Source organism: Sitophilus oryzae, unplaced genomic scaffold (assembly GCF_002938485.1).
Source record: "Sitophilus oryzae breed Bouriz unplaced genomic scaffold, Soryzae_2.0 scaffold_359_pilon_pilon, whole genome shotgun sequence".
Classification (NCBI taxonomy): domain Eukaryota; kingdom Metazoa; phylum Arthropoda; class Insecta; order Coleoptera; family Curculionidae; genus Sitophilus; species Sitophilus oryzae.
The window spans coordinates 467091-738542 of record NW_022146928.1 but is presented as its reverse complement, the minus strand read 5'-3'; the positions used below and the strand labels follow the sequence as shown (position 1 = coordinate 738542).

General features: G+C 31.6%; 14 protein-coding genes and 3 long non-coding RNA genes across 30 annotated transcripts; 11 read left to right on the top strand and 6 right to left on the bottom strand.

Annotated features, from left to right (window-relative positions):
• Positions 1-3458: 3458 nt before the first annotated feature.
• LOC115884998 (adiponectin receptor protein) lies at positions 3459-32629 on the bottom strand. Its single transcript, XM_030903739.1, is given in 8 exon segments — positions 3459-4633; positions 10252-10467; positions 10529-10779; positions 10840-10986; positions 11062-11111; positions 21409-21536; positions 31785-31969; positions 32410-32629. Coding segments are annotated over 7 exon segments (1146 nt in total). The 5' UTR covers positions 31929-31969; positions 32410-32629; the 3' UTR covers positions 3459-4423.
• LOC115885019 lies at positions 17938-18171 on the top strand. Its single transcript, XR_004050665.1, has 2 exons — positions 17938-17986; positions 18115-18171. It is a non-coding gene; the product is annotated as an uncharacterized LOC115885019 (long non-coding RNA).
• LOC115885018 lies at positions 27489-29050 on the top strand. Of its 2 annotated transcripts, none has more exons than XR_004050663.1 (4): positions 27489-28201; positions 28258-28332; positions 28551-28725; positions 28784-29050. It is a non-coding gene; the product is annotated as an uncharacterized LOC115885018 (long non-coding RNA). The 2 variants fall into 2 exon arrangements; XR_004050664.1 differs by having other exon boundaries at positions 28534-28725.
• Positions 32630-35225: 2596 nt separating the features above from the next.
• LOC115885017 (Golgi SNAP receptor complex member 1) lies at positions 35226-36335 on the top strand. Its single transcript, XM_030903761.1, has 4 exons — positions 35226-35346; positions 35409-35590; positions 35644-35885; positions 35941-36335. The coding sequence occupies exons 1-4, from the start codon at positions 35322-35324 to the stop codon at positions 36176-36178; spliced, it is 687 nt and encodes a 228-aa protein (XP_030759621.1). The 5' UTR covers positions 35226-35321; the 3' UTR covers positions 36179-36335.
• A 4115-nt stretch (positions 36336-40450) lies between these two features.
• On the bottom strand, positions 40451-58339 carry LOC115885016 (TAR DNA-binding protein 43). Of its 4 annotated transcripts, none has more exons than XM_030903758.1 (10): positions 57926-58169; positions 56985-57154; positions 56787-56927; positions 56525-56732; positions 55622-55757; positions 55386-55477; positions 44983-45189; positions 44021-44262; positions 43801-43902; positions 40451-40697 (listed from the first exon to the last, which is right to left on the bottom strand). In XM_030903758.1, the coding sequence occupies exons 1-8, from the start codon at positions 58167-58169 to the stop codon at positions 44081-44083; spliced, it is 1380 nt and encodes a 459-aa protein (XP_030759618.1). In that variant the 3' UTR covers positions 40451-40697; positions 43801-43902; positions 44021-44080. The 4 variants fall into 4 exon arrangements, with proteins under 4 accessions (XP_030759618.1, XP_030759619.1, XP_030759617.1 ...); XM_030903759.1 differs by lacking the exon at positions 40451-40697 and adding an exon at positions 41242-41920; XM_030903757.1 differs by lacking the exon at positions 40451-40697 and having other exon boundaries at positions 43555-43902; positions 57926-58339.
• A 6897-nt stretch (positions 58340-65236) lies between these two features.
• LOC115885020 (zinc finger Y-chromosomal protein 2-like) lies at positions 65237-97519 on the top strand. The gene is made up of 6 exons (XM_030903762.1): positions 65237-65695; positions 65761-66521; positions 66575-66831; positions 83149-83307; positions 83367-83614; positions 95589-97519. The coding sequence occupies exons 1-6, from the start codon at positions 65537-65539 to the stop codon at positions 95676-95678; spliced, it is 1674 nt and encodes a 557-aa protein (XP_030759622.1). The 5' UTR covers positions 65237-65536; the 3' UTR covers positions 95679-97519.
• A 22299-nt stretch (positions 97520-119818) lies between these two features.
• Positions 119819-122890, top strand: LOC115885055 (NAD-dependent protein deacylase Sirt4). Its single transcript, XM_030903816.1, has 6 exons — positions 119819-120064; positions 120725-120860; positions 120922-121077; positions 121136-121268; positions 122370-122544; positions 122597-122890. Exons 1-6 carry the CDS (start codon positions 119878-119880, stop codon positions 122731-122733), a joined length of 924 nt encoding a protein of 307 aa, XP_030759676.1. The 5' UTR covers positions 119819-119877; the 3' UTR covers positions 122734-122890.
• A 5532-nt stretch (positions 122891-128422) lies between these two features.
• LOC115885052 (glycogen [starch] synthase) lies at positions 128423-148191 on the bottom strand. Its single transcript, XM_030903811.1, has 15 exons — positions 148037-148191; positions 143836-143986; positions 141921-142102; positions 141680-141871; positions 139070-139267; positions 138900-139008; positions 138687-138840; positions 138507-138627; positions 138250-138416; positions 134178-134296; positions 134045-134118; positions 130490-130712; positions 130269-130432; positions 128615-128815; positions 128423-128560 (listed from the first exon to the last, which is right to left on the bottom strand). Exons 2-15 carry the CDS (start codon positions 143975-143977, stop codon positions 128528-128530), a joined length of 2079 nt encoding a protein of 692 aa, XP_030759671.1. The 5' UTR covers positions 143978-143986; positions 148037-148191; the 3' UTR covers positions 128423-128527.
• A 1263-nt stretch (positions 148192-149454) lies between these two features.
• On the top strand, positions 149455-151025 carry LOC115885054 (thioredoxin-related transmembrane protein 2 homolog). The gene is made up of 5 exons (XM_030903815.1): positions 149455-149530; positions 149590-149770; positions 149933-150124; positions 150175-150297; positions 150352-151025. Exons 2-5 carry the CDS (start codon positions 149629-149631, stop codon positions 150519-150521), a joined length of 627 nt encoding a protein of 208 aa, XP_030759675.1. The 5' UTR covers positions 149455-149530; positions 149590-149628; the 3' UTR covers positions 150522-151025.
• Positions 150644-152911, bottom strand: LOC115885053 (cell cycle checkpoint control protein RAD9A). Of its 2 annotated transcripts, none has more exons than XM_030903814.1 (6): positions 152562-152911; positions 152253-152500; positions 151926-152196; positions 151695-151875; positions 151510-151633; positions 150644-151441 (listed from the first exon to the last, which is right to left on the bottom strand). In XM_030903814.1, exons 1-6 carry the CDS (start codon positions 152680-152682, stop codon positions 151049-151051), a joined length of 1338 nt encoding a protein of 445 aa, XP_030759674.1. In that variant the 5' UTR covers positions 152683-152911; the 3' UTR covers positions 150644-151048. The 2 variants fall into 2 exon arrangements, with proteins under 2 accessions (XP_030759674.1, XP_030759673.1); XM_030903813.1 differs by having other exon boundaries at positions 152253-152506; positions 152562-152904.
• A 4699-nt stretch (positions 152912-157610) lies between these two features.
• Positions 157611-170553, top strand: LOC115884978 (testis-expressed protein 10 homolog). The gene is made up of 11 exons (XM_030903712.1): positions 157611-157977; positions 158059-158279; positions 158566-158769; positions 159278-159621; positions 159677-159900; positions 162809-162918; positions 163016-163259; positions 163314-163542; positions 164489-164643; positions 164698-164881; positions 170415-170553. The coding sequence occupies exons 2-11, from the start codon at positions 158079-158081 to the stop codon at positions 170434-170436; spliced, it is 1917 nt and encodes a 638-aa protein (XP_030759572.1). The 5' UTR covers positions 157611-157977; positions 158059-158078; the 3' UTR covers positions 170437-170553.
• Positions 170436-224542, bottom strand: LOC115884977 (cilia- and flagella-associated protein 74-like). Of its 6 annotated transcripts, none has more exons than XM_030903706.1 (18): positions 224148-224542; positions 220002-220358; positions 214356-214574; positions 212239-212448; positions 208838-209227; positions 204162-204542; positions 202965-203212; positions 202043-202355; positions 197637-197822; positions 196969-197134; positions 194316-194689; positions 192581-192851; positions 192181-192361; positions 190781-190926; positions 186735-186871; positions 174468-174620; positions 174091-174319; positions 170436-170760 (listed from the first exon to the last, which is right to left on the bottom strand). In XM_030903706.1, the coding sequence occupies exons 1-18, from the start codon at positions 224535-224537 to the stop codon at positions 170462-170464; spliced, it is 4650 nt and encodes a 1549-aa protein (XP_030759566.1). In that variant the 5' UTR covers positions 224538-224542; the 3' UTR covers positions 170436-170461. The 6 variants fall into 6 exon arrangements, 5 of the variants coding, with proteins under 5 accessions (XP_030759566.1, XP_030759567.1, XP_030759571.1 ...); XR_004050656.1 differs by having other exon boundaries at positions 170708-170760; positions 173910-174319; XM_030903707.1 differs by lacking the exon at positions 197637-197822.
• Positions 175276-186371, top strand: LOC115884979 (lymphocyte expansion molecule-like). The gene is made up of 6 exons (XM_030903713.1): positions 175276-175684; positions 181394-181620; positions 184095-184290; positions 185236-185379; positions 185448-185582; positions 186120-186371. The coding sequence occupies exons 1-6, from the start codon at positions 175500-175502 to the stop codon at positions 186325-186327; spliced, it is 1095 nt and encodes a 364-aa protein (XP_030759573.1). The 5' UTR covers positions 175276-175499; the 3' UTR covers positions 186328-186371.
• A 7597-nt stretch (positions 224543-232139) lies between the features above and the next one.
• On the top strand, positions 232140-237850 carry LOC115885025. Its single transcript, XM_030903768.1, has 2 exons — positions 232140-232611; positions 237476-237850. Exons 1-2 carry the CDS (start codon positions 232254-232256, stop codon positions 237763-237765), a joined length of 648 nt encoding a protein of 215 aa, XP_030759628.1. The 5' UTR covers positions 232140-232253; the 3' UTR covers positions 237766-237850.
• A 315-nt stretch (positions 237851-238165) lies between these two features.
• Positions 238166-240701, top strand: LOC115885024 (ruvB-like 2). Its single transcript, XM_030903767.1, has 10 exons — positions 238166-238310; positions 238472-238585; positions 238668-238782; positions 238916-239072; positions 239219-239421; positions 239478-239666; positions 239721-239833; positions 239918-240132; positions 240188-240435; positions 240534-240701. The coding sequence occupies exons 1-10, from the start codon at positions 238305-238307 to the stop codon at positions 240563-240565; spliced, it is 1392 nt and encodes a 463-aa protein (XP_030759627.1). The 5' UTR covers positions 238166-238304; the 3' UTR covers positions 240566-240701.
• A 3588-nt stretch (positions 240702-244289) lies between these two features.
• Positions 244290-258250, bottom strand: LOC115885038. Of its 4 annotated transcripts, none has more exons than XM_030903788.1 (7): positions 258144-258250; positions 255046-255115; positions 248150-248301; positions 247926-248086; positions 246367-246505; positions 244923-245060; positions 244290-244825 (listed from the first exon to the last, which is right to left on the bottom strand). In XM_030903788.1, the coding sequence occupies exons 2-7, from the start codon at positions 255049-255051 to the stop codon at positions 244633-244635; spliced, it is 789 nt and encodes a 262-aa protein (XP_030759648.1). In that variant the 5' UTR covers positions 255052-255115; positions 258144-258250; the 3' UTR covers positions 244290-244632. The 4 variants fall into 4 exon arrangements, with proteins under 4 accessions (XP_030759648.1, XP_030759647.1, XP_030759649.1 ...); XM_030903787.1 differs by lacking the exon at positions 258144-258250 and adding an exon at positions 258033-258132; XM_030903789.1 differs by lacking the exon at positions 258144-258250 and adding an exon at positions 255186-255204.
• Positions 258251-267602: 9352 nt separating this feature from the next.
• Positions 267603-267989, top strand: LOC115885039. The gene is made up of 2 exons (XR_004050669.1): positions 267603-267693; positions 267913-267989. It is a non-coding gene; the product is annotated as an uncharacterized LOC115885039 (long non-coding RNA).
• Positions 267990-271452: the final 3463 nt, after the last annotated feature.

The window sequence follows — 271452 nt, the reverse complement described above, 5'->3', positions numbered from 1 at the left end:
AAAAATCGGTCCAACATTTAAATTGATGAATAGATATTTTTATATAGTTTTATAACATTTACAATTATTTTTCGATTTATTATCTGTTATAGAAATATTTTTTCTAGTTTTCTAGGACACAGTTTTACAGTTATTTTTTGATTTATTATAAAGTTTCAATAAAAAATATTTTTTTGATTTAAATCACATAATTAAAATTAAAAAAATCACTTGATTTAAATCACGATTTAAATCATGATTTAAATTATGCCAACCCTGCCCACAATAAAGCTTGTAAAACATTTAGGGTGCTATAATGTTCAACTAATCATTTTAATGGACTTCCATAGAACATTTATATAAAATTGCCCTGAATATTTAAATTTCAGAGTTACCCTACAAACCATGCACTAGTCATTTAATAATAAAACATAGTAATATAATTTTAATTTGAAATAAATATTATATTGTAAATCCTGTAATAACAAATAAAGAATAAAGTCAATAAAAAGAAATATTTTTCATAAAGGTTTTATTAATAACATGACAGGTTCCTGCAAGATATTCCAGACAAGAATCAGACGAATACATTCAAAACCATTTATAACTAAACTGGTTACTACAATTTGCCTAAGATCCCTCTTCTTTAAAATTATAAATAAACAATTGCATTGCTGTAATGAGAGAAAGTAACATATTCTAAGCTAAACTATAGTACCCAAAGAAAAAAGTAATTTTAAACACAAAAAAATAAAACGGCCAATTAGTTTATACTTCCAAATTGTTTGCTAAATGATATTCTATTGTATATGTATACAGGGTGGCCCATCGAAAACGTTCGGTAAGGCATAACGGCCAGGGTAATTTTTTTTTTTCAGAAAATTCAAAAACACGTCAATTTTGTTTGTGAGGGGGACAACTTTTGCCCCAAAAATGATTGCAAAATTTTCAACCCTGTAAGCGGGGCTGTCACCCCACAACTTTTCTCAAATGGGAAGGGGAGTCAAGTGGCGCTGGAATGAAAAGGGCTTTCTATTCTCTATACTTTCCTGTTTCGATTTTGAAAAGCGGTCGAGTCATTGAGAAAATATGAAGGATTGAAATTTGAAAAGTTTATTTAAACATTTATCAGAGTAAATGATAAGGATAAATTCCTTCGATCAATTTGCTGTTTTTTCTTATTATTTCTAGATGTTTACGCATTTTTTCACTTGCCACAAGGTTGAACATCAGGTGCGGTAGTTGCTAGATAGCTATTCTGTGACTTGTGCGTTGAAGTTCTTCTCATTAGGTTGAAGATTTTGCAATCATTTTTGGGGCAAAAGTTGTCCCCCTCACAAACAAAATTGAAGTGTTTTTGAATTTTTTGAAAAAAAAAATACCCTGGCCGTTATGCATTGCGGAACGTTTTCGATGGGCCACCCTGTATGTATATAATATACATATAAATTTCCACTGGTAATCTTCAAAGTATAAACTAATCAGTGTAGCCTTATATTTACCAAGGACACAATACTTTATCATTCAATTTATCTGGATATGTATATAAAAATACGAAAATTAGATAAACAAAACCTAGGGTCAATGTGCTGACCTCATTGCTTTAACCAGCAGTAAAATAAAAAAGTTAATTACCATATATTCCACAAATAGTTATATTATACAGGGTGAGTCTTAAATAAGTTCAAATATTTTCAGGGCTGGTAGATCTCGATAAAAGACACATATTTTCACTTTACTGTTTTTCAAATAAATCCAAAATAACTGAGTAATTGTACTTTGAAAATTTCCAAAAAAATGAGTTTTTGCTAAAATTTTGAGAACCACTGGATTTCATTTCTTGTAAATTTAATCTACTACCTATCTTGCCATTTCATCAAGAAATTATGTTTTTAACTAAAAACTAAAAAAAATCCAAAAAATGTTTCAAAAAATTTCAAATTTTCGCGAAAAACCCCTCATAATCGTGTTTCTGGGGTCGAAATATACTACCCCTAAAAATATTTGCACTTATTTAAGACTCACCCTGTATATACATAAATTTTAGGGATCTTATGAGCACATACTTATCACGTAGGTAATATAGGTAGTAGAATAAAATTTATAAAAGAAGAATAACCCGGTGGGTCTCAAATGGGAAACATTTTTTATCATATTAAATTTTCACACTCAAATGACTTGCCTATTTTGAAAAATTGTAAATAGAAAATATATATTTTTTTTCAGGACTAAAAATAATTTAAATTATTTAAAAAACATCTTGTATATATTGTGCTGGTGTATTTACGAAGATTTTGCGGTTTATTAAGTGACTGTGAAAAAATTAAAAGGTTATATTCAAACATATACGTATGTGTATTAGTTTTTACTTGCTAATATATTGCACATACTTACAAAATGATTTAGTTATAGGCTTGGTGCATTTCAGTTGATTTCAACAAATTCCGACCGCAGCGCACTCTACGGAAAAAATCTGAAATTATCAATATATAGTTCACGCCGCCGTCATGTTGATTGCATTAAAATAATATTGAAATCGTGGTTTTGTCATAATATTTAAGTATTTTGATTTTTTGTTAGTGCAGTTATTGAAACTATAAAACACTCAGGTACGAGATTTGTGTGATGTAACTGTTTCGGGTAGTAAAAAATAAGTGAAAAAGAATTCGAACTAGGCGTCGTGTTGTGTTGTGACAATTTCTAGTGTTAATAAAATTGCCGAAAAAATGTTAACATGTAAAGGAGAGCGTACTTAGGGCGTTGTTGGGTGCAATAACATTCAATAACTCAACTTTCCCGGATATTCAACTCTCCCGAAACAACATTTTATAGTTCATAGTTTTTCACACCGATTTGATCAATAGCAAAAATGGATTCAAGCAGTTCGACGAAACAAGTGAACAAATAAAATGCTCGTTACATAATCAAAAAATTAAATAGACAAATTGGCATATAACTATGAGAGAATGAAATATAATTTGCAATATTAATGGTATACTTTTTTAATCAACTAGTGATTAAATGTTTTATGAACATCTTCTAAAATTATAACTATGTACCTTTAAAAAATTTCGTTATAGCCGAAATAGCTCCAATTATGCGCCATTAGCAAAACCGGTGATAAAACTATGCTCGCTACCGTAGTTGAACTCATCTAAAAATTTTTTAACTAGAATAATACATTATAATGCAAGTTAGACCTTCTAAAGATATCAAAATATTTACTTTTTTATTTTTTTGATTAGAATTTCCACAAATTATACTTTCTAACACTTTCAGAATAATTATATAATAATTTTTTCGTTTACTCGCCATTTAAACCCGTGTATTTGTATGTATTCGTTATTTCGATATTCTCCGGCGGTGACAGCACCAGCGGAAAATGCACCAAGCCTATAGATTTTTATTACAGACCGCAGGCCAAAATGGCGCGTCATAAAAACACCCCCGCTAATCGTTTTAATAAATAATACACATGATGTAGTTTACTTAATATATTTGTTGACTCGCACTGTATATACCACATAAAAAATATAAGAATTTAAAAAGAATTATAAGATAAATATAAAATAATTTAAAATAAAAACACATTTTTAATTAAATAAAATAAGGAAAAATGATTGTTCGATAATAAGTATTATGTCAAAGGAAACAAATATGCAAATATATCCAGGTACCAGTGTAAAACATTTAACAATAAAGAAAAGACTTAACACTTACATCTATTTTTAATGAATTATCTTAAGTTGCTTTTTATATCACTACACATATCCTGCATATTCATGTTTTATTATCTTAGAATAAATATTATATAGGATGTCAAGGATAAAATCCTGCGGACAATTTCCACTACATCTTACATAGTTATAAAAGTTTAGTCTTCACATAATGAATAGCAAAATATATAATTTTTATTAACACTTTAGTATTTATACCACACAAATTATATCACTAAGAAGTGCAATCTTTAAATGTCAAAAGCCAATTTATATACAAAAACTAAGCACAAACAAAGAGAGACTATTAAAATATATAATTGCATATGTGCAAACAATTTTTTGAAAGATTTTATACTTTTGTTAAACAATAAGAATGATTCAATTGTTTAAAGAGAATGTATTTAGAATACCTGTTTTTATTGAATCTATTATAGTGCAATTAAACAATATAACATTGAAGTGTCCCATGAAATGACTATAACAGTGATATAAATAAGTAATACCAACGCCAAATCAAAAACGTAAAGCTGACAGATGAAATTTTATATTTTCTTAATACCCCTTTTTTATTTTTAGTTTAATGAGTATTAAGAAATAAAATTATCAATCCTATTTAATTGTTTTCCTTTTAACGTATAACGATCAGATCAATTAGAGAAAATAAATCTATGTTCTTTGGTTCCCTGTTTTGAGGAAATATTTTTATTCTAATCTCTGATTTCAAATTAATATATCAAAGTATCAGGTATTTCACACTGTCCTATTGTTACCCGATGCATTGCCATTTCAGAAATACCATGGTAGTGTACTAGTGCTCCGCCAAGAACAAAAACGTGGAATATTTGATGCGAGTGAAACCAGATATCACATTTGCCGGGAAACCATCGTTCAGGCACTCTTAAAGCATATAGCAACGCACCAAAAATATAGAGAACCTAAAAAGATATATTTTAATTTATTTTTCATAAAATATAACCACAGTGTAAGAAAAAAAGTGGCGCCACTCTCGTAAATATTTCATCTAGATGACAAAATTCAGCAGAATGTTCGCAGCATGCAAAGCGGTTCAGTTGACATTCATCATTCGGCGCAAAATTCAATCGTTGCGTCTGAGAATAGAATCGGGCTGACGAAAATGGCTGAATTATTGTGTACTGCTATATTGTCTAATATGGAATGTTTTTCGGTTTTGAAGATCATAAATATTTAAAACAGAAAACGGAAAACGTTTAGAACGTTTTATTTAAAACATAATTTAGTGTTAATTTAGGTAATTATTTTTCAAATTTAATTATATATAATTTAAAAATTTTAGTTACAGTACATTTTAACACATTTTCTACATCATATTTTTTATGAGTCACAAATTAGATATTCTAATGGGTACATATGAAATAAAATAGACAATGTGTCTGTTCAATATTTTTAACAAATTTCTGCTTTTAAATACGTAAATGTAACACAGTAAAGCAAAGTATTCTTGGTCATATATGTGGAATTAATATGAAACGAAAAGAAGTATAAAAAAAACATTACTTTAGAATTAAAAGTGTGTATACCCAAAGATCCGGTATAAAATTTCTACGTGATTTTATCCTAAAAATATTTTTGTGAAAGCGTTTCGAAATTGACAGTTTTTGATATTCATTTGAGATTCAAAATTACATTCTTTTAGGCACTAGCAAGGGCGGGAAAGTGAAATAGCAAAAGCGGTTCCACCGTTTCCACGGAAATTTCAAATAAAATAGTTCCAGCCTCAGGCGCTAGGTGGGAGTGCAATTAATTTTTAGGTTAAGAAGTTGCTACTAGTCTTTGCTACTAGTTATAGCCAGAGGTTAATCAGAATTTTTTTGTAGTTTCCATAGTTTCCAACGGCCTTAATAAATAATATTTATACATGTTTGGCTTTAATTTTATTTAATAATTGTATAAATTATACTGTTAATCTTATTTTTTACACATGACAACGATACTTGTTATTAGTATTGTTGAATTTGTGTAAAAAATAAGATTTAATAATCAAATTTAATTATTTTAGAGTAAAATTCAATAAATACGCTAATTTAAAAAGCCCGCGCTTCGGTCCATTTAAAACAAGCCCTACTCAATAGATGGCTTTCATCTATTGAGTAGGGCTTGTTTTAAACAAGGGGGCACTTCTGTAGGACCATTTTTCAGTATGGCAGAGTCCATTCTTTTTCTAGCTAGGTATATTCTTTGGGCACTAGCTTAAGGGCACTAGTATCCACTAGTATCTAAAAGTGACACTTGTTTAGGCACTAGTGCCTAAAAGTAAAAAATGAAACGTTAGGAAATAGGCTAGCAATACCTTTTCTGTGAAATTCTCAACATGTTTTTCTTTGACCCAGGTTTCAAAGTTATTGTAGATGGTCTCGTATAAGTTTTTCTACTTCTCGGTCACTAACGTGGATAGTGCAGTTTCAGCAGCTTGTTGAATATCCAAAGACTAGTCATTATCACTCATTTTTTTCACAAAACTTTGTAAGAAATACGGCGACGTTTAAACCTGACAGAACTCTGTCATTAAACATGCATAAACAATGCCTTAGAAACTGATTACCACAACATTTTAAAAAATGTTTAAAAATAAATAATAATAATAGCATGAAAATCCCAAATTATCCGCTTTCACAAAAAATCTTGTATGAAATTCGTTGCGAAAAGAGTGTTTTAAGCATTGTCCGACAATTTTGCGTCCCGTGCTTAAAACACATAAAAAAACATTTGTTACATAAATAGCTATTTTCTACTGCATGGGTTTTTTAAATTCTTCATCTAAATTGATTAGGCACATATGTGTCCAATTAACTCAGGAGCTAATACACATATTGAGATATTCTTTAATAAGAATTGCTTTTTACTGGAGGTCACAAACTTGAGACATGAAAGACGATTTAGGAAACATTTTTTTACCAATTTGTTCATATCTTCCAAATGCAGAATAGTTATTACAAAATGTAAAAATATGTTTGATTTATTTTATTGCATATCTATATTTTCCTAATTTATGAAGAGTAGAGGTAAAGAGAATTATGAACGTGTATAGAAAAGTAGTCATTAAAGAGGAATATTTGATATTCAAATACATATTTATTATACAATTAAGAGACGCTGCTCTAGCAAAAGTTCTGCATTTAAGAAATGTTAAAGCAGGACATAATTAAAAAGAAATAGATAGAATACTTGAATAAAAAGAAACTTTGAATAAAAAGATTAAGGAAGGAATATATAAAAAAACTTAACTTGAGCGCAATGAGAACCTAATATGGCTGACTTAAATTCTGGTTTATCAGTCATTTACCTGTCAATCCTAATTCTATTAAAACGTGTAAAATGTATGTAGGATGAACTCAATAATTTATTTTATTTTACGTTACCAATAAATGTTACTAGTTATTAAAATTGTTAAAAAATAAATAAATTTTGCATGTCATTGTTTTACAACGAGATCTATCGATTAAAAATATTTTCAATATGGCGGCACTTCCGGAGATATAGGAATTTTAAAACATTTTCCGATGCACGTCATCAATCACATCGACATTGACACTAAAGCCTATAAACCTGAGTAAATGAAATTTTAGCAAAAATGTTTATTTTTTTTACTTATTTAAGATACCAAGCAGCTCTTCATTATACTTTATAGAGCAAATGATTGTAACAGATATTTAATTTAGATTAAAGCTGCAAAAATTAGTTTAAACCGATTTTTATTATCGCCTTGTTGGTCACATTGCGCCATGTTCAGCAATGTTGTCGTGTATTATTTGACAATTATCCTAGTGTCAGTCATTATTTTGTATATCATTTTTGGGAGTAATTCTCGTTTTTTGCCGTTTTCATAGTTTTTTTCTTAAACTGTACTTCTAAGCACAAATAGTTCTTTTGAGAACTAAATTTTCGAGATTTTTACTGCATTTTTTGAAATTGTGGATTGAAAATATGCCGAAGCCATTAAACAGTCGAAGCAAAGCGCTTTTAGCTTCCCTGATAAAATATTTTGAGCGCGAACGTGACAATAAAGGTCCTTTATTACCCTTGAATGCAGTCAGAGAAGTAAGATTGATTGGTAAGCACATTATACCACTTTCATGTTATTTCTACTTATATCAATTTGTAGCGAGTAGCTGCTAACAAAAAAAAATATATACTAAATATATTGTTTGTCACTTTTAAATTAAGATTCATCTCATAAATCCATCACAATCTGGCAGCGCTGTCGCCATCGCTTGTCACTCAAAGTTGATGACGTGCATCGGAAAATGTTTTAAAATTTCTATACCGAAAGTTGACAACAACTTTCTTATTTTAAATAGGCAATTTTTTTCGTCCAAAAATTTTAAATATAATTTATTTCTCAAAAACGGTTAATGTTAGGTATAGAGTGTTTAATATCAAAATTCATAAAATTTTACAGAGAATTTAAGTGTGTAATAAAAAATGGGGGCATCCATTTAAAATAAGAAAGTTACTGTCAACTTCCGATATTTCTGGAAGTGCCGCCATATTATTGTAAAACAATGATGTACAAAAAACCTCCGATCTAGATATTGTGGTTCTCTAGAAACTTCTTATGCACGCTCAGTCTGGGACACCCTGTATACTCTATGACGTACTGTCGAGAACGACATAAACCGAGCATCGTTAAGTTTCTGTTCGTTTGTCTGTATGTGTCTTAGTGTTGGCGGTTGGAATCGCCATGAATGTCTGTAGGCATATGGATTAATATGTAGTATATGTTTGGGTGCCTGAAGAAGCGACAATAAAGTCGCGAAACGTCGCAAAAACATTGTTTCCTTTCGAGACTTCCCAAACACCCTCAATTTTTTTTTCTGTGTACTAACTACTGGGAACTAACAATAATCATAATATTATTCTCTTTATTTCTACCCTCCATAAACACATATCTGGCGAGTGCCCGACTACCCTTTACCTGTCGCGACCGACGCGCGACGTTCAGAAACTTCCGCAATAATTCAGCTATATCCGTATGCACTAGTAATTAAACGTCGCGAAATCACGAACATAACATGTCGCAGAAAAATAATTTGACAAGAGGTGAAGCTACTTTCTTCTTTTATAACACAATATACGTATAGAGTGTCCAGAAAAAATAAGACAGATAAAAGAATAAATGACTAGTGAAAATGGGCTGTCATTTTAATTGAAAAATAAATTTATTGTCTCTGCTTAAAAAATCTTCAGCCAGCTTTTGTAGTCAGTCGAAATCATAAACTCATCGGCAAAAAAAACGGCCACTAAAAACTAGTCCCAATTTCAAAGTTGGATTTCTCGCGAACCACTCATTAGATTTTGATGATTTTTTTTAAAATTGTAAATTAATCCCTTCTTAACGAATGCTACGTCAAAAATTTTTATCCCGAATTTATTTTTAGCATATACAGGGCTCAACAATAAGACGAAGTTTTTAGCCCGAACTTTGTAACACCCTGCAGAGTGCTAAATCAAATCACATTGTAGCCTCATTTTTTGTGAGCATTTTATTTTTTTAATCACGACAATATCTCTCTTTGTATTGGAGATACGCTGCTTTAAAACAAACGTCTCGGAAAAATGCTTCGCAGGCAGAAAGTTTTATGTTCAAGGCGAAATAGGCGAAAACGGATTTATGAGTATTTGCAATATGACAACAACGGTTGTCAAATTAAAAAATGCCATTATCTGTGACGGATGTTGCTTGTATTGTGGCTTTAATAATTGAGGATGGCCGAAGTCAACGTTATGTGTCCGATACCCAGGGCATACCTCGAACAACAGTCCAGGATGCCTGGAATCGGTATATGGAAACGGGAAATTTCACCAGGCGAGTGGGTTCTGGAAGAAAACGTAAGACAAACGCAATTGACGACCACTTTATTGTCCTGAATACTTTAAGAAATCGTAGAATTACAGCGTTTCAGAATCAACATCTGCTACAAGCCGTGCGTAGAACTCAGGTCAGTGAGAGAACAATCCAACGAAGACTAAAAGAAAACAGCTTGTCTGCAAGGAGGCCTGCCACAGGACCCCAGCTACTTCCAAGACATCGTCGAGCACGTCTTCAGTTTGCGAGTTTACATGTGAATTGGTTTGGCCGCGGTTTTGCCTACAAAGCATTTTTCCGAGACGTTCGTTTTAAAGCAGCGTATCTCCAATACAAACAGAGATAATGTCGTGATTAAAAAAAAATGCTCACAAAAGATGAGGCTACAATGTGATATGCATTGATATTTGCAATAGCTACTACAGCTACTGCACCCTACAGAGTGTCACAAAGTTCGAGCAAAAAGCTTCGTCTTATTGTTGCGCCCTGTATATGCTCAAAATAAATTTGGAATAAAAATTTCTGACGTAGCATCCGTTAAGAAGGAATTAATTAACAATTTAAAAAAAAATCACCGAAATCTAATGAGTGGTTCGCGAGAAATCCAACTCTGAAATTGAGACTAGTTTTTAGTGGCCGTTTTTTTTAGCCGGTGAGTGTATTAACGTATCTTGTTGCTAGACAAATTATAACATAAAAAATACATACCCCCATTAATATTAACCATCCAAGTGACTGTTGACTAACTTTAGTAAACCACCCTTCAACAACGCCAAAATGAATTGCAGGAATAATTCCGCTAAGTCCAAATGTCATAAAAACAGCCGCTCTAAAGGGTCTCCATCCTGATTCAGAAAATTTATCCCACAATGACACCATTATGCTGGTAATTCCCAAAGCACAAACCACTGATAGATAAATAACCTATAAAATTTCATATGTGACATTAATAAATTAGAGAACATTGCGACAAATTTTAAAATACCTTGGGTTTAAAATGGCAGTAAAATCCATAGTATAGCCACGGAACAAAACTCCCCATAATAAGTAGAGCTATTCCACAATAATCCAGCTTGGAGAACAACTTTCCCACAAACTGAGAATGACAACTTACAGTGTGAAACATAAAGGAAAATCCGAGACAAATAATAGCGCCAGCAAAAAATGCCCCAAACACAACTTTCTCTTCGATTTCGATTTCTAAATGAGGACGCATCAAGAAATAAATTGCAATGCCTAAAAATTTCAATGTATGCATAGATATTTTCAATTAAAACGGTAGCATGTTATACAAACCTATAAATGCAACACATCCTAATAAATGGGTCCATATATTTGCCGTTTCAGTATGTATTCTAAAGATACTCTTGAAACATGCTCTATAACTAGGTAAAGGTGGTCTATGTCCTTTTTCCAAGAAATCGTTATCCTATAGAATTTTTGCTGGCGTTAATTAAGTGAGCAATACAATAATAATGAAATTTATTCACTCATAAATAAAATAAAATATATATTTACAATGCATGTTGAGAGGAATGACTGAATAATAGAATAAGTCTGTTGCAACTCTAGATCATATATAAAGTTTAGCATTAAAAAATATGTCTCCAACATCACGACATTCCATTTTCAAACCTTCTTTATTGCACTTATGAAACGTTCAATAGGTTTGTCTTTCTCGAGGACCTTACTTTGCGCATGCGCATTAAAAGTTGCACGTATTTCCAAAATAATCACAATTTAGAAAGTACAAATTATACATTGTTATGGAAACCAACTTTTCATTGTCATCATATTGTCATAATCTTATTTCCATCGAGTAATGTCGCTTGTTTTTTGCGTTTTTTATTTTTAAAATTATATTAATTATTCTTTTATCGACCGCTTTTATATAGCCAAGGATGCAAGTGTGTTCAGTGAGAAGTTAATTTTAAGTTTGTGCAACTATATTTCTATTTTTTTTCGTTGGACTTTCTAAATACTCGTAAAAATGACTAGAAAGTGTTTAGTGTGTGAAAGTTCTAAGATAAAAGTCCCCGAATTATATTTTCATAGGCAAGTAAAGTATTCAGTTGTTCTTTTATTTATATTAAGCCACGTCACAGACTAACCTAAACAGATGCGACAAACAATGCAAATGTGAAAATTACATTTTGGCGAATGCGCCAGGCAAATTTTTCCGTTAGATTTGTCATATAGGCGAATTTTACAGCGGACCAGCAAAGTAACCTCCATTCGTTTACTAAGAAGCCACGCCTCCTTTGTGTAGAAAATATAGAGGGAATTTTGTAGTTCGGAATCAAATAGAGATGATTATAATTTCATTATTTTTTTTCAATTTTTGATACATTCACAATCTATACCTACTAATATACCTATATAAAATTCTTAACCACTCGTAAGAAGCTCAATTTTGGCATACAGGTTGATTCTAGGGTGTAGAGGTTCGATAGGAAGAGATTTTTCGAAATTCCAGTTCCAAGGGGGTGAAACCATCCCTCAAATATTACAATATTTTTTATTTAAAAAACGGCCAAGTTTCCGAAAAAACGCTTAAACACGTATATTTTATTTCGTTTTTTTACATATTTTAAGATTTTTTAAAAATTTATACAGGGTGTTTCATAAAATATGACCATTGAGTAATCACGATTCTGCTTAAACTGCTTGACGTTTAAAGCTGATTTTTGGCAAACGGATTGACTGTGGGGTGTAGAGATTTGATAAGGAGGGGATTCGATAAGGAGGGGATTCCAAGAGGGTGAAAATGCCCCTCAAATATTACAATATTTGTTATTTAAAAAACGATTGGTCTTTCGGGAAAACGCTTGGACACGTATAATTTATTTTGTTTTTTTACATATTTTGAATTTTTTTAAAAAATCATACAGAGTGTTCAAAAAAGTTGGGTAATTGATTAACTACGATTCTGCTTAAACTGCTTGACGTAAAAAAATTATTTTTGGCAAACAGATGTTTCGAAAGTCAAATTCCAACGAGATGAAACTACCCGTCAAATATTACCAAGTTATATAATAATATCGCTATATTGTTTTTTTCTCAGGCTCAGGACATAAATGTGAGAAAATTTTATCCAGTTTGTATGTTAATGGAAATTCTTGCTTTGCTTTATCATCACCATTACAAATGATTAATTCGACGCGAACGAAGTCGCAGGTACACACGCTAGTAATTAATAATAACTAAAAGATATTAATACATTTTAAAAAAAGGTTTTTTACTATAAGTGCGATTTGTAAAAATTCTAAAGAAATTAAAAATGTAAATCTTGTAATACCTTCAGAAGGTCTAACGTGTATTCTAATTTATTACTCAAACTAATAAAACTTTTTAGTTTAGTTTTAACAAGCCGGCTGCTTTTATGGTAGCGATCGTAGTGTTATGTACCAGTTTTGCTAGTTGCGACATAACTAGGGGCTATCTAGGGGACATAACTAGCGCTAACGTCCATAAGAAATTTAAGCACAAGTTGATCTAAAAGGTGTATACTATTAATATTGATTAAATTATATTTTATCCTCATTGTATATTCCTATTTTTTTTGGTACTTCTTCCTCTATGAGATGCGAGACCTTGTCGGGCACTTTGGCTGGGTTTAAGAAGCATCTCACTTTCTTGTCCCTCGCAGTAGTGCCGTAACTAGGGAATGGCCACAAGACTTCCGCCCGGACCAAGAGGAGACAACCACACCAAAAACCTAAATCCTACAATGGAGGGACCAGGTTAAGAGGATGCGTAGCTAGATAGAGGGCCAGCCTGTACTAGACTCAACCTTGGGCCACCAAGGGGCACTCCATTGTATTCTCGTCTCTCTTCTACATGCGCGGCTCTGTAGACGTGGCCGAATAACCCTTGTGGTGACGCTGGAGGGAAACCTCCTAACAACAGTGAGAACATTACCAGTGCAAGCTCCAAGGGACCAACCCCAAAGGGAACTACAGGAGCGGCAGCTGACACTTGCGAGAGACCAGCCTCCACAAGTGGCACACAAGCTACCATTTGTAAAAAATGTCTATACCTATGTGGCGGATTCATCTCTCCAAAAAAATCCTATATGGGTATTTCGCCACTGCATTTTAACAGAACGCCAACGGTTTTTGTAGACGTATCTATTTTAAAAAACTAAAATGTTCTCGAATAGTCGAATTTAAATATTTTAAATAGTTTTTTTTTCTTTATTCTTTGTATTTTTTTGCTTCCGACGACGTTAAGCATCTTTTTGTTTGACTCAAACACATAAAATAACTATTTTATTTTGTAGATTTTCTTGCAGTGGCGAAAATCCAATATAGGATTTTTTTTGGAGAGAATCTACCATTTCCTCTACCAAGCGGGCTAGAGGACCCGCTGGGGGTAGATGTCAGCGGAGCAACAGTACGGAGATACCTCCAACTGGTCCATGAAGGATGTGCTCCAGAGGAAGCAAAAGCGAAAACACTCCTCCAAAAAGAGGAGAATAAAGGGTAAAGGAACCCAGAAACAGCACGGCGCGTCTCCACCAAACGGCAAGAGAAAGAGAACATATGGCCTCTGCTCCGGCAAAGAGAGAAAAAGGCAAACTGAAAAGCCGTCCAACGCCAGGAGGCAAACAGGGACGTACCACCAGCTTTGCCAGAATTGACGAGTCATCAACTCGAGGGAGGAGGGTCATGGTCAAGTCCTCACAATAGGAATTGACCTCAAATCCAAGAAGGCGATAAAGAAAGAGACATATATCCACTATTATAGATTCGGGACAACACCGGTATCAGGTCTAGGGAGAGACCAAGTTAAAAGGTGGAAAAAATGGAGATCCTCCAGCCTTCACCTCACGGGCACCTCAGACGGAGACAAGGCCAAACACTAACCATGGAAGTCAAACACTAACCATCTGTTGTCAGAGGAAGATGGGAAATACCCTGTATGTTCTCCTTCTCGTGTTGACATTTTTTCGGCAGTTTTATTATCATTTGAAATTGTCACAACATAACGCGTCGCACAGTTTGTTTTTTATTAACAACGTTACATTACACAAACTTCGTACCGAGAATTTTATAGTTTATATAACTGCACTAGTAAAAACTAAAATACTTAAGTACATATATGACAAAGCCACGATTTCAATGCGATCAACAGGAACGGTAATCGGGACTGCGTAAAATACAGAGCCGACGAGTTCTGATTTCTGCCGTACCGAGCGCTGCTGTCCAAATTTTAAAAGTTGACTGAAATGCACCAAGCCTATAGCACAATACAAAGAAAAAATATGACGACCAAATAAAAATTCCATTTTTCTATACAGGGTGTCCCAGAAATAAGTGCAGATATTTTAACTGGTAGTATAGTTCAACCCCACAAACACGCCTATGAGGTTTTTTTGCGAAAAAAAAATGTTGAAAATTTTATATTTTTCTTGACATTTTCCGGAAAATGTTGAAAAACTTTTGAGTGCCACTGTTCACTCTCCGGGAAATTCGTTTACCGGGCATAGAGAGTGTCGGAGAGAATGCAACGTTGCCACCTCCCACCATACCCACATTCTGCATGTTTATCTATAAATTCAATTATTTTAAGTTGCTACAGAAAAAAATACGAAAATTTATTTTATTCATATTAGTGTAGATTGCTCTACTAATTCTAGAGAAATGCGCAATATTTTAAATACTTTTTACAGTGGAGTAAACTGAAAAAATAAATCTTAACAATTATCATAGCTTCTTTTTTCGCCATATTAGGAAATATTTTCAATCGTTTCAATAAACAATTATAACCTATAATGTTTAGTTAGAGCTTACCCTTTTAATGAAAGTGTTTTTTATCCAGCACACATATACGCAAACACATACACACCAAATATCTATTAAACTGAACATCACAAACCTATCACATGCCTATCACTTTTAAAATATTATTTAAAATTTTTCACATGATAATAATCAAACACTAAACTCATAAATTCAATAAAAAATGTTAAAAAAACTTGCTTTAATAACTTATATCCGGCGGTTGATGGTAGACAGACATTACGGGGTTTTCTTCGACATTTCTTCAAAACCGACGCAACCCCAACGACGATTTCGAAAACACTGAAGGAACAGGAAGGAATTACAAATCACAAATTTTTATTTGGAAATTTTTTGACTTAGTGTCCTCTACTGGACTGATGTATTACTATTATGGGTCAACGTTTTGGTGGTTGTATAAAGATAGATAAATCAATTTTCTAAATGTTTAAGGTATGGAGTAGGGATGTCCCAAAAATAAAATAAAAGTACAAGAAAGAATTAAGGTAAAATCAAAGAATATTCTACGTTATCTAAAATATAAAAATATGGGAAGCCCCGACAAAAATCTGACACCTGATATCAAAGTGATAAACAAACATCGGCGCATGCGGCAGCGAGCACTTACACTTAATTTTTCAATTCATTGCTAGATAGCCTTTTACTAGGGATGCACTGAAAACAAATATTCCAGCAAAACTAAAGTGTTTTTTCTTATTCCAACAAATAAATAAACCTGTAAAACTGTATAAATAAAATCGGTCTTCGATTTAAAAAAAAAGATCGATTATACCAAAAGATCGTTGACAAAAATCAAGTCGATTAGATAAAAATCGATCTCCGATTAAAATCGATTCGAAACCTACATCCCTAGTATGGTGTGTAGTTCTGTAGTTTAAGGTTATGTTTCTGTTTAAGGCATTGAATAAGAAGACTAAGGAAGGGGCATATCAAAAATCTTAGGTACACCGCGATGGGCCTCAAATATGGCCGACTTAAATTCCGGTTTATCAGTGTCGTTCTAATTATATTTAAAAAATGTAAAACTATGATGTAGGGTAGACGTGGGGTAGACTCAATAATTTGTTGTTTTATTTTACGTTGTGAATAAATGTTGGTAGTTATTAAAATTGTTATAAAAATATATAATTCTAATAAAAATAGATAAGTTATAATAAGTATTTATTAACACAAACATCCGATACGCTACTGAAGCAGGTAAGTCAAATTAACGTATCTAAATTCTTTGACATCTAATCTTTGACAAGTAATAAATAAAAGCTAAAATGCAAGAAAAATATATAATTTAGTAAATTTAAGTGAATTTCATAAATGATCGGTTTACTACACTTATGTATATTATATAGTCACTTACTAGCGAAAAGTTGTTCCATTATTTCACTCTATTTTTGCCGAGATCTACCGCACGCTACACAACCAACTATTTTAGAGTCTTTTTCGATAAATCGCGATAGTGTCACTGTTAATTTAAGTTCTGCCACAATTTCCATCTAGATTTACTACCTTTATACAACTATCAGTAGTAGAATAAATAATAAATAACATAAAATAAGCTCCGTAAAGACTGACAAATATTCGTCAATTATTCAATTTCAAATCAAATTCAAATGTGTCAAATGAATCGTCAAACAGAACTGTCAAGGATCCCCACCCTAGAGTGCTTTTATGGTGCTTTTTCCGCCCACCATGCATGAATACAGTACGTCTGTCCGTTCTATAGCTACGGGATATCCGTGAGAGGGGAAACGATATACTCTCGATGTTTTTCGTAAAAAATTAGATGACGCGTCCCATCAATAAAAATTCGACAAATTTGCAAGTAGCCAATAAAATGAGTGGGCGGAGCGATTTGCGGTGACGTACTCGTCAAGTCGACGTATCAAATATATTGTTGTTTATTTAATTGTTTTTTGTCCGCATTCCTTTCATAGACACAGATCCAGCAGACGTACTGTACATGGATAGCATTATGCTCCTTCCTTAGTCTTCTTATTCAAAGGTTTAAGGTTATTCGTGGGTTATTAAACTCGCACAAAACAGAAAACAACAAAAAACAATGCAAATAATGCCAAATAAACCTGTAAAAAAGAACTTTTATTATTCAAAATGAAATATCATATAATTCAGTTGGTATACGAATATTTTTTGATTTATTTATAATGTTTTGTGTCAAAAATATGTGAGAAATGAGGTAAACAGTTTAAATATCTTAATAAATTCGTTTTTAATTTATTAACCTTTCAGGTATCTACCTAATGGTAGGAAGAAATTATTTATGTAATGGTAGGAAAAATAATTTCACTTTAATTACGTATTAGAAAATCAGTAATCTTAAATTAGGATGCATCGATGGAGAAGAAGGCAATTGTAATCACAATACAATAATAGATCTACAAATACCAAGCAATACATTAAATCAAAAATCTCAGTAACAGTGTTGTAATTATGTACTCCCTGTAGTCTTATTATGTATAAAGTTTTGTTTTACATGAAAATAATTATCCCATTTAATTATGCATTAAATTTTAGTGTCAGCTTATTGATAGCTCGATTACCAGTCAAATAGTTTCGATGTTTTCTATACTATGAAGAAAATTTGATCTGATTAGATTAATTCAGATGTAAATTTATGTTATACGGTAAGATATTTTTAAACAAACCAAGAAAGTTCTCTTCAGACAAGTTCTGGTCTGAAATTGCAAATATTAATGAAAAAGTTATACATGTAGTTTTCTATTCATAAATGATATTATTGATTTTATTCTAGGTGAATGTATCGAGTCATATATTATGCAGAATATATTGAGAAAAATGGTAAACTAACTAAAAGTGCTAACAAAATTTCTTAGGAAGTTATCTATATAGCTAATTATTAGAAGCTGTAACAAATGTTCAAAGAGTCAGAGTATACTTTATTAGAAGTGTGTTAGATAGAATTATACACTTTAAAGAAAATATATTTTATTATTGGAGATAATGCATATTGTGTAATGCATATAATATGTGAAATCTATTATTACACACAAAGATTGAAAATTATTTAAAAAGCTACCTGTATGTTGTCTCACAATCTCATTCAGTGAATGGGTTATTAAAAATTGAACATATCTATACAGAATATTGTGGATATGGATATCTGGAAAGCATGTTATAACCATTTTTATTTTTAGGATTTATGAAACGATTATATAAATATACTAACAACAAATTGCAATGCATCTGTATATTAGAGACAAAGATGAAAGAGAGTAACAAGAATATATGTATTCAAAAGAAAAGTATCAAGACCATTTGTAGTAATTAAAATTAAAGAATAAAATACATAAAATGTACCGTATGATCGAAAAAAAACGGCGTCCAGTTGGCTGGGAAATGACGATCAATGACATTTCCCATATAAATTTACATATAAAATGACAGCGACCTTCATTTCATAGCCATCGTTGACGCCGTTTTTTCTCGATCATACGGTAGTTTACGTGTGAACAAATTCTCGTTTCATATAAAAATTGGAGCTCTCTATCTAGAGTATATTTAAATATAAATGTTTTTATGTATTGGAAGGGGGACTGTAGTTTTAAAATATAATAAAGAAAATAGACTAAAAAACGTGTGTAAGTTCTTTTTAAACTATTCTGTAAGTTACGTAAATGTGTTTCAAATAGGTTGCTTTTCACAATAAAGTCAATACACCGTAGTTATGCTTTACTTTTTCAAAACACACTCTTGTTTTTTATTATCAACTCTCTGATTAATATTAGAAAATTTAGTTACATGAATATAATAGGAGCAGATAGTATGTTTCAAGTTTCAAATAATTAGAATATGATATGAGTACAAATAGCTTAAATATGATTGCTAATAAAATACTTAGTTTATACACATTTAGATATATCTCTTTAAATATAAATTAGTATTGCCACCATGCGATTAATGGGAAATACAATATGATCGTGAAAAAAAAAACGGCGTCAGCGATGTCTAAGAAATAAAGATCGCTGTCAATTTATGTGTAAAATTTTATGGAGAATGTCACCGATCGTTATTTTCAAGCCATTCTGGACGCCGTTTTTTTCGACCATACGGTATTTCTAGGTATGTAATTATGTCTCTAATATGTACTTAGGTAATTTTTTCCATTTGCCTATTGTTAATTATAACGTCGTCAAACTATAAAATTTGCTATATTTTTTACTTAAATTTTTTTAGTAATATCAGAACATGTTTTGAATAGTTTAATTAGTAATAAAGCTACTAACATGTTCAGTTATTTTATTTTTCTATAAAAGCTTTTTGATAAAAAAATAAGTATACTTGCTAAGACGTTAAATTGCCTGAGAAATTACGATCGATGCCATTTACCATCCAATTTTACACAATAAAATGCCATCGATTGTAATTTCAAAAGCTGAAAACTTGCCGCCGTTTTTTCCAATGAAATGGGCGGTGGGGAGAAAATTACAGATTCCTGTATTATATTAACGACTAACGACATTATTAATCGCATGTACACAAAGCATTGACACTATTAGAAATCGATCTAATTTCTAATAGTATCGAGCTTTTAAAATTCGAGAAAGTGATCGGAGATTGTGTTTACAGTGTTGTGAAATGTTCGTTAGTGCATATTTTTGTGTCAGTAATCGGTATCGGTATAGACAAATCGCGATGGAGTATACAATTCCGAGAGAGGTGGATATGCTAAGAAGAGCATACTTCCTGGCAGGGGAAAGCGCTGTAGAATCTCGGAGGCTTTATTCCGAAGAGTATCCGAATAGACAAATTCCTAATGCTCGAACCTTTGTAAGTATGGTTCAGCATTTGAGGGATTCGGGAAAAGCAACGAAGAATTGCTGTAAAACATTAAAAATTCCATGCTCAGAAGAAGGAGAGCATGTATTGGAAATGGAGGTCGTCATTTTGAACAATTATTATAATAGTATGCAGTCAAGAAGCGAAGGGTATACCGGGTGGCGCATCATCGTTGGAAATATAGGATATCCCATGCAAATTTTGAACTGTCCAGATATTGGATCCCCTTATTCAAATTTGTAATGTATCTTTAAAAACTTTTTACGATTTAGCTCTAAAATTAATAGGGGAGCCAATATTTCCACAGTTGAAAATTTGCATAGTGTTGTTAAGAATTGTAGTGTTATGTGCAGTTTTAAGAGTGGTAAAATGGAAAAAACAGAAAGCTTTGCAGTTGTATCTCTCTGCTATAGGGATATCTTTTTTTATTGTTTGGTAAGTTTTTTTTCTTTTAGTTTATTTTGTGGAATGTGGAAAGTAGTACTGGCGATCAGCCACTTAAAAAAAAGTAACACACCGCTGCAGAACCTCTTGGGTGGTGTGGAATTTTGCAAGTACTTTTTAAGTCTTTCTAGTCGATGTGGCAACAGCGGGCGGCGAACAAGCCGAGATCTGCGAGATCCCCCGGCGGCTCTCTAAATGTCGCAATTTTTTTTCAAACTTTCAAAGTTAAATAACTTGGTTATTTTCAATTTATTTTAAAAATGGTAAAGAGAAAATATGTTTCTTTTGACCAGATCTACCACCCCTTAAAATATCTGCACTTATTTCTGGGACACCCTGTATATGTAAAAAGATTAATAAATAATTATATTAATAATTGAAATGCTTTGTAATCAATCCATTTAAATACAGAAGAATATGATGGATACAACTAATTATATACAATGTAGCTATCCTAAAAATATTTATATTATAAAAAATGTGTAAATAAGATATACGCATAACATAGGAAAATAAAACCCTAAGTCATCACAATACACCCAAAACTTTTACACTGGACGCGCGTTTCGCTTACCATGTTAGAATCATCAGTAGATGATTAAAACTGATTTAATTTCAATCATCTGCTGATGATGCTAACATGGTTAGCGAAACGCGCGTCCAGTGTAAAAGTAAAAGTTTTTTGGTGTAATGTGGTAATTTAGTGTTTTTTTTTGATGTTTTAACACCAATGGTTCCAACTCCCAACTGTAACATAGCGGCGTAAAATAAAAATTATAGCTACTTTTATGAAAGATCTAACTACAATATAGCAGACTCTACTCTACCTGTACCTAGGACCGCTGCCTTAAGCACGTCACTTATTTCAGAATCCAAAACATTTTCATCTTCAGGAGTGGAAGGTAGTGGACAACCAATGCAGTCCTCTTCTACCTAGAGAACGAGATTATTAATTATTATTACTTATTATACAGTGTGTCCAGATAAAGTCTGCATCATATGGAATTTTATTTTATCTATAGATTTAGGTCAAATTTGACTTTGTTGTTAGTTTTTGCCAATGACTAAAGAATCCAAGGACAAATAACATCCGAGAGCAAATTGTGCCGATGTCACCAAACAGTGCCGTGGCACATATTTTTCTTAACCTAGCTGTTTGAAGCAATATTTATATTTTTTGATAATTGTTTTGACTACGCCTATGGTGTATCATACTAATTAATTACGAAAAAAACGTATTAAAATGTTAACAAAAGGTACAAAACTAGTATCGACGTATAGCACATATCAAGTACATAGGTACCAGGTGTTGCATCGCCGAGCGGGACATAGGAAATCCCATGTAAATTTTAATGGGGTCAATTATTGGCTCCCTAATTATTTTAAAGAATAATTCTATTTAGGTTTATTGAAGAGCACTAAAACCCACATTCAAAAAAATAACTTTAGATATTTTTGATTAGTCCGTTTACGAGTTATCGCCGACTTCTTTTTAAATATTTCTCCTTTCTTATGACCCTGTATTTACTTATTAGCACCAGTCAAGGTAAAAAATAACTGTCAAATGAAGTTGTCATTTCAGAAATTTATCTATTTAGTGCTTTATTATTATTATTAAAAACTCATACCTACATCAAAAATATTAGCGCCATGAATTACACTACCGAAGAAAAAGTATTGATGATTAAATGGTATTATCAAGGAATTAGTTATCAAAGGTGTCGGACATGTTTGCTACTCTGTATCCGAATAGACCGATACCTGGAAAATCTACAATCGCAAGGAATATCCAGAGATTTGAGACCAAAGGTACCCTAATAAATAACTGCAGATGTGAAGCAAGGCAGGAACAAAGAGAAGATACAAGAAATGATACCGACTTGGAAGTTTTATTGTGCGTGGAGGAGAACGATGGAAAGATCAGCACAAGGAAACTTGAGGATGAAATAGGAATAGATCACACTACAGCGTTTCGAATTTTGAAACGACATAAATACTATTCCTTCAAGTATGAAAAGCACCAAGAGCTACGAGATGGGGATGAAATACGGCGGCAGGCGTTTTGTTTTGATATGATGGAAAGAGCAAACACGGATAGGGAATTTTTAAAAACATGTTTCACTGACGAATGCACGTTTACCTTAAATAATGAACCCAATGTTCAAAATTATCGATATTAGAACAAAGAAAACCAACACAGGTTTGTCGAAACAAGGACGCAATATCCACAGAAAGTAAATGTTTGGGCATGGATATTCGGACACAATATTATCGGGCCATTATTTCTTACGCGAAATTTAAATGCAGAATATTATTTGGAACTACTCGAAAATCATATTTTACCTTCTTTACATGATGCCGCTAGGGAAAATCAGGAAGTTTGGTACCAAATGGATGGCTGCCCGGCACATAGTACCCTGGCTATTCGGGAATATTTAGATAATAGTTTTAACGGAAACGTTATTGGCCTAAATCATAGAGTAAATTGGCCAGCAAAATCTCCTGATATTTCGCCAAATGATTTCTTTCTCTGGGGCCATTTAAAAAACAGGATATACAAGGATAAAAAATACCCAAATCTAGACGAGTTAAAAAATACTATTTCTGCCGAATACAATAGAATTTCAGTTTACCAACAAGCGAATGTAAGAAGAGAATTTTATGATCGCCTGGGTTATTATCTAGCAGTCGATGGAGGAATATTTGAACATCTTAAACCCTAAAGTTGTAACAATTTAATAGTACCTAAATTAATAAGTTATTGAATATTGTAATAATACTATAATTAACCTTGTAATTGATTACCTTTAATTCATATTAATTTGTATTTATAAATACATCTTTAAGATTTCCGATGAAGGAATGAGTTTTCAATAATAATAAAGCACTAAATAGGTAAATTTCTGAAATGACAACTTCATTTGACAGTTATCTTTTACCTTGACTGGTGCTCATAAGCATATACAGGGCCATAAGAAAGAAGAAATATTTAAAAAGAAATCGGCGATAACTCGTAAAAAAACTCGGCGTAAACGAGCTAATCAAAAATATCTAAAGTTATTCTTTTGAATGTGGGTTTTAGTGCTCTTCAATAAACCTAAATAGAATTATTCTCTAAAATAATTAGGGAAGCCAATAATTGACCCCATTAAAATTTACATGGGATTTCCTATGTCCCGTCCGACGATGCAACACCCGGTATAGATGTTAATTGAAATTGAAGAATAATTATCGAATTCAATAAGAAAATGAAACGTAACTCCTGGCTCTTTCTTATCGCTGCTGCTTTTACACTTGAAAGCTTGAACAACTAATCTCCATTGTAATAAAGTTTATATAAAGTTCACTACGCATAAACTATTAAAAATCGCTAAAATTGTCGCTGGTGACCAAATGATGACTCATTGTTTGCCATTAAAAGAATGGCCTCTAAGGTCACAAATTCTGCTGCAGCCCGTATATGGGCGTTACATGTCCTTATATTCTTTAGTCATTGGTTTTTGCTTTAAAATAGATTAAAAATGACATAATAGAATTTACACTGTTGCTAAAGCGTTGCTGGCCAAAAATTAATGGCTAAAAACGATTTTATTGGCCGAATTGAAAAAATTATTTCAAAAGGTTGTTTCTTTTTTAGTTTTACATAAGCACATTAATTTTCAACTATTTAGAGGAAAAATAAAATTTAATAGTTTTTAACCAATAGGAGCCGTCTTGTGGTAGAAGGAAAATTAATTGATGGTACTCCATTTGTTAGTCAAATATTTATCGAGTGGTTGTATATTCAGTTAAATTTATTGAATCAATTAATAGTTTTTAAAGAAAAATAAATTTAGCTGTAAAAAATTAGACCAAAGTGATGCAAAGCATGAATAACTTCCCCATTTATTGAGATAGCATCGTGAAATTTATATCTGTACATGCTTGAAACTTATTTGTACAATACTTAAATTGATAAAATACTATTGTTTTGTTTGTGTAAATAAAAGTATTATAAAAAAATTGTTTAACTAACTTACTATACAGGGTGCTACAAACTCGAGGTACGAGCATTGGTATCTTGGAAACCGTAATAGATACAAAGATGGTTAAATTGGAGCAAAGTTGCGCCTTGGGATATTCACCAAAATGCTATCAAAGAAGTTTTTAAAACTTCAAGAATTGCTGAGTTTTTTGGAAAAAACGAATTTTTTTGAAAATCAATTTTATTTTTTCCTGTCGTTACTTTTTAGAAAATCAAAAAACTAATTGCATATTCTCATAGCCAGTTTATTAGGGCTATCTGACAGTATTTTTAGATTTTCAAATTAGCTGATAATTTGTGAGATAACGAAGCCGACTTCATTTTTTTAAATACGGACCTGCATTTTTTATATCAGCTTTTGAAAGAACTCGGTCTCCTGAGTACAACGATATGCCACACTTTATATTTTGTTTTGTTTTGGGTACCTTAACAACAACAAAACTTTAATTATTATTTAAAATATTTTCAAGTCCGACCCTGGTTTAAAATATTTAATCTGATTATATTCATTGCAACAGTATTGATCAGCGCTAATTAACATTGAATTAGGAATCGAGCCAATTGAAAGATTCAAATAAATAATATTCAGCTCAGCAATTTAAAAATATTATTTTTAACTTTTTTTTATTGTGAATTTGAAATTCTCAGTGTACGATCTAAAAATATGCATAATGTTAATCGTAGTTATTATAAATCACCTTCTACAAACTAGTTTCTAATGCTCTACATGTTCGAAAGGGTTATCACCTTGCCTATTGCACAAATTTATTATTCTTTCAATTTTATTTATACCTCTTTGAACATATCTCCTTCTTATACTTCAGAATGCATTTTGTACTCTTTATTGTAAATGTTGAAAAATATTGATTTCACTTTTACAAATGACCTCAAGTAATGCAATTATTTTTTTTATTGAATTTGATTTTTCGCATTCAATGTTTTACCCCACGTTATAGTTAAATTTGAAGGCTTATCAATATTGTAACGATGAATAATTTAAATATTTAAAAAACAGAGCAGGACTTGAAATTAGATTAAATAAGTTTTGTGTTTTAATGTCCTAAACAAAAAAAAAGTATAAAGTGTGGCATATCATTGTACTCAGAAAACCGAGTTCTTTCAAAATCTGAAATAAAAAATGCAGGTCCTTATTTAAAAAAATTAAGTCAGCCTCTGTATCTCACAAATTATCAGCTAATTTAAAAATCTAAAATACTATCAGATACCTCTAATAAAGTGGCTATGAGAATGTGCAATTAGTTTTTTGATTTTCTAAAAACTAACGACAGGAAAAAATAAAACTGATTTTCAAAAAAATCCGTTTTTTTTTCCAGAAAACTAAGTAATCCTTGAAATTTTTAAAACTTTTTTGATGGCATTTTGGTGAACATCCCAAGGCGCAACTTTGCCCCAATTTAACCATCTTCGTATCTATTACGGTATTCTTCGTATCTATTATCACAACCAATTAAGGTTGATTCTCACTATACCTTCCGTTTCTATTCCACATCCATTCCATATCCGTTCCGTATTTTTTATTGTATTGACACTATACATAAGCTTCCGTTCCGTATCAGTTCCATACTTTTTATTTCCATACTTTTTATTGTACAATTTATATCATTACCAAAGTTTTATTTTAAAAATTCGTATCTTTTAAAAAAGGTAATAGATTTAATTAAGAAGTGAAAGAATAAATAAATATCAGCAAAATGTTAACATAGCTGGCACAAATATAAGAACTTGACAACACTGTGTCCGATACGCTTCAATTCGTCCGCCAAAAAAATGTATGAAAGGAAAGGATATGGAACGGAAGGGAAAAGGATCGGATAGTGTGCATTGTCCTATTCATTTACATGATATAATATTTTATGTAAACGGAAGAGAGCTGATATGGAAGGTATAGTGAGAATCAACCTTTATTCATAGTTTTTATCATGTAAACCAATTTTTCAACAACAAAATTTAACTTTTCGTAAAAAAAAACATTATAAATTAATTCATAACATTTAACTATGATGAGATGGTTGAACGCATGAACAGAACCATTATCTGGTCTTTGATCATCAAAGAGACTGGGACAAATTCCTTCCCCTGTTCCTGCTGGTCTACTGTTAATCCGTCCAAGAATCCACAGGGCAAACTCCAGTCAGCATCGTTATGAGGTGGGAAGTCCGCCTAACATGTGATCTAAAGTTTGGTTGCCTAACGAGAGAAGATGTCGCTGATCTAAGTTTACTTATATAATATTTACACCTTCAGTAATTTTATTTGTACCATACCATCAAAAAAAAATGCATAAAAGGTGACTTGGTCGGTCATATAGTACATCTTAACTGCCAGTTCCTGTTATTTTAAGTCGTTTTGTTTATATAGGTGTTTTTATTATTTTTTAGAAATTTAATGTTTAATACTGTATTGTCAAATAATATATTTTAAATTATTAAATGATCAGCCACTGGAATAATTCTTTTTTTAAAATAATTTTTATTCTAAAAACTAAAGACCGATTATAGACCGATTTGACGATTTATTTACATTTCTCTCAAATTTTTATAGTAGACAGAGAGCGCATGAGAGAGCTACTTTGAATAAGAAGACTAAGGAAGGAGCATATCAAAAATCTATGGAGTGTAGAGGTAAGGAGAAATAACTCTTATGGGACTTTTATTGAAAAAGTGGTCACAAAATGGGAAGAATAAGGGTTCGCCAAATGACCACAGTGGCGCTAAAAACGCATAAATCTAAAAAATGAAAAGTAAGAGAAGATAAGAGAATAAAAATAAATATAACCAAGCATTACCCAAAAAAAGTTTTGTTTTTATTTTTTAGAATATAAAATAATTATTGTTTATGAATATTTTGTGCTTTATTTATTATTTAACAATGGTTAAAGTGTGTGTGGTGCGAAGTTGATTGAATAGCTGATGGAAAAATAAAGAACAAAGGCAAAGCCTGTAAAATACATATAATTATAATTCAGTATTGTATTATTTGTATTATATGTAAAAATTAGAGTCAATCAAAAGTGTAGTAAACATTTTTCGTAAGATTATTGACATACATGTTACAAAGTATATTTTTACAATCCTTTCTATAAAGTTACAACCTGAATAAAATTTATTTTTAATGATTTTAAAGTTTGACAGACATGCACAAATTGTTGGCATTTTTTTAAACAAATAAAAGTAGGAAATAAATAAAGTTGTAGGTACTTTCAAGAAATATAGTTAACTGTAAGTGCTGTATTTTAATAATCTATCAAAAATCAAAATCATCAGGATAATATTAGGTATTGATTTTCAAGAATTAGATTACAGCGATGGTCAAAAGCATTTAGATATTGCTTTGAAATCTACAGATAAGGTATGGCAGTTTCGTTTTAAAGAACAAGATGTTAAAGTTTATGATAAAATTGTCATCAGAAATACTGTCCACTTGCAGTATTTACATAGGAAAATGTTGGAGGATGAAGCTGTACCTACTGCCTCAGGTTAATTTAAATTCTGCAAGAGTTGCAACAACAGCAACAAGCAAGAAGGGCACCATTAAATGAATATTATACACATAAGTCTTATTATACAAAGAAAGAGTAATGTTATACACATAAATATTAACATTTTGTAGAGCAACAACAGAATAAAAAACCAAAATATGAACACCAGCAACTAAAACAGGAACCATTAAATGAATATTATATACGTAAGTACAATTTGATTGAATAAAAAACAGCGTCAGCGATGCCTATGAAATGAAGATTCCTGTCATTTTATATGTAAAATGATATGGAGAATGTCATCGAGATGTTCATTTCCAAGCCAACTGCACGCCGTGTTTTTTCGATCATACAGTATTATTATACACATAAATAGTAATATTATACACATAAACATCCCTTGATAGAGATCAACATTTTGTAGAGCAATAACAGCATCAAATAATGGAAATAATGGACCTTATTGCACAAATCAAAAACAAAATTTCAGCATTACTACTTTATTGGTTATATCAATAAAAGAAATTGAGTTTATCAGTCTAGATCCTACAAGCAAGCAGATCTATCACATAATTTTAAATGAAGATTTATCTATTATAGTATATATAAACACTTTGCATCTTTTATTCAATGTTGTAATGAATTAACAAATTCCAGGTAATTTATTCTAATAACGAAAAAAAAACTTTGGATCAAAAAATATTTTCTTTTGATGAGGTTTATGAATATTAAAGTCTGTTGAAGTTTGGCCATTATGTGTTGGTATACAATTTATTTATGATGTTACAGTAGTTAAACCATCCGAGTACAAAACATGTTTAAAATCCACTATTCTTAATGAATGGAAACTACCAACTTGAGAGGAAGCTAAGAGAAAGGTTCTATTGGGTGGACTACAAGGAAAAGGGATATACATGAGGATCTGGAAGGGCTATAACATTACGTCTCAAGCCGTGGGACAATAGGAAACGAAATTCAAAGGAAAATATTACAATACGTGGGATGCAAATTATAGTGCAAAGAATTGAGAAAAAGAATTATTAAAAGTAGTTATTGTTACGATAGTTAAACCATCCGACTACCAAATATATTTAAAATCCACTATTCTGAATGAATAGCAACTACCAACTTGGGAGGAAGCTGCGAGAACGATTCTATTGGGTGAACTACAAGGAAGACATGAGGATCTGGAAGGGCTATAAAATTATATTATTCCACGTCCCAAGCCATGCAAGCCATGTTGGAATAGCTGGGAGTGAAAAAGAAGATAATACTGCACACGATTCTTGTCTAGAAGTAGTTGATATTAAGGTAGTTAAGCCATCCGACTATTGAACATTTAAAATCCACTATTCTGAATGAATGGCAACTACGATGGCAAAACGTAAATAAATACTTGTACAGTATAAAATTACATTATATTGGCTTAATTTTTATATTAGTTATATAGTATTATTTTATAGTTATTTTTGACCTGCATTATATTTATTTAAATCCCATATAATCAATTAAACTTTAAATAGTTTCCTAATTATAATTAACATTAATTTTAAACTAAAGCTTTTTTTCATCTTGAATGAGATTTATGAAATAACTTATGAGAAAAAATAAAAAAAAGGCTCAGTCTATTGCTTCTGAATAATTGATAATAAAACCACATGTTGACTTACTTTTATACTAAATAAATGTAGGTATGAAGTTATTTTAAAGCTGCATTATATTTATTTTAAACCCATCACCAATTATTACTTTAAATAATTTTTTTCTTAATTATAATTAACATTAATTTTAAGCTAAAACGATCAGAATAATGTTTTCGTCGTCTTGAATGACATTTGCGAAATAACTTATGAGGGCTATAAAAAAAGAGCCTAGTCTATTGCTGCTGAATAAAAATCTGTAATTTATTACATGTGACATAAAATAAATTTGTATTTTTTGAAACCTGCGGCTTCACGTATATGATTCACGTCAAATATTTATGTCTTTTGAATCAGCTGTTCTAAAAATGTTCAGCGCATGTCTTAAATTTTAGGTTTTTGCTACAGCAGCGCCATCCTAATTCTTCCCTTTTTTTGACCATTTTTTAATGCACGGAGTTGTTTCTCCTTACCTCTACACTCCATACAAAAATCTTAGGTCCACCGCGATAGGCGTCAAATATGGCGGACTTAAATTCCGGTTTATCAGTGCCGTTCTAATTTTATTTAAGAAATGTAAAACTATGATGTAGGGTAGACGTGTGGTAGACTCTATAATTTTTTATTTATTTTACGTTGTGAATAAATGTTGGTAGTTATTAAAATTGTTATAAAAATATAAAATTTTAATAAAAATAGATAAGTTATAATAATTATTTATAACCATAAACATCCGATACACTACTGAAGCAGGTAAGTCAAATTGACGTATCTAAATTCTTTGACATCTAATCTTTGACAAGTAGTAAATAAAAGCAAAAATGCAAGAAAAAATATATAATTAGTTAATTTAAGTGAATTTCATAAATGATCGGTTTATTACACGTATGTATTTTATATAGTCACTTACTAGCGAAAAGCCGTTCCATTATTTCACTTGATTTTTGCCGAGATCTACCGCACGCTACACAACCAACTATTTTAGAGTTTTTTTCTATAAATCGCGAGTGTCACTGTTACACCTTTATACAACTATCAGTAGTAGAATAAATAATAAATAACATAAAATAAGCTCCGTAAAGACTGACAAATCCACAAAATTTCGAATCAAATTCCAATGTGTCAAATGAATCGTCAAACAGAACTGTCAAGGATCCCCAACCTAGAGTCCTTTTTTCGACCACCATGCTTGAATACATTGGAATACATGGATAGCATTATGCTCCTTCCTTAGTCTTCTTATTCAAAGAACAGCTACTGTTTTTTGCTTTTTTGCCGTTTAGGGAATACCGTAAACTGTCATAAATCAAGGGTCAGCGAAAATCTACGCTGAATGTCAGCGGCTGTGTTCACTGAACGCGTCCAATGCGACCTTCGCCTCGTGTCTGAGGGTGCAACCACACTATCTTAGAAACGACCTTGAATAGTTTTCCAGTAATTCTATTGGCTGAAAAATTCATCTGTCAAATATTTCAGCCAACAGAATTACTGGAAATCTATTCAAGATCATTACGCCGTTTCTAGGATAAGTGTAGATGCACCCTGAATAATGAAATCGCAAACATTCTACACTGTCTATTGCACTCCTATATATAAGTAGCAATGACCACAGTGTAAAAGAAACAGACTATCACAAGTATTGATTGCATAGAGGTCGCGCTAAATTCAAAAAATAAACTCCCCACATAAATATTTGTAAATAAGTTTAATAATTAGTTTTTAAGAATTATATAGTATCTCGTATTCTTTAGTGTAAATAAACTCTGTTAAATAAATAAAACTTTAAATTATCCACGCAGAACCCAGTAAAAACGTAACAAATAACAACACTTTCACAACTAGGGTTTCCATAAAGGCTTTTGGAAATCCCAGACAAGCAAACTCAGAAATCTGGACAAAATCTGGACAATTGAAAATTATAGAGTGTCTATTTAGATAAAATATAACTACAAAATTATTTTTATTCCATAAAAAACTGCAAAAAATATATTAAAATGCATTTATTAATGAATACTTACTAATGAATTTACATCATCCTCCAATAAATCTTTTATTTCTGAAGCTATTGATTCACTGTCTGGGTCCCAAATTTTTCTTTTTCTAAGGCCCACATCAGATTCAGCAAAAGAATCTTCAGCATCACTGTAGTGTGATTGAGACATTTTCAAATTCTTATTAATAGCCAAAAAATACTTCTGCACGTCTAAAAACCATATAACAATTTATTTAAACCATTTCTACTTCAATAGAATATTAAAATAAATTAAATAATACCTAGGTCTTATGATAAATACTGCAAACATAAAGAATATTTTGCCAATCTATTTTAAACTTTTGGAGATCACCGAGTCTGAACGATAATCGTATCACCAATAATATTTGATAATCGCAAAACTTGAACTTATATATTCTGCACTAATACAAAGGTCAAATTTAGGAATAATATGAGAATAATAAAATGTATATACCTATATATTCATTAGCGATAACAAGTGAAAGTTGTAATATCACTACTATAAAATATGTTTGCAAAATAGTATAGTAATCACTACACTAAACATAAAATAATATCCTATTTTTCAGTTTAATGAGACCATAAAGTATACATGGCTATTCGTTCGTTAGATAATTAAAATATGTTACCTCTCTTATAATTATCGAGGAGAGAGCACAGTAAGTTTTTCTTAATTACAGATGATTAAGTAACTGAAATTTTAACACTTAAAATTTAGAAAGTTGTTCCAGAAACAAGAAAATATCCCACAAAATAGGTCCCCAAAAAATGACTGACGATTGACGACTGGAATTCAGAAGTGACATAGAAGTGACATTCGCGAATGGCGACAGTTCTGACAGTTCACGTCACGTCGGGACCAAGGTCTCAGAACAGCTGTCATTAGTCATTTATCGTCGTTTTTGCACAGATAAAAGATTAACAGCCATAGAAGCTATTTAAATACCAACAAAATCGCAATTTCTCAGGGATGAATGTGTAATGAAAAAGAAACCATAATCACAGCCATAATGGCAAAAACTAATTTAGTTTTTTAGGCTTTGTGACTACTGTTTTAATTGTGATTTGACTGTGGTTTTATCTTGTATTTTTACACGAAAACGTATAAAAAAGACGTAAACGCCTTCCTTTCAGCAGATAGCAGATTGTTAAATTACATCCTATCCTTTCTTTTAAAAAATAAACATAATTAACGTAAAAAAAGAGAAAGGGACAAGGAACCCGGTTTATATACCCATCCCTGAATTAATTCAAAATTTTAAATAAAGGAGCGTAGTTTTTCTAAAATCTTTGTAAAACAATACCGCTCCAAAACAAATTTAGGTAATGGTGTGGATCCGGTGGCTGACCTTGAAACGAGTTTTTGCTGCATATAGTCACAGATACTACGCATGCGCACATCGTCGATGTTGCCAGTTTGCAAGTTATTTTGGAATTATTTTCAGTAGAAAAGAAATATGTGCTTTTCAGTGTTTTTTTGTCAATATATACCGTATGACTGAAAAACGGCGTCCAGTTGGCTGGGAAATGACGATTGAGGACATTTGCCATATAAAATGACAGCGATCTTTATTTCATAGTCATCGCTGACGCTATTTTTTTTCAATCATAGTACGCGGTATATTATTTATATTATTATTTTAATATTTCGCACAACACTTGATAAGGTTCCCAACCGTCCCGGATTGGCCGGGATTAACCAGGAATCAGAAAGTTTGTCCCGGCGAAAGTTTTGCCTTGGCCGGGACCTGGAAACTAAAAAAGTGTGTACTACATACATAATAAATTTTAATGTCTAATATTTAATGTATAAATATTAATATAATAATTTCAATTATTTAAAAGCTTAAAAATAATTGTCCCGGAATAGCTGATGCTCAAGTTGGGAATCCTCACTTGAAAGCTTATTATGTATTTTTATAGTCAATAAAATTAAATAGAAATAAAACTCTAGATTCTTATAATTAACCTAATTGCTCTAGATTATTGTACTACGTTTAAAAAGGGCTTTATTAAAAATTCGGGAAATTAAAAGGGATGTGTCCAAGTTTTTTCTTTTTTTTAATTTTTAAATGCTGTAGCTCCATGTCATGTTCATAATAGTTTTTTTTAACATTCCATCAAAACTACGGAGGCCTTAAAAGGCCTTTTAGCCTCCGTAATTAAAATTGTAGAATCAGCTTCAGCAACATTAACAGTTACCTTGTTTAATTCTGCTTATACATATATTGCATTAATTTTTCTGCTACCTTAAGATTTCTCTATTCTTACACCTAATTTATGTGATTTTCTTAGCGTATATGATTTATAAACCATATTTTTCCTAATGGAAGGATGGAATAGGATATGCAAAATTAAGATATTTTAACATTTATTTTCCAGACATAGTATAATATAGTACCGTATGATCGAATAAAAACGGCGTCAGCGATGGCTATGAAATGAAGATCGATGTCATTTTATATGTAAAATTATATGGGAAATGTCATCGATCGTCATTTCCAAGCTAATTGGACGCCATTTTTTTTCGATCATACGATATTAAGATTAAGACATAACAAATATTATAAGAAAGATCTTAATATAAATCACAAACTAACTAAGTCTTAATTTGGTCTTGTATAAACACAGTTATAAAACTAATAAGATCAAAACTCAACCTTCACCATATTGTCAAGATTTGGCATTATAGGAAACAAGAAATTGGAGTAAATTAAGAAAAGAATATCAAAGTACACGATATTATAAATACTGGGTAATTATCAAATACTGTAATGTATTCTACGACACAAACCATCTCCCTTCTAAAGAGAAAAAGATAAAACATAAAGCTTATTTTAGTCTTATCAACACACTTTTCGATAAAATATATGTCTAAAATTGCTATTAATCCACTAACTAGATATTTTTAAGAAATTATGATACAAACATTATAATCAAAGTATATTATATTAGTAACATTATAGGTAAAATGTTACCTCTATCTCCCATTGACGTGTATTGTTCTATAAGACTCGTCATGGTAGTACTTCAATACATCAATACATATGTATAATCAAAACTATTGTTGCCTGTAAATAACTAGAAATTAAATAACTTGAAAGAAATAAAATAAGTTTAAAACCATTAAGAAAATATCCGTAAATGATAATTTTTAATTCTAATGTAAATATATAAATAAATGTTATTATTATTACAATTTTATATATCATTCCCTAATTTTGGATATCAAGATAAATCTGAAATTATAAAATTAATTATAGAATTTGTATTATTATTGATTAACACTCAAAAAAAAATTTCAACTGCAAATAATGCGAAAATAAACTGCAATTTGGCAACATCGACGATGTGCGCTTGCGTAGTATCGATGATCAAATGCAGCAAATATGGGCTTCAAGGTCAGCCACCGGATCCACACCTTTACCCAAATTTACTTATACAGTACCCCTCCCTAATATCAAAAAACACCAAAACAACCAAAACCAAGAACAGCACCAAAACCATATCAAAACCAAAAACCAACAACACATCAACAAAAATGGCTACAGCTTTGTCATATTCAGGTAAAAAACAATAATTTTCTTTATATTTAAAACTATTTGGAATCGTAAAACATGATTTTTAGACTTACGAAAGCAAGCAAGGCATCTTGAAAATGAAGTCGACTTAAAATTAGTTGCATTTAGTAAGTTGGGAGCAGGTATAAAATCTCCACATAATGCTGCTTCCTCCGATTCCGTTCCTCTATTATCTAGCGATGATACTTTTGAAGCGATGTCTGAGGAAATTGAACAGATGTTAAATAAGGTACTTTAGTTGACCTTTTATAAAATTACAAAATAAATATGTGTTATCTTTAGTTAACCCAAATTAATGAAAGGCTAGCAGAACAGCCCATTTCAGGGGCAGCAATGCTTCATACTATTCAAAGACACAGAGAAATTCTTGCTGATTTACTAAGAGATTATCATAAGACAAACTCGCAACATGAAAGTCGTAGGGCAAGAGAAGATCTATTAAGAGGTTCCAGTGATACCTTTAGAAATGATGGAGTAAATAATAGAAGAGATATGTACCTAAAAGAGAATCAGCATATTCATAAGTTGGTAGACATTTAGAAAGAAAATATTTCTTTAATTTAGTAATTTTTTTTACAGTTCGGATCATTTAATAAATGAACAAATTGCAATTGCTGTTGAAGCTAGAGATCATCTTTCTAGTCAGCGTCAAACGCTAAAAAGACTACAGACAAGATTCAATGATATTTCTAATAGATATCCAGTTATTAATAGTTTGATAAATCGTGTGAATATAAAGAAAAAGAAAGATTCAATTATATTAGGGTTAGTTGTTGCATCTTGTACAATTCTAATGTTATACTATGCTTTCAGCTAGATGATAGTATAGGCATTTGATATTATTTTTTGTTCTTTAAGCCTATGTTTAAGAATATTCTTTTTATATATATATTTTTAGATATGGGGAAGTGTAGTAATGTTATGTATTCATAAAAGTGATCTAATAAGACAAAAATGTTTAATAAAAAATATTTATTTTTATAAATATCTTTAAGTTGCCTAAACCAATACTATATGATTAAGTACAAAGAATCTGAAGTTTGAATTAACTGAGAAATTCAAGTGGGGGTAAAATCATAATAAAAAATAGTTAATACTGTAAAATAAATTACAAACCATTGCTTACAAAATACTTGAATTAATCAATTTTATCAAGTATTGGAAGTCATATTCTCCTTATCAATAGTTGTTGAATTATAAGGACTCTCTATTCCAAACGGACTATACAATTTTGTTGGTGTTCGACCTAACACTTGCTTGGCCCTTGTACAAGGAGTTTGAGTATTTGGTGTAACTGAACCTTCTTGAAGTATTTGCCTTCTTCTAGTTGATATTTTTAGGTGCTAAAAGTTCCTATAAATTATAATTATTTAAGTAAATAATATATTTTTACTACCTGCGAAAAGGACTCAATGCTAACCCTTACTGAATTAAATGTCTTGGATAGTCTTTCTGTTCCATTCCGAAGATATCTACGAGTGTCATTCAAATTTACAACTGAAAAAACACCCTTACCGCTATCCTTTGATTCTTTCATTTCTGACTGGTCAAATGTATCTTTTAATCGTTTACGGCATAGTCCACTACTTCTTATTGAAGATGAATTGGACGACGATCTTTCGAATGACGTTTCCTTGGACATTATATAAAAATATGGAACTGAACTAGAGTAAATAACTGAAACAGTGTTTATTTTGGACTACATATTAAGAGCCTACCACAATTGTACATACGTTATAGTTGTAGATAATGTTTTATATCTAACTTATGTATATCACACATATACACTCTTCTCTCGTATCGTAATTTAAGAAAATAACACAATATCAAAGATACTTATGGGAGTATTATACAATTTCCCTAAAAACCACACCAGATATATACGGTATACAAAAACAGATATATTGCTATGACGTTTTCGGTAGATATATTATTATGAAAATGACGAAAGGGGTCTTTAAATTAAAATCATAGAATTAAAATCACATTAAAATCTTTCATCTTCGAAATTAAAACGACCGTTAAAAAACTGTCAGAAACAGATTGTGAACAGAACATGGCCAATGGCTTTGGACTGCGCAGGTCACATGACAACATATTAGTTGCCTACCTCCTTAATTAAAATAATTGTATAACTGGTAGAATATATAGGCTAAATGCAAATACGTTTAAAATAAAATATACGGAGGGTACCGCTTAAATTCCTGTCCCGATGTTGAAGGATGGCTATAGAATTTCAATCTTTAGATAAGGAAAGAGGGGGGACAGGTAACACGGCAGCTGAAAGTGAGGCAAGTTTTCACCACTTGAAATTCTCCAATGGCGTAGCATCAGAAATTAGCTTGTACAAAAGACGGTACAAAATATTTATTAAAACGTAAACTAATATATCGTTCATTTTTAAGTAATGCATATACAATTTTGTATGTTATAGTCTCACCTTTATAATATTAGAATATCTAAGTCGATAATGCAAAATTTATTTAACAGTCACAGTGGACTGATTATCAAGACAATTATTTATTTATTAACGTGTGTATAATGTATAATTAAATAAAAAATAATGTAATAACATATGTTTTAAACGTTTATATACATATATACTGTATGATCGAAAAAAACGGCGTCTTGTTTGTTTGGAAATGACAATTTCACAAATGAATATTAAAAATTACATTATTCATTGAATCCGTAAGCAAGTGTGAAGGGAATTGACTAGATTCATTATTACACCGTATAATCGAAAAAAAAACGACGTCCAGTTGGCTTGTAAATTACGATCGATGATATTCCCCATATAATTCTACATATAAAATGACATAAAAACTATACAAAACGACATCGAAAAAAGACGGCATCAGCGATAGCTATGAAATGAAGATCGCTGTCATTTTATATGTAAAATTATATGGGGACTGTCGTCGATCGTCATTTACAAGCCAACTGGACGTCGTTTTTTTTCGACCATACGGTATAATAATGAATCTAGCCATTCCCCTTCACACTTGCGTACGGATTCAATGAATAATGTAATTTTTAATATTTGTTACCTTCAATCATAAGAATATCCTAATTTTCCACAAAAAAATAAACAATTCTAGATGCTTTGTGTTATTTTATTTATTTTTAAATTTTTATTAATTACTCACTGAGACTATTATTATACACCTAAATTGGCAAATTTTTTGAAAGAATATTATATATTCTCTGATTATAATTCCCTACGCCACTGGAGAAATCCATGCTGAGTAGCATTATTTATAGTTTCAAACATTAACTATAATAAAGGATATTGAAAATACTACTTGGAATTATTAAAAATAGTTTGGTTTGGATGTGGTACAAAACTTATTAAAAGCATTTTACATATTTTTACTGCTATAATGAAAAAATGTACATTTTATTATATACCAAACCTTAAAGTAGGACTTAAGTAGGATTTATAAACTCACAGTTGGATTTGGCTTTGGCTTTGGCGCCGCCGCCCAATTCTTAAAACTGTATATTACCATAAGAGCATTATACACGAAACAAATTGTTTCGTCTCCTTTTATTTAGATGTCTTTGGTGTTAGCCGTCCCCTCTCTTTCCTTGTCTAAGATTTCAATGCATTTCCCACATAAGTCTATCCTTGTGTTGTAGGAGGTTTGACTAAACAAGGATGAATTTATGTCTTGAAACCATTCGGCTCGATTTTCTGTCCTTCAATACTGGGACGTAAATCCTCTCATTGCTCTTATGGGGAGCCAAACCAAACCAACGCTATCCACCCCACCAAATAACCAACTTAACCAACGCAACTAACACTGATAAAAAAAAATATAAAAAACAAATATAAATTAGTAAAAACCAACCAACCCCACCAAATAACCAACTAACCAATGAATTAACACCCTCCAAATAACCACGCTAACCAACCCGCCAAATAACTAAACCAATCCAACCAAAAAAAGTGAAACTAATGCAATAAGATCACGCTATAAGCAAAAAGAAATATAATCGTCTTGGTTGGCGTGAGATTTGAACCACGGACCATTCGCTCACGAAGCGATAGCCTCAGCCACGGAGCCACAGGTGCTCTTGCAAAATGCTTATAGCTAGGCATTACTTTCCGCCGACATGAACGACGTCACAATATCTATTAACGGCATTTTAGTAGGCTACCGTTTAACGGCTGTTTAAGTACATCGTTTAAGTTTTTTAAGCCCTCCATAGTTTAAGTACAGCCTTATTTTTTTGCATGAAAAACAAATTACTGATAGGTTTAAACATGGGTTTAAACTGCACTGTTAGCAGTTTAACCTGTGAGTTTAACCTATGAGTTTAACACATTTCTATGGAGTATAGGAGGTAGATGCCCTCTCCTCGGAAGATGAACATCTGTTGTCAGGAGGATGGGAAATACCTTGTCCCCCCGCTAGAACATGAAGATCCCAATGTCATGTATGATAAGTTATAGACTGTATGAGAGAGATGAGCTATAACTCAAGAAAGGGGGACATAATAGATCTCTAAGGCCGCTAGATGATTAACGCCCCTCTTATTCATTCTACATTCTGCAGGGAAATGTCATCGATGTTCATTTCCAAGCCAACTGTACGCCATTTTTTTTCGATCATACAGTATAACACCGTATGACCGAGAAAAAACGGCGTCCAGTTGGCTTGGAACTGACAATCGTTGACATTCCCCGTATATATTTTACATGTAAAATGACAGCGATCTTCATTTCATAGCCATCGCTGGTGCCGTTTTTCGATCACACGGTACAATCATTCAAGCTTGTCTATGCCCTTATCAAACTTTATATTTGCTTTTATACGCAAAGAATATGAATAAGGGGTATAAAAAGTCAAAATTTTATCTTAAAATGATTTTATTAAGTTATAACGCTAACTATGCAATAATATAATAAATATTATTTTAGGTATTCTTAATAAATATAAACGTATAATCTATTATATAACAAAATAGGACGTTTAATATTTGAAAACAAAAAATAAATAACGTTATAATACATTAGAATGTTATAAAATAAGTAGTAAAAGATTTTGAGTAATTGAAAAAGTATTTAAAAAATCGTTAATTTTCAATAAAAAAATATTTTCATACATCTATACCTTAATTGATACTAATAAAATATATTCATAAATCACAAATGGTTCAACAAGTCATAACTATAACAAAATTGTTTTTTTTATAATAACTCTGCTTCTCATGTTTTATCCTTTGGACTGTTCTGGCTCACAATTTTAAATTATCTAAATGTTTCTGCCAAATCCCATTCCAATTAATTTATCACAAGGCTGGAATCACTTCATGATATAGATCAAAATCTAAAAACGAGTTATTGCTTTTTAAGCCTATGTTTTTTTAGTTTACACCTTATGTCATCAGTCTTCAAAAAGTATGTTCAACTCAAAAACAATTAACATTCAATCATATGGACCTATACTACGTCTGTAAACCTTATCTTGTAACACACTTACTCAAACAATATCTGAAATTGCATCATCTATATGGTAAAAGATCTAACATTCCAACTTACTTCTAAACGCCGCAAATTGACCTTCAATTTTCACAATCCCCTCTTAAATCATTTTAAAATCAACAAACAAGCGCTAAAAAGCTTTACACATATAAAATATTTTAAAAATAAATTATAAATAAATACCAACTTCATATAGAAAGTGTTTAAATACGAAAAAATGCCACTGTAAAAAGTCACCCACAAAAATACGAAAATCAATAGAATGCTATTTTTTGGCACACCTTTTGGAAGTATCTTATTAATAACTCGGACGTTTATTTGTATTAACTGGAACATAGATAATTCAAGAGTACACGAAAACAATTCCTTGTTGAAATAAAACTCAAACCAATCACTCATTCTGTTCTATTTATGTCAACTTAATAATAGAAATCATACAACATGTAATATCTAAGCCTCAAACTGAAAAGCAATCCTTAATCTCATTGTCATCATAACTATAATACAAACACTTTTACTTCCCTGGCAATTTAAAAATTATTCCCATACATTATACCACATATTAACCTTTCTTGAATATACAACACCAAATTTATAATAAAAATCTATCTCTAATAAGAGAATCAATAACACAAAGACATACATTACATCATCCAAAATATATAACAAAAAAGATAATAAAACTTTATAATAATCTTATTCCTACTTATTATATGCATATAAGGACATTGAAGATAATAACTATATTCTATTCATTTTTAAATAGTGTTATAAAGTCGATATTATTAATAACTGTTTTAGCATGCTAAAAAAATAAATAATTTTCATTATAATGAACAATGGCAGATACAAAAACGATAATCAAAATTAACTAACATGATAAATGCTCTAAAGCACAGAATACCTTAGCTAAAGATGTGCCCAACGAGTCAGGAAAGATTTCAACAGGCGACATCAAAAAAATAAAATAGGTAAAATACAATTTATTTGTGAAAAATGTCTATACCTATGTGGCAGATTCACCTCTCCAAAAAATCCTATATGGGCATTTCGCTACTGCAAGAAAATCTACAAAATAAAATAGTTATTTTTTTGTAAACACTTCTTAAGCTTGATTTTCATGCGTCCGTTATCCGTTGATGCGATGGTCCGATATTAATTTTATTGGTTGACTTTAAAGACTTCAATTGATTAGAAACGGTTATCCAATCGAAGTCTTTAAATTCAACCAATAAAATTAATATCGTATCATCGTATCGTCGGACAACGGATGCATGAAAATCAAGCTTTAATAATATTATTATTTATTTTAACAGAACGTCAACGGTTTTATTTTATATAGATTTTTGTCTTTATTCTTTGTATTTTTTTTGCTTCCGACGACGGAAAGAGATAAACTTTCCGAAACGTTAAGCTTTTTTTTGTTCGTTAGGCAAATTTGTATATCTGTAAACCTAGCTTCTGACAAGTAGTTTCCGTTTGGATTAACTCAGAAGTGTTTACAAAAAATAACTATTTTATTTTCTAGATTTTTTGGAGAAATTTATTTGTGGAAAGACTATATACCAGGTGCGTCTCAAAAGTAAACCCTATAACTTTTTTACTTTTTCAGATAAAAAAACGAGATATGGTATGTTAGTATATGATATAAATTAGGATTGATTGACGTATTCAAATGTTTTCGGTCACTTCCTGCTTCACCGGAAATGACTACAACTTTTAAATGATTTTTAAATAGCACCCTTAAACGCCGATTCAAGGTTTCGCTTGCCAGCAGGGTATAGTGTGTCCAACGATTTAAGGAGGATTTCCACAAACGACATCTCAAAAATTAAACAAAAAAATCCTGCGAATTTAAATGACAGATAAGACTGTCATTGTCAGAGATTCGCTGTTGGACAATCCTTATTAACCAGTGATAGACATTTAAGCGTCTGCCCTTTTTACCGACCTATACTTTTAATTATTTCGGAATAAATTTTGATTTCTACACAAGATAAAAAAACGTACTATGAATTAAAAGACCAAATATAATGAAGTAAATTAAATTCTTACATCAGTTACTAACAGTAAACAAATTAAATAATCCGCAAAAACTAGTTTTTTTTGCATTAGCCAGTGTGTTTGTGTGTTGTATAAAATAAAACCAGCACAGTGAATCATGAAATATTTCAACTTCGACAGATCTCATCAAAAAAATTAGTGAAAATAGAATTTAAGTGTGAATTAACATTACAGACACAACTGTCACTATTATGTATCCTCTCGTCGGACGGACTATAGTTATTTAGGTAATTCTGTGCTAATAGGCGACAATGTTCCACGTATACCGATATTAACTAATTCAAACTCTCGCAAAATTTAAATCAATAATTTTTTTTGTACCTTTATCGATTACAAGTTACAAGTGAAACATTGTCGATAACATTGAATTTAACTGATAGTTGAGAAATAAAACAGTAGCTCCAAATTTTAAAATGTTGTAAAATAAATTATGTAATTTTATAAAAAAATATTTTTGGTATGAAAACAGCTTTTATAAACACTTCTAAATTCGAATACACATATAACTGTATTATTTTTGATATATATGTCCTATATCATAAATTGATAAAAAAACAATTTATGATGAAATAACAATAAAAAAATTCCAGATAAACAAAAAAACGGCATCAGAGTTGGTTTGTAAATGAAAATCGCCGTCATTTTATTTGTTAAATTATAAGGTGTATTTTATGGGTTGTCATTTCCAAGCCAACTTGAAGCAGTTATTTTCCGATCATAAGTACTATTAGAAAAGTAAAATTTATAAAATATACAGGTCAAAAATGAAAATAAAAACATTTACTAAACGTATTTAGAAAGATTTAAATACTAAAAGTAGTGCAAGGATCTATACACGTTATGGGTTAGATTCAGATAGACATGAATACTAGAATATAAATCACCTTATTTAATGTTGTTGACGATGACCTTGTACAGCACTATGACTGTTAATTTTGACGGTACTTCTGGTTACTAAAATTACTTTTGTAATCAGTTTTATTAGTCTGAAAAATATGAAAAAAATACATTAAAATTATTATTAACAGGGTTCAGGAAAATAAAACATCTTTTTTATTCAATTTAAAAGATCCTTTACAAAATAAAAATATAAAAAACACTTACTAGATAAACCATAGTCTTCTTAATAACCTCGCCATGTGTTTGGGAGGCGACCGCCCTTCCCTAGTCATACTTTAAGAACCCTTTGTCTTGGTTCTGGCCCGGTGGAGGCCTGGCAGGCCATTGGCCGCCATCTTGACCTCCGCCTGGTCCGCCGCCTCCCTGATTCATCCAGTTCAGAAATCCCGGGCCTCCCCCGCCTCCTTGATTACCTTGACCTTGATTACTTCCTGCGGAAAAGCCACCTAGAGAATCAAGACATTAATTTGTTTTGTACGATATTACAGGGGTTGGTCTGGATTTTAACAGATAATATTATTACATGTTGTCTTTTTTCAAAAAGTTATATACTTAAGTGTTTGAATTAAGAACCCACGGAATCCGTAACAATTAATGTCAGAAGTGGGAGTCAAGAGGATTTTTAAATTGTAAGAAAAGAAATTAAGTGGATTTGAAAGATTTTATGTCAATGGAATTGATTAGTGATTGAGAATGAATTATTTTAAACGCACATGGGAAAGTGCGGATGGCAGGACAGTAACAACTCAGTTACTGTCACCAAGAAAGAAGATTACCCAGCTTTAGGAAGAAATTCACGGTGGTAAAACTGGAGCCCATCTTAGAGCAAACCAGACCTTGAGCAAATTAAGAGGTCGTTTTTACTGGGTAGATTATTGCAAAGATGTCAAGCAATGGTTTGGTTTGGTTTTTTGCAATGGTGTCGACAATGTAAACTTTGTGCTGCTATCCAAGGACCAAGCACTCGATCTAAGAGAAAAATGAAACAATACGTTGGACTTCTATTCAAAAGAATCGCTGTTGACATTGCAGGTCCATTCCCTGAAACGCACTCGGGTTGACTTTTGCCATTATGACATCTTTATCGTCATCTTACACATTAAAATCCAGACGAGAGATAGAGGATGACAAGGTACTTGTAAAAGGTTAATGAAAAAATTGTTTACCGCTGTTATTGTTGGGCCCATTACTGAATCCTTGATTGAAATTGGGTTCAGGTTGATTCTGAAGGTTACCTATGAGACCCCAGCCTGCCTGATTCAACGCAGCGGCAACAAGCGCGGGGTTCATTGGAAGGGCTCCCAAATTAAGTCCTAATCCAAGAGGATTGCAACCTCCCTGGTTGTTATTTTGTTGTCCTTGGCCCGTAATGCCTGTTAATGTTAACTATATTATAAACATAATATGGAATAAAATAAAATATTTATAACTGACAATATTTTCTGTAGAATAATACATACTTCCTTACCTGTTATAAAGACAATATAATTATACTCATTAAAATTAAAAAACGAATTTCATGCAATGCTATTTAAAGAGTAATAGTTTTTTAATCAATAACTAGTAATTTATAATATAATTTTTGAGCATCTTTATTAAGAATCTTTTCTATGACATCCATAATTTATAATAATCATAACTCTCTTCAACAAAGTAATAAAATAAGATTAAAATAAACACATTAATATTTGTTTTTAGAAGTATAGTAATTTAAAGCAGCTGTGATATTTTGCATGTCAGGTACATTAGATATATTGGGTCTAGTACTATATCCTACAAATAAACTAGGGTTAGGATGGTTTAAGGTAAATCAAACAGGAAAGCTCAGTTATAACAAATGTTTTTTTTTATAATATCACAATATTTATTTTAGAAATTTCAATTTTAACTATATATCAATTTTTTTAACAATGTCTTTATTAAAAACGAAAAAAGTTGGTTTTGCGATATTACAATTTTAATGAACAGCGATAAGATGCCTTTTAGTTTATTTAATAATGATATACATAAAATAAAGGTGCAAAAAAATCAAGATTTTTTTATTTAAACTTTTTTTTAAATGGGATCTCCAACTAATTAACGACTTATTTTGAGTTAATGTCCTAAATAGCTATATCTTCGTAAGTCGAGATTTAAAAACAACAAAAACTGTTTTTAAATCTTTGAAGGATTAATTAATAAAATATGTAATATTAAATTATTAGTTAGGAATGTCAAATTATTCACAAGCTGTTTTTAAAAAAAATCTAAATTAAATATTAATTTAAGATATTTTTGTCAATTTTTTATAAATGATATATGAGTTAGGCGCGACAGAAGTTATCCTTGTTTACCAATGGCACTACGATGCTGTTTCACTATGATCATAATGTTTCATTCCATATTTATGGTAATCATAGTAATCATACCATTATTTTTGTTATAAATGAGCTTTACTACATTAAAGAAAGCACATAATATAGGCTTGGTGCATTCTCCGCCGATGTTGCCAAAATCGGAGAAAATTGTAAACAACCGGTATATACAAATACACAGGTTTCAATAGCGAGTACATGAAAAATTTATTATATTCTAAAATTCTAGGAAGTATAATTTGTGAAAAATCTAAAAATAAATATAAAAAAGTAAATATTTTGATATATTCGAAAGGTCTAAAGCTTGATTTTCATGCATACGTTATACGTTGATACGATGGTCCGACGGTGCTCTGATTGGTCATAGCGTTTTCGCGCCGCTTTTCATCCGTATATATTTTACTTCATCCCGTCAACGGACCCATTCATACGATAACGGACGTTTTGACAAATTTAGTCCAACTTTAATAAAAATATAAGTAAAATAGCAAAATCGTTATGGAAACGAAAATATAAAATGACACCAACGTATATCCGATAAATGGAGGCATGAAAATGCAATAAATTTAAAAACTGCGTTATTTTCTAACCAATCAAAGTGTTTAAATTTTACCAATAAAATTAATATCGTATCAACGTATCGTCGGACAACGGATGCATGATAATCAAGCTTAACTTGTATTATAATTTATTATTTAAGGTAATAAGACTTTTTAAGGTGGGTATACACATGCGAGCCGAGCGGTTCGCAAACCGCTCGTGAATCGCTCGTTAGCAAATTGTTTTTGTACGAACCTTCAACGATCCAAGGGAAAAGCGCGAACGCCGCAAACCAACCGAAAACATGCAGTCATTTTTGCGATGCGACGCGACGCCGGTACGGGTACGCGTTTAATTATGTCTGCGCGAGAAGAGAAGTATGCTCTGTTGGTAATGAGTGGTGCATTTTTAATGATGGCTAGTTTAGGAAGAAAAGGAAGCAGCGACGTTGGTGGCACACTAACCTGTACAAAAAACGTACCAGTATGCTAATAAAGAAATAATTTTCTTCTTACATTGGCCTGCATTTTTTTTTCAGTTCGACACCTATTTCCCTCCAACCGTCCTCCTTTAAATTTTTTTATAATGTTCTTTATGTTTTGGATCCCATAATAAAGCTTTTTTTCTATAGAGATCAATTAAATCTAAAATGATTTCCTCGGACCACTCCATATTAAAATAAACCTCTATACCTCTTCCAACCGGTAAACAAAAACTAAAAATTGAAAACAGTGCGTCTGGATTGTCTGGAGGTTCGATACAAACAACGAACAACACACGAGCCCGTCCACCGAGAGCCACGAATCCCTTTGTGTTCGTCAAAAAACCCGATAGGAGGCGGATCGCCGCGAATGGTTTGCGAGCCGTTCGTTCGTTGCTCAAAACAACGTACACACTTGCGAATTATAGGTTCACAAGCGGTTCGCAAAACCGCTCGGCTCGCATGTGTATACCCACCTTTAGATAGGTTCAACTAGGGTAGCAGCATAGTTTTACGCACCGATTTTGATAGCGGAGACATAACTAGGGCTATTTTGGTTATAACGATTTTTTTTAAAGGCGCATAAATATACTTTTAGAAGATGTTCATAAAAAATGTATGCACTAGTTAATTAAAACAAGTATATCATTAATATTGCAAATTATAATTTATCCTCTCATAGTATACGCTTATTTAATTTTTTGATTATCTAATGCCCACTTTGTTTACTCACTTGTATCGTCGAGCTACTTGAATCCATTTTTGCTTTTGATCAAATCGGTGTGAGAAGTTCTGAAGCTATAAAATGTTGTTTCGTGAGTTGTTTGACAACCAGAAAGCGACGCCCAGTTCGGGTTCTTTTTCATTTAATTTTTACTACCCGAAACAGCGTTACATCACACAAACCTCATATCTGAGTGTTTTATAGTTTCAATAACTGCGCTATTAAAAACTAAAATACTTAAATATTATGACAAAGCCATGGTTTTAATATTATTTCAATGTTATCAACATCGGAACTACCTGAAATACAGAGCGAATTGATTCTGATGATTGCTGTATTGAGGCTGCGGTCGTAATTTTTAAGATCAACTGAAATGCACCAAACCTATAAAGGTCTCAAAATGAATAACAGTTTACCTGGATTTTGGTTTAGATTGTTAACTTTTGGAGTGAAGGAATCGGGAGATAGGAAGTTAACTATAATACATAAATATATATTAAAATCAAAGAAATTTTAGTCACAACCTGACTGTTTTAATAATTATAAATTATTTATAATTTCCTATTAATGTGTAGCAAGGCAATATTCTGTAATGCTGTTGCTAGATAGTATAAAATTTTAAGATACTAAATACTATCACTGGTGGAAAAAAATTCTTTGGACTGAAAAACTGTTTGTTTACACATTTTTATATATTTTGAAACTGTATCTTGTGCCCCCACATCATTGTTTTTTTGTGATATTGCTTAAGTTCTTTTTTTCTGTAACTGATGATGGCAATAAAATTTATTTTTAATACTTATTTTCCTGGTATCATCTATAGACTAATTAATACATATTTTGCAGATAAAAATAAGTAAAAAAGGTCGTATAAATTTATGTCCTATAATACTTCGTTTCGAAGATACAGGGTATAGAAGTTTCATTTTATTTTAATTTTTTAGGGTTCCGTACCCAAAGGGTAAAAACGGGAACCCTATTACTGAGACTTCGCTGTCCATCCGTCCGTCTGTCACAAAGCTCTATCTTATGAACCGTTATAGCTAGACAGTTGAAATTTTCACAAATAATATATCTATGTTGCCGCTATAAGAACAAATACTAAAAATAGAATTAAATAAATGTTTATAAATAAAAAAGTACTTTCACTAAACATTATCTTTTAAGTAAGAATTTTACATAGAATCTTTCAAGTCCTCGGTGCCGCGTGGTTAAAGCGTTAGGATTTTACGCTGCTATGACGTTGGAGCAGTAGTGAGGCAGGTTCAAATCCTAGTCAAGGCTACTTTTTTTTAATGTTTTTTTTTTAAATTTTTACATATTTTTACATATTTATTTTTATTTTTTACATATTTATTATTGATTAATACAATTTTTAGTATTGTGTTTCTTCATTTTTTTTTAATTACTCATACGCGCATTCAAGATTTCAGCTAAATCGGAAAAAAAGTTTATAATAATATAGTGTCTAATGTTGTATAGATAATGAATGGTACGGAACCCTTCGTGCGCTAATCCGACTAGCACTTGACCAACAAAATTAAACTCGTAAGTATTCAATTTTACCAAATATTGAAAATTTCAAATATAATAACAAATTTATTATAAAAAGTTTGGTTCCGACCATAGCCTATTAAGTATCAGCCGGTCAACTTATCGTCTGTGTTTATACAAATTGAGTTTATACAAAGTTCACTAACACAACCAACTATTAAAAATCGCTAAAATTGTAGCTGATGACTCATTCGTTGCTTCCAAAAGAATGGCGTCAAGTCTAGGGTCACAAATTCAGCTGCAGCCCGTAAATGGGCGTTACATGTTCTTGTGTTCTTTAGTCATTGCATTTATTTAATCCGTAATATCTACCTAGAGTGACGTCATAAATCTCACACCGAGGCTGCTCTCCTATAGAAAGCAATAGTCAATATGACTCCTACTTGTAGGGGGCGCCACCTACATATTTTTTCATTGTTTTGAAAAATAATAACTTTTCATCCGTACATCTATAAAACCGAGTGAAAAGATCTTTGAATAAGAAGACTAAGGAAGGAGCATATCAAAAATCTTAGGTACACCGCGATGGGCCTCAAATATGGCCGACTTAAATTCCGTTTTATCAGTGTCGTTCTAATTTTATTTAAAAAATGTAAAACTATGATGTAGGGTAGACGTGGGGTAGACTCAATAATTTGTTGTTTTATTTTACGTTGTGAATAAATGTCGGTAGTTATTAAAATTGTTATAAAAATATATAATTCTAATAAAAATAGATAAGTTATAATAAGTATTTATTAACACAAACATCCGATACGCTACTGAAGCAGGTAAGTCAAATTAACGTATCTAAATTCTTTGACATCTAATCTTTGACAAGTAATGAATAAAAGCTAAAATGCAAGAAAAATATATAATTTAGTTAATTTAAGTGAGTTTCATAAATGATCGGTTTACTACACGTATGTATAGTCACTTACTAGCGAAAAGTTGTTCCATTATTTCACTCGATTTTTGCCGAGATCTACCGCACGCTACACAACCAACTATTTTAGAGTCTTTTTCGATAAAGCGCGATAGTGTCACTGTTAATTTAAGTTCTGCCACAATTTCCATCTAGATTTACTACCTTTATACAACTATCAGTAGTAGAATAAATAATAAATAACATAAAATAAGCTCCGTAAAGACTGACAAATCCACAAAATTTCAAATCAAATTCAAATGTGTCAAATGAATCGTCAAACACAACTGTCAAGGATCCCCACCCTAGAGTGCTTTTTCCGCCCACCATGGATGAATACATGGATAGCATTATGCTCCTTCCTTAGTCTTCTTATTCAAAGGAAAAGATGCCAGTTTTTCCGCCAGACATTTCCGCCAGTTTTTTTACCGAAAACCGTTCTCAAGACATTTGGAATGTAAATTATCAATAATATGACATTACTGACAAGAAATAAACACGTTGACTAGAACTTAAATGATAAATTTGAGAACTTCTTTTATTTAATTAATCTTTTTTAGATAATTTTTTTTGAAAAAATTCTGATTATTGTACAAAATTATTATACACATACATTATATGAAACAGTTTCTATTGGCACAAAAACATTTCATATTTATGATTGCAGTCTAATATATAACTTGTCAATATGTTCAATTTTTGTCATTGATGACATGTTTGTATTGGTTACTTCAATTCCGAATTTACAGGGCGGCGCACCTCATTCGCCTCGGTTGATTATACGAAAACGGAAAGATCTAGAACCAAAATATTTTATGAGTAATGGGAAGGCAATGTGTACAATTTAAAATTATTTTCAAATGTACAGGGTGTGTCAGAACTAAGATCCATACCAAAGTTATGTTCTTTCTTATGGAACACCTGGTATTCTATTTCATTTTTGGATTCTTGGACATAAAATAAGGCATTTATTATAAGGGTTTAATATATTTAAAATCTTTGGTTTTTGAGATATTTAAAGATATTTAAATATGCATCCTATAATAAAAAAGTTTGTCAACACCTTGTATCGGATGACCAACTAAGAATGGACGCCGGCTGTATCTCAGAAACTACTTATCGTATAACTTTGGCAAAAAAATTCTAATATGTAAATCGACCAAGAGAAATCGCTGGAAAGTATTTTCAAGTTCGAAAAATGTCCGCTAGAGGGCGTTTCTCTAATAGCCAATCAGAAAACAGGATTTTTCTCAAAAATATGCAGGTGAACAGGTATTTTAAATATTACAATTGTAATCACCGAGAAATTTGTAATTTTTTTGATATAGAGTATTTTGCTCATATCTCATAAAATAAAGTGGTGGGGGAAGGTTAAACTTGCTTTTATTAAAATAAGGATAACTCTGGTTTAGGTTACGCGATTTAAACAAACTAGGGCTCGTTTAAAAGAGCTTTTCTTCCTTAATGATCTCCAGTATAAATTTTGTTTCCACAATTTTTTTCGTGTTAGCTAGAGGGCGCTGTATACATCATAACAGATATTGCGCTTTTGCGTAAAAAAATTAAATAGGAGGCTATATTTCTCTTTGTACAGTTAAATAGAGCACAAAATTTCCAAAATATCAGCGCAAACCGCAACTTTCTATCTGCTCTCTAACCGGAGATATTAAGAGAACAAATCATGTTAGGCTGCCGCTTAGGATTATATGGTCTAAAAATTATAGTAGTAGGCTAAGAAACAAAAAGAGGTAAATGGGTTACGTCAAAATATCAAAACGTTTAAGTTCAGTTTTCATGCATCCGAATTTCGGGCATTTTCTTAAAAAAAATGACGTCATAATTATTTAAACGTGTTTATGTAACATTATCATCCATCCATATAATTTTTACGAATTTCTTGGTTAATTATACGTAATTAGTTCTCAGATTAAAATGTGCGAAAGTCGGAGAATCAATAATTTTATTAAAATTTCTAGGAATTTTGTGCCGCCATATTGATTTTAACAGAAAAAGGCCGAATTACGTATGGTCGAAACTACGGGTTAAAAAAAATAAACGGGTTTATTTATATAACGCATTTAGTTATTAATCCAAGTTCGTCCTTGATTTCACTTGTTTTCGTGTTTTACCTGTTGTTTGTGTTATTTATTATTATATTATAAAGTTTATGTCGTTTGGGTCACTTTTCATATAGCACCGAACGAAGGGGCGAATCGTAACAATATGCACTACTGCTCTAAATCTGCCCTTGATGCAAGTAGTTTAGCACCAAGACCGTTGGTCGGTAAATGTTTACGCAGGAATTCTAGGATGGCGATTGATTGGACTTTTTTAATTATCTGAATGAAATGAACTATCCATAATTTCTAAGAAATGATTTGCCAGTTTTGTTAGTGGATCCATCATGATGAAATTGCATTTGTTGCAATTTCATCAGCATGAATGCCGTTGGTGTAGTTGAGGCAGTGGTGCTTATTTTGCTATTAATGTGTGGGGCTTCTTGGATACCATTTACTTTAGTAGATAGAGACGCCGGAGCGGCATATTTCCATGGCCAGCTCGGTCATCGGATACAATATGCCTGGGTTTTAATTTATGGGGTCGAAACAAGAACGAAACATGGATAGATAATAATTAAACGGTATTAAAATGAAATTAAAATATATGTTTTGATATTTTCACGTAACCAATTTACCTCTTTTTGTTTCCTAGCCTACTACTATAATTTTTAGACTATATAATCCTAAGCGGCAGCCTAACATGATTTGTTCTCTTAATATCTCCGGTTAGAGAGAAGATAGAAAGTTGCGGTTTGCGCTGATATTTTGGAAATTTTGTGCTCTATTTAACTGTGTAAAGAGAAATATAGCCTCCTATTTAAATTTTTTACGCAAAAGCGCAATATCTGTTATGATGTCAAACAGCACCCTCTAGCTACCACGAAAAAATTGTGGAAACAAAATTTATACTGGAGATCATTAAAGAAGAAAAGCTCTTTTAAACGAGCCCTAGTTTGTTTAAATCGCGTACCCTAAACCAGAGTTATCCTTATTTTAATAAAAGCAAGTTTAACCTTCCCCCACCGCTTTATTTTATGAGATAGAGAAAAATACTTTATATCAAAAAAATTACAAATTTCTCGATGATTACAATAGTAACATTTAAAATACCTGTTCACCTGCATATTTTTGAGAAAAACCCTGTTTTCTGATTGGCTATTAGAGAAACGCCCCCTAGCGGGCATTTTTCGAACTTGAAAATAATTTCCAGCGATTTCTCTTGGTCGATTTACTTAATAGATTTTTTTTCCGAAAGTTATATGATAAGTAGTTTCTGAGATACAGCCGGCGTCCATTCTTAGTTGGTCACCCGGTACATTACTTTTCAGAATTAATTCTTGTGCTAATTTTCACGTCAGAGAAATAAACTTTACTAAAAAAATTCATTTCTTCCTTAAATGTATACAGGGGTATCAAAAATTGCTGGTCTATTTTAAATATGTTTTTTACATAAAACTTCGTTATTTCAAATGCAACACTATGTATTTTTTAAATAACTCGAAGCAGATTTAAATGCTCTTTCAAACTATATTAGGGTTTCCTATACCTATCTGGCTCAGATTTTGAATAAAAAGCGATTTTTCAATAAAATGCCAATAAATACGGCTGTTGTCGCCATAGACAGTATCTATTTTCTAGTGACACTTAGTAACTATTTTCAAAATCGACATTGGTTTACGGACTTTATTTAAATTTAAAGCAGGTTATTTTTATTCAATTTACCTACCATAAGGTTAATAAGTAAGTATTTACCAGCCACCAGCCATCTTGATTGCCATTTTATTGAAAAATGGCTTTTTATTCAAAATCTGAGCCAGGTAGGTATAGGAAACCCTAATATAGTTTGAAAGAGCATTTAAATCTACTTCGACATATTTAAAAAAATACATAGTGTTGTATTTGAAATAACAAAGTTTTTTTTTGTAAAATAAATATTTAAAATAGACCAGCAATTTTTAATACCCCTGTATACGTTTAAGGAAGCAATCAAATTTTTTAGTAAAGTTTATTTCTCTGGCTTGAAAGTCAGCACAAGAATTAACTTTGAAAAGTAATGTACCAGGTGTTGACAAACTTTTTTATTATAGCATGCATATTTAAATATCCTGAAATGTCTCAAAAACCAAAGCTTTTAAAGATATTAAACCCTTATAATAAATGCCTCATTTTATGTCCAAGAATCCAAAAATGAAATAAAATACCGGGTGTTCCATAAGAAAAATATATAACTTTGGTATTGATCTTAGTTCCGACACACCCTGTATATTTGAAAATAATTTTAAATTATGCACATTGCCTTTTTACATATACCCATAAAAAAATTTGTTTCTACATCTTTCCGTTTTCGTATAATCAACCGAGACGAATGAGGTGCGCCACCCTGTATATATGTAGAACACTTACTCAAAGCGATTTATACTAAGATATCTTTTTTATATAAAAAAAAAACGGCAGAAATGTATATTTTTTCACTAGGTAGTTTTATACAGGTAAGGACCAAGTGATTACTTTTCATAACAGTTAAAAGACATGTTACGCCCACCTACAAGTAAGAGTCATATTGACATTGAAATCAAATTTCCCATGTCAAAAAACTCACAGACACCAAGTTTCATCCAAATATCGAAGTTCTGAAAACATTTGGAAAAAATCAAAATAAAAATGAAACTTCTACGCTATATCTCCGAAACTAAGCATTTTAGGACATACATTTATACAAACTTTTTTACTTATTTTTATCTGCAGAATATGCTGCCAAAGTTTCCCAAATACAATTTGCACCGCCTTGTACACCTAATTTATCTAAAGCTATTGGTACCCTTTATATAACCCAACCTATATTTATAACACAAATATATTCAATACAATTTAAAGGATGTTAATAATTATTATTTAATGCTTTGGTACTTATTAATAAGCAGAAATATAAATATAAAAGCAAACATAACTTACCTAATGCTTGCAAGTTAGGCATATCAAGATTGCCTCTGGGTCCTCCTTGATTTCCCCAATTCCCTTGATTGGGTCCTGGAGGTCCATTATATCTTTAATATACAGGTAAATAGTATTAGTACAAAAAAGTGACCAAAGATTGACATTCAGAGTTTTGGCATATACATATAAATATGTTATTTTGAATAATGTTTTATCAAATATAAATAAATTGTATTAATTATTAGATTCTTTACCTTTGTGGGTACATTCCGCCCGGCCCATCTGGACCACTTGGAGGACCCCTATTGCTGTGGGGACCTCCCCTATCATAACCGTGTTTAGATCTTGTTTCAGATTTTGGAGCAGCATTTGAAACATGAACAGAAACACCTAATAATAAAAATTAAATACAAATTACATTTTATATTGCTAATTCTAAATTATTAATATAATAGTAATAGAAACACCTAATAATAAAAATTAAATACAAATTACTTTTTATATTGCTAATTCTAAATTATTAATATACAGGGTGGCGCCTTTCATACGCCGCGGAAGCTCCAAGGAGAACAGTAGTTTATATCGAAATGAAATTTTGGCAGCATAATGTAGGTTAACTGAAAGCATTTCATAAAAATATAGAGAGAGAGTTCTACAGGTTGTCCCCAAAAAAAGTTGTCTTTTTTCTAATGGAACAACACCCTATATATTAATTGATTTTCAGATCCTGGGAGAAAAATAAAGGTAAGTTTTATTAAAGAATCATATACCTAAAATCTAAGGATTGACAGGGTGAGACAAAATTAATATGGAACATTATCGTCACTTTTAAAAGCAAGTTACGCCTTTATTTTAAGTAGAACACCAAGTATATTATTCTGGTGTTCAATGGGGAATTTATATTTTCTTTTAATTTTTATAATTTTGCGTCAGTAGATAATATATAGGATGTTTCATTACAAAAAACAAAACTTTGATATGTAACTTTTTTTGGGAACACACTGTAGAAATCTCAATATTTAAAAAGTGTTCTGAATTAACCTACATATGCTCACAAAATTTCATTTCAATACAAACTGTCATTCACCTTGGAGCATCCACGTCGTATGAGAGGCGCAACCCTGTATATAAATGAAATATTTTAACACACATAATACCTTTAATGATATGGTCTTCACCACATAAACTTTGAGCAACTTCAGGGTCTAGAAACGTAACAAAACTAAAAGCTCTAAATGGTTTAGGGATAAAAACATCTGTAACTTCTCCAAATTTACCAAAATATTCACGTAAATCATCAGCAGTTAAATCTTCTGTACATCTGCCAATAAACACTTTGCAGGGAACCTGCTGAATGAGTCCTTCCTAAAACAAAACTTAAATCAGCTTCTCAATGTTTGGAATGAAATTATACTTTACTTTTGAATTAGGTACTTTCACATCACACCAGCGTCCATCAATCATGTGTCTTTGAGTCAATACCCTCATTTGTGATTCATAAGAGGCAAACCTTATGAAACCAAACCCTTTCGACTGACCCGTTTTTGGATCTTTCTTAACCTGAATAACAAAAAATAAAATAAAATTGCACAAGTAAATTTGTTTCATTTAATTGACCTGTGCCATTAAGACTTCACCAAACGTTTCAAAATATTCTCTCAAATTTTGCTCTGTAGTTTTCCATGGTAAACCTAATACTATTAAATCAGTACAACGTAATTTGGTTTCCATACGTTTAGTCTTGGCGGTAGTGTTTTCAAGATTATCATCACTTTTTCGTTTATTTTCTAGAAAAAAAATATCCAGATATTTTCTATCACAGAGCTGTTATAACTAAATTTTTAAGTTCTGATAAGATCATTTACAAAGATATCAATTAAGAACTTACCAATTTACTATCAAATATTACATTACCTTAACAAAAATTTAATGTAAACAGGAGCATAAAATTTTGATATGCAGTAGCTTGCATCTTCCTCAAGATAAAACAATAAATTACAATGCAACATTACAGTCATCACTGTGTATCTTTTAGATATTAATATGTTTCTAATATACTGTTAAGAAATATGACGTATACCTATATTTTCCTTTCAAATATCAATCTCATCAAACCACAAGACAAATAACTTACTCAGCCAAATAATACAATTAGGGCTATTTTACTATAAACACTCTTAATTCTTACTTCAAGCTAAATACTGTTAATAACTAGGTAAAAGTTACCGTAATAAGAAGTATAAAAAGGTAAAAAAATACATACATAAAGTGTGGCTATTAATCTTTTTTTCAAAAACAGTCATCAAGACCAGCAGCTCTAACCTCATCTTCAGGTGATACAGTCATTTTCACTCATGTCTTATTCTTATTTATTTTGAAGTAAATTATAATAGCTGATAGTTTTGTCATTAGATAGAATGAACATACAGATATGCATCACAATAACAGCTCAATATTCAATGTATATTATATGAGTAATTTAAATTATCTTTCTTTCTTAAGATTTAAAAATACTTATATTTTAAATAATCGTACATCCATCAACTGGTCTTACTAACCTTTAGGAAACACACAGTAATAAATATGCGAACCCCAACCACCCTCAGGTGGTGGGTGCAAGCGCCCATCGTTCAACCTCACGCCCCTTACAGACTTATTCTCTGGATTTCTATACTTGAGCCCTGAAGCTCCCGGAAATTGAGCAGATAGGGTACTTAAAAGTAAAGTACCGTCATCTTCGGTCGGGAGCTCTATAGGCTCTTCGCCCTCATCTTCTGCTACTTGCAAATACTCGATCGACATTCTTACAAAACACTCAGACACTCAAGTCGCTCACGCACATTAATTTAGCGATATACGCTAAAAATCAAATCAGAACAAATATTAGAAATAATAGAATATAGAAGAATGAATATATCCAATATGGCCGGCTGGTAGCAGAAGATAAATGGCCGGCTTAAAATGACAGAATGACAGCAGCGTTGCCAGAGACTTTTCCAAAATTGTACTATTCGGTGCTAAAAATGTACCAGATTTTGATCGATTTGATCGAAAATGTACCAGACAAATCGCGCATCAGTCAAAAGTCGTCTCGGCACTGTCAGGGTGCAGCCACACTATCCTAAAAACGGCGTATCGGCGTAACGGCGTAATGACCTTGAATAGATTTCCAGTAATTCTATTGGCTGAAACATTCATCTGTCAGAAATTTTATCTGTCAAATTCATCTGTCAAAAATTTCAGCCAATAGAATTACTGGAAATCTATTCAAGGTCATTACGATATTTGGAGTGTAATTTGCCGATTTTTATTCAAAAAATTATTGTTGTAATCAATGTTTACTGTTAAAAAATGTACCAGAAATGTAAAAAATGTACTTTGGTACAAACGGTTCCAAAATGTACCAGATCTGTACAAATGTACCAGCTCTGGCAACGCTGAATGGCAGATGCTTTGAATAAGAAGACTAATGGTGGGTTCATACAGCCCAAAGCCAAATAAAATAAAATAAGAATAAAATGGTAATGGTGTGGATCCGGTGGCTGACCTTGAAACGAGTTTTTGCTGCATATAGTCACAGACACTACGCAGGCGCACATCTTCGATGTTGCCAGATTGCAAGTTATTTTGGAATTATTTTCAGTAGAAAACAAATATGTGCTTTTCAGTGTTTTTTGTCAATATATACCGTATGATCGAAAAAACGGCGTCCAGTTGGCTGAATAAAAATGACAGCGATCTTTATTTCATAGTCATCGCTGACGCTATTTTTTTTCAATCATAGTACGCGGTATATATTTATATTATTATTTTAATATTTCGCACAACACGTGAACGCTTATTATGTATTTTCATAGTAATAAAATTAAATAGAAATAAAACTCTAGATTCCCATAATTAATCTAATTGCTCTAGATTATTATGCTACGTTTAAAAGTGCTTCATTAAAAAATTCGGATGTGTCCAAGTTTTTTTTTTTTTTAATTTTTAAATGCTGTAGCTTCATGTCATGTTTATAACAGGTTTTTTTTAACATTCCATCAAAACTACGGAGGCTTTAAAAGGCCTTTTAGCCTCCGTAATTAAAATTGTAGAATCAGCTTCAGCAACATTAACAGTTACCTTGTTTAATTCTGCTATACATATATTGTATTAATTCTCTGCTACCTTCGGTAGCAATCTATTCTTACACCTAATGTATGTGATTTTCTTAGCATATATGATTTATAAACCATATTTTTCCTAATGGAAGGATGGAATAGGATATACAAAATTAAGATATTTTAACATCTATTTTCCAGACAAAGCATGATATAGTATTAAGATTAAGACATAACAAATATTATAAGAAAGATCTTAATATAAATCACAAACTAACTAAGTCTTAATTTGGTCTTGTAGTCTTGTATAAACATAGGTATAAAACTAATAAGATCAAAACTCAACCTTCACCATATTGTCAAGATTTGGCATTTTAGGAAACAATTAATTACAGTAAATTAAGAAAAGAATATCAAAGTACACGATATTAAATACTGTAATATATTCTACGACACAAGCCATCTCCCTTCTAAAGAGAAAAAGATAAAACATAAAGCTTATTTTAGTCTTATCAACACACTCTTCGATAAAATATATGTCTAAAATTGCTATTAATCTACTAACTTGATATTTTTAAGAAACTATGATACAAACATTATAATCAAAGTAGGTAAAATGTTACCTCTATCTTCCATTGACGTGTATTGTACTATAAGACTCGTCATGGTAGTACTTTAATACATATAACCAAAACTATTGTTGCCTGTAAATAACTAGAAATTAAACAACTTGGAGTAATAAATGATGTGTCATATTGATGATACAAAATAATTCTAATAAGTTTAAAACCATTAAGAAAAAATCCGTAAATGATAATTTTTAATTGTAATGTAAATATATAAATACATACGTTATTATTATTACAATTTTATATACTCATAATACTTTCATTTCATAATCTTCATTTTCCTTCTTACCTTAATTTTGGATATCAAGATAAGTCTCAAATTAGTATACCCTCAAATTATAAAGTTAATTATAGAATTTGTATTATTACTGATTCACACTCAAAAAAAAATAATTTTGAACTGCAAAGAATTCGAAAATAAACTGCAATTTGGCAACATCGACGATGTGCGCTTGCGTAGTATCGATGATCAAATGCAGCAAATATGGGCTTCAAGGTCAGCCACCGGATCCACACCTTTACCGTATTTTTAACTATTCTTAACACAGTTTTAAATTTCGGTAATGGTGTGGATCCGGTGGCTGACCTTGAAACGAGTTTTTGCTGCATATAGTCACTGACACTACGCATGCGCACATGTTCGATGTTGCCAGTTTGCAAGTTATTCTGGAATTATATTCAGTAGAAAACAAATATGTGCTTTTCAGTGTTTTTTGTCAATATATACCGTGTGATCGAAAAAACGGCGTCCAGTTGGCTGGGAAATGACGATTGAGGACGGTAATGGTGTGGATCCGGTGGCTGACCTTGAAACGAGTTTTTTGCTGCATATAGTCACAGACACTACGCATGCGCACATCTTCGATGTTGCCAAGTTGCGAGATTATTTTGGAATTATTTTCAGTAGAAAACAAATATGTGCTTTTCATAGTATTTTTTTTTGTTATGGAGGGCTTAAAAAAAAGGAGATTTATCGGCAATGGGCAAATTTGAAATTTCTGTCCCCACTTTTAAAGCAGCTTTCCTCAGTTTTGACAGCGAGCATCGCTGACGCTATTTTTTCAATCATAATTTATAGTTAATTTATTTATACCTGTGTTTATACCAAGGATTTATATTATTATTTTAATATTTCGCACAACACGTGAACGCTTATTATATTTTCATAGTCAATAAAATTAAATAGAAATAAAACTCTAGATTTTTCAAATTAATCTAATTGTCTAGATTATTATGACTATGTTTTATAGGGCTTTATGGAAAAATTCGGGAAATTATATGTCCAAATTATATACTTTCAATTTTTTAAATGATGTAGCTCCATGTCATGTTCATAATAGGTTTTCTAGCTACTAAGATTCCTCTATTCTTACACCTAATTTATGTGATTTTCTTAGCTATAATATTATTTATAAACCATATTTTTCTAAGGTGGAAGGATGGAATAGGATATGCAAAATTAAGATATTTTAACCACAGTTTGAACAAAGCATAATAGTAGTATTAAGATTAAGACTTCAATAAATATTATCAAAGAAAGATCTTAATAGTGAAAATGTTTTTTTTTTTTTTATTTTATTTAACAATTATATATCTTTTTATTAGGATCCTAGCTTGCTACAGCAGTGGCAAAGAAGCGATACCCAGATCAGACAAGACATAGCAGCAAAGATGCTGTTTGTGAACTACATTTTCTAGATGAAGATATTTTGACTCATTATGAGATCAAGAAATTAACTGGCTGAACTATCAGTAGAATTGAGCGGGGTAGACCATTATTAAAAGGAGGGTTCAATTCCAAGAATTTTCCTAACCTGCCTTCATATTTCTCTAGTAATAAAAGAAAGAGAGAAACCACCAAAATCACAAACTAAGTCTTAATTTGGTCTTGTATAAACACAGGTATAAAACTAATAAGATCAAAACTCAACCTTCACCATATTGTCAAGATTTGGCGTTATAGGAAACAAGAAATTGCAGTAAATTAAGAAAAGAATATCAAAGTACACCATATTAAATACTGTAATGTATTCTACGACATAAACCATCTCCCTTCTAAAGAGAAAAAGATAAAACATAAAGCTTATTTTAGTCTTATCAACACTCTTCGATAAAATATATGTCTAAAATTGCTATTAATCCACTAACTTGATATTTTTAAGAAATTATATGATACAAACATTATAGGTAAAATATGTTACCTCTATCTCCCATTGACGTTTATTGTTCTATAAGACTCGTCATGGTAATATTTCAAAACATCAGTATACATATAATGAATTTATTGTTGCCTGTAAATAACTAGAAATTAAATAACTTGAAGAAATAAAACATAATTTAATGAGTTTAGTGGAATTAGTTAATAGAAACAAAAGTTTGTAATGTGATAATATTGCTAAATAAATATTTGTATGATGAAATCAAGTCAAGCTGATATATACATATTCCACAACTCTGTATTTTTGTGCTTTTGAAATAAAACTGAGTACATTATTTATTCATTAATATTTTATTTACAAACCTACCTTATATTAATAAAGTGAATATCAATAGAAAAACCTTTACAATTATTAGGTGACATTGAATATAATATATCTTGAATTTAATTGTCTACGAAACAGTGACAATTTGCAAAACTTTTGCTAATGACATTAAAACTTACAATTCAACGCTAGAAAAAAACGCTATTGAACACAGGAAACGTTTCAGCTCAATATACCTACTCTCTAGTTTCAGCTATAAAATTAAGAAAAAATCTGTAAAATGATAAGTTTTAATTTTAATGTAAATATATAAATAAATGTTATTATTATTCAACCACTTCCATATCTCTGTTATTATTACGTACAATTTTATATATTCATAATACTTTCATTTCACAATACGTTTCTAAAATTATCCTTGGTTACAATTTGGATATCAAGATAAATCTGAAATTATAAAATTAATTATAAATTTGTATTATTATTGATTAACAGTCAAAAAAAAGTGTAACTGCAAATAATTCGAAAATAAACTGCAATTTGCGCCAACATCGACGATGTCGCGCTTGCAGTATCGATGATCAAAATGCAGCATAATTTTTGCCTTCAATTCGCCGGATCACACCTTTTTACCCAAATTCTATAATTAACCGTTTGGGTAAAGGTGTGGATCCAGTAGCTGACCTTGATGCCCATATTGCTGTAATTGATCATCGATACTACACGCGCACATCGTCATAGTCATCGCTGACGCTATTTATTTCAATGATATTATTTGCAGTATGAAATTTATACCTGTGTTTATCACCAATATTTATATTTATTATTAATTTTATAATTTCAGATTTATCTTGATATCCAAAATTAAGGTAAGAAGGATAATGAAGATTCGGTGAAATGAAAGCATTATGAATATATAAAATTGTAATAATAACATTTATTTATATATTTACATTAGAATTTTTACGGATTTTTTTTTAATGGTTTTAAACTTATTAGAATTATTTTATTTCTTTCAAGCTATTTAATTTCTAGTTATTTACAGGCAACAATAGTTTTGATTATATGTATTGATATGTTTTGAAATACTACCATGACGAGTCTTATAAAACAATACACCTCAATGGGAGATATAGAGGTAAAATTTTACCCTATAATGTTACTAATATAATATACTTTGATTATAATGTTTGTATCATAATTTCTTAAAATATCAAGTCAGTGGATTAATAGCAATTTTACGAAGAGTGTGTTAATAAGACTAAAATAAACTTGATGTTTAATCTTTTTCTCGTTAGAAAGGGAGATATTCTTTTCTTAATTTACTGTAATTTCTTATCTTATAATGCCAAACCTTGACAATATGGTGAAGGTTGAGTTTTGATCTTATTATTTTTATAAAAGGTTTTATACCTGTGTTTATACAAGACCAACTTAAGATTAGTTTGTGATTTATATTAAAGATCTTTCTTATAATATTTGTTATGTCTTAATCTTAATACTATATTATGCTTTGTCTGGAAAATAAATGTTAAAATATCTTAATTTTGTATATCCTATTCCATCCTTTCATTAGAAAAAATATGGTTTATAAATCATATTATGCTAAGAAAATCACATAAATTAGGTGTAAGAATAGAGAAATCTTAAGGTAACAGAAAAATTAATGCAATATATGTATAAGCAGAATTAAACAAGGTAACTGTAAATGTTGCTGAAGCTGATTCTACAATTTTAATTACGGAGGCTAAAAGGCCTTTTAAGGCCACCGTAGTTTTGATGGAATGTTAAAAAAAAACTATTATGAACATGACATGGAGCTACAGCCTACAGCATTTAAAAATCAATAAAAAGAAAAAACTAGGACACATCCCTTTTAATTTCCCGAATTTTTAATAAAGCACTTTTGAAACGTAGCATAATAATCTAGAGCAATTAGATTAATTATAGGAATCTAGAGTTTTATTTCTATTTAATTTTATTGACTATGAAAATACATAATAAGCGTTCACGTTTCACGTGTTGTGCGAAATATTAAAATAATAATATAAATAATATACCGGCGTACTGTGATTGAAAAAATAGCGTCAGCGATGACTGTGAAATGAAGATCGCTGTCATTTTATATGGAAAATGTCCTCAATCGTCATTTCCCAGCCAACTGGACGCCGTTTTTCGATCATACGGTATATATTGACAAAAAAACACTGAAAAGCACATATTTGTTTTCTACTGAAAATAATTCCAAAATAACTTGCAATCTGGCAACATCGAAGATATGCGCATGCGTAGTTTCTGTGACTATATGCAGCAAAAACTCGTTTCAAGGTCAGCCACCGGATCCACATGAATTGACATAACTTTTGGGGTTATGTCCTAATTCTTCCCTATTTTAAGTCTTTTTTATTAGTGACAATTGAACAATATGGATATTTTTTTGTCTGGCGTATGACGTCACAGGTGGTATGCGCAAACTTAACGAAATTGGAGCCGCCTTCGATCATACCTTGTTTTCTTTCTACCATGCGCGCGAACTGTCGCCTCTTGTCTTATCTACTCTTTGCCTTTACCTAAATTTCTTTTCTCCCCATAAATACCCGTTACCTATATAACCCACTCTCTTTGCCCATTCCTAATTAACTTGATAAACGATCTAAATGCAGATAACATATGAACTGCATATGAACCACATATGAACTATTTTACATATTACATGCCACTTCTTCTACTCTTCTGTCCTTCTGTCAGATCTGTCAATGGTCGGTTCGAGTTTCGAGTGGTTCGACAAGAAAGCAAAAGTCCAAAATTACGAAGGGCTTAATCCAAAATCCAAAGAAAAAATGGCTCTATATTTATTACAATATCAAAACGACGGGAGAAAAAATTAAAATAAATTATTCAGTCAAGTATACTAAAAGTATTTCATATTTATGTGAATTATTATATGGGTATGCGAGATGGACGTTAAAATATCTATGGGGGAAGAGAAAACCATTTGTAGAACTTGTTTGAAACTTCTAGATAGGACTGGATTTATGTACCTAGATGATGAGAATGGATACATTAAAAATGTTGGGAATATAAGAGAAATACTTCAATTTTGTATTCCTGAGTTGGTAAGAGAACTTGTTAATTTTTGCTATGAAAATTTACCAAATCAAATACTAATCTGAATTTATAGGATTTATATGTATCTTCAGAGCCAGTTATATGTTACCAATGCTTACATATTCTTGTTCAAGTTTACAATTTTAAAATGAAATGTCTAAATATTGAAAGCAGTATTAGAACATATATTACAAGACATAATCTTATACATAATCAAGTTAACTTAAACCTTATTCTGAGGGAAGAAATTGTATTGAAGAAGGCAAATAAACGGAAGCATACTACAAATGACCACATAGGCATTGATAACTCAGATGAAAATGTATTAAAGTTAATAGAAGACATAAATTTAAATAGGACAAAAGCAGATAATGCAGAAAATCTTCAAGTGAATTACGAGGATTACAGAGTACATAACATGGAAGTAGAAGTCAACTCTAGTCACATTGGAAATATCACAGAGAAGAATGATGAAATAAATATAAATAATAAGATTAAAGAATGTAATAGTATTGATATTAAATTAGAGGTAGATATGCCAGAGGATAGAAATTTAGAACTAGTTGATAAGAACGAAAAAACAAATATATATACCAAAAATACAAATTGTATTAACAGTGATCCTGAATTAGAGACTAATGAACACCAAAATTTAGTTGTGGTAAGAAAAGATCTGTTTGATAGAACTAAGACTAAGAAAACAGCAAAACAAAGTATTTTAAACAGTACACTTATACCAAAAAATGGTCATATTATTCTTAAAATTAATCGTAATAGAATAGAACATGTTGCTGAAGACACAGCTAAAAAAAATGATACTACTAATAAAGCAAGGTATAATTAGAATTTCAAATAGTAAATCTGTAATTTCAAAATTTTTGTTCTAGTTTATTAACAAGTGATGATGGTGTAACTACACTTATACCTAATCTTGCGATAAGCAGTTTGGAATCTCAGAATGTACTTGATGATGCTGCTGCTGCAACTTCACAAAATGATCCAAATGCCCCGGTATTTAGTTGTAGTAAATGCAGTTATTTAACAAGCGATATAATAAACATGTATGATCATAATCGCAATTTTCATACTTTTGAATATACTTGTCAACATTGTCCTTTTAGTACTTCTAAAGTTGAACTTCTCGGTAAGCAAATTCTTAGTAATTAAATTTAAATAACACAATTTTTTCTTTTAATTTTTGTAATCTTTAATGTTAGTTTTGATTTGATTTTTTTTTGTTTTTAACTAGCTGACCTGAGTAAGGCTCGTATTTATAGTTGAATGACTCCAGTCACAAGATGCAAAAGATTGACAAAAATAACAGGCTTACCTTTCGTCGCCCGTATACACGCGCCTATTAAGCCTGTTATTTTTGTTAGTCTTTTCTGAGACCCAGTTCGAGACGCGACTATAAATACGGGCCTAAATTCGTACCGCCTAAAGCCCCGTTCCCAGAACAGCGAATGTCATCCCAGAACAGCGAGAGACACATCAAAAGAGCCAATCAGATTTGTACAAAATTCAAACAGCTGTCAATTTTAAATTTAGTACAGCTCTCGGTTTTGGTTGTTTGAAACGTCAAACTGTGTCACCAGCGACACGACGTTGTTCTGAGAACGAGGCTTAATAGTGAAGTGATTTTTTTTGTCAGTCTTGTGCTATGGGCTATGGATAACTGATTCATATATAGGGTGGCGCACCTCATTCGCCTCGGTTGATTATACGAAAACGAAAAGATGTAGAAACAAAATATTTTATGGGTATGTAGAGAGGCAATGTGCATAATTTAAAATTATTTTGAAATGTACAGGGTATGTCAGAACTAAGATCGATACCAAACTTATATTTTTTCTTATGGAACGCCCTGTATTTTATTTCATTTTTGGATTCTTGGATAAGGCATTTATTATAAGCGTTTAATGTATAAAAGCTTTGGTTTTTGAGATATTTAAAGATATTTAAATATGCATGCTATAGTAAGCTACGGCCGGGTGGCCGGCCGTAACTCCAGCGTTAGTGTGTCGATCTGCGGAGCAGAAGGTACTGGGTTCGATCCCCAGCCAGTACGGTCGCTTTATTTATTTAAATAAAAATATTTATTTATCTAAATAGAGCGACCATCGAGCCGCCACCTCAAGGAAGGCAATGGCAAACCACCTTGAGTATATTTTCCTTGTACAGCATCTCAAAATAGTGCCGTTCGGATTCGGCTATAAACTGTAGGTCCCGTGTACTTGTGAAACACTGATGACACACATCACAAGTACATGCGAGAGGTAGCCGACGCTCTATGTAGAGTATGGCACTGTAAGAAGATAATAAAAAAGTTTGTCAACACCTTGTACATTACTTTTCAGAATTAATTATTGTGCTGACTTTCAAGCCAGAGAAATAAACTTTACTAAAAAAATTGATTGCTTCCTTAAATGTATACAGGGTTTATCAACAATGGCTGGTATATTTTACATATTTATTTTACATAAAAACTTCGTTATTTCAAATACAACACTAGGTATTTTTTTGAATAAGCCGAAGCAGATTTAAATGCTCTTTCAAACTATATTAGGGTTTCCTATACCTATCTGGCTCAGATTTTGAATAAAAAGCGATTTTTCATTAAAATTGTAATCAAGATGGCTGGTGTCGCCACGGCAATTTTCTAGTGACACTTAGCTATTTTCAAAATCGACATTAGTTTATGGATTTTATTTAAATTTATAACGGGTTATTTTTATTTAATTTTACCTACAATAAGGTTAATAAGTAAGTATGTATTATTTTACTAGCGTGTACCAGCGACTTCGTTCGCGTCGAATTAATCATTTGTAATGGTGATGATAAAGCAAAGCAAGAATTTCCATTAACATGCAAACTGGATAAAATTTTCTCACATTTATGTCAGCATGAGAAGAAACAATATGGCGATATTATATAACTTGGTAATATTTGAGGGGTAGTTTCATCTCGTTGGAATTTGACTTTCAAAAAATCCGTTTGCCAAAAATAAGCTTTTTACGTCGTGGAAAAGAAATTACCCAACTTTTTGGAACACCCTGTATGATTTTTTAAAAAATTTCAAAATATGTATAAAAAACAAATAAATTATGCTTGTCCAAGCGTTTTCCCGAAAGACTAACCGTTTTTTAAATAACAAATATTGTAATATTTGAGGGGCGTTTTCACCCTCTTGGAATTTGATTCGAGAAACCCCTCCTTATCGAACCTCTACACCCCACAGTCAATCCGTTTGCCAAAAATCAGCTTTAAACGTCAAGCAGTTTAGCAGAATCGTGATTACTCAATGGTCATATTTTATGAAACACCCTGTATAAATTTATAAAAAATCTTAAATTTTTTTTTCTAATTTATTTATTAATGACTTCAAAACAGTACAATAACTGACACCGAGGCCTAAATACAATTTTTATAAATATATCTAAAACTTTAACAAGTGAGATTATACAATAGCAATTTCAATTATAGGAAGTCACATTATAACAATTTTATATCTATAAGTTCAATTTATAACAAAGTTTCATTACTGTTTGGCTTTGTAAAAGTCTTTTAATTGTTTACTTAGTTTTGTGCATTCTTCATTTTGGATTGTAGTTGGAAGATCATTAAATGTTTGGACACTTCTGTATACTGGAGAGTCTTGACATGTTTTTGTAGCACTATACCTATTTCTGTATGTCCCTCTAGTTTTGTATTATATGAGTGATGGTCACTGCTTTTATTTAATGCAACATTTGTTTTAATAAGTTTATTTTTTATGTAATAAATTAATTTACATTGTTCATATTGTTTTATTTAAGATTTAAAAGTGGCACTTGTTTATATAACTGCTTAGTAGGAGTTCCATAATTAATTGAAAAAATAGTCTTTATCGCTTTGTTTTGTGCTTGTTGTAGCCGTTCCATCATGTATTGACTTGCAGTTCCCCAGCATGGTATTAAATATCTTAGGTGAGGCTCTATCATACTGTTATAGAGTAGATATTTTGTTGTGGTATTTAATTGATGAACGCACCTTTTTATTGATCCTATTATCGCACAGTGGGCAAAAATCCAGAAGTATGTTGCAAAAATTCTTTTTTTGTACGATTTCATTCAAATTTGGTGAAAACATTCTATACCAGTAGCCCGTGAACCCAGTTAGTTTTGGCTGACTTGAGAGTGGTTGGGAGTGGTGGGAGGGATTTATAAAATGGGAAAAATCATCTTTTGATTAATACAACTACCAAAATGCGGTAAGAATATTTTATATTTCACTAAATTTTACGATTTTTGGCAGAGCCAAGATGAAACAGACAAATATTGAGCAATTATTACTCCTCCGGCATATACAGGGTATATATATATATATACCGTATGATCGAAAAAAAACGGCGTCCAGTTGGCTTGGAAATGACGATCGATGACATTTCCCATATAATTTTACATATAAAATGACAGCGATCTTCATTTCATAGCCATCGTTGACGCCGTTTTTATTCGATCATACGGTATATATATATATATATATATATATATATATATATATATATATATATATATATATATATATATATATTGTTACGTTTTTCGTCGGTTCCGTGTGGATAGAAAGTCACAATTTATTTAATACACTATTTATTTAACACTAATTAACAAAAACAATAACGATAAAAGACTTATAGAACTATTTACAAACGATTTATAACTAAGAATTTATTTTGAATTTTAGCGCGTCAACTGCACTGGTCGATTTATAACTGCCCCCTGTAGGCCACAGCCGCCGGCTTTTATACCGACAGGTAAAGGACTCTAGAATAGTCCATAGATCGTTAGGTGCATAGAGAAGGTTTCGATTGTTCTTGTATGTACTACTCCATTCCAGTAGAACTCGATACTTCTCGAATATTCGAATGAATCATTACGGTGTCTATGCGATGTTAAGGTCATCCGAGGGCGGGCCATATTGTTAGGTTAGGTCGAGTCCACACCGGTCCGCAACACTGCCCCCTTCTTAGGTACATGCTCGTCCCGAGATGTACACGGTGAATGAAGGTATTTGCAAAGCTGGCCCCTGGTACATTGCGAAGTCTGGTAGAAATAGCAGTCTACAGTTTTCTCTCCCGATCTCAGCTTTGGGTTGTAGCAGCAAACAAGGATCTCGATTCCCGTAAATCTGAACAAGACTTCAATCATGTTCCGGATTGTACGCCAACTCAAACCATCGAGTCCACACGCCAGCTTCGGTATGGCTAATCGTGTAATGATGTTGTTTAGCAAGGCTTCTCTGAGTTCAATCAGGGTGTTCCATAGATTGAGATAAGTCGGCTTACTCGGCGACCATTCCTTAGTGACTAGGTAGAAGATGTGTCTTGCTTGACCATGTGCATTGTCGGTTAGCCTCAAGACGCTTCCAACCTCTGGATCCTGTCGGCGTAGTTCTCTGACACGCCCAAACTTCTCATTGAACGTCGCAGCGATTCCTCTGGACATCCGCAAACCTCGGGCCACACAATGAGCGAGCGAATAATCAGGAGGCACGGAAAAGAGGTCTCGTTGATCTTCTTTGGTTACACCATAGCGAGCCTTCTCACTGCTGTTGTATCGGGCCATGAAATCGTCAAAGGACATCTCCGAATCAGGGGGATCAAAGCTGCAAGTTCTCACGGTCCCAGCACGATCTTCTATTTCGCCTTGGTAAGGGCTCAAACGGTTGAAATGGACTACCCTCGGTTTTCCTTTTGGTAATTTTCTGATACGGTATACGACGTCATTAATCCTATCCATGACTTCGTATGGCCCTTCCCACGAGGATTGTAGCTTCGGAGATAACCCACGACGTCTCTGCGGGTTGTATAGCCACACCAACTTCCCTGGTTGGTATCCTCCATGCTCAGCTTGAATGTCGTAGTGTTCCTTCATTCGGTCACTAGCACTTTGAATATTGAGGCGGACTCTCTGATGAATGAAGCTCCATGGGAACTGAACTTCTCTGAAGCTCCATGGGAACACCAAACCTGCAGATCCATTCTTTAACAAGGGCATCAGCAATCGTGGACGCTTCTTGATTTGGCAACGCGTAGGCCTCGACCCATTTGCTGAAGTAATCCATTACTCCGGGAAAGGACCAGCCACGTCGATCGCTATTCGTTCGAAGGGACTGCCAACATTGTACTGGCGTATAGGGGCTTTACCACGCTTTTGTGGCCCATTGATGGCTGCGTAAATGTCACATTTCTTACACCTGGCCCTCACGTCTTCTTTGCAGTTCACCCAGTAGAACCGTTCACGCAGCTTGCCAAGTATCTTGGTAACACCAAGATGTCCACCGCTGGTTCCATTGTGAACTTCCTCCAAGACTTCTGGGATCCTCTTCTTTGGAATGACGATCTGCCTTCTCTCTTCTTGTCCCTCCGGTCTCTCGATCACACGACGAAGTAGTCCGTTATCTATTACCAAGGAATTCCACTGAGCCCAGTACGACTTTACGTTCGGCGAATATCTGCAAACTTCTTCCCACGTTGGTCTTTGGCCTGCGTTTTTTCCAGTTAATTACTAAACCTAATTCTGATTCACTGGTTTGGTCATTTGCAAGATCTTCGGGTTGCCAACTATCATTAACCACAGTTGTTCTTAGGAGTTTCACTTCTTCTCTTCTGCTCGGGAACAATGCTTACAGTCCTTAGCGCAAGGTCTTCTGGAAAGTGCGTCGGCATTCCGATGGATTGCCCCAGCTCGATGTTCTGTGTCGAAGTCAAATTCTTGTAATCGTTCAATCCATCTAGCTACCTGCCCTTCAGGATTCTTAAATTGCAACAGCCATTTCAAAGCAGCATGGTCTGTTCTTAACAAGAACTTTTTTCCATAGAGATACTTGTAGAAGTGTTCCACTGCTTTAACTACTGCTAGTAATTCTCGTCTGGTTACACAGTAGTTCCTTTCCGGTTTTGACAAGGTCTTACTAAAATAACCAATGACCTTTTCTTGACCATCCTGGATCTGAGACAGAACAGCGCCTAACGCATCATTGCTAGCGTCGGTATCCAATATAAAGTTTTCGTTGCCAAGAGGGTAGCTAAGTATGGGCGCACTAGTCAGGGCCTTCTTCAATTTTCGGAATGCCTCGTCAGAATCTGAGTCCCAAGAGAAACGCCTCTCGCCTTCGGTAAGTCTGGTCAATGGTTTTGCTATGGTGGCGAAACCTTGTACATAGCGGCGATAGTATGTGCATAGTCCCAAAAAGCTTCGTAGTTCATGTTTATCTTTAGGTATTGGCCACTCTTCCACTGTCTTGGTCTTCTGTGGATCTACCGCAACTCCTTGGGAGGAGACTACATGTCCCAAGTAGTGTACTTTTCTCTTGAACACAGATGACATTTCTTGGGGCTAAGTTTCAAACCAGAGCTCCCTAGTCGCTTGAAAACTTCTTCCAAATTCTTCAGATGATCGTCAAAGGATTTCCCAACCACTATGATGTCATCCAGGTACACTAACAGGTAGTCCAGGATAGTCCCTTTAACACAGACTCCATTAGTCTCTCAAAGGTAGCTGGCGCGTTGCACAATCCAAAAGGCATGACGGTAAATTGCCACAGTCCGGAGCCCACCGAGAACGCTGTCTTCTCTCTGTCTTTCGGCGCCATGTCGACTTGCCAATATCCACTCTTCAGATCTAACGTAGAGAATATCGTTGACCCCGCCAGCGTGTCTAGAGTATCGTCTTCCTCGGCAGGGGATAGCTATCCTTCTTGGTAACATTATTAAGTTGCCGATAATCAACACAGAACCTGGTGGTACCGTCTTTCTTCTTTACTAGTACTACCGGCGATGTCCACGGGCTGTTAGATGGTTCGATGACACCCTCTTCTTTCATTTCTCGAAGGATTTTGTCAGCTTCTTCACGTTTGGCGAGCGGCAGTCTACTCGGATTTTGTTTGATTGGTCGTGCATCTCCGGTGTCAATTTTATGTTGTACTAAATTGGTACGACCTCTATGTCCTGCTTCTCCTTTATCAAACACATCTTGATACTTGATTATCAGGTTTCTCAATTTTCTACTATCTTCGGGAAATAATCCCTTAACGTTTACTAACTCCTTAACCATTTTGTCCGGAATTTTTGAAATCGAAACTTTGGAGGCTTCCACGCTTCGAATGACTGAGGAGGCCGAACAACAGTACCCTAACAGGGTTCCCTTCTTCAAGGATACAGAATGATAATTCGTGTTCATTACTCTTACCGGTACAGACTTCTTCGCTCGTAGCAGGGGTTTTCCAACAGCGACCCCTCGTCCTATTTCGCTGTCATGGTTCCTTGGCTCCAACAGAATAATACTCCCATTATTCGTTTTACCTTCCAGGCGACCATCCAAAAATATCTCACAGCGCTCAGGGATCGAAACATCTTCTGCTACTACCACGCGAAGCGTCTCCTCACATTTTCGATGTAGAACCACTTCTTCTTCATTTATTTTCAAAATTTCTTGTTTGAGGTTTAGTTCAAAACCTCTAGTGGTCACGATGTCCATTCCGAGAATAAGTTCATCTTCGATGTCTGCTACTAACACTCGATGATTAAAACAGGTGCTTCCGATAACAAAATTAAGATCTACCTCTCCATGGATGAGAGCGCAGCTTCCTGTAGCTGTACGTAGTCGCCATTGTGTTGTTTTAATCCTTTTTGATGTTTTAAGGATATCCGGCCTGATGATCGTTTTGGTCGCACCCGTATCCAACAGCATGGTCCGTAACTCTCCATCCACGAAACTAGCCACAAAAATGCTGTTGAACTTGTGTTGTAGCGATGCGACTTGAACAGTTTTCGTTGGAACCTGTTGGGTACTGCTCCATATGTGTCCCTTTGATTCGACACTTGGCGAAACCGAGTCCACGTCTTTTTCTTGACAGTGACTTCTTACGTGTCCTGCCTGGCCGCAATTCCAGCAACAAGTCGGTCCTTTCTTGCCCATGTACCCACACCCTGACACCAATTGTTACGTTTTCGTCGGTTCCGTGTGGATAGAAAGTCACAATTTATTAAACACTATTTATTTAACACTAATTAACAAAAACAATAACGATAAAAGACTTATAGAACTATTTACAAACGATTTATAACTAAGAATTTATTTTGAATTTTAGCGCGTCAACTGCACTGGTATATTTATAACTGCTCCCTGTAGGCCACAGCCGCCGGCTTTTATACCAACAGGTAAAGAACTCTAGAATAGTCCATAGATCGTTAGGTGCATAGAGAAGGTTTTCGAATGTTCTCGTATGTACTAGTCCATTCCAATGGGACTCGATTCTTCTCGAACGAATGAATCATTACGGTGTCTATTCTTTAATGCGACGTTAAGGTCATCTGAGGGCGGGACATATAGTTAGGTTAGGTCGAGTCCACACGGGTCCGCAACAATATATATATATATATATATATATATATATATATATATATATATATATATATATATATATATATATATATATATATATATATATATATATATATATATATATATATATATATATATATATATATATATATATATATATATATATATATATATATATATATATATATATATATATATATATATATATATATATATATATATATGTATATATATATATATATATATATATATATATATATATATATATATATATATATATAAATAGTTCTATAAGTCTTTTATCGTTATTGTTTTTGTTAATTAGTGTTAAATAAATAGTGTTTAAATAAATTGTGACTTTCTATCCACACGGAACCGACGAAAACGTAATACCAAAAGAGTATATATATATATATTATATATATATATATATATATATATATATATATATATATATATATATATATATATATATATATATTGTTGCGGACCCGTGTCAGACTCGACCTAACCCTAACTATATGTCCCGCCTCAGATGACCTTAACATCGCATTAAAGAATAGACACCATAATGATTCATTCGTTCGAGAAGAATCGAGTCCCACTGGAATGGACTAAGGTACATGCGAGAACATTCGAAAACCTTCTCTACGCACCTAACGATCTATGGACTATTCTAGAGTTCTTTTTACCTGTCGGTATAAAAGCCGGCGGCTGTGGCCTACAGGGGGCAGTTATAAATATACCAGTGCAATATATATATATATATATATATATATATATATATATATATATATATATATATATATTGACATCCTATATATCTTTTTATATATATATATATATATATATTGACATCCTTCTTAGAAATCCTTCAGGCCTTATTCTGAATGTTTTCGAAAAAGTGTCTTGAATGAAAGTTTAATGGTCTCGAATACATTTTCAAAACAGTCTTCTTTGCATAACAGGGTGCCTTAGAAATCCTGTGCGTGGCCCAACTTTCTTATTTCAAATTAGTATCCAATTTTTTATTTGATTTTTATTTTCTCCTAAAAATCCTAACTACTTTTATGTAGCATAGCCTATACCTAATTTGAAATAAGATAGTTGAACTACGCCCAGACTTTTTGAAGCACTTTGTATATGCGTAATAGACTTTTTTCACAAATTTATTCAAAACCACTTTCATTTGAGACAGTTTTCGGAAACGCCAAATAAAGAAGATAAAGGGGGTGTCAGTATATAAAAGAAAACCCTACATGATTAGTTTAGTTAGTCTGATGTGTGATGTATTCGCCTAAATGCATTTTTTGTAAAGTAATATCCATTATATCTGGACACCCCTCTTAAATGAATTATTGTTAAATTGCTATAATAGCTAGGAATACCTACAGTTTTCGCGGAGTGATATTACCCGTGCATCACAATATGGTTACCAGTAAAACTCATAAGAATCCTCTACATGATGTCATGCGTAATGTCACAATGAGATAACAGGTATCCCTAAATTAAATAAAATACCCCGTATATGATATATTTAAATAGCATTTTCCCTTCTGATTTTGAAATGCCTACTTTGCTAATTACTAATATTTCCCACAAAAGCTTACCTACTATTTACTGATATTTTGTTTTATAACAGCTGGAAGTCACAAAGTGCACATTTTTAAATCTGAAAGAAAATACCATTTCATTTAATTAAAAAAATTAGGTACTGTCAAAATTTATCAATTTGTCAAAAAATGTCATTTGACATTTATGACATACCTCTTGAGAAAAATTACGTAACTTTATATTTCAAGTTCTTCTCTAGCTACTATGACAATTAATTTATGAGAAGTATCCACATAAAGGATCTTACTATACACATACGCATGGAGGCTTACGCTTCCAATAAATTTAATGTTGCGATTTTTAGCGATTTTTTTGACTTAACTTTTCTAATATAGAATATATGCCACTATCAAAAAAACCTTAAATGATTATGTTCTACTTTGACCTTTACCTAGTTTTTATCCAAAAAATCAAAATAAAAGATACTTTTTTACTTACCTTAACATTAAATTTACAGCAACCGGGAATCTACGTAAACACGTTATGACAATTTCACAATAATTATTGACAGCAAGCTAAGGTCGTCCGATTCAATTGTTATAATACTGTGTCACTTGAATGCAACGCCTACTATTTAAAAAATTGTAGAAAAAAGGCAGTTATTGGACACAAATTAACTGAAAATGTGGATTTTGCGCAAAGCTCGTTTTACAGCCCCTCGAAAGAGACTCCGAATATGTTTTTTTTGTTAGTTTTATGTGGTTTTCTCTTAACTAATATGTTTCCAATCTAATGTTATTGCCATAAATGCTAACTGTGGATGTTATTTTTTGCAACTTGGTTTGGACATATTGCCTACTGTGTATCGACGCAATTTTTTGTATAACATTTTCTATATGAATGTTCCATGTTAAATTATTTGTAATAATTAGCCCTAGATATTTATAGTTAGTAACTTCTTTTATATATACATTATTTAGTTTTACATTAATTTTACATGAGTTTTTACCTCGTTGATTTATTATCATATAAACAGTCTTATCAGTATTTACAGTCAGTTTGTTAAAGCACAGCCATTTAAAATATTTGTTTAGATCACAGTTCAAGTTAGTTTCTAACGCATCACAAGACTCTTCAGCACGAACAAGTACAGTGTCATCTGCAAACATGAAATACTCAAGTCCAGCAAAATTCAAACTATGTACATATAGAAGGTATTGTAAAGGTCCCAACACTGAGCCCATTGCAACCCCACTCTTGAATATTGTTCATCACTGCATGTGTCATTTTCGATTGTGGTGTTTTTTCGATTAGTAGAGTAGGATTTTAACAAGTCATGACACACTCCACGGAAACCCATTTTTGAGAGTTTATGCAGCATCAGATTTATATCTACCGTATCGAACGCTTTTTTTAATTCAATAAACACTGTGGCCACATATTTGTTTTGATTGAGTTGTTCACTTATATATTATAGTAGATCTACAGTTGCTCCAAGTGTATTGCTGTTTTTCTGGAAACCATACTGTTTCATATCAAATTTAAATGTTTTTTCTATAAAGTTGATCAGACGGTTCTTGATAATTTTTTCTAGAATCTTGGATAACGTATAGTGTAATTGGTCTATAATTGCCAATATCTGTTTGGGGGCCTTTCTTGTAGATGGGTATTATTTTTCCAATTTTTAATTCTTCTGGGTATATACCAGTTTCTAGGGCATCATTTATCAGTTTAATTAAAGGGTTTTCAATAATACTAAAACAAGTTATTAGGTCACTCTTAGTTATGCCATCATCTCCTGGTGCACTAAAGCTTTTTAAATTTATTATTACAGATTTCAGTTCTGAATGAGTTGTAGGCTCAAGAAAAATTGATTCTGACACTTCTTCTTCTGTAAATCTTCCATCTGGAACATGTTTAATCTGTGCAGCTAACTGTTGGCCTATGGTTGAGAAATATTTATTAAAAGCATTTGCTTTCTCCTTAGCATTGTCCAAGATCTCTCCACTTTCGTCTTTCAGATTTCTTATTTTTTGTATAGCTTGAGTTTTTCTTCCACCAATTTCATTTATTGTATTCCATATTTTTCTATAATTTCCATCCGCTTCCTTAAATCGTTTTTCTGCATAGGATTTTTGTAGGGCTTTTCTTAGGTTATTCAGTGCATTTCTAGCCATTGTAAATTTTTCTCTTGTGAAATTGTTTGGGACTTTTTTCCATCTAACATATAGCTTATCTCTTTCCTTTATCATTTTAATGTACTCTGTTGTTACCCAGTGGTTGTTTTCTTTTATTTTTATTTTGTGTTCTTTAGTGCATTGTTGTTTTGTTGTTTTAATTGTATCAGCAAGTTCTTTGAACGTCGAAATCTCCTCCTTTTCTATTTTGTCTTGAAGCGCTGTTAGCCATGACTTGGTATTAAGTGATTTTCTGGATATTTTTTCTTTTTTTCTTTCACACACTTTTTTCTTGATTTTTACATATATCGTTTTATGGTCTGATATGCAATGGTCTTCAATAGTAATGTTAGAGTCTATGTTCTGGGTTGTTATTATATGATCAAGTATTGACGCTGTTTTTTCTGTCACTCTAGTAGCATTTTCTTTGGAAATTTTGTTCTGTATTTGGTATCCATTCATCTCTATTAAGCTCGTGTAATCTCTTTCTGCTTGGGAGTTTTTTAGAAGATCCAAATTTATGTCGCCAACCACTATGCACTCTTCTTTCTGTCTTTCCAGTATATCATCAAGTTTAGTTATATAGTTTTGGATTTTATTTTGAGGTGGCCTATATATACCATGAATGTTCAGTTTTTGATCAGGTAAATAAATAGATGCACTATTACAGTCTTCCGGTAGTAGACTCTTAATATCATTTTGGATGTAGTGTAAGTCATCTTTTATATAAATGGCCGTACCACCACCCCTCGTTGTTCTACAGTCATGAACAGCTGAATATGATGGTAAATTTAGAAAGTCAATTTCGTTTTCATGAATCCAAGTTTCTGTGAGTATAATCAAATGAATATTTTCTGGATAGTTTTTAATTATATCAATCAGATCTTGCAGCTTATTCCTTAGGCTTCTAATATTTATATACAATAGATTTAGGTAAATATTTTTACTCATTTTGGATGTAAAAATTTACTTTACTTTCTTTAATTTATACATATTTACAAATTTTCGAAGTGATCAATACTTAAGTAAATCACTTTTCTCTCTAATTCTTATGGGAGATTCATCATTGTTCCTTTTTAGGTAGATCCTGCCATTTGAGGCAAACACTGATTTATATTGCTTTGTCTTTTTAAACTCCCTCACTTTTTTAAATAGTATCTGGTTCTTCTGTGTCAAATCGTCGTTAAAATATGTAAAACAACAAAACAAAATATACGTGTTTAAGAGTTTTTCCGAAAAACTCACCGGTTTTTAAATAAAAAATATTTTAATATTTGAGGGATAGTTTCACCCCCTTAGAATTCGAGTTTGGAAAAATCCCTTCTTATTGAACCTCTACACACTAAAGTCAATCTGTTTTCCAAAAATCAGCTTTTTATGTTAAGCGCTTTAAACAGGATAGTGATTAGTCGATGACCAGATTTTTCGAAACACCCTTTATACATTTTTAAAAAGTCTTAAAATATGTAAAAAAACAAAATAAAATATACGTGTTTAAGCGTTTTTTCGGAAACTTGACCGTTTTTTAAATAAAAAATATTGTAGTATTTGAGGGTTTCACCCTCTTGGAACTGGAATTTCGAAAAATCCCTTCTTATCGAACCTCTAAACCCTAGAATCAACCTGTATGCCAAAATTGAGCTTCTTACGTTGAGTGGTTTGAGCAGGATCGTGATTAATCAGTATGTCAGTCACTTAAGGATTTTATATATTAGTATAGATCAAGAAAAATGAAGCAGTATCTGCTGGCGGGAGGAATGGATATGTTACTAGTGATTTTAATTTGTGAGGACAATTGCTTGTTGGCCTGAAGGGTTTATGCTCAAAAATATCCAAATAGAAATTTTCTTGACAAGCGTTTCTTTAAAAAACTACTTTTCCTATTTCGCAGAGCTCATAGTGTTGTATATGGCAAACCTATTAGGCAGAAACCTGTTGTTGGAAGTGAAGAAAATAAATTTGTCTTAATTGGCTCTTGTATAGAAAATGCAATATATCTACCAGTCATTTTAATATAAACCAAAGAACTACTTCTGTATTTTTCTTCATAAAATAATAAATACTTACTCACTAAACTATTGTAGGTAAATTAAATAAAAGTAAACTGTTCTAAATTTAAATAAAGTCCATAAACTAATGTCGATTTTGAAAATAGCTACTAATTGTCACTAGCAAATTGCCATGGCGACATCAGCCATCTTCATTGCCATTTTATTGAAAAATCGCTTTTTATTCAAAATCTGAGCCAGACAGGTATAGGAAACCCTAATATAGCTTGAAAGAACATTTAAATCTGCTTCGATTTATTTTAAAAAATACAAGGTGTTGCATTTGAAATAACGAAGTTTTTATGTAAAATAAATATTTAAAATAGACCAGCAATTTTTGATACCCCTGTATACATTTAAGGAAGCAATCATTTTTTTTAGTAAAGTTTACATTTACATTTCAAAATAATTTTAAATTATGCACATTGCTTCTCTACATATACCCATAAAAATTTTTGTTTCTACATCTTTCCGTTTTCGTATAATCAACCGAGGCAAATGAGGTGCGCCACCCTGTATATTTTCATATTTCATTCATATGTATGTATAGTATGTCATTGATCTGCAGTGTAGTACATTATTACAAATAAGCTATAAGCGTATGTAATTTGAGCTGTCAATTGCGAGAGATGGGGAAGTTCCAAAACTAATTGATTAAAAAATTAATTTTCTGTATAATTTTTTGAAGTGAAACTTCTTTACGCGCGTTATGGGAGTAAAAATTTCCGTAGAGTAAAAAGGCCGTGCACACGAGCTAGCGTCAGGAAAAGTGGTAAAGATAAGAGGTTATGATAGAACGTCGTAACTTGGGTCCTATGTGACCTAGGGGACTGAAACTCGGAACGTAGTATCTTTTCATGATATTTTGACGTTTCGTGCACTACGAAATCCCATCGTCAATAAATCAAATCACAAAATTGTCCGATTTAAATCAAATTTGTTATGTCGATAGATTGGACCGAGGCAATGAACTTTTTCATCTATAGATGTGAACCGATTCAGCTGTTAAACGACATCTGCGGCGCTAACACAACTTTTTTATTATTGACATTTTGAGAAAGATGCATTCTTCATTTAAATTTTTGCTTGTTCTAAAATGGTTAATCCCGTTTATATTTTTACAAATTTCCATATACCTCTTCTAAAGACAATCCGCGAACATATTGTATATGTTACGGTTAAGGTCCGATGTCCGGTTAATGTCGAGATTACCCGGTTAATCTCGAGAATAACACACAACAAAAAACATAACCAAACCCAAACATTAACCTATTAATGTCGATATTAACCGGGTGTATCTATCGTTAGCTATCGTTAGGGTGTTCATTTTTTTATAAGGAGAAACGTCAGTAATCGCCATAATTTAAAAACTCAACTTTTTAACGCATAACACGATTACTTAAGAACCACTTTAGATATTGAAACTTTTTTTTATTTTGAAGTTCGGATCGAGATGTTTAAGAAAAATTCAATAAGCTTGTTTTTTCCATTCAAAACTTTTAAAAAACCTATCTATTTACTTTTAGTGCATAGCAATTTTCAGCAATCGTGTAACTTTTTTATTTATAAAGATTTTCACGTACTGTCTGCAAAGAAAATATAGCAGAACTATTAAGAAAGGTTTTGAAAAAAACTACAACCAATTATTTCTAATGGATTTCGAAATATCGATTTTTAAGTTCAGAGTTCTAATAACGCGACCACTGTCGAACACCAACTCAATTCCGCTTATTTTTACCAATAATGCATGTTTCTAACTTGCACTTAAAAATTTACAAGCGATAGGAAAAATGTCAACGACTCGTTAATAAATAAACAAATAAAGTATAAGAAGACGTAATTAAATCGTGAAGCTGAACGCGTGATGTGCACCTTTTCCTAAAATTTTAAGTACTGACAGAGTTTTGTATGTTATCTGTGTGACAGAGGTACTGATGGGTCGACCGCGACGAATCTGCTATATCCCCTTCCACGTATCTTAGCAATGTGCACAGTTTCTCGGTTTATTTCATACGTTTGGCAACGTCTTTACTGTTCTCTCTTTGTTCAGTACATTATAAACGCATTATACTCTTTTTACATACGGAAATCTCGACCCAAAACCAACCTATATAGCAACCTAGCTCTGCAACCTAGATCTATGACCTAGATATTATCTTTTTACTTTTAATATTTTTTTCTATTTTACCTATTAATTTTTTTAACTGATAATTTCTTTCTCTCTCTTTCTGCAATTGTTTTTGCTTCGAAGAAATATTTTGCATTTCTGTTATAAATTGTTTGATTTTTATTATAGGAAAACATATGAATTCGGTCCATCCTGAACTTAGAAATTACAGCGTCTCCGATAATTACGCCTGTGGTTTGTGCCCGTTTAGCGTTAAAAGTATTGACTTGCTTAGATCACATCACTTAACGGCCCATAGAAAAAGTTTTGAAGAGAGTGAAGATGGAGGTAAGAGACTCTCTGTTTTTATTTACTTAGAGAATGTGTTAATAAACTACCAAATCTAGGTCCGATCATACTCAACAGCGCTTTCAGCGCGGAAGGTTCAAGTCGGGAGGCGAAAATTTTTAGACGATTGCAGTATAGCTGTGGCGCTTGCGACTATGCTACTAAAGATAAATCTAACCTTAGAAAGCATTTATTTACGCATGGTACAAAGCCTGTTATGTGCGATCACTGTAATTATAAATGTATTTCACCCTATCAGCTCAGAAGGCATTTGAAACAGAAGCATGTTAAACAGTCACTGCTAAAGGTAAGAAAAATAATTCTTGATGTACGTGCGTAATAGCTTTAGAATTAACAATTTTATGTGTACTATATACCGGGTGCGTCTCAAAAGTGGCTCCCCCTATAACTTGTAGCATTAGAAGTTATAAAAAAAAATGGAATGTTTTTTTAAAGAATTTTCTTTTGAAAAAATATTAAAACAACTAACACTATGCGACGGAGCTGTTCGCCGGTGAGCAATGGGTCGTAAGCTAGTGAAAATTAAACAGTGATACTTACGTCTTTATAAGATACTGGGCGCCACTCAGTTTTCCATTTACTTTCGAAAACTTCTAAGTTGAAAACTGAGAAATCAACTCAGGATATAGGTATTACTTATTTTAGGAATTACACAAATGAAACGCTGAGACAAACTAATAACTAAGTATAATTAATTAATAATTAGATGTAAAATAGAATTAAATCAGACTATGAAAATATTTGTTGGTAAATTGTATGTTATCAAAATAAATCACTCTTATTAATGGTAGTTTAAATCTGCACGCTTCTGAATAATATTTTTACTAATTATACCGCATAAAGTCTGGCGATCTTGGTACCAAAATGTAGGGACTCTTTATATTCAAAAAAAAACCGTACTATGTGAATATCAGAAATATGCATAACATGCGTAAAATTTATCAAAGTGAATTCTTAAGTAATTAAATATATAACATGCCTGAAGGGCTTAATAAATTCAAATGCCTGAAGGGCTTAATAAATTGAAATGAATTTAAATTATATAGGTATAAAATTAAATGATCTGGCCTTTTTATCCGTTCTGGTCACAAGCTGGTTGTGGTGAACTTCTACCGGAACTGGATTGTGGTATAAGTTGGTTTCTGAACAGACAGGATCGAAAACTTGTGTGGATTCAGGATATTTCTCCGGTATTCCCGTTGTGAAATGTAGAGACAAAACGTGGACCAAATCTCAGGTGCAAAAAAAGACAAAATGGCACCATAAAATAAAGCCACCATAAAATGCCTTAAAATAAAATTCTGCCATAGACTAAAATGCTGCCATAATTAAAACCCTATAGAAAGAAAAGAAAGGTATTAGGAAACGTTACTCAACGTTACGTTTAAAAATAAGAGTCTTACCTCTGCTCAGAGGGTTTTCCCACACAAATTGGCAAAATACCAACAAACGCCGATAGCTCTATCGGGTTCAGCTTTAGCCACCAATATGGCGATAAAGGTGGGCACGAGGTATATACCTATACTGTCAGAAATAAAGTGACGAACGAAATTCGACCGGACTCAAATATCTCGCCAGAAATAAATAAGAAAAAATCAGAGATATGGAAGTGGGAGAATGAGCTTCGACGAGTGCGCATCCAAATTTTTGTCGACGGCAAGATGGCAGACATCTTCCAGGTCTCGCTGTCACTTCCCCTCTTTAATTGACATCTGTTTGTTTTGTTTTGTTTTTCGTTTGTGTTGTTATCTAGTTAAAATTTATTATTATCTCAATTTGGTATGTTAGTATATGACATAAATAGGGATTAATTGACGTATTCAATTGTTTTCGGTCACTTCCTGTTTCACCGGAAATGACTACAATTTTTGATTTTTAAATGGGACTCTCGGAATTTTTTTACTTTATTCCATAGAAAATGACACTCTGAATCGAATGACATATCTTATGTCAACTTTTGACATATTCGCTCAAAAACAAATTGAATTTTAAATTTCAATCTAGAGTGCCATGGCTGTGTTAAAAACACTAATTTTTAATCAAGGAGCCTTGAAAAGATAAGTTTGATCGTCTAATGTTTTTAATGTCTTGCCCTGGCCGGTTGCCCAAATCGTGTTTTTATCATATTTCAATTTTTTTAAATGGAACGAGGGCGGCTCATTAGCATGCTTGAAAAAAGCATTTTTTACAAGTAATTTGATACCACACACTTTTATATAATAATATTTCGGTATATTCGAGTCAAATTATCGTTACGAACCGCGTGTTTTGTTTTGGTTTGGTTATAATTTCAAATAAAAATAAACCATATGCGAAAATGTCAAAAGTTGACATATTTATGATACGTCATCCTATTCAAAGTGTTCTATCGAATAAAGTAAAAAAATATCGAGGGCGCCATTTAAAAACCAAAAGTTGTAGTCATTTCCGGTGAAACCGGAAGTGACCGAAAACAATTGAATATGTCAATCAATCCTAATTTATGTCATATAGTAACATACCAAATCAAGTTGATTTATCTGAAAAATAGCCACTTTTGAGACGCACCCGGTATACAGGGTGTTCCTTAATGACATGCTAATATTTAAGAAGGTGATTCTTGGAACCTATTATATATAATAATATATAGTACTCGATATGTCGAATGAAGTGGTCGTGTGCGAATGTTGCTCGGACAATTTCATAGTAAATATTAAGTTTATAAAGTGTTTTAATTGCAAAAAGCAGTTTCACTTGTCATGTGTCAAAATAAAGGATAATGTGAGTAAGCAAATTCAGGAATGTGATAATCTTTTTTGGTTCTGCAATACATGCAAGAATTTTGGTGCAACGCAATCTAGAGATGCGAAAATAATAATTTTAGAGAAAGAGGTGCAATGTTTAAACAGAGAAAAGCAACTCTTAACGAAACTCATAAATGAATTAGAATATTCCAGCCAGCTGCAAAAATCTAAAATAATTGAATATGAAGAAAAATTGTTGTTCGTACAGGGAACGGCGACAAAATTTCAGCAAAAACCCAACGAAAAATACCTACAGCTCGCCGAAACCTTCGCTGCCTGCGGTACCTTCGACATCCTATGCCGCTATTGCCGCTACTAGTATTTCTGCAGCAAATTCTTTGCCAATTAATCGCATAGATTCAAAAATGGTTTCTGCAGAAATTTAAAAGTTCATACACAGAATAAGTGTAATGATTATATAAATATAAATAATACAGGAAATAATAGTAAAAATACACAGAGTCAGAATCGAAGGAAACCACATGTTGTTATAGGAAAACAATCTATGGAATCCAATGAAAACTATATTAAAGGAGTTCCAAAAATAGCGTCGCTACATGTTTATCGTCTTGCTCCAAATACCAAAGCTGATCAACTTACCAAATTTTTAAAACCATCGTTTCCGGAAGTTACATATGAAGAGCTTTCGTCAAAACACCCTGAAGTGTATTCATCTTTCAAGGTGAACATTTATCAAGACCATCTCAAGGATGCAATGGATGCAACCAAGTGGCCAGAAAATGCTTGTATTAGCCGTTTTTTATATCTAAAGAAGAAGGACATAAGACCGTCATAGATTCAAATCTGCTGCTTCTCAACATACAGGGATTAAACGTGACCAAAATTGACAATTTGATTATGGATATTGAAAATTACAAAAATTTGATGTTTATATGTTTAACAGAAACATGGTGTAAATACGAAAATATAGACAGCATATGTATACCGGATTATAAATTAAGTGCGAAGTTTTGCCGAAGTGTGTATCAACGTGGTGGCGTTGGAATTTGGACTAGACTTGGTATGGATTATAAGGTCATTAACGTGGATAATTTTTGTAGTGAAAAAAATTTCGAGGTATGTGCAATTTCGTTTAATCTAAATGGAAAATCATATAAATTAGTAAATTGCTATCGGTCGCCACTAGGAGATGTGAATATATTTATAGATAATATATATAATGTTTTAAATTTCTTATATAAACCAAGCGATTATCTAATAGTTACAGGTGACTTCAATATAAACTCGTATTTAAAAAATAACAATGATTTTCAACGTCTACGTCTAGTATTGGAGTCGTTTGGTTTTTACCACTTGATACACTGGCCTACAAGGGTGCAAGGTACATCTGTATCAAGGCTAGATCAAATTTTTATAAATTTTGAGACTGAGAATTTCCCAATTGTGGTGGATGTTCCCTACAGCGACCACAGAGCTATCTTTCAACATTTTGGCAATATTACGAATTGCAACAAGACTTCATACATTTTTAAACGAAAATTCGATAATTGTAGTATTAATAGTTTTAAAACTGCTTTAGAGAATGAATCGTGGGAAAATTTATATAATATGAATAATATAGGGGAAGGTATGATCTTATTTTTGAATATATTTTTGTATCATTTTAATATATGTTTTCCTGTTAAGAGGACTAAATTAATTCATTCCAATAAATCTTGGATAACACAGCAAATTAGAGACTCCAGTGAAAAGTTGAAAAACTTTTATTTTTTATCCAAAAGATATAACAATTTTATAAAAATATATAAAGAATATAAAACAAAACATAGAAATTTAGTAAACTGGACAAAAAAATATATTATGAGAAAAAAATATCAGAATCTGATAATCCCGGAAGAAGTGCATGGAGTATAGTTAAAGAACTCAGTAACAAAATTGAAAAACAAAAGTCCAACATAGAATTATCCATCGATAATAATATCATACAAGACCCTGAACTCATAGTAAATTATTTCAATACAAACTTTAAAGAAGCTCCGTATCGAATAAGAAATAAAATATCAAAAGTACAATCATATTGTTACGTTTTTCGTCGGTTCCGTGTGGATAGAAAGTCACAATTTATTTAAACACTATTTATTTAACACTAATTAACAAAAACAATAACGATAAAAGACTTATAGAACTATTTACAAACGATTTATAACTAAGAATTTATTTTGAATTTTCGCGCGTCAACTGCACTGGTATATTTATAACTGCCCTCTCTAGGCCACTGCCGCCGGCTTTTATACCTACAGCAAAAAAAGAAATCTAGAATAGTCCATAGATCGTTAGGCGCATAGAGAAGGTTTTCGAATGTTCTCGTATGTACTAGTCCATTCTAGTGGGTCTCGATTCTTCTCGAACGAATGAATCATTGCGGTGTCTATGCGATGTTAAGGTCATCCGAGGCGGGCCATATTGTGAGGTTAGGTCGAGTCGACACCGGCTCGCAACACTGCCCCCTTCTTAGGCACATGCTCGTCCCGAGATTATACGGTGAATGAAGGTATTTGCAAAGCTGGCCCCTGGTACATTGCGAAGTCTGGTAGAAATAGCAGTCTACAGTTTTCTCTCCCGATCTCAGCTTTGGGTTGTAGCAGCAAACGAGGATCTCGATTCCCGTAAATCTGAACAAGACTTCAATCATGTTCCGGATTGTACGCCAACTCAAACCATCGAGTCCACACGCCAGCTTCGGAATGGCTAATCGTGCAATGTTGTTGTTTAGCAGGGCTTCTCTCAGTTCAATCAGGGTCTTCCATAGATTGAGATAAGTCGGCTTACTCGGGGACCATTCCTTGGTGACCAGGTAGAAGATGTGCCTTGCTTGACCATGTGCATTGTCGGTTAGCCTCAAGACGCTTCCAACCTCTGGATCCTGTCGGCGTAGTTCTCCGACACGCCCAAACTTCTCATTGAACGTCGCAGCGATTCCTCTGGACATCCGCAAATCTCGAGCCACACAATGAGCGAGCGAATAATCAGGAGGCACGGAAAAGAGGTCTCGTTGATCTTCTTTGGTTACACCATAGCGAGCCTTCTCACTGCTGTTGTATCGGGCCATGAAATCGTCAAAGGACATCTCCGAATCAGGGGGATCAAAGCTGCAGGTTCTCACGGTCCCAGCACGATCTTCTATTTCGCCTTGGTAGGGGCTCAAACGGTTGAAATGGACTACCCTCGGTTTTCCTTTTGGCAATTTTCTGATACGGTATACGACGTCATTAATTCTATCCATGACTTCGTATGGCCCTTCCCACGAGGATTGTAGCTTCGGAGATAACCCACGACGTCTCTGCGGGTTATATAGCCACACCAACTTCCCTGGTTGGTATCCTCCATGCTCAGCTTGAATGTCGTAGTGTTCCTTCATTCGGTCACTAGCACTTTGAATATTTAGGCGGACTCTCTGATGAATGTCGTCCATCCTTTGACGTAGTGTGTGGACATAATCTTCTCCGGCGACTTCTTCTCCCGGTCGGCAACCAAATTTCAGATCACAGGGTAGGCGCACTTCCCGTCCCATAACGATGCTGGCTGGAGTTTGCCCTGTAGATTCTTGGACGGATGAACGGTAGGCCAACAGGAACAGGTGAAGAAATTTGTCCCAGTCTCTTTGGTGGTCAGAGACTACTTTGGCCAGATAACGGTTGATAGTTCTGTTCATGCGTTCAACCATCCCATCGGATTGTGGATGTAGAGCAGTCGTCCTGGTCTTGCGGATGTTCAGGACTTCACAGACGCCTTGGAACAGATTGGACTCAAAGTTTCTTCCCTGATCTGAATGAAGCTCCATGGGAACACCAAACCTGCAGATCCATTCTTTAACAAGGGCATCAGCAATCGTGGACGCTTCTTGATTTGGCAACGCGTAGGCCTCGACCCATTTGCTGAAGTAATCCATTACTACCACAATGTATTTGTTGCCATCGTTCGTCTCCGGGAAAGGACCAGCCACGTCGATCGCTATTCGTTCGAAGGGACTACCAACATTGTACTGGCGCATAGGGGCTTTACCACGCTTTTGTGGCCCATTAATGGCTGCGCAAATGTCACATTTCTTACACCAGGCCCTCACATCTTCTTTGCAGTTCACCCAGTAGAACCGTTCACGCAGCTTGCCAAGTGTCTTGGTAACACCAAGATGTCCACCGCTGGTTCCATTGTGAACTTCCGCCAAGATTTCCGGGACCCTCTTCTTTGGAATGACGATCTGCCTTCTCTCTTCTTGTCCCTCTGGTCTCTCAATCACACGGCGAAGTAATCCGTTATCTATACCAATGAATTCCACTGGGACCAGTACGACTTCACGTTCGGCGAATATCTGCAAACTTCCTCCCACGTTGGTCTCTGGTCCGCGTTTTTCCAGTTAATCACCAAGCCCAACTCTGGATCACTGATTTGGTCATTTGCAAGATCTTCGGTTTGCCAACTATCACCAACCACAGTCGTCCTTAAGACTTTCACTTCTTTCTCTTCTTTGTAACGATTTCCCATCTGTCCGCAATTCCAACAGCGAATCGGTCCCCCCTTCTTGCTCATATACTGATCCAGTACTTTCCGCACAATCCTTTCCACTTTGGAATCGTCGGAACTCTCCTCAACAGCCCGTACAAATCCTAGAGACCTAGAGCATTCTTTCGCGGCCTCAAATTCCAGGGCACGTGCTAGGGCATCTCCCAAATGCGTTGGATGAGCTAAAAGAAGTGTTTGCCTTGTCTCGTTGTCACGTAAACCATCAATAAAAGCCTGTACTGTTAAGCGCTCCATAACATTTTCGGGCATAGCAGGGTACGCAAGGCGAACGAGGCGGGCTACGTCGGCTTCAAACTCCTGCAGAGACTCATTTGACTTTTGAATGCGATTTTTTAGCTGGGAATGATAGACATGTTCCAAATGAGCTTGGCCGTACCTCATTTCTAAATGTCGTACCAATTGCTGATAATCTCCCTGTTCCGATGGTGACAGTGTCTGCAGGATATCAGTCGCATCTCCTCGCAGTGCGACAGTCAAAGCGGTAGCCTTTTCAGCGATTGTCCATCCGTTCGCTCTCGCAGCGGCCTCAAACTGGCAAAAATAATTGGCCCAAGCGGTTTTCCGTCAAACTGTGGAGGCTTAATAACTGACTTTGAGATATACTTGTTTTCGACTAGTTTCGGTGCCTCCGATGTTTCTTGACATTTTGGTGAATTGGCCTTTTCTATTTCTTTTTGTTTTAAAATTTCGATTTTTTATTTTACATCGTCCTCAATTTGTGTTATTTTTGTCTTGTAGCTCCGTAGAATTCTCTATAATCTTTTCTTCTAATTCCTGGAATTTTCTGTTATCTTTTCTTCTAAATTAAGTATTTTATTATTAAAAGCTGGCCTGTATGTCTTTTAGAATTTTCTGCGATCTTATCTTCTAAAATATTAATTAAATCCTGGGAATTTTTTCATCATTTTATCTTCTAAATTATTCAAATTGCCGTTTAAATTGTCTTGCAATTCCCGGGAATTTTCTGTAATTTTGTCATTCAAACTGTCTTCTAATTTTTTTGTAGGCACGAGTCAAGGTCACCTTCAACTCGAAGCAAAATGTGTCAGGATCCTCACCTTCCTCAATCAAAACGTCTCTCAGTCTGGCTTGCAAAATGCTTTTCTTTCCATCTGTCTCGCACTCTCTCTCTTCCAATATACATTTCAGTTCGGACACTTTCAAGTCTTCAACAATTTTTTCGAAGCCATTTTCAGTCTTTTTATTTTTCTAGTCTATCACACACGCCACACTTGACACCAATTGTTACGTTTTTCGTCGGTTCCGTGTGGATAGAAAGTCACAATTTATTTAAACACTATTTATTTAACACTAATTTACAAAAACAATAACGATAAAAGACTTATAGAACTATTTACAAACGATTTATAACTAAGAATTTATTTTGAATTTTTGCGCGTCAACTGCACTGGTATATTTATAACTGCCCTCTCTAGGCCACTGCCGCCGGCTTTTATACCTACAGCAAAAGAAATCTAGAATAGTCCATAGATCGTTAGGCGCATAGAGAAGATTTTCGAATGTTCTCGTATGTACTAGTCCATTCTAGTGGGTCTCGATTCTTCTCGAACGAATGAATCATTGCGGTGTCTATGCGATGTTAAGGTCATCCGAGGGCGGGCCATATTGTGAGGTTAGGTCGAGTCCACACCGGCTCGCAACAATATAATCATTCCAATAATAAAATAATTAATAATAGCTTATATTTATTCCCTTTTTCTGAAGCCGAATTATTTAACTTAATAAATACAAAATTAAAAAATAAAAAATCGGCAGGTCCTGATGAAATACCACATTTATTTTACCTAAGGTATCAGCAATAATCTCAGTACCATTAACTTTTCTCATAAATATGTCTTTCAACTCTGGAATATTTCCTGAAGTACTAAAGACGGGTAAAGTATCACCAGTTTTTAAAAAAGGTGACCCATTATCTGTTGATAACTATAGACCTGTGACGATTTCCTCTAGTATATCCAAGATTTTTGAATACAGTTTTTTAGATAGGCTACAGCCATTTTTGACCAAGTTTAACGTAATTCCTGAAAGTCAGCATGGATTTGTTAGAAATAAATCTACCATAACAGCATTAACATGTTTTTACGAGAAAATTGTGAAATTTGTGGAAGCAGGCGAATGTCCTATTGGAATATTTTGCGATCTAAGTAGGGCATTTAACTGTATCGATCATAAAAAAATGATACATAGGCTTGAGAACTCTGGAGTGCATGGCTGTGCGTTTAATTGGCTTAAGACTTTTCTGATAAATAGACATCAGTACGTCCAGTTATCGCACTTTGAAAATGGCAATTCTAAGCAGTATAACTCTAATACTGAATATGGGAGTCCCACAAGGTTCAGTCTTAGGGCCTGTGATGTTTTTAATTTATGTTGCCGAAATGGATTTATTTTCATCATTGGCACATATAAAACGGGCCACAGATTATACGATTTATCGTACTACAAGTTGTACAACATCAAATCGTTTCACCGTTGGATCAATGGTTGAATAGTTAGTGGCTTTGTAGTACTACTTGTACTAAGACAAAGTTGTATCGTACGGAAGTATGGCATGCAGAAAATCTGTAGTACAACGCAGTAGTATATACGATAGATTTGATGGTTTGTGTGCAAACCCTATGTGTCGCAGACAGATCGTTTACATTTTTCGTTGCACATGGTTAAACAATCTCTTAAAAATGGATACCAACGAGAAGTTTTTGGGCGGAATTTATAGAAATTTATCATAATCAACCTTGTTTGTGGGATGTGAAAAGTAAGGAATACCTAAATAAACAAAAAAGAAATGCCAGTTATGATATCCTACTGGAAAAATTAAAAGAAATAAAAGCAGATGCTACAATAGAATTCAAAATGAATGGAAAATAAAACTACTACTTGTTGGTGATTAACATCAAATGGTAGTTTTAGTTAGTGAATAAACGCGGATCCGATCTGTCGTTCCAGCGGTTTTATCAACTTGTCGTACGACATGTAGTACGACGAATCGTATTAATGTGTGGCCCGTTGTAGTTTAAGTTTGTGGACAACAGCGCGTCCGATATGTCGTTCAAACGGTCGAATCAAATTTGTGTTGTACAACCTGCAGTACGATAAATCGTATAATGTGTGGGCCGTTTAACTGTTTATGCGGATGATACATCAGTTATACTATCCGATTCTGTGGATAGCGTTTTGGAAAAAAAAATGTACGGATTTTTTGCAAAATTTGCATTCGTGGTTTAGTGACAACTCATTATTTTTTAACACTGAAAAAACAACATACATGAGATTTCATAATCGTCAAAAAAACTGTGAAAAAATTTTAATATCACTTAATAACGCTGTCTTACAGCAGGATATTGTAGTAGTGTAAAATTTCTTGGTTTAATTCTAGACGAATGTCTTACATGGAATCTTCATTGTGAAAACTTATTACCAAAATTAAATTCTACATTATATTTTTTAGAAATCTCAGAGATATTATATCTAAACAACAATTAACAAATATATATTACGCATACGTCGAATCAAGATTACGCTATGGCATAATACTGTGGGGAACATCCACTAGGATTCGGGAGGTTTTCACTGTCCAAAAAAAATACTTAGGTGTATTGCTCGTGTTTCTCCAAGGCAAACTTGTCGAGATTTATTTAGAGAATATAAGTTACTAACTTTGACGAGTATCTTTATTCAAGAGCTATGTATATTTGTTTATAAACACCAGCATAAATATAAACTAATTTCTGAAGTCCATAATTTCAATACAAGAGCTAATCATAAATTTTATGAAATACCATGTCGTACTAATGTAATGTTAAATTCACCACAGTGTTTAGGATTAAGAATGTTTAATTGCTTATCAACTGAATTTAAATTATGTAAGAATATAAATGTTTTTAGAAATAAGTTGAAAATTTTTTTATTAGAAAAAGTATATTACAACATAAATGAATTTTTTATGGAAAATGTATAATAAATTGTTAAAATCATACGAAGAAAAAAGAAAGATATTGTTTGTATCAGTATTTTTTCGTTTTCGCATAGATGCATAAGTAAAAGGTTTATTATTGTATTCGTTTTGACTATTCTATCACAATTTTATATTGTAATTTAGAAATAAAGTTTATTGTTATTATTATTATTATTCCAAGGAAAAAACTTCATATGAATGTACGAACATCTTAACTTTTCAGATACAGGGTTGTAAAATTTTCTAATTTTTTCTTTCAAAAATTCTCTGATGGTATATTAAAAATAATATTTTTATAAAAATCAAGAGATAAAAAATGTTTAGAAATGAATGGACATTTTGAAAATAATTTCTATTTTAAGAGAAGTCAGTGGTTTACCACTTTTTTTCCAAAATATGAAATGTAAAACTCGTATGGACGGCACTGGTTAAAATAAATAAAATCAAGTTTCATAAAGATATCTGTAATAAAATCAGAGTTATGATGAAAAAAAAATATTTTTTTTTTAGAAAAATTTGCCACCCTGTATTTTAGAAATTATTAATTTTTTCTGCCATTTCTGGTTGTTTTGACTTGAGGGAAATTATATTGATTTAAATCAATTTACTGACTTAACTTGCAGATTATCATGATTTAAGTAAAAAAAGACTTAACGTTATATTGATTTAAGTCTTTACAAAAATGACTTGACTTGAAAGAAAATGACAAGACAAAAACTTAAAACTCAACGACTTTTACTTACGTCATTCGAACTTTATATTGAAATTGACTTAGACTTAAATCATTTTGATTTTAGAAATGACTTAAGACTTGAGTCTTTTTAAAACTGACTTGCTGCAGCTCTGCCTGGTACAACATACAAATATGCCCTGGTACAACTTAAAATACTCTGTGAACTCTGTACATTCAATTATATTTCTAATGCGAAATAAAATAATTAATATTTTTATATTTGCAGAGAAGAGCAGCCCCTTATGAATTACCAGCTCTTGACGAAGACAAACCATACAAAGTGGTCGGTACGTTGAAAAAAAAGGTAGATAATTAAGTGGAGGTCGTTCAAATAGGTATTAATCTAATGTTACTATAAAATTACCAAATATAATTTAAGTAAAAAAAAATGTAAAATAATATGTCGTGCATGTTATTTAGTCATTTTCTTTACATACATCAGTCTATAAGTACCATAATATACTATCTAGTCATTAGTTTCACTATATGTTGTGAAAATTAAAGTTACAACATATTTTTACTAGTTTTGTGACTGATTTATTGAAAGACTTATTTATAATTATTATTTAATTAATATTAATGTCTTTTTTAATTGCTACTTCGTTCCATTGTGTATAATTTAACTTTGAAAAAATGATAATGTCAAAATACTTCTCTACCTATAAAACTACCTAGAGTCTCATTAGGCATAATTGTCACTTATTCTCGCTATATCATTTAATAGTCTATATATTTTTTATACAGTTTTATTTTTTATTATTACTGAAATATTGAATATATTATTTTTTAATTTGGTGTTATCTTGTAAGAATTTTTCTGTTTATTTTTAAAGTTGTGCCATCAGCATAATTAGATTTAGTTGTCGTGATAATATTTATTTATATAATTTATTTGCTTCTTTTCTGTTTCTGTTTTTTTTTCGACTTTTATAATGTTTTACCCTTAGATCTTATAAACTTCGCGGATAAAGCTATGCCAACGACTTTGTTTACGGGACTTTCACATGCATTTTTCTATTTATTTCTTTCTAGAACAAGATTATCGTATAAACCTATCCTTCTCTCTGAATACGCTACTGAGCATGCGCAGAACGATATTACGTGTATGCTAACTTGGGGCGTTTTTTCGCTGCGTTGACTACAATTACTAAAAATGTAGACCATTAAAAATTTTTAATCAAGATATATAACTGATACTGATTTATTTATTATTTTGGAAATATTTGTCATATTATCTCAGTATACTTTTTATATAAATTTTAAACAAAAATTAAATCATATAAGGATAAATTCTTTTTTAAAAATGTTTTAAAATACTACTTTGAAAAATAGCTATGATGAATGGGCAACACATAGAACTCAGTAACCAAGGAAACATTAAAATATGTTTTGACATTGAAAACTCAAAACAATAAGAAATTAATGCTTGATTACTGCCACTTTTTGTGCTTTTTGTATACTGTCTGACCCATGATATAAAGAATATCCCACATACTTGATTTGGATTTCCGACGATATTTTAGATTTGTGTTCTTTTTGAAAGTGGATAAATTGGTGGATAAATAGACATTATGACTGATAAAAGTGTTAGCTAATTATGTGAAGCTGTCCGCAATAGGAAAAATCTTATCCTTAAAAGGACTCAACAACACTAAAAGTATGAAAACCTCTGTAAAGTATGTTCCATATTTTCAAAAACCAAGATATGTGTTATTTAAAATCGTTTTTTAAACCGACTTTTATGCAGTGAAATATATATTTATGTTAGGTAACTTAATCACTTTAAACATTATTAGGTAATTTACCTTTTTTTTATTTTTTTCTTTAAATAATTGATATACTAATAAATATTATCCAATAAATAATTAATATTCGAATAACAATATATTTTATGTCATAAAAATGACATATGCCCAAAAGAAAGACAGGCGATTGGTCAATCTGTGTCAAAGACAAAGGTAATCAGAGAGTCGAATGTCGCTGACGTGTCTTCAACAAAAATGAAGCGCATTTACTTATCCCCGAAGTTTATAAGATCTAAGGTTTTACCAAAGAAATGGCGTAATTGGAAATATTAATTATTATACAGGGTGAGTCTTAAATAAGTGCAAGTATTTTCAGGGCTGGTAGATCTCGATAAAAGAAACATATTTTCTCTTTACCATTTTTAAGATAAGTCCAAAATAAGCGAGTTATATAAGCTTGAAAATTTAAAAAAATATAATTTTTTTGGAAAAAATTTTGAGAGCCACCGGATTTTTTTCTGTATTTACATCCATTTTAGTGCCGTAACCATGGAGTAAAGCCGTAACTATGGTAATATCAGATATTAAAACGGCCTACACACGTAACGATTTATCGTACTGCATGCAGTACGAAGTACGATATCCATCGAAACTGCCGCATTAACGATAAATCGTAGCATGTGTAGGGAAATTGGATGGTTTGCAGTATACAGTCGTCAAATCGTTTGCAGTACGGAGCTTCCGTAAAATATCGTATCAACGGGTCGTGTCTGGGGTGGGGTTTGAACGCGTTGAGTGTATTCCCTGCCGCAGCGCGCAGTTACAATATAGTTTTTATTTATTTTTGGTTTAATCAATATTATGGATTTTAAAAATAAGACGTTCTGGGAAGACTTTATTGATTTATATAGAGAAAATAGATACTTATGGGACGTGAAATCAAAAGATTATGCAAATAAAATGAAAAAAAAATTCTTTCTCTCCAGCAACCACTTTTTACACCATTTCGCTTTTTGATTTCTTTTTGTTCATCATCTTCATCTATCAGCAATACCGCAGCTACAAGCACGGCAGCTTTCTTCTTTTAAATTCTTGACATAACGGTAGCCCTTCTCGACGAAAAGTGAATAATCTGAACTGCGGCAGTACAATGTGTTGCATCGTGTGTACAAAAAATGACTGTACTGCAAGCCGTACGATTTTCTTTACGATCTGCAGTTCAACGCGCACTACGATAAATCGTTACGTGTGTAGGCCGTTTAAGAAATTATACCGTGAGAAAATTTGAGGTGAACAGGCAGTTCTAAAAAGTTTTCGAAAAATATACAGGGAAATTTAACAGAAAATGCACGATTTTCAACATCTTTTTTTGCGAAAAAAAACTCATAGATGTGTTCCTGGGGTCGAATGAAAATATTTGCACTTATTTAAGACTCATCCTGTATAATTACATTGTTATATACACAGGGCGTCCAATATTTCGTGGTCATAGAACTACATATACTACAAAATAAAAAACTAAATCACCACAATACACCAAAACACTTTTACTTTTACACTGGACGCGCGTTTCGCTAACCATGTTAGCATCATCAGCAGAATTGCAAATATTGGTTTATAATCATCTGCTGATGATGCTAACATGGTTAGCGAAACGCGCGTCCAGTGTAAAAGTAAAAGTGTTTTGGTGTATTGTGGTGATTTAGTGTTTTTATTTTGCTGTGTAACACCAAAGGTTCCAACCCTCAACTGTAATCTACATATACTACGCATTTTGGAATCAAAACAAATTCATTGGATACAATTTACACATAAACAAAAGTGCTTTGTTTGTCAGTTAGATGGCATTAAACTTTAATACGATAAACACATTTTTAAAGAAATTTTAAGAACCGTTATTCCGATTTCAATAAGATTTGGCGTGCCTATGTTTTGCTAACTACTTTAACATTAATTTGACTTTCACAAAAATCATGAGCACGGCAAGGGTGAAATCCGTCCCCTACATAAATTTTAATAGAAATATTTTCCAACGCCATCGACGACAGAGTTTTTTTTTCTAAAATGGTCTTCCTAGTATTTACTATATTTTTCGTCTCTTGTAAAAAACGCCACATCGCATAGTTTTTGAACAAAGAATTGTAGATTTTTTTCCAAAGCAGACCTACATAATATACCGGGAGTTCCAATATTCCGTGGACATACAACAACTACGTATTTGTTGAATCAAAATAAATTAATTACCCACAGCTACATTATTGTAGCATAATAGATTTTATGCGCCTCCATAACTTAATGTGACAAAAAACATTTTTTGGAGTCAGCTTTGAAAAAAATTTTTTTTTTTTTCTGAAAAAGTATGCACAGTGGCGATTTTTTATAAGAGACAAAAAATGTAGTAAATACTAGAGGGACCATTTTACAAAAAGAAAATCGGCTGTCAGTGGCGTTGGAAAATATTTATACTAAAATTTATGTAGGGGTGGGGGTAGTTTTCACCCTTACCGTACTTTCTTGATTTTTGTGAACGTCAAATGTTAAAGCTGTTAGGAAAATATAGGCACCTCAAATCTCATTCAAGTCAGTTCTTTGAAAAAAAAATGTTCTGTATAATGAAAACCCTGTATAATGGACAAATCCTGGGACACCCTGTATAACCACCAATATCACTTTCAGAATCTTAAATAATGCTATAATTCATTGATAGTACAATAATACTACTATTTTTAATACATCCTATTTTATTGCATTTTGTAGATTTTTTGTTCTGTGATATTTGTAGATTTTTTTTATTGTATAATAAATTGTAAGCAAAGATAATACATGTATTTTTATACTATCCAAATAATTGCCTACATATAAACCAATATAAATTAAGGTAAAGGTGTGGATCCGGTGGCTGACCTTGAAGCCCATATTTGCTGCATTTGATCATCGATACTACGCAAGCGCACATCGTCGATGTTGCCAAATTGAGTTTATTTTCGAATTATGTGCAGTTGGAAATTTTTTTTGAGTGTTAATAATAATACATATTCTATAATTAATTTTATAGTTTCAGATTTATCTTGATATCCAAAATTAAGGAATGATATATAAAATTGAATATATAAAATTGTAATAATAATAACATTTATTTATATATTTACATTAGAATTAAAAATTATCATTTACGGATTTTTTCTTAATGGTTTTAAACTTATTAGAATTATTTTATTTCTTTCAAGTTATTTAATTTCTAGTTATTTACAGGCAACAATAGTTTTGATTATATGTATCGATGTATTATGAAGTACTAAGTACTACCATGACGAGTCTTATATAGAACAATACACGTCAATGGGAGATAGAGGTAACATTTTACTTATAATGTTACTAATATAATATACTTTGATTATAATGTTTGTATCATAATTTCTTAAAAATATCAAGTTAGTGGATTAATAGCAATTTTAGACATATATTTTATCGAAGAGTGTGGTGATAAGACTTATGTTTTATCTTTTTCTCTTTAGAAGGGAGATAGTTTGTGTCGTAAAATATATTACAGTATTTAATATCGTGCACTTTGATATTCTTTTCTTAATTTACTGTAATTTCTTGTTTCCTATAATGCCAAATCTTCACAATATGGTGAAAGTTGAGTTTTGATCTTATTAGTTTTATATCTGTGTTTATACAAGACCAAATTAAGACTTAGTTAGTTTGTGAGTGTGTCATTAACATCTTTCTTATAATACTTTTTGTCTTACTTAATACTATATTATGCTTTGTCTGGAAAATAAATGTTAAAATGTCATAATTTTGCATATCCTATTCCATCCTTCCATTAGGAAAAATATGGTTTATAAATCATATATGCTAAGAAAATCACATAAATTAGGTGTAAGAATAGAGAAATCTTAAGGTGGTAGGTGGTAGAAAAATTAATGCAATATATGTATAAGCAGAATTAAACAAGGTAACTGTTAATGTTGCTGAAGCTGATTCTACAATTTTAATTACGGAGGCTAAAAGGCCTTTTAAGGCCTCCGTAGTTTTGATGGAATGTTAAAAAAACTATTATGGACATGACATGGCGCTACAGCATTTAAAAATTAAAAAAAAAAGAAAAAACTTGGACACATCCCTTTTAATTTCCCGAATTTTTAATAAAGCCCTTTTTAAACGTAGCATAATCTAGAGCAATTAGATTAATTATAGGAATCTAGAGTTTTATTTCTATTTAATTTTATTGACTATGAAAATACATAAGAAGCGTTCACGTGTTGTGCGAAATATTAAAATAATAATATAAATAATATACCGGGCGTACTATGATTGAAAAAAAAAAATAGCGTCAGCGATGACTATGAAATGAAGATCGCTGTCATTTTATATGGGAAATGTCCTCAATCGTCATTTCCCAGCCAACTGGACGCCGTTTTTTCGATCATACGGTATATATTGACAAAAAAACATTGAAAAGTACATATTTGTTTTCTACTGAAAATAATTCCAAAATAACTTGCAAACTGGCAACATCGAAGATGTACGCATGCGTAGTGTCTGTGACTATATGCAGCAAACATTCGTTTCAAGGTCAGCCACCGGATCCACACCATTACCACGGCATATAAATCACACGGCAGGCCGACTCGCTTTGGCGGGAACGCTACGCGCATACCCTTGGGCACGCCGCCATTATGGGTGCCAGCGACAGAAATTAACCAGTGTCGTAGCCAGTCGTAGTCACAGAATATACTAACGAAAAAGAAGCCCAAGTTCCTTGTAATAAATCGGTTCCATTTTCGTAACGCCATCTCTCGACATAGCTGACATTATAGGTTAGCCAAAGGGGTGCGGGGCCGGGGGGAAATGTAAAATACACTTTTTTATTTTAATTATTTTTATTCGCTATTTGCAATTTGATTTTTAAAACATATAATGTGAAACAATCACATAATATGTCTTAAAAATAAAATTACAAACGGAAACAAAAGGAATTAAATAATCTGAAAATCTACAAAGTTTATTGATAAAAAAGTTAGGCTATGCAAATTGATAAGTATATTAAGTATAACCTCTTTGGTATAACATTGTTAAACATTAACAAATCATAACATATCAGATCATAGAACTAAAAAAAGTACTATTACATAAAAACAGGTAATACAATACTTCAAAATTAATTTTAACATAATATCAAAACCGAAAAATCAAACTGCAAACACAACCACACTTATCACAACAGAAATTAACACACACTTCCGCGGCAAATGTCCAAGAAAGACTGATCATTCTGATTTCTGATTGGTCCTGGTCCGGTCGTAGCTCACGTCGTATTGTCGGTAAGCAAAATCCCTGTCCAAAAATTTTGACGATCAGCGCCATCATCCGTCATAATTGGGAAACTTTTGCTGGAACCATTTTTAATATTTCACTTACATGGCCCTGAGGGTGCAGCCACACTATCCTAAAAACGGCGTATCGGCGTAACGGCGTAACGACCTTGAATCGATTTCCAGTAATTCTATTGGCTGAAATTTTTGACAGATGAATTTGACAGATAAAATTTCTGACAGATGAATGTTTCAGCCAATAGAATTACTGGAAATCTATTCAAGGTCATTACGCCGTTACGCCGATACGCCGTTTTTAGGATAGTGTGGCTGCACCCTGAGTCGTAGTCTTTTTCATCGACAACATACAGTTACGGCAGCTTTGAGTCAGTAGCGTGCGGCTTAATTTATTTCATTCTTTTCTGGAGCGATATATTTTGTTTTATTTTTGTTTATTGTGTGATATATTTGGTTTTTGTAGTTTAGTAGTAAAATGGAAGTCCGAAATTCTTTTAGTTTTAATACTCAATCATTGTCTACGGCATTCAAAGTATTTTTTATTACTAGGTATCCTGCAAAATGACAAACAAGATTCATTTCTAAATTACTGTTTTTCTGATTATAGGTATCTATTTTTAATTTTTATGGATAGCTCATGACAATTCAGAGAGAAAAGAACAGAGGTCTCGTTGTTTTTTTATAAGGTCTGCCGTTTTTAATAAGATGTTTGCCAGATCATTTTGGCAATTTTCAGTACCCGTGTGTAATAATCGGACACAAAGTTTTTTAAATGTTCTTCTAAACTGGATAAATTTATCCTGGATGGGAATAATGATAGGTTTACAAGATATCGGAATTACAAGAATTACAGGAATTACAAGGTAAAGTTGTCGTACCAGATTTTGAGTGCAACTGTACACTCAAATCTCGCGACAGGCTTTTATATAATATAAAATTGTGTAATGACGTTATAAGTTCATAATAAAAGTTTTAAAGAAAAAGTTTACTTTTTCTTTTTAATGTATTTAAATAAAAGCTTGTTTTTAAAGTTTTTTCTTAAATTTATTTTTTACTTTTTAAATTATGCTGGTTTCTCAGTGCCACACACTTAAACTCAATTCTTTTTCTTAAATAACTTCCTATGGGCATCCTAATAATATCTATGTATATGGATTTTCATAAAAAAAAGGAGCACTTAAAAAAACGACAGCTGTCACAGACAGTTCAAATGTGAGAAAAATAAATTGAAAACCGACTATGGGGTAGGGAGATCGAATATATCGATTTTTTTCAAAATTGGACAACTTTGAGATTTTTTTGACAGCTGTTAAATTTGACAGCTCAATTTTTTTTTTTTATTTTAACCCATGGCCATCCTATATATAGATTTTTATCAAAATCGGACATTGAAATTTTTTTGACAGCTGTTAAATTTGACAGCTTAATTTTTTTTTTCTTTCATTTTAGTCCATGGCCATTCTATATATATCGATTTTTATCAAAATCGGACAACTTTGAAATTTTTTTGAGAGCTGTCAAATTTGACAGCTCAAATTGACGACTCGGTTTTTTTTTGACGGCTCGGCTTTTAAAATATAGTCAAACATTTATATTTAAATTCATCAGTTACTTTTCCTTTTTTTTTCCTTTAACTGATTTGTTAATTTGTGCAATTTGAATATTAACAAAATTTGCTATGTTTATTGATGGACATAATGTGAACGTAGCCTCTTTAGATTGTTCAATAGATATTTTATTGGGTATTTCTTTAATTCTTGTTTGTAACTCCTGGCATGTTTTTTAATTTTAATTGTCTATTCTCTAAAGTTAAATGTTTAACTGATTTTTTTATTTTTACTTTTTGAGGAGTATGCGCGGTTAACGATTCATTTGTTTAGATAAAATTATTGTGTAAATAAAATTTAGTTTCAGTCAATTACAGTATTTTTTTAATACGATCCTGTCTATCAATAGTTTATTTTCTGGGAAATTTTTTGATACGTTTTAATCCGGCTCTGACTCAGCACCCATAATGGCGTTTTGAAGGTCAATTTTTATAGAAATTTTAAACAATGGGATCTGGGCAGAGTTAAGTCTGCCGGTGGTCTGCCGTGTGATTTATATGCCGTGCCATTACCGTCTCAAAGGTGTGGATCCGGTGGCTGACCTTGAAGCCCATATTTGCTGCATTTGATCATCGATTCTACGCAAGCGCACATCGTCAATGTTGCCAAATTGCAGTTTATTTTCGAATTATTTGCAGTTGAAAACAAATGTTTTTTGAGTGTTAATCAGTAATAATACAAATTCTATAATTAATTTTATAATTTCAGATTTATCTTGATATAAAAAATTACGGTAAGAAGGATAATGAAGATTGTGAAGTTAGGATATTTTTACATTAGAATTAAAAATTATCATTTACGGATATTTTTCTTATTTAGGCACAGATAACGTGATTTAGGTTTTAAACCTATTAGAATTATTTTGTATAATCCATATGACGGTATACCCAATATGACACATTTATTACATACAAGTTTTTTAATTTCTAATTATTTACAGGCAACAATAGTTTTGATTATATCAATTATTATATGTATATTGAAGTACCGTATGATCGAAAAAAAACGGCGTGCAGTTGGCTTGGAAATGACTATCGATGACATCCCCATATAATTTTACATATAAAATGACAGCGATGTTCATTTCATAGTCATCATACTGACACCGTTTTTTTTTCGATCATACGGTACTACCGCATGATGAGTCTTACAGCACAATACAAGTCAGTGAGATAGAGGTAACATTTTACCTAGTTTGATTATAGTGTTTGTATCATAATTTCTTAAAAATATGAAGTTAGTGGATTAATAGCAATTGTAGGCATATATCGATGAATGCTCTGATAAGATTAAAATATGCTTTATGTTTTATCTTTTTCTCTTTAGAAGGGATATGGTTTGTGTCCTAGAATACATGATATTCCTGTACTTTGATATTCTTTTCTTAATTTACTGTAATTTCTTTTCTGGAATACAAAAATCTTGATAATATGGTGAAGGTTCATTTTTGATCTTATTAGATTTATACACAGACCAACTTAAGACTTAATTAAGTTAATTTATGATTTATATTAAGATATTTGTTATAATTTTTTTATGTCAATATGCTTTATGGTGTGGAGAATAAATGTTAAGATATCTTAATACTTGCATATCCTTCAGGAAAAATATTGTTTATAAATCATATATGCTAAGAAAATCACATAAATTAGGTGTAAGGTAAGAAAAATCTTAAGGTAGCGGAAAAATTAATGCAATATAATATGTATAAGCAGAATTAAACAAGGTACCAATTAATATTGCTGATTCTACAGTTATAATTACGGATGATAAAAGGCCTTTTTAAGGCCCACGTAGTTTTAATGAAATGTTATAAAACCTATTATGAACATGATATGGAGCTACCAGCATTTAAAAATTAAAAAAAGAAGAAATTTGGACATACCCTTTTTATTTTTCCTAATTTTTAACAAAGCATATTTTAAGCGTAGCATAATAATCTAGAGCAATTAGATTAATTATAGCAATGAAGAGTTTTATTTCTATTTAATTTTATTGACTATGATAATACCTACATAATAAGCGTTCACGTGTTGTGCGAAATATTAAAATAATAACATAGGTAAATGATATGTATATATTGCCGTCACTGAAATAAACCTTATTTATTTTCTACTGAAAATAACTCCAAAATAACTTGCAATCTGGCTACATCGACGATGTGCGCATGCGTAGTATCTGTGACTATATACAGCAAAAACTCGTTTCAAGGTCAGCCAACGGATCCACACCAATACCCCATATTGCCCATATTACATAATTTAACATAAATAGGCGTTTACGAAAATTATACCTTCGGTATTTACCGTTACCCAGCGGTAAACATATGTTTTATGTCAAATATGAATCTGGTAGAATATTTTTAAAACGAACTGGTTAATATCTTAAGATTAAATTTATTATACTAATTAATATAATAATAACATACAATTAATATAATAATAACAAGATTTTTTCTTCATGGTTTTTAAACTTATTAGAATTATTTTGTATCATCAATATGACACATTATTTATTACATCCAAGTTATATAATTTCTAGTTATTTACAGGCAACATTAGTTTTGGTTATATGTATTAAAGTACTACTACGGCATATAAATCACACGGCAGACTAACTCTGTCCAGATCTTATTGTTTAAAATTTCTATAAAAATTGACCTTCAAAACGCCATTATGGGTGCCGAGTCAGGGCCGGATTAAAACGTATCAAAAAATTTCCCAGAAAATAAACTATTGATAGACAGGATCGTATTAAAAAAATACTGTAATTGACTGAAACTGAATTTTATTTACACAATAATTTTATCTAAACAAATGAATCGTTAACCGCTGCATACTCCTCTCAAAAAGTAAAAATAAAAAATCAGCTAAACATTTAACTTTAGAGAATAGACAATTAAAATTAAAAACATGCCAGGAGTTACAAACAAGAATTAAAGAAATACCCAATAAAATATCTATTGAACAATCTAAAGAGGCTACGTTCGCATTATGTCCATCAATAAACATAGCAAATTTTGTATTATTCAAATTGCACAAATATTATTATTTGCACAAATTTATTATTATAATTGCACAAATTTATTATTCAAATTGCACAAATTAACAAATCAGTTAAAGGAAAAAAAAAAGGAAAAGTAACTGATGAATTTAAATATAAACGTTTGACTATATTTTAAAAGCCGAGCCGTCAAAAAAACCGAGTCGTCAATTTGAGCTGTCAAATTTGACAGCTGTCAAAAAAATTTCAAAGTTGTCCGATTTTGATAAAAATCGATATATATAGAATGGCCATGGACTAAAATGAAAGAAAAAAAAAATAAGCTGTCAAATTTAACAGCTGTCAAAAAAATTTCAATGTCCGATTTTGATAAAAATCTATATATAGGATGGCCATGGGTTAAAATGAAAGAAAAAAAATTGAACTGTCAAATTTAACAGCTGTCAAAAAAATCTCAAAGTTGTCCAATTTTGATAAAAATCGATATATTCGATCTCCCTACCCCATAGTCGGTTTTCAATTTATTTGTCTCACATTTGAACTGTCTGTGACAGCTGTCGTTTTTTTAAGTGCTCCTTTTTTTTATGAAAATCCATATACATAGATATTATTAGGATGCCCATAGGAAGTTATTTAAGAAAAAGAATTGAGTTTAAGTGTGTGGCACTGAGAAACCAGCATAATTTAAAAAGTAAAAAATAAATTTAAGAAAAAAACTTTTTAAAAACAAGCTTTTATTTAAATACATTAAAAAGAAAAAGTAAACTTCTTCTTTAAAACTTTTATTATGAACTTATAACGTCATTACACAATTTTATATTATATAAAAGCTTGTCGCGAGATTTGAGTGTACCGTTGCACTCAAAATCTGGTACGACAACTTTACCTTGTAATTCCTGTAATTCTTGTAATTCCAATATCTTGTAAACCTATCATTATTCCCATCCAGGATAAATTTATCCAGTTTAGAAGAACATTTAAAAAACTTTGTGTCCGAATATTACACACGGGTACTGAAAATTGCCAAAATGATCTGGCAAACATCTTATTAAAAACGGCAGACCTTATAAAAAACAACGAGACCTCTGTTCTTTTCTCTCTGAATTGTCATGAGCTATCCATAAAAATTAAAAATAGATACCTATAATCAGAAAAACAGTAATTTAGAAATGAATCTTGTTTGTCATTTTGCAGGATACCTAGTAATAAAAATTACTTTGAATGCCGTAGACAATGATTGAGTATTAAAACTAAAAGAATTTCGAACTTCCATTGTACTACTAAACTACAAAAACCAAATATATCACACAATAAACAAAAATAAAACAAAATATATCGCTCCAGAAAAGAATGAAATAAATTAAGCCGCACGCTACTGACTCAAAGCTGCCGTAACCGTGGGTTCGGAAGTAGTTATTAAGACGTAAATTTACCCGATTAACCTACGTGTAAGTTTTTTCGCTGGCACCCATAATGGCGGCGTGCGCAAGGGTATATGCAGGCAGCGTCTTTCCAGTTCATTAATTACATGAAACGCTATGTTAATAAACTATGTATTGATATTATGAATAATTTTCCTTTGTATGAGGGGTGCAATAGAGATAATATGATGAAAAATATATTTAAAGCCATATTTCTTCCGTTTTCTTAAATACATTATGTATTTTTAAAGTAGGATTTATAAACTCACAGTTGGATTTGGCTTTGGCGTTGGCGCCGCCGCCCAATTCTTAAAACTGTATATTACCATAAGAGCATTTATAAACACGGTTGGCGTTGGCTTTGGCGCCCGGTTGCCGTCGGACTTGGAATTATGTTTAACTTTTACCGTTCGCGGCGGTTCGCCGTCCGTAGCTTCCACGTAGCAAATGACGTTACAGCCAATAGAATGGTAGTAAAGAAACGATCACGTGATGCTTTGTTTACATCTAGTTTTGAAGTATGAGAATTCCAAATTTTCCCAATAACCCCTAATAAGGTGTCAGCATGGCGGGTGATGCCGCCCCGAGATCCACTCACCCAAACGCAAGAAGATATCCTCCCATCTTCCGCGCTGAACCGGGATACACTCTGTCTCTCAACGAAGATGGCATGAACTCCAACGGTACGTCGCAAGAAAATGTAATCACTGAAAATGAGAACATGCGACTGTACTATAAAGTTACTAACCTGGAGACGGAGTTCTCATAATACCGTGGCAAATTGTATGCAAATCTCGAACAAAAAACCAAAACTTTAAACACTTTCGTCTCTAAAAACGCACTATAGACTCTGCTACTCTTAAGTAAAAAGTAAACAAAAATGTCAAGGTTAGATCTGCCCAAAACGGCCAAAGCCAACTGTCAACCGTCGAGTTTATAAATGCGATTTTGCGGCGCTGACGAACAGACGACGGCAAACCAACGCCAACGCCAAATCCAAAGCCAACTGTAGAGTTTATAAATCGACCTTAAAAGCTTCAACTTCTTATAACATCACCTCAAACCTTTGATATTTGAAAGTTACATATACTACACATTCTACATAAACTACATTAACTACATGTAATGTAGTTTATGTGGCCAGTTTTAAAAGTAACATGTAGGTTTTCCGAACCCTGGCCGTAACTATGTTGTCGATGGAAAAAGACTACGACTGGCTACGACACTGGTTAATTTCTGTCGCTGGCACCCATAATGGCGGCGATGCGCAAGGTATGCGCGTAGCGTTCCCTATGGCGTTCCCTCTTTTTAAAGAAGCAAGATATCAGAAGACATAATGACTAGATTCTGCCAACAAAGCGGAGATCAGCCTGCCGTGTGATTTATATGCCGTGGTACTACCATGACGAGTCTTATAGAACAATACACGTCAATGGGAGATAGAGGTAACATTTTACATACTTTGATTATAATGTTTGTATCATAATTTCTTAAAAATATCAAGTTAGTGGATTAATAGGAATTTTTAGACAAATATTTTACCCCGAAGAGTGTGTTGATAAGACTAAAATAAGCTGAATAAGTTTTATGTTTTATCTTTTTTCTCTTTAGAAGGGAGATGGTTTGTGTCGTAGAATACATTACAGTATTTAATATCGTGTACTTTTGATATTCTTTTCTTAATTTACTGTAATTTCTTGTTTCTAAAATACCAAATCTTGACAATATGGTGAAGGTTGAGTTTTGATCTTATTAGTTTTATATCTATGTTTATACAAGACTACAAGACCAAATTAGAGACTTAGTTAGCGTTTGTGATTTACCCCAATAAAATGCCCATTTAACGGAGGGAATTACTTCCACCTTCTACCAAAACAGAAAACTCCAGATAACCCTTCCTAATATCAGACTCCATCACCCGCCTCCCACTAATATTTGTTATGTCTTAATCTTAATACAATATTATGCTTTGTCTGAAAATAAATGCTAAAATATCTTAATTTTGCATATCCTATTCAAATCCCTTCCATTAGGAAAATATTGTTTATAAATCATATATGCTAAGAAAATCACATAAATTAGGTGTAAAAAAAGAGAAATCTTAAGGTGGTAGGTGGTAGAAAAAATTAATGCAATATATGTATAGCAGAATTAAACAAGGTAACTGTTAATGTTGCTGAAGCTGATTCTACAATTTTAATTACGGAGGCTAAAAGGCCTTTTAAAGCCTCCGTAGTTTTGATGGAATGTTAAAAAAAACTATTATGAACATGACATGGAGCTACAGCATTTAAAAATAAAAAAAAATAAAAAACTTGGACACATCCGAATTTTTAATGAAGCACTTTTTAAACGTAGCATACTAATCTAGAGCAATTAGATTAATTATGGGAATCTAGAGTTTTATTTCTATTTAATTTTATTGACTATGAAAATACATGCTGCAACAAAACCAACTTCAAAACCTTCTGCGTACTGTTCCGGCAACCATGCAGATATTGGAATGACTCTTGCGCGAGCAAATGTCAGACTGTTTCCAATCATAATAAGCGTTCACGTGTTGTGCGAAATGTTAAAATAATAATATAAATAATATACCGCGTACTATGATTGAAAAAAAAAATAGCGTCAGCGATGACTACTAAAATGAAGATCGCTGTCATTTTATATAGGGAAATGTCCTCAATCGTCGCGTCATTTCCAAGTCAACTGGACGCCGTTTTTTTCGATCATACGGTATATATTGACAAAAACACTAAGAAAAGCACATATTTGTTTTCTACTGAAAATAATTCCAAAATAACTTACGAGATCTGGCAACATCAAAGATGTGCGCCGCCTGCGTAGTGTCTGTGACTATATGCAGCAAAAAACTCGTTTCAAGGTCAGCCACCGGGGATCCCTCGACCATTACCGTAGCACAGCTTAAGTAAAAAGCAAGCTCCGGACAGTGTAGCGTGCCGCTTTGATCTTTTACGCTCGGATTTGCGATTCGAAGAGAGGGAACACTGGAGCGGCGAGCTCTCGCCAAACCAAAAGCCGCGTAAGCTCAGTCAGCCCAGAGATGATGCTTTTCCAACTCCTACATCAATCATCAATAAATGTATTCAAAAAAAATTTTACGCGTGACGTAAAAAATTATTCGACTGGTGCTAGAACATAATTTAGATACACGTTTTTTAAATTGTTGACTTTAAATAAATATGCATTCTCAAAGAAAAACATTTAAAAAACAAATTAATTAATTTATTTCTAGAAATAACAGCAAAATGAAATAAGTACATTGATTACTTATAGTTATTTACGAATGTTTCTAAATTAGGAGCTTTCGGTTTTTGTTTGCTACATTTAAGTTCTTAGTAATATTCTTTAAGGTATAATAATTTCTAACTTTTGCGTATAAATTTAACAAAAAATACATTATAGGAAAATTTTGATTGATGGTTGAATTTAATTGTCTGAAATAATTTAACGAATTTACATAATATATTTTCATTTAAGAAAAGTTCTTCAAAATTGTTCTGAAAAATTTTATAAAAAAACTTTTTTAAAAACAAGTTTTTATTTAAATACACTAAAAAGAATAAAATAAACTTTTTCTTTAGAACTTTTATTATGAACTTATAACGTCATTACACAATTTTAATATTATATAAAAGCTTGTCGCGAGATTTGAGTGTACATTTGCACTCATAAAAATCTGGTACGACAACTTTATCTTGTAATTCCTGGTCTAGTGGTCTATCATAACAGAAACTTTGAGAATGAGACAGGGTAGACACAGGTTTTAGTTAATTTACTTGTTTATCGATGTAGAGAAATCTCGCGACAAGCTTTTATATATCTAATATTAAAATTGTGTAATGACGTTCTAAGTTTATAATAAAAGTTTTAAAGAAAAAGAGTTTATTTTATTCTTTTTAGTGTATTTAAATAAAAGCTTGTTTTTAAAAAAGGTTTTTTTATAAAATTTATCATCTACTTTTTAGTTATGCTTGTTTCTCAGTGCCACACACTTAAACTCAATTTTTTTTTCTTAAATAACTTTCTATGGGATCCTAATAATATGTATATCGATTTTCATTAAAAAAGGAGAACTTAAAAAAACGTAACTGAGTGTCCTTGTATTATAGTTATGATTCTGTGAGCTGTCAAATTTGACAGTTCAAATGTGAGACAAATAAAATGAAAACCGACTATGGGGTAGGGGGCATCCAATATATCGATTTTTATCAAAAATCGGACAAATTTAAAAAAATTATTTGACAGCTGTCACATTTGACAGCTCAAAATTAACCTTTTCTCTCATTTTAGCCCGGCGGCCATCATCGATTTTTATCAAAATCGGACCCCAACTTTAATTCCATATTTTTTGACAACTGTCAAATTTGACAACTCAACATTTTTTTTTTCTATTTTCGCCATAGGTACGTCCTATATCAATTTTTTATCAAAATCGGACAACTTTGAAATTTTTGACAGCTTTGTCAAATTTGGACAGCTCAAACTTTTTTTCTTTCATTTTAGCCCATGGCCATCCTATATATATCAATTTTATGAAAATCCAGTTGACTTTGAAATTAGTGACATGTCATTAAACTGTCATTTTTCAAGATGGCCGCCCATATATTTTTTTCATATGTATATACAAGTTTATTTCAAAAACCATTTATTTATTGCCAGTTCAAACATTTTTATACCCTTACTCAAAATATCTGTATTTGTCTCCCTCCTATCAGCATGCAGGTTGTTAAATTGTTCATTACTCGCGGCAAGAGTTTTTATGGTTGAAACCTCGGCCTCGCTCGTCGATAGACGACGCGACGGGACGAGTCGGCAGAAAAATCCAATAATGCATGCGTTCTCAATAGGCAGTGTTGCCATTCTGTTTCCCTATAAGTAACTGTCGAGTTATATATATATATATATATATATATATATATATATATATATATATATATATATATATATATACTATATATATATATATATATATATATATATATATATATATATATATATATATATATATATATATATATATATATATATATATATATATATATATATATATATATATATATATATATATATATATATATATATATGCTGCTATATATATCCCTATGTATGTTAGATTTTATCTTTCACTTTTATTATTTTTAAAAAACATTAAGATACTTAAAAAACACTTTATTAATTTTTATAAAGATACAAAAATTATTATATGAACTTCGATACGACACGGATGGGTCTATATAATTTGTCAATGACTCTTACGTCACCTTTGTTGCGCGTTCGAGAGTTGTTCCTCCTGGGAAAGAGATCGGCTTAAATATTCTTAAAGTTGCTGAGTCTTCGCTTCCCATCATGGAATCCTACGACTTGTTTACTGAAGATACCATGGGAACATCGTAGTTGGAAAGATTCTCAAGAAGCATAATATGATTGTTTATGAGTTATATTAGAACGAAAGAGATACGTTTAACTTTGGAATAAACAATGAATAACAATAAATAAGTATAAAGAGTAAATAAGGTCATTTGAAGGTTAAATATGATATAACATATATATAATTTCAGCCCGATCCATTCATAAATAGAATTTTAAAAAATCAAAAACCTCAAAATGCCGCCATTTTTTGACAGCTGTCCAAAATTCGGGTCATGCCTTGCAAAAAAATGTATTGTCATCGGGACTGAACCTACATGCCAAATTTCAATCTCCTACAATAAAAGGAAGTGGTTTTAATTTAGCTTACAAGATTTGCATCCGAACAAACATACATACATACATAGATGCCAAGGAAACCAGCTGAAAAGAGGATCTGAAGTTACATACACAAAGCAAGTTAAATAAAGCTTATAAATAATAGCCTCCAATGAGGAAACTAAATAAAAAATGGTCACTTGGCATTAGCAAGCCTCCAAATAAGTAGTCTTCATCGTTTTGAAAAGCTCTAAAAAGTGTGAATATACTCTTTGAATTGAACATTTGAATTGAATTGAAAATTAAACAGACTATATTTTGAATTATTTCCATAATTATTTGTGCAACCAGCAGCCACACGTCCAGAGAAAACCTTTTCCCATTCCATCAATAAAAATAAAATTGAAATAAAGCACAAATACCTATGGTTAAAGGTTAAATATAAGAAAAAAAATCGAATTAAAATCTTCCGTAATACGGCCCTACGCATACAGGTGGAGGCTATGCATCAGGTGGATAACACTTCTTATGGGAGGAACTGGAAATGGTTGAAAACATTGACTACAAGCGATTTTCACAAGGAATCTTCCTTACCGATAAATTATTGACAAGAGTGACAGATAAAACCTTGACATTTGTTTCTACTGAAAAATAATTCCAAAATATCCCTGTAATTCAAGTAACATCAAAGATGTGCGCCTTCGCGTAGTCTTTCAGTATTCCAGTTCATCTCTTTTTCTTTCTAAAGTGTGCGTTGAAAGGAGACAAAAACAATTTTTGGTGACCCATAATTTGTTATTCGAACACCACTTTTCTCCTTGTCGGGTCGTTGACGTTGACTTGTCGCCATTTTATTTCTTTTGTTTACACGCTGCATTTTGCTTTGCAAATTTAATACATAAATTATTTAGGCAAATATATAGGTTTTTAATAAAACTCCTCGGACTAACGTGTAGGTAAGTGTTGATAATTTTTTTTTCATCTTAACATGCTCATTGTCGTTCTCCTGATTTTAGGTGACAGAAAAGGATCATCAAATCAAATTGAATTTTATATTTTCCTTCCTATTTATCCTTCCTAAATATCAACGAGATGAGCCATCGGAAGAAAGGGACCATAGTACAAAACAGAAAGGTGATCTTTTTTCTTTCCACTTCGGATATTGAAATTATTATATACTGTAGTCGTGTTCGGCATTATGCTCTGAGAAATATAGATAAACAAAGAACAACAGATATAAAGCATCCCAGAGGAAAAGAGAGGCAATACCTGTATGTACTCTCTCTGATATTTGTGAAAGTTACAGCAAAGTATTGTTGTAAATGTCATCTTTTTGATCGACCTGAAAACTTCGAGCAAAAAGATGACACTTTCAACAATACCCTGACAGATATCAGAGACGATACAGGTTTTTCCTCTCTTTTCCCCTGGAATACTTTTAATTTATTATTCTTTGTTTATCTAGATTTCTCAGAGCACTATGAACGAACTCAGCTTGTATGTTTGAAATAATCGTCCAGTTGGCTTAAAAATGATGATCGAAGACATTTCCCATATAATTTTACTTTCAAAATTATGATATATCTTTTATTTCTAAGCCATCTATGACGCCATTTTTTTCAGTTTTGTTATAATTAATTTTGTCTCTTGATCTACTTGTAACATTATTCTTTTAATTTTATTAATTTATTGTGGTGAAATTAATTTCTGTTGTATATTTGATATTGATATTAAACATATTTTTAAAAATGGTGTATTTTTTGTGTTTTGATGTATGTCATAATTAAAAATAAATGAAGAATTAAAATTTTTTATTTTTTTAAACTTCCCGCCATGCGTGACAATCTAGTCCGTAGTTCCTACAAGCGATATTGGGGGCGCTAGTAGCAGTAGACTTGTCAACAGTGTCAAATTTAAACGTCAATTTCACTTTCCAATATTTAGCAAGGCGCTCGCACTTCTCTTGTGTATGTGTTTTGTTGGCGTCATCGACCGAATAAGGCTGACTGTCGGTCGCTTAAATCAGTTAGCGGCGCATCGTCCGGAGTGGGGCGTTTTAAATTCGAGCGTGGGAAAAATTAGCGAGTGTCCAAGCCATATTATTCTGTAAGCTGTGACCGTAGTCTCTTCCTACCTATAGTCAAAAGCCGAAATTAGAGGATTTGTATAAACAAAAATTATCGATATTTTTCTGTTAATGCCATAGACTTACTTGCATTTCTTCATGACAAGTAATCAACTCTAACATTTTTTAATTGATGTATTTTCATGATGCGAAAAGAAAAATCTTTTAGGCACAATAAAGACAAACGATATAGACTACACTATTTACATCTCAACGCGGACAGACAATATTTTTTGTACACATGTTTACTTCTGGGTACAGTCGACCGAGCCTTCCTCATCCAGCCTATGTTGTCACGTCTTTAATATTATCAATATTTTTTTTCTTGTTATACACATATATTGAGATATTAATACTACAGTTTAATAAAGTAGGTTTTAATATTCCAGAGATGTATTAAATAGTCCTTATACTACTAAATTATAAGTCGGATACTGTTTAAAAAGGATAAGTTCTTTACAATATGACAACACCGATTAGAGGCGAGGGAGCCTATTCATTCATTTATTACCTTGTAGTACGTGTCGCACGTGTGCGGTAAAGCTTTGTTGCCGCTATCTCCCCGGCTGTATTAACGCATTTTCTTAGCTTGTAGTGCTTAAGTGTTTATTTTATTGACTTTTTCTGTTCAAGAACTATAAAATATGGTTCGCCAGTGCCAAATTTGCAAGAAATTTGACTTAAATAATCCATTTAAGTCTTGAAACGACTTTTGACCGGTAGGCAACTCTCAATTTACCCATTGGGAGTCAGTGGCGTTGTTGTAGAAAGGCGCTTATTTAGATAATATTTTAGTAAAATGTAAAATCTGAATTTTTTCTCTTACATTACATTATTTACTTACTTACATTGTAACAAAATCATAATTATAACCCTGTTAATAATTAATAATGTTTTTATTAAAAATATATTCCGGTTTATTCTAAAATTATCTTCAGAATCTAAAATAACATACAAGAATTTTAAAATGATATTACATTATGAAACAATATTTTTTAATATACCGGGTCGTCTCAAAAGTGGCTAACCCTATAACAGTTTTTGTTTTTGATGATAAAAAAAACAGATTTGTATGTTAGTAGGTATATGACATAAATTAGGATTTATTGACGTATTCAATTGTTTATTGGTCTTCTTCCTGTTTCACCGAAATGATTACATCTTTTGATTTTTTAAAGGCACCCTCGGTATATTGCTACTTTATTCGATAAGTGTGATACCACTTTAATAAACATTAAAATCTTCGAACTAGTAGTGGTTTTATGGCGATTGACAGATTGAATAACGAAAATGACACTCTGAATGGAATGACATATCATATGTCAACTTTTGACATTGTCGCTTAAAAACATATCCTATTTTTAAATTTCAATCCAGTTTTTTTCAATCCACTAAGTTTTTAATCAAAGGAGCCTTGGAAAAATAGTTTTGATCGTCTAATAGGTTTCGTGTCTTGTCTAGGCCGGTTAAAAGATGTACAAATCGTATTTTTTAATCATACATATGTCAATTTTTCAAATGGAACAAGGGTGATTCATTAGCATATTTGGAAAAGCATTTAAAATTATTGATACCACACACTTGGTATTTTCGAGTCAAATTGTCGTTATGAAACCGCGTGTTACAATTACAATTAAACCATATGCGAAAATGTCAAAAAGTTGACATATGATATGTCATTCTATTCAGAGTGTCATTTTCTATCGAATAAAAGTAGAAATATACCGAGGGGTGCCGTTTAAGAAATTAAAAGTTATAGTCATTTCCGGTGAAACAGGAAGTGACCAAAACAATTAGATACTATTAACTAATTCCACTAAATTTAATAAATAAAATATACAATCAATCAATCCTAATTTATTTCATATACTAACATACTAAATCTTGTTTTTTATTTGAAAATATAAAAATTATATGAGATGAAACCACTTTTGAGACGCACCGGTATAATAAAGAACAGTACCGAGTTAAATAAATGTAGTTTTTATTTTATCCACTTCCTATCACCTTCCCTTGCTTTAATGGAACAGATTTATGTTTTTCTCTAATTTACATAATAAGACATCAACAACAACCAGAAAAATACAAATTAATCAATTTTTTTTCTCTCAATGTCGCCGATTCTATTATATCTGTGGAATAGGTCCTGTTTTGATTAATATTAGGGGTTGTAAATGTTTGACTAAAATTAATAATTTATTATTAATTTCAAAAATTACCCATTTCGATTATAAAATTTCTTCTATAACGTGTATTTTATTATTTTTATCCTTTTTGGACTCTAAATTGTTTTTTTCTAAACTTTTATTTAAAAAAACTGTCCTAAATCTTAATAAAATATAAACTTTTCAGTTAAGCTTCACCTTACACATGGTGGTTTCTCTTTCTTTATTACTAGAAAAAAGTTTAAATACGATATATTTTAATTTAATTATAGCTTCATTAAAATAAAAAATTACCCGGCTATGATACGGAGAGTTCAGGTGTACTTGAGAAACGAAAGACAGTGTTGTGTTTCTCGGCAAGAGTCGTCGGGGAACGACCGTTTACGACAGAGACAACCTATCTATCGCTCGTGTCGCACTCGTTATAACCTAAAACAATAACACAACAATAACAAGACAGTGTCTGACCGCATGTTCCAGCAATTTATGAATGAGATGCTCAGTCTATATTTTATTTTAAGTCTATGGTTAATGCACTTCCCTAACCATATACCACAGATTGTAAATTAGTATATTATGCAATGACTAAAGAATATAAGGACATGTAACGCCCCTGTACGGGCTGTAGTAGAATTTGTGACGTTAGACGCCATTCGTTTGATGCCAAACAGTGAGTCATCATCCAGTCACCAGCGACAATTTTAGCGATTTTTAATAGTTTGTTGTGTGTAGTGACAGTATATAATTTTAATGTTTTCTTAACATCTATCCATAATTTTTATAAATAAATAGTCATACTTTGTATAAACTTTGTTAATGGTGAATTGTGTAGCTTTCAAGTGTAAAAGCCACAGCGACAAGAAGAGCCAGGAGTTACGTTTCATAGGTAAAATAAACAGTCCACCCAACTTTTTAGCGTTTTCTTATTGAATTCGATAATTATTCTTCAATTTCAATTAACATCTATATGTACTTGATATGTGCTATACGTCGATACTAGTTTTGTATCTTTTGTTAACATTTAGTACGTTTTTTTCGTAATTAGTTAGGATGATACACCATAGGCGTGGTCAAAACAATTATCTATAAAAAAATATAAATATTAGCGCTCAAACAGCTGGGTTAAGAGAAAAATATGTGCCACGGCACTGTTTGATGCCACGTCTGAATTATTAACTGTATATTATGTATATTTCATTTAAACTATATCATTTTTAAAATACAAACCAAAAATCTGAGGAATAATTATGTTTTCCATGTATTCTACAACATATTTATTAATCCGTTATATCTAACTAGCGTGACGTCATAAATCTCGCCCGCAGGCTGATCTTTTAATAGAAGGCACTGTAACAGATTATAATTACCTCTGTTAATTACTATTTGTTTAAGTTTATAAAAAATGAATAGTTTTAAACATACAAGATTACATAAATATTTTTTATATAGATATTTTAATGGGCAGTCCCAACAGTTTGTTCCCAAACACAATCCTGTAAATGAAAGTGATATAGAATTATTGAAAAACTTTGTATTTACTTCCCAAAGGCTCTTGGTTTTGACTGGTGCTGGAATTTCAACAGAATCAGGTATGTAAATAATTAAAAAATAATGTAACCGATGATTACCATTATTTGCTATACATATAATTGCCTGTAATACCATATTAGATTATATCATCGATTGAAAGAATTGGAGGGGTGGCTAGGCTGCTTCTTTATAATAAATTTGTGGGAAATCGTAAAGAGCTGCTCAGTTCTTGCTGCAAACCCAGAGCAAGACAGCTCTAACTAACGTCGCCATTTATGTACTATATTGAGAGAACTGATTGTTGCAGGAAACGATCAAACGGCCAATTTTTTTAAAGGGTAATTCATTAAAAATCTCATTTTTAAAAAAAGTGGAGCTGCCTGGTTATTGCAGCCATCCCTTGAATTGGGAAGATAGACAACCTAATGGGCAAAGTCGTGACCAAGGTTGATTTTATTTCCCCTTATTAAATCGTGTTCAGAGACAGGATCAACGCCCTGTAGACGACATTGTCAGAAATTAATATAACACCCAGTATATTATGTACTTGTATTTACTGAGAGTAGATCCCAAGTGGGACCCTCCACTGCGGTAGCTAGGTCATGTTGTGGCTCAGTTCTAGAAACTTTTTAAAGAGAAAAAAGAAAAAAGCACTATTTATCTTTAAAGCCTATTCTATCTTTAAATTTTCCATAACATAAATGTTATTGTCTTTTAAGGTATTCCAGATTACAGATCTGATGTAGTAGGATTATATGCACGAACAAATCATAAACCTATTCAGCATCAAGAATTTATAAAATCAAAACAAATACGCCAAAGATACTGGGCGAGAAATTTCGTCGGATGGTACAGGTAGGTATACTAAAAATTGTGTTTTATATCCCTTATAATCAGATATAAAAGCTATTTACAGATTTTCGCAGTGTGAACCAAATAGTGTGCACTACACTATTCGAGATTTAGAAACAGAACACAAAATAGTCAATGCAGTCATAACACAAAATGTGGATAGTTTGCACTATAAAGCGGGAAGTAAAAATGTTATTGAACTGCATGGATCAGGATATAGGTAAAGATTCTCTAAAAATATTCTTCCTAAAAAGATGAAAAATTATTGTTGTTTTAAGGGTAATTTGTCTACAGTGTTCCAAAATCTACAACAGATTTTATATTCAAGAGAAGTTATTAGAGAAAAATAATTTAGATTTCAACGAAAGTACAAAGATGATAAGGCCAGATGGAGATGTAGAAATACCAGAAGTAAGTATGTAATAATTCCGGAGTTTAACCATAGTGTTTTTATTGCAAATAATTTAATCTTCATACAATTTTATGACACCCGTATTTTTTATTTTACTTCAATTTCATCCCATTTTTTTAAAAAAATTAATCAATATTAAGAATTTCAAATTTACACTTTTGCAATCAAAAGTGTCACGGTTTGCTACCAGGTACAAAGGTAAATAAAAACCATTTTTCTAAATGTATTTTAAAGTAGATATAAAATTAATTGTAAAATACTTAAGGAACTTATGTTAAAATGATCTTCACAGCAAAATATTGTACTTTTGCTGACATATTGTTGTCTTGCCGCTTCAAACCAGGCTCTTGGACGGCTTTCATCCAAAGGAACAGTTAGAAATACTTTTTCTGGAGAGCCTTCAAAGTTATTTAGACAGCACTTCACAAAATAAACTTTAACACCCTTCATTACAGAAATAATAATGAGGGTACAATAAAACAAAATTGAAAACTCAAAGTATTTAACACCAAACGCAAAATCCACAAAATACAAATCTAACCTCGAGCCCTCGAACCACCTAGAACGCCTCGAACATCCGAACAACTTTGGTAGTGTTTAGTGCTTCGATAAAAATGGCAGTAACCTGTTAATTATAAAAATTTAAGTTTTAATTTCTAGTAGTAAAAAATATAAAAGTAAATTTAATATTGGGTAATAAAGAATAATCCCACATAAAAACGTATTTTATAATGATCTCAATAAAAAGAGAAAAATCTAACGTGATTCTAAGATATATGGTGTAAATACGGTAGCAGAGAACTAGACACGTCATAATAATTCTTCAGAGGCTGGCGCCCTCTGTCAACTATTCTGTCAAATGCTGATAGGTGACGTCACAATTTTCTACGCGTCATTTCAAACCAGTGAAATTTGTATTGAATTTGATTTATTATTTATTCCTTAATTGTAACTTCGTTGTATTTCTTTTTGTATTGAGGGAGTACTTTTTAATCCCTTCAATTGAATTTTATATTAAAAATAACAAAAATTTACTATGGTTAAACACCAGATTGTAATGTGTTTTTCTTATTTTCTTCATTGATATATTTGTCTTATAGGACATCATAAAAAAATTTCACCCCCCTATATGTGAAGCTTGTTCTGGTGTTTTAAAACCAGAAATAACTTTCTTCGGTGATAATGTTCCAAAGGAAAGAGTAGAAAATGTGAGAGACCAAGTTTCTAATTGTGATAGTTTGTTAATTTTAGGTTCTAGTCTTTCTGTATTCTCAGGTAAATATTTCATTTTAAGATATTAAATAGTTTTTTATTTTTTTTTATTTAGGTTATAGGATAGTTTTACAAGCTTTAGAAGAAAATAAAAATATACTTATAATAAATATTGGACCTACAAGGGCAGATAAACATGCAGTCTTAAAAATTGAAGCAAAATGTGGTGATATTTTACCAAAAATATGTTAAAAGTAACTGTTATTTTGTGTTTTCTAGTAATTATTATGATTAAAATATTTTCATGAAAAAATCGACTATAGAATAAATGGAATTAGTATGTCAATGAAGTGGTAAAAAAGTATGATTTGTGAAAATTCTAAAAATAATAAAAAGTTAATACCTTGATCTTCAGGAGGTCTAACCTTGTCTTTAATAATTCAAGCTAATAAAACTTTTTAGTTGAGTTCAACAATGGTAGCTAATGAGACATAACTGAGGATCTTTCGGTTATAACGAATTTTTTAAAGGTACATAATTATAATTTTAGAAGTTATTCATAAAAAATTTAAACAGTATTTCAAATTATGGCTCTGATTATGGTAATTATTGGGAAAACTGGAAATCGTCAGATTTTCACCAAAATTGGTATACACCCTATTTAGAGGTCGTAGATTACGAATCTGAACTTTTTTCTTGGCGGTCTCTTACCGTTTTTCAGAAAAACGGAAATTTATTTCAACATTGAATTTTTCCTTATTTCGGCCCTATAAAGTAATAATTTCACTATATTGTTGCGGACCGGTGTGGACTCGACCTAACCTTACAATATGGCCCGCCCTCGGATGACCTTAACATCGCATAGACACTGTAATGATTCATTCGAAGATTCGAGAAGGATCGAGTGCCACTGGAATGGAGTAGTACATACGAGAACATTGGAAACCTTCTCTATGTTCTTCTTCTTGACTATTCTAGTAAACTTTAACTGTAGGTATAAAAGCTAGCGGCTGTGGCCTAGAGAGGGCAGTTATAAATAAACAGTGCAGTTGACGCGCTAAAATTCAAAATAAATTCTTAGTTATAAATCGTTTGTAAATAGTTCTATAAGTCTTTTATCGTTATTGTTTTTGTTAATTAGTGTTAAATAAATAGTGTTTAAATAAATTGTGACTTTCTATCCACACGGAACCGACGAAAAACGTAACAATTGGTGTCAGGTGTGGGGTGTGTGATAGACTAGAAGAATAAAAAGACTGACCATGGCTCTGAAAAAATTGTTGAAAGACTTGAAAGTGTCCGAACTGAAATGCATATTGGAAGAGAGAGAGAGTGCGAGACAGATGGAAAAAAAAGCATTTTGCAAGCTAGACTGAGAGACGTTTTGGTGGGGGAAGGTGAGGATCCTGGCACATTTTACTTCGAGCTGGAAGGTGACCTTGACTCGTCCTTACAAAAATTAGAAGACAATTTGAATAATAAAATCAGTGATAAAATAACGGAAAATTTCCAAAAATTAGAAGATAAAATCATAGAAAATTCTAAAGATATACAGGCCAGCTTTAATAATAAAATACTTAATTTAGAAGAAAGTTTATATAACAAGATAGTAAGAAAAGATTATAGAGAATTCCACGGAGTTACAAGACAAAATAGCACAGATTGAGGACGATGTTAACAGAAAAATCGAAATTTTACGGGAAGAAATAACGAAGTCAAATTCACCAAAATGTCAAGAAACATCGGAGGGACCGAAACTAGTCGAAAATAGGTATACCTCAAAATCAGTTATGAAACCTCCGCAGTTTGACGGAAAAACCGCTTGGGCCAACTACTTTTGCCAATTTGAAGCCGCTGCGAGAGCAAACGGCTGGACAATCGCTGAAAAAGCTACCGCTTTGACTATCGCACTGCGAGGAGATGCGACTGATATCCTGCAGACACTGTCACCATCGGAACAGGGAGATTATCAGCAATTGGTACGACATTTAGAAATGAGGTACGGCCAAGCTCATTTGGAACATGTCTATCATTCACAGCTAAAAAATCGCATTCAAAAGTCAAATGAGTCTCTGCAGGAGTTTGAAGCCGACGTAGCCCGCCTGGTTCGCCTTGCGTATCCTGCTACGCCCGAGAATGTTATGGAGCGGTTGGCAGTACAGACATTCTCCGATGGCTTACGTGACAGGGAGACAAGGCAAGCGCTTCTTCTAGCCCACCCAACGCGCTTGGTGGATGCTTTAGCACGTGCCCTAGAATTTGAGGCCGCGAAACAGTTCTCGGTCTCTAGTGAGAGTACGGGCGGTCAACCAATGTTCCGACAAATCCGTGGAAAGCATTGTACGGAAAGTCATGGAGGAGTACATGGGCAAGAAAGGACCGACTTGTTGCTGGAATTGCGGCCAGGCAGGACACGTAAGAAGTCACTGTCAAGAAAAAGACGTGGACTCGGTTTCGCCAAGTGTCGAATCAAAGGGACACATATGGAGCAGTACCCAACAGGTTCCAACGAAAACTGTTCAAGTCGCATCGCTACAACACAAGTTCAACAGCATTTTTGTGGCTAGTTTCGTGGATGGAGAGTTACGGACCATGCTGTTGGATACGGGTGCGACCAAAACGATCATCAGGCCGGATATCCTTAAAACATCAAAAAGGATTAAAACAACACAATGGCGACTACGTACAGCTACAGGAAGCTGCGCTCTCATCCATGGAGAGGTAGATCTTAATTTTGTTATCGGAAGCACCTGTTTTAATCATCGAGTGTTAGTAGCAGACATCGAAGATGAACTTATTCTCGGAATGGACATCGTGACCACTAGAGGTTTTGAACTAAACCTCAAACAAGAAATTTTGAAAATAAATGAAGAAGAAGTGGTTCTACATCGAAAATGTGAGGAGACGCTTCGCGTGGTAGTAGCAGAAGATGTTTCGATCCCTGAGCGCTGTGAGATATTTTTGGATGGTCGCCTGGAAGGTAAAACGAATAATGGGAGTATTATTCTGTTGGAGCCAAGGAACCATGACAGCGAAATAGGACGAGGGGTCGCTGTTGGAAAACCCCTGCTACGAGCGAAGAAGTCTGTACCGGTAAGAGTAATGAACACGAATTATCATTCTGTATCCTTGAAGAAGGGAACCCTGTTAGGGTACTGTTGTTCGGCCTCCTCAGTCATTCGAAGCGTGGAAGCCTCCAAAGTTTCGATTTCAAAAATTCCGGACAAAATGGTTAAGGAGTTAGTAAACGTTAAGGGATTATTTCCCGAAGATAGTAGAAAATTGAGAAACCTGATAATCAAGTATCAAGATGTGTTTGATAAAGGAGAAGCAGGACATAGAGGTCGTACCAATTTAGTACAACATAAAATTGACACCGGAGATGCACGACCAATCAAACAAAATCCGAGTAGACTGCCGCTCGCCAAACGTGAAGAAGCTGACAAAATCCTTCGAGAAATGAAAGAAGAGGGTGTCATCGAACCATCTAACAGCCCGTGGACATCGCCGGTAGTACTAGTAAAGAAGAAAGACGGTACCACCAGGTTCTGTGTTGATTATCGGCAACTTAATAATGTTACCAAGAAGGATAGCTATCCCCTGCCGAGGATAGACGATACTCTAGACAGGCTGGCGGGATCGACTATATTCTCTACCTTAGATTGAAGAGTGGATATTGGCAAGTCGACATGGCGCCGAAAGATAGAGAGAAGACAGCGTTCTCGGTGGGCTCCGGACTGTGGCAATTTACCGTCATGACTTTTTGGATTGTGCAACGCGCCAGCTACCTTTGAGAGACTAATGGAGTCTGTGTTAAAGGGACTATCCTGGACTACCTAGTGTACCTGGATGACATCATAGTGGTTGGGAAATCCTTTGACGATCATCTGAAGAATTTGGAACAAGTTTTCAAGCGACTAGGGAGCTCTGGTTTGAAACTTAGCCCCAAGAAATGTCATCTGTGTCAAGAAAAGGTACACTACTTGGGCCATGTAGTCTCCTCCCAAGGAGTTGCGGTAGATCCACAGAAGACCAAGACAGTGGAAGAGTGGCCAATACCTAAAGATAAACATGAACTACGAAGCTTTTTGGGACTATGCACATACTATCGCCGCTATGTACAATGTTTCGCCACCATCGCAAAACCATTGACCAGACTTACCGAAGGCGAGAGGCGTTTCTCTTGGGACTCAGATTCTGACGAGGCATTCCGAAAATTGAAGGCCCTGACTAGTGCGCTCATACTTAGCTACCCTCTTGGTAACGGAAACTTTATATTGGATACCGACGCTAGCAATGTTGCGTTAGGCGCTGTTCTGTCTCAGATCCAGGATGGTCAAGAAAAAGTCATTGATTATTTTAGTAAGACCTTGTCAAAACCGGAAAGGAACTACTGTGTAACCAGACGAGCATTACTAGCAGTAGTTAAAGCAGTGGAACACTTCTACAAGTATCTCTATGGAAGAAAATTCTTGTTAAGAACAGAACAGACCATGCTGCTTTGAAATGGCTGTTGCAGTTTAAGAATCCTGAAGGACAGGTAGCTAGATGGATTGAACGATTACAAGAATTTGACTTCGACACAGAACATCGAGCTGGGACAATCCATCGAAATACCGACGCACTTTCCAGAAGACCTTGCGCTAAGGACTGTAAGCATTGTTCCCGAGCAGAAGAGAAAGAAGTGAAACTCCTAAGAACAACTGTGGTTAATGATAGTTGGCAACCCGAAGATTAATCTTAATTTGATATTGGGTTAATCTTTTTTTGATATAATATAACAACAAAAGATTAACACCCTCCGCATGGAAGTTGTAACCAATGCAATTAAAACTCTCTCGTGGTTATAGATAATCAGATCTCATTGGTAAAATAGCAATTATGGGAAGGAGCCGTTCTTCTGGCGACCGCCTTTCGTAACTCCAGAATGAGCGAAAAAAACAGGCTAAATTTAGGTTTAGCATTAGCAACGTTGCTTTAAATGCCAGAAACACATAAGCCAACATTTTCAGATTGTTTATAAATTTATTTTAGCGAATTTTCCTCTATTATGCATAGAATTTGTTAAAAAAGTAACAGAAAATAGCAATAATATCATTGTTTATTGAATACCTAACAAAATATGTGCTAGAAAACCTTAAAAATTTGAGAAATTAAGAAAAAATCGATGTTGAAATAACTTTCCGTTTTTCTGAAAAAAGGATCAGAGGCCGCCAAGAAAAAAGTTCAGATTCGTAATCTACGACCTCAAAATAGGGTGTATACCAATTTTGGTGAAAATCTGACGATGTCCAGTTTTCCCAATTACTCAAATTATAACTTCATCCCCTCATAGTACAAATATTCCTATTTAATTTTTTGGTTATGTAAAATAACAAAGACCTTCATTTCCAAGTCAACTCCGACACTGTTTCTTTTTGGATTTTGGATTGTATGGTATATCATGGGTATATCTCAAACACATCTAAATTTTATATATATGAATCCTTGCTCTAAGAAAACAAGGTATAAGTTTTTTTAACATAATTTATTAAAAAAATTAACAGCATTTTATATAACTTATACTTTTTATAGATATATGTCTTAAAATTCATGAAATATTTTTAAAGAACTGTTTATTCTTTCTACATAAATAACTGAAAGATTTTTGGAGATATGTGATACAATTCATTAGACACTTCTGATTCAATTTAATTGCACTTTTAAAATATATAACAATAAAAAATATTTATTAAAAATTCTAATTATTACTATAAAGTATATTCTAAATTGGCACATTAAATTATAAATATTCTTAACTTTACTTTTGTCAGTATATGCAGGGCTAAGTGATACTTTAAAAGATATTGTAACAATTATTGGTTAGATTTCGTTTAGAAATGTTTTAGAAAAAATAGTTTGCTGAAGTATTTCAAAAAATAGCCAATTATAATTACACATACTTTAAAGAAAAATAACAGTCAATTTTCCCAGAAAAAAAGAAAGCACCAATATATAATCCACGGTGAGAAATGTATTAATTTAAATTGTTTTCCTTCCTTAATTTTTATCTGTGATGACGGTTTCTCAATTCTGCAAGCTAAAATTAAGGAAAATATAGTAATATGCAAACAATTTTTTTATATTAAATTACCTCTCCTTCCTCATCTACTGAATCATCTTCTTCGTCACTTCCATGTAGGGAAGCAGCTGGAGTGGTTACACGACTGGAGCTAGGGCTAGGTGGTTCTGATATGGGTCTAGGATATTTTAAAGTACCTATAGAGTTTTCAATGTCTTCTACGTAATCTGGAAATAGTTTGTGAAGGGCTTGTAGTCGAGCTTGGCGATAATACTGGAAATATAGAAAACAAACATCGTGAAGCTTCATTCAGAACCTCGAAATCAGTGGAATAAATTAGTAGTTTCAATTAGCCGTAGAAGTTTGTTCACCTAATTTTAATGTAAGCATTCAGAACGTCATAATTAGTGGTAGTAATTTTCAATTAGTGGAAAATGTTAACAAACTTTGGACTTTTTCACTAATTATACTTCAAAATTTGCGAGAAATGTCTTTTTGGCCTTTGACTATCACCCATCAAGAAAAATTTTGGTTAGAAATCAAAAGTTTATTATTTTATAAGCTAAATATAGTCTGTCCAACGACAAGATCCTTGACAGTGATAGATGTGTCTGTCATTTTAATTTCAAAGTAGTTTATTTTATTTTACAAAGAAATAAGTTAGTACAACTGGAACGCATAGCAGGAAATATATTTAAAATTTGACTGATAAGTGATTACTTCAAAATATTACAATAACACTTACCAAATTTTATACCTTAAAGGTTGATTAATTCACTGTAATCTTAATTTTTTTAAACCACTACCTTTTGACATTTTTCTACAGTACTAAAATCCATTATTTACCTATCGTGTGATGTCGATATTTTACAGCTACTCCAGTAGTATATGTTTAGTACGATCCTTATAGCATATATACGAGATGCACTTATCTACGACGAGATGGTATACAAACTATATTGATGGTAACTTTATGGGTGTACTTTTTTTAGACTTTCTGCCTGTAGAAGCGAGTATTAACTATAAACTGTGCTCTTGGTCTACAGTTAATTTTCCCTCGATTTTTCCTCCACTTGACTTCAAAAGACACAAAACACACGTAATAACACGAATCAAAATGCATCTTCCAAAACGCAGATATTTGACATAAGTTGACACAAAATTATAACCTATAATTTGGCAAGACTTTGACAAGTCTCAAAAATCTAAAGACAAGTTCATACTTATCGGCGTCCGTTTGTCGTTCATCGTTCCGTCAAATCATTAAAATTGAAATATGATCTGTCATTTTTGAAATAAACCAATAGAACTGGTTAAAAACAACAAGAGACGACGCATGACGGATTTTTATTTAAACCCATCCATAAGTTAACTTTAAAAATATTAGAAACTTTTTTTAGTATAATAGATAGATTGGTATGGGACGTCATCTGCATTTCTTCTGTCATCGTCTGTAGAAATCTTAACTGAGAAAAAAAAACAGAGTATATTATGCTTTCTCTATGGATACAACAGACTACCGCAAGCTGTTGCTAGGATATTTTATTAATTTTAATTGTGTTTTTTAAACATTGTGAATGATCGTAAACTAAAAAGTATAAAGTGTAATTGAAACCACTAATTTATTCCACTAATTTTCTGGGAGGTTCTGAATGAAGCTTTTACTAAAAGATTAGTATTACTCTATTTCTTTTTTATTTGTAAGTAACAGGAGAATAAAACTTACAACTCCAAGACTTCTCCAATCCAGCATATCACTCAGTCTTTCCGTCCTATTCCTTTGAATAATTCTCTGCCTACGACTTAACCTAGAGAAATCATACATAAAGTGAGCCAACTGTCTTACAGAATCTTCTAAACCGATATTTCTTCTATCAACAATATAAATACCTATATATAAATATAAAATTTTAGTATTTCAGCAAATAAAGAGACGGATATTCTTACCATAGCTTTGGGGATCAGCTATATGCTCTTCCATGAAACAACCAAAACCACTCAGATTCGTGGTTATACTAGGAATGCCCATGACGGTACATTCCGCTGGAGTATATCCCCATGGTTCATAGTAACTAGGAAATACACCTAAATGGCAACCACGGACGAATTCTTCATAGTCAAGACCAAATAATGGATTAGTAGAGCTTAAAAATTCAGGGTGAAATACTATCTGTAAAGAGAAAGAACATACAAGTATAATTCGCAAAATATAGAATATTGCTTGCACCGCTAAGCGTTTTCTTGATTTATAGCTTATCATAGTTGCGATGCTACCGTATGATCGAAAAAAAAAAACGCCGTCCAGTTGGCTTGGAAATGACGATCGATGACACTTCCTATAAAATTTTACATATAAAATGACAGCGATCTTCATTTCATAGCCATTGTTGCTATGGTAACCGTTGTTACCATATCAGCCGTTGCCACGGGGTTCGTTATTATAGTAACCGTAGTTATGGATGAAATTATAATTACCACTGAAATCTTAGTAAAACCATCATTTTTTATAGGTATGTATATACAGGGTCGCGCACCTCATTCGCCTAGGTTGATTATACGAAAACGGAAAGATGTAGAACGAAACTATTTTATGGGTATATGTGGAAGGAAATGTGCATAATTTAAAATTATTATGAAATATACAGGGTGTTTCAGATACATTTTTTCTTATGGAATTTTAGAATTTTTAGAATTTAGAATGAGTGGGAGGGGGGTTAATCACTTCGACCTTACAGATCCATTGTGTCCCCCTTTCTTGAATCATAACTCATCATACAGTCCCAGGGCTTTGACAAAAGCCAGTATCTGGGACGGTTTTATAGAGGGTAGTTCTCCATCTCCAATATCAGTCGTGCATGCTATAATAAAATAGTTTGTCAGCACCTTGTACATTACTTTTCAGAATTAATTATTGTGCTGACTTTGAAGCCAGAGAAATAAACTTTACTAAAAAATTTGATTGCTTCCTTAAATGTATACAGGGGTATCAAAAATTGCTGGTCTATTTAAATAATTATTCTACATAAAAACTTCGTTATTTCAAATGCTATGTATTTTTCTAAATAAGTCGAAGCAGATTTAAATGCTCTTTCAAACTATATTAGGGTTTCTTATACCTATCGGGCTCAGATTTTGAATAAAAAGCGACTTTTCAATAAAATGGCAATCAAGATGGCTGGTGTCGCCATAGCAATTTGCTAGTGACAGTTAGGAGTTATTTCCACAATCGACGTTAGTTTATAGACTTTATTTAAATTATATTATTTTTTATTTTTTTTTTACTTAATTTACCTACAAGAGTTTAATAAGTAAGTATTTATTATTTTATCAAGAAAAATAAAGAAGTAGTTCTTTGATTTATATTACGATGACTTGTAGATATACTGGATTTTCTATAAAAGAGCCAATTAAGGAATTAAGGCAAATTAATTTTCTTCATTTCCAACGACAGGTTTCTGCCTAATAGGTTTTTCACACACTATCAGCTCTGCAAAATAGCAAAAATAGGTTTTCAAAGGAACGCTTTTCATAAACCCTTCAGGCCAACAAGCAATTGTCCTCACAAAATAGAATCACTAGTAACATATCCATTCTTTCCGCCAACAGATACTGCTTCATTTCTTGATAAAATAATAAATACTTACTTATTAACCTTATTGTAGGTAAATTAAATAAAAATATCCAGTCATAAATTTAAATAAAGTCCATAAACTAATGTCGATTTTGAAAATAACTACTAAGTGTCACAAGAAAATTGCCATGGCGACACCAGCCATCTTGATTACAATTTTATTGAAAAATCGCTTTTTATTCAAAATCTGAGTCAGATAGGTATAGGAAACCCTAATATAGTTTGAAAGATCCTTTAAGTCTGCTTCGACTTATTCAAAAAAATTGAGTGTTATTATTAGTATTTATGAGTGTTATATTTGAAATAACGATGTTTTTATGTAAAATAAATATTTAAAATAGACCAGCAATTTTTGATACCCCCGTATACGTTAAAGAAAGCAATCAAAATTTTTTGGAAGGTTTATTTCTCTGGCTTCAAAGTCAGCACAAGAATTAATTCTGAAAAGTAATGTACAAGGCGTTAACAAACTTTTTTATTATAGCATGTATATTTAAATATCTTTAAATATCTCAAAAACCAAAGCATTTAAACATATTAAACCGGTATAATAAATGGCTTATTTTATGTCAAAGAATCCAAAAATGAAATAAAATATCGAGTGTTTCATAAGAAAAAATATAATTTTGGTATGGATCTTACGAGGGATCTTAGTTCCGACACACCCTGTACAATTCAAAATAATTTTAAATTATGTACATTGCCCTCCCACATATACCCATAAAATATTTTGTTTCTACATCTTTCAGTTTTCGTATAATCAACCGAGGCGAATAAGGTGCGCCACCCTGTCTTTATGGTTGGCAACAATGAATTTAATAATCGCGCCCTCGATGACGTAACTAAAAGTTTACTTGATATCGCTTATATGTGTGTCCGCAAAATTCGCGATTTCGATTTGAACGGGATATTCTGTCTGCAAGCTTTAGGTAAATTAAAATTCAAAACACGGATATAAGACGACCAGGACTCTACAGGGATGGCAAAGACTGGCTTTGAGTGTGTACAAAGAGTACAGCCAATGTCTTCATTACAATAAAAGAATCTTCAAAGGTCTATCACTTCTTAACAGATACTATCTACATAGTGTATGAATGATACTTTTTCATTGACCGAACCCCATTAAAGCCTGGCCGGGTTTATCTAGTAATAATATTATTGTGGACCCATGTGGACTTGGCCTAACCTAACTAATATGTCCCGCTCCCATATGACCTGGGATCGCATTAAAGAAGGGACACCGTAATGATCCATCGAACGTTCTAGAACAATCGAGTTCCACTGGAATGGAGGCGTAAATCTGAGAACATTCTAAGCCTTCTCTATGCACCTAATTATCTAATGGACTATTCGAGAACTGTTTAGCTGTGGGTATATAACCCTAGGTCTGTGCGAAGGAGGGGACAGAAACAGATCGGTCGACGTGTACAGTTGCCGCGCTAAATTCAAAATAAATTCTTTTTAGATAAATAGTAAATAAGTTGTAAAAAGTTCGTTAAGTAGTTTTATCGTTATTGTTTTGTTCCTAGTGTAAAATAAATTGTGTTTAAATAAATTAGACTTTCTATCCACACACAGAACCGACGAAAAATGTAACAATATATAGAAAACGTAGGAATATGAAAGATATTGTTATTAGTTAGTTGTTAATAGTTATTGCTGTGTTAAAGGAGAAAAAATATGTATTGACTGGTTTAGGGTGGTATTAGAAGGACTGAATAAAACAATACCTAAAGAGGAAAGAATTCATTTCACCCTATGAACAAAGAGCTTTCTGATGCACTCAGTTTCATTCTATTAATTCATCAAAATATCTATAAAAATTCATTATCTGCTAATTATTTAGTTTAAATTTTCAAACGCTTACTTACTTTAACACGATCGTTAGTAGTGTTAAACAGATTACACCTTCTAATATGACACAATACCGGATCGTTCCAGTCATCTGAAAAATTAATTAATATAGCCAACAAAAACGACAAATTACAAATTTGTACATTGTACCTACGATATTATGAGTTGTTACTGGTGGCAATCCATCTCTTTGTAAAGAGAAAATACAGCGCTTAAGTCGTACCATATCCTCTTTATTTAAAAGATCATTACCTGAAGGAAGACGACCACTGGAATAAAACAACTTGACCAATCATATCCACTATATAGAAAGGACCATACAACTTTTGATAGTTAAGTAATTTATTATAATTTGTATTACTGAATTGTGAATGACTATGTTGTTAATATTAATATTATTTAAGCACATTTCTGATTAACAGATATCAACTGATAAGATAAAAAGTGGTGTATATTATGGTGCGTCCAGACCCGAGGAGTCGAGTGCGAGACGAGAGCAAGACAAGAGCGAGGCAAGAGCAAGACGAGTCCGAGACGAGAGCAAGACATTTTCTATCCATTTTTTGACGCAAGCCTGTCACGAGACAAGCGAGTTGGATCTTAGTGAAAGGTGACCGGTTTGTGTAAACATGTCCGATGAAAAACCTGCAGCAAATAATAACGCATAAGTAATAAATTTGGGTATCTATAACATGATATTTGGTTCGTCGTATTTTATTCATCGTCGATTTTTCCCCTTTTACCCTTCATTTGTTTCGGGACGAGACGTCTTTTACAAAATTGTTTTTTTAGAACAAAATGTTAAATAGAAAAGTTTTAGGAAAGGTTAAGAAACACATATGAAAATTACTGTAGAGTATACACGGTACTTGAAAAATTGTTACAGATATAGGTATCTTTTAATGGGAATACCCTATTTTTTATTTTATTATTGGATTCTATGCACAATTCAGTAAATTTTTTTGCATATCATATTATATATCTGAAATAATAGATTTTGTAATAATTCAATTTGTTTAAAGAAATGTTAGAGTTCGGTACGGTATTTTCAGTGACACAAAATTTGTAAATTCTATTAAAAAAATGATAATACATACGGTGTTCTGTTGTTGAAATTTATGTTGAACATACTGTAGCATGTAACTCAAATATCTTTACCTATATCTTTTTCTTCGTCCCTATAAAACTATCTTAACAAATTTTATCACTCCAACTTCAGAAACAATAGCATGGCTGTTAATTTTTTACGACACTGAAATCTAACAATTTTTGTTTAAATAAATTGAAATATTACAAAAACTATTAGTTTTAGGGGTTATACCGTTTTAGATATATAACATTATACCTCGCATTATATATAAAAAAAGTTATAAAATTTTACGCAGAATCTAAAAATAAAATAAAAAATAAGGTATTACATTTAGAAAACCATGTTATATCCGTAACACTATTTTGAACCACCTTGTGTACTCTATAATAATTTTAAAATGTGTATCTTAACTTTCTCTACAGTTTTTCTATTATTTTGATAATTCTAAAACACTTTTTAATAATTCTCTAAACAAATAAAATTATGAACTTTGCTCTATCGTTGGCCCACCCTGTGTATTTAATTTACTAGGTAACAAAAATTCAATAATAATTAAACTTCCTTTCTATAATAATCTCCTTCCTGTATGTTGCCAGTGGAGAAATATTTTTTACATTCTTCCCAGGTTTTATTCATCGATTGTGAAATATCTACCCACTCATCGTGTTTTTTGTTTTATTTTTAAATATTCTTTATCTTTTGTATTCCATAATATTGGTTTTGCTTTATATAAATCGATTAATTTCAGCTGATCTACTTCCGTCTAAGTCTCCATTTCAATATATGCACTAATATCAGAGGTAATATCATAGTTTAAGGAAAAGAGTAGTTGCACTCTCGCAAATATTTTCTGCCAGTTTTTGCAAGCTGTCGAATATCGGCAGATTGCAAAGCGTTTCAGTTGAATTCGGTCCGTCGAGCTGTGAGGTTTGAGCGTGTTGCGTCCGAGCACAGGGACGGATTGACAAAAAATGATTGCCTTACTATGCGCTGCTATTAATTGTGGAAATAATTCAAAAAATTGTTCTTTGAGTCTTTTTAGATTCCCATCGGATGTAAATCGGCAAGCTGATAGTAATTATCAATTAACATTTAATTATATTTGTTTATTTTAGAAGCTGAGATATTATGTAATTAATTAAATGTTATTATTTTTTTTAGCACGTGGGCAGATTTTAAAAATAGTTTTTTAGATATACAGGTTGTCTCAAATATGCGCATGAAAATATTTTTTGGTCAGGGGACTTTCCATAGAATTTTCATTCCAATAATAATTTACAAGATAATTTATATAAATTGATTTTTGAAACAATTTTAGAGTAAATATTTTGTACATCTAAAGTCTCCGCAAATTATTCATATTTTTTAATTGAAAGAATTTTATAATAGCATAATCTCTTATAAATTTAGTGTATTTTTTATGTTTTTTTTATTTATTTTTTATTATAAGTGGTCGTAATATAACAATATTCAAAATATTATAGACAAAATATTGAGTTTATATTTGAGGGAAGAAAAGTGCCACGCCTAGCTTTAAACCACCGTAAATATACAGGGTGGCCCATTAGTGCGAGGAAGTTCAATATAGTCGTCGTTGTCGAAGATGACTAAACACTAAACCAATAGAAATATCGTATGATCGAAAAAAACGGCGTCCAGGTGGCTTAAAAATGACGATCGATGACATTGGACATGTAATTTTACATATAAAATGACAGCGATCTTCATTGAATAGACGTCGCTGACGTTTTTTTTTCGATAATATTGTATTATTGAATTGCATTTTTTATTGAATTGCATTTAAAAAAAATGAGATACAACATTTTTTAAATATTACGATTTTGGTGACGCCATAAAAAATATCCTGTATATGATAAAGTATTTTATTTACGCTTATAAATTAATATATATATATAAAGTAAATTTTAATTAGAATTTATTCCGATATCCTTCATGTTTAAGAAAACATAGCAAAGTATTAATAAAGTTATATTCACTCTAGTTTTTTACCACTTTTCGTATATAATGTTTTTAACCAAAGTTTTAGTAAATAAGAAATAGAATGGCAACACCGCAGTGTGCTTTAAATAAAGAGAGTGTACTATAGCACAATTTTATGCCGAATCCAGTTATCTACAGAAAATTAAACTTGCTTTAAATAAAAAAAAAGTCGTAGAAAATCTCTGAAATAGATAATAATATAAAAATATGTCATTATATATTTTTTCCGCATTTCTTCCCATAAGAAGATTTTCAGATAGAGAAGAATTGTTACCTACACGAAATGTGAAAATATTCTGTTTTCAAGCAAGTTTTTACTCGATGATCATTTTTTTTTATTTTATTTTATTGTGAACTCATATTTTCCTAAATACATATCTGTGAAACTATGGCGAGTGCCACGTCTATACTTTGCCTAGTTAATAGACCACGACTATACAGCTACGTCGTCGGCTACGGAGTCGAGAACAAGGTCATATAAAGTGGCAGAAAAAGAACAAAGGATTTGACAAGGAGTAAAACTACTAGTTTCCTTATACTATGGTAATATCTCGCAGTCGAGCGAGCCTACCAAATACACGTCCGAACTTGGCCGCGAGCTTTCTTTGATCGGCCGTCGAAAAACCGACAGGGGATGGATAGTAACGAGGCTCCGTGGGTTGTCTCGCGAGGAGGTCGCGAGGCTCTTGCGAGACCCGTCCACACTTAGCGAATTTCGAATGTCGTGCGCTCGTCTCGCACTCGACTCCTCAGGTCTGGACGCACCATTACATATTTTAACCACACTAAACCAATAGATATATCGTATGATCGAAAAAAACGGCGTCCAGGTGGCTTAAAAATGACGAGCGATGACATTGCACATGTAATTTTACATATAAAATGACAGCGATCTTCATTGAATAGACGTCGCTGACATACCTTGTATATTACATAATGGATATATTAAAATATTATGATGTTAATAACAATGTTAAAGGATAACATAAATTAAGACTGAGTGACGTGTATTTATGTAGCGGAGATGCGTAATTTTGTATTTTAACACGAATTTTTCCAATCTAAAGTGCATCTTTGTGGTTTATTTGCAAAACTACTGCAGAAATATTTTTATATAATTTATTTACTTACTTCAAACAGACCTCATACATCCTTTTTCCAATTTTATGTTGTATATCCGCAATTGAATCTCTCAAACTTTTTGTTACAGCATGACCTCTTAGTGACTCCACATTAAAATTATTTGTTCTTGTTGGAAAAATCATAAAGGCTACTATAGTGATATCAGAACCTGAAGACTACAAATACATTTTAAGCTCCGTATAATTTAGTTAAATAACTATTTTTAGGTAATTTCCTTTCAAGGACTGCATAATATTACTTAATACCTTTAAATAATGGTTTAATCTAGCTAGAGCTTCTATAAATATATCAGCGCCTTTATTTCCAAATTCATATCTTCCAGCAATAAAAAAATATAAAGTTTTATCCAAGTCAAAATCATAATGTCTAGAAATAATAACAAATAATAGCCTAAAACTATAAAATAATCTTTTTGAAGTAGATACCCATAAAAATGTCCTCTAACAAACTCGTGAATTTTATCTTTAGACAATGCATGCAAATTTTGAAATTCGTGTAAAGCTGAGAATTTCTTAACGTTCAAGCCATTTGGGGTAATTATGTCTGGCTTTCTTTTAAGCAGATGTTCTGCTTCGTATCCTAAAAATTTGTACAATAGAGAAACAATAAATTCTAATATGTATCTAAATAAAATTTACCAGTTATATCCGACACAGTGGTAAAAACATGAGCTAAATGTGAAGCAGCTCTTTCCATACAATATCGATGATAGATTTGCCTTTTCCCAGCCTCTTCGTCTACAGCAAACTATAAAAAATTTAAAATATATGATTGTATAATTTTATTATTAAATACGACTTTTCTGTACCTTGTCTAAATTATTATAAAAATCTGTACTTCCTGCACATAAATATCTGCCTAATAAAGTTGCGTGTGTAGTGAAAACAGTGGCGACATTTAAATGTTTGGTTCGAACAGCGATTAGACCTACACCAGCCTGCCATTCGTGAAAGTGCACAACAATTTTTGGCTTACCCTCGCCTTCTTCCTCAGCAGTATTTTGAAACTGAAACAAAACGGAGAGTGTAATAATAAATTCATCTGAATTTTTTACTGGAAAAAAACTATTACAATATTATTCTCTCTATAGGCTTGGTGCGTTCTCCGCCGGTGCTGCAATCGCCCGAGAATATCGTAAATAAAGAACACATACAAATACACGGGTTTAAATGGCGAATAAACGAAAAAATTAGTATATAATTATTCTAAAAAAAGTATAATTTGTGGAAATTCTAAACAAAAAAATAAAGAGGTAAATATTTTGATATTTTCAGAAGGTCTAACTTGCATTATAATTTATTATTCCAGTTAAATTTTTTTTTAGACGAGTTCCACTACGATAGCGAGCATAGTTTTATCAGCGGTTTTGCTAGTGGGGCATAATTGGAGGCTATAACAGTGTAGTGGGGCTATTTCGGCTATATCGACATTTTTTAAAGGTACATAATTATAATTTTAGAAGATGTTCATAAAACATTTAATCACTAGTTGATTAAAAAAGTATACCATTAATATTGCACACCTATACACGTATGACCATATTTGTGACAACCGTGCAGTAAAGACATTTGTGGTAGCATCTCTATTTTTGTACGAAATGATACGAACTCGCTGTCCACGACCTAAAAATCTAATTTATATGTCTATACACTCCACCGTAAGAAAGTTATTGGCATTTATTAATTGTGGAAACCTGTTCCACAAATATTATAATTTTAGAATGTGTATTTGTGCTACCACAAATACCTTGCACCATAAAAGTGTGTAATATAGATACCACAAATATACAAATTTCAACTTCCTGTGAAAAGAGGCTATTAAGATCGGCAAAAAAAAGTTTTTTTAATTTCACTCAAAATGAGTTATTTGGGTCATAAATGACCTAAATACAAAATATTTTCATGGTGTCTGTCTGTCCGCCTGTAGCACGAAAACTCAAAAACCGCTAAACCGATTTTAACCAAATTTGGCACAAAAATACTGTGGCACCCGAGAATTTGGCCATTAGTTTTTGGTGGGGTTGGGGGGTTGGTAAGGGGGTATGGGAAGGGGTTAAAATTTTTAAAAAATCGTAACTCTAAAAATACAGTAGCTAGCGAAACGCGGTCTTCAATTTACGATTAGGAATATTTGCAAAAAAATCTGTATCAGTCAAAGTCGCAGTTTTTGAGATAGAAAAAATTGGAAAAATTCCTTTTTTTTGAAACTATAAGAACTGCCTACCTACGTTACATCACACAAACATCGTATCGAGTGTTTTATAGTTTCAATAACTGCACTAGCAAAAAACTAAAATACTTAAATATTACGACAAAACCCCGATTTCAATATTATTTTAATGCGATCGACATGAACTATTTATTGATAAATTGTGATTTCTGCCTTAGAGTGCGCTGCGGTCGCAATTTGTTGAAATCAACTGAAATGCACCAAGCCTATATATAGCTTATAAATTATTAAATGCAAGTTAGAAATTAAACTAAAAGTTTTGGTTATGTCGTAAAAAGTTGAGCTTTCACATTACCGCAATTATTGATGTTTTGTCATTACATATAAAAAATGGACACCATAAACCATAAGCTCGCGGTTATATTGAACGCCGGTCCGTGCGTTTTTTTTATACGTGCGAGCTCTGACGGAATTTACTAGCACGACTATTTTATTATAGTGGTTACATTAGATGCGCGTTCATGTTATCCTGTGTGTAGAGTTTGTCAAAACAAACTGGGTTGGGTAAATCATTTATATGCAAGAAGAAAACGAATTTTTTGAATTAGGACAGCAACCGGTCAAATTTTTTGAATATTTTAGGATGTCACCATCAACATTAATATAACACAAATAAAATTAAACCTGGTATTCAAAAATATTCAAATTTTTCGGGAATGTATTGGAATCAGAGAAGAAAAATTCGAACGCTCGGACGCGCAAGTATTAAAAAAACAAACAACTGAAAAACAAGTTTGTTTTTATCTGACCAACGGAAATTGACGTACGTGCACGGACGCGCAAACTCCGGTGCAATGTAACCGCCTGCGTAGATTGCATTTGTTTGTTTTTTGCTGCGTGCACGTCCGTGCACGTACAACCAAAAGAAACGCACGAACACGCATTCAATGTAACCACGGGCTAACGATATTCTTATAACTCGATTTCAGATGCCCAGAAACATATCTAATGCTATTATCTAGTTGTCTTTCCTAAAAAAAATAAACTTTTAGAAATAAGCCAGGGATTCGACAAGGGAAACTCGCACCTGTATCTCCGATAAATGTGACAACGCTACAACAGCACACCGTCGCATTTTTCTCACTCCGACATAATACTATCTACCTTACTTATGTCGATTCACTACCACATATGTAAATACCGACCCAATAGTATAAAAAGATATAAATTTAAATAACTTGAGTAGTACCTGTGAAAGAAATTCAGCTACCATGTACCCTAAAATAATCGCATCGTTCGCTTCGATATCTAGATGAGGAACTCCAATATTTGTCTTATTCCAAAGTTCCTCTTTAAATTCATCCAATTTCCAAGCAGCACTACCAATATCAAACAGAATTATTTGAGGATTGCCATCTACCAACCATCGTCCCGTTACGACCTATATATATTTTAAATATTAAATTGTAAATTTTTAAGTTTACTAAAACCTTAAATCCTTTATTTCTACACGCTTCCACGGCTTTATTTAATGAATTCGATGAAAGGGGTCCCTCTTCTACCTCTGTCCTAGCACACTGCTCCTTGTATGGACCGATTAAACAGTATTGGTCACCCATTTCTTCAGTTGAAATATAGGCCTTGGATCTTATTACAGTATAAATACCACCGACTATAAACAAACGTAAGTATGAAAAAGTATAAAAAAGATTTGCCGTACTATACAAAAAAGACCAGGCTATTAGTAACATAGCAGGTTGCCGGACGAATTTGCGTTTACCCGATTACGTTCGTACTCGAGATTCACTGCTGGCTAAAGCGCGGAAGCGCCTCGTATTTAGTCGGCTGGTAGTGGTCAGGCAGTATACAGTTGCAGTTGTGCTTGGACGCCTTGGACGGGTCGGAGGAGTGCCGAGTATTTATAATTTTCATTTTAAGTGTTTACCTTCACTTTAGGTAACATTAAAAAATAAAAATACTTAAATATTTATTATTTGAGTGTGTTTACAAGCCAAAACTTAAAATAAATAAATTCTCTAAACCCAAAACTCATTTCCAAAATTAAAAAATACATCAATAAAATAAAAAAAATATTACTCTAAATAAAAAAAGTTATAACAAGTGTTCAAAAAGACCACCTTCTTGTACTAGACAGAAGCCTAGGCGGCCGTAAAATCCCCGTCTGACATTGGTAACATATTAGGGCTAATAGTTTGGAAAGCCTCTCGTATTTTTACTTGAAGCTCATCCAGATTATTAGCCCTATTATATTATGACCATACACTTTGGATTTTACATAACCCCACAAAAAAATCATTGGGAGAAAGAGCTGGTGATTTAGCAGGCCACAAAATAGTTCCATGTTCACTAATTAAACGGCTGGGAAAAGTATTGTTCAAATATTCTTGAACAATACGGGCATTGTGAGCAGGGCAACCATCTTGTTGAAACTTTCTCCCAATAACTCACGAATTCTAGGGACAATCTGCTGCTGTAACAAGTCCAAATACTTTGTAACAGTTAAATTACCCTCTATAAAAAATGGACCAATCATATGCTCCCTTACAAAACCACCCCAAACATTAAGCTTTTGAGGATATTGCGTGCGTACCTCAAAATATCTGCAAATTTTCCCGAGACCAATATCGTACTTGTGTAAGGTTATGACGACTCAATATAGGAAAATTTGATTCGTCGGTGAAAACTATACACCTAATAAAGTTTTCATCTAAATTGGCCTTTTCCATTACAGATTCACAAAACGCCATACGCCTAAATTGGTCCTCATGGAAAATTTCTTGAGTTTTGCGCGCTATATACGATCGGTATCCATTCTTTTTAAGGACTCTTTTAGACGTGCTAGGTGAAGAATCTGTTACTTCAGCAATTTGAATGCTTGAAAACGTGGGATTTTGATCCGCGGTAGCACAAATGAACACTTGCTTTAACTCCTCTTCTTCATTAATCAACACATCAGGCTTTTTGTGTTTTTGTGGGGACACGCACCCATATGTTTCAAAGTTATTAATAACTCTTGATATAGTAGGTAAAGATGGAATTGGCCTGTTTACAAAAGTTTGTGGAAAAATTGTTTGTATATCCCGATAAGACCTATTTTGGAAATCATTTTACAATTTGAATTTTCTCACGAACTTCGTAAACATCCATTATTTTACTTAAAAAATACATTTTACACGAGAGCTGTCGCGAGAATCTATGTATTCGTTTTGGCTATTAAAACACGAATAAATACAAATTCTGAAACACTCTTGTCACATATCTACCTATTTTTTATTTTATCGCATTTTTTCGCCTGCTTTTTATCCGGCGGACGGGTATACGGGGTATACGCTAATTCGTCCGAGTTTTGCCTATGTTACTACTACGGTGATCCGGTCTGTATACCTTGGTTTGCTGCTTCCCATGCTACTTCGAAAGTCCATCGATTCTGCTCCTCTGCTGTCAGTCCCCGATCCAAACAAGCAGCAAGATTGGAGTATGACTCTCCTCTATAAAATCTTCGACTGGATGACCGTTCACGAGACATTTTTCCGAACTTCATGAAAATTAAATGATAGATAAAATGTTATAGTTGCTACTTTATTATTATTTAAATTATTTTTAATAAAGTTATAGACACGAGTGGGGTAATCGTGATTCAGGGGCAAGTGTCAGACCGCTGATCCAAGAGTACCTCATTTGATACATGGGTATGGTTGCTTTATTTTATTGTAATAAAAAAATACATATAATACGGCGACTATATCGAGCTGCAACTTAAAATAAAGTAACAGCAAACCACATTCGAGTATATTTGTCTAGTAAGAGAGCACTTTTAAATAGGCTTTTCAGGTTAGAAGCGCTATAATGTATAGGTTTCATAGGTATTTGTGCAAAATTAATGATATTACGAGTATTGACCGAGAACTCCTTGATGCTCTGTATAGAGCATGTCACTGTAGTGGCCTACAAAGGCTACAAACTAACATACATGTGCGTTACACATGTATACTGGGTGTGTCTCAAAAGTAGCATAACCCCTATAACTTTTTTACTTTTTAAGTTAAACAAATGAGATTTGGTATGTTAGTATATGACATAAATTAGGATTGATTGACGTATTCAATTGTTTTTGGTCACTTCCTGTTTCACCGGAAATGACATTTCATTTGATAACAGCTTTTCATTTTTAAATGGCACAAACTAACTCTAATATAATAATATGTCAGAGTAACTTTAAAAATAAATCCTTTGAATTCAAATATAAGTATAAAAACATTCAAAGCAGAAAAGGCGAAGGCGCTGGGTTAAACATAATCTTGACTAAGGGCACAAACATAGTGAGGCATCTCGATGCGATGCTCGCCAAGATACTGGCCGCGCTGCTCGCCAGGATGCTAGCCGCGATGCATCCTACGCGCACTATTTTAAAACGGCGAGTAAGTGCGTGTAGGATGATGCATCGCGACTATCGTACAAACATAGTGCGGGGCATTTCATCTCGATGCGATGCGCGCCATTCCCCTCGCCATTCCGCGATGCTGAATCAAACATGTACAAATTTATGCGTCAAAACATACTGGAGCCTCGCACCTCGCCACGCACCTATATGTTCAGCGCGATGATTCCTAGGAAACACATTTTTCTTCAATATTAAATCGTTAGTCCCACCCTGATGAAGATGTAAACGAAACGTCGTATCAAACTTTGCAGGGTGGGACCGTGTGCACCGTCACTAACCTACCCACCAAATTTGGTCGCGATCGGACGACATCAACTTTTGACGTTTCTTATGTCAAAACTGACACGCGTCGTACACGGTCAAGTTGGCTTTAGTCCAATCTATCGACATACCAAATTCCATTTAAATCGGACGATTTTTTCATTTGATTCATTGATGATGGGGTTTCGTAGCGCACGAAACGTTGTCAAGATATCATGCCCGAGTTATGACGCTTCGCCTTAACCTCCAATCGTTATCACTAGGGAATGCAATCCCGCAAATGCATCCCGCAAAAAAAAGGGATCCCTCTGAGATTCCGCGGGATTAAACTTGCGGGATTTACCGTGCGGGATTTGCGGGACCGACACATTACTACTGGGTAACCGAAGCCGGACCGATACGTCGACGCTCGGAACCCAGAGGATTCCCCTTACGGCTTGGCCATTGAAAATAAGTGAAACAAACAGGTTAGTTGTTAGATTTCTTTCTGGCGTATGTGCGTAAGTGAAGAAAAGCGCTTAACTAGTACGTGTGGACAATTTCGTCAAATAAACTGGACAAAAAATACCGGAAACCGGACATAATTATCGGGACAAGCAAAATTTTAGGTTAAATTTAAAGTTGAATATCTCTCGAACTAAAAAAGATTTTGGGATGCGGTTTGGACCAGGTTTTAGATGCATCTATTGTGATTAAAATGCTATGTGGTTTTTGAAAATATATTTAGCGAATTCTCGTATACAGGGTGTTTTATAAGAGTGTGAAAATTTGGTTGTCTTTTTTACCGTAAATTTACAAATTTACATTTCTAAAAAATCGAAATTTTTACCAAGTACGACTAATCTGTATTGAAATTAGAAAAAAACTAGCTGATCGGTTTTTTATTTTTTTTTGTTTTAAAGAAATTACGACGTTTTTCGAAAAATATGCATTTATAGTCATACATTTGGTCCTAAATGGTACAAAAAGCTTTGTACATTCTGCATATGCCAAAAAATTATTGATATAGAGTGTATCTAGAAGCAGATAACTAACACAAGTTAAAAAAACTTCAACATCAGAATAATATTTTTAATTATAAAATAACTAGATACATTATAATTACATTTAAGTTTATTTAATATTAAATATATTTTTTGAACACCCTGTATACATCGGTCCAAATTTCTGTACAGCTAATTTAAGATACACGCTATATCAATATATTGTGGGCCTATACAAAATGTACAATGCCTTTTGTACCATTTAGGACCAAATGTATGACTATAAATGCATATTTTTCGAAAAAACCTCGTATTTTCCTTAAAACAAAAAATTTAAAAAAACCCACCAAATTTTTTTTTCTAATTTCAATACTAATAAGGATTAACTGTACATAATTAATTTCGATTTTACAAAAATTGTAAATTTTCGGTAAAAAAGATTCTTGGCCAAATTTGTACACTATTATTACATATTACATCGTATTACGTCGAATGTAAACCAGTTTCACTAAAATGAGTGTCAGTGTAGTTTACAAAAAGAATCAAGGCTCAAGTTTAGTTCGGGATTATTGTTTACAGTCCCGCAATTTTGCGGATCCGCGAGATTGATTGCTTTAATCCCGCAAGTCTGTGGGATTGAGATTTTGGTGCGGGATTGCATTCCCTAGTTGCCACTTTTCCTGATACCTCTCGTGTGTCAGCGCCTTGAATTTTTACTCCCATAGCGCGTAAAGAAATTTCGGGAAATTTCACTTCAAAATTAAAATTTTTGCGTGTGGCCCAACTAGGCAACTTTATATATCCAATTATTTTATAGAAAATGAGAACATATTTTAAAGAAAAATATTAAATATTCTCATGGGAATCAAAGCCATTTTTTATTTAATTTTCTGCCTAAAAAACAGACGTTGTATGTCAAAGCGGTTGTTTTATCGATTTTCAAAATTTTTCTATAAAATAATTCTTATAAAATATGACAAAAGTTATAAAAAATTAAAAACAAAATTATTTTTGACGCCCAGAACTAGACATGTTCCATGTAGGCACATCGAAATTATACCAGCCGTCGCTGACTATGGACAATAATACAACACGCAACTTTACCTTAAATTTGAACCACCCTGTATCTCTTACCGTTTTTGAGACTCTATAGTATTAGTCGAATTTGAAACACCCGGTTTTTTTAATGTAAGATGATACAAAACTTCAATTGAATTATCATGGCATATTCCTGATTTAATTTAAGCTATTGGGAAACCGCTATTGTACATAAATCAATTTAGATAATATATTAATTATTAGAGATATAATATAAGAGACAATATGGAGATTATCAAGCCATGTTTTCTACATTAGTTTTTAAAATTACCCCCCTATGTTACTTAAGCCGAAGGTGAACGTTTAACTTAGAATGTGTAAGCACTGATGAGAAAATTGAAAAAATGATGGCAAAACATCTACAATTTTAGAACTTATCTGACTAAACCCAATGACAATAAAAACACTTAATTATTTATAAATTAAATTATAGAGATTAAAGAGTCTATAATGGATTCAAATATACGTAAAAATAAAAAAATATAAACAAAATATAATGACGTCTATCCAGTTACGCGATACCCAGTTTTTCAATAACAAGTAATAACGTATTTATTCTAATCATTATTTTTATAACAAAACATACTGTGTATTAGAATATATCATACGATGTAAAAATTGATCTTTACAATAAAAAAAGTGTAATATTATGTGAACTATTTTTAATGCATTGGTATTAACTAGGCATGCTGCCAAAAAGTAAAAAAAAATGCTGATATGAATTATATTAACGTTTAGTTTTTAGTAGAACATGCAATTAATTTACTAAATATTAAAATTCAACTTCTATTTACACACTTACAACAATTTTTCAGTCAAAATTTTTAAAAACTTATCTTCACAGAACCAGTAAGCAATTTATGAACATAAACTTTGAATGAATTAAGACACTAGATTAACATTACGAGTTAAGGAAGGATAGTATAATTGGCCAGTCCTTAAAACAGATAGAGATGGCATGTACACTACATAAAGTCTGATTTATACCTCTCTATTTACAAGGTGACCTTCAACAGGGCAACTTTTAACTAGGAAAGGGCATAAATATCGAATTTCTAATGTATTCTAAAAAAATCTAACAAAAAAAATGTTTTTTACGTGTAATAAACATAGTATAATAGTGTTTGGGTAATACCAGTGTTTGAAAATCTTTATTCAGATATCAAGATCTGAAACGTAAAAAATGTGAACACGTCACTAAACGGCATATTTACAGGAGCTTAAAATGTCCTTAAAATGTAGAGCACACCTATTGTTTTATGGTTTCTTTACGGTTTTCAAAATAAAATTATACATGAAAAACTAGTACGTATTTATTATTTAAATTTTAAAGGACGGTTTTTTCAATATTTGCACCAATAACGTAATTACCAAATATTCTTTTATTCTAGGCCTAGAATTGTCGGTCATTTTAAGTTCGGTCAAAACTTTTATTGAATAGTTCTTTTGGCAATTCAAATTAACAAAAGCACAACACTACCGGTGGTGACAGTTCTGTCATGGGGAATTTTTTTCTACTTTGTCTATAGTCAGGGAGAGTGGGGAACATTTACGCTGTTGCCAACTTTGTGGTATTTCCCCTAGATCTAGCGGTTTTTTCAGTGTAGCGCCGGAAAAAATTAGGGGTTAGCGTTTTTTTTGCGGTTTAAATTTTTTTTAATAATAATAAGTAAAGTTAACCCAAAATTGTTATTTAAATTCTAAACAACGATTTTTTTCAAAATTTGCACTAATAGTAGCGTAATTACCATATATTATTCTTCTATTCTCTATATTCTTAGAGAGCCTAGGCACAGAATTTTTGAAGTTACGTTAACTCTGTTTTCTCACAAATGATGCCACAGAATATACCAACGAAATGAAAGCTTTACCAAAAGCACAGCCAAAAGGTTCAAAAATAGGCGACAAAGCAAATTTTCACTTTCAATATCGCCGATCTTGCGGATTGCGGACGGATTTGTGGACGGATTCTACCGGTTTTTAACACAGGAATCTGCGAAAGTTGGCAACCTTGCATTTAAGTATGGGGGTATGAATTAGTAGTGGGAACTATCGAATGAATACTATCGAAACATTCGATAGTTGCAATTCATTCGAATAATTCGATAGCTAGTAAGAAAACAGTCGTTGAAAACTATTCGAATAAAAATATCGAATAGATGCGTCATCTGCCTTGAAATATATTAATTCGGCAGCAAAAACCATTCATTTATAAAATTCATCTTATATAATTTTAAAAAGAGTTCCTGGGGTTTGTAATTATTTATTTAATACTGACAATTGTGAATTCAATGGGGTAAGTTGAATTAAGCAGATTTTTTAACGCCTCTCATGTCTATTTTATTCCTGTTTTAGAGGGAAACAGAAATATTGTTTTTTCTCCTTATTGTGGTCATGATGAGGACACGTAAAGCAGGAAGTTTAACAATGATAAATTATCTATCTTCAAGCTTTATTTATACAAAAATTGCAAACTTAATTTTATGGTTTAATGCAGATTATCGAATGGGAATCATTTATGGTGTAATTTTTATATGTAAATATAACTTATTAATTTCCTTACTCACTTAAATTAACTTTAATTAATTACTAAACTTTATTTTTTCTTTAATTAAATAATTGGATATAATATGCCATTTAGGCAATGCCACTCAAATTTTATTATTTAAGTGAGTCTTTTCATTAATTCATATTTTAGTGGGCGCACTTTTACTACCTGAACCTACTTATTCTGGCCCGAGTAATGTGAGTTATTTTCGCGGAGAACCGAGCCTAACAGAACAAATATTAAATGATAATAAATCTGTTTGGCTAATTACATTCTATACAGTATGGAATCCTGCTTGTGTAAATTTTGCTCCTCTCTTTGCAAAACTAAGTACTGATTATGGTAAGATTTTTGTTTAAAAAAGTCACATTTGAAAGCTCATATCTATTTAGGTATTGAGAGTCTACGATTTGGTAAAATTGACATAGGAAGATATCCTGAAGCAGGAAAGAAGTATCATGTAAGCGATAGCAGTATGAGCAAACAATTACCAACAGTGATACTCTTTCAACAAGGTTAATAATTCAATTATTCATAATATGGTTTGTTTTATATTTTATAATTTTTAGGCAAAGAGGTATTGAGACGACCAACAGTAGATTCAAAAGGAAAATTGATCAAGTTCCATTTCTCTGAAGAAAATACCAAGTTAGCATTTGGATTAAATAATTTGTACCAACAAGCAAAAACTAATTTGAAAGAAAAAAATAATACAATTGAGAGCAAAAAAGGTCGCTAGAATCCTAAAAAAGTATTGTTAGGACTTTACAATCTAAGTATTTAAAAATATAAGTAACAGTTTAATTAAGCTTAGATGCATATTTTGTTTAATTGGAGAGATATTGAAAATTCATATAAGTAAGGTCTATCAATATATTAACAACACATTTGTATAAGTAGTGGTAGTTTTTTCATGATTCAAAAAATTATAGCTGAAGTATTTATTTGTACATAATAAGTTTATTTATTGTAGAATTTAACTGAAATAGAATTTATGTTTAATTAAATTTACTTGAATCTCTATAATCATTAGTATGAACATGTTAATATATTTGTCTAGGATTGTGATATTTTAGCCAAAGTCCTTAAGGCTATTTGAGGTACTGATATCTCTATAATATTTACACATTTATTTCAGTTATTTTCATGTATACAAAATATTTTAATTACATGTGCCATTTGTATCAAAATGTTTATTATAGTATACATTTTTTCATCTTAATTACAAACAAAATAGACAGTATACCTTTATTTAATTACTAAAAATTATTCTGAATCACTGTCTGCAGCTAAAACGTCTAACATAGACGATGTGTAAGTAGGGTCATAAGATCTCTTAAAAATTGATTTTACTTTTTTAGATCTGGGACTTTCAGGTCTTCCCAGAACTAAATCATTACATTCGTAAGATTTACTGGCTAATATATTATTTCCTCCTTTAGATTGGTTGGTTCTTTCTTCAGTTTTGTTCTCATCACTTGATAATACAAAGTTTTTAGGTTTGCTTTTTAATACTTGTTTACTTTTACCATTACAAAAGTCAGATTTAATTTTCTTAGATTTTTGACATATCTCTTCATCAAACTCTTCCCAGTTCTCATTAATTAGGGCCTCCAAGTCTTCGCTTGTAATATTTTGATCTACACTTGCATTAGTTACCTTAAAGAAATGGAGAATTAGATATTTTGGAAATAAATACCTATATGCAATTTTTTGAATTATATTACTTGGGTTGTTTTTGTTTGTAATGAAGCTGCAGTAATACTTGAATGTCCATCGGCATAAGGATTTAAAGTGGAAACTACAAAAATTATCTCAAATGTTGGATTTTTCATAACAATTGAGAGAGGCCTGAATAAAAATTATTTTATAAATTACTCATTATCTGTAATTTTATACACTAGCTTCTTACTTTCCACCTTTATCGAAATGAAGTGCCAAATTTAGGTTTAAAGCATCAGCAAACTGTATAGCAGTGCGAAAAGGTTTTAAAGAAAAGTTTATAGTTGTTCCATCTTTTACATTGAATATAAAAAATTCTGAGCTATTCAGCTTCACTTGACTTCTCACAAATTTTGGCTTATGGGGCAGACCTAAAAATTCTAAATAGAAAAATTTGTATTTGCTTTAATTGTGGTATTACCAACACAATAATTCCTTACAATAACTTTATCATTAGTAATTTCCAAGGTGATATCATCATCTGAGTTACTAAACAATGTTAACAAATTATTGTAAAAGCTGCTAGCAGCACAAATATTGTTGTTTCCACATTCTGCGTAGTTTTTAATAGTCAGCGTTTCTGGATCCATTAGTCGAAGAGTGTGGGTCATTATAATATCATCACATTTATATTTTACTTTAAATTTAATTACATCACTATCGGATTCATATCCGATTTTTACAAAATCTAACTAAAACATATTGAATGCAATGCTTGAACTACACTTCAACACAATACACTACTTACTTTTTTTTCTAAATTTGTACCTTTGAACACTGGTAGAAGGGTTTTCATATGTATTTTACAAATGACTGATGGATTTTCTTTAGTTAATATGCTCTCTTTAATATCATATTGTGAAAAAAAGCTATCTAATAAATGATATTGACCACATACTGTTTTACATTGATTAAAAGATAGAAATGTAAGTTTTTCGAGTTTCGATTCAATAAATAATTCATCTCCAATTTTTGCTAAGGCTTGTATACCTTTAGCTAAAACTATTTAAGTAGTTATTATACCTATAATTATATAATTTAAATTTAAAGACTGTACCTTTCACGTTTAATCCCGGAATTGTACAGTTCATTTTATAGAGGTATATGTTTGGATAAATTATTTTAATATAATTATTTATGATCACACACACGCACACTGAAATACAATCGCAGGTCATCCATAGTTACTTAATCAGAAGATCTTCCCTAATTAGTAATTAATTCACAAATGGACACAATTATAAACAATTCTGGGATTCAGAAAAAAGTTTGAAATAATTTTCAAATTCCCATACTTGTCATTTATCTTTTGATCTCTTGTCTTTTGACTTTTCAGTTGACAAATATAAACTAGTGATGTACGTTCAGATATTAGTTCAAAAGAACTATTACTGCCGTTTGTTCATCAACGCTCACCAAACTCACCTCAATTCGCGTAAAAAACATTTTGAGCTTATACAAAGTTCACTATACATAACAGGCAACAGGATAGAACATTTCGGATATCGAAAATGTATCGATACTTCAAAATTTTGTATCGTTTCGAACATTTTTATCGTTATCGTTGGTAGCCTATGGATTTATTACTCCTTTATAAATCTATGCCTATGGAATTTTTGTCAAAACCAAGTGTCAAAACGTGTATGTGTTTTGTGGTCAAAACCATAGAGAAAGTTAATAGTTTAGAGAGTGGTGAATCGCGTGGTAAAATGTTGGGAGATTGCGCTTTTGGCGCCCTCTACTTGGCTACAGGAACGAACTATGAAAGAGCGGGAGATTTAAATTATTATTATACTTATTATTTTTAAGGCAATTAAAACTAAGAGTGCCCTTAAACAAAAACAGTGAAATAAATGGAGATACCTACTCAAATTTTATATTATCATGATATTAAAGGATATAAATACTGCATTTATAATCCTTTTACACCTTTTTATTCAAAGTCTTACACGCTAATATAAAATTTGACTATCTCCATTTATTTCACTATTTTTGGTTAAGGGCACTCTTAATTTTAATTTTCCTTTTTTTATGGGAAAACGATTAAATGGGAAGAATTGAATGGGAATGGAAACAATGACCAATTATTGTATTTTGTGTTAATTTATAATACCCCTACTCTACTAAATATCTAGCTACATTGTACTTACAGTTAAATAGCTACATTGTACTAGTTATATCCATATTTACAGTTTTATGATGGCTATTATTTTATTTCAACGTGCTACCAATTGATTCGCTCCGACTTGAGTACTTACTATACCTCGAGATGGCTCCAGGAATTATTTATCTTTACAGGCCTAGAATATGAAGATTCACAGTAGAATTTTTGGTTTTACTACCTATTAGAAACAAACCTACCCCCCTACATCAAGGGACATACAATTATGCCTTGTTCTCGGCCATGATATTCCTTCCATTCTATATCCAACATCCAACTTAGCAGACCTTCTGGTTCACAACAGGGCCTAGACTGGCCGGATGATATTTTAACAGAATAGCCCTTGATATCTCTTTCACACTTTCATTTAATAATTAAATAGGAGGGCTGGATGGTATAATTTCTAGAAAGAATAACCTGTGAAATAAAAACTTCTGCATGGACATTACCTTTCTTACCTTTGTCTGCTATTTTTTAATAAAAAACAACTGTTTAGTTTGCACAAAAATAAAATTAACAATCAAAAATATCTTAAAAAATGATCAAGCCTTGTACTACGCACAAAACATCCCCCTTTAGAACTTCATCTGTCATGTTAAGAAATTAAAGTAAATAATAAAGCGCCTCTCGTGTTTGTTCGCACTCTAAAAATTTCAATTAATGCCTGTATATATTTTTAATATATTTTTTAAATTTAAATTTTTTTAATTGTAAAGTAATATATTACATTTAAATGGAATATATTACATTACAATTATGTCAATTACAGGATTACAGGCTTGTTTTCTAACATTTAAAAAAAACGAATTGTTAAATTTCAATATATGTATATTTGTCGTAGGTATGAAAAAAGTAAAATATAAAATGGACAAACGTTTACTTACATTGCAATAAAACTTCCACTTTTAGTTTTGCAATCCAAATGCAATATTTCTATTTCACAAAAAAAAATATCCGACAACACTAAAATCACTGAAACTTCCGCGGCTGACAACGAAAACTGAAAAATATAACGGCACTTTTTGTTTTGGACCTGCATATCAACATTACGCTGTGCCATTATGAAAATATCTAATTATAACTTGTAAATTTTAATATTTTAACATGATTTTTAACTATTTCTGACAATAACTAACTTTTGTTATCAAGATGACATTTTAGACGGCAACTGACATATATGTCATAATATTTGAATTTTAAATATGTAATATAATTTAAATTAATATAATGCAACTTTATACTAAGAAAACATTTATACACTCACAAAATACAATAAAGTCTAATAATATAGTTTGAAAACAATAAATATTGAAATAAAATTAAAAAAGTTAAGCGCGACCCCTTGTGTCAAAATTAGATGATTAAATTTTCGCAATTTTTACACCATTTGATGACCGGTGGCGCCTCTAGTGTTTGTTCGGGCGGTTGGTCTTTTACTCCCACTTATGGCCATTAAAGAAAAAGTTCTAAAGGGGGATGTTTTGTGGTACTACGCCGCGTGCCGGTTTTTGAACAAACAACAAACAAAAGAATGAGGTTAGCGGCGTTGCCAATGTCAATTTTCTAAACTACCCAAAAATCTAAATTAAATTCTCCAATTAGGGGAGAAAAATGTCCCGATTCACCAAAAATTCCCCATATGATTATTTTAACAAAAAAAAAAGGTAAAGGTGTGGATCCGGTGGCTGACCTTGAAGCCTATATTTGCTGTATTTGATCAACAATACTACGCAAGCGCACATCGTCGATGTTGCCAAGTTGCAGTTTATTTTCGAATTATTTGCAGTTGAAATTTTTTTTTAGTGTTAATCAATAATAATACAAATTCTATAATTAATTTTCTAATTTCAGATTTATCTTGATATCCAAAATTAAGGTAAGGAAGATAATGAAGATTGTGAACTTTGATTATTAATTTACTTTGATTGTTTGTATCATAATTTCTTAAAAATATCAAGTTAGTGGATTAATAGCAATTTTAGACATATATTTTATCGAAAAGTGTGTTGATAAGACTAAAATATAAGCTTTATGTTTTATCTTTTTCTCTTTAGAAGGGAGATGGTTTGTGTCGTAGAATACATTACAGTATTTGGTAATTACCCAGTATTTAATATCGTGTACTTTGATATTCTTTTCTTAATTTACTGCAATTTCTTGTTCCCTATAATGCCAAATCTTGACAATATGGTCAAGGTTGAGTTATGATCTTATTAGTTTTATACCTGTGTTTATACAAGACCAAATTGAGACTTAGTTAGTTTGTGATTTATATTAAGATCTGTCTCATTTTCTTATAATACTTGTTATGTCTTAATCTTAATATTATATTATACTTTTTCTGGAAAATAAATGTTAAAATATCATAATTTTGCATATCCTATTCCATCCTTCCATTAGGAAAAATATGGTTTATAAATCATATATGCTAAGAAAATCACATAAATTAGGTGTAAGAATAGAGAAATCTTAAGGTAGCAGAAAAATTAATGCAATATATGTATAAGCAGAATAAACAAGAGGTATAACTGTTAATGTTGTTGAAGCTGATTCTACAATTTTAATTACGGAGGCTAAAAGGCCTTTTAAGGCGTCCGTAGTTTTGATGGAATGTTAAAAAAAACTATTATGAACATGACATGGAGCTACAACATTTAAAAATTTAAAAAAAAAAGAAAAAACTTGGACACATCCCTTTTAATTTCACGAATTTTTAATAAAGCCCTTTTTAAACGTAGCATAATAATCTAGAGCAATTAGATTAATTATAGGAACTATGAAAATACATAATAAGCGTTCACGTGTTGTGCGAAATATTAAAATAATAATATAATATACCGAGTACTATGATGGAAAAAAGCGTCAGCGATGACTATGAGATGAAGATCGCTGTCATTTTACCTGGGAAATGTCCTCAATCGTCATTTCCCAGCCAACCGGACGCCGTTTTTTCGATCACACGGTATATATTGACAAAAAAACACTGAAAAGCACATATTTGTTTTCTACTGAAAATAATTCCAAAATAACTTGCAAACTGGCAACATCGAACATGTGCGCATGCGTAGTGTCAGTGACTATATGCAGCAAAACTCGTTTCAAGGTCAGCCACCGGATCCACACCATTACCAAAAAAAATAATTTTAATAAAAATACAATATTTATTATATATGTTAGAGGGATTAAACTGTAAATTACCTCCTTGTTTTTTAATCCCTTCCCTAATAGTAATTAAATAATTTGAGGTCATTAAATTTTCTTTCAACTGAAGCATTTGCAAAGGGAAGCACAAGTAAAAAGCAGATAATAATTTCTAAGTTGGGAAAGATATATCGTCCCGTTCCGTTTTTAAAGCTAAAAATTTTACGCCATTTTCAATCAGCAATAAAATGTTGAAACTCCTCTTATTTTCGCCGCCTATTGCTAATCCCAACAAAATTCCCAATCGGCTCCGGATTCCCCAAAATTTGGGGAATTCCCCACAAATTGGCAACGCTGGAGGTTAGCGTGTTCTTTCTGAATATGCTAAGACTAACGGACTAGTGTCGAAACACAGATAGCTAGATGGACGTATTTCCGCACTTGCGTCGATGCACTACAGGAACATTTGCCTGCGCGTCGTATGTCTTCTGCAGCGTTGCCAGAGCTGGTACATTTGTACAGATCTGGTACATTTTGGAACCGTTTGTACCAAAGTACATTTTTTACATTTCTGGTACATTTTTTAACAGTAAACATTGATTACAACAATAATTTTTTGAATAAAAATCGACAAATTACACTCCAAATATCGAAAGTTCAAAAAAATCGACAATTTTTCCCTTAGAATTTTTCCTAATACCGCTCATCACTAATTTCGTTTTCTACATCGCCGGTATCGCCCTCTATCAAACATAAGTCAAACTATATTCTGCCAACCCTACCAAGAATTCTTTTTCTATCTGTGGCTGACAGTACCGAGACGACTTTGACTGATGCGCGATTTGTCTGGTACATTTTCGATCAAATCGATCAAAATCTGGTACATTTTTACCACAGAATAGTACAATTTTGGAAAAGTCTCTGGCAACGCTTCTGGCAGTCTTTTAATTTTTCTGTTTGTCTATGGTCTGTGTCTATGGTATGGCCTCCATAGTCTATGGTCAAAACCATATGGTCAAAAAATACCGGCGGGACAATTTAACCTACGAATTTCTAGCTTGGATACGAAATGGATACGAACTTGCAAACAGTAATATAAATGATTATATTATAAGTGTCTACTAAAACATTCTACGTTTGTTTAACTGTATAACAGTTAAAAGCATATAGGGTGTGTTTCATTTATTTGCAATGGTTCACATTGATATATTATTTATCATCTTAATCGCATAAGGACATAAGGATTTCTTAGGATTTTAGTTATATCTCATAATGGGTAAAAATCAACGTCACAAGAAGGATATTAAAGCTGAGAAGGCAAAAACTAAATTAAAGCAAGTTAAAACCAAATTTTTACCAAAAGGACTTAATGTTACAAAAACAACTTTTAAAATTAAGCCGATCGTAATCCCAGAGCAGTTAAAACAGAAAGACTTTGACGAGGTTTTAAGTAGAAGGAAGCTTAATGTTAAGGTACGATATGTGTATAGAGTTTTATTTCATTTTTGTTACTACTGTAAAGGTATATTTTAATTTATATTAAGTTACATCTAAAAACTATTAAAGAAAAAGTATGAGTAGAAAAATCGCTTATTGTACATTGATAGTCTGTCATTTAAATTCAAAAGTATAATTTTTACTGTAGTATGTTCTATTATTATACAATTACAGAGCTGTATGTTACATACAAAACCAATGTTCATACAATTTTGTAATTCTAAGCCAACAATATGTTATATTCACATAAGGTTTCAATCAGGATCTACTTAGTCGAATTAAGCATTACAATGAAAACATAAGGCATTCTGCATGTATTGAATTGGGAGACATGGTAAAAATTCATACAGAAGATATTCAACAGCATCTTGCCCAGATATGTTTAGCAGTTAGTTCATTGATACAAGATAGAGAAAGGAAAGTTAGAAAAGTTGCTATAAAATGTATTGACACCATTTTAGAACATGTAAGTAAAGTATATATAAATTATTTATTATTGTTTAAAATAAGACTGACTTTTTATGTATTGCGTGATATACATATATAGTATAAATATAAAATATATCGTCCCATTGCTGCCAAAAGTCACTAACTTACTTTTTATTACTTCTGAGAAAAATGCGTCTAAAGATGAATTGCATTGCATAAAGATGTTATAGTTAGTAACTATTCGGTATTAAAATAAAACATAAATAGCCAGAAATCGTAGTTAATGACTTTCGCAATTGATTCTCCGATTCAAAACATAGTTAGTGATTGAATTTGGTTGGTCGGAAAAATGTTAGTTAGTGACTTTTGGCAGCAATAGGACGATATGTAACTAATACAATATTAGTACTTATAACTCAACTTTATGTTTAAATCCTACCAGAAAATACAATTTCAATATATGTATACATAGCAAGGTCGCAAACTTCGGTTGTCCACTTTTGTAAACGTACTTATAAAATAATAATTACTGTCCTTTATTACAGATTCCGCATATGAAACTTTTACCATTTTTTGATTATTTTTTCACCAATTTGCGCTGTGCTATGACCAACATTGATAAAGGTATCCAAGAAGATTCGTTATTATTTTTAGATTGCTTTATTAAGAAAGACTATGATTTAATACGAAACACATCAAACAAATTACTCTCAGATTTTTTATCACTAATATCGAAATTTAGAAGCGATTCTCAATTAGAAAGAACACTAACATTGAACTTAGGGAGTAATATTACTAGTGTCGCTTGGAGAATACAAGTTTTGAGCAGATTGCATGCTATTTTAAAAATTATGGTCATAGAAGATAAACAAATAAAGAATAGCAAGTCGTAAGTTTATTTTTTATAAATGTACCACTTCTTTACTATAATAACTGTATTAAAGAGATACAGCTGATGGACAGTGCAATATTAATTATGGCCTTTATAAATACACATTTGGACAATTGTTGGAAGCACCTGTGTCTGATGTATTAGGAACATCAAAAAGTGATTTTCAGAAAAATAGTTTCCAAAATTTCGATCAGCAAATTGTTAGTATATTACCACTTTTATACGAAACTTGGCTGGAAGTAATTCCAGAGGAAAAAGTTAAGAAGCCTACAGCAGGTAATAATAAAAAGTTTATACCGCGTTGGCAATTTTTGCATGTGGGTCAGTATTTACATGTGTAGAAGTGAATCGTTTGAGGATCTTCTTAAGTCAGACTAAGAAAAATGGGACGGTGTGCTGTTGCGGTGTTGCCACATCTAAAAGTTGCTTTTTTCGGAAAGATAACTAGATAAAATCATTTCATATCAGATGCCTAGAAACATATCATGACATATGTTTCTAGGCATCTCAGATCGAGTTATAATAAGAATGTCGTAATGGTGTCCATTTTTTACAATGAAAAAACAAACGTCAATCGCAGTATAGTTTCTCTGAATTCAGTTGGAATAGATTGGGATTCTTAATTTCGACACTCTCTTTGTCGGTATCGTCGGGACAAAGGAATTAAGAGTCTCAGTAGGGTGGCCTAAAAACGTATTTGACCTAAAAAGTCCTTTTTATTTACGTATTTTCCCTGATAAAAATATCTACAGCAACCAGCAATATTCCTTTCGTCTAAATTTAATTAGACAGGTTTTAAAACGTTTTAAAAAAATCCATTAAAACGTCTAGGCATAAAAGTAAAGTACTTTTTCGCCTAAGCACAAAAGTACGAAAATATTTATTGAACTGTTAAATTCAACGAGTGTAACCATAAGTTCTAGATATACCGGGTGCGTCCCAAAAGTGGCTCACCCCTATAACTTTTTTATTTTTTCCGATAAAAAAACGAGACTTGATATGTTAGTCCTCCTCCTCCTTCCTATTACTCTATAAGAGTATGGTGGCATTATGATATCGCATTTATGGTGTCTCTCCATGTTCTGTCTTGCACTGCAGTACTGGCCTCGTGCAGACTATGACCTATTATTGTCTTCATTTGGTCCACCCAACGGTTTGGAGATCTCCCTCTAGGACGTTTCCCGTTCACTTTTCCCTCCACAATTAGTTTTTCTAGGCCATTGGTGTTAAGATCGGTTAAAAGATACCCAAATCGTATTTTTAATCCTATCTGATTTTTTTCAAATAAAACGAGGGTGGCTCATTAGCATATTTGGAAAAAGCATTTTTTTACGAATAATTTGATACCACACACTTAGTATTTTGAGTCAAATTTTCGTTATAAACCGCATGTTATAATTTCAAATAAACCATATGCGAAAATGTCAAAAGTTGACATATGATATGTCAATGAATTTTCTATTGAATAAAGTAGAAAAATGCTGAAGTTGTAGTAATTTCCGGTGAAACAGGCAGTGACCAAAAACAATTAAATACGTCAATCAATCCTAATTAATGTTATATACTAACATACCAAATCTCGTTTTTCTATCTGAAAAAATAAAAAAGTTACAGGGGGTGAGCCACTTTGAGACGCACCCGGTATTACAGGGTATTACTTTTAAATATTTTTATATTATTTGCAACGTTTGAAGTTGATTGCGAAGTTTGAAAAAAAATAGCATGTTCTATTCGGAGTAAAAATTACTTTTTGTGCCTCGCTTGTAATGTCGTCAAACGTACAGCCTCGTCATAAAAATTATAATTTTTAATCTACTAATAAAACAATACACTATTATTTAGAATAGGCAATATTATTTAGAACTCTAGGCTACTCTAACGATAGGCTTTATTTTTAATAATTATGATCTTAAAAAGAGCTTTTTAACATTTTAAAGTAGCAATTTATAATCGGCGATTCGCAATCAACAGCTCCCAATAACAACTGAACCCATGATTAGTGATGTTGGTAGCGAATATTTCCATTCAAATTTTGCGGGAAATTTCAGAAATTTCCGAAATATTCGGTCCCAAAATCGCGAATATTCGCAAAAATCCGAATTTTGCAAGAAATTTCTTTTCAAAATTCAAGACATTGAGCATAAATTACCAACGTCATCTGCAGCCACAGAGAGAAGTTTCAGTACTTACAGTTTTATCCACACTAAAAAAAGGAATCGCTGAACTGCACAAAGAGCCGGTAAAATAATGTTCATAGCTCATAACAATAAATTATTACTACAAAAACAAAAAGTGGATATGAAGCATGATATTCAACAACATGAAATTCCTCCAGAACCACTAGAACTCGTGGAGGTAGAGGTCCACCTTCAGAATCAGAACCAGATGATACATCAAATATATCTGATTTGGAAATAGAAACTGACGAAGACAGTACTACTACTACTATAATACCCTATTAAGATGGGACCAGCTCGGCGCCTGATATTCCGGAATAGAATAATTCTGTTATTTGTGTTTTACGTTTTTTAAATTTATATTTCATGCTTTTTTGTTTTTTTTAAATTCATAGTCATAGTTCGTGGTTTATGCATAAAATACAAATGTTACCAAATGATTTTTGTTATGGGTTATGTTTATGACCTTTATGGCTTATGTATTGTTTATTAAAAATCAACTTATATTATGTTTATTGTTTGTTTTCCACTTACATGTTGGTATCAAATGTCTATCTAATTTATTCCTTTATTGTATCGACAAAAAATATGTAAAATTGTAACATTTCCTAATATTTCATAAATTTCCGAAAGTTTCAGAAATTTCCTGCAACAATCAAAAATTTCTGAAATATTAACATCACTACCCATGATGTACACCCTTCCCTAAAAATCTAAGTACTGTATATCAATTTAATAATATTTATCAATTTATGCGGTCGACCGCGACGAAGCTGCCTTATCCCCTTACACGTCTCTTAGATATGCACAGTTACTCAGCTTATTTCATACATTTCACAATTTTTTTACTGTTCTCTCTTTATTCAGTTTATGCATTGTACTCTTATTATATACGGAAATCTCGACCCAAACATACCTAAACTTTGCCGACCTTAGTATTGTACAAACATACTAATAATATTTATCTTTTTGTCTGACGTCTGACAGCATATATTTTACTATTTTAGAAAATACTATTTTGGACGATGAAGCTGCATCATTACTTACATCTGTTATGAACATTATTCACCTTTTATCACAGTATATAAAACAGGTGGAAAATGAAGAAATCACCTTTGTATGTATAATATTTTAATAGTAACTATTAACTAAATAAAACATTATTTATAGTTATATATTATATAGGTAGTATTTTAATATCTATGATTTTTTAGGCAATAGTTTTTGTAACGCCCCAAAGTAAAAGATTTTTCAAACATCTTTTATCAGGCTTCCCTTATTCGCACTCAGTATCTAAAACCAAGAAAAAAGAAAACAATTTAAATAATTTAGAAAGCAGTAATTTAAAATGTTTTCAAGAGAATCTCCAAATATGTCATCTATACTCTATTTTGATTGTTAATGGTGGACATGTGTATTTAAAAAAATATACACAAGTCGTTATGTTGTATATTATAAGTAAGTTTCTTTTTGTTTTTATTGGTTTTCAATAAATATTTAGTGTTTTATTAGGGATTCTAAATCATAAACAAGCTTTAAAAGAAGAAAATGTTAACTGTTTATTATCATTTCTAAAAGAATGTTTTGATCATGATTCTGCAAATTTTCGAAATTTTGGTATGGATTTACACCTGTTGTTAGAGAATACAATTATATTTTATGAAAACGGCAGAATTTCTTATAAGGAGAAAAATGAACTGTTTTGGATGTTGTCTAATATAGAAAAGGAGCGTTTGTGCAAGTAAGTTAAGAGAATGGACTTTCGATTCCTAGATCATATATACTTACGTGGATAACTAAATCACTATGGAAACTGTCCTAAACATATCAACGACTTCCATTTATCTTCTTTTTTTGTTGCACACGTGGTGCTTCTACTCTATCTATCCTTGTGGAGAACCTATCGTCCGCGCGCCAACTTTGAACATTAATTTTAAAAATTTAATTTGTAAAATGTTTATATTTCAACAATAAATTGAATGCTTACTGTCACAAAAATTAAATTATATGAAAAATACATTTAGCCACTCCGTACGAATATCAAAATTCTTAGGAAATCTAACCAGAAAGTATGCATGTGGCTTAATATAAATAAAAGAACAACTGAATACTTTACTTGCCTATGAAAAGATAATTCGGTTTATATTAGAACTTTTACACACTAAACACTTTCTAGTCATTTTTACGAGTATTTAGAAAGTCCAACGAAAAAAAATAGAAATATAATTGCACAAACTTAAAATTAACTTCTCACTAAACACACTTGCATTCTTGGCTATATAAAAGCGGTCGATAAAAGAGTATTTAATACAATTTTTAAAATAAAAAACGCAAAAAACAAGCGTCGTTACACACAGATAAATGAAACAAGTTTAGATTGTGCCCATAAGGACAATGTATTTGGCGCTATTCTTGGCAACGGTCGCGACCTAAAGCTTTTGAAAATTTCGGAGCGGTTCGGCTTTTTCGGAATTATATCGACACACTCCCGTATCGCCATACTCCCGTATATACGCCCCTATTTACTAATAACGGAGATACCGTATGATTTCAACCAAAATGGACACCCTGTACATACTAAATTAAAATTATAATTAGAAAAATGCCAATACTTAAGATCCTGTGGCAAGAAAGAATAATTAGTCATCAAATTTTTGATTAACGTTTTTTTTTTATTTATTTAATAGTAGCGAGAAATATCAGAACTGGCTTGCAAGTCTTCCCAATATTTTATGTGCTCCTACAATATCGGATTCATCTGTTCTTGTATTACTGCAAATATCCAAGAAACACCGTAACAGATTTTATGATGCCTTAGTTGATAAACTTCCTGACATTTTAGGTTAGGTGTACTATCACTATTGATATTTCTGATTTTATTGACAATTTTTTTTAGATAATTTGGATAAAGCAGAAATTGTGGTTTCGGATTCGATTACAAAAGAGGATGTGAAGAGAAATATTGCCAATATATTTTATTATATTCCCAATAGAACTAATCTAGACATAATTTACAACTATATAGAAAGATCACCGTTATCCACATTCAAACATTATTTTAGTAATGTGTTATGTTTAAGGTAATGCAAAAAAATATTTCTGTAGCTTTGTCACCTTTTAGAAATAAATATATCAATATCCATGAGAGCCACATAAGTCAAAGACAATGAGCGCGTTCAGGGATGGTCAGCGGCTGAGTGGCTGAGTAAGCGACTTCCCTAAAGGTCTATTCAGACAAACAGCAACGGTTAACCGTTCTCAGCGGTAAATATTTAGGCTGAGAGAAGTCAGCCTTGATATATTTCCTTATCTGTGGTTAACGTGTAAAATAACTTCAATTTTCTCAGTTTATCGTTTATTTTTATGGTTTGTTGAAGTTTGTAGCCAATCGTAGTTAATAGAATCCTTAAAAAATAGAGAGATATTTGTTGTCAAAAAAGTTACAAGGCAGTATAGTCTAAGAGCTTTCGAGAAAGTATTTTAAGACGTTTGGCTCTTTGATATATCTTTTACTATGCTCTCTGGAACAGCATGGGCCGCATGTCTGGCTGCCGATACCTGTTGCGTTCACTACTGCGTATCGGAAGAAGATCCTATATTTTAGTATTGAAAATACTTCTGGCCGCGTTTATATGGGACCCATCTTTGAAAAAACGACATGCTAGAGCCGCATGGGTTCGATAACCTGCCTGTCAACACGTCGATAGTTTAGCCGGCGTTATAGGAATATGGAATAGGGCAAGGTCGTTCAAAAGCCGAAATGAGGTAGAGGTCGTAAATAAAATGATCCATAATGTTAAAATACGCTTCGAAGTGTTAAAAGTGTTGAAAATTGATTAAAATCTGTTAGGTTTAGATATTGGTGAGTACTTTTTGAGTTTTAAGTCAAGTATGTAGGTGAGAGAAATATTATGTGATTTATTCGATTGTATAAGCCGTGAAGCTAATAGGGTGTGTGTTATATTTCATGAATATTTCATTTAATTTTGTTCGTAACTCTGAGTCTTGTAAGCTCACACTGTATTCGTAAACAATAAGGTATTATCCTTATTATGGTACAGTACATCTGCTGGATCTGTGTCTATGAAAGGAATGCGGACAAAAAACATTTAAATAAACAGCAAATATATTTTATACGTCGATTTGACGAGTGCGTCACCGCAAATCGCTCCGCCCACTCATTTTATTGGCTACTTGCAAATTTGTTGAATTTTTATTGATGGGACGCGTCGTCTATTTTTTACGAAAAACATCGAGAGAATATCGTTTCCCCTCTCACGGATTCCCCGTAGCTACAGAACGGACAGACGTACGCTTAATTGTATATGTATGTATATAATTTTGTATTCTCTGTTCGACGGCTGGATTATACTTGTATTCTCTGTTTAATGTATTTGTACACATTTTTTTTTATATATTTCTTAATTATCATATTATTTAACAGTATCAAAAGTAATGTTGCCTCCCATTTTTATACAGGGCGATAAAGTTTTCAGGAAAATCAGTTTTTTTTATAATAACACTATACTATTTTAAATATCTTTATAAAATTTAGTACACGTCTTCCATGTATCAAGATGTATTTTTTCATATAAAAACAGTTCTGTAATTTTTATTTCAGTTGCGTCCTTACGGAATTGGGTTAGTTAATTAAATTTGATTTCTTTATTTTCTTAAGAGTTTAATAGCGAAGTGCTTTAGACTTTAAATCGATATATATGATAATATTCTTTTTTCTCGGAACTTATGGAATTGTCTAGTTGTAAAATTTATTGATTTTAGTATACTTTAGTTGTTATTAATATAAGTTAAAAAGGCGCTAACTTCTTTATTGCATTTTTTAATTGATGATGAATATTTTTGATTTTATCCACTGTGTAAGCCACCAATGCACATGTCATATTTTGCACCCATACCTCATATTTGTATTTTACCACATTTTAAATTTATATGTATGCATGTATGTTATTTTTGATTGTAATATTATATTTGCTAAACTTTCTATCATGTTTTATGTATTTGTATATTATTTTTTATATCTCCCGTAATTTTCACGTTATTTTAGAGTCGACATCAAAAATAATGTTGCCTCTGCACTTTGACGTAATATACGTATAAGTATTTATTAAAACAATACTCGCCTATTTTATAAACATAATTACTTCATTCATTTTCGAAATACAAGACTTTTTGAAAATGAAAATGTCTAAGCACTTCTCGTATCCCAACGATCTCATAACTTATCGTAAATTTTGAACCTATTGAATTATGCTAGAACTGCTTTTTCCTAGTAAATTATGACAGTTAAAACTTAATTTTTTTTTAATTTCATTATCTCTTGGATGGTCTATTTAATCATTATCAATTTGTTGTTCTCCTTTGTGGCTTTATAAAAATAATATTTCCACGTATTTTTACTTTTAAATTATAATTGACAACGAGAAATCATAGGCTATGCTAGTCTTTGCAGTATAACTTAATTCAAAATGGATCGCAAATTTCCTTAACTAACCTAGCATAAGTCGTAATACAGATTATATCAGTGTAGGAGTAATCAGATCGGAAGTCATAAGTTGAATCGGATATAAAATGCAAATATAATATATAAATATAAAATCCAATCAATCAAGTGGTAGTGGTAGTGGTAGTCTATGAAGGTGAACATGAAAATATGGAAGTAGATAATACAGATGATTTAGAAACGTAATGTTTTTTTCGACTATTATACATGATTTACTAAAATTTGTTGTTTTAGGTCTCAATCTCAGAATAATGAAAGCGTATCAGAAGAGAGCACAACAAATTTAGATGAGCCTGAAACTTCAAATCCTATTACAACTAAATATATTGTTGAGAATGGTAAATAAATAAATCAAAATAGAATATTTCTTATACATATAACCCTTTTCAGGAAATGTGAGAAAAATATCAGAAGAAGAAGCTTCCGAAACAGCAGATTTATCATCTATAATTGAAGTACACTGCTGTTCAAATTGTAAATTGCAGTTTCCAAATTTGAACCACTTTTTGAAACACAAATGTAATAATGCCAAACATATTAAAAAAATCTAATAAAAAATTACCTAAGGTACCAACGACATATTTTTATTTATTATATTATCTTATAATTAGTATTAAATTAAAATTTAAAGGTTAAAGAGACACTCAGTTACCAGTGTACATTTTGCCAAGCGATTTACGCAAGTTTGATTGCACTCGAATCAAGTGGTCTGTGGTACCTTTTAAAAAATGGTGGATAAGCGAAACGGTTCATCGTTCATTAACTGAATCTTCGTTAAAAAAAATCTTAAATACTACAGAAGATGAAAAAAAGCTAGAAAACTTAAATTAAACGTCGAACGTTGTCGAGCCTATAGAACTCGCAATAAAATTGCTAAAGTTTTATCAGTAACTACAATCGGTACTTCTTTTTCGACCTTGGAAGATTTTGAAGGACCATCAGAGACAACAGGAAATATAAATCAGGAAGGTAAGTAATAATACCTAATATGAATATGGTTAATAAATATTACCGTGACTTACCACTGGTGTATATACGGATATGGAAAACGTCTCGGAAAGCCAAGATAATAAAAATGATTTTCATAAGAAATAAGAAGTTTCTTATTCACAGCACTTCAAAAATATTTTATGACAGGCCTCTGGACAGGCAAAGACATTAAAATTGAGGGGCTTAGAATCCTAATCCGGCGTCCGTTTGTCGTTCATCGTTCTGTCAAACAAGTAAAATTGAAATATTATCTGTCATTTTTGAAATAAACCAATAAAACTGGTTAAAAACAACAAGACACTACGCATGACGGATTTATATTTAAACCCATCCATAGCTAACTTAAAAAATATTGGAAACTTTTTTTAGTAAAATAAATAGATTGGTATCCCATACCAATCATCTGCTTTTCTTGTCATCGTCTGTCTTACCTGAGAAAAAAAACAGAGTATACATGTATACATCGATAATCTAATCAAACTGGTAGTTTCGACCTTTATGCCCACTTGCACCGTTTGTATAAACTTTGTTTAAAAGCTAAACAGTGATTAACTATAATAAAATATGTATTGTTAATCACTGTTTAGCCTTTAAAACAAAGTTTATACAAACGGTGCAAGTGGGCATTAAACCGATATTAATTATTATTACGTTTACTTTCTTATTTTTCAGAATTAATATTAAAAAATTATAGGTACCTACCGTTAAAATCAGAAATTTTGTTTCAGATTTATATTATTAAGTCCATTGCAAGAAACAACCTAATGAAACCACCATCACTAAGTGTCAAGATTTTATATTTATGGTTATTACTTCAGAAAAATAATAAAAACATTTTGTGACCAAATTTTATTTTTTACTTTAATTTTTATTAATGTAATTTATTTTTGCTGCTTACCGCCACGACCTTACATTGCATGGTTTCTGTAACCAAGAAATAAATATCACAGTTCAGTAGTAAACATTATAAGGGCGACCGTAAAGTATCGAATAAGTTCATTTAAAATTAAGGGGTGTGTATAAAAAAGGTTTTTTTCTTCGACAACCGCCAACTTGTGTCTGGTGTGTGTCTGGTATTTTCAATACGCCTATGATGGTTGCGCATGTTGCAAAATCTGTGAATTTTTTATTAATTTAGTCTTATAAATTCTAGTATTGATCGAACATGTCTCCATAGCGCAGTGCGTAGAGTTTCCGACCACGAACCGATGATTCAGAGTTCGAATCCGGGTCAGGGCAAAGACTTTTTATTTTATTTTCGTTTATATTCTATTAGTAAAGTATTAAATAATTCTGGTAATTTGAAAAAAAAACAAATATTTAATACTTTACTATCAGAATATAAACGAAAATAAAATAAAAAAGTCTTTGCCCTGACCCGGATTCGAACTCTGAATCATCGGTTCGTGGTCGGAAACTCTACGCACTATGCTATGGAGACATGTCATGTTCGATTTGTATTCAATACTAGAATTTAAAGGACTAATAAAAATATAGGATCTTCTTTCAATGCGCAGTAGGGAACGCGACGTTTACCGGCAGCCAGACGGGCCGCATGCTGTCCTAGAGAGCATAGTAAATGATATATCAATGAGCCAGACGTCTTAAAATACTTGTTTTTCCGACGTTGCTAGCTCTCGTACTATATATTTCTCTCAAATTTTTATAGTAGACAGAAATCCAGAGGGCGCATGAGACAGCTGCTGTTTCTTGTTCTTTTTGCTGCTTTTTACCGTTTAGGGAATACCGTGAAGTGTCATAAAAAAGGTTATTAAAAATTTACGCTGACGGTGCATCCACACCAACCTAGAAAAAATGGAACGGCGCGGCGTATCGGCGTAACGACCTTGCATCTATTTCCAGCAATTCTATTGGCTGAAAATTTTCGAAAGTTCATCTGTCAAAAATTTCAGCCAATAGAATTAGGTCGTTACATCGCCGTCGATACGCCGTTCCGCTTTTTCTAGAATGGTGTGGATGCACCCTGAATGTCAGCTGCTGTTTCTTGAACGCGCCCAATGTAAAAGTGAAATAAAATTATTGTATAATGATGTATATTTATTTTTTAACTAGTTTCTAAATATATATTTATTATTTTTCAGGAGAGAATTCATGCGTTCCTAGTTTCTATGATGAATAACACCATAACTCAGTTTTGATCACATATGAGGACTATGTTTTTTAAAAATATATTACCGGCAAATATATTATACTGAGTAATATATTGTTTTTTAACGGCAATAGGTTTTTTCTGCTCCTCACTTTTGATACTCTCCGTTTCTCCGGATGTATTAGTATTTTTTTCACCCTTTTTTTGTTTTTCGCTTGTTTTCTTCATTTTTCGTTTTTCTAAAAGTTCTGGCGTTCCAAAAAATATTGTCACTGTGTTCTGACTATTTGGTTCCAAACTATAATTTCCTGTTTGATTTAAACAAAAATGTGAGGGTTCTAAAAAGAAATTGATATTTGCATATATGACAGTATTTTTTAAATGTTTTAAATATTGAGTAAATGATACGTTATTATATAAGTGTTAAACATATAAATGAAATATATGAAGCGTAAGGGGAAAAACCGACAATGTCTCAAAACTAATTTTTAGAAGAGAAAACTGATTTAATGTTGCCAAATACCATGTTAAAGATGCAAAAAAATATTACACAATGCATTATTATTTGTATATCGTTTGTTATATTCAATTACAACTTAGTATAAATTCATATCAAATAAACTTTTAGTCACGTGATTAAGCTTGACCGGCACAGCGTTGCCCACTTTTACATATTTTATTTCATTCAAAATATTTTAGGAAACGAAAATAAATTAATTATAAATATATAAACAGTTATTATTTACATCAACAAAACTCACCTTCTTAACAGCACTTAAGGAACATAAAGGGTCATTTCATTACTTCCGCTTTCCCTAATTAAGTTGGGATGAGTTTTTTACGGCTATTAAGCTATCTTGTACCTTTCGGACTAAAAGAGGTTCTAGAAAAACAATGTTCGACTGCAAGGTCTGCTGGTAAACATTTTTAAACTTAAAGTATTACAACACACCTCATTTAAACCAAAATCTCATAATAATCATTCGTAATACAAAATTAAAGTGTCAAAACGAATGACAATGTCAGGAAATAAGTAAATAAATGTGGTAACTTGATATTTTTTAGAGCAGAGCTATCACCTGAGTCCCCAGCGGAAAATTTAAATTCCAGTTAGTCAGTGCGACGCCGAATATGTCCATGGGTTGGCAACAATGAATTTAAAAATCGCGCCCTCGACTACGTAACTAAAAGTTTAATTGGTATCAAGAATATCTGTTTAGGACTTGGAATTTTCAAGAGATTAAGGTGATTACTTAAAAATTCCTATAAAATGGACAACGTTGGTTTTTCCCCTTAGCCTTCATATAAAAAAAAACATTAAAAGTAGCGATGGGAACTATCGAATGAATTAGACTATCGAATGGTTACTGAATGAATGATTTCAACTATCGAATGGTTTTATTCGAATAAAATTATTCATTCATTTGTATACTAAAGCATATGTGACAACCTCGCCGTGCGACTAAATTAATGGTTATCGTTGCGCCACGACTATCGAATGCTTTTGATAAATGAAATTTAGTATTCGTTTGATTTTTGTGTGCGTCAGTGCATTATTAGTTCTTCCAAATTTTTATAACTTCGCCTTGTAAATACTATGCTATTTTTGCGTTTATTAAAATATTTAAAATACTAAAATAGTATTTTTTTTTAATTGACGATTGTGTGCGAAGTGGTCAAAATTTTTCCGAAAATTTGTGTGATTTTCCGTAGCCCGATCTTTCAATTATATAATTTTATATGGTATATTATGGTTAGGTTAGATTGCATTTTTTTAACGGGAAATTTTGAGAAGTAGCAATTTTTAAGAGAGATGAGATGAACTTACAATTAATTTTAAAAATACATATTTGTATTTTAGATGTTTTAATAATATGAATTAGTTGAACTTAATAGTCATATTTAAGTAATGTGGTTAAGTTAAGTAAATGGTTATCGAACTCAACTTTTGGGGTGAGAAAATTAAATTGAAAGTTTTACACGTGCCAATTTAAAAAAAAAGTTAACAATGTTTGTATTTTGTTTATGCTAATTCTCTTACATGTAGTTTTTTGCGAAGAAATATTTCATTTATTTTTTAAAGTAAATGCCAGCAAAAGTAAATATTATTTTTAAATAGTAATATAAAGTAATAAAAAGTAATATAAATAATTTCGATTTCTAATTTTTTATTTATATTTTCCTTCCATTACACTGCATGCTTAGAAAATTAATAAATGTTTATATTTCATGATTTTAAAATTTGTTGTTAATATAACAAATTAGTTCTGTAATTATTATTATTTAATAAACCAACGTTGCCATTTAGAGACTATATTATTTTTAAATAGGGGCTAATATAAATACTTTTGACTTCTATTTGTTGTTTATATTTTGCTACTACTTAAAAAAAATGTTTATATTATTAATTGATTGTAAATTTTGTTGTTAATAGGTATAACAAATTATTACTGTTATTATTATTTATTAAACTAGTCTTTGCTTAAAAACATTAAAAATCATTTTCCTACATCCAAAATAAAAAGTATTATTGCAGTGTAACAACAGAATATTAATAAAAACATGCAAAACATATAGACATACAGTACATCTGCTGGATCTGTGTCTATGAAAGGAATGCGGACAAAAAACATTTAAATAAACAGCAATATATTTTATACGTCGATTTGACGAGTGCGTCACAGCAAATCGCTCCGCCCACTCATTTTATTGGCTACTTGCAAATTTGTTGAATTTTTATTGATGGGACGCGTCGTCTATTTTTTTACGAAAAACATCGAGAGAATATCGTTTCCCCTCTCACGGATACCCCGTAGCTACAGAACGGACAGACGTACTGTACTATCCCTAACTAATGCTAAAGAATAATATTCTTTGCTAATACCAACTAATACGAATATATGGCAACAGCGCCCTTCATAATATATTTTCTGTGTAAATACTAGCACCTCAATAAAAAAATAATGTGTCCTTATCTTTATTTGACTCCGCAAAAAATCAAAGATGCCGGCTTCATTCATAGCATTGCCACCGACCGCTGTCGGGTTTTTAGGAAAGAAACCTACGTCGCCGGACGATAACTAAAATCCAGTTTATATTTTATTAAAATCGATCCTGACGAATAAATGAATTTGATAAATGAATGAATTTTATAAATGAATGGTTTTTGCTGCCGAATTACTAGAATACAATATTTCAAGGCAGATGACGCATCTATTCGATAATTTTTATTCGAATAGTTTTCGACGAATGTTTTCTTACTAGCTATCGAATTATTCGAATGAATTGCAACTATCGAATGTTTCGATAGTATTCATTCGATAGTTCCCACTACTAATTAAAAGTGTATTATTCACTTCTGATGTGTAATTACATAAAAACTAGGTTTTCCGAAACAAAAACGCTTTAAAATCTAGGACGTAACTTTTTTAAGCTTATAACCACCTGTGAATAAACATGACAGACCTAAGATTTTACAAATACTTACAATTTACTGTCACTGTCATGCGTCCTCTTGTTGTGCATACTGTACTTAGATAAATATAATTTTTTTTTATAATATATTCTGATGTACAGACAATACATCAGAAATTTAAGTATTCACTGCTTTATTTATAATTATCTTTACTGATATTGGTTGTAATAAATTATATTAGTATTAGTGTTACCTTCACTTTTGCTAAAGTTTTTTCTGATGGTGGTTATTTCTAAATCAGTGATGTCATTTGAAAATTTGGTTCCTTTTGGACCTTTCTCTTTCTTATCTTTTTTATCATTTTTATTTTTTATTTTATCTATCAAATCTTCGTTTTTACTAGAAATATCTTCCGGATTGTTTACTATTTCGAACAATTTGATAAATCGTAACGTTACTTCAACTTCAGACAAGTTTGATATCTAAATAACATTATAAATATTTATTATAACATATACTCGATTTCTAATATAGACAAGGTTATAGGAAAATATATTATCATTATTAACTAGATTAATTCAAACTGCATTACAAGAAATAGAAATATAAAATAAATGCAAAGTCAAATACTTTCAGTTGTAATTCTGCCAAGCGATTTCCTTTCACTTCTAATCTGAAAAATGTAACTTCTGGAATTATATTTACATTAATTGGAACAGCTTGCCCACTTAGAATTAACGGTAATATCGTTGATTTAGTTCGTATTTCAAAGTACTCATTTACCTGAAAAAAAATATATCGTATAATCGAAGAAAAAGGCGTCAAGTTGGCTTGAGTATCGATGACATTCACCATAATATAAATTCACACATAAAATTACAGCGATCTTCCTTTCCAAGCCAACTTGACGCCTTTTTTTGGTATAGTATATTGTATGGATTTATCTAGGTACATTCGTTATAAAAAATGATTAAAAATCTCAATTTTCATTCAAATTGGAACATCAGTTTTTAAAATATCTTAAAAATGTGTTAAAATTTCTAAAATTTGATGCCCTCTTACCATTGGCATAATTACAGGGGGGCCTGGGGATGCCGGGCCCATTCCAGGTACTGCTAGGCACCCCCAGAGAAATCTTGAAATTTGACAGAATTATACCTAGCTCTTAGCTACATATGATTTTTTTTTGCTTGTGATGCAGTTAAAATGACTTAATAGTTTTTTTAGTTAATATTATTTTGTTTTGTTAAAAATGTGCGTTAGTTATAGAGTTGATTGAGATCCGCTGGCGAACACGGTTTGATAACCAATTCTATTTGATAACTAGTAAATGTATTGATAGAGAAATTCATGTAAACGTTTTATTCAAAAAATGTGTGTTTATTTTTTAATATTATTAGTTTTAATTTTTTAAATAACAAAAGGCCCTACCTCACCTGGGTTCAACCTACGGCCCCCCTAGGCTGAATTGCTCGTTACGCTAATGCCCCTTACTTACTTTAATTTCAAATGTACGTGGTATTTAGTTTAATGTTCATGGAATATTAGGACGCCTCGTATAAACTATTTTTAATAATATTGTGACAGTTTTTTGACATGAGTTAAAATAGCTTTTGTATTTTTATTTCTTTTCGAGTGCAATTGAACATACATTTTTTCATAATGAACGAGAAACCTTTCAAAACTAATGCTCCTTTCGGAATAGCCACTAAAAGGTTTACTAAAATAGGGTTCCACCCTGAGCTAGATGTCTCAGGAGCTATGAAGAAGGAAATTACTAAAACTGGTCCTGGAAGTTATAATCCGAAGCAACCAATTTGCTCTGGAAAGTCCAAAAAAGGAATGTCGTGAGTAAATATTTTAAATAGTCTTTTAAACATAAGTATATTGAGACCTACGTCACCGCTATGTCGAAGTAACGAATAGTTCAGTAACGAGTTTCGTGTCCTCTGTCCTCTGTTCGTGCACTTCCAGGGATTACGATTAGTGACAGCGTAAAAGTAACGAATTATCTTAGTAACGAGTCCAGAAGTCAAATGGTAAGCGTTACTTCGATTCCCTGTAAAGTAACTGTTACTTTGTAACAATTGAGCTTCATTCAGAACCTCCCAATTAGTGGAATAAATTAGTGGTTTCAATTACACTTTATACTTTTGAAGCTTCATTCAGAACCTCGAAATCAGTGAAATAAATTAGTAGTTTCAATTAGCCTTAGAAGTTTGTTCACCTAATTTTAATTTAAGCATTCAGAACGTCATAATTAGTGGTAGTAATTTTCAATTAGTCGAAAAAGTTAACAAACTTTTGACATTTTGGCCTTTAATTATCACCCGTCAAGAAAAATTTTGGTTAGAAATCAAAAGTTTAATGTTTTATAAGCTAAATATTATGCTTTCTCTTGGATACAACAGACTACCGCAAGCTGTTGCTAGGATATTTTATTAATTTTAATTGTGTTTTTTTAGACATTGTGAATGATTGTAAACTAAAGCTTTAAGCTTCATTCAGAACCTCGAAATCAGTGGAATAAATTAGTAGTTTCAATTAGCCATAGAAGTTTGTTCACCTAATTTTAATGTAAGCATTCAGAATGTTATAATTAGTGGTAGTAATTTTCAATTATTGGAAAAAGTTAACAAACTTTTGACTTTTCCACTAGTTATACTTCAAAATTTGCGAGGAATGTCATTTTTGCCTTTGATTATAACCTTTGAATAAGAAGACTAAGGAAGGAGCATATCAAAAATCTTATGTACACCGCGATGGGCCTCAAATATGGTCGACTTAAATTCCGGTTTATCAGTTTCGTTCTAATTTTATTTAAAAAATGTAAAACTATGATGTAGGGTAGACGTGGGGTAGACTCAATAATTTGTTGTTTTATTTTACGTTGTGAATAAATGTTGGTAGTTATTAAAATTGTTATAAAAATATATAATTCTAATAAAAATAGATAAGTTATAATAAGTATTTATTAACACAACATCCGATACGCTACTGAAGCAGGTAAGTCAAATTAACGTAAGTACAACAAGTAATAAATGAAAGCTAAAATGCAAGATAAATATATAATTTAGTTAACTTAAGTGAATTTCATAAATGATCGGTTTACTACACGTATGTATATTATTTAGTCACTTACTAGCGAAAAGTTGTTCCATTATATCACTCAATTTTTGCCGAGATCTAACGCACGCTACACAACCAACTATTTTAGAGTCTTTTTCGATAAATCGCGATAATGTCACTGTTAATTTAAGTTCTGCCACAATTTCCATATAGATTTACTACCTTTATACAACTATCAGTAGTAGAATAAATAGTAAATAACATAAAATAAGCTCCGTAAAGATTGACAAATCCACAAAATTTCAAATCAAATTCAAATGTGTCAAATGAATCGTCAAACAGAACTGACAAGGATCCCCACCCTAGAGTGCTTTTTCCGCCCACCATGCATGAATACATGGATAGCATTATGCTCCTTCCTTAGTCTTCTTATTCAAAGATTATAACCCATCAAGAAAAATTTTGGTTAGAAATCAGAAGTTTATTGTTTCATAAGCTAAATATTATGTGTTCTCTATGGATACAACAGACTACCGCAAGCTGTTGCTAGGATATTTTATTAATTTTAATTGTGTTTTTTAGACATTGTGAATGATCGTAAACCAAAAAGTATAAAGTGTAATTGAAACCACTAATTGGGAGGTTCTGAATGAAGCTTCATTCAGAACCTCACAATCACAATTAGTGGAATAAATTAGTAGTTTCAATAATTAGAATATATACGTTTTAGTTTACGATCATTCACAATGTCTAAAATACACAATAATAAAATATCCTAGCAATAGCTTGCGGTAGTTTGTTATATCCATAGAGAAAGCATAATATTTAGCTTATAAAACTTTGATTATAAAACAATAAACTTTTGATTTCTAACCAAAAATTTTCTTGACAGATGATAATCAAAGGCCAAAATGACATTCCTCGCAAATTTTGAAGTATAATTAGTGGAAAAGTCAAAAGTTTGTTAACTTTTTCGACTAATTGAAAATTACTACCACTAATTATGCCGTTCTGAATGCTTACATTAAAAATAGATGAAAAAAACTTCTACCTAATTGAAACCACTAATTTATTCCACTAATTGGGAGGTTCAGAATGAAGCTTTAAGGTTCTGATCCCAATTAGTGGAATAAATTAGTGGTTTCAATTACACTTTATACTTTTTAGATTACGATCATTCACAATGTTTAAAAAACACAATTGAAATTAATAAAATATCCTTATACAGGGTTGTTAACCACATATGACACGGAGAATGAATGACACTAAACGATTAGATTTTTACAAATTATAAGTTTTGGGTTCGTTGAAGGACTATTAGAGCTACAATTTAAAAATATTTTTACAAGATACAGAGTGTCCCAAATAAATAAAAAATATCAAAGTTGTATTTTTTTAAATGGAACACCCTGTATATTATTGCATTTTTAGTTTCTACGATTAAAATAAAGGTAAATTTGATTAAGGTTTATTACACTTAAACCTTACCGTTTTTGAAATATTTTCAATTTTGCGAAATTGCAGTATAAATTTTAAGGCTTCATTTCTCCGAGGGTATCAAAGTTTTTAATACTAAATATTTACTGAAATTTATTTATTGACCAGTTATTGTGTTGCAATAATAAAAATTATACTACCTTATACAGAGTGTCTAAAAATTTATTTTAAATAATTTCTAGCTTTAAACGGCAATAACTTGTTTAATTTAAATGGAACACCCTGTATATTTTATGAGAATCAGATGCACAACTTAATTGTCTATCAAATTGTATTATACCACTTTTTACCTATCCCTTCAAGTTTTCGTAGAAAATGCATTTTCTCATAATTTAGACCTCATTTATACATTACATTAGATAGACATTTTAGATTGTTTTTAAAACAACCAATGTACAAAATGCACAGGCTAGTAATATTATCGTTTTTAGTAAAACGATAATATTACTAGCCCATTTGTATGCAAAAAGAAAACTATTTAAATCTTTATAAAAGAGTATACCATTAATTAAATATACCACCAGTATTTCCGCCCAAATACTAATTAATTACATACTTAATTCTGTTCGTTAATAAATTATTCTAAATAAATGTGGATTTGAATCAGAAATTAATATAATAATAAGTTATGAAAATGAACGTCTCTATTGTTATAAATAAGCATTTGTCAAAAAATGAAATATCATTTTTAAGGTGTTAGTTTTTTACCACACTGTCTAATACACATACATAATTCAGTTTTTTAGTATTTGGAGCAATTATTATTAATCAACACTAACAGTCAATTAATGTAGTTTGAATACTGGAATCATATTAATTGGTCCTCTTTAACAAATATTTAAACAGTTTTTTTTTATTTTTTAATGAAATCTACGAATTATATCGACAATATTAGTATCTGTACTCTTTAAAAATTTGGTACATGTTTAAAAATAATCTAAAATGTCAGTATTCCATGGGTATATTGATAAATGAGTTCTAAATTACAAGAAAATGCATGTTCTACGGAAACTTGAAGAGATAGGTAAAAAATTGTATAATACAATTTGATAGACAATTAAATTGTGCATCTGATTCTCATAAAATATGCAGGGTGTTCCATTTAAATTAAACAAGGTATTGCCGATTAAAGCTAATAATTATTTAAAACAAATATTTAGACACTCTGTAAAAGGTAGTAAAATTTTTATTATTGCAACACAACAACTGATCAATAAATAAACTTCAGTAAATATTTAGTATTAAAAACTTTGATACCCTCGGAGAAATGAAGCCTTAAAATTTATACTGCAATTTCACAAAATTGAAAATATTTCAAAAACGGTAAGGTTTAAGTGTTATAAACCTTAATCAAATTTACCTTTATTTTAATCGTAGAAACTAAAAATGTAATAATATACAGGGTGTTCCATTTAAAAAAAAATACAACTTTGATATTTTTTATTTATTTGGGACACTCTGTATCTTGTAAAAATATTTTTAAATTGTAACTCTAATAGTCCTTCAGCGAACCCAAAACTTACAATTTATAAAAATCTACTCGTTTAACTACAATATTCCGTGTCGTATGTGGTGAACAACCCTGTATAGCTTGCGGTAGTCTGTTGTTTCCATAGAGAAACCATAATATTTAGCTTATAAAACAATACACTTTATCCACGAATCATCTATAATTTGATTATTATGCATGAATTTATGAAATAATAATAATATTCATTATTCACTAGTGATCATAACTATCCACTTAGGAATGCAGAGCACGATCTTTATCTGCCAACCCCGAGCTCAGAACTAGTTAAGGGTTCAATACTGTACAATGCCAAAAAAATGTACAATCATCTGCCTTTGAATATCAAATCGCTTTCATTCTTTCCCGCATTTCGCAAGGCTCTAAAATCATACCTACTGGAGAGAGCCCTATACGCGGTAAACGACTTTTTTGTTGATGTTTGATTATGAACAATTTTGAATTTTAAAATTTTGATCATCTCACACACTGGTCAAAGGTCAAGTATTTAATATCCTATAACTTTAAAATTATATCTATTTACTGCGTACTGTTCTAAAATTGTCCATGTATATTCTTTTTGTAATTTTAAAGACTTAAATTTTTTTGAATTGTATTATTTGTATTGTGTATTTTTTGTTGTTTGTATTTTTTTGTGATTTTGTTGTTTGTGAGTGCTTTGTCGATGAAGCTGTTTTGGCTTTTTGCACAATAAAGCGTTGTTTGTTTGTTTTGTTTGTGAATAATGGTTTCATTATTCACTGCTTCCACGGATATCTCGATCCAAACTCGTCACATTGTGTGAACACAAACATTACCATTAATGTAAATAAATAATTTTTGTTTTAATTAGTATTATTACAATACTATTTATATATATATATATTAATCGGTTTAAAACGTTCTACGTCTTCCGATGCCATCTCTCCATGCCTGTCTGTCTCTCCATGCACCGTCTCCGAGAGATCTTTCCTCCATAAACGTGTCAATCCCTTCCTGCCAACTTCTTCTCGGTCTACCCGGTTTTCTTCTTCCTGCAGGTTTCCAGTTTATAATTTGCTTTGGGATTCTTATTTCTGCCATTCTTTGGACATGCCCGTACCATATGAGTTGACTGTTCTTTATGTCGTCCACTATCGTATGTTTAACTTCCATAATCTCTCTTATGCGTTCATTAGTTATTCGCTCGAGTCTTGATTTGCCTGCTGATCTCCAAAAATCCATCTCTGTAGCTTCCAGCATTCGTTTTGTTGTTTCCTTAATTGGCCAGACTTCACAGCTGTACGTGGTTATACTCTTTATGATGGTATTGTATATTAGAGTTTTGTTCTTGTTGTTTATGCTTCTGTCCCACAGTATCCCATTCAATACCGTGATAGCAATACTATTTACTACTATTATTTAGTAGTTTTAATTATTATTATTACTACTACTATTTAGTAGTTTTAATTAGTATTATTTGATTATAATAATTTATATTTAGATGGTCTAATAAACTGGAATTAGAAGAGTTTTCCAAATTTCTTGGCTTTAAAAATGCTCATATATTACGTGAAAGAATATTTCAAAAATCGTTGCGTGGACCCGGATCGCAAGAAATAAACGAAAATCTTTTTAAGACCAAGTCGGCATCTGCGTTCGAAAATGTCGGATTCGGATCTGGTAGTAGAATGCATAAAGAGATAATGGGACAAGATTCCCCTCCGCCAGGTAGATAAATATACCGGGTGCCTCTCAAAAGTGGCTCACCCCTATAATTTTATTTTATAAACATATATAATAAAAAACGAGATTTTGTACGTTACTATATGACATATATTAGGATTGATTGACGTAATCAATTGTTTCTGGTCATTTCCTGTTTCACCGGAAATGAAATTGATTTTTAAATGGCACCCTCGGTATTTTTTTGCTTTATTCGATAGAAAATGAGATTCTGAATAGAATGACATATCATATGTCAACTTTTGACATCCTCGCTAAATAAAAAATCGTATTTTAAAATTCAATCTAGATCGAGTGCCATGGCTATGTTAAAAACACTAATTCTTAATCAAGGAGCCCAAGAAAAATAGATTTGACCGTTTAATGTTTTTAATGTCTTATCCTGGCTAGTTAGAAAATGCTCCCAATCGTATTTTTAATAATATCTCAGTTTTATCAAATGGAACGAGGGTGGCTCATTGGCATATTGGAAAAAGTATTTTTCTACGAATAATTTGATACTACACACTTGATATTTGGAGTCAAATTTTCGTTACGAACAGCAATTTATAATTTCAAATAAACGATATGCGAAAATGTCAAAAGTTGACATATGATATGTCATTCTATTTAGAGCATTATTTTCTATCAAATAAAGTAAAAAAATACAGAGGGTGCTATTTAAAAATAAAAAGTTGTAGTCATTTCCGGTGAAACAGGAAGTGACCGAAAACAATTGAATACGTCAATCAATCTTAATTTATGTCATATACTAACATACCAAATCTCTTTTTTTTTATCTGAAAAAATAAAAAAGTTATAGGGGGTGAGCCACTTTTGAGACGCACCCGGTATACAAGATAAATACATTAGTATTATAAAAAAATTGTGCGTGCACTATATGCGCATGTTTGAAGTGAAACTTCTTACCAACAGCCATTAAATAGCAGGATTTGAAGGACAGGTTTGAAAATGCGTAGTTTGAAATGTTTGGTTAAAAAAAAGTTAAAAATTAAAAAATATATTTCTTTACACGTAAAAAAATAGTTTTTTACCTGTAACAAATATTTTTTTACGTTCAACAAATAGTTTTTTAAACACGTAAAAAAAACGTTTTTTGCATGTAACAAATAGTTTTTTTTACATCTAACAAATAGTTTAATACGCGTAAAATACTAACTGTGTGTGACACTAGGGTGTCCGTTATTTCCCAAGTTGATATTTTTTTTAATTAATTCGATACAAGTAATATTTAGGATAAAAATCACTAGAAATTTGTCCATTCTTTTCAATTGACGCACATATTTACGAACACTGAAAGGCAATGAAACAATAACCTTAAATTATAGTTTTGATCAATTGTTCATAGATGGCGCAATATTAGTTTTCCATATTAAAGTTGGTAATGAAGTATCGTTTTATTGAAAAAAGTATGGCTGTAGATCCTTTTTTAATCAAAATCAAAAGGCGCAATTAAAGTTGATCATATTTAAACTTTAATGCCTCGGAAAGTATCCATTATTTTCGAATAAAAGGAATGACTAAAATATTTTTTATTTTTAATGAAAAAACTATCCAAAATCGAATCCATATTGGTGCATTTAGACTTGAGCACGTACGAGCTGAGCGTGCGCGCACGGCATTCGTTTGCGCTCTCGGCTCCGTTTAAATTAAAAACTTATTTTTCGACGAATGAAGTGATCCATTTGTGCGCGCACAGCAGAGTTGTATTGGCGAAAATAATGGACGACCAAGAAATAGTCGAGGATGCAGTCATTGTTATGCACAGCTTAATTATTAAAAAGGAGAAAAATCGAAAACATCGTTGCTGGTGGCAAACCCAAATTTTTAGAAATCGATATAATTTACTGCGACAACTTAGTGTCTGAGGACGGTTGTGATCAGTTCAAAAACTTTACAAGAATGACCAGACCCGACTTGGAATATTTACAAAATTTAATAATACCAAAAATTACGAACAAAAGATACAAATTTTAGAATAGCAATTTCATTAATATCGACATATTCAATATTAATTTTATTTACAAGATCTTGCCACGCGATTTTTTGATTTTTTAATAATACAAAGAATGTTTAACATCCCATAATATAGGCAACTTTTCATATTCTTCAATTAATAATAACGAAGATTCATTGATCCACTCCATAATTTTAATAAAGAAAACGAAAAAAAATCACACACGCACGCACGAACGCAGACAAAACAAATTGCTGGTGCAAACTGAGCGTTCGCGCACACATAAAATCCCTTTGAGCACGGACCAAAAACCGACACCAGACGGCTCACGTTCGCGGCTGCTCGCGCACAGACAGATTTAGAGTGAGCGTGCGCGCACAGCCGTTTACACTTGAGCATTCGCGGAGGATCAGTGCGTGCGTGCTCAATTCTAAACGCACCATATGATATTCTGGTTTTTGAGGTTTGCCGCTTATATTGACGGCTGTGAATTTTCTTTCAGATGCGTACTATAGAAAACTAATAGAATCATTTTCTCCATCAAAAAAATCATTTTCTACCATACCGATTTTTGAGTCCGACGGCTTGAAAAATAGGTTTAAATCAGAAGCAAGAACTTATCATTTACCGCCAAACTTATATACTCTACGAGATGGGAAACATCTTGTAGATATTACTAAGAAGAGGACGTCCATTAGGTATAATGTATAAACATAATATAAGAAAAAATCCTATATGGGTTTTTCGCCACTGCAAAAACACAAATCTAAGATTTGTCAGCATTCATGGGACACAGGACACAGAATAAATTTTAATAACGCCAAAATTATAATGAAAGAAGCGATAGCCTCTAAAAGAAAAATAAAAGAGGCTTTTTTAATTCAATCTAATAAAAATAAATGTATTGTTCATGCATCTGTAGATGTTAGTAATGTATGGCAATCGCTTTTTTGATTTTAAAGAACATAACATAAATAAACACAACATACGTAAAAATTAAAAATAATCATACAGAAAGTTTGGGCTTTTTGATTTTACCTTATTAAGTAATTGTTATCAGGTAGTAATCGTTAATTTTGAAGTTTAACTTGATATAATGTCATTTTAACAGAACGTCAACGGTTTTTGCAGACGTATCTGTTTTGAAAAACTGTTCTCGAATAGTTGAATTTAACTATTTTAATTAGTTTTTTCTTTATTCTTTGTATTTTTTTGCTTCCCACGACGGAAAGAGATAAACTTTCCGAAACGTTAAGCATTTTTTTGTTGGTTAGGCAAATTTGTATATCTTTAAACCTAACTTCTGACAAGTAGTTTCCGTTTGGGATTAACACAGAAGTGTTTACATAAAATAATTATTTTATTTTGTAGATTTTCTTTGCAGTGGCGAAAAACCCATATAGGATTTTTTCGGAGAGATGAATCCGCCACATAAGTATAGACATTCTTTATAATATACGAGTAATTCTTTTGATTCATTAATTTGAATTTGTCAATTTATAAAAAATACGTAGTCTTTCGTATTGAAAGAACTAAATAATTTAAAGAAATTTAGAGTGTTAACAGTTTTTCTAACTATTATTATATTTAATAATTTAATGTTTTAATGTTTATTTAACAAACCAGTTACTATTATCTTTTAGGGGGCCGTATGACTGTTTTACAGGGCCAAGAGATGAAACAACAATAAAAAATTACTTTGCACGAGCGCCTAGAAAAGGTGCTGATTATTTTTATATTAACCCCAGTAATACTGATCACTTGTTGCATCATCCATCAAAGAAAAGGTAATAATGAGTATATAAGATTTGTTTTGCAACTCATCAGTAATTAAAGGGGCTTGAATTAATTATAGATGTGGTATGTTTTTAAAAGCAAATCGTTTCCAATCAAAACCTACAGAGAGAAGCTTGCTGAATGATCTTAGCTTGTGTTATAGAAATCCGAATGATCCTGGACCTGCGCATTACGATCTAAGCGGTACAAACTGGTGAATATACGTCATTATATTAACGTATATATAGTCTGCCCAAAAAGAGAGTGATTTCAACAGACGACATCCATAAACGACGAAAAATGTTATTCTAGGTTACAATTAAAATGACATAAAACAACTGTCACTTTTATATTTTTTTTTTGCTGGACAAACTATACGCAAGTATTCTTGGACATAATCTGTCCGGCAGCATAAAAGGGCGATAGACGATTTGTTAAGAAGAATATTAGACATAACTGATAAAAAACGAGTTTCAAAATGGTTGCCGGGTGATCTTTATTGTTTTAAAATAAAAATATTATTGAATTTCTTCCTTTTTAAGGTTTTTTGTTCGATGGACTATAAAGTCTGCTCAGTCGAAGTCACGGAAGATGTCGGCAGACAACATCGAAAAAGTGACTGAAAATACAATTTGTCTTTAAATTGATACGACGGCGACGGACACAACTGTCAGTATCAGGGATCCTCTCTTTAGCCAGACTATACTTAATATTCTAACATGAACTAAGATAATTACGTTTTCGCTAATAGCATTAAAGTAAAGAAGAAGTCTCTTCATCCATTTGATACTTCGAATATGAACGCAAGACCGCCGATAGACTGGCGAATATCACCTGGTCCAGGAAGATACACTCCCAAATTACCACGATGTATGAAACAAAAAAGACAATCTTGGGTATTTCTATCCCAGCAAGATCGGCAACTTTATAAAGTTATTTCCTATTCATTGTATAAGTAAGCAGTTAATATTCATTATATGAATATAAAAATGTCTTGTGATCGTTTTGCATTTTAATTATTCGCGTTATTATGCAACTCCTACTTAGTTTAGAACAACCAGGCTGGTAATATAGATTATGAATACAATTTTAAAATACCAAGCGTTATTTCATAATTTATCTGGATACGATGGTCCTTTTATTTCTTAACTTCTTTTGATCTTCAGTCATATAATGTATACTTACTTAGGTAGTATCTAAATAAAATTATATAATACTTTTCTTTGATAAAAAATTAATATTGACAAGATATACTTGAAGGTTACATTTGACAAGGTTACATTTTAGATAACTTCTATCATGAATTTAACTTATAACTATGATAAAAGAATTTAACCAAATAAAATTATTATTTTTTATAACCTACCTGACCAACGGCATGTGGTGAAAATTTAAGAGGCAAATTTAAGAAATGTTCAGCTGGAACCTTAAATTTTGGAACACAAGTAATTGAAAATGATCCTAATGGATCAAGAAGGGACGTCCTTAGTTGTATACTATGATCTGAAAAAGCAATGTTTTCTATTAATAATACGAATATTATAACGAAATTGTATAATTTTTGTACAGGGTGCTATTTTCGTTTTTTGGGGTATCTCGTTTATGAGTAGAGGACAAAGCAAAATAAAACACTAAATCACCACAATACACCAAAACACTTTTACACTGGACGCGCGTTTCGCTAACCATGTTAGCATCATCAGTAGATGATTATAAACTAAAATACAATCTACAATTGGAGCGTTTATATACTCGCTCAGTGGGCACATTTATTAATTCTGATGCTTTCATATGCATCTAATTGCCTGTAATTTAAGACTTGTTTAAGTAATTTTAAGTTATTAAGATCTATACAATGTTCTTTATCAACAATATGTTCGGCAACGCAAGATTTATCAGGTCTACCATATCTTATCTGAGCTAAATGTTCTTTAAATCTAGTTAATATTGATCTTCTAGTTTGCCCAACATATTTCTGATTACAATCTTTACAAGAAATTTCATAAATACCCGACCTTTCAAGTAGAGGTGTTTTATCCTTTGGATTACCTAATAATTGTTGTAATTTATTATTAGCCCTATACACAAGTTTATAATTGACATTCTTAAAAATTCCTTTTAGACCACGGGATAACTGTGTATCAAACGGTATTGAAAAATATTTTGATGTATCTTTCTCCACTTGAAAAGTCGAATTTTCAGAAATCATTAACCTATACCTACGTTTTCTAATTATTTTATCAACTAGTGAAGGAGAATATCCATTACACTCAGCTACAGTCCTAATGTAATCTCTTTTTATTTCATATCTTTCGTTGGAAAGTGGAAAACTAAGTAATCTATGAACTAAGAAATTTAAACTAGCCATTTTATGTTCAATACTATGATATGATTCATGAGGAATATATCTGTGTGTAGCGGTATTTTTCCTATAGATATCAAAATCCAGGCAATTATTAGTATTTCTAACAACTAATACATCTAGAAATGGTAATCTGTCGTTGTTCTCAATTTCATGTGTAAATTTAATGGAAGGAAAACGATTATTTAACTTAGAAATAAAATTATCTATGGTGTCTGAATGTATGTCAAAAACAGCAAAAATATCATCCACATACCTAAACCATACTCCTGGAAAATACTCAAACTAGCCTCCACTTCAAACCTGCTCATGAATAAATTAGCCAAAAATGGAGACAATGGATTACCCATTGCTGTACCTTCCCGCTATTCAAAAAAGTTGTTATTAAATTGAAAACAATTTTGTTTCATACATAATGATGTAAGCTCAATATATTCAATCACAGTTTTGTTGTCGAGACCATTTGCGTTCAGTAATTCCTTCAAGTAGCCTAAAGTATGTGGGATTGGAACACTTGGGAACAACGAAGAGGAGAGGACCAAAATTTCACCTTCATGCAATGTTATATTTTCAATTTTGTTAATGAATTCAATATTATTTTTAACTGAGAAAGAAGGTTCACAGCCGAAATAATTGGGCGCATAGACTTGTCCGGTTTATGAATTTTTGGCAACGCATACAATTTTGGTAATGAGGGATTGGATACTTGCAATTTTCTCTTTAAAGAAAAATCAATAAGGTTGTTACATTCTTTTAAAGTTTTTTTAACATCTGTTACCATCTTAGACAAAGGATTCTTTTTCAATTTTATGTAAGGACCATTATCGATTAAGTTGTTAACCTTATCGTAATAGTCTTTTTTATCTAATATAACAACCTTATTTCCCTTATCAGCTTTTAGGTAGAAACAATCTTTGTTACGCAAACTCTTGACAATATTGTGCTCCTTGTTAGATTTTAATGATTTACTTGAAACGATATTTTTTGATAACTGATTTCTACAAGCCTCTCTTGTAAATACCTTAGAAGCCTGGTGTAAGTGCTGAATAGCAGTTTCAACACCCACGACGATTTTCTCCAAAGCGCTACCAGAGTTAGGTAATGCAAGGAAAACGATTATTTATATTCCTAATGATCCTATCATATTCCTAATGATTCCTATCATAGTATTGAACATAAAATGGCTAGTTTAAATTTCTTAGTTCATAGATTACTTAGTTTTCCACTTACCAACGAAAGATATGAAATAGAAAGAGATTACATTAGGAATGTAGCTGAGTGTAATGGATATTCTCCTTCACTAGTTGATAAAATAATTAGAAAACGTATAGGTTAATGATTTCTGAAAATTCGACTTTTCAAGTGGAGAAAGATACGTCAAAATATTTTTCAATGCCGTTTGATAGAAAGTTATCCCGTGGTCTAAAAGGAATTTTTAAGAATGCCAATTATAAACTTGTGTATAGTGCTAATAATAAATTACAACAATTATGTTAGATAATCCAAACGATAAAACACCTCCATTGGAAAGGTCGGGTATTTATGAAAATGCTTGTAAAGATGTATGTAATCAGAAATATGTTGGGCAAACTAGAAGATCAATATTAACTAGATTTAAAGAACATTTAGCTCAGATAAGATATGGTAGAACGGATAAATCTTGCGTTGCCGAACATATTGTTGATAAAGAACATTGTATAGATCTTAATAATTTAAAATTACTTAAACAAGTCTCAAATTACAGGCAATTAGATGCATATGAAAGCATCAGAATTAATAAATGTAAAGATAGTATGAACAGAGACAACGGTCCAATTCCTTCAAGTTCTTTGTTCCTACTACTCTAGTTGCGGAAATCTAACTGTTACGCTCGGTGGGTTCGGACTCGGTTGGCTAGATCTTGCCACGCCCACTCTATGGCCACTGAGCGAGTATATAAACGCTCCAATTGTAGATTCTATTTTAGTTTATAATCATCTGCTGATGATGCTAACATGGTTAGCGAAACGCGCGTCCAGTGTAAAAGTAAAAGTGTTTTGGTGTATTGTGGTGATTTAGTGTTTTATTTTGCTGTGTAACACCAAAGGTTCCAACCCTCAACTGTAATAGAGGACAAAGATGAGGTTTTTACATCATTAATGCTACTTTTTTATGAACCTAAAGATACACAGTGCTGCCACCATCGGAGAATATCGTAAACAACTAGTACATACAAATACACGGGTTTAAATACCGAGTATACGAAAAATGTATTATTTAATTTTCTAAAAATGTTAGGAAGTACAATTTGTGAAGATTCTAAAAATAAAAAAGTAAATATTTTGATATCTTCAGATGGTCCAACTTGTATAATAATTTATTATTCCAGTGAGAAAAAACTTTTTAGATGAGTTCAGTTACTGTAGCGATGTAATTCTCATTACTATACTTTTTAAATAATTTCCGTTAATATATTCTTAGTTATACGATTGTGTTCAAGGAGTTTTATTTTAAAGAAGATTATAATATGTTAAGCATTTAATATTTCGTTTAAATCAAAGAACTTTTTATGTAGTTTCAGTAAAAGCGGATATTTTGATTATTACAACTCTAGTTTTAAGTTGAACGACTGACTGATTTATAAGATTGGCCTTGTATGGAGCCCTGTTCCTTGTAAGGCCGTTTGAAACAGCTTAATAAAAGTTAAGTTTAATAAATAGTGATTACATCTAGAATAAAAAAAAGTATTGTATATGTTACACAATAAAACAAAGTTTTTATTAATTATTTGTTTCGTTCATTTGTCCAGTAAATGAACTAATAAATAACGAAGTAGAAAAATGCAATAATTTCAAATTCGCCCTGTATTTTAGGAACTAAGATGGCTAGGAGAAATCTGTATGTAGCATCTTTAGTTTCATAAAAAGTGGCATAGTAATGTGAAAACTGCATCTTTCAACCTCTACTAAGCGAGAAACTTGTAACAATCCTGTAAAACACATGAAAATGGGGTGTTCTATTTTCGTCTGTTGTATACTTATTTATTGATAAGTTAAATATTATTTACATACATTTTATGTTTTGAAGCGTAATAATTTTGAATATAGAACCTCCAACTGCACACCTTCCAAAGTCTATCCTTTGAAGATTTAAGTTTGTGATGAAGTCGGGTTGAACAACTCTACAATTAGCTTGGAAATACAGTCGAAATTCCTTTCTATAAATTAAAAATTGCAATGAATATGTATACCGGGTGTTTCTCAAAAGTGGCTCCCCTTATAACTTTTTAATTTTTTCAGATAAATAAAAACGAGTTTTAATGTTAGTATATCACATAAACCAGGATTGATGACGTATTCAATTGTTTTCGATCACTTCCTGTTTCACCGGAAATGACTACAACTTTTGATTTTTAAATGACACCCTTGTTTTTTAGTTATTTTTGATATAAGACGATCCGACCGAAAAGATTAATTCACGAGCGATGAAATCGCGAGTGAATTAATTTCGGGAGACGATAATGCAATTTTATCGTCGTGTATAAAACAATATTTTTTTCCATAGCGAGTTACGTTTTAAAAAATATTCAGAAATTATTATTTAGGAAGGAATTTATTACGAGTAGAAAAAATATTGTGCTGGGTTGGCGTTGGTTTCTATGTAATTTGACAAATAAATAAAGCTGTCTTTTTAGTTGTCAGTTTTGAGTCAATATTTTTTAATTCTCTTTCGTGTCGATTGCTGATTGAATTGGAGCCAGAAATGGCTCAAAGCGAAATAATTAAATTATCAACAGATATTCAGGCTGAGGCGACAAACGCCATATCCAAACTACTTCCATTTAAATCCCGAATAACTTATGAAAAGGAATACAAACATTTTAAGCGGTTCAAGTATTATTTTATCTACTATTTTTGATAGATATAAGGCAATTTTAACAGTTGCTATGGAAAAAATAATTTTATTCGATAAGAAATGACACTCTGAATATATGATATAAAAATGTTTTTTCCAAATATTGTAGTTGTAGTCATATAATATTTCCAAGTTGTAGTCACTTTTGGTGAAACAGGAAGTGAGCGGAAACAATTGAATACCTCAATCAATCCTAATTTATATCATATACTAACATAATCAAATCTCGTTTTTTTATCTGACAAAAAAGTGGCTCCCCTTATAACTTTATTATTATTTAAGAAACATTTGATTATATTGCAATTTTTGAGAAACACCCATCATATGGTATGTCCAATGAGCGAATATAAATGACAATGGCAGTTGTCTTTCATTTTCGTTCCAAAACCATAAATTCAATTTTCTGTCAATTTTTTAATGTCCTCTGTCAAAATCATGTATTTTTTGTTGATCAGACTCTAGTTTGTTAAATTTGTCAGACTGTAGTTGTTATATTAAAACACTCAATGTGTTGAAAAAATATTCCAGACAAAATTTTATTAATTAAAATACTTACATTGTATCATCATTTTCGTAGACCGTTTTACATATGAAGTTAGCTTTAATATAATATGGTTCCATATTTCTCCAGTAAACCATTTCAGCAGGAAAAAGATCTAAATAACTATATTCTAAATCTTTTTCTGGTATTACAATAACTGGCTCTTCTTCAGCATCTTTTTTATCTGTTTCCATCTCTTAAGAATAATTATAGGTATGACAATTAATTAAAGTTTAGATCGATTAAAAATATATTGATAATGTTTTTTTTTATAAAAATGAAAATACAACTTGAACTCAAACCCAATAAAACATGTTTATTTTATATTTAATAAGGTATAAAAAATAAATAGAAATATTAAATTCTTTTCCTATTTTTTACAAAGCTAAATTATTATAGAAATTTTATGACATACCATTTTTTATTTTCTTTTTTGGGGTAGTCGTCTTTTTGCCCTTTTTAGAATTTTCGCTTTCTTTAGATTTCACTGTGCCTTTAGATTTTGTGGATTCAATTGATAATTTTTTAGATTTGTTTTTATTTTGTTTACCATACTTCTTCCCCTGGGAGGCTTTAAATTCATTTAATTTCATCTCGTACAATTCTTGATATTTTATTGATTTCGCCGTCTGATCGAGAATATCTTTAGGTATCAAAGGGTTTGCCAGTAGGGTCAGTTTGATCGACTAAAAAAATAATGTAAAATTACTTATTAAATTTATTATCATCTTTTTTAAGATGAATGTTATATTTTATAATGAATAATAATTAACATGATGTATCACCGAAGGAATAACGGAATTTCTATAACGGATCTATTTATGGCAATAACTGGAAGATATTGGTATTTTTTATGAGCTATATAGTATTCTATAGTAATTATAGTACTCTACAGTAGTACTCTATAGACATTCCAAAATTGACATTGAACATAATTTGCCTGTGAATTAAAATGATAGATATATCTGTCCTTGTCGGGGATCCAACCGGGAGACTATAAATAATTTTTTCTGTCTTTAAAAATAAGTAATGGTTAAAAGTGTTTTGCTTTGGTGTATTGTGGTGAATTAGTGTTTTATTTTGCTTAGAGGCTGTCTTCAGAGTGGCTTTTCTAGATCAATTAATATTTAAACAAAAATAATTTTACTTAATTTTTCCAAACCCTAATGAGTTTAAATTGTACTACAACCTATTTTTTAGTTGGCCTGCTCATATTTTTTGTCTCTATTAAAAAGGACTAGATATCTTTAATCTGTGGTTTATTTATAAGATACTGGTGGTTACATATTAAACAGACACAATTAGGATAACATTAACCATTAATCAGCCTGTAGAATGTAGAATGTTTGGGAGGGGGCTTAATCACTGCGACCTTACAGATCTATTGTGTGTTTCCCTTTCTTGAGTTATAGTTTACGTAAACGGAAAGGAAACGGAAAGTAGCGGATACGGAAGGTATAGTGAGAATTAACCTTAAAGCTTCATTCAGAATATCGAAATTAGTGGAAAAGATTAGTGGTTTCAATTACACTTTATACTTTTTAGTTTACGATCATTCACAATGTCTAAAAAACACAGTTAAAATTAATTGAATGTCCTAGCAACAGTTTGCGGTAATGAGTTGTATCCATAGAGAAAGTTACAGCAAATTACGCCACCTGAATCCCCAACGGGAAATTTAAATTCTAGTTAGTCAGCCTAGCGCCGAATATGTCCATGGTTGACAACAGTTTTCAGAGTTGTTTTAATACGTAAAATGTGAACGTCTTGTATGTGTGATGTTATTTTAATTTACGACGACTGCAGAATCATTGGGAAAAAGCAGTTCACAATAGAACTCAATGGAGAAGAATTGTAAACTCAGTTAACATCGACAACCAAAAAGTAAAGAGGCAACAAAGAAATGAGATTTTTGAATGTCCGGAGTGCGGTAGGCAAATAACATCACGTATCGGGCTTTTTAGTCACAGAAAGAAAACGCCTTGCGTGACCAGCTTTTGATGCGTGCCGAATACTCGTCAGCGAGTAATGGCAGTATGTATATGTATGTATGGATGTATGGTTGGCAACAATAAATTTAAAAATCGCGCCCTCGATTACGTAACTAAAAGGTTAATTGGTATCAAATATATATACAAATTATTACATACTTGACCCGTTTTGATTATTCCACATCTTGGTTCAACTGATATTTCGGAGTTATCGCTGGATATATTAAAACGTATAGTGATATTCTCTTTGTGCTTAGTCTTTTTGTTTAATGTTTCGCATTCTAGTTCCATTCTCTTTCTGATCATATTGAGAAATATTTCCATCGTTGAATAGGAGCCACAAGGTGTGTCGGGAAACTCCACTAGTTGATGGGATAATTCAACTAGAGGTCTTTTCAAATTTACCTTTAACCAAATATCTTTACGACTACTGGTTTCGAGAATAACGAAGTTTTGTATGTTTAAAGCAGAAAGATTACACTGTGTGGTTTCATCTACTTTGGTTTCATTGTCGGTTTGTAGTGTTTTCTCTTCTAGGAAGGAAAAAGAAAATAATATAAATGTAATTAAAAATTAACAGTGATTATTCTTTAGCCTTATACATATATTTTTTTTAATTGTTTCTTGGGTCTGGTGGCTATGGTTAGATTAAAACAATAGTTTTTCGACGACGTTTCGTATTTATTGTATCATGCTTCTTCAGGATTTTTTTTTGTTTTTCCTATGTCTTGGAGTGTTTAATACCGTTTTAAACCGTTTCTTTACTGAGACTCAGACTCTTTAGTGTCTAATAATAATGTAATTAAAAAGCAGACGAAAAAAGATTCAAAGTCTCGATCTCAACGTTTATATTAAGTTAAACAGTGACACGTGTTCCGCTCATACGAGTATCATCAGACAAATACAGTTAAAGACAATCCACACACACGTTCACATTTTACACATTAAAACAACACTCCTCAGTGTTGTTTTGGAAGTGGGAAAGAATGGGGGCGCCTTCTTTAAGTATAAAAGTAATTATAATCTTTTAATAATTTATTATTTAAAACATTTTAGTAATGAGTTAAAGTTGCCATGCAAATATTTTGAAAAAGAATGTTGGATTTAGGCCATGTTATTATTATATCTTCAAAATAGCGTGTACTCTCGCCTTTGTTCGCGTCCAATTCATCATTTGTAATGGTGATGATAAAGCAAAGCAAGCATATCCATTAACATACAAACTGGAGCAGAATCATAGTTAATCATAGTTAATCAATTACCCAACTTTCAATTACCCAAGACCCTGTATGATTTTTTAAAAAATTTCAAAATATGTAAAAATACAAAATAAATTATGCGGGTCCAAGCGTTTTCCCGAAAGACTAGCCGTGTTTTAAATAACAAATATTGTTTTATTTGAGGGGCGTTTTCACCTTCTTGGAATTTGAGATTCGAGAAACCCCTCCTTATCGAACCTCTACACCCCACAGTCAATCCGTTTGCCAAAAATTAAACGTCAAGCAGTTTAAGCAGAATCGTGATTACTCAATGGTCGTATTTTATGAAACACCCTGTATACATTTTTAAAAAATCTTAAAATATGTAAAACAACAAAATAAAATATACGTGTTCTGTTTTTCCGAAAAACTCACCGGTTTTTAAATAAAAAATATTCTAATATTTGAGGGGTGGTTTCACCCCCTTAGAATTCGAGTTTCGAAAAATCCCTTCTTATCGAACTTCTACACCCTAAAGTCAATCCTTTTTCCAAAAATCAGCTTTTTACATCAAGCGCTTTAAGCAGGATCGTGATTAATCAATGACCAGATTTTTCGACCCTGTATACATTTTTAAAAAATCTTAGAATATGTAAAAAACAAAATAAAATATACGTGTTTAAGCGTTTTTTCGGAAACTTGACCGTTTTTTAAATAAAAAATATTGTAATATTTGAGGGGTGGCTTCACCCCCTTGGAACTGGAATTTCGAAAAATCCCTTCTTATCGAACCTTTATACCCTAGAATCAACCTGTATGCCAAAATTGAGCTTCTTAGGTTGAGTGATTTGAGCAGGATCGTGATTAATCAGTGAGTCACTTAAGGATTTTATATATTAGTATAGAAAGTTCTAGGGTATTTCGCTACTGTAAAGAAATCTACAAAATAAAATAGTTATTTTTTGTAAACACTGCTGTGTTAATCCAACGGAGACTAATTGTCAGCAGTGGTTTACTAATAAACAAATTTGCCTAACGGACAAATTAACGGGGGAGTTCTCTTTCCATCGTCCGTCGGAAGCAAAAAATACTAAGAACAAATCAACAAAGAAAAAAACTATTGAAAATATCTAAATGCAAGTATTCGAGAACACTTTAGTTATTTTTCAAACAGATAGAGTAAAGCCGGGACCCCATTAGGCCACGCCACGCCACGCCACCTCACGTCATGAAGATCTGTGCTTATCTTTTTCCATTTAATTACATTTGTTGCGTAGACACTAGAGCTCACGCCACCCCACGCCATCCCATGCTATCACACGTATGATGGGCGATTCGTCTGTCCCAGATCTCACGTGTACACTCTTTCCCACGTCGCAACACGTGGATTCACGTGGGAATAAGAATAAGTCTATAAAAACCGTTGATGTTCAGTTAAAAATTTCAACACGGCAATAGAAAATTATTGGTATAGACTTGGTTTTACATGAGATCTCACAACTTTTTATAGTGGGAGAATTGTGTTGTGAGAATTGGCATTTTTTACATTCTATGTTTTTGATGGAATTTATTTTGTGTTTTATATAGTGAATTTAATAAATTATTGTAGTCACCTCTTGCTTCTTGAATTTCAAAGAATTCTGCCCATGGTGTTGCTGACAATGTTTTTTTAATATTCGCTACAAAGCCTATCATACTTTGTATTAGCTCTGTATCTTTCTTAACTATTTCACTTAACATCATATCGAAGGAACCCTGAAGTTTTTTTGAGCTGATTTCCTATAAAGCAAATAAACTAAAAATTATTTTAGATACCTACCTTGTTTGCATAATATAAAATGTTTCAAACGGTAATATATTATTCCAGTGAACGAAAATATATAAAATGGAAAATAAAATTCAGCAAAATTTGTAAAAATTACTTCTTTAGTAACAGAAATATTTAGTTAGTTATAAAGGTAATGGTCGTAATAGTAACGGTCCGGTAATAGTGCGTCGGGCATCTGTACATACATATCTCAGGATTATGTAAAGTGATCTGAAAGGAAGCCAAAAATGCAATAATATACAGGGTCTCCCATTTAAAAAAGTCATCCCTATCCACTCATACCTTTTTGAGTTACCCTATAGAAGTTAACATATTTTTCTGATATACATCCTAGTACATACTTTATGTTTGCACTTAAACAAAATTTCCCAATTTTTTATTCTAGCTACGATGCCCGACACGCTATTGCCGGACCCTGTATAGTGAAGTGTGTTATTAATTATTGATTATTACCCGTTTTAATTGTCCAACGTTATATACAGTATCAATTGCTAATTTTAAATAGCATACGCTATTTTTTAAATTCCCCGCGCCATAACTTGGATAATCTTGAATTTCAGGGCTAACGTATATTCGAATCTTTTTACGCCGATTTGGAAACAATCTGATAAACCCATAATTGGGTTCCAGTTTAACACACTAAAATAAAATAGGATAGAGTCCTTTGTCCTTGCTAACATTGTCCTTTGCTAACTAAAATATGGATAAAACATATCGAACCGAATGAATTGAAAATACACTACTCAAAACAATTATTGCATATATTCTAAAAAAATATTTAATTTCAAAAAAACAAGGCACTTCTTAGGTCGGCCTACAATACCAGTATTTTTCACAATTTACCTGGATACAATAAACATTTCTTATTACCAGTACCAATAATTTACGCTATCGAAAGATGCGTACAATTTATCTTAGATAGTAACTATCGAAAACAGGAAATTGCCATCCTATCCGATAGTCAAGCAGCACTAAACGCGATCAACTCAGTAACCATCAATTCGAAGTTGGTCAAAGAATGCCTTGAGAAGAGAAGCTCAACAAATTAGGCAAAGAAAATAAAGTCCTCCTACTCTGGGTGCCTACTCACCAAGGGATAGAAGGCAATGAAAAAGCAAATGATCTAGCAAGGAAAGGAGCGAACACTCCCACTAACTGGACCAGAACCGTTCTGTTTTCAAAACGGAAACCAACTGAAAGCGGAACTGAAGAATCTGGAAAACTGGAATCCGTAACTTGGAATGGGTGTCCTCCAATGGTCTAATATACTCGAAAAAGTTCCTCAGAACTTACGACCGAGAAAAATCAAAGGTTTTCCTTGATTTAAGTAAAAACAATCTCCAGATTGTTACGGGGTTTCTAACAGGACACTGTCTCCTCAACCAACACCTCAGTAGGCTGAATCTGAGAAACAACGGCGAATGCAGATTCTGTGGGGAAAATGGAGAAAGAGCAGAACACCTTACCACTGAGTGCACCAAGACGACGACCATTCGTGCCATGAACTTTGGTACGGCTGATGTGGAGGATGGAGAGCTGGCCTCTGTGGAGCCGTCTCAGATACTGGCTTTTGTTAAAGCCCTGAGACTGTATGATGAGTTATAACTCGTTATAACTCAAAAAAGGGGAACACACAATAGATCTGTAAGGTCGTGGTGATTAACTCTCCTCCTAAACATTCTACATTCTACAACATTTCTTATCACCAGTATTTTTCATAATTTACCTGGATATGACAAACATTTATAATTGGGTAGAGTCTTTCCAACGAGCCAGGGAGGATTTCGACAGACGGTATCCACAAAATACTTCCTCTATGAGATGCTAGACCTTGTCGTTGGCGAGGAAGCTCCCTCAGGTGCTAGGGGGAATCCCCTCTAGCACTTTGGCTGGGTCTAAGGAGCATCTCATTGTCTTGTCCCTGGCTGTAGTGTGTAGTGGCCAGGGAATTACACCAAGACGTATAACAATGCCGGATGGGACGACCCTGTCCGTCATATCAGGCACCCTCTACTGTCTGTGGTCATGTATCACGGGCAGAGGGTGTGGGGGGTCTAAACTTAACCGCCCTGACCAAGAGGCGACAATCTCACCAAAAACTTAAATCCTATGATGCCGGGACCAGGTCAAAGGGATGCGTGGCTCGATAGAAGACTCCTCTACTGGTCTCAACCTTGGGACACCATGGGGCAAACCATTGTATTCTCATCTCCCTTACTTCTACATGCGGGGCTCTGTAGAAGCGGACACCCTTGCGGTGTAATTTACCTCAAATCTAATGAGGTAATAGAGAAAGAGGGATATATCATAAAGAGGTAGATGCCCACTTCTTGGAGGATGAACATCTGTTGTTGGAGGAGGACGGGGAATACCCTGTTCCCTCTACAACAGGAAGATCCCTATGTATAATAAGTTATAGACTGTATGATGAAAGAAAAGAGCTAGTACGGCCTGTGAATATTGCAGCAGTACCCTTGAAAAAAGGAAAACTTAATACACTCTATTGTGAGGGAGGAATATATATGGAGGCTTTCGTGGCGTTTATATCACAAATTCTACGACACAAAGAGCTTGATCAACGAAGGGCTGAAGAATGACCAAATACTAATGTAGAGGGCATCTGCGCCGAAGTGATGCGTGAGCAGTTCCAGCGCAGTTTGTCAGGCAAATAGGGTGGAATTTTTTTAGTTGGTAGGAATCCGGCACACCGCGGTCGCTGGAACAACAGACCAGTTGTCTAAGAAGATTTTTTTACTATCCCCAGAAAAAAACTGTATGATGAGCTATAACTCAAGGGGGGACACAATAGAACTTTAAAGTCGCGGTGATTAACCACCTTCTTACTCATTCTAAATTCTGTATCAACAAAATAACTGAAAATACAATTTACATGTTATATAAAATGATAGAACAAATATTAATTGTGGTGCATCCTCTCATTTGAAAAACTATAATTTTGACATTTTAAGTTTACGAAAGAAGGAGTAAAAATGTCGATACTCAAATTTATTATACAGGGTGCTACAAATTCGAGGTACGAGCATTGGTATCTCGGAAACCGTAATAGATACGAAGATGGTTAAATTGGGGCAAAGTTGCGCCTTGGGCTGTTCACCAAGATGCCATCAAAAAAGTTTTAAAAATTTCAAGGATTGCTGAGTTTTTTGGAAAAAACTGATTTTTTTGAAAACTAATTTTATTTTTTCCTGTCGTTACTTTTTAGAAAATCAAAAAACTAATTACGCATTTTCATAGCCACTTTATTAGGACTATCTGACAGTATTTTTAGATTTTCAAATTAGCTGATAATTTGTGAGATACAGAGGCCAACTTAATTTTTTTAAATACGGACTTGCATTTTTTATTTGAGATTTTGAAAGAACTCAGTCTCCTGAGTACAATGATATGCCACACTTTATACTTTTTTTGTTTTGGGTACCGGGAACAGCAACAAAACTATTTAATTATTATTTAAAAAAATTTCAAGTCCGATTCTTTTTTAAATTGTTTAATCTGATTATATTCATCGCAACAATATTGATCAGTGCTAATTAAAATTGAATAAGGAAAATTGAGCCAATTGAAAGATTCAAATAAATAATATACAGATCAGCAATTTAAAGATATTATTTTTAATTTTTCTTATTGTGAATTTGAAATTCTCAGTGTAAGATCTAATAATTTGCATAATATTTATCGTAGTTATTATGAATAAATTAACTTCTACAAATTAGTTTCTAAAGCTTTACATAGTCTACATGTTCGAAAGGGTTACTACCCTCCCTATTGCACAAATTTATTTTTCGTTCAATTTTATTTATAGCTTTTGAATAGAACTTCTTATACTTTCGAATGCATTTTGTACTCTTTATTGCAACTGCCGAGATGTGTTGATTTCACTTTTGTGTAAAATTTGGACCTGTCGAATTACTTGACGTCATCAGACGGTCCAGGATCCTTGCTTGCCATTATAGTGCTCTACCATTTCCAATCCATCTTCCGGGGAAATGATTTGCAGTGGCGTGCGGTGAAATTTATACAAGGAGAAGCGATTCGATAAAGTTAATAAAAAAAGTCGAAAAATGTGTTTAACAGATCACATATAAACCACTACCTAGATTCATATTACTTGCTATGAATTATTAATTAAAAAGCTTGGTCTCAACATATAGGGAAGCACCGGCGCCGCTTCCCTCGCTTCCATGGACCGCACGCGCCTGATGATTTGATTGTTTATATTATATGTTATTTATATTTTTTTTTTATTATTTTATTGCATTTGATTTTCCGTATTCAACCCACGTCACTGTTAAGTTTGAAAGCTTATCAATATTGTAACGATGAATATATTAAATATTAAAAAAAAAACAGAGCCGGACTTGAAATTAGTATAAATAAATTGTGTCCAAATTTCCAAAACAAAAAAAATATATTAAGTGTGGCATATCATTCTACTCAGGAAATCGAGTTCTTTCAAAATCTAAAGTAAAAAATGCAGGTCCGTATTTAAAAAAATTATCAGCTGATTTGAAAATCTAAAAATACCATCAGATAGCCCTAATAAAGTAGCTATGAGGATGTGTAATTAGTTTTTTGATTTTCTAAATAGTAACGACAGGAAAAAATAAAATTGATTTTCAAAAATATCCGTTTTTTCCAAAAAAACTCAGCAATCCTTGATATTTTTAAAACTTTTTTGATGGCATCTTGCTGAACATCCTAAAGCGCAACGTTGCTCCAATTTAACCATGTTCGTATCTATTACGGTTACCGAGTTACCAATGCTTGTACCTCGAATTTGTAGCACCCTGTATACTTTAGATCTTCTCTAGATCATATAGTCTAGGTTATATACATACATCTGGTAAATTAAAAAATCCACATGTTTGTGTTGCACTGGAACTGTTTGTCAAATAAATATCGGTATAAACAGTTTCGTAGATAGAGCATGTTCCCAAATCCACCATTATTGTATTCAAAAAATTATTAATATTTTCGGTAGATATTGCAGAAATATCCAGTTCATCGGAATTCGTTACGATTGCATAAACAGGTATTTTCAGTGGTGGATAATCTAGATAGTTCTTACTAACGAGCTGTAGATGAATGTAGAATTCTAAAATTGATGTCGATTTACAGAAGTAACTGAAATTGCTTTTGAGCATATAATCGCTAAAAATAATAAATAAAATTACATAATTATTTAAAAAAATATTATGCAGGGTGTCCCAGAAATCACCACAGAAGACACCTTTTATATTATATGAATTTTACATTATCGTTGTGACCTCAACCTTCATTCAGAACCACGCAATTAGTGGAATAAGTTGGTAGTTTAAATTAGCGTAGAAGTTTGTTCCTTTAACTTGAATGTAAGCATTCAGAACGTCAAAATTAATGGTAGGTATTTTCAATTCGTGGAAAAAGTTACAAAACTTTTAACTTTTCCACTAACTATACTTCAAAATTTGCTTCAAGGAATGTCATTTTGGCCTTTGATTCTCATCCGTCAAGAGAAATTCTGGTTAGAAATCAAACGTTGATTGTTTTATAAGCTAGATATTAGACTTTTTCTATATGGATACAACTGATTACCGCAAGCTGTTACTAGGATATTTTATTAATTTTAATTGTATTTTTTAGACATTGTGAATGATGGTAAACTAAAAAGTATAAAGTCGAATTGAAACCACTAATTTATTCCACTAATTCCGAGGTTCTTAATGGAGCTTCATCGTAGACTAGAGAATTACAGTTTTAATTTTACAGGATTATATTTACCATACGAAAAATTTTAACCACATTACACGACTACTTTGTGATGCCAGATAAATCGTCGAAACGTTTACTTCAAACATGTCACACAAATCTTGTGGAATACGTATAGATATTGCTTGACTATTATTAGAATTGTTAAAAACTTCGAAACATAATTTATAGCATGAATTAACTAGGCATGTCCCAAAATCTAACAATATGGGCTTTACTGAAATGAAGGGGCCAACTGTTTCAGCAAATACAGTTATCTCCTGAAATGATTCATAGTTAGACAAACATAATTTTATGTAGTAATAGAAAAAAAACTCAAAATTTAAGTGAGGGTGCAGTCAATAATCACCACACAGGCTAATAAAACTACTTTTTCAAATTTGTCAAGCTTTCGAGAATTTTATTCCCCTCATCAGGAGAGTTTGACTGAGTCAATTAGCAAAAAAAAACATCCTCTGCACAAAAAGGCCTTAAAACTAGCATCATATGACATTGGAATACAAGGACATTTCCTTTATAAAATATTAAAATACATATCCAACGACATTATTTTTCTTTAAACACAAAACAAAAAAAAAATTAAAATTTACTAAACCAATTTCTAGATTGTTGTTTCGAGCTCGATCAAACAGTGACTGAGAGATAAAATTCTCGAAAGCTTGACAAATTTGAAAAAGTAGTTATTGTACGATTTATATCATTACGAAAGTTTTATTTTAAAAATTTGTATCTTTTGAAAAAGGTAATAGATTTAATTAAGAGGTGAAAGAATAAATAAATATCAGCAAAATTTTAACAGAGCTGGTAGAAATGTAAGAACATGACAACGCTGTTTCTGATACGCTTCAGTCCGTCCGCCAAAAAAAACAAAAAAATGTATGGAAGGAAAGGATATGGAAGGAAAGGATATGGAACGGAAGGGAAACTGAAGGAAGCTGATATGGAAGGTATAGTGAGAATCAACCTTTATTAGCCTGTGTGGTGATTATTGACTGCATCCACACTTAAATTTTGAGTTTTTTTCTTAACTTAGTCAGTCACGACTAACTTGCTATTTTTTGTAGTAATATATGTAACAGTAGATATCATAACTATTTTGATTATACCTTTATTTCATGTCCCTATTGATACTTTACTATCACAAGTTAATTTTATTGATATTTATCTATGATTTTTTTAATAATTATATTTTTGTATAAATTATTATACCTGGCAACCACATAATATATTCAAACTTTCATATGGAACATCTTCGTAAACATCAACAGAAAATTTTTCGGAATAGTTGCCAATGTAGGAAGGTTTTTTGAAATGAACTTTAATTTTTTTCTCTTCTGCTGCCTTGAGAGTGATTCGAGTACATTCGAATTCAAAGGTATTTCCTATGTTTTCTAAGCACAGATCTAGGATAAACCGAATACATTCATAATTTTCATCGTTTTCTGTAATGCCGTTAAGTGTTTTTTTTTGGGATTTTAAGTTTTCATCTATGTTTCTGGAATTATCATGTTTTAGGTTGTCCTCTATTTCTAAATCATCCTGTATTTTTTTAACATGTAGTTTACATGGTTTCGTTCCTCTATTGATGAACTAGAATTGGGAAAAAAATAAAATTGAAAAAAAAATGATAATTTACATTATTGCTTCTCAAAAATATATATCACTCTATATTTATTTTCACTATTTACTGCAATATTTAAAAGTTTTTATTAAAACATCATATTTATTAGTAGGCCATGATTGATAATAAAAGAAACTAAAGAATTATTAAAAGTATACTGCTATCTGTCTCTTGTTTTATTTTGGGAGCCGCTAATAAATTCTTTATATATTAGGGAAACTTAACTCTCTACCGCTATTTGTAAATGTTGGAATACGTGTATACATAAGAATAATCTATCGTATCGGAAATTTTAGATATTCCTTTACCTAATTTACGTGAAATATACTTTCAGCAAGATGGGGAACATTCCCTCTTATAACTATGCAAATATTAGAATACTGTTAAATTATTATTTTTCAAATCAATGAATTGGAACCAATGAACGCATATTGATAGCCTCCTCGATTCCCGGATTTCGCCGTTGTCGATTTCTGATTTTGGGAATTTTTGAAATACGAAATATATCGTAGGCACTACAACAATGTCGAACACCTGAAAAATGCTTTAATAATTCAAGATTTAGATATTTGCAAACCCATCCCGTTATAAAAAAAAAGAAAAATATATTCACAGTTTCAGTGGTAACAGTTATTTCAAAAGTAAAATATATCAATCCCAAATAAATTTTAATATGTGTATGACTATTTTAGTAAATACCATTTTGATTTTTTTGTTATTTATCACGGCCTACTAATCAGAAAATGATATATTTTAAATATTGCAGTAAATAGTGAAAATAAATATAGAGTGATATATATTTTTGAGAAGCTCATAGCAAGACAGATCATATGATTTATAAATATACAGGGTGTTCCATTTGAAAAAACACAACTTTAGTTCATATTTTCAAAAATATTTTTTTGGTAGAAAAACAGACTACGCCACTGTATTCTACGTAAAAAGTTCTACAATAAGCAGTTTTCGCCTTCTCGATACCTTTAACAATAACAGAGATACAGGGGGTGTCCCAAATTGCAAAATTTTCGAAAAGACCCTGTAGCTCAGAAATGAAGAGGGCTATGAACATTTTGTTTGCAGCATCTTCCGTTTGACGAAAAAGTGGGACAGGTTTGTGCAAACCGCACCCTTCTATCTTCACTAATAACGGAGATACCCTATGATTTCAACCAAAATGGGACACACTGTACAGGGTTGTTCACCACATACGACACGGAGTATTGGAGCTAAACGATGAGATTTTTACAAATTGTAAGTTTTGGGTTCGTTGAAGGACTATTAGAGCTACAATTTAAAACTATTTTTACAAGATACAGAGTGTCCCAAATAAATAAAAAATATCAAAGTTGTATTTTTTTAAATGGAACACCCTATATTGTCAAGAGCAAGAATTTATGTCGCGACCATGTCGCGACCCCGTTTTAGAGGGTTGCGGCTAGGGACGTTTTAGGTATCGAAGATCATTAAAACAATCAATATATATAAAAACAAAATATAAATTTATTAAAGAATTAAATGCATTAGTTTAGGTAGGAGAAATGTCAAGCAGAATACCTTTTGACCAATAAAATATACTTAGAGAAAATATATAAAAAATATAAACTTACTTTACTGTCATTATGATACTTGGAGAACTCAACTCAACTGAACAGCATGACTTCTTCATTCGTTCTCCCCCGAGAGAGCCGAGACTCTCTTCTCATTTACTTTTTAATTATTCTCCATATTGATATTTACAACAATAAGAATTAAACAAAGTTCACCTTCAGACCTTAGTCTGACGTCAACTTGTTCTAGTTTAATTTTTATTGTGCAAACATTTATATTCTATTTAATATATTGGGTGATTTATTTTAATGATAAATACATAAATTCTTGCTCTTGACAATATATTATTACATTTTTAGTTTTTACGATTAAAATAAAGGTAAATTTGATTAAGGTTTATTACACTCAAACATTACCGTTTTTGCAATATTTTCAATTTTGTGAAATTGCAGTAAAAATTTTAAAGCTTTATTTCTCCAAGGGTATCAAAGTTTTTAATACTAAATATTTACTGAAGTTTATTTACTGATCAGTTATTGTGTTGCAATAATAAAAATAATACTACCTCATACATAGTGTCTAAATTTTTTTTTAATAATTTCTAGCTTTAAACGCCAATAACTTCTTTAATTTAAATTGAACGCCCTGTATATTTTAGGAGAATCAGATGCACAATTTAATTGTCTATCAAATTGTGTTATACCATTTTTTACCTATCCCTTCAAGTTTTCGTCAAATGCAAAATGCATTTTCTTATAATTTAGACCTCATCAATATACCCATGGAATATTGACATTTTAGATTGTTTTTAAAGCAACAAATTTACAAAATGTACAGGCTAGTAATATCGTTTTTAGGCAAAACGATAATATTACTAGCCCATTTATATGCAAAAAGAAAACTATTTAAATCTTTATAGAAGAGTATACCATTAATTACATACTTAATTGTGTTCGCTAATAAATTATTCTAAATAAATGTGTATTTGAATCAGAAATCAATATAATAATAAGTTATAAAATGAACGTCTCTGTTGTTATAAATAAGCATTTATTAAAAAATTAAATATCATTTTTAAGGTGTTACTGTTTACCACACTGTCTAATACACCTACAGTCAGTTAATGTAGTTTGAATACTGGAATCATATTAATTGGTCCTCTTTAACAAATATTTATACAGTTTTTTTTTAATTTTTTAATGAAATAAACGAATTATATCGATAATATTAGTATCTGTACTCTTTAAAAATTTGGTACATCTTTAAAAATAATCTAAAATGTCAGTATTCCATGGGTATATTGATAAATAAGTTCTAAATTACAAGAAAATGCATTTTCTACGGAAACTTAAAGAGATAGGTAAAAAATGGTATAATACAATTTCATAGACAATTAAACATTTTTTTTACAATTTGTAAAAATCTCATCATTTAGCTACAATACCCCGTGTCGTATGTGGTGAACAATCCTGTATAAAGTGTAAACAGAAATCCTTATAGTCCGGTCGACATTGATTTTTAAAATACAATTTTCAAAATGTTTTATTTAAGGAAATAAAATCTATATCTAACTCTATGATATCTAAATATAAAAAATTTAGGATTACATTGTACTGTTAAATATAGAAACGTTAAAAAGGAACAGCAAGCGAAAAAACTAACCTAATATAGAACAGTATTTTATAAACACACAAATTATTATTTGTGTATTATTTACTAGGTATATATTTTATACTTACGTGGATAAATCAACGCCATAAGTTTAGCACTAAACATCAAAGACTAAAAAATATGTCTCCAACATCACGACATGCCATTTTCAAACCTTTGAAACTTGCACTTATGAAACGTTCAATAGGTTTGTCTTTCTCGAGAACCTTACTTTGCGCATGCGTATTAAAAGTTGCACGTATTTCCATAATAATCACAATTTTATACGGTTTAGAAAGTACAAATACATTGTTATGGAAACCAACTTTTCATTGTCATAATCTTGTCATAATCATATGTCATAATATGGTCATAATTGGTCATAATCTTATTTCCATTATTTAAGGACGCTTGTTATTTGCGTTTTTTAATTTAAAAAATGTATTAATTCCTCTTTTATCGACCGCTTTTATATAGCCAAGGATGCAAGTGTGTTCAGTGAGAAGTTAATTTTAAATTTGTGCAATTATATTTCTATTTTTTTTTCGTTGGACTTTCTAAATACTCGTAAAAATGACTAGAGTGTGTGAAAGTTCTAATATAAAGGTCCCCGAATTATCTTTTCATAGAAGTAAAGTATTCAGTTGTTCTTTTATTTATATTAAGCCACATTGCATACTTTCTTGTTAGATTTTCTAAGAATATTGATATTCGTACGGAGAGGCTAAATATATTTTTTATATAATTTAATTTTTGTGAAAGTAAACATTCAATTTATTGTTCAAATAAAGCATTTTACAAATTAAATTTTTAAAATTAATGTTCAAATTTGGCGCGCGGACGATAGGTCCTCTACAAGGATAGATGGAGTAGAAGCATCGCGTGTGCAACAAAAACAGAAGATAAATGGAAATCGTTGATATGTTTGCGACAGTTTCCATAGTGATTTACTTATCCACGTAAGTATATATGATCTAGGATAGAATATGTATTTAATTGTGGTGATTTTTTTAAGATAGTTTAATGTTGGTGCATTAACTGAAAGTCTAAAGGGCCCTTAAATTACCTTAATAGTTTTAAAACTCTTCCCATAGCCTGCTTTCCAAATTGGTATTTTTCCAAAATTAATTGTATTAGGTAATATCTGTAAATTAACGAATTTTGGAAGACAGTTCAAATTTACTTCAAGTTGATGGTATTGGTGCCTTCGAGTATTATAGGAACAAAAAAATATTTTGCCATTATACGATTTAGAACTGTCGTACGGAGAAAAATGTATGTAGAAAAGTGCGGTGCAACCAGGATATAATTTCTTAATTCCCAAAGGGTGTATTTTGAAAAGGAGTTGATCGTATGAATCTTCAAACCAAAACTTTAAAAATCGTAATTTTCTTGTCTCAGTAGAAACGTTCGTAATTCGGATCGATTTTGAATAACTTTTGTGCGTGTCATAATTCTAAAAAAAAATAAAAAAATAAACAATTATAAATTATTAACCCTTTTGCATAGATAAATGAAACAAGTTTATATTGGAAAGTGCCCATAGGGACAATGTAAACACTATTTGACGCCATTCTTACAACGGCAACGGTCGCGATCCAAAGCTTTTGAAAATTTCGGAGCGGTTCGGCTTTTACCGGAATTATATCGCCAAATATTATTTATTCAAATTTATTATTAATTTATTTTAATTTTATAAATAGAATACAGTGTGTTGCAAGCAAGAAACTTTATTTTATATTAGGACATGTATGAAATACCTATGAAACATTGGAAACCGACGTTATGCCACGATCCACCATGGTTTTTGCAGTTTACAGTTCACAGCATAACTTTTTAAGTTTTTAATGCCACTTTTTCGTAATTATCACGGGTTTGAGTAAATAAAACTTAAATTAAACTCACGAGATAGCAATAATTACTTTGAAAATTGACGCTTTAAACACCTTTCGGAATTTTTTCAATGAGAGCGGTTTAGATTTTGAAAGATTTTATAATTTTTGAACATTCTGACTTGACGAGGGATATGGACAAGAGAAAATTATTTCTGTTTTTGTTTGCGGTTGTTCTTAGCAATCGCTATAGCAGCGCCAGATTGCGTACAACGGTCGCGACCCAAAATTTTGACGGGCATTCCAATCTAAATTTATTTCCTTTATCTATGCCATTTTCATTAGTCAAAATTGCAAAGGTAATTTTAGGTAGGTTTCTAAATAACTTTATAGTTATTTCTTTAGTAATGCAAAAATGTATTCCAAATGATTTTGAATTAAAAACAGTAAAGCTTCATTCAGAACCTCCCAATTAGTGGAATAAATTACTAGTTTCAATTACACTTTATACTTTTTTTGTTTACGATCATTCACAATGTCTAGAAAACACAATTAAAATTAATAAAATATCCTAACTATAACTTGCGGTAGTCTGTTGTATCCATCGAGAAAGCATATAATATTTAGCTTATAAAACAATAAACTTTTGATTTCTAACCAAAATTTTTCATGACGGGATAATCAAAGGCCAAAATGATATTCCTCGCAAATTTTGAAGTATAATTAGAGGAAAAGTCAAAAGTCTGTTAACTTTTTCCACTAATTGAAAATTACTACCACTAATTATAACGTTCTGAATGCTTACATTAAATTTAGGTGAACAAACTTCTATGGCTAATTGAAACTATAGTGGACGTCACGAATGTTTGGGAACGATTCATCAGTCGCAGAAGTGTCTAGTTCTAGCAGTCAACTATTAAGCTTGACCAATCAGGTTGGTTAGCGTGGTTATTTGGAGTGTGTTAATTCATTCGTGTTTGTCAAAAACTCTAACGTGATTGGTCGGGCTTAACAGTTGCCTGCTAGGGCTAGACACAAGTATCGGTCGCTACCATGTGAACTAATCTGTTCAAGGCCTTGTTTTAAAAATTCATATACAAGGGTTCAAGGTCACATAAAACTTAATTCCAGTGTCGTGGTGTTTCAAGTCATATAATAATCAATATATAATCTGTTGTTTATGTTTTTTTTGTGCGGATAATCAAAGGCCAAAATTATATTCCTCGCAAATTTTGAAGTATAATTAGTGGAAAAGTCAAAAGTCTGTTAACTTTTTCCACTAATTGAAAATTACTACCACTAATTATAGAATGCTTACATTAAATTTAGGTGAACAAACTTCTATGGCTAATTGAAACTACTAATTTATTCCACTGATTTTGAGGTTCTGAATGAAGCTTAAGTAATAATACAGGGTGTCCTAATATTCCGTGGGCATAGAATTATTACGTATTATTTGAATCAAAATAAGTTCATTGGACACAATTTACCTCTATACAAAAGTGCTTCGTTTGTCCGTTAGAGGACATTAATCAAAACTAAACCCGAACATTAATTACTTTAAAATTTATGAAGCTTATTGTCAATGTTGTTAGATGTTAGTTAGTCTTTTACTAGATTATTAGCCCATACTATAGGCTTGGTGTATTTCAGTTGATTTCAACAAATTCCGATCGCGGCGCACTCTACGGAACAAATCAGAAATTATCAATATATAGTTCATGCCGCCGGCGCTGTCATGTCGATCGCATTAAAATAATATTGAAATCGGGGTTTTGTCATAATATTTAAGTATTTTAGTTTTTTGCTAGTACAGTTATTTAGACTATAAAACACTCAGGTACGAGGTTTGTGTGATGTAACGCTGTTTCGGGTAGTAACAAATAAGTGAAAAAGATTTCGAACTAGGCGTCTTGTTGTGTTGTGACAATTTCAATGTTAATAAAATTGCCTAAAAAAATGTTAACGCGTAAAGGAGAGCGTAATTAAGGCGTTCTTGGGTGCAATAACATTCAATAACTCAACTTTCCCGGATATTCAACTCTCCCGAAACAACACTTTATAGCTTCATAATTTCTTACACCGATTTGAACAATAGTCAACAGTAAAAATGGATTCAAGCAGTTCGACGAAACAAGTGAGTAAACAAAGTGCTCGTTACATAATCAAAAAATTAAATAGACATATACTAAGAGGATGAAACATAATTTGCAATATTAATGGTATACTTTTTTAATCAACTATTGATTAAATGTTTTATGAACATCTTCTCAAATTATAATTATAAACCTTTAAAAAATTTCGTTATAGCCGAAATAGTTCCAGTTATGCCCCACAACATAGCAAAACATAGGCACCCCAACTCTTGTTTAAATCGGAATAACGGTTGTCAAAAAAAATCTTAAAAAATGTGTTTATTTTTTTAAACTTTGATGTTCTCTAACGGACAAACGAAGCACTATTATTGTACAGAGGTAAGTTGTGTCATGTGTAGAGAACCTAACTTATTGGTTCCAAAATACGTAGTATCTCTATTTCAACGGAATATTGGGACACCCTTAATTCGTTAATTACTAGAAACCTAAAGTAAAAAAAAAACAACTTATCAAATCTTTGAATAAAAGCTTTCTGTTACCTTAAATATAACTTCGTTTTGTTTTAATAATAAGCCATAATCTTTAAGGCCATGACTGTCATATCCTTTTTTACAGATTTCTGTATCTTCCAACATAGCATCAAAGTTTTGGAATTCTTCTATTAGATCTAATAATTTTGTGGTATTTTCTGGGAGAACTTTAGATCTTGGATTTATTACAGGTATTACTGGCAATTCAAACTGTTGATGCTTAAATGCGAAATTAACAGGTAGTTTCTTTCGATAAGGTAATGCTTATACAGGGTGGTCCGAACTGTATTTCGGAAACTTCGGCAGCATATTCTGCAGATAAAAATAATTTAAAAAGTTCCTATGAATGTATGTCCTAAAATGCTTAGTTTTGGAGATACAGGGTGTAGAAGTTTTCTTTTTATTTCGATTTTTTCCAAACAATTTCTGAAGTAGCTTTAATATATGGATGAAAATTGGTATCTAGGAGTTTTTTTTGACATGAGAAATTTGATTTTTATGTCAATATGACTTTTAGAGGGCCACCTCTAAAAGTCATATTGACATAAAAATCTTTTTTTAGCCACCTACATATTTTTTAACTGGTTTGAAGAGTAATAACTTTTCGTCCGTACCTGTATAAAACTACTGAGTAATATACATTTGCGACGTTTTTTACGCAAAAAAAGGTCTCTTGGTAAAAATCGCTACGTGTAATGGTTCTCGAGATATTTGGAATCGAAATGATCAATACCTGTCATCATTGACATAAATTAAACATGTTGACTAAATACCTTATTATTGTAAAAAACGGCGTCTAGTTGGCGTGGAAATGACCATCGATGACAGTTCCCATATAATTTTACATATAAAATGACAGCGATCTTCATTTCGTAGCCATCGCTGACGCCGTTTTTATTCGAACATACGATAGTTATTAGATTGAAATCCTAAATTTAAAATGTTTTTATGCCAAAAGTTGAACAGAAACTGTTTTATCATCATTTATGAAATTATTCATATATAATAATAATTAAAAAAAATTCAATACTACTCAACGTGTTTATTTTTTGTCAATAATGCCCATGTTTGGATTCTAAATATCTTGAGAACGGTTGCTCGTAGTGATTTTTACCAAGAGACATTTTTACGCAAAACGTCACGGAAATGTATATTTTTTCACTCAATAGTTTTATACAGGTACGGACGAAAGTTATTACTATTCAGAACAGTTACTATTCAGAACATGTAGGTGGCGTCCCCTGCAAATAGGAGTGACATCACTCATTTTGATTGACATCAAAATCAAATTTCTCATGTCAAAAAACTCCCAGAAACCAATTTTCATCGAACTATTGACCTTACTTCGGAAATTATTCGGAAGAAATGGAATTAAAAATGAAACTTCTGCACCCCGTATCTGTTAGCAATAGTTATTTCACTGAAATAATAAATTTTGGAAATTTTTATTTTTTAAATTAATCATAAATTTTTCTACAAAAAAATGATGACAAATCAGTTTCTGTTGAACCTTTGGCACAAAAACGTTTCAAATTTATGATTTCAGTCTAATAACTATTTAGTCAACATGTTTAATATATGTCAATGATGACAGTCATTGATAATTTCGATTCCAAATATCTCGAGAACCATTACTCGTAGCGATTTTTACCAAGACATCTTTTTTACGTAAAACCCGTCGTAAATGTATATTTTTTACTCGGTAGTTTTATACAGGTACGGACAAAAAGTTATTACCCTTCAAACCAGTGAAAAAGGATGTAGGTGGCGTCCTCTACTAGTAGGAGTCATATTGACATCAAAATCAAATTTCTCATATCAAAAAACTTCTAGACACCAATTTTCATCAAAATATTGACGTTACTTCAAAAATTATTTTTGAAAAAATCGAAATAAAAATGAAATTTCGACACCCTGTATTTCCAAAACTAAGTATTTTAGGACATAGTTTATAAGAACATTTTTACTTATTTTTATCTGCAGAATATACTGCCTAAGTTTCCGGAATACAGTTCGGACCACCCTGTATAATCGTACTCGCATATAATATGTATAACATTTAATAGTAAATTTAAGAATTTTTTTTTAACAAATTATAACTTTAAAAGATGCAAATTTATATTTACTTTGCCCCGTGGCTCCTTTAGCTCTTTTTTAGATTTCTTTTTTTCTTTGTTTTCTTTATCTTGCGTCGTATTTTTATTTTGTTCTTTTAATGCACCCGGCTTTTTAGTTGTCTTCATTTTTGTTTTTTCTTCGGTAGATATAGTTTGTTTATCTGCTTCATTTATTACATCTTTAGAGGAAGAAATTATTTCTTGATTTTCAATTTCTTCTCCACATATCTAATAGAAATATTAATTTAACGTTTAACTCAGAATATAAACAACAATTTCTACTAATTTCTTGACAGGTTATGTTCAGACATGATATACCATACGATCGAAAAAAAACGGCGTCAAAGACGGCTGAGGAATGACAATCGATGATCGTTTTGGCGAGGTCAAGCCCTAGTCAGGCCCTTACTCTTCTTTACTCTTCTTTATTCTTTTAATGGTTTCTAGCAACTTTATGAATGTTGTAATTTATTGATGAATTGAGTAAAGATGATTTTTAAATCGTGTAGTTCGGACAAAAATAATTTTTTGTAACCCGATTTGTGTGTCTGGAAACGTTCTATCCTTTTTTAATCTTTCTATGATTAGTGCTAAAGTTTTACAAGTTTTATGTCAATTTTTAGTAAATGGAGTTTAGAGATTGACCTCGTCAAAATTATCATCGTCATTCTCCAGCCGTCTTGACACCGTTTTGTTTTCGATCATACCGTATTTTTTAATAATTTAAACTTTTTTTTAACTTAATTTAATAGTTCAGTCATTAGGGATCAAAAAAGGGGCCTGCTTGGAAAAAAGTCCGGAAGTTTTGAAACTTTGCAGGTTTATAAGTTTTGGGGTCCCTAACTAAAATCCATAAAATGCACATTTTCAGACATGCCGCCGGCGCCGCCATCTTGCCAAGATGGCGCCCAAAATTGGTATTTTGTAAATATCTCGAAAACTATGCGTTTTTCGTAAAAATTTGAAGAGAGAAAAATTAAAGAGAATAGAATTTCTTATAAAAAGGTTCTATGAAAATTTTCGCGAAAGTCAACCGTTTAGGCACAAAATCCCTGGAAATTTTACAATTTTGCGTGATATATGTACAGTACAGTACGTCTGTCTGTTCTGTAGCTACGGGGTATCCGTGAGAGGGGAAACGATATTCTCACGATATTTTTCGTAAAAAATTAGACGACGCGTCCCATCAATAAAAATTCGACAAATTTGCAAGTAGCTAATAAAATGAGTGGGCGGAGCGATTTGCGGTGACATACTCGTCAAGTCGACGTATAAAATATACTGCTGTTTATTTAAATGTTTTTTATCCGCATTCCTTTCATAGACACAGATCCAGCAGATGTACTGTACGTCTGTCCGTTCTGTAGCTACGGGGTATCCGTGAGAGGGGAAACGATATTCCCCGATGTTTTTCGTAAAAAATTAGACGACGCTTCCCATCAATAAAAATTCGACAAATTTGCAAGTAGCCAATAAAATGAGTGGGCGGAGGGATTTGCGATGACGTACTCGTCAGGTCGTCATAGAGGTTATGTTGCAATGGCGAGCGATACGTCGGATTGCATCAGTGCCGCAAAAAAGTTGAAAAAAGTGTGCAATCACTGCAATAAAAAGGTTGAAAGTGATATAAAGTGTATAAAGTGCAACGGTGTCTTCCATCCAGCATGCTTAAAGCAAGCTGCCGGCCAAAAAAACGCTGTTTGCATTCATGAAGCTGAAATCGAACAAGTAACCTATGAAACATCTGGGAATGAAAATGAACTGTTGAAGACCCTAGTAAAGGAGTTACAAAGTAAGAACAGAATATTAGAAGAAAATGGAGTTTTATTAAGGGAAAAGATATCATATTTAGAAGAAAAAATTAAATATTTGGAAAACAAGAGCGAAAAAAACATTGTAAACAATCGTAGAATAAATAATAGTACTGCGAAATCTCCCGAGAAAACGATGAGCTATAGCTTGGCTGTAGCGAACACTGTAGTCGGACAGGCAAATAACTTATCTAGTATATCACAGATGGCGTCCAGTTCGTCAAATAATGCAGATAATGCAAATAATCAAATGAAAGTCGATGTTTTGGAAATTCCAAGGTCAAAACATCATGACTTACGTAAACGACCACCCAGTGTATCTAAGGAGAACGATGAATCAAGGAAGGATGCAACTAAACTAAAAAAAATAATCAAAAGGAAGAGATGAAGCATCAGAAAAAGAACATTGGAAACAGTGAAGAAAATTCTTCTGTTTTTGTGGGTGTTCCAAGGAAGATATGGCTTCATGTCTCAAGAGTGGCTAAAGGTGTGACAGATGATGTTATTCAAAAATATATACATAATAAAATCAAGGGTGAATTAAGGAATATTACAGTAAAATTAACAAACAATAGTAATGAACAAAACAGCTTTATGGTGGGAGCACCCTATGATCAAAAAGAAGCAGTATATGAAAATAATTTCTGGCCAAAAGGTGTTGCTTACAGAAGGTACAATTTCAGAAGAAATAAAAATAACAAACAGAGTGAATCTTTTTTAGAGAAAACAAACCGAATAGGTTCACAGGATTAACACAGCGAAGTGAAAATTTAACATCTGAAATCACCATAAAATTAGTTCATCAAAATATGCAGTCAGTAAGAAATAAACTCGATGATAACATATCAATTCTTCACTTGAACATACAGAGCATTAACCAGAAGATCCTTGAGCTTGAGGTGTTACTCTCTGATATATCCCCTAGTCTGGTATGTCTTTCTGAGCACTGGTTGCAGGATCTTGGCATGGAGAAGATCAGTTTAACAGGATATCAACTGGTGAGCTACAATTCAAGAAGTAATTTTCGTTGGGGAGGTACAGCTATCCTCTCAAAGCAAGAATACCAATTTACTGGTCTGGACTTGGGCGTATCTTCAATGGAGAAAGTTTGTGAATACTCAGCTTGTGAAATTGCAATACAGAATATTAAATATGTAATTGTTACTTTGTATAGGTCACCAAATGGTGACTTTAACACATTTATTAGTATGCTTGATGTAATTTTGAATTGTATATACTCGCGAAATAATTTTATTGTTGTGTGTGGAGATTTCAACACCGATTTTTCTGTCGCTGGGGATAATAGTAGTTCCTTGGTTCAACTTTTCCGCAGCTTTGGCATGGGGCCCTTGGTGAATTGGATGACCAGGGTAACGGCGAACTCTGCTAGCAGAATTGATAACGTTTTTACCAACATAGACCAGAGTCATTTAATGTGTAGGAATGTGACGACATTCATATCTGACCATTATGGTCAACTAACAACTATCCAAACTCCTACTTCCCACTCCAAGGTAAATTATAAGCGGAAGAGATTCTTCAATGATACCAACATTTTCGGTTTCTGTTCGTATCTGGAACAAGAGAGCTGGGCCGATTTGGAAGAGTACTTGGATGTAAATAGTAAGTACGAATGTTTTTTCCGAATTTTCTCCTATTATTTTGAACTAAGCTTTCCTTTGTGTAACGCTAGGGAGAAGGCGATCCCAGATTGGGTGAATAATGAAATTAAGCACTACTCGGCACATATTAAAGATCTTTACGTTACATACAAACAAACCAATAGTCCAATAATTTACTCTCGTTATAAACAAGAAAGAAAGAAATATAGAAAGTATGTATCTAATTATAAAAAAAGTCTTAATGAGAACAAAATTTTAAATGCAAAAAATAAATCAAAAACTGCATGGAATATTATAAATAAGCAAACTAATAAATCAAATTCGCATAAGGATATTTCAATAAAGTACAAGGACACTAAGGTTCGTGAGCCGAAGGCGGTGGCGGAACTGTTTAGTAAACACTTCAACCTCCCCTTTTCTTACAACGATACTTATATGGATGTTGGTGAATCCATTACACCCACAATTTTTCTCAATCCTGTTAATTCACAGGAAATTTTTAACATTCTAATGAATCTTCCAAACAAGCATTCCGCAGGTCTGGATGATATTCCGGTATTTCTGTTAAAACGCATTGCCTCCTTCATATGTACACCTCTTGCAGCATTCATAAACGTATCCTTCTCATCTGGGGTTTTTCCTTCAGCCTTGAAGGTTGCTAAACTTATCCCGATCCTTAAAGGGGGTAATGCTTGTCTCATGAACAATTACCGTCCAGTGTCACTTTTGTCATCTTTTTCAAAAGTGTTTGAGAGGGCTCTTTGTGATAGACTTGCATCTTTTTTGGATCGAAATAGTATATTATCGGATACTCAATATGGGTTTAGGCCAAAAAAGTCATGCCACCTGGCAATATATAATGTGCTGAATTTTATTATTGAAAGGGTCGACAGAGGTGAGAAGGTAGCAGGTAAATTATGGGTGGAGGCGCCCCACGTCTCGGAACGTCGCTAAACGCTTGCCGTCAGTTGCGATGTAGCATTTACAGTGCTGTGAAGCCAATTCTGTTTTTAAAGCCTATTTTGTGCGTTTCAAACTTCTACGTGGCTGCAATAGTTAACCACGCTCTCGACCACGCTATATTGAGGTAAGTATTATGCAGAAGTTCGTATATATATATTATATATTTCGTATATATATATTATATATTTCGTATATATATATTATATTATATATATATATATATATATATATATATATATATATATATATATATATATATATATATATATATATATATATATATATATATATATATATATATATATATATATATATATATATATATATATATATTTGTTTAATAAACAAAAAAGCGTATTATTGTTGTGTTGTGCTTATTACCACTTATAGCATAGACCATGCGCATTTGAGAAAATACAACAATTTTTGAAATAAACACGATTTAAAATTCAGAATTGGGCAAAGTCACCCCACTTCACGGTACACATTTTCAATAATTAAAATTAATTATTCATAAATTAATGAGTGAATTAATGATACGACACTGTTTCATGACAAAATTGAAGAAACTAAACTAAAACTAGTTTTAGTGAACCCTAATCGACATTTGATTTCGGAAAATCCACTATACGTAAAGTACGTCTGCTGGATCTGTGTCTATGAAAGAAATGTGGACAAAAAACATTTAAATAAACAGCAATATATTTTATACGTCGACTTCATTGTAAATTGCTCCGCCCACTCATTTTATTGGCTACTTGCTAATTTGTCGAATTTTTACTGATAGGACGCGTCGTCTAATTTTTTACGAAAAACAGCGAGAGAATATCGTTTCCCCTCTCACTGATACCCCGTAGCTACAGAACGGACAGACGTACTGTACATCATATTTTACGCAAAATTGTAAAATTTCCAGGGATTTTATTCTCTTTAGTTTTGCTCTCCTCAAATTTTTGCGAAAAACGCATAGTTTTCGAGATATTTACAAAATACCGATTTTGGGCGGCATCTTGGCAAGATGGCGGCGCCGGCGCCGGCGGCAAGTCTGGAAATGTGCATTTTATGGATTTTAGTTAGGGACCCCAAAATCTATAAACCTGCAAAGTTGCAAAACTTCCGGACTTTTTTCCAAGCAAAAATCCCCAATGACTGAACTATAATAATTAAACTTAATTTAATAATATTAAAATTAAATTAAATTAATTTAATAATTCATTATTTTTTGACATTATAAAACGTTTTCTAATAATTTAATTTACCAACTCTATTTTTGTGCCAACTATTTCCATATTATTAATAATTCTTTCTGTATCTCGAATTTTAGGAACAGAAACTTGTGGACGTTTTTCTAGCTTTTTTGCCTGCTGCTCATTAACTAATTTTCTTAGAATGTTCGTCAGATTTTCTTGTCTTCTTTTTTTTGACAGATATATATGTCTTTCCAAGTTTCTCAATCGTTCCAAAACCTCAGCTTGTGCTTTATTTTTAAAAGAATATAAATCTATATTTAGTTTTTTAGTATATTTGTTTAACAGTTTATTATTTATATTTCTCAATTTTTTTGCTTGGTTATCTTTAGAACATTCAAAAATTTGTTTTGCTGCCTGAATTTTTTCCTAAAAATAATTATGTTAATATAGTTTATTATATACAGTGTACATGAGTGGAATAATATGTATATTTCAATCACACTATACCGGGTGCGTCTCAAAATTAGCTCACCCCTAGAATTTTTTTAGATAAAAGAATGGAATTTGGAATGTTAGTATATGACATAAATTAGAATTGATTGACATATTCAATTGTTTTGGTCGCTTCCTGTTTCACCGGAAATGACTACAACTTTTGATTTTTAAATGACACCGTCGGTATTTTTTTACTTTATTCGATAGAAAATGATATTCTAAATAGAATGATATGTCATATGTCCACTTTTGACATTTTTGCATATGGTTTATTTGAAATTGTAACATTATGCGGTTCATAACGACAATTTAATTCGAAATACCAAGTGTTACCAAATTGTTCGTAAAAAATGCTTTTTCGAAATATGCTAATGAGCCTGCACCCTTGTTCCATTTGAAAAAAATTGAGATATGATTAAAAATACGATTTGGGCATCTTTTAACCGGCCAGGACAAGACACGAAAAACATTAGACGATCAAATCTATTTTTCCAAGTCTCCTTGATTAAAAATTTGTGTTTTTAACATAGCCAAGGCACTCTAGATTGACATTTAAAATACAATTTTTTTAAACGAAAAAATCAAATTGGTATATGATAGTGTCATTTTCTATCGAATAAAGTAAAAATATACTGAGGCCTCTGAGGGTGACATTTAAAAATCACTAAAGTTGGTAGTAATTTCCGGAGAAACAGGTAGTGACCAAAAGCAATTATTGAGTACGTCAATCAATCCTAATTTATGTCATATACTAACATACCTACCAGGGCAACGGCCCAGCTACGTCGAAACACCGGTTCCCATTAGAACACCGAAGTTAAGCGACGTAAGGCGATGCTAGTGGGTGGACGGGTGACCGGTTCGAAACTTTGCATCGTGCTGTTGTCCAAAAGGGAAAAGTGTAAAATCTATTGATACACACTGCTCATTCACGCCGGTTCAAGGCCGGATGAGATCGGATATCTCGTGAGTAAGAGTTAATTTAGACCACAGATTTAGTAAGAACAGATATCACATTGTGCATTTTAACCCGATCAAACAATCGGAGGTTGACTACGTACTGTAAAAACCAACTGAGATAGAGAAGGCGACATTGCCACATCTCAAATTTGCGCCTATCTACTTAGTTTGATTTGCAGAAAAGGTGACTTTAAAACCTTCACCGGATATCAATAAATCTCAATTTCTTAATTAAATTAATAGTTTATTTTTAAAGAAGCATGCGTAATAATATGTTATTAACCAGAGGATATATGCGTTACTATTAAAGGACATGTTTACTGTTTAATGTGCTGAAACGTCTAGAACTATTGGTAACGTCGCTGCTAGTCTTCCAGAATGAAATGAGCCGTCCGTCCCACCACCCCTCGCGACGGCCCATAGTCCGTTATAGCGTACTACGTTTAGCAAACTTTGGTTTAGCTTACGTTGTGTTTGCAGTCGGAATCAAGGCCGAAGTGAACTTTTCAGTGGTTTTCAGTAGTTTTTGTTTTTGTTTAACGTGCTTTTAAATCTGCGAATTTTCAATATGCTAGGACAGTGTCAAATGTGTGGAAAAATAAGCTCAAATTACCCGAATTTGTCTTTTCACAGGTAGGTATTGTTTCCGCCGTAATCGTACATAGGCGTCCCACAAGGGAGCCTCTCGAAATTAAAATAATTTCTAATTATATTTGTTGAATTTTGATCTATTAAAACAAGAACGTAGTAGCCGGTAATTGAATTATAATTCGTCTCAATTACTACCTAACTGTTGTAGATCATAACAAATTTGAATATAAACGTTGCATTTGAAACTTTATTATATGCCAGAAAATGACATTTTTTTTAAATTGCGTCATATTTTGGTCATTATATACGATATTCTAAAGGAATTAAGCTACCTAAGTAATGGATTTGTAAATAAACGTAATATTCATTATTATGCGACAGAAATCCCATACTGTAGCACACAGATTTGATACTTTTAATGATAAATGCCCTCTATTGAGAAACTAAAAGGATTAAAATAAATATTGATTTTAGGTATAGGAAGTTATTAATAATACAAGATTAAAAACTATTACACAGTACTTCACAGGAAGCTATCGATTGCGAACTAACTAAATCGTTACCAATTACTAATTTTGAAAAGTTCTTTTTAAGATCAAAAAAGGTAAAACTAAAACCTAAACTATCATTTGAGATTAAACGGGAAATTCTAAATAATGTTGCCTATTCTAAACAAGAAAAATTTACTTATAAGTTTTATAATATCTCTAATTAAATTTGGACGAAAAGAATATTTCTGTTTGCTGTATGTAATTTTCTCAGAGATTAAACGGGAAGTTCTAAGTTCTCTTCTTCTCTCAGGGACAATACGTAAATAAAAATGACTTTTTAAGTCAAAAAAAGTCAAAAGGACAAGTTATTCAAAAAAGGACTGTCCTTTTCAAAAAAGGACAGGTGGAAACCCTAGGTATTTCTGGAATGGAAATTTAATGGCAAATCTACAACTTTAGTTTGAAAATATGTTCCGGCCACCTATGATTACAAAAATGTCTAAAACGTGCTTTACCATTGCCTCCATATTCTAAAAAAAAATGGAAGAAAAGTCACTAACCACAAACCTAATATAGAACTGTTTCGGAAGCCTGTGTCACCCTGTAAGTATTCAAAAGTAACTGAGTGTTTATATAGAAGTAACTGAAAGTTTAAATTGAATATCGACGTTGGAGCGATTTTCGAAAACTACCTACTAACGTTTCAACATAAGTACAGTTCGTCTGCTGGATCTGTGTCTATGAAAAGAATGCGGACAAAAAACATTTAAATAAACAACAATATATTTTATACGTCGACTTGACGACTTGAGTACGACACCGCAAATCGCTCCGCCCACTCATTTTATTGGCTACTTGCAAATTTGTCGAATTTTTATTGATGGGTCGCGTCGTCAAATTTTTTACGAAAAACATGGAGAGAATATCGTTTCCCCTCCTACGGATACCCCGTAGCTACAGAACGGTCAGACGTACTGTATACATATGTGGGATATTAATTATATTATTATATTAGACTTTATAACAAAACTCATCTAACGAAAAAGTGTTAATGTAGTATATTAATATGGAGTAAGAATTTTACTAATTACTTTACTTTTACTTTACTAATTAAATTCGTTCCAAAAAACGATACGCCACTGGCCATTAGAACAATCCAAATGCGCCTAGTTGCCGGGGTCGGAAATTTTAGACTTCTCTGTCTCTTCTGTCTTTGTTTGACACATTGGAATGTTTGATACACTATCAACGAGTATTTATGAATGAGATGTTCGGTCTATCTTTATAATGTCTTTGATTTAGACACGTCCTAAGTCGGTAAGCCATTGACCATTGTTGACGCGGTTCGGATTCCGCGTAAACAAGTAGGTCCCGTCCAGTTTAGCCATTGCAGCAGAAAGGAGCAAAGGAGACGTTAACTTGAACCTCAAACAAAAATATACCTACCAAATTTCATTTTTTTATAAAGTTATAAGGGCTTTTTAGACGCACCCGGTATATATATACTAGTACAAATCTTAAATAGGAAATCTGATTGGAACTTTTATGGTCATCCTGTATATTAAAAAAAAGATTAAAAATATTAATTTCCTAAAGTTATTTCATTATGCCTGAATGGGCAGATTGAAATTATTTAAACCTATTATTTATTTATTATATTCTTAATTTTATGACCTACCTTTATTATCTTTATACCGTTTTCTTGGTTTTTAATTTTTTGTAAATTTTTCTGCCTCTCTGTAAATTTCTCAAATTGAATTTTAAACGCGTGCATTTTTTTCTGCTCTTCAACTAATGAACAGGTTATTGTATGTCCTGCTTGTACATAAGCAACATTTATATCATTTAAATCGTACTGTGTGGCTTCGTTCTTTTTGGCAATATTTCGTTTCTCTGTTATGTATTGTAGGTATTCTTCCGAGTTGATAAATTCGTCAATAAAATTATACAAATCTTGTGTTCTTTTAACATCTTCACTTATAGCATACTCTACTGCTTCGTTAAGTATATCCTCTTTTTCACTGTTATCATCTGTGTTTGTATATTTAATGCAATAGTTGTATGACATTTTGTCAAAATTCAATTATTTTTGAAATGTTTTTTGAAGTATGAGAATAATTGGTTTTTTACAAAATATTTTTTTATAGTTTTAATTTTTTCTTTAAATGGATTTCATTAGTCATTTAATAATACAAAAAAAAAATATATTTATATTAGATAAATGAAGCAAAAACACTAATTATAAAACAAAATTTATATACAGGATTGTAAATGACGTATGGGTATTTGGCTTTTTGTTCAAAGGTATTTAATATATTTTTTATTATTTTGGTGCTTCCCTACAAATTTATTTGTATAAAATAAATTTGTTGTTTAGATGATAATAATAATAATAGCTCCCGTATATAGCGTTTGACGCCTTGGGAGTAGCAAGGTACAGCTTGCCATACTAGAGCCGTTCGGTATACAAGGAAGGTAATGTGGCTAGCACCATAAAATAATTAACTAGAAAGAAGTGTCAACTCTGTGTTAAATCGTGGAAACACGATACGCCACCGAAAGCCTTCGTTGAAGGCTGAGTCGACCTAGGTACCCAAACTATTTTTATTTTAATAAAAATAGTCGGCTGATGAAATGCCGGGTGTGGGATTCGAACCCACTACCTTGAGATTGGTAGACGAGAGCCTGTACCTCTACGCCACCGGGCACCTAGTGGGTTTAGATGATAATAAATCAAATAATCTTGGAATAGTAGATTATAAGATTATTTGTGTATATCATATATACCTTTGACTATATAACGGGGTGTTATATCAGGTTATATAGTCAAAGACCCTTATTTACTATATTATATTTATCAATGACCTTTCTATGTCGACATCTTTTGACAATGGACAGATAGTGAAGTATGCTGACGATACTAATTTGATTGTTGGTAATAAGAACCTAATAGATTTAAAACTAAATTTTATAACAGCTGAAGCATTTTTTAAGTTGGTTAGTGAATGGTTTTTAAAAAACAAAAAAAATTGTTTTAAATAAAGACAAAACAGATATGATCATATTTACCCCAAAACAGTCCAAAGCTACTAAACCGACACATGTAAACATGGAAAATATGGAAATAAAAATATCACAATCTGTAAAATTCTTGGGCATATATATAAATGAATATTTGGACTAGTCATATCATATTAAAAATGTAATTAAAAAATTGAATTCGGTTTGTTATGGCATACGAGTGGTGGGAAGGTACATGAGAGGGAGCACCCTTAAGGTAATGTATTATTCTAATTTTGAATCGATACTAAAATATGGAATCATATTCTGGGGATCTGACAGTGGGGTTGAAAATGTGTTCCTAGTTCAAAAAAGATTAATACGAGTTATTGGAAAAAATGAAATATCGAGAAACGTGCAGATCTGTTTTTAAAAATCTGGGTATAATAACAACTTATGCTATATATGTCTATGAATGTTTAATGTTCTTTTTTAAGATTAGGTTTTAGCATAGGTTTAATACAGAAACTACACACAAACACAATACACGAACACTACAGGTAAACTATCCTAAACACAGACTTACTCTATCAGAAAAAAACCCGCACTACATGTGTTTAAAACTGTTTAATGCTTTGCCAGACAGAGTTAAGTCCTTGCAATATCAAAAACAATTTCAGAGAGAAAACAAAAAATTATTAGTAGATTTAGAACCATATAGCATAAATGAATTTTTAAGTAACTGGTGATTAGAATATTTCATTTTATATTAATTTTGTTAGCAACTTTTATAATTTAAATTTTTAATATGTATTTATTTTTGTATTTGCTGACGTCATTTCATTTTATGTTCGATTTATACACATGATTTGAAATAAAGTTTATTTATTATTATTATTATTATTATTATATTTTATATAATACATATAGTAAATAAGATAATAAGATATTTTGACAAGGGGTTATATTATAGTTGATTATAGTCAAAGACCATATACACAGGTTTTTCTAACTGTTAAACCCCTTTGCTCCAACGGCGTTCAGTTACTCGTGTGAAGTTGGCACCCTTTTTTCAAAAAATGAACTGGAATTGGAGAGTTCTGGATAGATTTACAATAGTTCTATAGTTCTTGATAAGTTAGAAAAATAGTTCTGGTTAATTTCGGGAGATATGACATGGGGGTGCCAACTTCACGTAGCACTCTTTTTTTATTCTGGAACAGTTCTGATAGTGGAAATATATTCTAGAACAAGAGTTCTATAGTTCCTGACTATTGATCAAAATAGTTCTATTGTATTAACCAAGTTATGAACAAAAATAAAACGGCAGCCTGAGCAGTTTAAATCGATTTTCTAGGTAAAAAATGATTTAACAAATAGTTCTAAATAGAGTTCTGAATAGCACCCCAAAAGTTCTATAAGATTTACTATTTGATTATTAAAAAATACCAATAATTAAAAATTTCATTGATGCACGACTCTATAGATAGACATAAAAATCAACTTTACGAAGGAAATGCAATGTTGAAAAACAGTTCTGAATAGCACCCCAAAAGTTCTATAAGATGTACTATTTGAATTTTTAAAAATACCAATAATTAAACATTTCATTGATGCACGACTCTATAGATAGACATAAAAATCGACTTTACGAAGGAAATGCAATGTTGAAAAACAGTTCTGGTTAGAGTTCTGAATAGCACCCCAAAAGTTCTATAAGATGTACTATTTGATTTTTTAAAAATACCAATAATTAAAAATTTAATTGATGTCCGACTCTATAGATAGACATAAAAATCGACTTTGCGCGCAAAATACAATGTTGAAAAAGAGTTCTGGTTAGAGTTCTGAATAGCACCCCAAAAGTTGTATAAGATGTACTATTTGATTTTTTACAAATACCTATAATTAAAAATTTAATTGATGTTCGACTCTATAGATAGACATAAAAATCGACTTTACGAAGGAAATGCAATGTTGAAAAACAGTTCTGGTTAGAGTTCTGAATAGCACCCCAAAAGTTCTATAGGATGTACTATTTGATTTTTTAAAAATACCAATAATTAAAAATTTAATTGATGTCCGACTCTATAGATAGACATAAAAATCGACTTTACGCGCAAAATACAATGTTGAAAAAGAGTTCTGGTTAGAGTTCTGAATACCACCCCAAAAGTTCTATAAGATGTACCATTTGAATTTTTAAAAATACCAATAATTAAAAATTTCATTGATGCACGACTCTATAGATAGACATAAAAATCGACTTTACGAAGGAAATGCAATGTTGAAAAACAGTTCTGGTTAGAGTTCTGAATAGCACCCCAAAAGTTCTATAAGATGTACTATTTGATTTTTAAAATACCAATAATTAAAAATTTAATTGATGTCCGACTCTATAGATAGACATAAAAATCGACTTTACGCGCAAAATACAATGTTGAAAAAAGAGTTCTGGTTAGAGTTCTGAATAGCACCCCAAAAGTTCTATAAGATGTACTATTTGATTTTTTAAAATACCAATAATTAAAAATTTCATTGATGCTCGACTCTATAGATAGACATAAAAATCGACTTTACGAAGGAAATGCAATGTTGAAAAACAGTTCTGAATAGCACCCCAAAAGTTCTATAAGATGTACTATTTGATTTTTTAAAAATACCAATAATTAAAAATTTCATTGATGCCCGACTCTATAGATAGACATAAAAATCGACTTTACGAAGGAAACGCAATGTTGAAAAACAGTTCTGGTTAGAGTTCTGAATAGCACCCTAAAAGTTCTATAAGTTGTGCCAATTGATTTTTTTTTAAATATTAATATTTAAAAATTTCATTGACTCCCGACGTTATGCAGTATGTCCCCGGATTTGAGGAAAATGCATTTTTTATAAAAAGTTTTACTTGTTCTTAAATGGTTAAACCCGTTCATACTTTTCCAAATTTCCATACCGCTTTAGAAAAAATTAAAAAAAAAACATGGAAGTATTATTTAATTTGTCCTAAAAATCAAAAGGCATTTCTATGATAAATACTACAACTTCGACTAAATTCTTTGATGGATGGTTATTATAAATTTTTATTAACGTCATATTTTTTGCTCTTTTAAAATATCACACTGTTCGTAGTATTGTACTAAAAAAGATTTGTGCTTCTTTAACATTTCAAAACAGCAAAAAATATGGCTTTAATTAAAATTCTATCAATCACAATCAAAGAATGAAGATGAAATTATATTACCACAGAAACGCGTTTCGATTTTTAGGATTTTTCAACCATATTTTCATGTTTTATTTAAATTTCTTTAAAACGGTATGGAAATTAGCAAAAGTATAAACAGAATTAACCATTTTAGAACAAGCCAATATTTTTATGAAGAATGCATTTTTCTTTTTTCTCAAAATAGGTGTCATAGAGGTTGACATTAAGAGCAAAAAATAATATTGAGTAATAGCAAAGTAATAGTCAGACCAGAGTTTTTAATAACAGAAATTTTATAAAAAGATGGAATTACTTTGCATCTATAAAACTTACTATATCGAAAATTTGGTTGGCTCTGATTGATTCTAAATTACGTGGCAATAAAACTAATTAAATGAATATTTATGTAACATGATATATTAATTTTTTCCTCCGTAATAGTTAGGTTAGTTTTGTCACACTGAATATCGTTATTTGGTGTATGTGTAACTCGACACCCAAACAAAATACAAGGGCGAGTTGTTCAAGAACTGGCCGATTCGTCCTAATAAAAACAAAGCCAGAAAATTTATTACAGAAAGGCTGCGTCTAAAAAATACCATGGGTTTATTACATCTTATAGAACTTTTGGGTTGCTATTCAGAACTCTAACCAGAACTCTTTTTCAACATTGTATTTTGCGCGTAAAGTCGATTTTTATGTCTATCTATAGAGTCGTGCATCAATGAATTTTTTAATTATTGGTATTTTTAAAAATTCAAATAGTACATCTTATAGAACTTTTGGGATGCTATTCAGAACTCTAACTAGAACTGTTTTTCAACATTGCATTTCCTTCGTAAAGTCGATTTTTATGTCTATCTATAGAGTCGGACATCAATTAAATTTTTAATTATAGGTATTTGTAAAAAATCAAATAGTACATCTTATAGAACTTTTGGGGTGCTATTCAGAACTCTAACCAGAACTCTTTTTCAACATTGTATTTTGCGCGTAAAGTCGATTTTTATGTCTATCTATAGAGTCGGACATCAATTAAATTTTTAATTATTGGTATTTTTAAAATTTCAAATAGTACATCTTATAGAACTTTTGGGGTGCTATTCAGAACTCTAACCAGAACTGTTTTTCAACATTGCATTTCCTTCGTAAAGTCGATTTTTATGTCTATCTATAGAGTCGGACATCAATTAAATTTTTAATTATTGGTATTTTTAAAAAATCAAATAGTACATCTTATAGAACTTTTGGGGTGCTATTCAGAACTCTAACCAGAACTGTTTTTCAACATTGTGTTTTCTTCGTAAAGTCGATTTTTATGTCTATCTATAGAGTCGGGCATCAATGAAATTTTTAATTATTGGTATTTTTAAAAAATCAAATAGTATCTCTTATAGAACTTTTGGGTGCTATTCAGAACTCTAGCCGGAACTGTTTTTCAACATTGCGTTTCTTTCGTAAAGTCGATTTTTATGTCTATCTATAGAGTCGTGCATCAATGAAATTTTTAATTATTGGTATTTTTAAAAAATCAAATAGTACATCTTATAGAACTTTTGGGGTGCTATTCAGAACTCTAACCAGAACTCTTTTTCAACATTGTATTTTGCGCGTAAAGTCGATTTTTATGTCTATCTATAGAGTCGGACATCAATTATATTTTTAATTATTGGTATTTTTAAAAAATCAAATAGTACATCTTATAGAACTTTTGGGGTGCTATCCAGAACTCTAACCAGAACTGTTTTTCAACATTGCATTTCCTTCGCAAAGTCGATTTTTATGTCTATCTATAGAGTCGTGCATCAATGAAATTTTTAATTATTGGTATTTTTAAAAATTCAAATAGTACATCTTATAGAACTTTTGGGGTGCTATTCAGAACTCTAACCAGAACTGTTTTTCAACATTGCATTTCCTTCGTAAAGTCGATTTTTATGTCTATCTATAGAGTCGTGCATCAATGAAATTTTTAATTATTGGTATTTTTAAAAATTCAAATAGTACATCTTATAGAACTTTTGGGGTGCTATTCAGAACTCTAACCAGAACTGTTTTTCAACATTGCATTTCCTTCGTAAAGTCGATTTTTATGTCTATCTATAGAGTCGTGCATCAATGAAATTTTTAATTATTGGTATTTTTTAAAAATCAAATAGTACATCTTATAGAACTTTTGGGGTGCTATTCAGAACTCTATTTAGAACTATTTGTTAAATCGTTTTTTACCTAGAAAATCGATTTAAACTGCGCAGGCTGCCGTTTTATTTTTGTTCATAACTTGGTTAATACAATAGAACTATTTTGATCAATAGTCAGGAACTATAGAACTCTTGTTCTAGAATATATTTCCACTAACCGAACTGTTCCAGAATAAAAAAAAGGGTGCTACGTGAAGTTGGCACCCCCATGTCATATCTCCCGAAATTAACCAGAACTATTTTTCTAACTTATCAAGAACTATAGAACTATTGTAAATCTATCCAGAACTCTCAAATTCCAGTTCATTTTTTGAAAAAAGGGTGCCAACTTCACACGAGTCGTTCAGTTGGCTTGTAAATGAACATCAATGACATCATTCCTCATAATATAATATTACATATAAAATGACAACGATCTTTATTTCATAGCCTCTGACGCAGTTTTTTTTCGGTCGTATTGTATTTCAAGGAATTTAAATGCTATACACAATGTTACACTATGATTTAACACAAATACAGAAAATTATTAATATGCCTTATTAAACACTTATTATTAAATTAAACAGGTTTAGTCTTAAATAAGTGGAAATATTTTCGGGGCTGGTAGATCTCATAAAAGAAACAAATTTTTCTTTTTCAAATAAGCTCAAAACGAATTATTTTACTTTCAAAATAAAAAAATAATAAGTTTGCCTTAAAAGTTCTGAACCACTGGATCTTTTGCGGGTTTTCTTTCCTGTAAATTTAATATCCTATGTTGCTACATTATCAATATATTATGTTTTTTAACAAAACATTTAAAGTGTCCAAAAATGTTTTTCAAAAAATTCCTAATTTGCGCTTCCATGCAATCCCTATATTTGCATTTATTTATTATCACTCTGTATACCAGGTGCGTCTCAAAAGTGGCTCACCCCTATAACTTTTTTATTTTTTTTTCAGATAAAAAACGAGATTTGGTATGTTAGTATATGACATAAATTAGGATTGATTGATGTATTCAATTGTTTTCGGTCACTTCCGGTTTCACCGGAAATGACTACAACTTTTGGTTTTTATTTATATGGCGCTTTCGGTATTTTTTTACTTTATTGTTACTTCTTAAGCCACTACATTCTACAAGCCCTGTCTACTTTAAACCTTGCTTAAAAATAAGGAAACTTTAACTTAAAATATCTACTTTTCAAATGTTTAGCACCTGATGAACATTGTTGTTTTCTTGACCTATTACTTTTAACTATGAATTGTATCCATGGAAATAATTGTTGAAAAAATTGTAGCTTTATTTTTATGATCCGTAATGACGTCTAAAGACGGTTTTTTGGAAAATATTTTTGATTAAGTTTGGAAAAATTTAATACCAACTTACTTGTAATATTTAATGGAAGTGAAATCGTCTCCGTTTGTGTATCAATTTCAAACGCACTATAAGAAAATATTATTATTATGTGCAGCTGGCTTTTCTTGCTATATGATGAAACGATATATTGAGACGAAGAAAAAAGCCGAATCAAAAAAAGAGAAGAAGACACTTAAAGAATTTCCATCGTTAGAGGAGATACAAAAGTTCATCGAAGATTTGCCCCTTAACGAAGCAAAGTCTAATAAAAATATGACGTTAAAGGATTTACTGGGAGAATTGTCAGAATTTAGTGAAGATGAGGATTGGAAAGGATTGATTGCAAGTGTTCATTCGTTGTATGAACAAGAGGAAGCAAAAGAATGTGCCGAGGAAACGGGTATGTATAAAATGAATTAATATAATATAGGGAAATACTACTGTTCATTGTATACAGTCTACGCATTTAAGCTGCACGCCCACTGGTGCGATCACGGCCGCGATCACGATCACGATCAGGGCAGCGATAACATGAGCTATCATTCTAGCACACACCAACGCGTTCGGGTTCACCGCCGTACCTACAGGGTTGTTCACCACATACGACACGGAGTATTGTGGCTAAACGATGATATTTTTACAAATTGTAAGTTTGGGGTTCGTTGAAGAACTATTAGAGCTACAATTTAAAAATATTTTTACAAGATACAGAGTGTCCCAAATAAATAAAAAATATCAAAGTTGTATTTTTTTAAATGGAACACCCTGTATATTATTACATTTTTAGTTTCTACGATTAAAATAAAGGTAAATTTGATTGGTTTATTATACTTAAACCTTACCGTTTTTGAAATATTTTCAATTTTGTGAAATTGCAGTAAAAATTTTAAAGCTTCATTTCTCCAAGGGTATCAATGTTTTTAATACTAAATATTTAATGAAGTTTATTTATTGATCAGTTATTGTGTTGCAATAATAAAAATAATACTACCTTATACAGAGTGTCTAAAAATTTATTTTAAATAATTATTAGCTTCAAACGGCAATCACTTCTTTAATTTAAATGGAATGCCCTGTATATTTTAGGAGAATCAGATGCACAATTAAATTGTCTATCAAATTGTATTATACCATTTTTTACCTATCCCTTCAAGTTTTCGTAGAAAATGCATTTTCTTTTAATTTAGACCTCATTTATCAATATATCCATGGAATATTGACATTTTAGATTGTTTTATTTAAAGCAACAAATGTACAAAATGTACAGACTAGTAATATTATCGTTTTTAGCAAAACGATAATATTACTAGCCCATTTGTATGCAAAAAGAAAACTATTTAAATCTTTATAAAAAAGTATACCATTAATTAAATATAACACCATTATTTCCGCCCATATACTAATTAATTACATACTTAATTGTGTTCGTTAATAAATTATTATAAATAAATGTGGATTTGAGTCAGAAATCAATATAATAATAAGTTATCAAATTAAAGTATCTGTTGTTATAAATAAGCATTTATTAAAAAATGAAATATCATTTTAAGGTGTTACTTTTATCACACTGTCTAATGCCCATACAAAATTCAGTTTTTTAGTATTTGGAGCAATTATTATTAATCAACGCAAACAGTCAGTTAATGTAGTTTGAATACTGGAATCATATTAATTGATCCTCTTTAACAAATATTTAAACAGTTTTTTTTATTTTTTAATGAATTAAACGAATTATAACGACAATATTAGTATCTGTACTCTTTAAAAATTTGGTACATCTTTAACAATAATCTAAAATGTCAATAGTCCATGGGTATATTGATAAATAAGTTCTAAATTACAAGAAAATGCATTTTCTACGGAAACTTAAAGAGATAGGTAAAAAATGGTATAATATATTTTGATAGACAATTAAATTGTGCATCTGATTCTCGTAAAATATAGAGGATGTTCCATTTAAATTAAACAAGTTATTGCCGTTTGAAGCTAATAATTATTTAAAATAAATTTTTAGACACTCTGTATAAGGTAGTATTATTTTTATTATTGCAACACAATAACTGATCAATAAATAAACTTCATTAAATATTTAGTATTAAAAACATTGATACCCTTGGAGAAATGAAGCTTTAAAATTTTTACTGCAATTTCACAAAATTGAAAATATTTCAAAAACGGTAAGGTTTAAGTATAATAAACCTTAATCAAATTTACCTTTATTTTAATCGTAGAAACTAAAAATGTAATAATATACAGGGTGTTCCATTTAAAAAAAATACATCTTTGATATTTTTTACTTATTTGGGACACTCTGTATCTTGCAAAAATTATTTTTAAATTGTACCTCTAATAGTCCTTCATCGAACCCAAAACTTGCAATTTGTAAAAATCTCATCGTTTAGCTACAATACTCCGTGTCGTATGTGGTGAACAACCCTGTATATGTAGTGAGCTATCCTGTAGGTGGTATACATAGGTACAAATTAAAAATGTGAATTTTGAATACCGAAAAAAAAACATTCATAAATATTTACCTATTACCAATATTTAAACTTAAACAATAAAAATGTATACATATGTACTATCCAATCCAATTGCAACTCTAATTTTGTCTCAAACTTTTTATTTTTAATTCTATTATTTTTGTAACTTGGATCGGATAATCATATAGAATTTTGTATATTTTTACAGCCTTAATTAACTGCTCTGTTAACTCCATTTCTAAATTACAACAAGAAAAAACACAAAATAATGGAAAATTCCTATCAGTTGGGTCGCGATCGCGTGTGGAACGGCTCATATGAATTCTTTAGCAACTTTTGGCCGCGGCCGCGTGGAGATCGTTATCGCGGCCGTGCTCGCACCAGTGTGCGTACAGCTTTAAGCTGTACGCACCCCAACACGTGATCGCGACCCAACTGATAGGAATTTTCGATTATTTTGTGTGTTTTTTCTTGTTGCAATTTAGAAATGGAATTAACAGAGCAGCTAATTAAGACTGTAAAAATACAGAAAATTCTATATGATTTAATCCGATCCAAGTTGCAAAAATAATAGAGTTATATGTATATATTATATGTATAGAGGGTGGTCCGAATTGTATTCCGGAAGCTTCGACAGCATATTCTACAGATAAAAATAAGTAAAAAAGTTCGTATAAATGTATGTCCTAAAATGCCTAGTTTCGGAGATACAGGGTGTAGAAGTTTCATTTTTATTTCGATTTTTTCAAAATAATTTCTGAAGTAACGTCAATATTTGGATGAAAATTGGTGTCTAGGAGTTTTGTGACACGAGAAATTTGATTTTGATGTCAAAATTACTCCTATTTGTAGGGGGCACCACCTACATGTGTTTTAACTATTTCGAAGAGTAGTAACTTTTCCTCCGTATCTGTATAAAACCACTGACTAAAAAAATATACATTTCCATGACTTTTTATGTAAAAAATGTCTCTTGGTAAAAGTCGCTACGAGCAACCGTTCTCAAGATATTTAGAATGGAAATAGTCGATACCATGTCATTATTGACAAAAAATAAGCACACGCGTTGAGTATAGTTATTTAACTGAAATAATAAATTTTAATTTTTTTAAATTAATCATAAGTTTTTCTGGGAAAAAATGATGATTAAACAGTTTCTGTTGAACTGTTGAAACAAAAAGATTTCAAATTTATGATTTCAGTCTAATAGCTATTTAGTCTCAACATGTTTAATTTATGTCAATGATGACAGGTATTGATAATTTCGATTCCAAATATCTCGAAAACCATTATTCGTAGCGATTTTTACCAAGAGACCTTTTTTATGTAAAAAAGTCGTAAATGTATATTTTTTTACTCAGTAGTTTTATATAAGTACTGACGAAAAGTTATTACTCTTCAAAACAGTTAAAACACATGTAGATGGCGCCACCTACAAATGGGAGTCATATTGACATCAAAATCAAATTTCTCATGTCAAAAAACACCCATACATCAATTTTCATCCAAATATTGACGTTACTTCAGAAATTATTTGGAAAAAATCGAAATAAAAATGAAACTTCTACACCCTGTATCTCCGAAACTAAGCATTTTAGGACATACATTATACGAACTTTTTTACTTATTTTACGAACTTTTTATCTGCAGAATATGCTACCGAAGTTTCCGGAATACAGTTCGGACCACCCTGTATAGTAGTAATAGAGAAATAAAAAGTTTGAAATAAAATTGGAGTTGCATTGGATTGGATAGTACATATGTATACATTTTTATTGTTTAAGTTTAAATATTGTAGGTAACTATTTAAGAATGTTCTTTTTTCGGTGAACATAATTCACATTTTTAATTTGTACCTATATATACCTACAGGATGGCGCACTACATATAGGTACGGCGGTGAACGTGAACGCGTTAGTGTGTGCTAAAATGATCGCTCATATTATCCCTGATCGTGATCGTGATCGCGACCGCGATCGCAACAGTGCGCGTGTAGCTTTAAGAGTACAACGGAAAAACTATAAATATTTGAAAAATCTTTATATTCTAGTCTCATTTTTGACTATTTGACATAATTATTGTGCGCGTTCAGGGAACACAGCGGCTGACCGACCGCTGAGTATTTTGCTCAGCGGCTGACTGTTTTTGCGTGGAAAAGGAGACCGTTTAGGGAAACCGCTTACTCAGCCACTCAGCCGCTAACCTGAACGCGCCCATTGTCTTTCTTTTCATTGTAACTCACACTATTTTATGGGGGGAAAGGCTATGGTTTAACCTAGAGAGGGCCTAGGACTTTTGTTAAAAAAACTGAAGAAAAACATTATTAAAAAATAAACACATTTTTTGAATAAAAGGTTACATGAATTTTTCTATCAATAAATTTGTTAGACTTGGTTATCAACCCCGTTTTCCCGTGGATTATTTAAATACCTGCAAATTTTGTAAAAAATAAAATAAAAAACAAATTTTTTAAACAAAACAGTATTATATTAACTAAACAAAATACCCTAGAAAGATTTATTTTTACGTTGCAAGCGAATAAAAATTAATATTTAGCCAAGACTCATAATTAAATAAATTTAAAGATTTTTCTGAGGGATGCCTAGCAGTACTAGAGGTGTAATTACGCCAATGATCTGTTGTCGTTTTTGTAGCAAGCCCACACATTGTATTTGTAGCAACATCCCTAATACTCATTTCTGATTAAATGTAAAATAATATCAATTAACCACGATGGTTGTGGTTCTATAGGAGGGTAATGTAATTTTAATTTTATTCTAGGTAGCGTTATAAGTATCTATGAAGATCCCCATATAATTAATCTGGAAGGCATAACGGAAGATATCGTACAAAATACCAACGTAGAGAAAGACGACTGTTTAAATTTATCAGGTCATTCAGGGTACGAGGGAGATATTCAAACTATAACTAATGGAGAAGTTCAAAACTTAGGGGACAACGATTTTCAAAATCTGTTATTGGACAAATTAATAGAAAGCGCTATAATCGATGGTGCTGACTATCTGGAATGCAGATTTGGAAATGGCGACAGTGCGGGCATAATAAGATGATAAATATTTAATTATATAAAACAAATTGCATTAAATCTTATTTCCTAATAAGATTTTGTGAATCAAATACAAAATTTAAAAAAGTGAGAACATGTATTGTTGGTTGCGTTCTAATATTGACTTACAGGGATGGGTGTATAAAAAACTGTGGTAAAAAAAGTTTTTTACTCTGGTGGTTTTTTTCTCCGTTTTTTAGAAACGTAAAAAATGTACATCTACAGTTTTGTAAAAGTTTTTTAATACTGTTCAATCTGTTCAATATAAACCAAAGATATAAACAGTTACTGAACACAGATTAACTAATAAAATAAAAAAATATGGAGAGCGTATACCAAAGAGGAGGTTTTCTACTCGTTCTCAATATTCTATTTAGGGATTTTTTATATTATCCATTGACAGATATTGGTAATTTTACTAATTTTGGTTGGTGGCACTTTGTTTTCCAGTGATTTTTAAAAATTTAAATCATAAAATACCAAAATACACATTTGAATAATTCTTCTTGTAATTTAAGAATTTGGTGTTAACAATTGGATATAATGGCGGTAAGAATAATCTTACCTAATTTTGAAATATTCAACCTACTATTAAAATTTTGTAGTCGAATAAATTACACAAATGTATTCACATTGCAATAAATCTAACCTTAAATACAATCGTGCCGCTTAAATATTTTAAAATAAATCAAAACTACGCTTATTTGCAGGTTGCAGCTGCAGCCAAGATTGCCGAAGTCCGTGAGACAACACGGGTAGAGAGAATAGGAGCACATTCACACATTCGTGGTTTAGGATTAGACGACAGTCTTGAGGCCAGACATGTAAGTGTGTTTATCAAATTAGTTAGCTTTAACGGGTGTATTGGTATATCTATAGTATTTTATATTCTGGTTTTTGATATAGGTGTCTCAAGGAATGGTAGGCCAAGTATCGGCAAGGCGAGCGGTTGGAATAGTGTTACAAATGGTTCGAGATGGTCGAATAGCTGGCAGAGCTGTTTTATTAGCTGGACAACCTGGTAAATATGTTACTTTTAGCCTTTTAACAGTATAATCTAGTCTTTAACAATGAATTTTTTGAATATATGTATAATATTGATCAAACATGTATTGATTATTTTTGTGAATTTGATACTTCTTCACCTAACTTAGGTACTGGCAAAACTGCAATAGCCACCGCATTAGCAGCTGCCTTAGGATATGACACACCATTTACAAGTATGGCTGGCTCAGAAATATATTCTTTGGAGATGAGTAAAACCGAGGCTCTCACTCAAGCCATTAGAAAAAGTATTGGAGTAAGAATTAAGTGAGTGTTATAAATATTTTTCATAATTTATTTTATAAAATATGATTTCAAATTTATAACTCCTGTTATTAATAAAATGGAAATATATTAGGTAGGAGTTAATTTTAAAGGGGCAATTTTTTTAAAATTATTTTTGTTCTCTATAGAGAAGAAAGTGAAATTATTGAAGGTGAAGTAGTAGAAGTTCAAATTGAAAGACCAGCTACAGGTGTAGGTACCAAAGTTGGAAAATTGATCCTAAAAACGACTGACATGGAGACAGTATATGATCTTGGTGGAAAAATGATTGACAGTATTTTGAAAGAAAAAGTTCAGTCTGGTGATGTAATAACTATTGATAAAGCCACAGGTATTGATATTTAAATTATTTTTTTTATTTTTATTAACATGTATGTACATGATCAGGCAAAATCACCCGCCTGGGAAGATCATTTGCGAGAGCTCGTGATTATGATGCAACAGGACAGCAAACAAGATTTGTGCAGTGTCCAGAGGGTGAGCTTCAAAAAAGGAGAGAGGTTGTACATACTGTTACTTTACACGAAATTGATGTAATTAATAGTAGAACTCATGGTTTCTTGGCTCTATTTTCTGGTATGTATTCTTAAATATTTAAAGAATTATTCTGTAATAAAAATCAATCTTTAGGTGATACAGGAGAAATTAAACCAGAGGTTAGAGAGCAGATTAATGGCAAAGTGGCTGAATGGAGGGAAGAGGGAAAAGCAGAAATTATACCAGGTGTTTTATTTATAGATGAGGTAAGCTTATTATATTTTTGGCTGCAAAGTCCTGTCTAATTTACTATACTTACCTAAAAGTAAAATATATGTATTTGTTTTTAGGTTCATATGTTAGACATTGAATGTTTTTCTTTCCTAAACAGAGCGTTAGAGAATGAAATGGCGCCTATAGTAATAATGGCTACAAATCGTGGTATTACTAAAATCAGAGGAACTAATTACAAATCGCCTCATGGTATTCCATTGGATCTGCTTGATAGAACTATAATAGTCCCTACCACACCTTATGATGAGAAAGAACTTAAAGAAATTCTTAGGTTTGAATTCGAAAATTTCACTCGACTAAATCAGTTTAATTTTTTCTATCTGCAGTATTCGTTGTGAGGAAGAGGATTGCCAAATGTCAGATAATGCATTAACAGTACTTACTAGGATTTCTAAAGAGACATCTTTGCGATATGGTATGCAACTTATTATGACTTCAAGTTTGATTGCAAGAAAGAGAAAAGCTCATGAAGTTGATGTAGAAGATATAAAAAGAGCATATCAGTTGTTTTTTGATGAAGGTAGATCAGTACAGTTTCTTAAGGAGTATCAACAAGAATTTATGTTCAATGAAAGTAAGTTATATTACCTGTTATAAATATATTTCTTAATATATTTGAAGCATAATGACCACAAATACAACCCAGCACATCTAATATATTTTATTTTCCAGTGGAGGGGGAAGACAAGATGGATGTAAATTAGATCCAGACTTTTCCAGGTTTGATAGTATTTTAATTCACTCTATAATTATTTTAATTAATGTAATGTGCGTTTTAAAATATATTTTTTTAAAACTTTATTTAAAATAATTCTGAATTATTAATAAATATATTTTTTTTAGTAGGATGCTTGTATATTTTGTTGGTTTCTATCTGCTTGTTACATTAATTATAGATTATATTAGTTATTATTTTACTGCATTCATACAATTTGTGATTAGTCAGATGCAAAATCAAAAACATGAACTAATAAAAGATACAAAAAATATTGTAATATTAGCCCCCAAGAGATTTCTCTCATTCCATTACACTCCCCTCTATTTTATTCTTATAGGGGGTAAATAACTTGTCTGTGGTAAAATATACAAGGTACCGCAAAAAGTTAAATACAAAAGGTATAGGGTTTCTAAATGTCTATTAGCTAGTAGTAAAATTAAGTATACAGAGTCGGTCATAAACTTGTGGTACATCAAAATTATTTTTTTTAAATGCAACCTATATATTGTATATTGCATATTTCAATTATTCTTCTTTCAATTTTAAGCAATAATCGTAATACACATAATGTACCTAAATTCAACCATTTCCGAATCATGAAGTTTTGATTTAATCTCATGTTATTCATCTATAAATGCTAACTTAAGAACTAATGTCAAATACTATTTAGTATCACAGTTTCCGCAGAATGGCATCGTTAAATGAAACTAAACGCATCGAAATTAATTAAATGGAATTGTTTAAGTGATATTTTCAAAAGTCAATAAATCGGAAACGCTGTATACATTGTGTGTACATATTTCGGTTTTTGCTTAGAATTGAAGGAATAATTGTAATATGCGGTACCTCGTATATTGTATCCATTAATCGACCGTTCCTATTAGCGATGGGAACTATCGAATGAATTAGACTATCGAATGGTTAATGAATGAATGATTTCAACTATCGAATGGTTTTATTCGAATAAAATCATTCATTCATTTGTAAACTAAAGCATATGTGACAACCTCGCCGTGCGACTAAATGGTTATCGTTGAGCCACGACTATCGAATGCTTTTGATAAATGAAATTTAGTATTCGTTTGGATTTTGTATGCGTCAGTGCATTATTGGTTCTTCCAAATTTTTATAACTTCGCCGTATAAATACTGTGCTATTTTTGCGTTTATTAAAATAGTTAAAATACTAAAATAGTAGTTATCTTTAATTGATTGTGTACATGTGCAGGTGGTCAAAAATTTTCCGATAATTTGTGTGGTTTTCCGTAGTCCGATCTTTCAATTATTTCATTTTATATGGTATATGGTCTATTTTTTAATGGGAAATTTTGAGAAGTAGCAATTTTTAAGAGAGATGAGATGAACTTACAATTAATTTTAAAAATACATATTTGTATTTTAGATGTTTTAATAATACCTATGAATTAGTTGGAACTTAATAATTATATTTAAGTAATGTGGTTAAATAAATGGTTATCGAACTCAAACTATGGGGTGAGAAAATTAAAATGAAAATTTTACACGTGCCAATTTAAAAAAAAGTTAACGATGTTTGTATTTTGTTTATGCTAATTCTCTTACATGTAGTTTTTGCGAAGAAATATTTCATTTATTTTTTAAAGTAAATGCCAGTAAAAGTAAATATAATTTTTAAATAGTAATATAAAGCACCTAATATAAATAATTTAGATTTCTAATTTTTTATTTATATTTTCCTTCCATTACACCGCTTGCTTAGAAAATTAATAAATGTTTATATTTCATGATTTTAAAATTTGTTGTTAATATAACAAATTAGTTCTGTAATTATTATTATTTAATAAACCAACGTTGCCAAAAAATTAGAGACTATATTATTTTTAAATAGGATCTAATATAAATAATTTTGACATCTAATTTGTTGTTTATATTTTGCTACTACTTAAAAAAATATTTATATTAAATGATTTTAAATTTTGTTGTTAATAGGTATAACAAATTATTACTGTTATTATTATTTATTAAACCAGTCTTTGCTTAAAAACATTAAAAATAATTTTCCTACATCCAAAATAACAAGTATTATTGCAGTGTAACAACAGAATATTAATAAAAAAATGCAGATTATATAGACATACTATCCCTAACTAACTAAAGCCAAACAATAATATTCTTTGCTAATATCAACTAATACAAAAATATGGCAACAGCGCCCTTCATAATGTATTTTCTTTGTAAATACTAGCACCTCAATAAAAAAAATAATGTGTCCTTATCTATATATGACTCCGCAAAAAATCAAAGATGCCGGCTTCTTTCATAGCATTGCCACCGACCGCTTTCTCGGAAAAAAACCTACGTCGCCGGGCGACAACTAAAATTCAGTTAATATTTTATTATAATCGATCCTGACGAATAAATGAATTTCATAAATGAATGAATTTTATAAATGAATGGTTTTTGCTGCCGAATTACTAGAATACAATATTTCAAGGCAGATGACGGATCTATTCGATAATTTTTATTCGAATAGTTTTCAACGAATGTTTTCTTACTAACTATCGAATTATTCGAATGAATTGCAACTATCGAATGTTTCGATAGTATTCATTCGATAGTTCCCACTACTAGTTCCTATACATATTACCGACCCTGTATGTATTGTTTATATACAGGATGGGTCTTAAATAAGTGCAAATATTTTTAGGAGTGGTATATTTCGACCTATGAGGTCTATTGAGGTTTTTTATCAAAAAAATATATTGAAAATCGTGCATTTTCTTTTAAAATTTTCTGTATATTTTAGAAAACTTTTTAGAACTGCCTGACCGCAAATTTTCCCACGGTATAGTTTCTTAATCTCTAAAAGGGATGCAAATACAGAAAAAAAACGGTGGCTCAATTTTTTTAAATATCATTGTTTAATTTTCCATCTTTAATAACTCGGGTATTTTGGACTTTTATAAGCGGGCGTAAGAAATTCTTATGTATGTAAAAGAAAAAATAAATTAATTTAATTCAGTTCTTCAAAAAGTTTTCTGGGGATTTCGCCCCTGTAAGAAAATCTATAATATAAAATAGTTATTTTTGTAAACACCCTGTACACTTTTTTGTCCGTTAGGCAAATTTGTAAATAACTATTTTATTTAGCAGATTTTCTTATAGTGGCGAAATACCCGGAAGACTATATTGAATAAATTAATCTAGTTATATCGACAGATATTAGTCTAATAGCTAGCTACGTTTTCGAGAAGGTATTTTAAGACGTCTGGCTCTTTGATATATCTTTTACTATGCTCTCTGGAACAGCATGCGGCCGGTCTGGCTGCCGATACCCGTTGCGTTCACTACTGCGCATCGGAAGAAGATCTATTTTTTTATTAATTTAGTCCTATAAATTCTAATATTGAATATAAATCGAACATGTCTCCATAGCGTAGTGCATAGAGTTTCCCACCACGAACCGATGATTCAGAGTTCGAATCCGGGTCAAGTCAAAGACTTTTTTATTTTATTTTAGTATATATTCTGATAGTAAAGTGTTAAATAATTCTGGTAATTAAAAAAAAACAAATATTTAATACTTTACTATCAGAATATAAACGAAAATAAAATAAAAAAGTATTTGCCCTGACCCGGATTCGAACTCTGGATCATCGGTTCGTGGTCGGAAACTCTACGCACTGCGCTATGGAGACATATTGGATTTATATTCTATACTAGAATTTAAAGGACTAATAAAAATATAGAATCTTCTTTCAATGCGGAACGCAACGTTTACGGGCAGCCAGTTAAAAGATATATCAACTGGGCTGGAACTCTGTAACTAATTAGCGATCGGTAGCGATAAAGAATACTGACCTTGGCCGTACAAACTAAACGGCAAGCGACAGTATTCTTCATCGCTACCGATCGCTATTTCGTTACAGAGTTCCACCCCTCTTAAAATACCTGTTTTTCCGACGTTGCTAGCTCTCGTGCTATATAGACTGAAAGAAAACATGGAAACAAAATAAAATAAAGGTTTGACAGGTCATTTTTAAAATATAATATGTATGAATGAAATGTTTCAATATTAATTTTTTCTAAATAATGTTTGAATTATAAGTAAATGTTTTCTTTTAATACTTAATAAAATCGAGTGTTTGTAAGGTTTCTTTGGCTTAAACTGGCTTGTCGTCTTGAATTCTAGGCTACAATTAAGTCCTCCCACATTAAAATATGACGTTATGTACTCTTGTGTGATAGTTAATCTGGTCTTTGGATCCCTAAAATAAATAAGGCATTATAACAAATAGTTTATATCCTAATATACTTTAATTATTTTTATAGTTTAGTTGTTATTATAATAATTCTCAAACCTACTCGACATTACATGGAGGCACCTCTTTAAAACAAGTCATTCCAATAACGTTAAAGAATATTTCTCCAATTAAGTTACCAACTGGACTTCTAAGGTTTTGTAAACATGTTTTAAATTTATTATCGCACTCACAATGGGATCTAAAACATGAATAATTAAAGTAAACAGGGTGTTTCAAAAAACATGTGCCATATCTTGTGGGGAGATTCTTCACGTAAAAATAGGAAGTATTTTTCATATTAACATAGGTCCGATTCTGCTTTGTTTCGTAGCTACAGGGTATTAAAGTCTTAATAATCTTTCGATTTATTATAATTTTCTTCCAAGCGCATTTAGCGATTCGAAAAAAATTTTGAGGGTAAAAGTTACTACTCGTATAAATGCTACCTGTGGTGCTGGTGCTACATATTTTATTCTTAAAAATGTCGACAAATTTAGCAGGTTTACTAAAATATTTTTCTAAAAATAACATGTGCGCCACTGACTTTTTTTCTCTTGTTGGTAAAATTATGTAGACTGTTTAATGTCGTTTAAAAATTGTCCCTTGATATTTTGTCGCTTTCTGTCTCCTTCATGAGATAAACGCAGTTTTATTAATTTGCCTTAATCTAATAGCAATCTTTAAACATTTTTAATGTCAACTGAGGGGCTAAAGGGAAACAATAACTCTATTAAAACTTTATAAAAATATGTCTTGTATTAAATTTTATTTGTAATTTTTTTAAATACATGATTTTCTTGAATTTGATGTAGGAATGTAGGTAGCACTAAACATCAGTGTTATACAGTTTAATAATAAGTTATATTAAAGAAATAATTTACTAATTTTATTTTTATTTTATTAATTATTTAGTTATAAGATAACTTTTAATCGGCATTAAACGCCCTATACAATTTTATTAACAAGAGAAATGTCAGTTATTTCTAGAATGCATTTGGCAACAGATTGCACATGTTTTCTGAAAGACCCTGTGTTATAATACAATTTATTTGATTTAAAATAATGTATTTGAAATATAACTGAGTTGTGTGTTCTTTTGAACTAATTTTTTTTATAAGGTTAATTCGTTTTTTTTCTGATATTTTATGAGCAATTAAACATTGTTTCTCCAAATAAATGGAAAAATCACAAATAAAGTCTCTCCAACGAGAGGATACATGACAGTTGTTCTCTGTCATTTTATTTCAGAGATAATTTGTAATTTCTGTCATTTTTGTCATGTCGTCTGTCGAAATCTTTCCTGGCTTTTTGGACATACTTTATATTTTACATATAAAAATATTACATAATAGTGGTCTAGTTATACGTACAAATCGTACTTTGATCTATTATTTTATTGTTTAGTATAGTTTTAGTAGACATTGGATAGGCAATATTGAATATAGTAGAAAATCTATTAATATTAATATGTGGTGTGGAAGGGAAAATATATAATTTATAATAACCTGGTATATGGAGAGTCGTTACACACACCTCCTCGGCAAACACCTGTATCAATATATCTTGAACAGCTATCATGCTCTCTGCAGCATTCATCTTCTTGAAAGAAAACTCCCAATTCTCTGTTACTCTTTGCAGTATCTCCTAAAACGAACTAAAACATTTTTAGAATGTTTATTTTATATATTTTAATTATATTATTATAGGAAATGAAGTGGCCAAGGGAAAAACATGATAAGCGCCATTTTACTAATTTACAGGAGAGCACTGGACGGCTGGTGGTTATCAGGTTTTCTCCCTGTATTTGATATTTTTATTAGGTATATATCATAGGATTTAACATGCCACCTGTGTCACTTATTGCCCTGCAGAGTTTATACATTTTGTAGGGACTAGTTACACCTACTATACAGGGTGGTCCGATCTGTATTCCGGAAACTTTAGCAGCATATTCTGCAGGTAAAAATAAATAAAAAAGTTCGTATAAATGTATTAAAAATTAGTTTCGGAGATACAGGGTGTAGAAGTCTCAATTTTATTTAATTAAAAATCGCTAAAAGTAACGGTTCTCGAGATATTTGGAATCGAAATTATCAATACCTGTCGTCATTGACATAAAATGTAAAAAAAATGACAAAAAATACGTTGACTAAATAATTATTATTAGATTGAAATCATACAATTGAAATGTTTTTGTGCAAAAACTTAAACAGAAACTGCTTTATTATCATTTTTTCGAAAAAAAAATTATTATTGATTTAAAAAATAAAAAGTTCCCAAATTTATCATTTTAGTCAAATAACTATCTACTCGACATGCTTATTTTTTTGTAAATAATGACATGTATTGACTGTTTCCATTCTAAATATCTTGAGAATGGTTGCTCGTAGCGATTTTTACCAAGAGACATTTTTTAAGTAGAAAATCATGGAAACGTGTATTTTTTCATCCAGTAGTTTTATACAGGTACAGACGAAAAGTTATTGTTCTTCAAACTAGTTAAAACACATGTATGTGGCACCCCCTACAAATAGGAGTCATATTGATATTAAAATCAAATTTCTCATGTCAAAAAACTCCCAGATACCAATTTTCATCCAAATATTGACGTTACTTCAGAAATTATTTGGATAAAATCGAAATAAATATGAAACTTCTACATTCCTGTATCTCCGAATCTAAGAATTTTAGGACATTTTCTTACCTATTTTTATCTGCAGAATATGCTGCCGAAGTTTCCGGAAATTTCCGTATTGTAAATATTGTAAAATCCTAAAATTAAGAAATTGCCGATTATCAAGTTTTTCCTGGACCCCTCAAATGGTATATATCCTAAAATTATTTGAAATTATTATTTTACAGAATCTCTATCCTCTTTTTTAAACTTGGTCATGTATGCTATGTCAACATTTTATTAGTATATAGTCTGACCAATGATGTGATATATGACAGTCATAGTTATTATCTGTCATTTTTACTGAAAAGCAGATTGTCATTTTTTGGACGTCGTCTGTCGAAATCAGATATTCTCTCGCTGGTCAGATTACATCTACTATTTACTAACCTGGTCCGCACCATTTTGTTCCTGGAAAACTAAATATGTTTTGTAAATTTGCATTGGCTGTTTTATTTTTGCATATTTCTACATATTTCATTATATCCGTTTCTGGCACTCTGTATACCTTTGAAACATCAGCCATTCGCAAATTTATTCTTATACGATGTCTAAAATATTCCCTACATGTTAGAATGACGGCTGGACAACACATAAATTATGTATTATCTTACCTATCAGTTTGGATATTACAGTAAGGATGTTTACTGGATAACTCTATCATGACATTTGTTCCTTGGTCAACAATAAGAATTGGATTGAAATCATATCCTACGGTTTTTCCAATTGCTATTAATATAATTTGACTTGATAAGATGTACTCAATCTAAAAATAATTAGCAAATTTATAGAAAATTTATTAAAAATAAATTTTAAATTTACTTATTAATTATACTTATTACTTATTATACTTAATTACCACCAAACATGATTTGGAAGAAAAGATATGGATTCGCATCCCGACAAGAGAAGAATGGGAAAGCAACCGAGTAATGAACACTGAAGAGATAGCAGTCTACATAGATGCTTCCGCAACTTCAGGAGGCACATGTATAGGCATCTTCTAAGAGGAACTAGACATCCGACGATCTTTAAGGCTATCGGATGGCTGTCATGTTCTACAAGCAGAGGTTTACGCCATAAAGGAAGCGGCTAGTTGTATACGAGAGAAAATTGCTGATAGACCAATAAGGGATATAGTGATATACTACTGACAGCTTGGCCGCTTTAAGAAGCATCACCATACAATCAGTGAGATCGAAAACTGTGATGGAATGCCGAGAAACACTGTCCTGGCTGCGTCAGGGCGGAGCTACTCTGTGCTGGGCGCCAGGCCACAGCAATGTGGTGGGCAATCAGGAAGCAGACAGACTCGCCAAAGACGGGGCCAGGGGAGAGGCCGTGGCAAATAACCCACCACTTGTGACGATCAACACACTGAAGGAAGCTATAGGAACTGCCATCAAGGCCAAGCAGCAAGAGACGTGGCAACACCGTGAGGACTGCGCTACAGCTCGAAGACTATGGCCAGTGGTAGATAGCAAAAAGACAAAACAACTACTAGAGCACAAGAAGGACCTAGTACGCATAATTGTAGGTGTCATCACTGGAAACTGTCCCACGGACCTTGTGAGATGGAAGGTTTCCAACGACGACTGCTGCAGAGAATGCGGAGAGGAAGAAGAAACTATAGAGCACCTGCTGTACCACTGTCCGGTACTGGAATACCGACGCTTTAAAACTCTAGGGCAAGATTTTTTGGAGGGACTAGAGGAAGCAGCAGTAGCCAACATCAGCGATATCGGGAACTTTGCATGGAGCTGGAAGTGCTTTAACGCAAAGAAAGAATGAGAGGAAGGTTTGGTACAACAATAACAGGGGTATCGCAATGGGCCCAAGGACTCCGAGTGAGGGATCAAACATGATCCCAAACCCCATCAACCTAACCTAACCTAAACGCTTTTTGATCAAGTTTTATGATCACGCGTTTTTTTGTGATTAGAGATAAAATCTTATCTTATGGGAATTTACATCGGAATTTCCTAATTTGTCAAAATAAAGATCCTGGAATCGTGAAACTTTTTGATCATACAGTAGATTCATACATGGTCCACACATTGGATTGTTCATTTCTTTTTATTATGTAGTTTTTTCTGTTATATGTTTAGATTTGTAATTTTAATTAATTTTTAATTAAGAAGTAATATGTAGATCATAAATAAATAATTATTATTACACTTATTTGTTTTCTTCAATATCTATAATGGTAGTAATTATATTCTGTAATACTCGAACCAACAATCACTCTAATGGTACGTATACATTGGTGCGCTGCCATAATGGTACGCCATAACGCTACCATAATGGTACGTTATATTTTTCATATTAACATAGGTCCGATTCTGCTTTATTTCGTAGCTAAAGCAGTTAAAGTCTTCATTTTTTTTTGCTTTATTGCACGTGCATATGGGTTATCATTGTAATATTTTTCGAAAAAAAACACGTACGCCACTTTTTTTTGTATAGACCGTTTAATGCCAATTAAAAGTTGTCTCTTGATATTTTGTCGATTTCGATCTCCTTAATGAGATAAACGCAATTTTATTAATCACAATAAAATTAATTTAAAAATAAAATAGATAAATTATTTTTTTATCTAATTTATTATTAAATATTATTTCTATTAGTTATAATTACTATTAGTCCAACCTACAGCAAATTCAAATAAAAAAATGGAAGTTAAAATAATTACAAAAGACCTAATTTACGCTAAAAGTACTTGGAAGAAAATTATAATAAATCGAAAAAAAAATAAAACTTTGATATCTGTAGCCCCGAAACAAAGCAGAATCGGATCTATGTTGATATGAAAAATAAATCTTATTTTTACGTGAGGAATCTCTCCACAAGAGTTGCCACAAGTTTTTTGAAACACCCTGTAGGTATACTTGGTATAAACCGCTTTTGTTTGCCACTATCCACTATCTAAATTTATCTTTCAGCCTCGTATTCATCTTTTGTCTACATAATATCGCATAACCATACATGTCTAATCAATATACCAGTTTAAAATACAATGCGTTATTGATGTTTTAAGCAATGAATAAAGACATTGGTTTTTAAGAGTTTAAGATGTACTTTAGGTCAAGGTCATCAAAAGAATGTATTACCTGTGGTATTACTATCATTTTTAAGAGCGAACACCATATAATGACATTTTTAAACATCATCAAGGTTGGGTCACCTAAAATTCATGGTAAGTAGGTATGGTAGCTGGTTTAAATCAGGTTGGTAGAAGATGAACTACATACGAGTTAATGTGTATTTTAGAAGACGAAGAATTTAAAAATAGAATAATTTTTCGTAATATTTAAATAATAGAATTAAAAATAAGTTAGTGGGTTTAGATGCATTGCTCTTGGGTTAGAATTCAAAAATGATTGTATGAATATACACTGTATGATTGAAAAAAAAACACTGCGTCGAGACTTGTGTGTGGCTTAGAACTCTTAGAAATGACTATGGATGACATTCACCATATTATTTTACGTATAAAATATAATAAAAGACAGCGCTCATCATTTCCAAGCCAACTCTGACGTTTGTTTTTCTGTCGTATAAAGGCTTTTGGAAATTCCGGACAAGTGAACTCAGAAATCCGGACAAAATCCGGACGTCGCAAAAAAGAAACTATAAATTTATTTACGAACTTTTATAGGAGGCAAATAATAGTCCCGAAATATAAACCAAAAAAACATTCACTTTCCAGGAGTGCACCAGAACCGAAAAATTTCAGCGCCAAAGTATAGAAATGGGTACTTTTGAACATGCGTCGGTTAAGTAGAGCTGTAGCATCGTAGAGACTAAAATATTCAACAAAGTAACTGAGAAATTAATTCAACTGTAACTGTGAAATAAAAAATGTCTATACCTATTGGCGGATTCATTTCCAAGATTAGGAAAACGATATAACATACCAATATCTTCCAAAACACAAAATACACTTAGATCCATTTTATCACATTGCTAAACCAATGAATACAGAACAACAAATAAAAAATGTAATATACCAAATACCATGTGAATGCGATAAATTTTACAGTGGTGAAACATCTAGACCCTTAATGTTCGAATTAAAATTTATAAAGATTATTTAAGAAAGGGAACTTTTCACAAATATAAGATTTGTCAGCATTCATGAGACACAGGGCACAGAATAAATTTTAATAACGCCAAAATTATAATGAAAGCAGCGATATCCTCTAAAAGAAAAATAAAAGGAGCTTTTTTAATACAATCTAATAAAAATAAATGTATTGCTCTTGCATCTGTAGATGTCTGGTTTGGTACATAACATAAATAAACATAACATACGTAAAAATTAAAAATAATCATACAGAAAGTTTGGGGCTTTTTGGTTTTACTTTATTAAGTAATTGTTATCAGGTAGTAATTGTTAATTTTGAAGTTTAACTTGATATAATGTCATTTTAATAGAACGTCAACGGTTTTTGTAGACGTATCTGTTTTAAAAAACTAAAGTGTTCTCGAATAGTTGAATTTTAAATAGTTTTTTTTTCTTTTTTTTCTGCTTCCGACAACGGAAAGAGATAAACTTTCCGAAACGTTAAGAATTTTTTTGTTCGTTAGGAAAATTTGTATATCTGTAAACCTAACTTCTGACAAGTAGTTTCTGTTTGGATTAACGCAGAAGCGTTTACAAAAAAATAACTATTTTATTTTGTAGATTTTCTTGCAGTGGCGAAATACCCATATAGGATTTTTTGGAGAACTGTAAAATGTTTTTTACAGTTCAGGTTTCCCGGTCAGGTTTTTGCGGTCAGGTTTCCCGGAAGATTTTCCAAATCCGGGCCGGACCGGATGTGCGAATAAATCCAGACGTATGGGATTCCTAGATGTATAGTATAATCTGTCCAACGATTAAATACATAATAATGTCAGTTGTGTGTATGTTCACTGTCTTAACGAATTCTTGAACTTATTTATTTATAAATTTCTTCCTGGGAGGAGTAATTATCCCCATTACCCCTCCCGTATATGCACCCTAGAATTATTTTTTTGCTTATTTAGATTTTCTCTAGCGAGTCATCAATCGAGGGAGGAGGGCCATGGTCCTCACAATAGGATTTGACCTCAAATTATAGATTCGGAAAACGAGATGGTGGAGAAAATGGAGACAGATCCTCCAGCCCCCACCTCCCGGGTACCTCAGGCGGAGACAAGTTCTTTTTTGTTCTTTTTCGACTGTGAAGGGCACGGAGGGCTAAAACCCACCTGTGTAAGAGTGTATACTCTCGTAGGAGGTAAATGTCCACTCTCCGGTGTATGAAAATCTGTTGTCAGACGAGGACGAAAAATATCTTGTCCCCCTACAAGAGGAAGATCCTCATGTATTATGAGTTATGCTTATAGACTGTATGATGAGTTATAACTCAAGAAAGGGGGACACAATAGATCTTTAAGGTCGCAATGATTAACCACCTTTCCACTCATTCTACATGCTACAAGGTAAGCTTCGCTAAACTTGCTAACATCACCGATATTAAAATTATCACTAAGGTTGATTTGTAAAATTTTATGTTGCAAGACCAAAGATTTCAAACAAAATTGTATTTTTCCACATATTCGTAAAAAATTATTTGGGTGTTCTTCCTTTGCAATAACTTTGTATAATAAATGAGTTTACTGTGTTGAAAATGTTGTTAGTGATATTACTACTTTACCCATTTCTTAAAACTAAAAATTATTATTATTAAAAACGTATCACAGAACATTGAAACTATTATAGATTATGATAATTTACAAAGCAAACATATGATTATTTACGTCGTTTTGTACCATCAAGGTTAAATATTGTCTAAGAAAAGTAATATTTTTCTAATTATATGTCTAATATTTCGTTTACTCATTAACATGCGTTTGGGCACAAGGTTAATGAGGATTTTTAATTTTAAAAGAAATAACCGATATTAAACTATAAAACTATACCGGGTGCGTCTCAAAATAAGTGGCTCACCCCTATAACTTTTTTATTTTTTCAAATAGAAAAACAATATTTGGTATGTTAGTATATAACATAAATTAGGATTGATTGACGCATTCAATTGTTGTTGGCCACTTCTTATTTCGCCGGAAATTACAACCACTTTTGATTTTTATATGGTACCCACAGTATTTTTTTACTTTATTCGATAGAAAATGTTACTCTGAATAGAATGACATATCATATGTCAACTTTGATCTTTTTGGCATATGGTTTATTTGAAATTATAACATGCGGTTCATAACGAAAATTTGACTCGAACTACCAAGTGTGTGGTATCAAATTATTCGTAAAAATGCTTTTTCCAAATATGCTAATGAGCCACACTCGTTCCATTTGAAAAAATTGAGATATGAGTAAAAATACGATTTGGGCATCTTTAAACCGGCCAGGACGAGACACTAAAAGCATTAAACAATCAAATCTATTTTTCCAAGGCTGCTTGACTAAAAATTAGTGTTTTTAACATAGCCATTGTATTCTAATTTGAAATTTAAAATACGATTTTTTATTATTTTTATTTTTGTGATTAAGCGAGAATGCCAAAAGTTGGCATGATATGTCATTTTATTCAGAATGTAATTTTCTATCAAATAAAGTAAAAAAATACCGAGGGTGCCATTTAAAAATCAAAAGTTGTAGTCATTTCTGGTGAAACAGGAAGGGACCAAAAACAATTGAATACGTCAATCAATGCTAATTTAAGTCATATCTGAAAAAATAAAAAAGTTATAGGGGTGAGCCACTTTTGAGACGAACCCGGTATAACTATGTCAACGCAGAAAAATCCACTCGACAATAATTCTCTATAAGGCAAAATTACAAAAGAAATTAGCTGGCCATTGTACCGCATGATTGAAAAAAAACGGCGTCCAGTTGGCTTGAAAATGAACATCGATGACACACCACATCGATTTTCGTTTCACAGCCATCCCTGACGTCGTTTTTTTCGACCATAAGGTATTTCTTTTATTTAAATTTTCTCTCACAACTACAGGGTGAATAAGTAGGTACAAAAATTGTGGTTGGGGTACAAAAAACCCTCTATTTATAAAACAAAGATCTGAATATTTTCACACATCATACCGTATGATCGAATAAAAACGGCGTCAGCGGTGGCTATGAAATGAAGATCACTGTCATTTTATATGTAAATTTATATGAGAAATGTCATCGACCGTCATTTCCAAGCCAACTGGACTCCGTTTTTATTCGATCATACGGTATAATATACCGTACCAAAGACCGTACCATCGAAACAAGTCAGCGTCAATTTAAGTTACCTTAGTAATATAAACAAGGGTAATGGTAATGATATTATTCACATTAGTAACGCAACTTATTTATAACATATATTGATATTTTTAAAATATAGTTAAACAGTAGGTTAATGTGAGAAGGTATAGTAGAAGTAGGATATAAAAGGGGGAAATAGAGTAAAAAATAATGCAAATAAGTCCAATTTATCGTTTTTTCTAATTATTTTAAAATTTAAACTACACTTACCTTCATGTCTGAATAAAGATGGAATCTCTCGACGTGTTATTTTCTATTAATTGATTTTTTCGAACTAAATCTAAAATAAAACGCAACAACTGTAATTGAAAAGCATCGTAATTAAATGTATTACTTGTTTGTATAATTACATATTGCATTGTAACTCGTTTAATTTTCATTTTTGCCATTGCTACATTTTTTGTTAAGCTTATTATTTAATTAATATTCATCCGAAATATTTGTTTTATCGTGATAAGTAATTTAACAAGTAAATATTATAAATTATAAACTAACAATGGTAGTATAAATCAATGTTACTAATATAAATAGTATGATTTTACCGGAAAAAGATAATATATTTACTACATGATGGATGTAAAATAATTATAAATCCTCAAAAAATTCTTAAAAAAGATCTTAATCTCAAATCAAAGTCAAAACCCTGATTAGATCAACTTTCTTTCATCTTTCATTTGAGAATGTAAAAACATAAAAAAAAATATAAAAATACAATATAATACTTACGCGTTTCTGAAATACTTGTTTTATTGGTTTCATTTATTGAAAAATTTGTAAAAAATAACCGCTATCATTTACAAAAAACTTGAGCAATAGACTGACAAATCAAATGCTAGTGCATCGCCTATTATGAAGTCATTTTTATCTGATCACCCCGGACATACAATACTTTAAATGCTTTTTTAAAATATATCAATTTAATAAGGTTGAGTAGGTCAAAAACTGTTATAATGAAGCAGGTTGGGGGATGGAAAATAAATAATGGTTTAACCAGTGGTTTATGAAAATAAGCCCCGTTCTCAGTACTTTGTATTGTCGAGCGACACGTCAAAAGAACCAATGAGATTTGCACAACATTCAATTGACAGCTGTTTGAATTTTGCACAAATCTGATTGGTTCATGTTGCTGGCGCCCAGGGGCGCATATACGGGAGGGGTAATGTGGGTAATTACCCCTCCCAGGAAGAAATTTATAAATAAGAAAATCTGATCGGTCAATCAGTCATCAAATTAAAATAAAATAAATTAATAATATCAATCAAAATAGAAATCTAGAGCAATCTAAGTTTATTTTTTTCCATAGTCACAATACCTTTAAGCGAAAATTTAATTTAAATCTATTACCTTATTTAAATATTGCCACTACCCCTCCCAGACTCACTCTCTGGATGCGCCACTGCTGGCGACAGTCGATATTCTGAAAACGGGGCTTAAATAATTGTTAATCGGTATTGCATGTAATTTGACTGTCAGTGTTCAAAGTTTATTGCAATTGATTTTTTTTGATCATATACATTATATACCTACATATGCTACATATACCGTATGATCGAAAGAAAACGGCGTCCAGTTGGAAATGAACATCGATGACATTTCCTATAAAGGGTGTTTCAAAAAACATGTGCCATCTCTCGTGGCAAGATTCCTCACGTAAAAATAAGATTAATTTTTCATATCAACATAGGTCCCATTCCGCTTTTTTTCGTAGCTACAGGGTGTTAAAGTCTTAATATTTTTTCGATTTATTATAATTTTCTTTCAAGTATTTTTATTGTTTCGAATGAAATTTTGAGTGTAGAAGTTACTATAAATGCGACATATTTTAAAGCTAAAAAAACGTCGACGTATTCACCAGGGACGTGCATATGGGTTATCACTAGAATATTTTTCTAAAAAAAGCTTGTACGCCACTGACTTTTTTTTCTCTTGTTAGCGAAATAGTGTAAGCAGTTTAATGCCGATTAAAAGTTGTCTCTTTATTAAAAGTACTCATTGATTCCTCATCAAAAAATATAAAAAAAGTTCCTATAAACATGGGTATGGAAATGCACAGTTTTAGAGTTACAGGATGTTAAAACTTTTAACAATTAGGTTTTTTGTAATTTATTATATCTATTATTATTCTTATTATTTTTTTAATTTGTATTTATTAATTTTTATTTGTAAGTTGGGCTAATAGTAATAATAACTAATAATAATAATATTTAAAAATAAGTTAGTTAAAATATTTAATAAACAAAAGATGTTATCGTGGGGGCTATAATAAAAAAGAAGAATGAAATTATTGGGCAAACATACAGTAAGATTAGCCATGAAACATGGCTAAAATACGACTACCCGTAGACACTTAGTGTTTCTGCCTTCCGGCTTCGTCCATACGGGAGGAATCATAAAATCGATAGGATTAGTCGATAGGATCGCTAGTTCATCGTTGCTGATTCCTTCCGTATTGACGAGCCGGAAGGCAGAAACACTAAGTGTCTACGGGTAATGTGTTTCATGGCTAATCTTACTGTAGGTTTGCCCAATAATTTCATTCTTCTTTTTTAAAATATTTAATTTATTATTTTTACTTTTATTTAAATTTTATTAATTGTGATTAATAAAATAGCGTTTATGTCATCAAGGAGGCTGAATTCATTAGGCCTGATGAATTTATCAAAACTTTTTTAGCATTAAAATATGTAGCACTTTTAGTAACTTTTACCCCCAAAATTTCATTCGAATCACTAAAAGTACTTGGAAGAAAATTATAATAATTCGAAAGATTATTAAGACTTTAACACCCTGTAGCTACGAAACAAAGCAAAATCGGACCTGTTGATATGAAAAATAAATCTTATTTTTGCGCGAGGAATGTTCCCACGAGAGATGGCACATGTTTTTTGAAACACCCTGTATAATTTTACATATAAAATGATAGCGATCTTCATTTCATAGCACCCGCTGACGTCGTTTTTTTATCATAGCGTACCATGATTATGCCATGATATATTGATAATTAAATTATATTTTAAAACGTTGTGTTTATTTTAGCTAGATAATTGCATACAAATGACAATGACATAATGTATGAAAGTATATTGTTGACTTCTTTATTTTATAAAACTATTATATTTTCAATTATTCACTTACATTGCCAACTAGTTTTTGAAGAAAAATATGATACAATTGTTATATACAGTATTTATATTTACCTTCAATTAATTTCAAACTGATTAAAAGAACTAAGAAAAAATCAAACAAACGAAATTAACAACACAACTCTTTCACTCAATTCGTAGAGCTCTTTCACTCTAAATGCTTACTTTTTGTTGAAAATTAAATATTTCTTTACTGCAAGGAATGTACAAAGCTGTACCCCCCATCTTCAAAAGTTTTTTTCAGCAACAAGGACGAAGTTTTGTATAGCCGGTGTTAATAAAACCGTCCACTGAAATATGAAAAAGAATAATGAATACATTTTATTATTATTTACATTCTTTAAAAATATTAGTAAGTACGGACAGAATAAATTCAGATCTATATTATATATATATATATATATATATATATATATATATATATATATATATATATATATATATATATATATATATATATATATATATATATATATATATATATATATATATATATATATATATATATATATATATATATATATATATATATATATATATATATATATATATATATATATATAGTCCTAGTCCTATATAATACCAATAATTTTAGTAGTTCATTGACAATCTTTATAAATTGTTAATTATAAAATTTCGCATATTTTAATTAGGTAGTCTAATATTTGTGTCAAAATTTTGTGATTACCTATAGATATTTTTAGTTTCGCGAGAGAAGGAACAATTCGACAAACTACATCTAAAAAATTATAGAGAATACAGAAATCTGATTTCCAAATAAAATTTCAGACTATAATAGCTGTCACCTGACCATCTCTATACCGGGTCCGTCTCAAAAGTGGCTCACCCCTATAACTTTAATTTTTTCAGATAAAAAAAAGAGATTTGGTATGTTAGCATATGACATAAATTAGGATTGATTGACGTATTCAATTGTTTTCTGTCACTTCCTGTTTCGGAAATTATTTTAATTTTTAATTTATTCGGGAATTATTCCTTCCGGAAATTACTACAACTTTTGATTTTTAAATGGCACCCTCGGTATTTTTTACTTTATTCGATAGAAAATGAAATTCTGAATAGAATGACATATCATATGTCAAAAAATGTCTATACCTATGTGGCGGATTCATCTATCCAAAAAAATCCTTTATGGGTATTTCGCCACTGCACTGCAAGAAAAATCTACAAAATAAAATAGTTATTTTTTGTAAACACTTCTGCGCTAAACCTAAACGGACCCTGCTTGTCAGAAGTTGTGTTTACAGTTATACAAATTTGCCTAACAAAGAAAAAAATGCTTAACGTTTCGGAAAGTTTTCTCTTTCCGTCGTCGGAAGCAAAAATTAAGTTGAGTCTAATATTAGTTTTATTGAGTCTAATTGCAGAGCAGTGGCGAAATACCCATAAAGGATTTTTTTGGACATCATACGTCAACTTTCGACATTTTTGCTTAAAACAAAATTGAATTTTATTTTTCTGGCTGTGTTAAAAACACTAATTTTTAATCAAGGAGCCTTGGAAAAATAGATTTGATCGTCTAATGTTATTCGTGTCTTGTCCTGGCTTGTTAAAAGATGCCCAAATCGTATTTTTAATCATATCTCAATTTTTTCAAATGGAACGAGGGCGGCTCATTAGCATATTTAGAAAAAGCATTTTTTTACGAATAATTTGGTACCACATACTTGGTATTTCGAGTCAAATTGTCGTTATGAATCGCATGTTGCAATTTCAAATAAACCAGGAAATAAACCATATTCTAAAATGTCAAAGCTGACATATGATACGTCATTCTATTCAGAGTATAATTTTCTATGGAATAAAGCAACAAAAAACCGAGGATCGAGGATACCATCAAAGATACCATTTAACAATAAAAGTTGTAGTCATTTCCGGCGAAACAGGACGTGACAGAAAACAATTATTGAATACGTAAATCAATCCTAATTTTAGTCATATATTAATATACCAAATCTCAATTTTTGTCTGAAAAAATAAAAAAGTTATAGGGGTGACTTTGAGACGCACCCGGTATACCGTATGATCGAAAAAAAAAACGGCGTCAACAATGGCTATGAAATGAAGGTCGCTGTCATTTTATATGTAAAATTATAGGGGGAATGTGTGTGTGTTATCGATCGTCATTTCCAAGTGAACTAGACGCTGTTTTTTTTTCGATCATACTGTATTATCTTTAGTTGAACAAACTATAGATTCCAGAGTTTTTTCGAGTTAGAACTCTTTGTCGAGTCCCACAAAAATCTTTTAGGACAACAATCCGATTAAAAATTAAAATAAAAAATATGCTTTTTATTATACAGGGTGGCGCTTCACACCATGCGGGGGTTTCAAAGAGAACGGCAGTTTCTGTGTTCTCTTTGGAACTCTTTTGAAAAAAAATATAAGAAATTTTCCGAAAATGGGAACTTATCTTTCAGTGAGAATTGGTATGATCTATATTAGTTGGTGGCTGCAGTGTGCATTTACCAATTAATAGAATCCTTAAAATCCTCCTGATTTATTTAGTCTGGACTTATATATGCGGATCATGGAACTCTTTTGAAAAAAAAAATATAAGAAATTTTCCGAAAATGGAAACTTATCTTTCAGTGAGAATTGGTATGATCTATATTAGTTGGTGGCTGCAGTGTGCATTTACCAATTAATAGAATCCTTAAAATCCTCTTGACTTATTTAGTCTGGACTTTTATATGCGGATAATAGAGAAAGATAGTAAATTGTTTATACTTTCTCTATGCTGTTAATGTAAAAAAACTACATAAACTACATTACAAGTAGTTAATATCGACGTAGATAGTGTAGGTGTAGTTTATGTAATTTTCAAATATCAAAGATTTGAGGCAGGTTTGGGGTTTATAACAAGATAAAGATAATTTTAAGCTTTAGAAAAGAGAGGAAATATGGCTTCAAATATAGCATTGGCGTAACAAAAATTATTTACACCCCTGATCATACAGAGGAAATGAAAAATATTCTTTCTACAAAGTTTTGAAAAGATTACTGACTAGGTGATTAAAATCTTATGATATTTTATATTTGTAAATTGGTTATTTTAAATTTTTTAAGAGTTTTTGTATTTTATATATATATAATAATTTTAATACTTTGTCACAATATTGTGTTATATTCATTAATTAAATAAATAGGTAATGGCAAAGAATATTATAGTTTTAAGAACTCTCGTGTGGAAGCTTTAGTGATTTGTCACACCGTGGCGCTTTTGAACATAATCGAAGCCTGAAAATGCTAATATTTTAAATTTTGAGGACTACGCGCGGCGATATTTCGTATGGTGTTGCCAAAGAAACATATTTTATTCTCAATATTTAAAGAAATATGTTATGTGATTTAGTTATAATATTTCGTATTCGTTAGTACATGAGGCATCTTAAGGCTATGAAAAACGTAGCCTATGAAATAAACATTTTATGATTTTTTAATTAGTTTTAGATACCTTCTAATAAAAAATTACTTCATATTCCAGATAAAAAAATTAAATTTTTAATAGTTTTTCGGATACACGCAGTATTTTTCATATGGCTCTCTCATAGGTAAAATACGAGAGAATAAATAATTAACTAAAAAAAAAAAAAAAAAAAAAAAATATTTTTTTAAAATATCGACCCATAAGGGGTTGTAATTAGATAAAGGGGGTGTAATTTACAAAAAAAAATCTACTTACTAGGAGTATGAACTTATGCACAGATGTGGCGCATTTGAAAATTGATAAGCGTTTTTTGGAAATGTATAGCATAAGGGTAGTGAAACTGGGGGTGAAATTTATGTACAAAAAATGTTAGTATCTAGAATATGAAATTTTGTACAGAGTCTCCTTAAGTGACGAAAGTGAGTACCTGAAAGTAATATTTTTGAATTCATCCCCTAGAAATAAGGGATGAAATTTGTACAAAAGTTTGTTACAATCGGTTTTAGAAGTATTAAATTCTGCACAGACGTTCCTTATGTAACGTAAATTAGCACTAAGTAGCACTTTTTGGAAATTCGCCTCTAAGGGTGTGAAATTAGGGGTGAACGTTCTGAAACATTTCTGTTGAAGGAATATAAATCTGCACAGAGGTTTATTATGTAGCGTATTTGAATAATTAGAGTGATTTTTGGATTTCATTCCTTAAAAAAATGGAATGAACTAGGGTTAAAACTAGGGGTGAAAGATTTGTTATAATTTTTCTATGTAAATCCGTGGTAGAACTAGGAGTATGAAATTCTGTTCAGAGGCCCCTTAAATGATGAAAGTGAGTAACTAGAAGCGAATTTTAGGCATGCATCCCCTAAAAATAAGGGATGAAACAATTTGTATCAAAATTTTTAAAATCGGGTTTAGAAGTATGAATTTTGCAAACGTTCCTTTTGTAACGTAATTGTAGCACTAAGAAAGCAATTGTTTGAAAATTCGCGCCTCTAAGGGTGTGAAATAAGGGGTGAACTTTCTGAAACAATTCTGTTAAGGGAATATAAAATTTTGCACAGAGGTTTCTTATGATAGCCGTAATCTGAATAATTTGAGTGATTTTTGGAATTCTTTCCTTAAGGGGGTAAAACTAGGGTTGAAAAATTTGATCATGAATTTTTTACGTTAAATCCGGTCTAGGACTAGGAGTATGAATTTCTGTTCAGAGGTCCTTAAATGATGATGTGAGTACCTAGAAGCGAATTTTAGGTATGCATCCCCTAAAAAAATAAAAGGGGAATGAAAATTTGTACAAAAATTTGTTACAAATCGGTTTTTAGAAGTATGAGTTTTGCAGACGTTCCTTATGTAACGTAATTTAGCATAAGAGAAGCAATTTTTGAAAAATTCGCCCCTCTGAAAGGGTGTGAAATGAGGGGTTGAACGTTCTGAAACAATTCTGTTGAAGGAATATGAAATTTGCACAGAGATTCCTTATGTAGCGTGATTGAATAATTAGAGTGATTTTTTGAATTCATTCCTTAAGGGGGTAAATAGGGTGATTAAAGAACTTCTGTTCATATTCATTATGTAAAATCCGTTCTAGGACTAGGAGTATGAAATTATGTTCAGAGGTCCCTTAATGATGAAAGTGAGTACCAGAAGTGAATTTTGGACATTCATCTCTTAAGAGAGTGAAATAAGGGTTGAAAATTTGTACAAAAATATTGTTAAAATACGGTTTTTAAGAAGTATATGAATTTTGCCCAGACGTTCCTTATGTAACGTAATTTTAGCACTAAGAAGCAATTTTTGGAATTCGGCCCATTAAGGTGTCAAGCAAATGAGGGGTTAAACGTTCTGGAACAATAATTTCTGTTCAAGGAATATGAGAATTTGCCCAGAGGTTTATTATTGTAGCGTCAATACAAAAAAAAAATAAAAAAAAAAATTATTTGGAATTCAAATCTTAAGGGTGATAAAACTAAGGGTAAACATTTGTATGAAATTTTATGTAAAATCCGTTCTAGAACTAGGAATATGCAATTTTGTACAGAAGTCCACGTTAATGAAAAATGAAAGTGTGTAACCAGAAGAAAATTTTGGACATTGACCCCCTAAAAAAATTAAGCACTCCCTATAAACAATTTAAAATAAAAAAAATTGTCCTAAAAAATAAAAAAAAGTTGGGTGGACCACTCCCTTATCACTTTAGGGTAAAAAAAATAGATAAGCGCTGGAAATAGGTTGACCAAACCAAACCAAACCAAGACCTAACATAATATACGAGTTATAAAAATTTTATCAAAATTTTTTTTTTTTTTTATTTTTAAAAAATGCTACAAAAACGTTGTATAAAAAAAAACAACCCCTCATTTAAAAAAACTAGGGGAGAATGGTAGAACGGGTGTGGAAATTTAAGAGTGTTTGTATTGGTTAATGCCAAATAAAAAATTAAATATTTTTTTTTGTTCAAAAAATAAAAAAAATGGGGGTGAGCAATACCCTTATCACTAAGGGTATAAAAAAAAATAGATAACAAACTATTTCAGACCTACTCAATATACATTAATAAACGTCATCAAAATCGGGCTTAAGCCCGTTTCCCGGAGACGAGGAGGATAACAAGAAAAACAACCACCTATTAGAAATAGGAGATGATGGTTTAGAACGGTGAAATTTAGACGTTGTTTGTTTCTTTTTAGGCCAATAAAAAAATACTTTTTTTTTCAAAAAATAAAAAACATGGGGTGGCTACCCTCTCGGCTAACCTTATCACTTAAGGGTATAAGAATTTATATAACAACCTATTCCTAGACGACTGAAATATACAATTAAAATGTTTATCAAAATCGGGTTAAGCCGGTTCGGAGATGGTAACAAAAAAACTTAAAAAAAAAACAAACCTCTATTAAAAAATAGCGGAGATGATGGTAACGAACGGTGAAAAATTAGAGTTGTTTGTATTTTTTAAGCCCAAATAAAAAAAATTAAAATAATTGTTTTTAAAAAAAAAAAAAAAAAAATGGGGGTGAGCTACCCTTAGCAATTAAGGGTATAAAAAATATAGAAAACAAACTATTTTCAGACCTACTCAATATATATAATAAAACGTCATCAAAATCGACTAAGCCGTTTCGGAAGAGTATGGTAACAAGAAAACAACCCCTATTAGAAAAAATTACCGGAGATGATAGGTAGAACGGTGAAAATTTAGAGTTGATTCTGTATTTTTTAAAGGCCAAATAAAAAAAATTTTTTTTTCCAAAATTAAAAAATGAGGATGGGCTACCCTCTCGGCTAACCTTATCACTTAAGGGAAAAAAAAAAAAAAAAAAAAAAAAAAAAAAAAAAAAAAAAAATAACATAATAAAATTTTATCAAAATCGGTTAAACCGTTTCGGAGATGGTATACAAAAACTTAAAAAAACAACCCCTATTAAAAAAATAGGGGATGATCGTTCATAGAACGGGTGAAAATTTAGGTGTTTGTATCTTTTTAATGTCAAATAAAAAAAATATAACATATTTTTTTTATTCAAAAAAAAATAAAAAATGGGTGTAGCTACCCTATAGCAATTAAGTATAAAAATAATAACAACACAACTGAAAAATGACAATCTAACTCACTACAATATTCTAGTAATGACAAGTAGAAAACTTTAATAAATATAAAAAAAAAAAAACCCCTATTAGAAAATACGGGATGATGGTAGCAACGGTGGAAATTTAGAGTTGTTTGTATTTTTTAAGCCAAATAAAAAAATAATATTTTTTTTCCAAAAAATAAAAAAATGAGGGTGGGCTACCCTCTCGGCTACCCTTATCACTTAAAGGTATAAGAATATATGAAACAACCTATTCTTAGACGTACTGAAAGGTATGACATATAAAATAATTTATCAAAAATAAAAAAAAAAAAAAAAAAAAATAGAACAAAAAAAACTTAAAAAACAACCCCTATTAAAAATAGGGGATGATTCGATAAGCAGACTTTGTGAAAATTTAGGGGTGCTGTTTATTTTTAATGTCAAATTAAAAAAAAATTAAAATTATTTTTTTTTTCAATAAATTAAAAAAAAAATGGGTGGGCTACCCTTATCAACTTAAGGGTAATAAAAATAAGAGGAAAATAAAAAATAAAAAAAAAAAAAAAAATTATAATATAAAATTTACATAAAATAAAAAAAAAAAAAAAAAAAAAAAAAATAAGTAACAAAAAATTTAAAAAAAACAAACCCCCTATTAAAAAAATAGGGGATGAATGGTAGAACGGTGGAAAATTTAGGGTTGTTGGTATTTTTTAATGCCAAATCAAAAAAAATTAAATTTTTCATATTTCAAAAAATAAAAAAATGGGTTGGGCATACCCTTATCACTTTAAGGGTATAAAATAGATAACAACGTATTCTTAGACCTACTGAAGTATTAGCATATAAAATTATCATCAAAAATCGATCAAGCCGTTTCAGAGAAGATGGTAAACAAAAAATTTAAAAAAAAACATCCCCTATTAAAAAATAGAGGATGATGGTAGAACGGTGAAAATTTAGGTTTGTTTGTAATTTTTTAATTGACCAAAATAAAAAAAAATATAAAAATTTATTGTTTCAAAAAATAAAAAAATGGGGGTGGGCTACCCTTATCACTTAAGGGTAAATAAAAAAATATATAACAACCTATTTTCAGACCTACTCAACATACATAATAAAATTTCGGATCCAAAATCGGCTAAGCCGTTTCGGAGATGGCAAAAAAAAAAAATTATAAAACATTTTTTTAAATATTCAAAAAATCAGGGATAAATTAGCCAGAACGGTTGAAAATTAGGGTTGTTGTTTTCTGTATGCCAATAAAAAAATAAAAACAGATTTTTTTCTTTTCAAAAACTTAAAAAAAAAAAAAAGAGGGTGGGCTACCCTCTCAGCTACCCTTATCAGTTAAGGTTATAAAAATAGATAACAACATATAACAGAAAAAAGAAAAAAAAAATACATATAAAATTTTATTCAAAATCGGTTAAGTCAAGCAGTTTCGGAGGAGTACGGTAACCAAAACCATCCAAAACTGTAACACGAGAATTATATTTATAATATTATATGAAAAACTGCCGGAGAAGTGCGGAGAGCGGAGAGCGGAAAGACTGATTATAGCAATAGATGAAATTTAAAACTAAATTTAAAACTATTCAAGAAAGTACATACAAAACAAGGCAACGCCGCGCGTCTGTTCGTTCAATTCCGAGCAAAATAGCGAGGCCCCACGAAGTTGGGGCCTCGCTCGAGGTGGCGGTATTCGTCCTACGGGGTATTTGTCCTACCAACCGAACGTCACTTCGGGCATGTTCGGTAGTCCTAAAAATTCGAGGTGGCGGTATTCGTCCTACGGGGTATTTGTCCTACCAACCGAACGTCACTTCGGGCATGTTCGGTAGTCCTAAAAATTCCTGTTTCAGGAATTTTGTCCTGGCTAACGTACTAAATCTGTTTTTTTTTTTTTTTTTTTTTTTTTTTTTTTTTTATTTTATTTAGTTTGTAATTTGACAAGATTAACCTCAGAAAAGTTTAAAATTAGAATTTTTATGAAACATATTTACTAATACCTTAGGATTATGAAAAGTAATCAAAAAAATAAAAAAAAAAAAAAAAAAATATTTTACAAATAAAAGCATAAACAAAATGAAAGTGATAGCAACACGATTACGGTTTTAATTGTGTTTTTATATAGAGAATACGTCTACATTGGTTGAAATCTCAGGTGTGTATCTAGATAATATTGTATTCAAACCAAAGCTGTAAAACGATTAACAATTTTTTAGAAATTATAAGCTATCCACAAATTCCTGAAAATAAAAAAAAAAAAAAAAAAAAAAAAAAATGTTCTTAATTATTTTTCCCACATGATGTCCTTTCAGGTTCCAGATATGTGATATTGTTTTAATTGCAAGATCGTAGCTTACAAAACATTTCTTCAGGAAACGGCCGGCATTTTGTTTTAGTTAATAAGTAATTATAAAAATATGAGCAAAAATGAGATGGTTTAAAAGAGTGAAAATTTTAAGGTTAAGAAATCTGAAACTCAAAGGAAAACTGATTAAAAGCTGATAAAATAAGTTACCGTTAAACTGGAAAAGCAAAACTAGTAAGTTTTATTATGAATTCTATTCACTATTAACATTTGTGGTATTTTACAAATGTATTTCTTTTGAATTACAGCTATACGCATAATACAAAAGACAATTTATCATCTTTAAAACCATAAGGCATATGATATATGAGATAGGTAGGTATGTACAATGTGGTAGGTACAATATGATCGAAAAAAAAAACGGCGGTCAGTGCATGGCTATGAAATGAGATCGCTGTCTGTTTTATATGTTAAAATTATATAGGAATGTCCAAGGATCGTCATTTCCCAAGCAACTGGACGCCGTTTTTTTCGATTATATGAGACATAAGTGTCAGCCTTGCTACACCACAGACCTTTATATTATACTTCTAGCACAAGGACATATCGGCAAGCCTTAGGTTGGTGTTTACGCGTGTAGGTGTGAATCGCTATGGTGATCTGGTCGGAGAGGATTAGAAAAGTATAAAATATTTATTACATAACCACTTAATCTGATGATTTCATATGCATCTAATACAAGTTCAATACATCTTATTGTAATAAGCATATTGGCCATACTCTTCATATACATGAAAATCGTATCAATCGTGTATCACATAGCACATTTAAGAGGACTGATCCTATAAAGGCATTTATTTTTGTTTTCTATTTATAACCTCGTTAACTCATTTATTTTGTAGATTTATTTTAATATTAAGCTCTAGGATAAAAAACCTGCTTAGACAGAACATGGGTATTTTCGAATACTTTATTTAGAAAATCTTGTCAGGACATTGATATAAGATTACAGAAAAATAGTTGCTGACATAGGACAAATGTATAAAGTCTTCAGGATACCCTTCGGGAACAATTTAGAATGATGCAGCGTAAACTACAGTAAAGTCTGAACATTAAGCATAAAGGTAAATTAAATTATCCATACATGTGTGCAGCAAAGTCGTAAGATAATAAATATTGTTTTCAGAAACAAAACCCACAACTTATTCTGCCAAATACAAATAGTACACATTCTTATTTTACTAGCGTGATTTGACCTTACTCTTCTTACACACAAAAATCGGCACCCAAAGCCTGAAATTGGCAACTCTAGTATACCTATTCTATGCTAATGAAATATTTTTTTTAAGTGATATTTATTTTGTTTATTGATCTTTCTAGATTTAAATATTTTTATCAGTCTGAGATCAATATGAATTTTTTTTTAAAAAAGAACGAGTATACCTAAAATCAAAAATTTTGATTTAAGTTAGGTATGTCAAAATAATAAGTTAAGTATTTTAGAAAAAACCTGTATTTTTAAATTGCAAAGCTGAAGGCGCGCCCCCCCCCCGCCGCCCCAAGACAAACTTTTTTTTTCTTTTTCAAATATTTTTTTCAAACTAAAAAATGTATCGATCTGAATTAATTTATTCAAATATAACAGAAAAAATATCTATCTTAAAGTTGCAGCTGTGGTTGCAATAATCTCTGTATGGCCTAAAAACATTTGTTTTATTTATTAAAATTACAAAATTACGGTATAAAGTTATAAAAGTACTTTATAAAAAGATCTCCGAGAATTGTTCAAGAAAAAATAATAAAAGGGAAAAATTCTGAATTTACAGAAATGTTTCTTTTTCACTTTATTCCAATTATGTTAATGAGAGTGAAAGTAAAGACTATGGAGAGCTTATTCGTAGATAAAGTAAACTAATTAATTAGTTATCTCTGTGTGTATAGCAAGGACTACCTGTAACGACCCCTAAAAGTAGTTTAATAATAATTTACATTAATTAATTAGGATTTTTCTTGCCTGAGTGCCTTGAGACAAAACCGTAAAATAATAAGAACCAAAACAGTTTAATGCCAATTAAAAAAAAAAAAAAAAAAAAAAAAAAAAAAAAACAAATTACATATAAATAAATAAATACTGTTAAAATCAAAAAAAAAACAGCTGGACGAGCAGCAATTTTTTTTTTCCAATGTTAGTACTGTATTGATCGAAAAAAAACGGCCGTCCATTAGCTTGTTAATGATAGTCGATGACATTCCCATATAATTTTAAATATAAATGACAGCGAATCATTATTTTATAGCCGACACTGTGACTATTGTGTATTATTCTTATTACTAATACTGCACCCAATCACTTTTTTTGACAATTAATCTATAAAAAAATAAAAGTAAACAAATTTTCATATTATAAAATAATTTATTTCATTAATAAATAAAAAAAAAAAAGTCATTTTTACTCCGAATAGGACATGCTATTTTTTTCAAATTTTTTTTTTTTTTTTTTAAACATTTCAAACTTTGCAATAATATAACAAGATTTAAAAGTTGAATACCTTGTAACTAATTATTACCGTATGATCGAATAAAAACGGCTCAGCGATGGCTATGAAATGACAATCGATGACATTTCCCATATAAATTTACATATAAAATGACAGCGATCTTCATTCATAGCCATCGCTGGAGGCCGTTTTTATCGATCATACGGTAGCTTGTAATCGAGAAACTATGTTTACGCTCGTTGAATTTGAACTTTATATCAGTTTAAATATATTTTCTCGTACTTTTGTGCTTATGCGGTAAAAGTGCTTTATTGTTATGGCCTAGGCATTAAAATTACTTTATTTATCAATCACGTCGCCAAAATTAATACTTTCGTTGCGTTTGAAAAAAAAAAAAAAAATCTTTATTTGTACAGTTTTATAACATAATCTATTAATTGGGCCGAAAGATCAGTTCTCAACCACACACCTTGGTTGACTGAATCAGTTCTTAATTTATTTTTAAAAAGAACATAAATACCTAAAAAACAAAAAAATTAAAAAAATGGTTTATTTTGTTTAGTTGTTTACTATATTAGAGATATTTTTAGAAACCTGTATATTTATTAATTGAAAAACTGGATGAATTTCATATATCTTTTCAATTAGAAATTGTATACCTAATTAATTTTTACTCTAATTGCTAAAAACGAATATTACAAAAATTAATTATAAGTGAGTTTAGTTATATTAAAGTTCACCATATTGTCAAGAAAAAAGATTATGCTTTAAATTTAAAAAATTATGTGCAAGTTAGGTTAAACTACAAGTTAAACAATATAGATAATTCAAAAAGTTTTTTTTTTTGAAAAATTGCTTTTTATGATGTCAGATCATTTTCTTGATAAAATACACTAGATAGGAATTACAAAAGGGGATTTTTTTTTTTTTTTTATATTAAAAGACGCTGATGGTAATTAAAACATTGACTATAAAAGCTTGTCATTGAATATAAGAGGTCACGACATATTCCCCTTGGAATATTTGTGAAGGTGTAAGGGTGTATAATAAATTAATTCTTGTTTTATAATAAAAACCAGTAAAACATTATTTGTAGCTTAAATAAACGCCTGCCCTCGCCTGTCATAGGCAACCAAAAAATACATATAAAAAAAATCCTTGTAACTTTAGATGACTTTAGTAATTATGTCAGTAAACTCTTAATTGGGCTCTAGTCGTATTTTATTTAATGTACAAATATATTATGAAATTTTAATCATTAACTTAAATATTTAGACTAAGCATAAGTAAGTTAAAAACTATTTTGTGCCCGATTATCATAAGAGGTCACGAAATATACTCTTGGTAGTACACAAAACAGTGTTAGGGGTATGTTAATCAAAATGTTAATGCATGATTTTTTGTATAATATTAACTATAAAACATGTTATTTCTTATTTGTGAGAATAAAAAAACAAAACAATTGTTTACATTACCAATATTTTAAATGAAATTAAAAAAAAAAAAAAAAAAAAAAAAAAAAAAAAAAAAAAAAAAAAAAAAAAAATGTATTTATTAAATATTTCAATAAAGTCTTAATTAAGTCTCTAGTCTATTTTTTTATTTTATATTAATAAGTATAAATACCTTACACTCT

Excerpts from the sequence above, each read along its gene's own strand:
- LOC115885017 (XM_030903761.1), top strand. The coding sequence starts at position 35,322 with ATGGCTACAGCTTTGTCATATTCAG. Across the intron at positions 35,347-35,408 it reads TACAGCTTTGTCATATTCAG|ACTTACGAAAGCAAGCAAGG; the intron begins GTAAAAAACAAT and ends CATGATTTTTAG. Across the intron at positions 35,591-35,643 it reads TTGAACAGATGTTAAATAAG|TTAACCCAAATTAATGAAAG; the intron begins GTACTTTAGTTG and ends TGTTATCTTTAG.
- LOC115885016 (XM_030903757.1), bottom strand. The coding sequence starts at position 58,169 with ATGTCGATCGAGTATTTGCAAGTAGCAGAAGATGAGGGCGAAGAGCCT. Across the intron at positions 56,928-56,984 it reads GTGAAGTCTTAATGGCACAG|GTTAAGAAAGATCCAAAAAC; the intron begins GTCAATTAAATG and ends TTTGTTATTCAG. Across the intron at positions 55,758-56,524 it reads TGAAGACCATATCATTAAAG|GTGTTTCTGTTCATGTTTCA; the intron begins GTATTATGTGTG and ends TTTTATTATTAG.
- LOC115885020 (XM_030903762.1), top strand. The coding sequence starts at position 65,537 with ATGGACGTTAAAATATCTATGGGGGAAGAGAAAACCATTTGTAGAACT. Across the intron at positions 66,522-66,574 it reads GATACTACTAATAAAGCAAG|TTTATTAACAAGTGATGATG; the intron begins GTATAATTAGAA and ends TTTTTGTTCTAG. Across the intron at positions 83,615-95,588 it reads TTAAACAGTCACTGCTAAAG|AGAAGAGCAGCCCCTTATGA; the intron begins GTAAGAAAAATA and ends TTATATTTGCAG.
- LOC115885055 (XM_030903816.1), top strand. The coding sequence starts at position 119,878 with ATGAATAGTTTTAAACATACAAGATTACATAAATATTTTTTATATAGA. Across the intron at positions 120,861-120,921 it reads AATTTCGTCGGATGGTACAG|ATTTTCGCAGTGTGAACCAA; the intron begins GTAGGTATACTA and ends AGCTATTTACAG. Across the intron at positions 121,269-122,369 it reads GAGATGTAGAAATACCAGAA|GACATCATAAAAAAATTTCA; the intron begins GTAAGTATGTAA and ends TTTGTCTTATAG.
- LOC115885052 (XM_030903811.1), bottom strand. The coding sequence starts at position 143,977 with ATGTCTCGTGAACGGTCATCCAGTCGAAGATTTTATAGAGGAGAGTCA. Across the intron at positions 138,628-138,686 it reads GTTAGAGGACATTTTTATGG|ACATTATGATTTTGACTTGG; the intron begins GTATCTACTTCA and ends TATTATTTCTAG. Across the intron at positions 128,816-130,268 it reads ATTGGAGAAGTCTTGGAGTT|TATTATCGCCAAGCTCGACT; the intron begins GTAAGTTTTATT and ends CTATATTTCCAG.
- LOC115885054 (XM_030903815.1), top strand. The coding sequence starts at position 149,629 with ATGATGAGGACACGTAAAGCAGGAAGTTTAACAATGATAAATTATCTA. Across the intron at positions 150,125-150,174 it reads AAAACTAAGTACTGATTATG|GTATTGAGAGTCTACGATTT; the intron begins GTAAGATTTTTG and ends ATATCTATTTAG. Across the intron at positions 150,298-150,351 it reads AGTGATACTCTTTCAACAAG|GCAAAGAGGTATTGAGACGA; the intron begins GTTAATAATTCA and ends TATAATTTTTAG.
- LOC115885053 (XM_030903813.1), bottom strand. The coding sequence starts at position 152,682 with ATGACCTGCGATTGTATTTCAGTGTGCGTGTGTGTGATCATAAATAAT. Across the intron at positions 152,197-152,252 it reads GTACAAATTTAGAAAAAAAA|TTAGATTTTGTAAAAATCGG; the intron begins GTAAGTAGTGTA and ends AATATGTTTTAG. Across the intron at positions 151,442-151,509 it reads TACAAACAAAAACAACCCAA|GTAACTAATGCAAGTGTAGA; the intron begins GTAATATAATTC and ends CATTTCTTTAAG.
- LOC115884978 (XM_030903712.1), top strand. The coding sequence starts at position 158,079 with ATGGGTAAAAATCAACGTCACAAGAAGGATATTAAAGCTGAGAAGGCA. Across the intron at positions 163,260-163,313 it reads CGTTATGTTGTATATTATAA|GGATTCTAAATCATAAACAA; the intron begins GTAAGTTTCTTT and ends GTGTTTTATTAG. Across the intron at positions 164,882-170,414 it reads AGTAATGTGTTATGTTTAAG|GAGAGAATTCATGCGTTCCT; the intron begins GTAATGCAAAAA and ends ATTATTTTTCAG.
- LOC115884979 (XM_030903713.1), top strand. The coding sequence starts at position 175,500 with ATGAACGAGAAACCTTTCAAAACTAATGCTCCTTTCGGAATAGCCACT. Across the intron at positions 184,291-185,235 it reads AAGAAGAGGACGTCCATTAG|GGGGCCGTATGACTGTTTTA; the intron begins GTATAATGTATA and ends ATTATCTTTTAG. Across the intron at positions 185,583-186,119 it reads GATCTAAGCGGTACAAACTG|CATTAAAGTAAAGAAGAAGT; the intron begins GTGAATATACGT and ends TTTCGCTAATAG.
- LOC115884977 (XM_030903706.1), bottom strand. The coding sequence starts at position 224,537 with ATGTCATACAACTATTGCATTAAATATACAAACACAGATGATAACAGT. Across the intron at positions 204,543-208,837 it reads AGAGTTTTAAAACTATTAAG|TTCATCAATAGAGGAACGAA; the intron begins GTAATTTAAGGG and ends TCCCAATTCTAG. Across the intron at positions 197,823-202,042 it reads GATTTTTTAATTTACCAGAT|TGTGTTAAACTGGAACCCAA; the intron begins GTATGTATATAA and ends ATTTTATTTTAG.
- LOC115885025 (XM_030903768.1), top strand. The coding sequence starts at position 232,254 with ATGGAAGTGAAATCGTCTCCGTTTGTGTATCAATTTCAAACGCACTAT. Across the intron at positions 232,612-237,475 it reads AGAATGTGCCGAGGAAACGG|GTAGCGTTATAAGTATCTAT; the intron begins GTATGTATAAAA and ends ATTTTATTCTAG.
- LOC115885024 (XM_030903767.1), top strand. Across the intron at positions 238,586-238,667 it reads ACAGTCTTGAGGCCAGACAT|GTGTCTCAAGGAATGGTAGG; the intron begins GTAAGTGTGTTT and ends TTTTTGATATAG. Across the intron at positions 240,436-240,533 it reads AGAATTTATGTTCAATGAAA|TGGAGGGGGAAGACAAGATG; the intron begins GTAAGTTATATT and ends TTTATTTTCCAG.
- LOC115885038 (XM_030903788.1), bottom strand. Across the intron at positions 248,087-248,149 it reads TGTAATATCCAAACTGATAG|ACATCGTATAAGAATAAATT; the intron begins GTAAGATAATAC and ends GGAATATTTTAG. Across the intron at positions 244,826-244,922 it reads GTGCCTCCATGTAATGTCGA|GGATCCAAAGACCAGATTAA; the intron begins GTAGGTTTGAGA and ends TATTTATTTTAG.